Source organism: Pan troglodytes, chromosome 2, assembly GCF_028858775.2.
Source record: "Pan troglodytes isolate AG18354 chromosome 2, NHGRI_mPanTro3-v2.0_pri, whole genome shotgun sequence".
NCBI lineage: Eukaryota > Metazoa > Chordata > Mammalia > Primates > Hominidae > Pan > Pan troglodytes.
In genome coordinates, this window is record NC_086015.1 from 192,349,062 (window position 1) to 192,637,419 (window position 288,358).

General features: G+C 38.0%; 1 protein-coding gene across 3 annotated transcripts; it reads left to right on the plus strand.

Moving 5' to 3' along the window:
* Window positions 1-30,908: 30,908 nt before the first annotated feature.
* On the plus strand, window positions 30,909-148,834 carry TPRG1 (tumor protein p63 regulated 1). Of its 3 annotated transcripts, none has more exons than XM_054681328.2 (5): window positions 30,909-31,180; window positions 38,906-38,997; window positions 62,382-62,558; window positions 134,035-134,188; window positions 135,760-136,089. In XM_054681328.2, the coding sequence occupies exons 1-5, from the start codon at window positions 30,971-30,973 to the stop codon at window positions 135,979-135,981; spliced, it is 855 nt and encodes a 284-aa protein (XP_054537303.1). In that variant the 5' UTR covers window positions 30,909-30,970; the 3' UTR covers window positions 135,982-136,089. The 3 variants fall into 3 exon arrangements, with proteins under 3 accessions (XP_054537303.1, XP_054537304.1, XP_001159958.1); XM_054681329.2 differs by having other exon boundaries at window positions 135,756-136,035; XM_001159958.6 differs by lacking the exon at window positions 135,760-136,089 and adding an exon at window positions 144,134-148,834 and having other exon boundaries at window positions 30,914-31,180.
* Window positions 148,835-288,358: the final 139,524 nt, after the last annotated feature.

The window sequence follows — 288,358 nt, forward strand, 5'->3', positions numbered from 1 at the left end:
AGAAAATTGTGTCTTTTCTACAACCCCATAAGTAGTTCTGGTAATAGCAGCAGTGAACAAAAATAATAATCTCTTTATTCAAGGAGCTTATATTTATAGTGATACAGAAAATAAACAAAACCATTCAGTAAAATATGTAATATACGAGATATGGAGAACAATAGAACAGAGAAAGAGGATAGAAAGTTATGGAGAGCTAGATTTTGGACAGGGTGCTTAGGGTGGAATGAGGCATTATTTGGGTAAAGGACTTAAGGATATGAAGGAGTCAGCGAGGTGAAAGAGTATTCCAGGCAGCTGGAACAGGAAGTGCAAAGGCTTTGAAGCAAGAGCTTGCCAGCCTGGCATCTTTGAAAAATAAGGCGTGGAACGAACTGAGTGGAAAGATCTTTGGATTTTGGGAGATGAAGTTAGAAATTAGATGATTGTGGAGTGAGAACAGGGAAAAGTGATAATGCAGGACTCTGTAAGACACAGTAAGGACTTTGACTTTCACTCTGATTGAAATAGGAGCTATTTGCAGACTTGAGCAGATGAATGACATGGTCTGACTTATGTTTGAAAGGTATCCTTCTGTCTGTGTGTTGAGAACAGATGAGGGTGAAGTGGGGAGAGAGGTGGCAGAAGAAGAGAGATTCTTAGGGAGTGATTGCTATAATCCAGATGAATGATGTGGAAGCTTGGATGAGGATGTAGCTGGTTGTGCAGGAATGAGAATGTTTTGATTCTAGTGGCTGATATATAGAATGAGGGATAGTGAGACAGATAAGTCAAGTATAACACCACAGTTTTGCCTGAGCAACAGGTAGAAAAGAGTGGCCTTTATTTGAGATGGAGAAGATGGTGAGATGAATAAGTTTTGAAGGAGTATTAGGAGCTTACTTATGGACAGGTTAAGTTTGAAATGTTAAGTGGGGAGTAAATGTATAAATCTGGTATTCAGTGAGGATATCAGAGCCGAAGATAAAAAATGGGAATCATATATGTATGTATTTATATGCATATATATGTCTATACATATATATGTATACATGTATATGTCTATACATATATATGTATACATGTATATGTCTGTTTATATATGCATATACTTATCTATGTATATACATATATATATATGGTATTCACAGCAATGAAATCAAATGAGGTAATCAAAGGAGTTAGTATCGATAGAAAAGAGAAGAGGTTTATGGACTGACTTCTGGGATGCTGAATGTTTGAGTTTAGAGAGGTGCAGTGAACCCAGTCAGTGATGTACCAAATGGGAAGGGGGGTGGTGAGAGTGGTCCCACGCCAGCAGAGAGGGGTATTGTATCACCTAAATCACTTACAATCACTATCACATGGTAATGATGAGAATAATTCTTTTCATTTACATTTTCTATAGACAATGCACCCCTAAATTATCAACACGTTAAAACAGAATATTCTTGCTACTTCCTCTTTCCTCCACTTCTCTCAGGTTCTATTCGAACCCAGAAAGGAGATGGAGGAGGAGCAGCCAGCATGCTGGGTGGACACTAGGTGAATGTGGGGTGTCCTGGGAGTCAGGCAAAGGAGTCTTCCCAGGAGGAGAAAGTGATCAGATGGTACAGATGCTGCTGAGAGGTGGAGTTGGATGATGCCTGAGAACTGAGCATGCAGCAATGTGCTGGCACAGGCTCAAGACAATGGGAAGAAAGGAATTGGAGATTGTGAATATAGATGTTCCTTTCAAGGAGCTTATTTATAAAAGAAAATGGAGAAAATGGGCACCAGCTGTGAGGAAAAGGATGGGTTTTTATTGAGGTGGAGGAAAGATAATAGAAGTATGCTTTCATGGGCTGGGCACACTGGCTCATGCCTTGTAATCCCAGCACTTTGGGAGGCCAAGGTGGGCAGATCACTTGAGGCCAGGAGTTCCAGACCAGACTGGCCAACATGGCAAAACCCCGTCTCTACTAAAAATACAAAAATTAGCTAGGCATGGTGATGCACATCTGTAGTCCCAGCTACTCGCAAGGCTGAGACACTAGAATTGCTTGAACCCGGGAGGCAGAAGCTGAGATCGCGCCACTGCACTCCAGCCTGGGCGATAGAGTGAGACTCCATCTCAAAGAAAAAAAAAAGAAATATGCTTCGTAGAGTTTGTAACTTGATTTATGTACATAGACAGAACATTTTATTTTATCTTTCTACAACCCTGTAAAGTAGTTCTGGTAAGAGTTATCATTTTTTCAGGCTCCAGGGGTTGAAGTCAACTGCCCAGAATCAGACAGCAAATTAATAGCAGATGGTATTTAAACCTGGTTTCTAAAAGTTGAGTTCATGGTTCTCTTCACTGCCTTACTCTACTCATAATTTTGGAGATAACTTACAGCTTTAGAACTTTCTATAACAGTTTTACTTAGCCATGGTTTAAGGACATTTTATAAATCTCAGGAAACTCACACTTCTGAGCAATGTCTCCTAAACTGACGGTGATTTTACATCAAACGGAGGATGTTTGGAGCTCTAAAAAGGAATTAGAACTCAGTGTCTGCATCAGTGAAAACTTGCAGTATTTGGAAAGATTCTCCCAAGTAGTGTCAACATAAGACTTCAGGTTGAACCATCTGCTTGGCTGGAGGGTGGGAATACAGTTTTTTATACCTTTACTCATAGACTGGTTCTCACATTAATGTCCTCCTCTAGTAGTGCTTTTGTGTCAACTTACCAACATCTATGATATATCCTTATGCTGTCTGATGCTTTCTGTCAACTTGAAGGTCATGCACAGTTAAGATTCTTTCTTTTTACATGGAGCTGCAACCATACATTTCTGGGTCTCCAATTCTACCTGGTTCTCAAATGGGACATTGCTACTCTTTATAAGCAGGCATGGACATGTTATTTTGATCCAGAATGGAAAGCTTTGCACACCATTTGTCACTTCCCCAGTGGTGGCTCTCCTCACCCATCACTGAGATCACCAAAAGGTAACTTCCTAGAGTGACATATAAACCTTGTCTTTCAGCCACAGATTGTACTGAATACTTGGTGTGTCTCTAGTGGTTTGCCTTTTGGAAGAGCTCCTAGATCCATAGGTATCCAGACAGCTCAGCGTGACTTTCTGCAGTTGCATTGAGAGTGCCCCTATTGCACACTATACAGATTATTGCCTAATGCTTTATCTAGACATCTCGTAATTATCTGTTTGTAGATCTGACTGTTTCACAGACAATTACTCCTTAAGGGAAGAAATTGTATTTGCAGGTTGCTTTCTACTCTCCGCCTCTCTGTTTTCCCCAGCACAGTACTTGGCCCAGAGAAGTTTCCCCCAAAATGTGTTTGAATTAATCAATTAAATGTAGCACTCTTTTATGCCATTTAGAGTTGCACTAGGGAGGTTAATGTATGTCACATAGGAAAAAGGGGGAGTACCCAAGTTCAAGACATTCTTATATGCAGAATTAATTAATTATGCAAATCAAATCTACAACCATATTAGTCCTTTTTCACACTGCTGGTAAAGACACACATGAGACTGGGCAATTTATGAAAGAAAGACGTTTAGTGGACTTACAGTTCCACGTGTCTGGGGAAGCCTCACAATCATGATGGAAGGCAAGGAGGAGCAAGTCACATCTTACATGGATGGCAGCATACGAAGAGGTAGAGTTTTTGCAGGGGAATTCCTCTTTTTAAAATCATCAGATCCCTTGAGACTTATTCGCTATCATGAGAACAGCATGGAAAAGAGTTGCCCCATGATTCAGTTACCTCCCACTGGGTCCTCCCATAGCATGTGGGAATTCAAGATGAGATTTGGGTGGGGACAGAGCCAAACCATATCATTCCACCTCTGGTCCCTCCCAAATCTCATGTTCTCACATTTCAAAACCAATCATGCCTTCCCAACAGTCCCCCAAAGTCTTAACTAATTCCAGTATTAACTCAAAAGTCCACAGTCCAAAGTCTCATCTGAGACAAGGCAAGTCCGTTCCACCTATGAGCCTGTAAAATCACAAGCAGGTTAGTTACTACCTAGATACAGTGGGGGTACAGGTATTGGGTAAATACAGCCATTCCAAATGGGAGAAATTGGCCAAAACAAAAGGGCTACAGGCCCCATCCATGTCCAAAATCGAGCAGGGCAGTCAACTCTTAAAGTTCCAGAATGATCTACTTTGACTTCATGTCTCACATTCAGGTCACACTGATGCAAGAGGTGGTTTCCAATGGTCTTAGACAGCTCCATCCCTGTGGCTTTGCAGGGTACAGCCTCCCTCCCAGCAGCTTTCACAGACTGACATTGAGTATCTATGGCTTTTCCAGGTGCACAGTGCAAACTATCAGCACATCTACCATTCTGGGGTCTGGGGGAGTGACCCTCTTCTCACAGCTCCACTAGGTGGTGCCCCAGTAGGGATTCTGTGTGGGGACTCTGGCCCCACATTTCCCTTCCACACTGCCCTAGAGGAGTTTCTCCATGAGAGCCTCACCCCTGCAGCAGACTTCTGCCTGGACATCTAGGCATTTCCATACATCTTCTAAAATCTAGGCAGAGGTTCCCAAACCCCAGTTCTTGATTTCTGTGTACTGGCAGGCTCAACTCCAAGTAGAAGCTGCCAAGGCTTGAGGCTTGCAACCTCTGAAGCCATGGCCTGAGCTCTATGTTGGCCCCTTTCAGCCATGGCTGGAGTGGCTAGCACACAGGGCACAAAGTCCCTAGGCTGCACAAGGATGGAGACCCTGGGCCCAGCCCACTAAACCACTTTTTCCTCTTAGGCCTCCCAGCCTGTGATGGGAGGGGCTGCTATGAAGACCTCTGACATGCCCTGGAGACATTTTCCCCATTTTCTTGGGGATTAACATTTGGCTTCCTGTTACTTATCCAAATTTCTGCAGCCAGCTTGAATTTCTCCTGAGAAAATGGGATTTTCTTTTCTATTGCAGTCAGGCTGCAAATTTCCCAAACTTTTATGCTCTGCTTCCCTTATAAAACTGAATGCATTTAACAGCACCCAAGTCACCTCTTGAATGCTTTGCTGCTTAGAAATTTCTTCTGGCAGATACTCTAAATCATCTCTCTCAAGTTCAAAGTTCCACAAATCTCTAGGGCAGGGGCAAAATGCAACCAGTCTCTTTGCTAAAACATAACAACAGTCACCTTTGCTCTAGTTCCCAACAAGTTCCTCATCTCCATCTGAGACCACCTTAGCCTGGACCTTATTGTTCATATTATTATCAGCATTTTAGTCAAGACCACTCAGCAAGTCTCTAGGAAGTCTCAAACTTTCCCATATTTTCCTGTCTTCTTTCGAGCCCTCTAAACTGTTCCAACCTCTGCCTGTTATCCAGTTCCAAAGTTGCTTCCACATTTTTGGGTATCTTTTCAGCAGCACCCTACTCTACTAGTACCAATTTACTGTATTCATCCGTTTTCACACTGCTGATAAAGACACATCTGAGACTGGGCAATTTACGAAAGAAAGAGTTTTAATGGACTTAGAGTTCCATGTGACTGGGGAAGCCTCACAATCATGGTGGAAGGCAAGGAGGAGCAAGTCATGTCTTACATGGATGGCAGCAGACAAAGAAAGAGAATTTGTGCAGGGAAACTCCTCTTTTTAAAACCATCAGATCTCCCGAGACTTATTCACTATCATGAGAAAGACTAACTTCCATGATTCAATTACCTCCCACTGGGTTCCTCCCACAACACATGGGAATTCAAGATAAGATTTGGGTGGAGACACAGCCAAACCATGTCAACAACTTTGGAAGCCAACTACTATGGTTTATTTTACATTTTAGTTAGGAATTCATAAGCTTGCATAATTGGTGTGTCCATTTTGAAAATTTTGTATCATTATTCTTACCTATTAATCCTCAATAGTATCTGCAATGAAGAACTCTTGCTGAGCAGTAAGTCAAAGAAGATGAAACTAATAAAAGTGTCTGCTTATACATGCATACCCCAACTTTCCAATCTCATAACTTAAAAAAAGTAGTCCACATTAAAACAAATATCTGACTAACATGTTTTAAACAGTTAATTTAGGATTAAATTATAAAGCCCTCTGCTAACCTGTGGGAAAATGGACCTTCATGTATTCTACTGAAACTTAAATTGGTATACCATTAGGTATACCATTAGGTATACCTAATGGTATAACATTAGGTTGGGGGAGGAATTTGGCCATGTATACCAAGATTCATAAATCTTTGATCCAGCACTCCCACTTCTGGAAATTTATACTGAAAAAGAAATTAAGGCTTATAAAAAGTTTTACCTACAAGAACCCTCAGTGCATAGTCATTATAAAAGTAAGTAAAAAGGGAGCAACATGAATAATTAACAATAGAAAGTAAATAATAGAACCTTATACAGTCACTATTATGTCATTATAGGAATTTATTTATTTATTTCCAGCTTTATTGAGGTATAATTGACAAATAATAATTATATATCTTTATAGTGTACAATGTGATGTTTTGACATATGTATACATTGCAAAATGATTACCTCAATCAAGCTAATTAACATACCCATCACCTCACTTAGTTATAATTTTTTGTTTGTGGTGAGAACATGTAAGATCTATTCTCTGAGCAATTTTCAAGTATAAGAAAATTGTTAACTAAGTAGAGTAGCAACTACTACTACTAGTGGAAAACAGGCTTGGAAACAGAGTGACTTTTTATCGGGGAACCTGCCCCGATAGTCACGTAGGTTCTTTTCCATTTTCCCTAAGCGTCAGCCAGTTTGAGAAATAAAGGGACAGAGTACAAAAGAGAGAAATTTTAAAGCTGGGCATCCGGGGGAGACATCACATGTCAGTAGGTTCCGTGATGCCCCGCAAGCCACAAAACCAGCAAGTTTTTATTAGGGACTTTCAAAAGGGGAGGGAGTGTACGAATAGGTGTGGGTCACAGAGATCACATACTTCACAAGGTAGTAGAATATCGCAAGGCAAATGGAGGCAGGGTGAGATCACAGCACCACAGGACCGGGGCAAAATTAAAATTGCTAATGAAGTTTCAGGCACCATTGTCATTGATAACATCTTATCAGGAGACAGGGTTTTGAGAGCAACCGGTCTGACCAAAATTTATTAGGCGGGAATTTCCTCTTCCTAATAAGCCTGGGAGTGCTATGGGAGACTGGGGTTTCTTTCACCCCTACAGTTTTGATCATAGAAGACGACCACACCCAAGGGGGCCATCTATAGACCCACCCCCAGGCACATATTCTCTTTCCCAGGGATGTTCCTTGCTGAGAAAAAGAATTCAGTGATATTCCTCCCACTTGCTTTTGAAAGAAGAGAAATATGTCTCTGTTCCACCTGGCTCACCGGCGGTCAGAGTTTAAGGTTATCTCTCTTGTTTTCCAAACATTGTTGTTATCCTGTTCTTTTTTCAAGGTGCCCACATTTCATATTGTTTAAACACACATGTTCTACAATTTGTGCAGTTAACGCAATTATCACAGGGTCCTGAGGGGACATACGTCCTCCTCGGCTTATGAGATGACAGGATTAAGAGATTAAAGTAAAGACAGGCATAGGAAATCACAAGGGTATTGATTGGGGAAGTGATAAGTGTCCATGAAATCTTCACAGTTTATGTTTGGAGATTGCAGTAAAGACAGGCATAAGAAATTATAAAAGTATTAATTTGGGGAACTAATAAATGTCCATGAAATCGTCACAATCCATGTTCTTCTGCCATGGCTTTAGCCGGTCCCTTTGTTTGGGGTCCCTGACTTCCCACAACAACTTTTGATGAACTTAGAGCTCTATCAGTTACTAACTGTGTGACCCTGGGCAAGCTCCTTAACCCTCTGAGCTTCAGTCTCTTAATCTGTAAAATGAGGATAATTAGAGTACCTGAACCATGAGGCTATGATGAGTTTGAAATGAGCCAATGCAGATAAAACCATGTGCATAGCACATGCAAGTGCTTCATAAGTATTGCCACCATTGTCAATATTGGTATCCTTTTATGTATCAAGTGTAAAAGGCAGTTTATGAAACAACACTGATAGCATAACTCCATTGTTTAAGTAGAAAAATGATATTATGTACAGATAAATATAGAAAAAGTCTGCAAGTATATACAGAAAAATTATTTACTTTCATTTTCCCTGCATAGTGGGCTTAAGGGGAGATTTCTTTTTCCTTCTTTTGCTCTTATGTATGGTCTACAACATAATAAGAAAAATTAAATGAGGCCAAATAATTATTAAGATCAATCTCTCTAAAGGAACATTTAGCAAAGCAGTAGCTCTCTGCCTGTGTTATCACTGTTGTCCTCATTAAAATCTTCCCGTACTGTCATCATCAAGGCCACGTATCCTGCAGCTGGCAATGTTAGACTGATTACCTCTATGTTCTTCTTATTCCTCTGCCCTTGTGCTTCTGCCATCCCCTGCATGGTGTACATCATACACATTTATTAAGTATCTATTCTGTTCAGAACACTCAGTGTTAGCAGTGGGGGTGAGATTCGCAACAGCAGAGTGGATGGGATCTTACCTAGTGGAGCTTATAGTTCCCTTGGAGATAAAAGACACTTACCTTGGCGTGCGTGTATTGTTTCATCTTGTTGTGGAAGTCTGTCTGTCCCAGTGGGTTTGGTGGTTAGGCAAAGCCTGTTAAGGAGGTAGGAATGAGTTAGCTCAATATCCTTATTTGGTGGACTTTAAAAACCAAGTGCATTTTCATGTCCTACACATACAGTGATCTCTGACCTGGATGTAGTCCTTCTAAGAACCTTGTGTCACTATTATCTTTGATGGGTTTCTTCTTCTATGATTACTTGCTTATCTGTCACCTTTGAAGGTGCCAGCTTGGGTAATCTTTTTTTTTTTTTTTTTTTTTTTTTTTTGAGACCTGATCTCACTCAGTTACCCAGGCTGGCTGGCAGGAGTGCAGTAGCACAATCACGGCTCACTGCAGCCTTAACCTCCCAGGCTCAAGCGATCCTCCCACCTCAGCCTCCCAAGTAGCTGGGACCATGGGAATATGCCACTCCAGCTCGGTATATTTTTGAATTTTTTTGTAGAGGTGGTGTTTTGCCATCTTGCCCAGGCTGGTCTCAAACTCCTGGGCTCAAGCGATCCCCCAATCTCGGCCTCCCAAAGCATTGGGATTACTGACGTAAGCCACTGCACCCAGCCTGGCTCAGTTATTTGAAACAATATTTATGACATTTTTTTTCTCCTGTCAGTCCTAAGGATTATCTATGCGCAAAGCAAAGAACACTAGAAAATGTAGAAAGTTATAAAAAAGAGAGTAAGAATAATCCAGGAGCCAGTGAGCCAGAGATAATATTCATAACATTTTGCAGCATGTGTTTCCAATGCATATGTGCATTGGATGAATTATTCTACATCTTTTAAACCTTCTCCTTCCAGATATAAGCCCCCTTTAACATTTTAATATGTTACTTTCTAACATTTTTCTTTGCTTATTTGTATATTTTTCAGGATTTGAAAAACTGTATGGTATGTATAGCTTAGGACCCTACTTTTTCACAAAGCATTATTCTGTAGATTTTTATTTGTCATTTAATTGTCTTTAAAAATATGATTTCCAAGGATTGTATTATACTCCATGATAGATGTGCATACCTCATGTGATACAATAAGAACCTTTAATTTTAAATATTTCCAATTTAAATTTGATACTTAAGTCATTAATGCTTCTACTAGGCTCTAAGCTTTAGGCAGCAAGTTATTTTTTAAACATTTATCTTTGTAGTTGTATAGTCAATAGACAAAGATAAAATCTTTGTTCTATGTGAGATAAACACTAAATGGAAGTTTTCACTATGTAAAAAATCCAGAAAGCTATGACTGGGTTATTTCATAAACTGGAGAAAAGTCAATGATGACCTGAAGTGTTGTGATTGGTGAGGGTGAGAGGGGAATTTTTCTTGGATTGACCAGGTCTAGCTGGAAATTTTCCTAGGCTACGAAGCCTGGTCCTCTCTGAAGTGCTGATCTCATTGCTGGGAGGGAACAGCTAATGAAACCAGACAGAAAGTCCCTACCATTCAATGTTTTTTTCCTTGTTGAATTAAAACAAAACAAAACAAAAAACCTAGTAACTTGTTTTTTCTGATTTCCTACCCTTGGTGCTCTTAAAGATGCAATTTTCTGCAAACATTTAACCATGAACTAGCACCTTTTGACTTACAGTAGGATAAAAATGATAAAAATAAATATATTCCGGCTCTTTTAGTCTTATTGATTTGGTATTTGACCTGTTTTATAAATGACCTGTAAGAGCTGCATCTTGTATTAGAATGAGGGCTCCACACCAGACCTGAGTAGAGTCCTAGACCAGCATAATTAGAGAGAAAATTGAGATGGGGGGCAAGTAGTTCAGTATTCTCCTAGTACATATGAAAAAAAAAAGATAGCTAGAGAAGAAATGGATTAATGGATTATACTTGAACCTGGATTTCCTGATGCCTACTTCTTCAGGAATTCCCCACTATCGCTAGATTTCATATATTCTGCTCACAATTGTTCAGATTCCTCTAGCATAGATTCAGTCAGTTATTAGACTTCAAACTGTTTTGAAATCCTACCATATTTTCTAGGCCTTTGGATTCATTTGTTCATCTAAAGTTTTTTTTTTTTTTTTTTTTTTTTTTTTTTTGAGATGGAGTCTCACTGTCACCCAGCCTGGATCACAGTGGCACCATTTCGGCTCACTGCAACACTTGCCTCTCAGGCCCAAGTGATCCTCTCACCTCAGCCTCCCGAGTAGCCGGGATCACAGATTCGCACCACCACACTTGGCTAATTTTTTGTACTTTTGGTAGAGACGGGGTTTTGCCATGTTGCCCAGGCTGGTCTCAAACCACTGGGCTCCAGCGAGCCTCCTATCTCAGCCTCCCAAAGTGCTGGGATTACAGGCATGAGCCACCCCGGCCAAGTTCATCTAACTTTTTTTTGTTTGTTTTTTGTTTTTTTTTGAGATGGAGTCTCACTCTGTCGCCCAGGCTGGAGTGCAGTGGCACGATATTGGCTCACTGCAACCTCTGCCTCCTGGGTTCAAGCGATTCTTCTGCCTCAGCATCCTGAGTAGCTGGGATTACAGACCCCGCCACCACGCTCAGCTGATTTTTATTTTTTTTTTTTGTATTTTTAGTAGACACCAGGTTTCACCATATTGGTCAGGCTGGTCTCAAACTCCTGACCTCGTGATCCACCTGCCTCGGCCTCCCAAAGTGCTGGGATTACAGGCGTAAGCCACCGTGCCCAGCCTCATCTAATTCTTATACTGTCCTGTAAGATGTGTGGATCTACTTGACATTTGAGAAAACTGAGGCTGAGGGGTTTAAATTGCCACTCAAACTCAGGTAGCTGGTAAGTTGCAGAGCCCAGATTCAAGCTCAAGTCCTTCTGACTCCAAAGCTTTCTCTAATATGCTGGTCTATTTTGTGATAAAGGTATTGATTGCATGAAATGAATCAATTTTTATCTGAATTGCTTCTTACCCATTATCTTCTGAAAGCGTTGACGTAATTAATTCTTGAAACATTTGTGTCTTTGAGTTGTAGTGAATAATCTTGATATATCACCCACAATGTTGTATGTAAATCAAAAGTAAAGACATATTTCAGGCTCCAACGGAGGAAGTTATAATAAGTTGTCTGGTTCAGCAACTGATTGGCTGAACTCCCAAATGGAGTGAAAGCTCAAAAACTGAAAACAAGCAAGAATTGAACTTCTGCAGAAGTCAAAGAAATAAAAAGAAAAGATAATTGAAAAAAAGAAAACCTGTTCAATGCAATGTAAGTAATGTTACCTCTACTAGAGAACAGATGCATTTCAAGAAACACTGACATCAGAAAATTCATTCGAGAGTTAACAGACGTGAGTACCTTTAGGGATGTGTGCTGGGACATGGATTCCCTTTGGCCAGGCATTTTCTTTTGACCTCTTCTCAGAGAAAGGTGAGTTATGCTATGACTTCTAGCCCATTTGGCACAATGAAAGAGTAAAGGTGGAAAATATTTCACTCTGTTTTGTTTCAGACCAGCATTTTTGAGCCTGGCTTGTGTTGGGGCCCAAGTTCTAGGTCCGATGGGTGTGGAATCACTCGTCTGGATAGCCTGCCTTTACTATCCTGTCTCCCAGCCCTATGTTTAAAACAGTCACTGCCATCCTTCCCTTTTCCTCCTCCACATCACTTGCTGTAGTCTTTTGCTATAAGACTAGAACTTCTGCCAAGCCCCGTCCAGTCCATCTATAACTAAGGGCTTTGTTCTCAGATCTGTTCATTGGAAGTGTACTGGGCTTATCTCTAAGCAAACATTCCTCCCTCCCTCTTCCCTCATATAATTTACATAACAGGTTTGTAACTTCTTGGCCTGCATAGCACTTTCATAACTTCTTGTAAGATAAGCCTTGCCCAAGAGACACTGTCTGTCTCCATTCCTCAGGACTTCTTTTGACTTTTTTTCCTGTATGCAGCCTTTGCATATCAGTGGGCAGATAAAAGTCATTGACCAATAACCCAATTATCTGCGTACAGAAAATAGTCTCTATTTGGGCATTAATTTTCATCTTCTCCTGACTTTTACTTTTGGAGATTTTCTGAAGGCCAAACTTTAATACATTTCCTTACAAAATAAAATAGTTTCTTCCTTGATGGTGAAAGAGAAATCTGTAATGAAAATGTAGGCATCTTTTAGATTTTTGAGTATTTTTACTGGAACAAATGCTGTTTTTTTCTTATTTGTTACTTTTTATAACATTTGCATTATAAAAAATTAGAAAATATAATTTTAAGAAAACCTATAATCCCATTACCTAGAGAAAACTAATGTGAACATTTTCGTGGATAACCTTGTAAATGTTTTTTTATACATATCTATATTTTATTTTTGTAAAAACTACGATCATGCTATGTCCTTTTTATAGCTTGATTTAAAAAAAAATGCCATAGATATCTTTCTATTGTATTTGTACAACGTTAGTTATAATGGTTAGTTATATAATATTCTACCTAAACTACATTTAGATAGTTGTCAATTGGTTATATAATATTCTACCTAAACTACATTTAGATAGTTGTCAATTTTCTGATATTATAAATAAAATAGAATTGTTATTTTAAAAAAATTGGAATAAGGGATATACTTGGATTTGCCCCTGGGAGATGATGAGTAAAAAAAAATCTGGCTGGAAAGGTCACTTATTTCAAATGATTCCTCTCTTTTCACATGTACAAGTACACCAGAATAGCTTGTGATAATATGCTGGCTTGCCCCATTTATGTCATGGGACATAAATCTACAGTTAGATAACATTATTAGTTATCCAAAGGAACGTTCTTCAAGATACCTATCCCGGATGGGGTGTTGAACTAGCACATGAGGCCTCTCCTAAATTGAAGATTCTATATTCTGTCACTTCCAAATGGAGAGTTAGTTTTAGCTACTCTCTATAGCATTTTCTAATAAGTATATCCACTGATTATGCTTTAGTGGGAGAATTACAGAGATTCACTGTCAAACACTAAGGGCATTTGAAGCCTGACATTACCATTTTAGATGGGATGCAGGAGAAGAAATAAGGAATAATATGAAGTAGAAATAGATCTGATTATTATAGACTGGCTATAGCCCATTTAAAAGGGAAGATAGAGCTTCTCTCATAGTTAACAGGGAATACATTTGAGAGTCGCATCATTTAGGTGATCTCTTTACGCACTATACGATGTCACCAATGAAGTTCTTAGATACAGAGATACTGCCAAACACTAATGCTGTGAACTAACCCACTTCTGGTGAAACCTATATCAAAAGAAAACTCTAAGGAATAGTCAGACTTATCCATTCACTTGAATTTCTCTGTTCACAAATAGGACATATTATATAAGCCACAGATGTTCTTTCACTGCCTTTATGTTCTGAAAAAATTCTCTAGAGGCAAGAATTGACATAGTAAGCATGTTCATAGGTGATGTGGGCAGCATCAAATTCTGGCCCTGTGAGCTTCAGTTTCTATCTGGTCTCCTTGGCCTTCTGGGAAGAATTGACACATCCCTGGTCTAAACACATCGCCTCTCCTCCCTGTCATCCCCCACATCTTGCCAATAATGTTAACTTCATCAAGATAGATAAAAGGTTTCCCTCAAATCTCTGGGCAGCCTCACTTTCTCTTTGGCATCCTTTAGGAACTGCCAGCAGCCTCTGCACAGAAATTATTTTATTTTATTGCCTCCTACGTCTATGATAAGAATGCTAATAGCTCTTCAAAAGATGCAGGATCAAGGTACTTCATCATCTACAAAGTACTTTCACAACTTTTTTCATTTAATCTTCACAAAAATTGTGTAGAGTAAGCAGGCCTGGCATCAATGTGCGTATTTTTATAGATAAAGAAGTTGAGAGGTATGATTACAACATACATGTACATTCAATATATAGAGATGGCATTACCAACCACTCTTCATAATGAGTTCTTTCATTAATCTTTCCCTGATCCATATTCCTACTCCCCTCTTAGCTGCTTTGTGATTGAGTCATACATTTACAGAAAGACTGATCAAAACCAAACATTATCCCTTTGCAATGAGCCGGCTTTGAGATAAATATTCACAGAAGCAAGGAAATGCGAATATCACAGGTAGGTCTTTTAATTTTCTCAGGACATTTACTGTCTATTCTGGCTAATTTTGGTCATTGCTTTTTCAGTAGTTGTAGCAGTTCACACGTAAATATACATGTATTCTTACTTTCAAATATTATGACCATATTTATACACATATGGTCATATATAATTTTATTTTCATATGTGCACATATTTTTATTGTTTTGTTTTCTTATGGAAATATAGAAAAATAAAGAGCTATTTGTGACAGATGTTGTCGTTCTTCATCAGTCTTTTATCTAACTGCCTTCAGCAAGACAATATGAAAGTATTTTTTAGTTTTCATTCTTTAGCATTCTGAACTGTCCACTTTTATTAAATCATCTTAGAATGAATCTGAATGTCATTTTTAAAACTACTTTCCTCTTCCCACATTTGTGCTCTGACCTTTATTACTTTAATGAGAGCTACCCCTATTGTTCTAGCTCTTTTGCCTTTTCTCTCTCCCTGGATGGAGCTCTCTGGATCTATTTAAATCTTCCTGGCATCTTGTAGAACAGGCTGAATTCTAGGTGGTAACATCCTAACCCAGGTGGAGTGGAACTGGGTCAAAGTAGCCTTAGAATGATATTATTTGGATGCCTTCTTGCATCTAATTATTTTCTCAGATTTGGTGTCTTGTTTAGCATTCAGCATTTTGGGAGCTTAATGTATATATTTCATCATTAAAACACAAATTATCCTTCAGTTACAGCCCTACAAGATGAGAAGTTAGCCACATCTATTTTTAAGACCTGGGCTCTCCTTCCTGGTCTTGTTCCACCCCTTTTGAATGCCTACTCCTGAATATTGCCCATTGGTTTAGATTAAGCCTCTTCTCTAGTTCCTTTATACCTAGATCCTCTTTCAGGGAAGACTCTGATATTCGTCACTTACTTCTCAGGATGGTTTCAGGCAGAAGCAAATGATTCCTTCTTCTGTCTGTCTCTAGTGATGCAAACATCTTCTGTGAAAGACATTATAACTGAACACACTGGGCTGCACAAAGGCTTACAGATTTTGTGGGGATCCAGGAGGGACAAATCGGGGCACAGGAAGCTCACCAAGCTCACAATTTACCCATGGAGCCCAATCATAGGCAATAACTAAAGAACTGGTTGACAGAAGATCATGATGCCTGAGAGCATAGAAAAATTGCATTTCTAAATTGCCATTCATGTTACATTTCTGAGAACTGTTAAGTTTGAAGCCAGGTTTAGAAGAAAGGATTTCAAATCTTCTCTTGTCAGTTCTAGTTTCATAATACCTGAAGAGAGAGACTCTCTTAGCTAAATTCCCTTTGCATTTTCTGTCGTGGAAGCTCCATGTAGTAAAGATATTTATTACTGATTCATTTGTTCAGCCAATACATAATGAATGCTTTCTATGTGCTCTACTTGGTGCTAAGGATACCATAGTAAATGAAACCTGGTCCCTAACATCAAGGAGCTCATGTACTAGTGAAGAGGATGTGAAAGTTAAGGCAAGCTAACAGGTAGTTGTAATGCAGTGTGATTAGTACTCAGTAGGCAAAAATTGAAAAGAGTAAAACTTCAGGGACATGAATTAGAAGGTCTTTATAATGATCCTCAAGAGATCAAATAATTTATGGTTATTGATGGATGAGAATTTACTCCTGTCATTCTGTGAATTGCTTTCTGGTTGTTTTGTGTATCCTTTGTTTCTTTCTTTTTCTTTTATTGTCTATCATTGTGGTTTAATGGTTTTCTGTCATTATAAGGTTTGCTTCTTTTTTTCTTTCTCCTTTGAGTATCTGTTCTACCAGTGAATTTCAAACTTTTGATGTTTTCTTAATAGTGAATATTAACTTTCTGCCTCCAGTTGCAGGATTTCCTTGAGCATTTCTCATAAGTCCAATCTAGTGGTGATGAACTCCCCCAGTTTTAGTTTGTCTGGGAAATACTTTATTTTCACTTCATTTCTGAATGATAATTTTGCTGGGTATAGTATTCCTGGTTGTCAATAATTTCCTTTTAGCACTTTGAGTATATAATCTTCTTTTCTACCTGCCTGTAAGGTTTCTGCAGAGAAATCTGCTGTTTAGTCTTACAGGGATTCTCTTATATGTGACTTGATGTTTTTATTTTGCTGTTTTTAGAATTCTCTCTTTGTTTTTGACTTTTAATTTTTTTTTTTTTTTTTTTTTTTGAGATGAGGTCTTGCTTTGTCACTCAGATTGGAGTGCAGTGGCATAATTCCATTTCACTGCAAACTTGAACTTCTGGGCTCAAGCAATTCTTCCACCTCAGCCTCCTGAGTAGCTGGGACTATATGTGCATGATACCATGCCCAACTAATTTTTAATATTTTGTGGAATTGGAGCCTTGTTGTGTTGCCCAGATTCTCTTTGACTTTTGACAGTTTGACTACACTGTGCTTCACAGAGAAACTTTTGGGTTTAATCTATTTGGGTACTTTTTTGCTTCCCAGATTTAAATATGCATATCTCTCCCCAGACTTGGGAAGCTTTCAGCTTTATTTTATTAGATAGGTTTTCCATACACTTTCCCTTCTCTTTTCTTTCTGGAACTTCCATGATACAAATATTTGTTCACTTAATAGTGTCCATAAGTCTTGTAAGCTTTCCTCATTCCTTTTCATTCTTAGTTCTTTTTTTTTCTCTGACTTTGTAATTTCAAATTACCTATCTTCAAATTCAGAGATTCTTCTGCTTGATCAAGTCTGTTGTTGAGGCTGTCTCTTTTATTAATAAACTTATTCAGAATACTGTGGGATTTCTGTTTGCTGCTTTATGTATGTCTACTATCTCTGTGCAATTTCTCATTCATACCATGAGTTGGTTTCCTGATTTTGTTGAATCGTCTGTCTGTATGTTTTTGGTTGTTTGTTTCTTGTTCCTTAAGAGGATTATTTTGAATTCCTTTTTCTGGCAATTCATTTATTTGTCTATTTATTGAGGTCTGCTACTAGATAATTATTATAATTTGTTGGTGATGTCATATTTTCTTGCTTTTTCATGTTTCTTATTCATGTGTTGCTGTCTGTGCATCTGGTCAATCATCTCTTGCAAACTTTCTAGAATAGCTTTCATAAAGAAAGATTTTCACCTGCTGTTGTTTTTTTTGCCTGCTGGTTGTGAAGGGTGTAGTGACTGTTTTTCTGCATAGGTGCAATGGTATGATCTCTGTGCAGCTTCTTTAGCTGTATTCAATGTCAGTAGTAAGTGTGGGCACCTCAGTGGCCTAGGCTGTAGAAGCCTGTGGCCATGACAGCATAGGTTGTTAATGTTCTAGTTATCAAGCGCTTTGGGGTTCTTCTCTCCTTACTTTTCCTACAGTGGAGAGACTTAGCCAAGGAGATCCCTTTTGTTATCAGGTCTGACACAGCCTACAAGTAGCTGCAGTGGTGCTGGGTTCCAGGTACAGGTAATCATAGCAGCTGTGGTGCAAAGGTCCTGGGCTCAGTGTTACATGAACCTATTGTGACACCTAGGTCTTTGGCTGCAAATTTTCTCTCTTTGGCTGGTTGAATATAGGTTGCCCACAGAGCCTGGATCTGTGACTCTGAGGCATCTCCTAACAGCTTGGGCTCAGGAGTCTGTGTCATGATTGTGATTCTACCCATGGGTGGGAGCTCAGAGTACTGGTACATCTGTGGGGAAAAGGGAGTGTTCTAGAGGTTTGGACCTGCAGAGCAGAGTATGGCTGCAATTTGGAAACCTGTGCCAACAGGGCTCAGTGGCAGCTTGAGTCCCAGGGAATGAGATACTGTGTAGTAGTAGCTATAGACCCTGGGATTTCAGGGCTCAGCAGTATCTCAGCCTCTGTGAGGCCAGGTGCAGTGGCAACATTACCCCAGAACGGTGGAGCATGGCTATTATCTGAGCCCTGGTGCTGGGCTGGGGACAGCACAGTGATGACTTCACTCCCCAGGAAGAGGGGTGTCTCAGCAGCTAAGACACCACTCTAGGGGGCTAGTCCAGCTCCAAAGGTACTAGACTTATTTGGCTTATAAGGTGAGGCATCTCAGCTCAGCCACTGCTCTGTTTCCTTGGAGCATGGGGTACTATGTAAGCCCAACCCTGAGATGCAAAGCTGCTCAGCTTAACCAGGGCACTGATTCCCTAGGGGGTGATATGTTGTATCAGCTCAGGCCTGAGGGTATGGTGACTGTTCTGGGCCACCTAGGCACTGTTTTCCTGGGATGCAGGTTGCTGCTTCAGCTTAGGTACTGGGGTGCATGACCACTCTTGGTGGTCAAGGCACTGTTTCCTGGGATGAAGGGAACTACTTCAATTTAGACACTAGGGAGGTGTGGCTTCTCTTAGTGGCTAAAGTACTATTTCCCAAGAGGCAGAGTCCTGCTTCAGCTCTAGCTGAAAAGGCAGAGGGAGTGGTAGGTGAAGTGGCTTCACCTCTGCTCGACTCAACAGAGAAAGCTGTAACAGCTGATTGTGGCTTGGCTTGAGGATATTTGGCCACTGGTCTGCAGTGGTTTGGCAGTAGCTTAGCCTCAAGGATAAAGGAGAGCCATGACTACTCACCGCTAGAGCAAGACACACTCTAGCCATAGTTCTAATTCAAGACAGTGTATTGCAGTAGCCATGTGGGCCACAGGGGGCAGGGCACAGTGTCAGCGTCTCCTCTGGAGGGAGCACAGCTATGTGGACTCCAGTCAGCTCCCACAGCTGGGCTTAGTGCCTGTGAGCACTGCTGGGGATCCCAGTGTTGAAATCTATTGGTGTCCAAGGTGTTGATGGGGATTCCTAGGATCCTCTTGCTTTCTTCCTTGTTGTAGACAGAAGTTCCTCCTAGTTCCTAGGTGATCCTGATTAAGGGATGGAGTGGTAGAGGCCTGGCATTTCCTTCCCATCTCTACGTAACAATCCCAAATTTCTGTGTTCACCAGGGTTTCTGTTACTCCCCTGATGTACTTTGGTGCCCTTCCTTGGTTATTTTCATTAAAATGTAGTTGTTTATTTATTGTTCTGACTGTCTTTGTAAAGAGTAGAGTGCTAGGGGGCTTCTAGCCGGCCATCTTGCTGACATCACCTCTCTCAGAGAGCAGGTTTCTTTTGCTTCATAGGCCAACAGAGCTTTCTCAGGGATTTGAGGCAGTTTAAGCAGAAAAGAGGAGCCTGCAACCCTACTGCTTCCATTAATTTACTTTGTGACCTGAGGTAAGTCACTTCCTTACTCCCATCTGAGGATCTAATTTCTTATTTGTAAAATGAAGATGTTGAGTTAGATAATATCTGAAATGTTTGGCAGCCCTGTTGGATTTTATCATGTGAAACTAACTGAAGAGTCACTTTCAGAAAAATAATCCTGTCACAGTGCTGGTAGTGTGCTATTTCTTGACTTCGGTGATTATTTGCATGGTGTATTAATATCTGTTATCATGCTACTAATAAAGATATACCAGAGACTGGGTAATTTATAAAGGAGAGAGGTTTAATTGACTCACAGTTCCACATGGCTGGGGAGGCTTCAAAATCATGGCAGAAGGTGAAGGGGAAGCAAGACACATCTTACATGGCAGCAGGCAGGAGAGGGCATGTGCAGGGAAACTCCCCTTTATAAATCCATCAGATCTCGTGATACTTACTCACTATCACGAGAACAGCATGGAAAAGACTGGCCCCCATGACTCAGTTGCCTCCCACTGGGTCCCTCCCATGACACTGTGGGAATTATGGGAGCTACAATTCAAGATGAGATTTGGGTGGGGACACAGCCAAACCATATCACACTGGTATTCTTATTTTATGATAATTCATTGTTCTGCATATTTATGATTTTCTGAGTGCATGTCATAGTTCAATAAAGTGTTTATTAATAAAAATTTCATTAGAATAATAAAGGCTGGAGTTTTTATTTTGAGGGGAAAATCCTATTTTCAGAACTTAGATGAATACTTTCCATGAATTTTATAAAATCGATGTGTAAAAAGTCACAGTTGGTCTAACAAGAAACTGAGGTTTTGGGGTGACTTCCTTAAACAAAACTCCCAGGCAAGAACATGTGGTTGTGGAATGTTTGTTCTCACTGCTGCCTGGCACCAGGATTGATGCTGGGAAGGTAGTAATCTCTGGTAGGCATTAATCTACACACTCGCCTGGGATGTCTCAATAACTGGGACAGAGGCTTGCTTTAATGTGTAGGCATTGACACCACCAAGCATCTGAATCAGCAGATTCAAAATCAGGGATTCTGTTTAGTTTGTAGAGAAAATAACAAAGGCTACTGCAGGTCTCAGCTGTTGGCATTGGTTGATTTTTTTTATCTCTCTGCTTCTTTCTTGTTCATCTGTATATGGGAAAACATCTGAGTCTTTACAGGCTCTCCGAGTGCATTATCAGGACCAACATCTTTAGCCTTGTGTGTTGCTCTATCCTCTTTCTATATTTTTCTCTCTCTTTTGTATGTGTGTTTGGTTGGGGTTGGGGAACTGGTGACTTAGTCTTATTTATTCTACTCCCCAGAATGCCACCACTTTTCTGCCCCTTTTCTGTCCCACAGTCTTCAGGGTCAGGCCAGTTGCAAAGTAGGACACTTTTGCTATTGCCTGAGATAAGTCACTCAATTCAATATTTGGCTTACAGAGTGGTTTTGTTTTACTTTTTCAGATGCTTCTCCTGCCAACTCTCTTCTAATTCACAAATCCTTATATAGGTTTATATTAATAGCTAGCTATAGAATTTATCCCTGTAGGGGAATTTCAATATTGGACAGGGCTGTGAAGGGGAGAACCCAAGAGATCTGGATATGTAGATTAAGTAGATATGTTTCTAACCAAAACCAAACACATAAACAAGAAAGAATTTGTTATTCTGAAAAGACAGACGTGAGAAATAGATGAATGATACAATATTGGACCATACACAATGTGACAAACCTCTCCATGACCTCTCTAAATCTTTGATAAAGTTGTTAACCCCATGAAATTCTTAAGGCAACTGGAATATTTACAGTGCCAAGGCCAGAATGTGTAAGTGGGTTGACTGTGAGAAAATTCTCAGCAGGTGTGGAGGGGATGGCAGAGAGAAGCGAATACAGAGAAAGTGTGAGATGTATTTCAGATTCTCCTCCCATTGCAAAATGTTAGTTTTCACCAACTGTAACTAGATCTTCAAGGGATTGGGTTTGGGGGTGGGTGGCTGACATCTCAATTGCACACACCATATTACCTGCCACTTTTGGAACACACTCCTCTCACACCTCACACATTTGCCTGGAACGTCCTCCACCTACCCTCTAGTGTACAGTCAGCTCTGAGGTGCCTTACTCCACACCTCTAACTTCCCACACTCACATTCCCCTCTTCCCACTCACCATCTTCTGTCTCTATGGTGTTTTGTGCACATACTCCTATCATGACTCTATCACAAAAGGCTGCCATTATCTGCTCATGTTTCTGTCACCTCCACTAGACTATGAGCTTCTATAGATTAAAGACTGTGGTATGAGTTCCTATGTGTGTCTGTGAGAGAAGATGCTTTTGTTCATGCTTTAGCACAGAACTTCATTACTCGGTCCACAAACATTTACTGAGCACTCGCTCTGTATGAGGTAATGCGCACAGATAAAACAAATTAAGCCTTGTCCTTCCAATCTGAAGCACTGCCAAGAAACAGGCAGGGTATCCATTCATCCATCCAAGAAATTTAAACTTAATGGCGGCTCTATATCATGCCCATACTAAGTGCTGGACTATGAAGATTAGTGCAACACAGTTCCTGCTCTGGAATTGCTCATGGCCCACTAGTGAAGACAGGAAAGTAAATGGTGATTACAGAATAGTAGGATCAATGCCACGGGAGTCAAGAACTCAAGTGCTGTCATAACCCAGACTGGATGAGTAGTAGAAGCATGCACTCAAATGTCTAAGAAAATTCATCTCAAGGGATCTGTAATCTCAAAAAATTCTCTAGTCAATATCTTTGTCTTTATCATTTTCTTCTTTATGTATTTTTGAGAAAATCTCTCTAAAAATAAATACATGCTGTGAGAAGCTCAACAGAACTTTAAATTATTTCCTTCTTAAGTACAGGAATAGTTACTGAGGCTTGAGCGTGTCTTTGGCCCTAGACTGGGTGAGATGCCCGGCGCTCCACTATGCATGTCCCAAGCAGCTCTGGTCTATATGGATTTTTATTTGAGTCAGAGGGAAGTCATAAAACAACACCCTGTAATCTCCACAATAGACACCCAAATTCATGACCATTATCATAATCTTATTCCTGTGACCTTACAGCTTTTGAATCACAAGAGAACCAATTTGCTCAGTTGGAGTCACATGATGAAGATGATATGGGGAAAACCATTTATGAACCATCTCTATAGGCTTCCATCTAAAACATTCCGGACACTGAAGAAAAATTAATCAAATCTTGTAGACTCATTGAGCTGGAAACTTATGAATAATTTAGTCCAACAGTTTTCAAATTTGAACATTTTTCCCTCAAATAAAAGCTTCAGAAGAAATCCAGTAAGTGATAAATGGATCTTTTTTGACTGAAATAAGCTTGATGACCGGGAAACCCACCCATGAACCCCTCAGGTAACCTCAAGAGTAGTATCCAGGGCCGGGCCCGATGGCTCACGCCTGTAATCCCAGCACTTTGGGAAGCCGAGGCAGGCGAATCATGAGGTCAGGAGTTCGAGACCAGTCTGGCCAAAATGGTGAAACCCCGTCTCTACTAAAAATACAAAAAAATTAGCTGGGTTTGGTGGCGGACACCTGTAATCCCAGCTACTCAGGAGGCTGATGCAGGAGAATTGCTTGAACCCTGGAGGCAGAAGGCTGATGCAGGAGAATCTCTTGAACCCTGGAGGCAGAGGTTGCAGTGAGCTGAGATCACGCCACTGCACTGCAGCCGGGGCAACAGTGCGAGACTCCATCTCAAAAAAAAACAAAAACAAAAACAAACAAACAAAAAAACAATGAATAGTATCCAGGAGCACAACTTGCAAACAATCAAGTCTCACCTTTATTTTGTGGAGAGGAACCTGAAGTGCAGAGAAGGGAAGCAAGAAAGTGACCTACCCAGGGTCACTCTGAGGGGACGGCAAAAGAGTGAGCACCCACATTTCTTGGCCTAGCCCTGTATTCTTCCCCACGGCCCTCTTTCCATCTGCTGCTGAGTCGAAGCACTTTATAGCAGAGCAGAGGACTCTGCCTGGCCCAGGTGGAGCTGGGAGGGGAGAAAGCCTCCATCAACTCAACTTTCCCCCAGGACACAGAGCAGCCCTGCTAGTATGTTATCACTAATATACAAAATGTGAAATTGTAAGGAATTGTTTGCCAATTTTCTTATCTCAACTGGCACAGAAGCAGGCTTGTTGGAGAGTTATGAGGTGTTAGAGTATTGTTGTTTATCCACTGCACATCCCTCGGCTGTTCTCACAGAGAGACTCAGGGAAGGCTGCACACATAAATTCACATAAATTACCTTCACAGAATGTCAAAATTAAAAGTAGATTTTTATTTTGGGTATATGCCTTGAGACTGTTAACCCCTTCATGGGGGTAGAGGTGTCAGCATGAGAAAACACAGTTGACATCTTTGACTACACACAGGCCACAGGGACTAACTCCTGATCTTCCTTCCTATTCCCATGGCTATCCCATCTGCAACAGAGTCATCGTTCTTGTTAACAAGCCATAGACTTTTCTAAGTTCCCTGTCTGTGCACAAATATTGTTCTAGAGACAAGATTTTTTAATTCTGTGGTTACCGTAATTTCATTCTTTATTTAACTAAATTGTAATTAACTAACTGAGAGTTCAGAAGAGATACACAACCATTCTGGGCCTCAGTTTTCTTACTTGTAAAAGGTGGATGCTATGGTTTGAAAGTCTGTGTCTTCTTCAAGATTTATATTGAAACATAATCCCCTAAACGCAATATTAAGAGGTGAGGCTTGTAGGAGGTGATTAGGCTATAAGGGCTCTGTTCTCATGAATGGGATTAGTGCCTTATAAAAAATCTGGAGGAAACTAGCTAGGCCCTTTTTATCCTTTTCATTTCTCCCATCACGTGAGGACACAGCATTTGTCCCCTTTGGAAGGTACAATGTTAAAGGCACCATCTTGAAAGCAGAGACCCGCACCAGACACCGATGTGCTGGTGCCTTGATCTTGGATTAACCAGACTCCAGAACTGAGAGAAATAAATTTCTGTGGTTTATAAATTATTCAGCCACATGTGTTTGGTTATAGCAGCTGCAATGGACTAAGGCAGTGAAGATTGGGATAGATGAGTGCTGAACAGCCAGCTTTTCTTCCCAAGGGTTCACAGAGATAGCAATGGGGATCATCAAGTAGCTATTGATATTTCAAAAGCTTTGTGGATATTATAGATACCTGCAATAGGATTTTTTAAAATCCCGTGTGACTTCTGGAGGTATCAGGAGACAGACAGAACAAGTGAAAAAAGCAAGGGAGTGCCTGGTGTTGCTGCTGGTCCGGCAGGCAGAGAGGGCCAGCAGCCCAGAAGGACTTTCTGAAAACTAGATTTAAAAAGGGGGCAGGTAGTGCTGAAGAAATGCAGAATGACATGGCTCTTGTGAAGAGGTTCACCTTGAAATAGTCCTGAGAGAAGACAAGCATCTTTAATGCCAATACTGTTTTCTAAATCTGAAGTATGATCCTTTTTGTTATACTCAAATTGTTGTTTTTTTATTTTTTTTTGAAACGGAGTCTTGCTCTGTCACCCAGGCTGGAGTGCAGTAGTGTGATCTCAGCTCACTGCAACCTCCGCCTCCCAGGTTCAAGCAATTCTCCTGCCTCTGCCTCCCAAGTAGCTGAGATTTACAGGGGCCTGCCACCACGCCTGGCTAATTTTTGTATTTTTAGTAGAGATGGGGTTTCACCATGTTGGCCAGGCTGGTCTTGAACTCCTGACCTCAGGTGATCCGCCCACCTTGGCCTCCCAAATTGCTGAGATTACAGGCATGAGCCACTGCTCCCAGCCTCAAATTGGCCTTTATTGAACCGTTGTGAGAGGGAAAAATACCCCCAAACGTGCCTTTTCTTTGCCTCTGACTCAAGTTCTGGCAACTAAGTGTGGCTGGTTATGCCTTTCAAGCTGATTAGGAGTTTTCAGGGTGCCTTTCACACTGATTAAAAAGCTCCCAGGGTAGTTATTCATCCACTTCTCTGAGAAACAAACATTTACTGGGGGCCAACTATGGTGGATCTGTCTTTGCTTTTAAAAAAAGCAAAAAGAATTGTCTTAAGATCGTGCGGTTTTTCTGTAGGACAGAAATCTTTCAGTATGTGGTGGAGCAGAATCCTCGATGATGAAGAGACTGGAAAGCTCTGGATCGGGGGTAGGCTAGCTCTGACAGTCTAGGATGGAGCATCAGAATGAAAAATCAAATGGGAAACGGGAGTAGAAAGAATGTGGATTTGTGCCAGGACCACATTATGATCTCTATGCCCCAAACCTTTTTGTCTTCCCACTGTAACAACATCCATATTAAAACTTCTGTTCCTATAACTTTAAATTGTTCAATATTATGTGTTTTTTTCCCTTTTAGGCAAAATGTAATAGGTTTGGGGTGACTTACAAATTTTACTTTTTCTTTTTTCTGATGTGAGAACAATTTAAAACTTTTAAATTTGTGACCCTAAAAGCTGTTTTTTTCCTTCTCATTTTAAAAGAAAGTAAAATATTTCAAGGGCTGCTAAAAGTTTTGTGAACCTCAGGCACTGAGCTTCTTGTGCCTAAAGGATTTGTCAACCGGCTCTGGGGGAAAGAGAAAGGCTTCATTCAGCCTGCAGCGCTCGCTGTGGGACTGCTGATGCACGGGAAGCTGGGGATTGGTCCTGCTTCATGGAAGCTGTATCTCTCAGCCCAGAACTCACTGGGCTCAGACATTTGGCAAAAGTGCCTCCAGTTTGCCAGTGCATGAGTTTGATGGCCGTTTCTTTGCTTTTCTTCTAAATGCGGCAACTTGAAGAGCAGGAAAGAACAGTGAACTGGAGTCCAGAAAACTAGAGGTCTGGTTGCATGTTTTCATTCTATGGAGCTGTGTGGCCATGGACAACCCTCATTTCAGGGGGTCTGTTTCAATATTTGCCAAATAAAAAAGTTGAACTAAACGATAACTTTTAAGCTATAATTTATGCCCTACATGCTTCTATAATATTATTAGAAAAATTCTCAGAGAGATAGATGAAGCTTCTTATAAATGGAAGCAGTTATACTTAGACCAGGATCTGGAAATAAGTTATTTACTATAATACTATATTAAATTTAGTTCTGAATTTTCTGGCAGCTAAGAAATATAGTATTTCTATTGTCTAATCAAAGGCAAGGTAGTACTTCTTTAAGGCTTTATTTGGGATTTTTTTTAATGGTAAAAAAATCAGCACTACTGCCATTTAATTTTTTTAAAAGAGCAACAATTGACGCACAATCCACTACTTCAATAAATATAAATATTTTCTTTCTAGTCTTTACCAATGTGAAATTATTCAGTGGAACATTCCAAGATAAAATATTTTTGGTTTCCTGCTTTATTTCACTCAAGAAGATACAACTGTTAATCTCGTGCTACTGCAATGTTTGTGTGTTATTTTGAATGTCTGTGTAATACCAGTTGGATATACTTAGCCATTCCTTGAACATTAGGTGTTTAGTTGGTTTTCAATTTTTCATTACTACTCAGAATAAGCAATTAATATTGCAGCGTATTGCTTCTTTAAGGTAGTTTTTATTACATGAATTCCCTGGAATGAGAAGATTCCATTAAAAAGTATGAACATTGGCTGGGCAAGGTGGCTCATGCCTATAATCCCAGGACTTTGGGAGACCGAGGCGGGTGGATCACGAGGTCCAGAGATCAAGACCATCCTGGCCGACACGGTGAAACTCTGTCTCTACTAAAAATACAAAAAATTAGCTGGGCATGGTGGCAAGCACCTGTAGTCCCAGCTGCTCTGGAGGCTGAGGCAGAAGAATTGCATGAACCCAGGAGGCGGAGAATGCAGTGAGCCTAGATCGTGCCACTGCACTTCAGCCTGGCGACAGAGCGAGACTGTCTCAAAAAAAAAAAAAAAAAAACTGAACATCATTTACTAAGTTTTGACCCTTTGTTTTCCTATGAAATTGTGCTGCCTTTACTCTCTGAATGTGTTGCCTTTACTCTCTAAATGAAGATATAAATTTACTGGGAAATATTACAGAACAGCAAATCTTTTCAGTTCTAAAATGCTCCCAACGAGTTTGTTGCAGGGGATGATTGACCTATGTGAAAGCAATGGAACATTTGACTTTGATCTGTTACTGGTATTAATGTACCTTTAGCATTTCACGGAATACAGCCTATGCAGGGATAGAAGAGCACTTACTATTGAATTGGGAATGAACTGGGCCAGAGGTCATGAGAAATAGAGTGGAATGTGTAGATGTGCAGCACGCTTCTCCTGTTGGGGAAGCTGAGGAAGTTCTGTTTATTGTTCTTCTAAGATGTTCCTGTGACTGGAACAGAGCTGGAATTACTCTGGATTGGGATAGCTAGGCTCAACTTTCCCACTATTTATGGCAGTGAGAATTTAAACGGAGCTGAGAGTTTCCTTCTTTCCTGGATCTCAAACAGCTTGGTCTCAGAGCGCAGAGCTTCCCCAAGTGTTTCCAGAGAAGACAGCCTGAGGGAGAGGAAGTGGTGCTAATTAAATCCTCCCTCTGTTTTCCAGGCACAGGAGCCTTTCGCAGATGTCTGTTGTTAGGCGTGTGTTCACAGAGTGCACAAATACAGAAGCAGGCTTTCCTTCCCCAATGGCACAAACCTTCCTTCACAGGTTATAGAGAACTTTAGAAATGCATTTCCTTCCAACACCCACTGTGATAAAGGTGGCAGACCTGCATAAATACAGCATGTAGCTGCCAGGGACAGGAAGGTCAGAGTGCCTCCTCTGTCTGTCTTTCTTTCACTGTCTCTGTCTCTATGTCTCTCTCTCTCTCTCTCTCTCACACACACACACACACACTCTCTCTCTTTCTCGTGCTTCTTCATTCCTTGTTTTCTCAGAGACCAATTTCTACCTTTTGCACACCTAACTTTAAAAGATCACCTAAAAGCTCAGAGACATCTTTTCTGTCATAAGGCAGATGTTGGGTGTGCTATACTGGGGGCATGGTTGGGAGGACACTTGCTGCTACGACTATTCAAGTGTGACCCTGGGTGGTTCCCATCTACTCTGTGTTCCTCAGAAAGATGGGGAAAGAGTAAGTACCTCTTCTACGATTGCTGGAAAGATCGGATAAGAAAACATATAAAGCTTAAGAAATCATATAAAGCAAACTGCATAAGGTTTTCCACTTGTGAGTTACCTTAGCTGTGTTTTCTACATTCAAATCCTCAGGGTGAACATATATAGAGAGCCACATTTGCCTGAGACTGTCCAGTTCACTCCTATCATCCTGACATAATTGTCAATAGCACCCTTTTCATGCCAGAATATCCCAAATTAGCTAATAAATTATATGATCATACTATTTTTACCTCTTGTGAATAGCCTAGTTAATCCCAATTTCAAAAGCGGAAGCTCGCTGGGGATAGGGGCTTCTTCTCACCTTCTTTTGTTTCACAGGAACCAAGGAAATTGATTAAAAACCACTTTTGTTTAAGAACAAGGAGGTGACTCCGAGAATAATATGGCATTCCTACTTTCATGGTGAAAATGGACATGAAACTTTCTAGGTAGCATTGATAACATGCTCACTGTCAGCTTGACATGATTTGAGTGCACATGCTAAGCTAACATGTGTCTTCTATTTTATTTTGCTTTGCTTTATATGTACAAAATAGAAACCAAGATATTATTTTTATTTATTTTTAAACCATGTGTGATCATTACTAGCACCCACAGACATGCAAACAAAAATAAAAATCACCTCTAACACTGTCATCTAGAGATAACTATTGTTATATTTTATTTTACTTCTTTTCAGGCCCTCTTTTTAGACATTTTAAAATCTGTTATACCATACATGTGTGCCTGTATATACATATGCAGGTACATTTCCTTCCTTCCTTCCTTTCTTCTGTCTTTCTTTCTCTTTCTTTCTTTCTTTTTTTCCTTCTTTCTTCTCTTTTTTCCTTCTTCCTTTCCTTTCCTTCTTTATCTTTCTTCTCTTTCTTTCTAAATTATTTTAACAAATTGGAATAATATTATTTATAATATTTTGTAACTTACTTTTTTCCATTTATAACATATTTTGGATATTTTTCTGTGATAAAAATATACACTCACGCTTTCAGTGATAACGTTGTATTTACGGTGCAACATATTTTATTTAGTCAACTTCTTACTGATGGATACTTATTTTATTTTTTGGTGTTAGACACAATGTTGCATGAATGTCTAATGTTTTTATATACAGTGTTGTATGAGATATAAAGTGGTGTGTTTTTCTTTTATATATAACATGGTATATTTTTCTATTAGATGCGGTGTTGTGATGAATACACTTTTTTTTTTTTTTTTGAGACAGGGTCTTGCTCTGTTGCCTAGCCTGGAGTGCAGTGACATGATCTTGACTCACTGCAACTTCCACTTCCTGTGCTCAGGTGATCCTACCACCTCAGCCTACCGAGTAGCTGAGACTATGGGCACATGCCGCCATGTCTGGCTAATTTTTGTATTTTTTGTAGAGACTGGGTTTCGCCGTGTTGCCCAGGCTGGTCTCAAACTCCTGAGCACAAGGGAGCTACCAGCCTCAGACTCCTAGAATGCTGGGATTACAGGCATGAGTCACCATGCCCAGCTGAACAACCGTGTGTGTGTGTGTGTGTGCGTGTGCACGTGTATGCATGTGCGTGTGTGTGAGTCTTTGGGTATTCGTCTAAATTATTTCCTTAGAATAAATTTTTAGAATTCGAATTTTTCAGTTAAAAACATGTTCAGTTCTAAGTGCTCTTATGCTCTATTATGACTCAAGAAGCACACAAGAAAATGCATTATCATTGCTTTTAACTCTTAAATAAGCTTGCAGTCTGGTGAATTTTCAACCAAAAATGCTGTGCAATTTTGAAGAGAAATTGTCTGGTAATTATTTTATATAGCTCTTCTCTTGTTCAGGTTCCTGTCTCCTGGGATTAAACTCCTTTTCTCTGTCCGGAGAGTCTCTCCTTCACTCCTCTGGTAAATGACCTTGCAGGATTGTGGATGGTATTTAGACGTCTGTGTTATGAAGCTGTATCCACCAATGCCTCTGTTTAGTTAACATGAAGGATGTTTTTAAGTTTCAGGAATTCCGTTTTCTCATCATATTCTGTTTTGCCATACCTAGGACACAGGTACAGAGGTAACATTTTTTCAATGAGATTTTTCTGCCCTTGGTTTAGGCTGAAGAAATGTTAACAATCGGGAGTTTTGAAGGATTCCAGGCTGTGTCTCTGAAGCAAGAGGGAGATGACCAACCCTCTGAGACTGACCACCTATCGATGGAGGAAGAGGACCCGATGCCAAGACAGATTTCAAGGCAGTCAAGTGTGACCGAATCAACTCTTTACCCCAATCCTTATCATCAGCCTTATATCTCACGGAAGTACTTTGCTACGCGGGTAAATTTATTGGTTCTCTTAAATACTATATAAAACTTCACCCCAAGACATCTTAAAATCCTTCTGTGTATCACATATTTACTGAGTGTACTCACATTTGTCTCATGTAATCGTCATAATAATCATGAAGTAGGTATCCTTATCCCTATTTAAAGATGAAGGATCTGAACTTTAGAGAATTTAAAGATCTATGTTTGATTCCACAGATAGTATTAAGGAGAAGTGTGTCCTCGAGCTTCCTTCTTTTGTTCCTCAGTTTGTGTTTATGCTAAACCTGATCTCAAAGAACTAATATTCCATAAAGAGAGAACCATAGCAGCTAGAATACAAAGCTGTTAATCCAGTGAGGGTATTCATTGTTTGTGTGGAAAAGATATGGATAATGGAGTGGAGAGGGTTGCTAAGATCGCACTGACTCTCTGAAGTTTACAATGGGATGCTCATATTACAACGAGGGAGCAGGTAGCTTTAAATCTCAAACCTAGAGCTACCAACTGGAGCTGAGCTCTCTTACCTGTGCAATGGAGCTGGGAAAGTAAATGGATGGGTAAGTAAGCAGGAGGGAGCTTGTATATCTGGATTTTAAAAAAGCAATATTTTTAACTTTTAGCATTTGAATCAAGTGGAGAGTGCTTCATAGGTTTCTAGTACCTTTCCCTCTTGAGCTCTTCTTCCTACTTATAGATCCTCTTTCCAATCCTTCAACATTCTTATTAGTACATTCATGGTTAGCTTAGAGGTTACAATCAGTTGGGGGCAAAATCAGGGAGTTTACACTATGGCAACAGAGAACATCTCATTTTCATGTGTACGTGGGAGATCTTTTTGGAAAAAAATGTATTTCAACTCATTCTCATAAAAAATTGGGGCCAGGGTTTTGTGACTTTTCCAAAGATTTAATTAATAAATCCTGATTTGGTTGCTTTCAAAATATATCTTTGGTTTAGGTAAAGTTTTAACTAAAGCAACTTAACGAGTGTGTGTGTGTGCCTGTGTGAGTCTGTGTTTAAACACTGCATATACTCTTATGTGCAAGATGCTTTAGTAGGTGCTATACTATATGTGTGTTTGTGTGAGTGTTTCTGCATATGTAGAGCATATGGTTTGTTTTCCGAAGTATGTGAACTTTATTGAATATGCAAAGTTAAGCTGTGTGATATAGCTGCAAAGGAAATCAAAGCATCTCTTGGAGTTGTGCTATCTTTGATATTGATGATGTCAGGGTTTGATGATAGAAGAACACACTGTGATATAGAATAAAGATTTATTGCTGGGAGCTGATGCAATTATGAGAGCTGGCTGAGACTATGGAAAGTTGTTTTCTCTGAATCTGGTGTTGGGCCTGAAGTTAGAATAGGCCAATCAGTTGGCAGTTGTGAAGAGGAAATAGGGAAAAAGGAATAGGAAAAAATTGCATGGACAAACTGGAATTTCTGGTGACAATGTTTCACTTATGAGGAAAAACTGGAACCTATGTCTGTCTCCCACCAAGTCTAACCTTGATGGTGAGAGGTCACTTTTAGAAGCCAGTGCTTTCATTACTGAGCTACACACTTAACTAGCCCAGGGAGAGGAAAGTCTTAGAAAAAAAGCCTGACTGTGATAGAAGGAGACGCAGGTACAGGGGCTACCCCTTGCCGTTAAGTAAAGCAGGATAACAGTTGCCATGAACATGAGTTGTCACAGTGCATGGTGACCTGCACTGATCTTCAACAGGGAAAATGACTTATGTTTCAATTCTGCCTTTTGAATATTACACAGGTGTCTCTTGTTGCCAGCCCTAATTTGGAAACACACACAAAAAAGCAATTCTGGAAAATGTAGTTTCAGCTCAGCTAAATTGACAGAGTCCAAATCCACTACACATGATGATTGTATTGGTGTTGCACCATGTAGCTTATACAGCAAACTCACATCCTTTATCTGTTTGATTCCCCAGAGCAATACTGGGAGGCAGGCAGGCAGGAGAGGGCTTAACTTCCGTGTTTTAAAGATGAACATATTGAAGTTTGAGAAAAATGAAGTGACCTGTCCAAATCATATAATGTTAGTGGAAGGGCTGCAGCTAGATTCCAGGTCTTGATTCTGGAACTTCTTTCTCCAAGTCCAATACTTTCCTGACCACGCACAATAGAATTTATGGCTCCTTTATAAGTGTTTTCAATGACTGATTCCAATCAATGCGAAGAATATCTTTTTCATTAGGTGTATCGAAAACAATCTTAAGTTCTCAAAAGCTTGTGAGGGAAAAATCTTCTAATTATTAGTGGATCTAAAGTAAACCTGAAGACTCTAGGAACCAATAGGGAGATTTTCCCAAGATACTCAGCGTTTGCCCTCCTTCAGACCAACAGACATAGTATGAAGAGCTCTTATTGCCATGTGAGTAAAATAAATGTGCATTCACACACATGAGAAAAATGAAAATACAACTGTTGGCTTAACTGAAGTTTATAATGATAAACTTAAAAAAAAAAGATCCAGCTTTGCTAGCTTATGAACCACAAGTCTGCTAATGGGTGGTAGTTGAAAAAAACTGAAGAGAAATGTGTGTGTGTGTGTGTGTTGGGAGGAGGGTATTGGATGTATATGCATATATTTCCTCATCTACAAAGTATAGATAAAACACCATTTTTATATAGAAATTTAAATAAGCTAACTCTGTAAAAGTTCTTAGTAGAGTGCATAACACATCTATCAACATTTTATAAATGGCATCTCATTGTTGTTATAAATGGTTTCTCTTTTTTTTTGACTTTACATCCATTTTTCTGTAATTGGTAATAGGAAACAACATTAAGATGCCCATGACCTCATCATGACCTTCAGGGTAAGATATAAATGTAGACGTGTAGGGTCTGTAGCAGTAAAAAGGAAGCTAACTCATTTTCTCAAGGGATAATTCAATAAGATCAAGAGTCTCAAAGATTCAAATCTGTGAAAGAGTCATGATAAAATATGACTTCTTAAAGCTGAAATGAAATCTACAGATGATATAGTCAGATGATTCTCAATCTTTACTATGCAAAACATTATATTCTAGATTTCCACAAAGTCTCTGGTGATACTGATGCTCTCTGTCCTGAGACCACATTTTGAGCACGAGTGAGCTAATCAACCCACTTGTTCTCAAAGGAAAATAAGGCCAAGAGAAGGGGGAGTCGCTTGCTCAATGTCACGGTAGATAGTGATCACTGACTTGCTTAAGAGGCTAGCAAGTGGCAAAGCTAGGGCTCGAACTAGTTTTCCAATTTATAATTAGATTCAATTAAAAAGAAATCAACTTATCATGGAGTAAGAACTTAAAGTATATATGTTGTAAATTCAGAAGGGTAGTCATTGAGTGGAGGGATTACTTGGTCAGGTATTTTCTATTATTAAAATGTTTTAAAATTATTGCACAGGAGGTGGTTTATTGATGAAAAATTAGAAAATGTAAATAAGCAAAGTAAAATAAAGATTATCACTGCCCAAACTTAACTAAAATGTATTAAATCTGCTCATATATTTAGGTGCATATTCTTTTTTCTTTTACTTATATATACACAATTCTTGTGTAAAAATGGGATTATATGCCAACTATTATTTCCCATTTCAATAACATACTTCCATAATCTAATTTTTAATAGTTTCATAATATCCAACTATGGGAATATACTATAATTTATTTAACTTTTGTTGTATATGTAGGTTTCTTCCTGTTTAAATGTTTTAAACTAGAAAGGAAAGTTACTCATTGGCTCCCTGAGGCAGGATATTGCTCAATTTCTCCAGTGCCAGGAGTAAGCAGCCGATGCCATAATCAGAAAGAAGTTCAATTACATGAATTACAAATTAGATTTACAAAGAGGTGACTGACACATAAATTAATTATTGACCAACAAGTCAATTTTAGCATCATAACCTCATATATTAGACCACATCACTCAATACTGGATCATAAAAAAAAGTATATCTGGACCCTTAAACCTCTTGTATTCTTTACGGATCACTCTGGGATGTTACTTCCTTTCCTCAGGCTTCCAACCTATTATTTTCTGAAACTGTGTGCCTCTGACTTAGCTTCTGAGCTCCCAGCTAGAAGGGTCTTGAGGAATATTGAATCCAGAATCCAACCTTTGATGCACACAAATGAGGTATGACTTGGTGCCAAGGTCAACAAGCAACCTCTGGGCCACGCAAGAACTAGAAGACAGGCCTGGAACCCAGGACCCTCGATGCTTTCCACCACATCCCACTGCCTCTGACCTTGGAAAATGAATGAAAAGTCACAGAAACAAAGATCCAAGCTACTTGCCATCAGTCTGCTTGGATAACCTTTTCCTTTGGTTTCAGTTCATCTGCTATTATTGCTTAGGCATATCTAAAAAAAGGCCTAGTGCCTTCTCTGAACAAAAGTACCCCTCAAGGCTAATAACTAGAGGTATATTATGATAATCTTCTTGGTTGTGGAGACTGATATTCAAAAGCAACTTCTTATGAAAGGAACAATACTTAGTCCACATGGGGAAAGATATTTTTAAACTCTCTGTAGGACTCTATATTTGCAGATACCTTATCAGAAAGTTGAAAGCAATTTGGGATGGGGAATTATCTCTAAATTTATACTCGAGAATGTAAATTACATACAAACTAATGGGACTAAAACTATTTGATCTTTTAATATTTAATTAATGGTTCCCCGTGGCATTTTTATAGTCTGTGTTCTATTGTGAGCAACGAGACTTTAATAAGCAGGTTCAGGACTTTCCATTGTGTAGCAAGATGTCATTGCTTCCATGACACTAATTTGGCTTTCATACTCTCTCTCTTTCCCTCTCCTCTTGCTATAGGGTTCCCTGTGTCTTGCTTTCACATTGGGAACAAATAAGTATATTAGTTGTATTGTTATTGCCTGTGTGGGCTTCTTTCGGGTGTAGAAAATAGTTATCTCACTGGGCAAAAGGTTTCTTGACTCCCTCCAACCCTGAAATCCTGTGAAGATTATAAAAAAGATGATTTTTTTTTTCTTTATGAGAGCAGAGGACTAACCACAATGAGATACGATATATTCCCTTCATTTTCAGGTAAAGACAAATTTGCTTGGACTTTAAAAATCACATCTGATTTAGAGCTGATTTTCTTACTTTATGTGTTCATTGCAAAGTGACTGCAGTCTGGATATGACAAGAGAGACCCAAGTGTCTGAGTCTGCAGAGACATGCTTTTCTATACCACTCCTGTTTAGCTAAGGAGCTCATTACATGGAGAAAAATTAGCACAGACATGGACATTGTTTGTGTGACAACTGGCTCCAGGCTAGTCTAGCTCAAGGAAATGTAAGGAAACAAACACATATGTTTTCAAAATACCCCCAGTAGGTTTGCTTTGACTAAAACTATTCAGTGCTAGACTGTAAAAGACAATATTGCCTGTTACGCTGTGTCAGATGATGTGTACATATTATTCCACTGTATTTCCCTGTTTGTCTTAGGCTGCATGATGTCTCAGAGCTGATTATTCAATTACAGTAAACATTTGATCCCAAATTCTGGTATAACTATTTTCCTTCTATCTGATATCAGCCATAATGAGAATGATGATAAAGATTTTTATTAATCAGTATTTACCATTTTATATATAATAATATAATATATATAGTGTTTTGTAGCATGACTCAGTTACAGTTATTATCTTCTTCATCTAATAAATGAGCAAACTGATGTACAGAATGACAAAATGGTATATAATGGATCCTCATAAGAAAGGCTGAGATTTACACCTTGATGTCCCAGACACAAGTCAATGTATTTATACTTTCATATTATATATGGCACTAAATGACTAAAGTTAACTTATTATAGTAACTATAATAGTAAGATGGGGGAGAGTACAATTCTGTATCTGGGTATATTTTCCTTCTGTGTTCTATAAGGGCTTGACCTACATTTTTACCAAAGATAAGAACAGCACAGTGAGAAGACTGATAGAACTCCAGAGTCTACCAATTCATTCTGTAAAGAACATGCTTTATTTTTTGTGTCTGACTTTTGAAAAGGCGTACAGCAAAACATCACCTTCATCTTTTGTCTTCATCACATTCTTTACTACCCATAGGGAACCAATGTTAATAGTTTCTATATATCCTTTAAGAGTTACTTTAGGCATATAGAAGGAAACATAAATATTTGTTTTTATTCCCTCTCCTCCTTTTTATGCAGAAAATGGCATATTTTACCTTCTCTTCTGTTCATTTTTTTCTTTCATTTGATAATACCTTTAAAAATCTTTCCATATTAACACAATTTTCTTCACACTTTTTATAACTTCATCATATTGTCTTATATGAATGTATCCTATAATATATATCCCTAGTCCTTCATTGAGAGATGTTTGCGGTTTTTTTCCAGAAATTTTTGCTATCCAAAAATAAGGCTGCAAAGAACACTTTATAGATATGTCATTTTGTATATATGCAAAAATTTCTTTAGTATAATTTCACAGAAGTGAAAATATGGATCAAAGGATAGATCATTTTTCATTTTGATAGGCTTTGCCAATTATTTTCCATAAGCGAGGCAAATAAGGTTTTAAAAATTCTACATGATTATACTCATCTTCACATATCCTTGGCAAAGTGCCTGGCATAAAAGCATTCAATAAAATACTTATTTTAGGATTATTTCATTACTCTTTACTTAACAATTTTTTCTTCTGAAAAATATTAGTCTCACTACTCAGTTATATTTGTTGAGACCAAAATTATGTGAATACAGGAAGAGAGACCCAAAAAAATACCCATGTTGAGTCATTAAAGAAAGTATTATTTTTGAGAGGACAAGTGGGACTGGAAGAGTCAGACTGCATCACAGGGAGCGGAGGTTGAGTGTAGGGAAAATTGTCATAGAATCCTAGGCGACTCCCCTCCAGAGTCATCTATTCCTGCCAGTGGGGTCACTGGAGGTGACTGACGTTGGCACAACCTTCTCTGTCGAAGTACATTTGAGCAGTGGTTCTCTTAGTACAGCCTCCACACCACCAGCAGCACCCAAGAACTTGTTAGAAATGCAAATTCTCAGGTCCCACCCTGGTCCAGCTGAATAAAAAACTCTGGGTAGAGTCCCAGAAATCTATGTTTTAACACATACTTTAGGTGATTCTGACGGGCATTGAAATTTGAGAGTCATTGAGCTAAAGAGTCTATGAACTTACTAGAACAGATGACAATCAATCTTTAAGCTAAGGTTGGGCCTATAAGTAGTAACACCTGTTTGGGGAAGGAAGCAGAAAATGAGGTGAGGAGACTGAAAGAGTGTATCTCCATGAGTCAGCTAAAATTTATTGTCAGAGCATTGGAAGAAGGCTATGTTGTTTTTTATTGACATGTGCTCTAGGAAGAGAAAAAAGGTTTAATTTAAAAATGTACAGATTCCTAAAGGCTTTGAACTTTATAGTGCTTGTTTGGGAAAACTGTTCCTCTGAAAGTGGCTGTCTTCATTTATATAATTAAATCTGAGTGAGATTATAGAAGATGGGGCCTAGACCACTTTTTCTCCACCTAAGGAGAAAAGCTTACCAGAGTTCAAGAGTAAGTTTTCTGGAAGGCAGTTAGGCATACAGGCAACTGCATAAACTATATCCTTTGTGACCAGCTTTCCGGAGGAGCTGCTGGAATATACTAACTAATCATAAGCGCGAAGTGGGCTAAGTCTGCTCTAAACTAGGTATTTTCTCCTTTCCACACAGCCGGGGGCCATTGAGACTGCCATGGAAGACTTGAAAGGTCACGTAGCTGAGACTTCTGGAGAGACCATTCAAGGCTTCTGGCTCTTGACAAAGTGAGTAGTTACAGCTAAGTGAAGGGCCGTGGAAATATCAGCGTTTGCCTTGACATCACTGTAACAGAATAGGAGATGGACCTGTGGTAGAATTTCTCCGGTTGCTACATAAGATAAATGATTGAATTACCAGGTTAGTCACATTTCCCAGCACTCCGTGGCTGATGATACAACCAGATATGACTCCTATACCTGTTTTCTAGGCTGGTCCCCTCACTCAACCATCACTACGTCTACCTTAGGTCAGGCCTGTATCTCCACTCTCAAAGACTGTTATATTGGCTTCCTAATTCTCTCATTCTAATCTCTCTTATTTAAAAGCACTCCCCCTATAAACACATTGAACTACTAATCATCTCATTCTAGGTGTCATGGAGAGAAAGTCTGGGAAAGAATATAGATAAAATCAACATATATACTTTGAATTTGATCTTATATACAATCATGAACAGAAAAACCAGGGAAATCATGAAGATAGCTAAGTCAGGTACATTTCCAGAGTTAGGATAAAAACCAAGTCGAACATTCAAGCCCTTATTGCTTCAATAACTGCCTGCATTCCCCCCAAAGATTATCTTATCCATAAGAGCTTTGCTTGCAAATACCACCACAAAGGTGGTTACCTTTCTAGCCTTCTCAGAAATTCTGTTGTTTGTGTGACCATCTCTTTACCCGCCAAGTAAATATTAGTAATACCATGGTCTTTATAATAAGTAAAATATCCCTATAATAAGAGAAAAGACAATTTTTTTTTTTACTACTGAAGCCTTAATATTAAATAGATAATTTGATTAGACTACCCAGTTCAGATACTTGATTAATTCAGTAAGTTCTGTTTTCTGGCCTGGTAACTTGATCACAAAAGGGTTCAGCAGAGAAGCTCTGTGATTCCTATACCTTGAGTAAATAATCATTAATCTTTAACTGCTGGGCAGGATGTCTTGTTAGACTAAGTTTCAGGAGGGCAACACTTGAATGTTTTACCATCCAGGCCAGCAGAACAAATTTTTCAATCAATGGAAAGTAGAACCTTTATCACCTGTGAGTTCATCTGATTGCTCACCATTTTATACTATTGTTTCAAATAAATAAAAATGAACTCTTAGACACCAACTTATCTGTCAATTTTGGGTTTTTGTTTCTTCATGCATAAAATGGAGATAATAGTATGTATCTGAAGAATTCTTGAGGACCAAATGAGATAACATTGGTAAATTAGCAAAATGCCTAGCACATGGACTTTCAATAGCTGTTAGTGCCCCTCTTCGTTCACAAGTGATAACTATTAGTAAGAGGCTCTTTCTTTGTAGCATCTTCCTTCATTTCTATACTATCCATCTCTGTCATTTCTGGGTTACCTCTAATGAAAAGAAAACTCTGTAATTCAGGCTTTTTCCTAATTCACTTTTACCAACACGCATTTCATTTCCCACTCCCCACTTCCCATCCATTATGATATTTGACTTCTGCAAATGAATAGTCTGCCTTGATTAGAATAGGTGCCAACATAGATTTTGGAGATCCCATCAGTAGCAAACACTTAACTAATCTGTTTCTACACTGCATCTCCCTTACAAGAAAGAATACACAAATGCGGTATTTCTAAATCTAGTCAAGGCTGTTGTTGAGTTCTCAGATAATAGAACTGGTAATTTCTTTAATCTTGCACATTTTAATTGGTTTTATTTATATAGAAATATGCTTTTTTTGTTTGCTTGATTATTTTTATTCAGTGATTATAAAGATGTGTAGACATAAATTGTCCAAAGCTAAGTCAGACTGCATGAACTATATTGAAGCTTAGCACTACAATTCTGCCTGCTTGATTTAACATCAACTACAATGATTGGTAACACCAGTAGTTTTCAGAAAAGTATGAACAGCTGTCCCCCAAAGACCCAAACTTTGAACCCAGCTTGAACCTAATAGGAAGCTCAAAAGTTGGTAAAGCCTATCTAGAAACTCATTTTACATTTCTCTTTTGTTTTGTGGTACCTATTTAAATTAACTACAACAATGAGGGATGAGTCCTGCATACACGCAATTTCTTACTATCATATTTGCTTGTTTGCTTGCAGACTTTCTTCCTTTGCACTTTGGAACCCATCCATCCCCTTTAAATCGTAGTTCCTTGGTGTTCTTTTTGGTCTTCTCTCTGCCAAAATCCTTTACCTCCTCTTACCCATTAAAACCTACTTTCAGGAAAAGTTCTGATTTCAGTCATTTCTGCCATGGTGAGAATTTGACAGTTTATTTTCTTTGCTTGTTAAAAACCTCATCGTGGGTTCCGAGATGCATTATGCAATGGAAAGCGCTGCTAGTTGTAAAGACGATGGTTCAGGCATCTGGTCCAAATAAATGAGGTTTCTAGTCTAGCCACTGTTACTTTTCAAGCAGAAAAATAAGAAAAAATAATTGTCAAAAAGAGGAGCATTCATGGAGGATTTAAATGGCCTTTCATATTTAAGCCTTTTTGTTTGTTTGAAAATTCTAGCACACCAAGGCAGGGAAAGGCAAAAACGACAACAATGAGAACACATAAACAAAAATCCCAACTCCCCCAACAGCAACCACAAAACAAAAAAACTAAAGAAAATAAACAAACATGCAGGCCCAGAAAGGTAAGAGCTTGCAATTACTCCTGGCTTCTTGCTTCCCATTTATTTAGTTCTTATGAATTATAGGAGCTGTAATATGGACCAACTGCCCTAGCCTCACCAACCACACAAGATTCTCTCTCTTTTTTTTTGAGACGGAGTCTCGCTCTGTCACCCAGGCTGGAGTGCAGTGGCGCAATCTCAGCTCACTGCAAGCTCTGCCTCCCGGGGTTCACACCATTCTCCTGCCTCAGCCTCCTGAGTAGCTGGGACTACAGGCACCCGCCACCATACCCGGCTAATTTTTTGTGTTTTTTTTTTAGTAGGGACGGGATTTCACCCTGTTGGCCAGGGTGGCCTCGATCTCCTGACCTCGTGATCCACCCGCCTTGGCCTCCCAAAGTGCTAGGATTACAGGCGTGAGCCATCGCGCCCGGCCGAGATTCTCTTTTATGTATGACAAAAATGACTGAGCTTCATGCACATTAACTTTTAGCTCATTCCATGGAGATGGGACACTCCTGGCTGCTTATCTAGCAACGGGGCTGCCTGTCTAGCATGCCTGGCTTTAGAACAAGGATTCCCATTTCAGAATGATGAGAGTAAAAGCCCTTTTACTGTGTATAGCACATTACAAATGATTTTCACATCTGTGAACTTACGTTAGCTTCACGACAACTTCGTTGGTTTTATGATTCCTATTTTATAAATAAGAAATGTGGGCTGGAGAACATGAAGTGCCCAAATGAAGAACATATAAGTGACAGAGCAAGGAAAATAGACTGCACTCCTGCATTGGTCTTGAGGCTGATTGGGTTCTAATTCTTTCCAAAGATGCAGGTGTGAGTTGATTGATGAACTCAGCTCAGTCTTTAGTCATATTTGATCAAACTCCTAGAAATAGTTTGATGTAGGAGGGCAAGGTGGGAATTGTCAAGAGAAGAGACTGGAGAAGAGCCTAAGGGCCTTTGCATCATGTTAAAGAACTTAGATTCTATCCGATACGTGATGGGGAGGCACTGAAGGGTTGAGAAAGTGCTATCAATTTCCATTTTATAAAGATCACTATTGGCCCTCAACCTTTCATCTAAAATTGTTGGGACTAGATGTGAATGAGAAATGAGAATTTTTCAGATTTTAGAAGAATAAAACAATGCGTATGTTGTTTATTTTACTAACATTAAGTTGGTAAAGCCATTTTCCAAGGAGTAGTACTCAAATTAATTCAGGTAAGCTGCTTTGTGATTCTCTAAATTGATGTGGGCACATTATTCAGTAAAATCAGAAAAATAAGTTTGCAGGCACTTGGGAAGAGAAGACAAAGAAAATAAACAGAGAGTCCAAGAGGGGCACTGGAGAGATGCAGCCCTAAACCTCAGCTAGATCCCAGTTTAGCTGACACCATTAAGAGAATTCTAATGAATCTCCGATTAGGTTTCAGGCCTCCAGGCCAGCTCATCCAGGACTGTTATATACATTTATAAAGACAGGATAGTGTTTATTTCCACCTTGCAGTTTCCTATTACCTTTCTTATTGGCCCTTCTGAAAAAAAAAAAAAAGATTATTTAAAAAAAACTATGTGTATGCTTTTAGAACGGATCCATTAAGCCAGCACCAAGGAGAACATCTTGACACTTTATGGAATTTCAAAAAGTATGATATGATGGCAATAAAGTGGCTCTTCAGCAGAATGTACTTGAGGTGTCTTTGTCTACAATGGTTAAAGAGACAGGAGGAGACAGCGTCTTCCCTCCACACACGTTAGTGTGAAGTGGTGGTGGGCGATTGTTGTTCTTATTCTTCTTATTCCTCATTGAGAGTAGTTCTCTAAGGTATCTAAAAACCGGTAATTCTTGTTCTTCATCTTTATAAAAGATACTTAAAATATGTTTCATTATTCCCCCAACTCCACCTGGTGTCTATCCCAGGGCTTCGGTGTAATTAATATGTGAAATCGGACTGTCCATGTGGAACATATAGACAGTAGAATCAAAGTGAAGTTGAAGAGTCAGCCTGGTGTCATAGAGAAAGCACTGAATTCACAATCAGAAGGTTTGGCTTTGAATCCTGGATCTACTGCTTACTATCAGTAAAGCTGGGTGAACTTGGTTAGGGTTTGTCTTTTTAATTTTTTTAATTGGTGAATTTGTTTTAATATGTCCTTTTTTGTGTTAAGGTTTGCTTTAATATGCCCCTGTTTTAATAGTTTTTCCTCTGTTGTGCAAAGACTCCCCATTTAATAGGTCCTTTAGTTCATTAGATATTTACTATTCTTGAAAGAAGCACAACCACTTTTAATTTTTGATATATATATAATTCCAGCTTATTTTTATGTATTCTTGCCGAAAATTGTTACATATTAATAATGACATTTACTGAGCACTTATAAAATGCACCAAATGTTTTGATGTCCATGCATTTGTCATTATGAATACAAATGCATATAATTATTTTTAACTTTTATTTTAAGTTCAGTGGTACAAGTGCAGGTTTGTTACATAGGTAAACTTGTGTCATGGGGATTTGTTGTACAGGTTATTCAATCACTCAGGTACTAAGCCGAGTACTCATTAATGATTTTTCCTGATCCTTTTTCTCCTCCCACCTTCTACCTTCAGGTAGGCCCCAGTGTGTGTTGTTCCCCTCTATGTGTCCATGTGTTCTCATCATTTAGCTCCCACTTATAAGTGAGAACATGGGGTATTTGGTTTTCTGTTCCTGTATTAGTTTGCTATGGATAATGACCTCCAAATCCAACTCCAACTATGTCCCTGCAAAGGACATGATCTCATTCTTTTTTATGTCTGCATAGTATTCCATGGTGTATATGTACCACATTTTCTTTATCCAGTCTATTATTAATGGACATTTAGGTTGATTCTATCTCTTTGCTATTGTGAAAAGTGCAAATGTATATAACATTTATGATCTTCTCTAATTGGAACTTCTCTCAGTTTTTTCCTTATGTTTTTCCTGATTACCATATAGTTTTTATAAAGTTACTCAATCATTCACCTATTATCAGATAATTACTCTCCAAACTGTCAATGACACACAAATGTAAGGGTTTATTATGATTCTTTCAAAACTGAATATCCAAGTAAGAAATATCTATCAGTGGGGCAGAGTAAGACTTTATGATGGGAAAGATAAATGAAACTATACGAAGCATCCCCATTTATTTTTGGCTATTTCTATAATAATAATATTTCTATAGCACTTCATAGTTTAAAAAGTCTCTTCTTCATTTAGATTAATCTTCACAGTGACAGTCTGAGGTAGGAAACATTACCTTCAGTTTATAAATGGGAGAATCTAGGCTCAGAAGAGTAGCACAGCTCTAAAGTTGCGGAAATAAGGCTCCAACCTGGTATGTTGTCCTCACTTTTGCCATAATAGCCCTTCCACTGTTGTGCAAAGATTCCGCACGTGCCTCAGTATTATATTGTGACCTTCAATGGACAAGGGTTGCCTCTTTCATATTTGGCATTCCCTGAAGAGCATGCTGGATCTCATCTGGCAAAAACTTATTTGCAAAACAGAGAAATGCTGTCTCTTGGATTTGGTGCAGTAAGTGGAAGTGTGAAGGGCATCTATGCTTAACTTAGAAAGATTCTGCAGAAGAAAGGGCTCTATTAGATCTTTAAATAAAAAGAAGGGCAGCCTGGGAGACAAAGGAACATTGAAGAATAGGTGATCAGGGACTGTTTTCCAGGCACAGGGTTGCCTCTTTTAAGTATCCTGGTCCTCAAAGTGACACTGTGTGTGATCGCTTTCACACCTACTATCCTATGCAATTCTCAAACAGACCCATGGGAGAAGGCAGGGAGGAACTATTGGCTTTATTTTACGGATGAAGAAACCTAGAGATTAAATGACCTGCCGAAGGGCAACCACTTATTAAGGGTCACAGGAGGGCTTGACTTCATGACACCTCTCTCCCAGGCTAGTTGTCTTCTCATTACACTGCTCTTGCTGCCTTTTGTGATTTTTTTTTTCATCTCCCAATACAGTGATCACTGCAGTTCAAATTGGTTAAATAATCTTTGTGCCTGTGTCTGTTTTCTTTGTTGATTGTCTTTTGTTTGCAGGGAAGAGGATCAGGGGTTCATTGGGCAGGTTCAGGGACCTTTTCCTCTCCAGATCTTTCTCTGGTTTTTGCTGTTCATTTGACTTTATTTAGTCTTTGACCAGGAACAACAAAAAAGCCAAATGCCTGTAAGGGATGGTGGGCAATGCTGATGGACTAAAGCGAGTCACACGTTTACCTTGTCACAGCCTCATTATGTTATCAGGACTGCGAAACTAATCATATAATAAAAACACTACTACCAATAATTAAAAAGGAAAAAGATTTTAAAAAACTGGAAATCAGAGATTTCTAATCCTTATTAAATCATGAGGAACTGAATGATAAAAGTACTATGGAAACTACCATTTCGAAACTGCATTTTCTACTCAACCCCATGGATTTTTGTACGTGCTCATCTAGTCTAGACCCCTGCTACTCAAAGTGTAGTCCTGAATTCAGCAGCACCAGCATCACCTGGGAGCTTGATAGCAATGCTAACCCCTAGTTCTCATCCCAGCCAGGCCTACTGAACACAAATCTGCATTTTCACAGGATCCCCAGTTGATTCCTATGCACATTAAAATTTGAGAAGTATACTGGTCCAGATCACTCTCATGTTCATGCATAAGAATTTCGGTGGGTTCTCACTGCTTCCATATACGTCTGTTACATCCACAAGCCTTTGTATGTCATGACTGAGTTTCTTGCTCCAGCCTTACTTACCATTATGAGCCTTTACAAATTCTGTCAGTCAAATTGAACTGCCTGCTGTTTCCCCAAATTTCTGGTGCTATCCCTTGGCCTCATGATTGCACTCACCCCATTTCCTCTGTTTTGTATGCCTCTGCCTTGTTTCTGCTAACCCGGCCTTCTCCTGTCATTCAGGGATACCAAGTCCATAGAGACTTTCCATATTGATTCAACTGGAATAATCTTGTCTCCCTTCTTTGTGCTCACATTATATGACAAAGTGTAGTTCATTGTGCACTTTGTGAAGAAGGCACTCCTTGAGGCAGGGCCTGATTCTGAGTCACTTATATTCAGCATATCTCAGCCTAGTTCCCAGTGATTAGTACAGTGTGTGGCACATGATTGGGCTCAGAACTTACCACACACTTGGCTCAGATTTGGTTCTGATCAAGTAATCCACTGTATGAAGCCCTTGGCTGATACTAGCAGGGTCCATCCGTTGTGTCCTGCCTCCGTGTCCATGGGCCTCCAAGCAACTCAAAGCCCAGTAAGACTTGCCTCTGTCTTTGGGTGAAAGCATTCAGGCTAGAAAGTGCCTCAAATCTATCAAGATGTTAATGACCTGTGGCAGGACTCTGGCAGCAACAAAAGCATCTCTCTTGCCAGAATCCATTTATACTGGGTGGGTGTTTTTGACAACCACTTAATTAAACACATTGCTTTTCTCTATAAATTCACCATGGCAGCAACCTTACCCTGATAGCTAATGGTCTCTGAGTGACCTGCATTATAAGACCGTGAGGGCACTTAGTTGCTACAGTCACAAATGTACTTGGAAGTGTTTATTTTCTCATGACTGCTACCAATTAGGGAGGACTCAGAAAAAGTCAAGAGGTGAAAGGAGTCTAATGCAGCGAAATGCCTAGCTACATCAGTTACAAGCTATCTGGCCATGGTTGTACAAATCTCTTATGTCCTCTGGGCCTCAGTTTTGCGATCTATAAAATAGGGATCTTAAGAGCGTTATTTCAATGATTGCATTACTTAATAATGTACAGTGCTTATAACAGTTTTTTGCCATATGTTATGTCATGTAAGAGTTGGCTTTTAATTACTATTATTAGTAGTAGTATTTATTTATATTCATTCATTCATACATTTATTATTTTTTTACTGAGTTCCCTCTGTAAACCCAACTCTGCCCTAAGTGATGAAAGTACAGTGATAAATAAGACACCGTTTCTCTCCTCAAGGAGCTCTCAGTCTTGTGAGAAAGACAGACATGTAAACAAAGTCACAACAGAGTATGATACATACTGATATATGGCCCTACAAATGATTCCACGGGAACATAAAACTCACTGTGTATTGTTACATTAGGTAAAGAAGACATCAAGATTTTAAAAGGAGGAGGGATTTCCAAAAGAAATGATGGTATAAAACATTCCTGGAAGGCCAGGCATGGTGGCTTACGCCTGTAATCCCAGCACTTTGGGAGGCCAAAGCGGGTGGATCACGAGGTCAAGAGATTGAGACCATCCTGGCCAACATGGTGAAACCCTGCCTCTACTGAAAATACAAAAACTAGCCAGGCGTGGTGATGTGGCCTGTAGTCCCAGCTACTCAGGAGGCTGAGGCAGGAGAATCGCTTGAACCTGAGAGGCGGAGGTTGCAGTGAACCAAGATCGTGCCACTGCACTCCAGCCTGGCTGTAGAACGAGACTCCGTCTCAAACAACAACAACAACAACAAAAAAAACCAAAAACATTCCCGGAAAAGAGAAGAATACGTGCAGAGTAACAGAGACAGGCTCAGGGAATCACAAACAGTTCAATGTGGCTGGATTATAGTGAGCAAGAGTGAGAGAACTAGAAACAAGCTAGAAAAATAGGAACGAATGAGAACGTAAAGAATTCTGAATGGTAGCCTAAGGAGTTTGGATCATATTCTCTTCTGGAGTCACAAACTGGGGATCCATAGACCATTTCCACTCTGGTCCGTGTTTTTTTAAATTTAATTTTGAATGCCTTCAGAAAGGCTGTGTGCTCCCAGCTTTGCCAACACATTGCCACTGCCCACTGCCTTACACCAGCCCCTCTTTATTCTCTAACACGGTGTGCAATGGTGCATGGGAACCAGCTCTTACCCCTTCATGAGAGCCACCTATAGGTGTCTCCTCCTTTTTCTTTTTTTGAGACGGAGTCTCGCTCTGTCGCCCAGGCTGGAGTGCAGTGGCGTGATCTCAGCTCACTGCAAGCTCTGCCTCCCGGGTTCACGCCATTCTCCTGCCTCAGCCTCCCAAGTAGCTGGGACTACAGGCGCCCGCCACCACGCCTGGCTAATTTTCTGTATTTTTAGTAGAGATGGGGTTTCACTCTGTTAGCCAGGATGGTCTCGATCTCCTGACCTCGTGATCCGCCCACCTCGGTCTCCCAAAGTGCTAGGATTACAGGCGTGAGCCATCACGCCCTGCCGTCTCTTCCAACTTCATGTTCAGGAACTTCACCTTGGTGTCTTGGAATCAGTTGTGACAGTTATTTATACCAAGGTAATAAAGTCAGGACATTATTATTATGATTATTTTAGAACTTGTTTAATATTTACAGCACACCATTGCTTTTATGTTGCCTTCATGGCCACTATAGGCATTCTATCTTAAGTTACTGAAGGATATCAAATAGGGTGTTGACATTGTTAGAAAGGCTTTAGGCTCTGGAAATAATTGCTCAATAATTTAAACATAGTCTTCATTATTTAGGGGCCTGCCAGCGTGTTTCCTGAAAGCAAACAAACAAGACCTCAGTCTTAATATTGAGGCTATCAACACTTCTAGACCATTTTAATAGCAGTCATACAAACGACTTTTATAGCCTGTTAGGAGCAAACATGCCGCTCGATTTACAAACAGTGCATTGTCTTCTCTCTAAGGGGTTTCCTGGGTTGTGCCAAAATGTCCTGTAGGGAGGGTAGGGTGGGTTTAAGAAGAGCACGTAGAGCAAGAAGGGTGAAGAGAAGGAAGCCTGTGCTTCCAATGGTCTGTTCAGTAGACAGAACTTCACAGTCCAAGAGTTGCTGTGGTTTCTGAAATGCTTTGCCATGTGAATTAATTAAAAATGTAGAGTGCTAAGTAAAGAAAATTAACAGAGACAGAGAAGGATATTATCTAATGATAAAAGAGACAATCCACCAAGAAGATATAGCAATTCTAAATGTGAATGTACCAAGCAATAGAGTTGAAAAATACATAAAATAAAAACTGATAGAACAGAAATGAGAAATAGACAAATCCATAATTATAGTTTGAGACTTCAACACTATTCTCTCAGTAATTGGTATCACCGCTAGACAGAAGATCAGGAAAGATTTAGAAAACTCAACACCATCAATCAGCTGGACCTAATTAATATTTATGGAACACTTCATTCAATAACAGCAGAATGCACATCTTTTTTAAGCATCTACATTACATATGGATGCTGATGCAATATTTTGCTTATGCAAGAGCTACCATATCCTTAGCCACAGAACAAACCTCAACAAATTTGAAAGAATTAAAATCATAGAGTATGTTCTCTGACTACAATGAGTCAAACTAGAAGTAAATAATAAAAAAAATAGAAAAATGTCCAAACACTCGGAAATTAAACATACTTCTAAATAATTCAGTGGTGAAAGAGGGAATCTCAAAGGAAATAAAAATTACATTAAACTGAATGAAGAAAAAATACGACTTATCAGAATGTGTGGGATGCAGCGAAAACAGTGCTGAAAGTGGAATTTATAGCACTAAAGGAAAAGTGTACATATTAATTGAGGGAAAGTCTCAAATCAACAACCTAAGTCCCTGCTTCAAGGAACTAGAAAAAGAAGAGCAAAGAAACGAAAAGTGAGTAGAAGAAAGTAAATAACTTAGATAAGAATAGCAATCAATGAAAAAATTAAACAAAAAAAACCAAAAGAACTATAGAAAAAATTAACAAAACAAAAAGTTGGCTCTCTGAAAGGATCAATAAAATGGAAAGCATCTAGCAAGGCTGACAAAAAAAAAAAAAAAGAAAAAGAAAAAAGAGGAGACACAAGTTACCAATATCAGGAATGAAACGGGATATCACAGCATATCACTACAGATGCTGCAAATGTTAAAGAGACAATAAGGGATTATAGCTAACAATTCTACACATATCAATTTGACAACTCAGATGAAACAAACCAATTTCGCAAAACACACAAACTATTGCTACTCACTCAACATGAAAGAAAAAAAATTGAATAACCCTATAACAATTAGGAAACTGAACAATTAGGAGACTAAAGGCAGGGGGAAGGGAGATCATTGGAGCCCAGGAGTTGGATACTAGCCTAGGCAACAGAGTGAGATCCTGTCTTCACAAAAAAAAAGAAAAAAAAGAAAAAAGTTAGCCAAGCAGACAGTGGTTCATGCCTGTGGTCCCAGCTACTCAAGAGGCTAAGGCAGAAGGATTGCCTGAGCCCAGGAGTTTGGGATTGTCTGTCTGTAGCCCGTCCTGTTCTCAGGCCTCAGTTCCATAGCAGGGTAACTGGTGAGCATCTCCCCCGCCTTTCCTACCAGAGTTCCTGGAGGCGGAAGCAGGACTCCTGTACAGGGAGGGCCACGGCAGCTGCCCTTCTGTCCCTGGCACAGGGCTTTGCTCAGTGTGGCAGTTTTAGTTCCTGAACTGAATTTTTCTTCTCTCAAAAGTCACGCTGGTTGCTTTGGAGCTGTCATTTTTTTCCCTCTAGCCTTGAGATTGACGCAATTGTAGCCCTCACTGTGAAGAAGTAAAGAGAAGCTTCTTTATCTGCTGTTTTGATACAAGTTGTTACTACACACTTCTTATACTGTAACTTAAAAAATGCAATCAATGTAAATTTGTAACCCATCAGCGTTCTTTCAAATGTTGATTTCAGTGAACTTCTTTGTGTGTGTGATTCGTAGAAAAATAAATAAATAATAAATTAAAAACTGTAAAACTATGGTCACGCCACTGGCCTCCAGCCAGAGTGCCAGAGAGACCCTGGCTCTAAAATTAGGAAATTTAATTTATAATTAAAGATTTCCGGCCAGGCACAGTGGCTCATGCTTGTAATCCCAGCACTTTGAAAGGCTGAGGTGGGCAGATTGCCAGAGCTCAGGAGTTCGTGACCAGCCTGGACAACATGGTGAAACCCCTTCTCTACTAAAATACAAAAATCAGCCAGGTGTGGTGGTGGGCGCCTGTAGTCCCAGCTACTCGGGAGGCTGAGGCAGGAGAATCGCTTGAACCTGGGAGGCGGAGGTTGCAGTGAGTCGAGATCGCCCCACTGCACTCCAGCCTGGGCAACAGAGCGAGACTCCATCTCAACAACAACAGCAACAGCAACAACGACGACAGCAACAATTCCTCTAAAAGAAAATTTTAGGCTCAGAATTCTATGAAATATTTACACAAGAATGAACATTAATTTACATTTTTTTTCCAGAAAATAAAGCAGAAGGAAATACTCCCAACTTATTCTATGAAGCCAGTATAACCTGATACCAAAACCAAAGACAGTACAAAAATAAAACTATAGATCAGTATTCCTCATAACTATAGATGCAAAAATTCTTAAAATAATAGCAAATATAACAGAGTATTAAAAAAAATTGGTGTAAAGAGAATTATACATCATAACCCAAAGTGGGTATATTCTAGGCATGCAAGGCAGGTTCAATTTGGAAAATCAACCAATATAATCAACCATATTAACAGGTTAAATCAAGTAAATTATATCATCATATCAATTGATGCAGAGAAAGTATTTGACAAAACTCAGCACCCACTCATGATAAAAACAAAAAAGAGGAAAACTTTCCTCTATTTAAAAGAAAAATTTGCATAAAATCTATATATAACATCATGCTGTTGGGAAATGTCTAATGGTTCCCCCCTAAGATTTGGAACAAGGAAAGGGTATTCATTCTCACTACATTGAATACTCTAGTAATTCAATGTAATACTGGAAGTTCTAGCCAGGAAAATAAGGCAAAAATAAAACAAAATGCATACAAATCAGAAAGGAAAAATATTAACTATCTCTATTTGTATATGACATGATAATCTATTTAGAAAATTATAAGGAGTCTACCAAAAAACCTGTCCAGATCTAATAAATTATTTCAGCAAATTTTCAGAATACAAGATCAGTACCATAAGTCAGTTATATTTTTATATACTAGCAATAAAGAAGTAAAAGCTGAAATTAAAAATGCAATAACACTTATAATCATGCAAAATAAAGAAGAATTACTTAGGTACAAATCGCACAAACATGTATAGGACTTGTATACTGAAAGTTACACAATGCTGATAAAAGAAATCACAGAAGATCCAAATAAATGAAGAGGCATACCGGGTTTGTAGACTGGAAGACTCAACATAGTAAAGATGTCCATTATCTTCAAATTTGAAATACAAATCAAACGCAATTCCTATCAAAATCTAAGCAAGATATTTTTGTAGGTATAGACACATTTATTTTAAAATTTGTGTGGAAAGACCAAAAAAAAAAAAAATAGCTAAAGCAATTCTTAAAAAGAGTAAGCTGCTCTTAACTGGCAGAGACCAAAAAAAAAAAAAAAAAAAAAATAGCTAAAGCAATTCTTAAAAAGAATAAACTTCTCTTAACTGGCAGGCAGTTCCTATTTTCTGTGGTGGAAGTTCAGCCTTTGGCCATAGCTGACTGGACAAAGAGAGGTTAAGTCATTAGACAGCCTGTGACCCAAAGGGAGAGCTTAAAGAAATGATCTGGATGAACAAAATTCTCTATCTTGGGAATCTGAACTGAGAGATATAGAGATACTGCAGTTAGTTTTGAAAGCAGATCTGAAAATTCATGTACAGTCAGGACTAAGTAAATGATTAAAGGTCATAGGCAAGAAGGAAGTAAAGAGGAATGAATATTTGTGGTCGCAGAAGGCGCACACCTGTCAGGAGGAAACATGAGGTGTATAGAGAGACACAGGAAGCACGACAGAGACCACTCTTGAGAGAGTAGCTTTTGCTCCTTGTGTCTTTCCAGGTACCAGGAAGCCCAGCTGTGCTGTAGTTCCTGCTCTTAGATTTCTGTGGGATTCCTCAGAGTATTTTTACAACATCGCCTCATCTTGGGTTTGCCTGATCTGGGCTGTGTCCCCTCTACCATACAAGCTGTAACGAACATACTACAGTAGGCAGATCTCTCTGCTGCTTAAAATAATAAAACAATGGAGGTGGCAAGATGTGTACATTTGTGCTATCTTGTCCGTCTGTTCTTCCCTCCTTGCAGCCTCGTTAGAATGGGGTCTTGTTCTCCTGCCAGCTTCCTTGGCTTCTGATCAAGTGAATCCCCTCAAGTGAATTCAGAGGAGGAGAAAGTCGGTCAGGGTTGGGCCTCTTGTTAGCTCCTGGTGTGCTGTAGAGTACTTGAGCTATTCAGTGGTCTTGTGGGAAAGAGCGAAGGATGGGGGCGTGCCCAGATTCTTTTCTTTTGTGTAGCATTTAAAATATCCTCTTACTGATGGTAGTGCAGTAGAGAGAGCAAAATTGCCTGGTCCTGTAAGGAAAATAAGTGGGAAAAGCGGCTTGATGGAATGTATGCAGCCTGGGATGAGAGTCAGCTAGCTGGATTCTGGCCTTGGCTCTGTCACTTCATCCATGTCACTTTATTCGGGCTTGGTTGTTCCATCTGTAAAGTGGGGGATCATAACCATTTCACATGAAAAATAGTCATAAATTGCAAAAAAAAAAAAATGTGTTGTGTCCCTGCATGTGATCTGGCTTCTGCCCCAATCTCCCTCCACTCTCTTTGCTCTCTTGCTTCAGTCATGCTGGCCTCCTTTCTGTCACATGGACCTCCATGGATCCCACCTCAGGGCCTTTGCAACAGCATTTCACTTTACCTAGAATACTATCCTCCTGGGTATTCTCCTATTTCCTTTTTCTCCAGGTCTCTGTATTGATGTGTCTGTCTCCTTTTGTCTGTGTCCCCTCCTAGAATGTAAGTGCCAGAGGAATAGGGGCATGTTTTGTTCACCATTATACCACTAGTGCCTGAGGTGCAATAGTGGTTTAATTAATATTTATTGGATCAGTAGGGGGATTACTTCTGGCCTGATTACTTGGTATTGGGTTTCTAAAGAAATGCCTTCTTTATGCCACATAGTGAGAAGAAGTTCAATCACAAATCAGTAACTTCACTTTTCAGCTATTAATATCATCCTGAGCTGCTGCCCTGTGTCTTCTGATGGGGGCTCGTATTTGCCTCCTCCATTGGCTTCTCTGGCTAGGGTATCTAAATGAATGTAGCATAACTCCTTCAACTGATACTCTCATGAGTTTCCATTTGGATCTTTTTTCCAACTTTTCCAGGTTCTTACTTATAAGGTGTTCCACAGCAGCCACCTGCAAAGGGAACTTTACATATAATGCATGGTCTGTATTTTAAGTCAGAGTAACTTAAGTATAACTTCCAGTAACTTGCAGTATAATAAAAATACAACTAGTTATGCCAGAAAAACTGACAGAAACCTTTTTCTCTTTTCTTCTCTCTCTCATACAAACACCTATAAAACATATATATATATATATATGCACACACACATACATATGGAATTAATGACTTCTCTTTTAATTATTTTAGGAAATTAAAATGAAAATATTTTGTATATCCGAAAACTATTATAGGCTTGAGGACTTCTCTTTAAGTAGATTTACTTCACTCACCCCCTCATTAACTCATTTGTTATTCAATGAATATACAAAGTGTTTAAGGGATTTAGAAGAATCTTCATCATCATCACCATCATATTAATAACCAACAATATTTGAACATTTTTGTGTGCTTGGTATTGCATTAAATTCTCCGTATGTCGTATCTCTTTCATCCTAACAGCAGTCCTATGAGGAATACACTACTATTATCTTCATGTTGGAGACGTGAAAACCAAATCTTAGAATGGATAAGTAACTTTTACAAGATTATACAGCTAGTAGGTGGCAGAGCTGCATTTCCAACCCCAGACCTGTGTGATAGAAAGCCCGTCACTGCTCAGGAATCTTGTGCTCATCTGTATTTATCAGGATTGTTGGTGAAGATTAAAAGAGATGATATGTGCATAGCTACTAGCACAATACCTGATCCATAGAAGACCCTCAATATATGGAGGCTTCTGTTGTTATAATCTAAGAAAAATTCATGGCAGAATTATTCCTCAGTACATGTAAATTTCAGAAGCTTCAAACCTGGTTTGTGTGTGTGTGTGTATGTGTGTGTGTGTGTGTGTGTTTGTGTATATCTATCTCTTTCAACTAAAACTTAATGTTTGTGATTTTTATTGTATTTTTAGAACTTACAAAGCCCTTTGTTTTATAAAGAAAAAAATGGCCACTTTTTTTTTCTGTAATCAACTGGAACAATATGATGGAACTCATGGTAGGACTTTCCTTACTAAAGAAAAAAAGTAGCTTTTAGGGGATACATAAACGGGTGTTTCCAGGTTTTTCCTACCTGTCTTTTATGGGGATACTCTATCTGTCTTATACTAAGTGCACCTTAAAGAAGTGTTAACAAAATGAATAAATACTCCTGAATAAATACTCCTGAGTCCTTTCCTTGTGAACATTTCAAAGAATCATTCATACTTTGCAACTTGTGCTTTTCCAACCTTGAGATTTTTACCAAACAGCAGGAAATGAAGGGTTGATAAGATAACCTTTTTCAAGGGCATCAAATAGATACATGGAGTAGCAAGCCCTATGGGCAAGAGGCTGGGAATCTGGGGACCTGAGTTCAGCTTCTGTGGGCTTGAGTTACCATTGTCAAGCCTCATTACACCACACTACTCTTCCTTACATATTCCCCCTCACATCTCAGAGGATTGTATATTCCTTAATAGTGGTATAATATTCTCTCTGTTCCTGGTAATTAGTACAGAGCCTGGTATGTGACTGTCTGCATGGGATAGTGGGGGGAAAAGTGAACTCCAGGGAGTCAAGTCAGGAAACCTGGGAACAGGGAAGGTTGGTGACCATTGGGTTTCTATTAATATCCTGTGTTTACTTTGAGAGTCCTCTATTTTAAGCAAATTGGAAAGACCCAGGGGAAGAGGAACCAAATGACTGAAAGAAAAATATGTGAATCTGTGGATTAGTTAGCTAAAGGTCTTCCACGACTCCACTTAACTCAGAGGGAGAGAAATTGCTTTCCTTTAGTGCCATGCATTTTTCATCTGTTTGTGTTTGAAGAGCAAAACAAAATTGGATCATCTTCAGGGCCTGAAACCCAGTGGGTGATCAGGGAATACGTGTGGAATGAATGATTCAGTTTTTTCCTCCTGGGTTGCTGATTCCTTGTTAGCCAAGACACTATTTTTTCAAGGGCTGGGCTAAGAGGTTTGAAGGGTGCATGAAGGTTGATTTGTAACTTAGGAATAGTAACTATTTAATATAAAGGAAGATACCTCTACTGAGTGTGTGTGTGTGTGTGTGTGTGTGTGTGTGCAAGAGAGGGAGACAGAGAATAATATTAAAAGAAAATCTTTCTTGGAAGGAAATTATTTCCAAACCACAAAATAATTTGACACAGCTTTAAAAGAGCAACTGAAAGTATTGCTGGGCGTGGGACTGGGGCCACTGGGAGGGCATCTGTGATGATTTGAGTAACTGGGTGTGGGCACTGGAAGCTCTCAGGATGGATCCAGCCTGTGATTCCTAGTTGGCTGTTGCCCTCTGCTGGTGAAACTGTTGTCATCCCAGGAAACTGAAGACTCACGAGTTCTCAGGTGCCTTTTTATCTGGGGGAGAACCTAGGCTCCATCTCCTCAATTGGGGAAGTGATAATGGTGCTGAGGAAAAGTGGCAACTGGAAGAGATGCACAGACTCCTTCGCCAGGGAAGACGGGCTCTCACAACAGAGGGAATGGATCTCATGGTTCTATATTTTTCATTCTGTGACCTGCTCATTTGTTGAGCCCTTGCTCTCTCTTTGACTCTTTGCTGAGCACAGGGAGGAGACACAGATAAAAATAAAGCACTGATTCTACACTAGAGAGGCATCCATTTAATATGCGTGGAGGGAGGAATGGGTAGGATAGAAAGCACTGTAACATAGAGAAAACTGTGATTAGGGCCACAACTGAAGCACTGATAGAGGCATGTGCACATTGATTGATTGATTGATTGAAGGAGACAGGGTCTCATTTTGTACCCCAGGCTGGAGTGCAGTGGTGCTACAATAGCTCACTGCAACCTCGAACTCCCGGACTGAAGTGACCCTCTCACCTTGGCCTCTCAGGTAGCTGGGACTACAGCCGCGGACCAACACACCCAGCTAACTTTCTTATTTTTTTATTTTTAGTAGAGACAAGGTCTCCCCTGTGTTGCCCAGGCTGGTCTCAAACTCCTGGGCTCAAGTGAGCCTCCCACCTCGACCTCTCAAAGTGTTGAGATTACAGGCCTGAGCCACCACGCCTGGCCTTGTGCATATTTAAAGGGAGGAAAGATATTAGCCACTTGTGGGTAGGGGAGGTGAGGGTAAGTTTCCATGGAATAGACAGCATTTAAGCTGAAAACCTATGGATGGGTAATTTATTTAAAAAATGCCTCTGATATCAAAAAGTTTAATGTGTTTATGGTCAGAAAAAGTAAACTCTGGCAAATAAAAGCATAAAAAGTAATAAAAGTCACCTGAAATTCCACCACTTACAAATAATCACTGTTAACATTTTGATATGTGGATTATTTTGTTGTTGATACAAAATCGGAAGGATACTGCAGGTAACATTCTGTATCCTGCTCTTTCTCACTATTTTGGCATGAACATTTCCGCAATGTTACTGATTGTTTATTGACAGAAAATACGTTATTTTGTGGGGTACTATTTCAATATATAAACCTGAAAGTCAGGTTCCCCAAACAGCATGAGCCAAGGCATATAGGTTGTGCAGTGCCAGGATAGCTTGTGTTTTTAGTAATTCCTTTCAGAAGTATGTTTTGGATACTACAACCTTGGAGACACAGGGCTAAGAACTGACTTTGTATTTTCAGAGTTTACAGTATAGGAGGGGAGACAGACATTAATTATGTAATCATAGAAATAACTATACAATAGCATCCAAGGTAAGTACCATAAGTGGGAAATATGTGTGGTCTGAAAGTGTATATCAGAAAGAAGAGAAGTAGCCACAGAGGTTTGAGAAGGCTTGCTGGAGTAAAGGGTAATGGAGCTCAGCTCTGTCAGAGTTAACTAGGTGGAGATTCATGAACAACATTGCCAGCAGATGGAACAGCATGTACGAAGGCCTTTAAGTTGGAGGGGGCATGGTGAATACAAGGATCTGAAAGAAGATAAAGGAAATGGAGTGGAGGGACTTGGCCTGAGAGGGGATTGAAGAAGTAGGTAGAGCTTGACCCTGCAGAAACTTTTAGACCAGGGTAAGGTTTTTGTAATTTCTCAGAAAAGCAAGAACTGTTGAAGTGTTTTGAACCAGGGTAGGGCGGTAAAGATGAGGTTTGCTTTTTTTTTTTTTTTTTCCAAAGAATCCCCTCACTGCAGTAGGGTGAAGGGATTGGAAGGCAGCAAGAGTATATGTAAGTAAATCAGTTTTGGGTGACTAGTAACCCAAGCGTAGAGCGAGAGTGATTGCAATCATCTAGGCAGCAGATGATGAAAGACTGAATTAGAATAGTGAAAGGGAAGATGGAGAGAGGTGGGTGGTGTTGACATCTTTATCTTAGGAGTAAAATTTGTAGGACTAGGCATGGAATGTGAGGAAATACGGTGAGTCCGAATGACTCCCAGGTCTCTAGCTTGAATAACTGGATGGAGGGAGGGTTCTTCCCCAAGCTAGAGAACACTGAAAGGGGACAAGGGTGGAAAAAGACAGTCTTGATTGTTGTTTTGAAGAAGTTTGCTAGAAGGAAAAATTCTAGGAATGGTGTGTCTCATCACATCAGCTTCTTGCAGAGGTTGGTTTTACCATGTTTACAAACCACACTGAAGGGTCCACTTTTGAAAGGTTGATAGTACTGAGGAGAAAGCAAACACTATGCCTGGATATGGTGTCTCAGTACCTGTGTCAAGTCCCTGCACCACTGTTTGTTGGGTGCAAAGCATTGAACAAGTCATTTTAAGGGTCTGTAGACCTTAGTTTGTCTTCAAAATGAGGGTAATAACATTTAGACCAAAGGGTTCTTGTGAAGATTAAAGGACAATGTTGATATTCAAGGACCTTGTAAACCTTTCTGAGCTGTACGAACACAATATATCTTTATTCCTATATTTGTTGTTATTGCCACTTAAAGCTCAATGCTATTAATATTTGGAATATGCAATTTAATGTTTCTCCATGAGTTCTTAGGGGAAAAAGTGTGAATGATGTCTAAATAAATCAATACACAACCCAGGAACTTGAGATGGTGGCCCCCAAACTATTTATAAGCCTGTATGTTTACTTGAATTTAGATATTCCTGACATGTAAATTATGCAGAGTTTGTGTCAGAGCAGAGCACTCTGTATTCCTAAAAAGAATCCTCCTTTTTTTCTGAATCCTTTACCTTTTAAAATACATCTCATTATGGAGTGCTGACATTTTCAGTAAAACCATTCAACCAAAAGCTGCAGTTTTTTTAGACTAAAACAAGTCTGGTTTATTAGGCAGCAGCTTATAACTTACTGCTAAGTAGATGCAATCTATTTAGGGAAGTTTATGTAGATATCTGATAAGAAATTTTAGTCTTCATCTCTTTCTGACTAAGACTGAGAATGTCAAGCAGACTCTCAAGAATTTCCTCTTTCTCTCAAAGTGGAAGAGGAGGAGGTGACTATCACTGTATGGAGGTGAGTATCCACTGGATGGAAACTGTTGAACCAAGACTTAAACTTTATGCCATTTCCTTTCACAATACCACTAACTGTACTATGGTATTCTAGCTGAGTGATTTTGGCCATAACCTTCTTCAAAGGGTTGTGGTAAGATATAGAACTAATACTTATGAATATATAATGGCAGGCATATACTAGGACCTCAATTAATGACCTCATTCTTCTTTTCTTCCTTTTTCTGCTTCTCCTTCTTTCTTTCACTTCTGTCTCCCTTTTTCTGTCCTTTGTATCTTCTCCTCTGTGTCCTCCTGTAGATTCAACTCCTAACTGCATCTTGCCTATCTGTCTTTAGACTGCACTGTGAAGTGGTACATAATTGGGTTACCCAAGTCACTTAGTGACACAGGTCCCTTCCAGCAATAGTACCAGCTAACTTATAAAGCCTTAACAGAGAATCATTTCTTTTAATCTTCTCCCCACATGGATGATGTGAGTACTAGTATTGTCTTCATTTCACAGACGTGGAACCTGGGCCATAGAAAGGTTAAAATTCCAATATTACAGAGTTAGTAAGTGATAAAGCTGCAGATTTCCACTTCCAGCCTCACACCACCAAAAGTCTTCCAAAATGGTGATAACTGGAACTTATTTATCCACTCAATAGATATGTATTTACTGCAGGCTATTTGACTGAAGGGGATGGAGTGAATAGCCCAAGAGACACAGTCTCTGCCTTCATGGAACACACACATACACACACACGCACTCACACACACAGGGTTGATGCTCAGCCTACTCAGCTTGTACTTATTAGCATTTCCCTACCTTCAGTATTGTGGTGTATATTCTGATTGGTCAGTGCCCACATGGTACCCATTGCTAAGCATTTTATACTTCATTTCTTCTTACAAACTGTGATAAATGCTGCAAAGAGGAAAATATGTCTGCTTTGAGAAAATACAATGAGGCCAAGTTTATACAGGAGTTTAGGAAATCCTCTTTGAATGAGGCATTTGAACCATGACTTGAACAATGAGTGGTTTCAGCGTACTCTGAGATGACCCTGAGTAGGGGCCGGATTATACAGGTGTGTAGTCCATGTTATGAACCTAAAATCAAGGGGATGCTATTTAATAAAGCGAACAAGGAGTGACATCATTCAGTTTGTATGTTAAGAATTGCACTGTGGTTACTGTGTGGAGAATGGTGAGAATGGGGTGTCCATGCCATTTACACATTAGATTGATTCTGTGTGGTGAGGATTTAGACATGAATTGGTCATCAATCAACATTTTCAGTTTTTTAGGGAAAAACAAAACATGTACCAAAACAATTCTAGTATAAGTCTCGAAGTGCTGTATCCTAAAGGCTACAGTAGGCAGATAGCAAAAGTGCTGTCAGTCTGGGGAATTATGAACCATGTTCACTGTCTTTTAACAAGAAGCTATTGTTTTTTATTTCTGTTCTCTCTGTTGGAGAAATTCTGAATTCTCAGTCAGAATGTTACATGTGTGTCCTGGAAGGCTCTCACATCTGAGGCCAATTAATTCAGTAAACACTTATCTAGTTTATCTACTTATCTACTTTACTCTGGTTCATAAAAATCTCACTTCACTTGTTTCACTACCTTTCTACCACAAGGATATGGTAGGATGAGCTGCAAATAGGAATGAGGTAACTTGGAAGACAGCGGACCTGTGTTCCAGTCTCCGACTTACTTCCAGTCAACAGTGCAACCTTCGGAAATTAGTGTAGGCTAGTTCGTAGTGAGTACATTTGTGGTACGGATTCAGCTAGAACAAAGAGATATTTTTGGTGTCCATGAAGGAAGATGTCCCCTATGAAGTTTTCTAGAGAACTGGGAAAATGTTGGGAAGTATGAGTCAGTTGACTGCTAACACAACACACACTGGGTATTCCCCTAATGGATTCCATCGTGGGTAATCAACCATCTTTGAGCTCTGGGATGATAAAATATTTCTCCATCATCTTCCACCTTTCCTCCTTCTTTAGTCATGGGACCAGACTGAGTGGGGTAGTGGTGTGGTATTAGGTATTTCTCAGCCCTTCTCTCTTCTGAGTTGATCAAACTTCACTGTTTTCTGTGCTAGGAGAGATGTGAAGGTCATTGCTTTTAACTTAGGCTGTGTCATCAATTTTTATTTGCTATGATGATTCCTATAGGATAGACCACTGGAACAATGAGAAGGAGAGAATTCTGCTGGTCACAGACAAGACTCTCTTGATCTGCAAATACGACTTCATCATGCTGAGTTGTGTGCAGCTGCAGCGGATTCCTCTGAGCGCTGTCTATCGCATCTGCCTGGGCAAGTTCACCTTCCCTGGGATGTCCCTGGACAAGTGAGTATATATCTTATACTTGAAGAAGTGGTGCAGCAGGGATGGACATGCAGGGAAAACAAGCTGAAAATTCAGTTTGGCCCTGTAAGCTGGGAGAACCCAAGGGAGGATAGTGAAATCATGAAAGTTGAAATCATTAAACTAGAGTTCCTACTCTATGTCAGCCTCCAGGGATACAACTTTAAGTAAATATATTAGTTCGTTTTCACGCTGCTGATAAAGACATACCCCAAACTGGGAATACAAAAAGGTTTATTGAACTGACAGTTCCATATGGCTGGGGAGGCCTCAGAATTATGGTGGGAGGGGAAAGGCTCTTCTTATATGGCCGCAGCAAGAGAAAATGAGGAAGAAGGAAAAGTGGAAACCCCTGTTAAACTCATCAAGTCTCGTGAGACTTTTTCACTATCAAGAGACTGGCATAGGCAAGACTGGACCCCATGGTTCAATTACCTCCCCCTGGTTCCCTCCCACAACACATGTGAATTCTGGGAGATACAATTCAAGTTGATATTTTGGTGGGGACACAGCCAAACCATGTCAGTAAATTTGTATTTTAGTATGAGGACGTGACAAATAAATAGCTAATGTAAGGAAGAAAGAGCTGTGGGAATATGGGGAAAATGCACTCAACCTAATTTGTGTGTCACGTAATCAGAGAAAACTTTCAGAAGAAACACTTGAGCCAATATTTAATATTGGGCAGGAGTTAGCCAAAGAAGGAGAACCAAAGGGGAAGAACATTCCAAAGCGGTAGCTAAAAAGTGTAATGCCTCCGGGAATTGAAATTATTCTGTAAAGCTCAGTGGATAGAACCAAAATGGGTAGTAGCTCTTCTTATAAAATGTCTCTTGGGATCATTCCTGGAAGTTCAGTGACATGGGGGTGGTGAGGTGTGTCAACTGTTTCACAGATGTTGACAATTACCAAGAGACTTGGTGAGGTCTACAGAGGAGAATGCTGAATTAGGTAAGTTCCTGTCATAGTCTTCGAGGCATCTGCCTTTACTAAACATTTTAGATCTAAGCAAGAGAAACAACAGTGTTTCTCTAAGACTGAATGTGAGGTCTTCCCATTGAACTGTGAATTCCTTGAGGGCAAATGTTGATTTTGTTGTCCTTTAAGCACCTGGCATTAGGACTAGCACATAGTAGGGTCTGAAATCTTTTCAATATACAGAAAAAAGCACAAGTTCATCAAGTGACTTGCTTTCCTTACACTATGCATACTACATAAAAAACTTATTTTTGCTTACTCTTTTCATGGATGCAAAAAGTGATTAATTTATTAAGTTCATTAGCTTTTAAAACTGTTGATTTTTTTCAATAATAATATTACACATTGTAAAATATATATTTAAATATTACAAAAATGTTCATTTTTAGGAACTCTCTCTTCTACACCAGACCCTCGGTTCTTCAGCCTTCTCTCCATGGGTGATAGTCAACAGTTTCTTGTGTATTTTTAAATAAATAGTCCATAAATATAAAAGAATAAAAAGTTCTGTATTAGTCCATTTTCACGTTGCTGATAAAGATATACCTGAGATTGGGCAATTTACAAAAGAAAAAGATTTATTGGACTTACAGTTCCACGTGGCTGGGAAGGCCTCACAATCATGGCAGAAGGTGAAAGACACGTCTCACACGGTGGCAACAAGAGAAGAACTTGTCCAGGGAAACTCCTGTTTTTAAAACCGTCAGACCTAATGAGACTCATTCACTATCACGAGAACAGCACAGGAAAGACTTGCTCCCATAATTCAATCACCTCCCACTGCGTTCCTCGCACGACACATGGGAATTGTGGGAGTTACAATTCAAGATGAGATTTGGTTGGGGACATAGTCAAACCATATCAAGGTCTCTCTGTGTATATATGCTTATACACGTTTAAAAGTATATATCTACACACATATTTATTACATATTATTTTACCTAATGAAAGCACATGTCATAAACTGTCCTGCCTCATGCTATAATATCTACCAGTGATATAACTTGGAGGTTTATATAATCATCTATAGATCAATCTCAGTGTTTTTTAATAGTGCAGAATATTACCTCTTAAGCTTAATCTATTTAGCCAGTCCCTCATTGATGTATATCTATTTTTACCGTTGCTACTACAAAGTGCTGCTACAAATATCCTTGCTTACAAGACTTTGCACAAACATGTAATTGTTCCTTTAATGTATTAATGGATTTCTAGAAGTGGAATTTTTAGGTCAAAGTCATGTAAATTTTAACTGATGAGTATTGTCAAATTGCCTTCCAAACAGGTGCTACCAATTAATACTTTCACAAAGTATGAGGGTAATCTTTTCCACACACCCACACCAATTTCAAGTATTACAAAACCTTTTTACATTGCCAGTGAGATAGTAAAGAAAAGTCTTTTATTTGGGGTTCGAATTGCATCACTAGAATTTGAAGAACGATATGTGTTTTTATCCTTGGGTTAGAAAGCCATTTTATTTATTTTTCTGTGAACTGCCTATTTATGACTATAGCCCATTTTTTTTTCCTATTGGGATGTTTAATTTTTTTCTTATTGATTTGTAAGAGCTATTTGTGTATTAGAGAACTGAATTCCTTTTCTGTCCTATATGTTGCAAATAAATTTTTCCCAGTTTGTCATATCTCTTTTAACATTATTATGCTATTTTTCATGACCTTTAGTTTTGGGGTATTGATATGGTTTGGTTGTGTCCCCACCAAAATATCAACTTGAACTCTATCTCCCAGAATTTCCACATGTTGTGGGAGGGACCCACGGGGAGGTAATTGAATCATGGGGGCTGGTCTTTCCAGTGCTATTCTTGTGATAATGAATAAGTCTCATGAGATTTGATGAGTTTATTACGGGGTTCTGCTTTTGCTTCTTGCTCATTTTCTCTTGCTGCCACCATGTAAGAAGTGCCTTTTGCTTCCTGCCATGATTCTGAGGCCTCCCCATCCATGTGAAACTGTAAGTCCAATTAAACCTCTTTTTGTTCCCTGTTTGGGGTATGTCTTTATCAGCAGTGTGAAACAAACTAATACAGGTATCAAATTTCTCATTCTTTCAAGGCTTCTAAATTTATGTCTTTTTGAGAAAAGCTTTCTCCATACTATAATTACAAAGTAAATTTCCAAGTTTTTGTCTAGTAATTTTATTTTACTGTTAACAACAAACTTATATTTCATCTAAAATTTGCCTTGAGTAAAGAAGAAGGTATGCAATCAACTTGAATTTTTATCCAGATGGCAGGCTAGATTTCTCGATATCATATATTTGATATTTTATATTTATTATTTTATAATGTAGTACTTTTCTCTGTGTGTTTCTGTACCTGGATTTTCTATTCCATTCCATTTGTGTTTCTTAAAGCTCAAAATGGTTTTAATTATTATAACCTTATATTATGTATCAATATCTGGTTGAGTTACTCCCCATTTATTAATCTTGTTTTTTATAATTTGCATATTTATTTATGCATATTTATTTTTTAATCAGCTTGCCTAATTTTTGAAAGTCTTATTTTTATTAAGATTTTGAAATATTAAGTCAGTTTTTCATTCCTAAGGTAAACATGTTTAGTTGTGACATATTATTCTTTTTATGCATTACTGGATTTAGTTTGCTAATATTTTATGGATAATTTTTGTGCCTGTGTTCATGAGGGGTATTAGTCTGTTATTTTCATTTTTTAAAATGTTTTTGCTAGGTTTTCATATTTTGGCTATGCTGCCATCATAAAACAAGTTGGAAAATGTTCCCTCCTCTTTTATTTTTTAAAAGATTTTTTATATGAGTGGAGTTATCTTTTCATTGACTGTTTGATAGTGTTAATAAGGGAAATCTTGACCTGATCATTTCTTGGTGGGAAATTCTCATAATAAAGTTAATTTCTTTTATAAATATTGTGTTTATCATAATTTTTTCTCCTCGGGAGGCCCTCCCATCACAGGTCCTGAGGCCTAAGAGGACTAATTTTTTTATTTCATATTAATTTTGATAAATTATATTTTTAAAGGAATTTGTTGTTTATTTAAGTTGTTGCAGCTGAAGGCATAAAGTTGTTAATAATATTTCCTTATAATCCCTTTAATGTCCATAAGATATTTAGTGATATCTTCTTTCTTTCCTCATATTGGTGATTTTATTTATTCTCTCATTGCTACAAAGAAATATTTAAGACCAGGTGATTTATAAAGAAAATAAGTTTAATTGGCTTATAGTTCTGCAGGTTATACAGGAAGCATAATGGCTTCCACTTCTGTGGAGGCCTTAGGAAATTTCTAAACATGGCAGAAAACAAAGGGGGAGTGAGGCATCTTGCATAGCGGGAGCAGGAGCAAGAGAGAGAGGGGTAGGTGCTACATACTTCTAAGTGACCAGATCTCACTATTGTGAGGACAACACAAAGAGGATGGTAGCCATTCCTGCTAAATCTGCCCTCATAATCCAATCATCTCCCATTAGGCCCCATTTCTAACACTGGGGGTTTAGTCCTCCTAGGCCTCAGGACCTGTGATGGGAGGACCCCCCAAGGAGGTCTCTAAAATGCCTGTGAGTTGTTTTCCCTATTGTCCTGGCTATGAGCACTTGCTCCTTTTTATTTATGCAAACTTCTGAAGCCTACCTGAATTCTTCCCCTGAAAATTGGCTTTTTTTTTCCTACCATATGGCCAGTCTTCAAATTTTCCAACTTTTAGGCTGTTTCTTCTTTAAACATGAGTCATTTCTTTGCTCATATGTATGAGTATAGGTTCTTAGAAGCAGCCAGGTCACATCTTGAATGTGTTGATGCTTAGAAATTTCTCCCACTGGATAATCCTAAATCATCACTCTCAAGTTGAAACTTCCACAGATACCTAGGGCAGAGGCACAGTGCAGCCAAGTTCCTTGCTAAGGCATAACAAAAGTGACCTTTGCTCCAGTTCCAAATAAGTTTCTCATTTACATTTGAGACTTAATTAGCCTGGCTTTCACTGTCCATATCACTATCAGCATTTTGGTGATAACCTTTCAGCCAGTCTCTAGAAAGTTCCAAACTTTTCCTCATCCTCCTGTTCTTCTGAACCCTCTAAACTCGTTCAGCCTCTGCCTGTTACCCAATTTCAAAGTTGCTTCCATATTTTTAGGTATCTTTATAGTAATGCCCTATTCCTGGTACCAATTTTCTGTATTATTCTGTTCTCTCATTGCTATAAAGAAATATCTGCGACTGGGTAATTTATTAAAAAAAAAAGAGGTTTGCCGTGTGCAATGGCTCACGCCTGTAATCCCAGCACTTTGGGAGGCCAAGGTGGATGGATCACTTGAGGTCAGGAGTTCGAGACCAGCCTAGCAAACATGGTGAAACCCCGTTTCTACTAAAAATACAAAAATTAGCCAGGCATGGTGGTGCATGCCTGTCATCCCAGGCTGAGACAGGAGAATTGCTTGAACCTGGGAGGTGGAGATTTCAGTGAGCCAAGGTCGAGCCACTGCACTCCAGCCTGGGTGACAGAGATGAGACTCCATCTCAAAAAAAGAAGAAGAAAAAAAAGAGGCTTAATTGGTTCAGAGTTCTGCAGACTATACAGAAACTTCTGTTTCTAGAGAGGCCTCAGGAAGTTTCCAATCATGGCAGAAGGAAAAAGGGAACAAGGCATCTCACATGGTAGGAGCAGGAGCAAGAGAGAAAGTGGGGAGATGCTACACACTTTTAAATGACCAGATCTTACAAGAACTCACTCACTATCATGAGGAGAGTACCAAGAGGATGGCATTAAACCATTCCTGAGAAATAGGCCCCCATGATCCAATCGTCTCCCATTAGGCCCCACCTCCAACACTGGGGATTACAATTCAAGATGAGAATTGGTGGGGACACAGATCCAAACCATATCAGCGATCTGTATCTTCCCTCTTTTTTCTTTTCTGTTGATGATCATACCAATTCTGTTGGTTTTTAACAAGATCATGCTTTTCACTTGGTTAATTTTTACTATTGTTTTGCTAATTACTAATTAGTTGATCTCTATCTCTGCTCTCTCTTTTTTTTTTTTTTTTTTTTTGAGGCAGTTTCACTCTTGTTGCCCAAGCTGGAGTGCAGTGGTATGATCTTGGCTCACGTCAACCTCCACCTCCGGAGTTCAAGTGATTCTCCTGCCTCAGCCTCCCAAGTAGCTGAGATTACAGGCAGGTGCCACTATGTCCAGCTAATTTTTTGTATTTTTAGTAGAGACAGGGTTTCTCCATGTTGGTCAGGCTGGTCTTGAACTCTCGACCTCAGGTGATCCGCCTGCCTTGGCCTCTCAAAGTGCTGGGATTACAGGTGTGAGCCACTGCGCCCGGTCCATTTCTACTCTTTTCTTTATTATTTCCTTTCTTCTACTTTGGGTTTACTTTTTCTTTTTTTAACAGCTTAAAGTGCAGCCCAAGGTTATTGATTTTAAACTTTCCTAATATGAACATCTACAGTTATAAATTTCCTTTTAAGTACTACTTTTGCTGCATCCCAGAGATTTTGATATGTTGTACGTCTATTATCATTTAGAGATATTTTTAAATTTTTCTTGTGATTTTCCTCTTGACCCGTGGATACATTGTAAGTTGTATTGGCTAATTTCCAAATACTTCAGGTTTTTATAGATATCTTAATTATACTTAATTCTAATTTAGAGAGCATACTGTCTTTAATTTCATTCCTTACTGATACTTTCAGATTTGTTTTATGAAGCTCATTATGATATATCTTTGTGAATTTGTCATGTACACTTGAATTTTATTTGTAGTTTTTTACAAATATCAATTGGGATATTGTGTTTGATAATGCTATTTAGATTATATATATTTTTATTGATTTTTTGTGTAGTTTTTTAATAGTTACTGAGTGGAGTGCAAAAATCTATCACTGTGGAATTTTCTAGTTTTCTTTTTAATTTTGTTAACTTTTGCCTCACATATTTTGAGTCTATTATTAGGTGCATGCACATTTATGATTGGTGTCTTTCTGGTGAATTGAGCCTTTTTTCATTATGAAGTATTCTTCTTTATTTCTGGCAAAATTCTATGTTATAAAGTTTATTTTAAAATCTGACATTATTATAACTACTGTGTCATCTTTATACTTACCGTTTGTATAGTGATATGATTTGGCCATGTCCTCACCCAAATCTCATCTTGAATTGTAGCTCTCATAATCCCCATGTGTCGTGGGAGGGACCTGATGGGAGGTAATAGAATCATGGGGGTAGATTTTTCCCATGTTTTTCTCTTGATAGTGAATAAATCTCAATATATCTGATGGTTTTATAAAGGGCAGTTCCTCTGCACATGCTCTTTTGCTTGCCACCATGTAAGACATCCCTTTGCTCGTCCTTCACCTTCCGCTATGATTATAAGGCCTCCCCAGCCACTTAGAACCGTGAGTCCATTAAACTTTTTTCTTTACAAATTACCTAGTCTTGGGTATTTCTTCATAGCAGTATAAAAAGGGAGTAATACACATAGCATATTTTTTTATCCATTTACTTTCTACTTATTTATGTCTTTGTATTTAAAGTGTGTTTGTTGTAGAAATCACACAGTTGGCTCATGCTTTTAATCCATGACCTGCAAGATAATGTTATAACTTGTGCTTTAATAAATCATAAGTATTTCAAAGAAATTTAGATAAAATAGTCTTTTATATTTACTTAGATATTAACATGCATGATATTCTTCATTTCTTCCATAAGATTCATTTCCCTTTAATGTCATTTTTCCTATACATGAAAAATTACATTTTAGCATTTCTTGTAGTATAATCTAGTGGTGATACATTCTCCTAGTTTTTCTTTCTGAAAATACTTTTATTTAGTCTTAATTCTTGAGGAATATTTTCTCTAGTTATAGAATTTGGCTTGAGATTGTTACTTCTTTCTTCTTTCAGCACTTTCAAGATGTTGTTCCACCATTGCTTGGCTTCCATCTCTGATGAGAGGTCCACAATGATTTGAACTGCTATTCCTCTTTATATTCTCTGGCTGCTTCACATTTTATCTTTATCTTTAGTTTTTAGAAATTTGACTTTGATGTGCTACATGTGCTTCTTTTTGTATTTACCTTGTTTGAGATTATCTAAGCTTCTCACATCTGTAAATTTATCTTTCAACAAGTTTCGGAGGTTGGGGGCTATTACTTTTTATTTCATTTTTTCTTCCTATTTGTTTTCCTGGTACTTAAATTACATGTATGTTAGACTTTCTGATACTGTCCCACAAGTCTCTGAAGCTCTATTTTTTACCATTCTTTTCTGTGACTTATCTTCAAATTGGATAATTTTCGTTTATCTATCTTTATGTTCACTGAAATTTTTCTTTGTCATTTAATTCTGCTATTAAATCTATCCAGTATTTTTCATTTCAAATATTATACCTTTTTCTTTTAAAATATCCATGTAGTTCTTTAGTATAGGTTTTATTTTCTTAAGAAATTTTATATTTTTATTGTTTATAAGCATAGTTTCTTTTTTTTTTTTTACCTAAGTTAGCATAATTACAATAATTGCTTTAAAGTTCTTTCTGATAATTTCAACCTCTTGTTCATCTCCGGATTGCTTCTGTTGACTGTCCCTTTTCTTGAGAGTGGTTCATATTTTCTTGTTTTTTTGGTATGTAAAATACTATGGGATTTATTCCTCCTTGAAATTGTGGAGACTACTTACTCTCCAAAGTCTTCAGGTAGTTTTTTTGGTTGTTTGTTTTTTTGGCAAAGTGGGGAGTGGAAGAATGGGTTTTATTCACTTATCAATTGTGTCTGTGGAATTTCAAGTTATTATTTTCAGGAAAAGCAGTCTGCTGGGAATCTATGCCTAGTTACTGAATTTTATCAAACGTTTTTGCTGCGTCTTTGAAGATGATCATATATTTACTTTTCTCCTTAGGTTTAATTAAAAATGGTCACACATTTCTTATTATTGAAACATTTTGGCAGGTTCAAGGTATGAATACTACCTGGAATTAGTATATACTTATTAATATACTATTGAATATTAATATGCTATTGAATATTAATTGCAAGTATTAATAGGTTTTTGCATTAATATTCATGTTTAATTGACATATAGATTTTTTTTTAATTGGGCTATCCTTGTAAGTTTAGTTTCAATGTTAGATAATTTTCTTAAAAACTGCTTTCTCTTTATTCTCTATTGACTTTATTAGATAAACATATGGCTTTATTTGTTACTTAGAAGTTTGGTGTGTTTCACCATGAAAATGCCTGAACCTGGTGCTTTTAAAGGAAGATAAACACTACAACTTTCTCAATTTTCTCTGTAGCACTGGCATGTTTAAATTTTTTTTCTTTCTTTTATGATAAGTTTCAGTCATTTATGTCTTATTAGAAGATCACTTAGTTTTGTTCAGGTTTGTAAATATTCACTCATTTGAGAAAGCCTAAAAGAGGTAATTAAAGTAATAATAAAAGTTTATTTTGCAGATAATTACTTTCTTCCTTGTGTGAGGATTCTGTTAGCTAATGATTGGTTGATAGATTTTAAAGTACCACTTCTTTTGGGTTTACTTGTTCACAATAGAATTCTTTTTTTTCTCATTCATTATTTTCTACATTTATCTGTATTATGTATTAATTCTATATTTGTGTATATATATCTTGCATTTTATAACTTCACTTGAAATTTTAATTCATTTATGGTTATTTTTGTTAGATATATAAGCTTTCTGACTCTTAAATTTTCTTCAGTGTGGCTTTTTCAGATACATAATAGATTTTATTATTATATTTCATATATCCTAATATTATTGTTTGTTCATTTCCTCTTTGACCTGAGAATAGATTGAAGTAACTTTATTTAAAGTTGAATTTTTATGCTTTTAAATTTTGTTATTAATTTATAGTTTTATTACATTGTGTTCAGTGAATGTCTTCTTTTACTATTTCTACTCTCTGGAAATTACTAAATATGTTTACCTTTAAATTGCCAATTTTTTTTTATCAGTTTCTTAAATACTTAAATGTGCTCTCTCTGCTTTCTACTTTCTCCTTGGAATTAGCATATCACTATTATACTACTTTCTCTCTTTTTGGAATTAGTATATCATACATACAGAGTTCTACATATAGAGTAAATAAATGGTAGTGAGATTAGTATATCATATATATAGAGTTCTACATATAGAGTTTCATAAGTGGTATGGAGATCTACTATCATTATATTATTTAGGTATACTCTATCTTTGTTTAGTAATAAATGTTATATATATATTGCTACATTTAGTTATATACATGTAATGTTTATATATATGGCTACTTGATTTGTCATAGATTGAGATAGGATAAATTTTTTTATTACTGTGGTGGATTTCTTTTACTCTTGTGACTACATGAATGGTGATATTATATTTTTTGTTGTAGAAATATTCATAGATGTTGAATCTTTAGATGTAATATTTTTCATTATAGAGTTTAATTACTTTAATACCTTTCCTGATGACTATTGCAACCCTTACATTCTTTTTCTTTGAACTTTCTTGGTATTTCTTTGTCTATTTTACTTTAAGCATTTTGAGTCTCTGTGTTTTTGATGTGCACTTGCATACATCCTATAATTGAATTTTACTTTGTGATCCAATCTTGAGGTCTTTTTCTTTTAATGGGTAAGATTAACCTATTTACATATATTAATAAGACAGTTATGGCCTTAATTATAATATTTTGATTTTTGTATTATTATATTTTTAAAATATGTTACCATGTTGTCTAATTTCCTTTGCTTTTCATTGAGTGCATTTTCTTCAAACAGAGTAATCATAGGTTTCTCTTTCTACTAGTGATTGTAATTTAATAGTCTTAGTCTTATCTTTTTTGAGTATTATCCATTGACTCCCTGATATAAACAGGGAGTCTCCCTGATGTAAACTTCCCATTTACAAGAACATCCCAATTCCTTCACCTTATTTTTCTACTTCTACATCATTCTTTCAAGTTGCTTATAATGGTCATTATTAGTTACTTTAATGGTTATTTATTTAGAAAGTATGCTTCCGGTTTATGTGCCATCTTAGTGTTCATTAAATCTCCATTCTAAAAGATGAAAAATTTGCATATTTGTATCATTCCCATAAAATCCCACCCTTATTCTCCCTTCTTTCATTAGTTTTACCAAAGAAACTCTAATTTTTCATGGAATATTATATTTCCCATGAGACATCCAATTGTTACCACTGGGGGCTGATGTAATTCCAGCCTTCCCAATTAACCTGTGCAGCTTATTCAGATTTGCAACCTGCGGTTAGAGTGGGGAAGCCTGTGCCAGCAGCTGGCATCTGTTAAGTGTAAAGGGCTTTCTCTGGGCACCCTGGGCTAGGAACATACCATGATTAAGTGATAGTTGTTTATGTACTGCTCAGGGTTTTTTAGCAAACATCCATATTAGAGTACTGCCAGAGGAATCCCGGGTTCTAGTCCCACTTTTACAACTGTTACTTTATTTGTTCATCTATTAAAAGGTGACATTAATCATCATTCTGCTTCATTAACAGTCTTATTGTTAGGTTCTAATGACATAACTTGAAAGCACTTTGTAATATGCCTCATAGATTTCAGGTGTTAACAAGTTCTGATTCCCCCCCCCCCCCCCCAGATTAAAGCTTTTGTTAACATGGAACTAAGTAGACTAATTTGATTGTTATCTTTACTTCTAACTTATTTGGCCCTTCTCAGGCATTAAGTCACCATTATAAGGTCAAAGGTAAGGCAGCAGCAGGCAGAGAAAAGAGTAGGAGGCAAGGAAAAATCAGCTGCTAAATAATGGCAAGCTGACTCCAAAGGAGAGCCTGGACAGAGTCTGAGCAAATTCCCTTGTTTAAGAAAAAAAAAAAAAAACAATGATTTAATCTTAGTACCCACTCGCTGTAGGTGGTAATGTCGATGCTGTTTTCAACTGTCTTTTCCTCCCTTGTGCTGTTTGACCTTCAACACCCAGGAAAAGGCAGAGCTGATTGAATACATCTTACAGGTGAGAAATGCGAGATTTAAAGGTGTTCAGGGATTCATGCATCATCAGCTATTGATCACGGGCCTTAAAATCTGTTCTTCTGACTCTCTGTCTAGTGCTTTTTTCTTTGGATATATAATCTTTTATCCTCCTCCCTCTCCTTAACTTGCCTCTCTTCCCCTCTTCTCTTCCCTCCCTCTTTCTCTCTCTCTTTCCTTACCTACAGTTGTTTTGTTTTTTTGTCCTTTCTCTTCTCCCTTCCTCTCCATGTGCTCCTCTCTGTTACTGTAACTTCTGCTTAAGAGGCCGAGAAGAGCACTATCAGAACTTAGCAGACAAGTGCCAGCATATCCATATACTGGTACTTAATAAAACAGACTTTTGTTTTATGCAGTTTGCCTTTGGCTTAATATGAAGGAAAGGGGTGACGGCAAGAGACAACTAAAGGCTGTGGATGATTTGTGTGAAATGAAGGCAGATTCTCTTTGAAGGGGTGGGTTGCCCCTCCACACCTGTGGGTGTTTCTCGTTAGGTGGAACGAGAGACTTGGAAAAGAAAAAGACACAGAGACAAAGTATAGAGAAAGAAATAAGGGGACCCAGGGGACCAGCGTTCAGCATATGGAGGATCCCGCCAGCCTCTGAGTTCCCTTAGTATTTATTGATCATTTTTGGGTGTTTCTCAGAGAGGGGGATGTGGCAGGGTCATAGGATAATAGTGGAGCGAAGGTCAGCAGATAAACACGTGAACAAAGGTCTCTGCATCATAGACAAGGTAAAGAATTAAGTGCTGTGCTTTAGGTATGCATACACATAAACATCTCAATGCCTTACAGAGCAGTATTGCTGCCCGCATGTCCCACCTCCAGCCCTAAGGCGGTTTTTCCCTATCTCAGTAGATGGAACATACAATCGGGTTTTATACCGAGACATTCCATTGCCCAGGGACGGGCAGGAGACAGATGCCTTCCTCTTGTCTCAACTGCAAGAGGCATACCTTCCTCTTATACTAATCCTCCTCAGCACAGACCCTTTATGGGTGTCTGGCTGGGGGATGGTCAGGTCTTTCCCTTCCCATGAGGCCATATTTCAGACTATCACATGGGGAGAAACCTTGGACAATACCTGGCTTTCCTAGGCAGAGGTCCCTGCAGCCTTCCGCAGTGTTTGTGTCCCTGGGTACTTGAGATTAGGGAGTGGTGATGACTCTTAAGGAGCATGCTGCCTTCAAGCATCTGTTTAACAAAGCACACCTTGCACTGTCCTTAATCCATTTAACCCTGAGTGGACACAGGACATGTTTCAGAGAGCACGGGGTTGGGGGTAAGGTTATAGATTAACAGCATCTCAAGGCAGAAGAATTTGTCTTAGTACAGAACAAAATGGAGTCTCCTATGTCTACTTCTTTCTATACAGACACAGTAACAATCTGATCTCTCCTTCTTTTCCCCACACTCTTTGGATCAGAGCATTCACCAGAGACAGAACTAGGAAATAGTAAAAGGCCTGCTTCATTCTCCAGGGTAACTAGTAGCTAGTGCATATCTTTTGTTATTGTCGCTTTTCTGAAATGGGAGCCCTAAATCTTACCTCTATCATAATTGGATTTATTCCAAGATTTTAATTAAAAACCAATTTCCATAATCCTATTGTGTTTATAACCTCCCAGAAAAGTAGAGGAAGGAGGGGAAGACTATGGTTCCGTGACAATTAACTACAGGTTTAAAGCTGTGACTAATCTTAACCGCACCATTTTCCTGCTACTTGAATTTGGACAATTTACTTTAATTTGGGGGGGTTCTCAATTTTCAGTCTATAAAATGTCAATAATATAAATCCTTGGGAGACCTAACTCATGGGGTCATTTTAGATTTAAATGCTAATTTTTAAAGTGCTAAAATAAAGTTTTCATTTAAAGAGTTTTAAAAATCTATATTTACTTGTCGACTCTCACATTTTTTTATTTTCAAAACTTATTTACTCTCAAAGCAAAATGTGTGGATATTTCATGTTTTAATTAAAAACCGGAGACTATTTTTAGTTTCATTTACATATTGGAAAACAATACAGAGTGATTTGACAGGTACATCTCAGTAAATCCCAGTTTTTGATATTATTTATTATCTCAACCTATATTTTCTTTTCCTTTTTTTAAATTATACTTTAAGTTCTGGGATACATGTGCAGAATGTGCAGGTTTGTTACATAGGTATACATGTACCGTGGTGGTTTGCTGCACCCATCAACCCATCATCTACATTAGGTATTTCTCTTAATGCTACCCCTCCTCAGGCCCCTCGCCCCCCAACTGGCCCTAGTGTGTGATGTTCCCCTCCCTGTTCCCATATGTTCTCATTATTCAACTCCCACTTATGAGTGAACTCCCACTCATGTGGTGTTTGGAACCACTCATGGGAGTTCTCATATGAACTCCCACTTATGTGGTGTTTGGTTTTCTGTTCCTGTGTTAGTTTGCTGAGAATGATGGTTTCCAGCTTCATCCATGTCCCTGCAAAGGACATGAACTCATTCTTTTTTATGGCTGCATAGTAGTCCATGGTGTATGTGTGCCACATTTTCTTTAACCAGTCTGTCATTGATGGGCATTTGGGTTGGTTCCAAGTCTTTGCTATTGTAAATGGTGCTGCAATAAACATACGTGTGCATGTGTCTTTATAGTCAAATGATTGATAATCCTTTGGGTGTATACCCAGTAGTGGGATTTCTGGGTCAAATGCTATTTCTAGTTCTAGATCCTTGAGGAATTGCCACACTGTCTTCCACAATGGTTGAACTAATTTACACTCTCACCGGCAGTGTAAAAGCGTTCCTATTTCTCCACATCCTCTCCAGCATCTGTTGTTTCCTAACTTTTTAATGATTGCGATTCTAACTGGCATGAGATGGTATTTCATTGTAGTTTTGATCTACGTTTCTCTAATGACCAGTGAAAATGAGCTTTTTTTCATATGTTTGTTGGCCGCATAAATGTCTTCTTTTGAAAAGTGTCTGTTTACATCCTTCACCCACTTTTTGATGGGGTTGCTCTTTTCTTTAAATTTGTTTAAAGTCCTCGTAGATTCTGCACTTCTTGTGCTGTGCAGAAGCTCTTTAGTTTAATTAGATCCCATTTGTCAATTTTGGCTTTTGTTGCCATTGCTTTTGGTGTTTTAGTCATGAAGTCTTTGCCCATGCCTATGTCCTGAATGGTATTGCCTAGGTTTTCTTTTAGGATTTTTATGGTTTTAGGTCTTATGTTTAATTCTTTAATCCATCTTGAGTTAATTTTTGTATGAAGTGTAAGGAAGGGGTCCGGTTTCAGTTTTCTGCATATGGCTAGCCATTTTTCCCAACACCACTTATTAAATAGGGAATCCTTTCCCCATTGCTTGTTTTTGTTAGGTTTGTCAAAGATTAGATGGCTGTAGATGTGTGGTGTTATTTCTGAGGTCTCTGTTCTGTTCCATTGGTCTATATATTTGTTTTGGTACCAGTACCATGCTGTTTTGGTTACTGTAGCCTTGTAGTATAGTTTGAAGTCAGGTAGCGTGATGCCTCCAGCTTTGTTCTTTTTGCTTAGGATTGTCTTGGCTATATGGGCTCGTTTTTGGTTCCATATGAAACTTAACGTATTTTTTTCTAATTCTCTGAAGAAAGTCAATGGTAGCTTGATGAGGATAGCATTGAATCCATAAATTACTTTGGGCAGTACAGCCATTTTCACGATATTGATTCTTCCTATCCATGAGCATGGAATGCTTTTCCATTTGTTTGTGTCCTCTCTTATTTCCTTGAGCAGTGGTTTGTAGTTCTCCTTGAAGAAGTCCTTCATATCCTTTGTAAGTTGTATTCCTAGGTATTTTATTCTCTTTTGTAGCAATTGTGATTCAGAGTTTGCTCATGATTTGGCTCTCTGTATGTCTATTATTGGCATATAGGAATGCTTGTGATTTTTGTACATTGATTTTGTATCCTGAGACTTTGCTGAAGTTGTTTATCCGCTTAAGGAGTTTTGGGGCTGAGACAATGGGGTTTTCTAAATATACAATCATGTCATTTACAAACAGAGATAATTTGACTTCCTCTCTTCCTATCTGAATACCCTTTATTTATTTCTCTCGCCTGATTGCCCTGGCCAGAACTTCCAATACTATGTTGAATAGGAGTGGTGAGAGAGGGCATCCTTGTCTTGTGCTGGGTTTCAAAGGGAATGCTTCCAGCTTTTGCCCATTCAGTGTGATATTGGCTGTGGGTTTCTCATAAATAGCTCTTATTATTTTGAGATATGTTCCATCAATACCTAGTTTATTGAGTGTTTTTAGCATGAAGCGGTGTTGAATTTTATCAAAGGCCTTTTCTGCATCTATTGAGATAATCATGTGGTTTTTGTCACTGGTTGTGTTTATGTAATGGATTACATTTATTGATTTGCATATGTTGAACCAGACTTGCATCCCAGGGATGAAGCCAGCTTGATCATGGTGGATAATCTTTTTGATGTGCTGCCTGATTTGGTTTGCTAGCATTTTACTGAGGATTTTCACATCGATGTTCATCAGGGATATTGGCCTGAAATTTTCTTTTTTTCTTGTGTGTCTGCTGGGTTTTGGTATCAGGATGATGCTGGTCTCATAAAATGAGTTAGGGAGAAGTCCGTATTTTTCTATTGTTTGGAATCGTTTCAGAAGGAACGGTACCAGCTCCTCTTTGTACCTCTGGTAGAATTCGGCTGTGAAGCCATCTGGTCCTGGGCTTTTTTTGGTCTATAGGTCATTAATTACTGCCTCAATTTCAGAACTTGTTATTGGTCTATTCAGGAATTTGATTTCTTCCTGGTTTAGTCTTGGGAGGGTGTATGTGTCCAGGAATTTATCCATTTCTTCTAGATTTTCTAGTTTATTTGCGTAGACATGTTCATAGTATTCTCTGATGGTAGTTTGTATTTCTGTGGGATCAGTGGTGATCTCCCTTTTATCATTTTTTATTTATGTATTTACCATTCTTTATTAATCTGGCTAGTGGTCTATCTATTATGTTAATCTTTTCCAAAAAAACCAGCTCCTGGATTCATTGATGTTTTAAAGGGTTTTTTGTGTCTCTATCTCCTTCAGTTCTGCTCTGATCTTAGTTATTTCTTGTCTTCTGCTAGCTTTTGAATTTGTTTGCTCTTGCTTCTCTAAGTCTTTTAATTGTGATGTTAGGGTGTTGATTTTAGATCTTTCCCACTTTGTCCTGTGGGCATTTAGTGCTATAAATTTCCTTCTACCTACTGCCTTAGCTGTGTCCCAGAGATTTTGGTATGTTGTGCCTTTGTTGTCACTGGTTTCAAAGAACTTATTTATTTCTGCCTTAATTTCATTATTTACCCAGTAGTCATTCAGGAGCAGATTGTTCAGTTTCCATGTAGTTTTGCAGTTTTGAGTGAGTTTATTAATCCTGAGTTCTAATTTGATTACACCATGGTCTGAGAGACTGTTATGATTTCCGTTCTTTTGCATTTGCTGAGGAGTGTTGTTTTTCCAACTATGTGGTCGATTTTAGAATAAATGCTAAGTGGTGCTGAGAAGAATGTATATACTGTTGATTTGGGGTGGAGAGTTCTGTAGATGTCTATTAGGTCTGCTTGGTCCAGAGCTGAGTTCAAGTCCTGAATATCCTTGTTAATTTTCTGTCTCGTTGATCTGTCTAATATTGACAGTGGGGCATTAAAGTCTCCCACTATTATTGTGTGGGAGTCTAAGTCTCTCTGTAGGTCTCTAAGAACTTGCTTTATGAATCTGGGTGCTCCTGTATTGGGTGCATATATATTTAGGATACTTAGCTCTTCCTGTTGCATTGATCCCTTTACCATTATGTAATGCCCTTCTTTGTCTTTTTTTGTCTTTGTTGGTTTAAAGTCTGTTTTATCAGCGACTAGGATTGCAACCCCTGCTTTCTTTGCTTTCCATTTGCTTGGTAAATCTTCCTCCATCCCTTTATTTTGAGCCTATGTGTGTCTTTGCAAGTGAGATGGGTGTCCTGAATACAGCATACTGATGGGTCTTGAATCTTTATCTAATTTGCCAATCTGTGACTTTTAATTGGGGAATTTAGACTTTTTACATTTAAGGTTAATATTGTTATGTGTGAATTTGATCCTGTCATCATGATGCTAGCTGGTTATTTTGCCCATTAGTTGATGCAGTTTCTTCATAGTGTCAATGGTCTTTACATTTTGGTTTGGTTTTGCAGTAGCTGCTACCAGTTTTTCCTTTCCATATTTAGTGCTTCCTTCAGGAGCTCTTGTAAGGCAGTTCTAGTGGTGACAAAATCTCTCAGCATTTGCTTGTCTGTAAAGGATTTTATTTCTCCTTTACTTAAGAAGCTTAGTTTGGCTGGATATGAAATTCTGGGTTGAAAATTCTTTTCTTTAAGAATGTTGAATGTTGGTCCCCACTCTCTTCTGGCATGTAGGGTCTCTGCAGAGAGAGCTGCTGTTAGTCTGATGGGCTTCCCTTTGTGGGTAATCTGACCTTTCTCTCTGTCTGCCCTTAACAATTTTTCCTTCATTTCAACCTTGGTGAATCTGACAATTATGTGTGTTGGGGTTGCTCTTCTCGAGGAGTATCTTTGTGGTGTTCTCTGTATTTCCTGAATTTGACTGTTGGCCTGTCTTGCTAGGTTGGGGAAGTTCTTTAGGATAATATCCTGAAGTATGTTTTTCAACTTAGTTTCATTATTCCTGTCACTTTCATGTATACCAATCAAATGTAGATTTGGTCTTTTCACATAGTCCCATATTTCTTGGAGGCTTTGTTCATTTCTTTTCATCCTTTTTTCTCTAATCTTGTCTTTACACTTTATTTCATTAAGTTGGTCTTCAATCTCTGATATCCTTTCTTCTGCTCAATCAATTTTGCTATTGATACTTGTGTATGCTTCACAAGGTTCTCGTGCTGTGTTTCTCAGCTCCATCAGGTCATTTATGTTCTATAAACTGGTTAGTCTAGTTAGCAGTTCCTGTAGCCTTTTATCAAGGTTCTTAGCTTCTTTGCATTGGGTTAGAACATGCTCCTTTAGCTCGGAGGAGTTTGTTATTGCCTGCATTCTGAAGCCTACTTCTGTCAATTAGTCAAACTCATTCTCAGTCCAGTTTTGTTCCCTTGCTGTTGAAGAGTTGTGATCCTTTGGAGGAGAAGAGGCATTCTGGTTTTTGGAATTTTCAGCCTTTTTGTGCTGGTTTTTCCTCATCTTCATGGATTTATTTACCTTTGATCTTTGCTGTTGGTGACCTTCCGATGGAGTTTTTGTGTGGTCATCCTTTTTTTTTTTTTTTATATTGATGTTATTCTTTCCTGTTTGTTAGTTTTCCTTCTAAGTCAGGCCCCTCTTCTGCAGGTCTCCTGGAGTTTGCTGGGGGTCCACTCCAGACCCTGTTTGCCTGGGTATCACCAGCAGAGGGTGCAGAACAGGTAAGATTGCTGCCTGCTCCTTCCTCTGGAAGCTTTGTCCCAGAGAGGCACCCACCAGATGCTAGCCAGAGCTCTTGTGTTTGAGGTGTCTGTTGACCCCTGCTGGAGGTGTCTCCCCATCAGGAGGCATGGGGGTCAGGGACTGACTTGAGGAGGCAATCTGTCCCTTGGCAGAGCTCAAGCGCCGTGCTGGGAGATATGCTGCTCTCGTCAGAGCTGGCAGGCAGGAATGTTCAAGTCTGCTGAAACTGTGCCCACAGCCGCCCCTTCCCCCAGGTGCTCTGTCCCAGGCAGATGAAAGATTTATCTATAAGCCCCTGACTGGGGCTGCTGCCTTTCTTTCGGAGATGCCCTGCCCAGAGAGGAGGAATCTAGAGAGGCAGTCTGGCTACAGCAGTTTTGCGGCGCTGCAGTGGGCTCCATCCAGTCCGAACTTCCCAGTGGCTTTGTTTACACTGTGAGGGGAAAACTGCCTACTCAGGCCTTAGTAATGGTGGACGCCCCTCCCCCAACCAAGCTCAGTGTCCCAGGTCGACTTCAGACTGCTGTGTTGGCAGCGAGAGTTTCAAGCCACTGGATCTTAGCTTGCTGGGCTCCATGCGGGTGGGATCCACTGAGCAAGACCACTTGGCTCCCTGGCTTCAGCCCTCTTTCTAGAGTGAACAGTTCTGTCTTGCTGTGTTCCAGGGACCAATGGGGTATGAAAAAAACTCCCGCAGCTAGCTTGGTGTCTGCCCAGATGGCCTCCCAGTTTTGTGCTTGAAACCCAGGGCTCTGGTGGTGTAGGCACCTGAGAGAATCTCCTGGTCTATGGGTTGCGAAGATCGTGGGGAAAGCATAGTGTCTAGGCCAGAATGCACCATCCCTCATGGCACAGTCCTTCATGGCTTCCCTTGGCTAGGGGAGGGAGTTCCCTGACCCCTTGGGCTTCCCAGGTGAGGTGACACCCCACCCTGTTTCTGCTTGCCCTCTGTGGGCTGTACCCACTGTCTAATCAATCCCAATGAGATGAACTGGGTACCTCAGTTGGAAATGCAGAAATCACCCACCTTCTGTGTTGATCTCGCTGGGAGCTGCAGGCTGGAGCTATTCCTGTTCGGCCATCTTGCCCAGGAATCCCCCCCCCTTTTTTTTTTTATGAAGTCTTGCTCTGTTGCCCAGGCTGGAATGCAGTAGTGTGATCTTGGCTCACTGCAACCAACCCCCACCTCCTGGGTTCAAGTGACTCTCCTGCCTCAGCCTCCCAAGTAGCTGGGATTACAGGTGTCTGCCACCACACCCTGATAATTTTTTGTATTTTTGGTAGAGACGGGGTTTCAGCACGTTGGCCAGGCTGGTCTCAAACTCCTGATCTCAAGTGATCCACCCGCCTGGGCCTCCCAGACTGCTGGGATTATAGGTGCAAACCACCATGTCTGGCCTATTTGTTTTTTATGCCCATAAGAAACAACAGTGAAGGAACTGCAATTCTGAGTGGTTGAGTGACTTGTATGTAATCGTGGAAACAGATGATGGTAGCATCTGAAACATGAAATTCTCTGATTTCACCTCCTCCTCTGCCTTGGTCATGTGCCTAATTCTTACTTGTTCTCAAATGCATTGTAATTTTTGATGGTCGCTAAGCCCCATATCTTTCCCCATATTCTCATCTGAACTCTAATGAGGAGATAGAATATAGACAGTTTAAGGCTTAAAGACCTTGTTCTGAAGTCGGGCTGACAGGGAGTCAATCCAGATTTCCCTCTGGGTGACCTGGAGCAAGTTACTTAACAGTCCATGCCTCAGTCTTCCCATTTGTAAACTGGAGGGAGGAGGGGAGGGTTGGATAATAGTATCTCTCTTATTGGTCTGTGTTGAGGGTTCCATGAGATAATATGGGTAAAATGCTTAGAAGAACATTTGGTATATAGTAAGCATTTGAATTACGCAAGCATATATAATAGTTTTGGTAGAAAGACCTTGGTTTAGGATTCAGGGACCTGGGTCCTGATACATTTTCCTGATATAAGTCCCCTCCCCTTGCTGAATCTCCTCTTGCTAAATTTCTAAAATCTCTAATTTTTCTTTGTATTGAATCCTATACCCTTGTGGTACTCTATTAGTGTAGCAATTTTCCAAAAGCCATTCATCTTAGAGGGCTAAATGATTTTACCTAATCAATTCCTCCTGTGAAAAAATATCTCTAAAGAGGTTTTCTGCTGGAAAATATTGTTGCTGTCACATTGATATGCCAACAAAAGCTGAGCAGGGAGGTCAGGCCAAGAAATATCTCCCTGCAAGAGAAGGCATCGCACATATATCTCTCCATGCTATTTAAATTTGCATTCTGCAAAATAGAAGGGATAGGCCATGCTGCAGAAGCCAGGTCCAGGAAACTGCTTTCTTTGGCCTTTACACATCCTTTTGGAGAGATGCTGGTGAAAGCAGCAACTACCATCTGCCTCCTGTTGACTTAGTGTCAGCAGGTGGAGGGAGGAAAGAGGGCATCGCAGACATCATTCTATTATCTCAGCCTTGCTTTCTCGGATCCAAAGGCCAAGAAGTTGCTGCTCCATGCCCTCAGAGCTCTAATTTGGCACCTCTTCCTGAAATGAGAGCTTGAAAGGGCTTCTGCTCTGGGTGAAACCGGCTCGCGGCCCGGGCCAATTCTGCTGGCTTCGCGTCTGTCAGTGCGTCCTAATCACTGTTATAAGTGTGGTTCTGCGGAACATCTTGTAAAATATTTTCCTATTGCTCCAGCAACATCTCCTGTCTAGACAATCTAATTATGAACACAGAGCAAATAGCTGAAGTGTATGCCGCCCCCAAGGGTTGCATAACTCCAGGAATGGGGCTAGGAAGACAGGGGAGGGAGGTGTGAGTGGTGTTCATTACTTTTTTGTTGACCTGACCAGAAAATTGAGTGCTCCAAAAGAATCTGGCTAACTTTTAATTAAGGAGAAATGATCTGGTGGAAGCTGGCATTTTGTTGTTTTTCCAAAGTCAGTGGAGGATTAAAGGTACTGATGTGTTTCCCTCTAATCACGTCTTTTTCTTGGCTTCAGAGGTGGTTTGTGGTCTTTGCTTAAAAAAAAAAAAAAAGAAAAAAGCCATTGACTTAATAATCTGCCCTCCCAGCAGCATTTTGCAAACAGAAGGCAGCTCTTTTAAATGTATGTTCTTTCTAAGCAGTAATTTGATTACATTCAGAAAGTCCTTCCTAGGCTTGGCCATGTGGCAGCCATTGTGTATGACAGAGTGGCAAGACATAGCCTCTGCCACCAAGATGTTCACAGTCTCACAGGGATGCAAACGTATGCACACACATGCTTTAGCCCAAAGCAGGCTTTGGTTAGGGCTCCAGCAGAAAACCAACAGTGTCATGGGCACAGGAGAGGGAGAAAGAATTGCTACTGGGAGATATGGGAAGGTCTTAGGAAGAAGGTAGAATCTGAGCAGTTTATTACAGGATGAGCCAAACTTGGGCAGAGAAATAGGGAAAGCAGGACAAGGGCAAGCATAAGCTAATGCCCAACTAGTGTGCTCGTGTGAAGTCTCCCAGGTGTCTGGGCCCCAACTGTTGGGAAAATACGGTGAAAGTTTCTAAATGGTTTTGAATGATGGTATGAGGAGTTTGGGTTTCAGTCATATTAGGATATGAGATTATTGAAGGTCTTTGGGGAGGAGCCTGAAATGATTGACATTTTGCCTCAAAAAGATAAGAATGGTGACATAAGAGATAGTTTGGAGAAAAGAGAAGCTGGACAAAACGGCCAGCTAAGGGAGAAATTCTGTCATAGTAGAGTTGGGAAATTCTAAGGATTTGAACTGGGCCAGTGGTTGGGAAAAAGAGGGCATGGGTCTGAGAAGACTTGGTAGAAGTATAAGTGTAAGACTTGGTAGAAGTATATGAAGTATACATCTTTGAAATGACTGGATTGGATTTTTTCTGGTGTGGGAGAGGAAGAGAAGAGGGACAGATAGTAAGCCTACCAGTGGAGGATGCACTTCATGCTCATTATTGGGGGTGCCTGAGAGGCTATGGGAAGAGAGGTCGGTTGAGACAAACTATTCACTCAAGTGTCATCTGTTGAGCACTTGCTTATGTGCCAGGTGCTGGGCTGGGCAGTATGATCCCATTGTGCTCAGAGAATCAGATTTTCTGTTCTCATGGAGCTGACAGTCATGGGGCAAGCAGACAGTCATGAAATAATCATGTCTGATAAGTATAAAATTACAAAAGTGGAAAGCGCTTTGAAGGAGAGTTATATGGGGTGTGCGAATTATCAATTGCCATGTTTCAACTTACCTGAACACTTAGTAGTGTAAAATAAACATTTATTACTCTTCAGTTTGGGGGTCAGGAATATGGATGTGGCCTAGCTGGGTCCTGCCACAGAGCTTCAATCAAAGTGTTGCGGCGGGGCGGGGTGGGGGGGTGCTGTGGCATCTCAGGGCTTATCTGGGGGAAGATCACTTTCAAACTCACGCACACAGCTGTTGGCAGGCCCAGGGCCTTGCTGGCAGCTGGCCAGAGGTATCAGTTCCTTGCCATGTGGGCCTTTCCATGAGGCTGCTGACAGCATGGCTGTGGACCTCCCTCAGAGATGGCAACAGAGAGAGCAAGAGAGAGAATGAGACGTTGGGCAAAATAGAAGCCACAGATTTTGGTAACCTAATCCCAGGAATGACATCTCTGCACTTCTGCCACATTCTGTGTCATAGATGCAAGTCACTAAATCCAGCCCACACTCTTGGGGAGGCTCTTCCAGAAGGGCATGAAGACCGGGAAGTAGGCATTATTAGATGCTGCCTTAGGGCAAGCCTGCCACTTTCAGGAGTTCAGCTTTTATGACAGAATTTTGACCAAAATTGCAGGGGGAAAGATCCAGAAAGACTTTTCTAAGGAAGAAATTTTGGTATTGTGATCAGAATGATGAGTAGGAGTTAAGGAGATGAAGGGGGTTATGGGGTGAATGTTTCAGGGAGAGAGAAGAACAGAGAGAGCTTGGTGCCTCCGAGGAACTGTAAATAGGCCAGCACAACTTGGACCTGCTAGATCCCAAGAACCTGAAGGACATCAAAGTGGAGATTAGTTTTGTATTTAGGTGTTGATGAGCTATGGCCATTTTGGAGGAGCTAGAATAATTCTGCTTTTATCTGTTGCTTGCGCTGGCATTCACTACAGTGTAAAGGGGTTCACAGCTAAAACTAGTTTGAAAGCACTTACTATAAACTGTGGGGACATCTCTGGAATTGCTGAGAAATGGGTTTGATTCAGTGTATAAAGTAAATAAAATTGCCCACTTATCTCTCAGGATAATTACTTATTGTGTAATGAGATAATACCCATAAATCACCCGGGGTTTCTTGGGGAATGGTATTATATAAACACAGGGCTTTATCAGTGATGCTGGAAAGATTTAAAGGATTAAAATCAGAAGTGCATCTTGATGCTATGGCATTTCACTCCAAACTAAGAGACGTGTGAAGGTTGCATGACTTCTTGAGAAGTATTTCAGTTTAAGAAATGGAGGCAGCAGGGTTATTGGGAGGTAGTTTGCTCAGGTATAGGTGTGGAGAGGCAGGGTAGGGGCTGGGAAATGCTCTCTTTTTAGCTCATTAGCTCTGATCAAGAATAGCTTCTACCCTTTTAATTCTAGTTAACTGAGGGCAACTATTTAGAAATGCCATACGAAGTCTCCACCTCAACTGGAAATAAGAACATTTGAATTCTTATCCCAATTCTCCCTCCAATTTGCTATATCTTCTTGAGAAAGTTGTTTCCTTTCTCAGAGCCTCAGTTTACTCCTCTGTAACATGAAATGGGTTAAATTTGATGCCCTTTAAGTCTCTTCCCTTTCTTGGGTCAATGGTTAACCAAGATTTTATAACCTTCTTTCTAACTTTGCTCCATGAAACAAGAAAAATAAGAAGCCCTTGTCAGCAAGCAAGAAGTACAATGAGTTTTTGCTTTGGGAAAGTTTACTATTTGTACATGTATTTTATAGACCTAAGGGAAGGATGAAATGGGATATGGGAAGATAGACCAAAGTTGGTGTTTGATCTATTTTTCCAGGTTCAACTGACATATTCTTTTTCTTTCTCCTTTTTGTTCTCCTCCTACTCTTTTCCTTAGTTCAAATTTCCTGGATCCACCTATACAGTTCATATTTCTTTTTTTTTCATATCATTCCTCCTTTCACAATTTATTAAAAAGATTCAGCATGGTAGGAAGTAGGTTAAATTATTCTTCATTTAGGTGTGTCTGACTACTAGAGTTTTTTTTTCCAATGAAGTGTTCATTTCACCAAAAAGATTTTTTAAGAAAACACAAAGCACAGCAATTTTTATTAGATAGGAGGTAAGATGAGAAGTTATTGAACAAGGGCCTAGGTTGTTGTCTTCCTAAACAGTAACTCCCTGATTTCTTATCCCTTCCTTCCCCAAATATTCTGTCAGTAAATAATATAAAATCCCACAGTATTTTTCTTCTTCAAATGAATCATTATTTTTAGAAATATTTCTGCAATTCATAACATTCAGCATAAGAATCCCTGGGTGCAACTGAAATCCAAGAAAAATTGTAAACAGTGCTAGATCACCCAGCATGAAGATAAGCACAGGGGTAAGACAACAGCAAAACATGACCAGCAAATAGTGAGAAAAGTTGAATCTTAAAGTACTTATTCAAAAATTTGAAATGTATGAATCTAGAAAGAAGCTATTTGAATTTTGACATTCATGAAAGTGTTCTGCTTTGTGGTTTGGTGTGGTTGGTATTTTGATTTGTATATGAATAAGGAGGAAGGCCATAATCTTTAACAGTGTTCGGAGTCACAGGATCTTAGTATGGTTGTCAATGTGAGTTGTGGAACTGGTAGTAAAGGGAGTCCCCTCTTCTGAAGAATGGCATTGAGCTAGAGTCATCACATGATGGGCCTGTCTTCTCCTTCCACTTAGGCAAGAAGCATCAACCTGGACCTTCTCTGTAGAGTGTTTACAGGCATGAATTTAAAAAACCCGATTTTCTTTTTCTACCTTTCCGCTTCTACATGACAATCCTGTAAATTCTGTCTCTACAACTTAAATTTTGTCCTCAAACTAGGGGAAGTGTCTGCTAAATTCTAATGGCATGCAGTTGGCTTCCAGTAACATTCTCCCATCTCTCCTTCTCATAGGATCCCTTAGTTATTGGGGGAAGCCACACACCTATCTGAAACACTAAATAGCTCAGGCTGCCTTGAATCTAAGTCTGTCCATTTGACTAAGTTCTGGCAAGTTAAAGGCTAGCAGAATAAATGGGACTCCTTAAAAGGCAAGGAAGCACTTTCCTCCATTCCTTCCTACTCCCCCTCCTTCTGTCTGTCATGTGGATGTAATACTACAGCCACCATCGTGAACTGTGGATCTGAGGACCAAAACTAGGGATGGCAGAGTGGGGAGCAGGAAGGAGTGTGGCTTTCTAGTGACTTTGTGGAGCTGCCTTCCACTCCTGTACTGTTCACATTTGGCCTTCTTCTACCAAGACAAGAGATGCGCAGTTCATCATTAGATGGGACTTTTATTTTATTTGCAGCCAAACCTAGTCCTAACTAGTACCTCCATTGAATAGGAGAAGGGTTCCTGCCAACTCCCAAAGACTGAGAATGATAAGGGTTGCAGTTTCATTTGGTGTAATGTTCATGTTGTTTAGAAGTCCACGGGCCATGGTTCCAATCCCAGACTTGTCACTTAATGGCTTTGCTACATAATTATTTGGAGGCTCATATACTAATTTGTAAAATAGAATTAATATCTACCCCACGGAGTTGTGGGATTAAATGAGAACACATGAGAAGTGCCAAACTGGTGACTGCCATAGGTGTTCCAAATGTATTAGCTTCCTTTTACTTTCCAATTTGCTTTGCTTTGCTTTTATTAGGAAGATGTCAGTTACTCTATGTGTATTATTTAAGGTATTACAAAATGTTAATAGGCAGCTATATCCTGAGAAGCTAGTGAGTCAGAGTGGGGCAGTCAGAACTACAGTCTGTACTGTAAGTTCAACAGAAAAGGAGTGTTCATCATTCACTCAACTCAAGGCCTGTTACTCTGTGACAAACTAACGGAGAGCTGGAGCCAGTTTTCTGATGGGAATAGGGACATGATGAGTTGGTGTAAGAGAGCCAAAGCCTTAATAATGGGAGACAGGAGATCCGTTTTTGTGATCAAGAAAGCACAAGTGAAAATGCTCATAGGAACAAGATGGTATCTCACAATTCAGGCCAAGCTGAAGGCATGTATAAGATGGGATGACTCTGCAAGTATACAAAACAGTGACCTTAAACCCCATAAATGGCTCCCTAAAACACCTATGGTTATATTTTGTATTATTATTGACCAGCAGAAGCTGGTTTTAGAGCAAAGCATAACTTATAACTAAGACTATTAGGTAATTGATATTCCTTGATCTTTCTAGTTACAAAGTTGTTTCAGCTATTTCATATAGTTACCGTCATTATGCATTTTCCTTGTGTTTTTTTTTTCCCCTTTATGGTAACTTGGATATTGCTGCACCCAGATCTTGGAAAGGTTAAGTTGAGAGAGTTTTAATTTGGTGATTCAACAAATGGAGGACAATGGTCTAGTTGTCTCTATAGGGAAAGAGAGATAAAATACAGTTATGTATCACACAAAGTTTTGGTCACAGACCACATATATGATGGCAGTCCCACAAAATTATATCATATTTTACTGTACCCTATGTTTAGATGTATTTAGGTATACAAAAACTTACCACTGTGTTATAATTGACTTCAATATTCAGTACAGTAACATGCTGTTACATGTTTATAGCATAGGAGCAATATACTCTACACCATATAGCCTAGATTTGTAGTAGGCTATACCATCTAGCCTTGTGTAGGGTGTCCAAAAGTAGCCTTGACAAAATAGCCTAATGACATATTTCTAAGATGTATTTCTTTTGTTAAGTGATGCATGACTTTATACATTGGCCTTGCCCTCAAATAGCTTGAGATCTAATTGGGAACTAAGAGGGTAAATATATAGAAAACTAATTTTCATATAAAGCATAATCTGACAAAGCCCAAAATAAAGATGTAAGCAACATATTGTGAGAGCATAGACAAGGCAATCGTTTTTAGTGGTGGGAACTGTTGCTAAAGAGACAACAGAATGAAGAATTTTGGTAGAGAGTTATAAAGTGGCTCATAAACTGGAGGAAGAGTATGACAAAAAGAATGATATGAAAGTGTGAAAAGTTGTTTAAGTAATCATGACTAGTCTCCTGGGTGACTGGAAAATAGAGACAGTAGTGGAAGAGAGGAGAACATGCTCATGGACAGTGTTGAATGGTAAGATAGGAGGTTTTATTTATTTTGATTGACCAACTGACATCATAAAGATTTTAGAGCGTGAAGGCTTATCTTTGTGTCCTTATAGCCTATAGCACAACATTAGTATGTGGCAGGCACATTGCTGTATGTGAATGGTGAGCAAATGATTAGAACAGGGAGTGGTATGTGGGATGAATTGGAGCGCTCAGAAAAGTGTGATCAGGTCTTGGAGTCAGTCCTGGTAAAAGGTGTTGGATGCCTGATCTTGGTGTGGAAATGAGAGGTTACATATAAGATTTTGGATATCACCCTCTTGTGGACAATAGTGATTAATGGTCTTGGAATTCAATGGAGGGAAGTCGCTTGGATGGAGATAAATTCTGAAAAGAGAATTGCCTTGGAGCTTATGGACTTACCATCCTCAGCAAGGATCAAGTTACATCACATGCTGTGATGAACAGGGCAGCAGGCGAGGATTTTGTCATGTACACTCTTGACTTCGCCTTTGGGTATCTGTGCCAAGAATGCCCGGGGTTTGATTTTTGGGTGCGGTGCTGTCCACTCACTCTAATGCCCAGGGAGGCATGTTGACAAGGATGGGTGGCTGATGGGGGATTGCTGAGCTATTTCTTGGCAAATCTCCGTGGGGAGACGTTCCCCAAATACCACAATCCTGTTATTTTTGAGTAATGGACTGAACCCAGGTGGCTGATTGGACAGGGCCACTCCCCATTTCTTCCAGATAAATATTTGGTTGCCAGGAGGTTATATTTAAATGAGAAATACCTCCTTAGGAAGTTGTTGCCTAAGAATTCCTGCAGAGGGCAGGATCCCATCCCTGCTGGGGAATGCCTGAGAAGGGCGCCAAAATTTATCCTGTACTCACTATGATACACTTAGTGTGATGGCACCCACTTTGAGGTTCTATAATAGTTTGTATCTCTGCATGACAAGAAAGCTCATCAATGCTAGAGACGTTGCATTTCTTCTAGGGAAGGGCTCCTAGTCTTTAGCGTCGTAACAGCAAGATCCTGAAACGCAGATGGAATGTATGTCAGAGATTTGGCTTTTATGAAAGGAAGGAGTCAGTTCTCCAAAAAGGAGCTGAATCTTTTCTGGAATCTGAAGCACCGAGTACAGAATCTAGGAAGCTAGAGACTTTGGATCTTTCAGGCGTTAGGGTGCTCTTTGTTCTCGCTACTTGTGAACATTGAATGTTGGCTTTTCAAGCCTTGTCAATTTAGCGTGTGTATTTTCTCTATGAGGAGAACCCTCTTATTTTATATATTTTCCTCCAGTAAATGGGATATTAAGACTCAACAATTAAATTTCTAACTCTTTGGGGATCATCTGTCTTTAGAAATACAAGAGTTAACATCCTGAGGTTTTTTTTTTTTCTTTTTTTCTTTTTAAAAAAGAACAAAACAAGAGCTAAAGCACACAGAAAAAAAAGGCACAAGGCAAAACATAAGCAGAAAAGACTATCACTAACTTTCTTGGTGAAAGTTCAATGTTTTGGGTACTCCAGTAAAAATCCATCCTAAACATACATTTTCCATAACCATGTGTGGTCTCAAGGTCATAAACTGTGACTCTCTGTCTCCATGATTTTCTAAATCTTCTTTTAATCACCAGCCATATATTATTTTGTTTTTGTTTTTCACTTTTTGAATCCTTTTGCATTAGGAGTTGTAATAATATTTGCTGATGTGGATCACTTCATAGAGGGGAGACCTTACTTAGGTGTGCCAGTTTAAATACAAGTGAGAAGAGGCACGTTCAAGAACTTGTATTGAGTCCCGGAGCTGTGCAGGGTGTATTTCCTGAGAACTCATCTGGAGGAATGGCATGTGTGCTGGGGATACTTGGCAGAGGATTTGTTTCTTCTGATTCATTGCAGAAAAAAAAAACCCTGTTAATTATGATGTGTTTAGAGCCTTCCAAGGTGCTATAAATATAATTCAAGAAATAAAAGTAGGTGAGAAGAAATACAAGCTTTTGGAGCTACAAGGGATTTTTCAGCATTTGCTTTAATCTCCCTCATTTTACGGTGGTCTTAGGGGACTGTGGTCAAGAACTCCAATGGCAAAGCTGAGAGTAAGACTTAAAGATGGGTAAACAGCTAAGGAGTTTGTTCATTGACCTAAATTTACAAGTTCTAGCATTTTTTGGTTTTGTTCTTTTTATGTCACCAGGAAAAAGGAACATGCTCTGTGGAAACATGGAGGAAATGGAGCATTGGTTGAGTAGATATAGAGTTTTGACTTTTCATAAACAGGCTCCCTGACGTTGGCTATCTTTTCTCTTCTCTGGATCTTCTTCTTCTTCTTCTTTTTTTTTTTTTTTTTTTGGTCTGTAGAGTAACGAGAGCACAAACTAACTATGTTGTTCAAAGTCTGATCTTCAGAAATAAAATTTGATAATTTAAAATTGCTTTCTGGCTACTTTTAAGAAAAATAATAATAACATGCTGAAGAGAAAAAAAAAAAAAGGTCCAGGTGGTTTTACAGAAATTATACCATATTGGAGGGAACATGCCTGGATATCCGTGTCAGGAATTTTGAATTAGATCTCATCCCGGCATTGAACTCCTCGTGCCTTTGTAAATTGTTGTGGATGAGGAAAAGGCTTTCAAATTGCTTCTGAGATTTCAAATACATTCTACTTGTCTGAAATCCATGCAGTTCCCTTGGGCAGTGGCTGGGTGGCAGCAGAAGTGCTCCAGTGGTAGACTGTGGAACCTCAGAATGGCAGCGCTGGAGGCTGCAGTGTTCCCAGGCTCAGTCAGCACTGAATGTGGAGCCCGGGTCCCCACGCCAGTGAGGCATGCAGCTGGAATGGCTGGTAGGGCTAGGGTTGGCAGGCAGGGAGATCCTTCCTTTCCCACTGTGTGTCACTGGCCATGTGAAAAAAGTGGTTAATACAGTAGCCACTACAATGCATTAAATAGCCACTGTGGATGAGACACTGTATTCGGCTCTTTAAATATGTCATTGTGACTTCAAATATCATCACTATCGGGTGCCATTATGTCCATTTACAGCTGAGGAAACTGAAGCAGAGAAAGATTAACAAACATCCTGAAGGCCGCAAAGCTAGCCAGTGCTTTACCTGAGATGAAACACAGATCCGTATGACATCGAAACATGTTTTTTCCTACCGTGAGACTACTCAAAATAATGATAATAATAATAATAATAAAGCCAGCAGCAAAATCTAAATCTCATTTCTATTTTTATGCTCATGATACGTTAGCATCCTGGAATCTGCAAGGCCTTTGCTTGCTCATTATTTGATTGGGTACACACGCAAACACACACACACTTTCATAGTGAAGGCAGGAGAGTGGTTGACTTTTAATTTTAAACAGGAAGAAACTGAGGCCCACTAGAATGTGAAGTCACTTTGCTAAAGTCCTTGGGAAATGATGGTAGAGCTGGGTTTCTTTATTCCTAGGTGAGGTAGGGCATTTTCTGCTATACCACAGTGCCTTGAAGGGATGGGTTGCTTTAGACGAATACATGGGCAATCTAAAATCAGTTGGCTCAAAGGTAGAGAAACAGCCCACCTGAGTGCAGAGTTGAGATGGCTTCTATTCACATGATGGCCTTTGTCTAGCAGCACTAGTTGACTCCTGCCTGTGTTTATGATGATGCCTGTCTCATCTGCAGCTGTTTGCAGAGTCTTGCATATAGTATATGTCTAACTTAAGCTTGCCCACATGCACATAAAGGAACTGTGAATATGTTGCTTCTTTACTGAAGGCCCTCAGTGGGTGCCAACATTCAGACAAATCTTGATAAATGTGCCATAGCAGAAAATAGAAAAGAAAGTAATCTAGATATTTTGGGTATTGTGCATGCGTAAGTTTTACATTGTTTATTTTTGGATAGAATTTACACAAGAACTTCTTCTCAAGTCTTGAATATTTGCATCAGAGGAACTTCTAGAACTAGAAAAGACCTTAGAGAGTTTCTAAGACCCAAAGAGGGAAAGTGACTTATGTAAAGTTAAACACAGTTACAGAGACATGGACGACTGAGGTATCCTGATCTTTTGGGGAAAAGCATGTGCTTGGGAACCAAACAAATGTGGATTTGAACCCTGATTCTCATTTACTTGTGTACTTGTGGTATGATGACATGTTAACTTCTCCATAGCTCTAAGTCCGATCTCATCTGTAAAAATAGAGATAAAAAGCAACTACTTTGCTTGGTATCTGGTCAGTCTAAAAGAGTGGGTATATCAAAAAGCCTAATGTGGTGCTTGTGCACTCTGCCTTTCCTATACGCGCTGATGCCCCAATCCATTTGTTTTGGATTCTAATGAAATCATGTGTTTTATAGTTTACAGCACAGATGTCCCACATGATATAGGAGTACAACTCAGTTCTTGATGGGAAAAACACAGTGCAATCAATCCCTTTATAATTTATTCACGTCATCGTTTAACCATGTTATAGCATGCTTTTCCCATATGTAATGCAAGCATCTATTATTATATTTGGGATCTGCTTTGACTTGTATTCCTGAACCTGTATAATTAAGTGTTATATTATAGTGGGCTTCACAGCATTGGGTAATGAAAAGAATTCTGGCCTTGTAATCAGCAGAATTTTGTGCCAACTCTGCCAGGACTGGCTGTGTGATTCTAGATGAGTTTCCTTTTGAGGCCTCAGTACGATAGTTCAGGTGAGCTATAAGTTTCTGATGAGCTTTCAGATTTAATTTGTGTGTATTTTTTTTCCTACTAATATACATCAAGACTGTTGTTTATTGTGTCTGTAAAGTGCTTCTCAGGAAATCTGGGCAAATCTCGTTCTTCAAATCAGCTCAGTAGTAGAAGATTAAGCTGACTTCCCAACCACAGACTTCTTCTGCCAAGTCTCGTCTCTTCTCTTCTCTTCTCTTCACTTCTCTTCTTTCTTTCTTTCTCTTTCTCTCTCTCTCTTTCCTTCCTTCATTTCTTTCTTTCTTTCTTTCTTTCTTTCTTTCTTTCTTTCTTTCTTTCTTTCTTTCTTTCTTTCTTTCCTTCTTTCTTTCCTTCTTTCTTTCCTTCTCTCTCTTTCTTTTCTACAAAGGCTCAATACTACATAGGATCAGTAGGTCCACTAGGCAGCTCAGACAAGGATAGACATTTATAAAGTACTCCAAGCTACAGAAAGGTGGTGCTAGAGACTCTTCGATTTCTGATGGGGTCTGGGGTCTGTAATGGAATAGCCATAGATTACTAAAGAGTAGACCATCCAAAGCAGGCATTTTCTCTCCAGTGATCCTGACAGGTGGTTATCCAGCCTCTGAAGGCTTCTGGTAAAAGAGAATCCACTTTTCCTGCTCGGCCTCTCTGACTCTGGTAGAATCTAGTTAGAATGATCTTTCCTGTGTTGAGGGAAAATCAGCTCCTCTAATCAGCTCCTCTTGAAGCTGTCACTTGTTGGTCCTAGTATTTTATTCTGTAGCTATACAGAATCAAGAATCTATTTATTAATTCAACTACTATTTACTTCCTATTACATGTCAAACACTCCAGAGCTAACATTTTTCTTTTTAAGGGCTTACTGTGTGGCTGGAGAGGTAGAAAAGTAAAATCTCAATTCCAGTATGATGTGGCAAGTGCTGCTGGAGTTAAACATGGAAAACTGTGGCCATGCAGAGAAATGCACCTCACTCAGATGAGGAGGCGGGGAAAATACTGCAGAGAGTTTGAAAATCGAAAGTTTTTATGTCCTTCATTCCCATCCTCACTAGGCTAACTGTGCTTAGAGTATGCGACAGGCAGTGTGACAGGAAGTTGTAGACTCAGGAAACTTGAGTTCTAATCCCAGTTTTGCTGATATTGTCCCTGCGTAACATTGGACAAGTTTAATTTATTAGCCATAGTAGAGAATGCAAATAGCATCCTGTCATGTTATTTAGTCTTTGGAATTTCCAAAAAAGCAGTGAATGCACTCATTTGATAGCTCTGGCCCAGTATTTCCTCCTTTATTTCTCCTCATCCCTGGTTGGCCTGGAGTTGAAAATCAGTACTTTATTCTCCCTGTGTCTGGGCTTTCTCATGTCTCACTCTACCCCTCTTCCAAGCCATAGGCCTATATTGGTCTGTCCCTTAGCTTGTGCCTGAAATGTTCTCAACAATCATTAAATGAAAAGCATGCTTACAGAAACCCACAGAAATTGTGAATGTACACAGGCACATTGGAAGTTGCCCCCAGGTATGTTTCCATTGACCAGGACAACCAAGATGACTAAGGGAGTGTCTGCCCACTCCTATATGGAAATAATGTTGTATTTGTCTGGAAGCCAGTGAAAAAAAGTATGTTGAAATGGCCTCATGACAGGCTATTTTGTACCCCAACTGTCTTAATACCTCAAATTCTTTATCTTTTAACTTCTCGGAACCCAGATTTTTTTTTTCACTGATCCATGGAGTGATTTTTAGAAAAAGGCTAATGACCCTGACCTCAGAGTCTGATGAGCCTGTGAGAAATGGGATAGGCATTACTCCCACCTACTTCAGCTAAGCTCTGATAATTTTCTTAGAGCTAAAATAAAATGAAAATTTTGGCTGAGTAGGTTATCTCACTATCATTGGAGGGAAATCTCTTAATGATGGAATATGCAATCTAGTCTTTAGGTCCAGTTACATAAAATATTATTTTTCCTGGATTGGAAAAAATGTAATTGCCGTTTGTTCAGCCTGTTTGGATAAAATTTTACAGTCAAAGCCACTCTTTCTTGGGAGTTTTTATATTGTACAGAACTTAAATAAGAACTTAGACTAAAAGGGACGGTGACTTCCCTGATTTTTGGGATTTGAATGACTCTTGTGTGTAGTAGGGTGAGTAGTAATTGAGGGTAGGGCCCAGATAGTAGCACTGAGACTTCACTGTGAATCTGGTATCAGAGCATAGAATTTCTAATGTACTTTCAGTAAACTTTGACCACTGATTCAAATTTTTGCAAAATAATCTCCAGGATTTGCTACCTTCTCTCTTTTCCCTAGACTGAAAAAGGTGAGGCTTGTCCCTCAACTTGGAAATAGGTATTTCTTACCAATTTAAAAACATTTGAAGATAATCAATTAATTTTGATAACATTTAAAAGCATATGAACAGTTAATTCCCACCTTAAATTGAATTTTGACCTGTGCTTTTTTTTTCTTATAAAAATAAATAAATAAACAAGAATCACTAAGTTTTCCCAAGGGCATTTCTTGATAAGGTAATGAATGTGTGTGTGTGTGTGTGTGTGTGTGTGTATGTATGAAGTCATCATTGACTAACAATTGTAATCCACAAAACCATGCATTCATCAAATATTTATTGAGGTTAAGGCACTGCATGTATTTATGTCTTCTGATTGCTCTAAGTAGAAGGGAACAGAATCACCTGCAGTGAAGTCTGAGGCCTTTTTCTTTTTAGCTGAACTTCAAATCAATCTTCTACTTGACAACTTGACTTAAACAACAAACAGCATACATACAGTGTTATTTCAATACAGATCCAAACAATCTTAATAGAATAACCATGCAATGAGCATGAATATGTGTACATCCCTGTCTTAGATGTTTTAGTCATATAGAGCCAAGCAACACAGTTCCTGCTATAACTACTACATGCTCTAGTAGCAAGGATAAGTCAAGTATATATACAGCTATATTATAAGGTGCAATAAGGATATGCCAGTGGAGACGAATTGACAATAAAGAGAGTTCATACAGTTGTGACTGCATCTGGGCAACACAAAGGAAATAGTATAAGACGAGACCTTTGGAAGATAGTAACAGGTGGGAAGTTGGGATGTGAAGAAAGGGTTAGAGGGAAAGGCTATTCCAGGGAGAAGGTATAGCAAGAATAAAGCCATATGGTCAGGAAAGAAATTCAGAGAACAATCAGCAGATGTGGTTTTGCTTGAATGTAATGAATGTATCGTGGATGTGATAAAGTTAGAGATTGGGGCAAATAAGAGTGGCTTTGAATGCCAGTGTAAAATGTTTGTATTTTCTTGGTGGCAATAAAGCTACTGTTGTATTTTAAATAGGGAAATGCATCCATTTTAAACGAGGAAGGGCATCCAATTGTTATTTCACACACACACATACACACACACACACACACACACACACACACACAGATTTTGCCATGCCCTCTATAGGTCCATCACTATGTAAACTGTTGAGGATTCAAAGAAAATAGACAATCTCATACCTCAAAGTCTTCAGTGGGGAAGAGAGGCAAATACAATAATTTTCATAAGTATTGTAGGGATATCTTGTTCAGACACCTAGGGGAATCATAGAAAGCTTCTTAAAGGAAGTGAACCTTAAGCATTAGTTGGTTAAGGGCTTTCTAGATGGAAAAAAAATGAGAAGTGCTACTCCAATAAGACTCTTGAAACAGTATATGTGATGATAACACAAGGAACACTGAGAGGGGAAGGCAAGGTAAGGAGGGTGTGAAGGGAGGCCAGTGAAGAGGCTGCCACGATAGAATTGGTAAGAGGGAATGAAAGGCTGAGCGATGGAAATGGCTGTGAAGATGAAGAGGTGGTGGCCCCCATGGGTGTGGCACAACAGCAGATCTTGATTTGGTGCTGGAAGTAGGGGGTTGTGGTTGGAATTGCAGATGTGGAAGAGCATTTTAAAAAAGTTAAAATGGATAAGACTGGAATTCTGAAGGGGGAAGAAGGATGTCATTAGTAGGCATGTGGCAGTCAGGAGAAGCTGGTTTCAAAGGAATTGTGTGAAATTTAGTGTTGAGTGACTACTAGAAAGCAGAATAGGCAAATTCCCATAAAATTGAGTTGTGAGCAAAAATTCTTGGGCTCTGATGTCATGGTTTTCCTCCTTTTTTTCTCCTGGAAAATTTCAAGTCATAAGACAAGTGCCCAAATATTGCCTCAAGCATACTTTAAAGTACTGATGTCTAAGGGATTTCATTTTAGGAAAAGCTTAATAGATCATGTGTATTAATCATAAAGTGTAAAAACAAGACATTGTTAACAATCCCTAGTCTCTTCCTTGGCTTGGCTCACGGCTGTTCTAAATAATACCTTGGGATTATTTATGATGACAGGTTTGGCATTCTGCTTGGAACATATACATGCCCCCTTAAGCAAGCTGCTTCCTTGGGAAGAGACCAAGAGAGGCAGGGTTTTTCGAAACACCTAATTTTCATTTCTTCCTCCTTTCTTTTTTTTTTTAGTTAGTGGATAAAATGAGTGATTACTGGACAACGTATATATTTTTTAATGACTCCACATGCTTTCGGGATGAATCATAGTAGCCTCCTCTCTTTGCCTCCTTGTTACTTCATTTCTAACTCCATTTCTGTCTCCACTATAATTGCAGCACTGGGTGAGACGCTGCTCGAGGAGGAATTAGCTGAACTGTGGTGGTTTGGCAACAGAAAGATAGAGGAAGTAACATGGAACAGGAGGTCTGTGTGAAATGTGCAGCCATGTGGCTTTCTGCCCAACCAAGGCAGCTTTCCCTGCAATCCCCAGCCCTCCAAGGGCTTTTAAAGCATTGAGTGTGTGATGGGGGTAAGTCCGTATGCTGCACTTACTCCAAACATAATTATCAAGCTATAAAGGAGACACCTTAAACACACACATACGCACACAACACCTCATACCATAAGATCCCAGGGGAATTTCAAAACCACATACATATTTCAAAAAACAGTAAATTCAAAATAAAGAGAGGAATTGATTTGGGTGGTCTGATAGTTGGGTGGAAAAAATGCAGTCAATAGGATTAAGAATCAGAATAAATACAGCTCTATGCTATTAGAAAAAAGCTTCATTTTTTTTAAATGTGTTTTTTCATTTTTGATTCAAGTCTTACCAAATCAAAATGTGTCACTCATCAGATGTTTGCAGTGAACACATGTTTGGACAGTATGCAGAATAGAGAAGATTAAATCAAAGTTTAACGTCTTGAAGTGCTGAAAGTCAATTAATTAATTAGAAAGATAATTGTTGGAATTATGTATAGGCGACTTAAATCCACAAAAGAAAATTAATATACTAAGGAGCATGAGAAGCATCAATCCATGAATTCAAATGTGTTTTACAGCTTTACGAGTCCAATGCCACATTGTTGGAATCACTATTATGTTAGCTGGCAAGATGGAAACTGGTGTCTGCTTCAACTTACTCAAAAATGGGGAACTCACTACCTCCTCAGCCAGCCTATTCTGTTTTTAAATAAGATATCGCTGTTACAAACTTCTGTTTTTACAGATCTGATTCATCAGTGCTTCTTTTGCCTCTGAAGCCACGTCGAAGCCTATTTCTTTGTATCCATAAGCACCTTTCAGATTTGTGGGCATTACATCATTTCCTTTCTCAGGCTTTGTGTCTGCAGGCTGATCAACCCTCTTTCCAGAGGACTTCCACTCCTATTCAGGATGTTAAAGCCTCTGCCACCATGCTCCTTCCACGTGCCCTTTGTTGCTTGATTAGGCTTGGTGGCTTTTCTTTCCACAATATTCTGCCTTTGTAGAGTTAAAATGATGCTTTGACCCCAAGTCTCAGGAGCAGTGAAGGGCCTGGGTAACCTATTGCCTGGGTCATCAGGTGAATCTTCCCAAGGTGAGCATTTGGGCAGTCGTTGCTCGAGTGCCCTGGGTGGAGAGAGAGCAGCAGGGATCTACAGGTCAGGAGTCTGGATTCTCACAGGCCTGTGTCTTCTAACCCAGTTCCAAGTGCTGGAAGCTGGTGCTGGAAAGCAGATTGCTTTACGTACTGTGAGCACATTGTGTAACCAGACCCATAATGTCCCTTGTCAGTAATGGGCTAAATGATGCTATGAACAATGCCAATTTCTATCCATCTCTGTAGTGCATGTGCTTGTTAAATAAGGTTAAATGTGGCATCATGGAGGAAAAAAGGTACTTAGGACTTAGGAAACCTGAACCTAAATTCTTGTTCTGGCAAGTGTCAAGATCTAACATAGCCTCAGTTTCTTCCATCTGAAAACATCTCCTATGCTTCTGTGTGTCAAGTATTGTGCCAAAGCTCTATAAACTTTGTCTCTCACATTCAAAGCACTGTAATCCAGGTGTCATCACCACCACTTGACAGCCATGTCCTGGAATTTGAAACCAGGTCTGCCTGTGATCTTCTTTTCTCTTCCATCACCCCCTTGCTAAAATGAGGCAGAGGGACTAGAACTCGTATATACCCATGCATAATATGCCATTTCCAGTCCCAAGTACTTATGCTCATATTCCTAAGAAGTGTATATATTGCATACAAGAGCAAAACTCCATAAATGAAACCTGTTAAAATGTATTTGACATCAGAGATGTTCTAGTGGTGGAGGTAGGCAAACTTTTTCTCTAAAGGACTAGATAGTAAATATCATAGATTTTATGAACTATACAGTATCTGCTTCAACTGCTGACTCTGATGTTGTAGAGTAAAAGCAACCACAGGCAATATATAAATGAATGAATACACCTGTGTTCCAATAAATCTTTATTTACAATAACAGGCAGTGGGCTTGATTTGGCCAGCAGATCCTAGTTTGCCAACCTTTTCCTCAGAGAGTGGAGAGTCAGAAGAGTGGAGAAGAACTCTTGGTGGGCCCTGTTCTATCCTGTTCAACTTTATATGCATGATTCAGTTGAAGGCAGAGATCACAACTGGGAAATCTGCAAATTCCAGGACATCAAGAATGTTCTCTAATATACGTTATGACATAATTGGGGTGCAGAAAGAGGCAAGTGTGCCCTAGTGCTTAGGATTATTGTCTTTGGAGTCAGGTGGACCTTCATTCAGATTGTAGCTCTATAATTATCTATTTGGAGAAACTAATTTGTGTAAATTATTCAATCTCTCTAAACCTTATTTTTTCTCATCTGTAAATGGACAGAATTTTACCTTTCTCAAGGGTTGTTGTGAGGATTAAATTAGATGATGTATATAAAGTATTTAGAACAACGCTGAACATAGTGAGCCCTCAATGAAAGGTAGTATGAAAAACCTCACTGAATTAAGAACAGAAACAAAGGAAAACACCCAGTTTGGAGGAGAAATGGCATAAACTAATTTATCAGGAAGAGGCAGAATACCCTGACTACTAATTCAGGTTGTTTCTAGACACTCATTATCAACGTATAGATTGTGACTTTGGATGAAACAGTACAGGGAGGTAATTCCTTCTCTAATAAGATGTTTATGAAAAGTTATAGGGGCATATGAATGAACGGGAAAACTGAATGTAGTCCTTCAGATAGGCAGAAGAATTAGAGGAAAAGTTAGAATATTTGGTAGATCATGGGTCTTTATCTGGAAAACCTCTGAGTAGGATTGGTAGCCACTTCCCATTATGGTATGGTTGGATAGAACTCCTGCTGTGGAAAATAAGAGGGATTAGTGATATTAGACTATCTCTTTTGTAGCTCAGGGACTTATCTGTTAACATATATCTCATATCAGCACCTGTTGTTTAGCCCTGTTGTAAACAACAGGACTAGCACCATAGTGGTTAGTGAAGAGTGTAGAGTGAAAGCAGCCACGGGCAATATAGAAGTGAATGAATGCACCTGTGTATATACATAAATGAATGGAATAATATATATAAATGAATGGATATATATAAATGAATGGAAGACATTTTAGATGACGAACTAGGACTTACTGAACATTGACTTCTTTCCGTGTAGGATAAAATGTTTTTTGTAAGTATGAGTGTCATGAATGAGAGGAGACTCAGTTCATATAACATGTGTATTAATAATAGGAATTGAAAAACTTAGAGCTTTTTTATGCCCCTTTCCTACTTTATCTTGTATCTTTCCACTCCTCTAAGCTGCAGCATTGAGACCCATATCTAAAACCTCTCTACATGCACCTAAACAGGACCAATGGAAACCTATGCACATGGAGGCCAACAAGAAGCTTGGGGAAGCTAAAGGGAAGCTGATTGCCATAACAGAAAGAACACAGGACTCGAAGACAGATAGCCTGGGTTAAAGCTGTAACCCTACCATTGCTATTTCTCTTACCTGAGGCAAATTAATTCACCTCTCTGAGTCTTGGATTTGCTCTGTAGTATATGAATGATACTATCTGCATCATAGCATTGTATTAAAGATTAAGGGATATAATACATGTAGCAGACAGTTTTGATTGCCTACCCAACAATCACTTATGCCCTTCCCCCATCCTAAGCAGAACCAGTTTTAACTACGTATCTATTCTCCTTTGGGAGACCCATGAGATTCAGGAAAGGTGGTCTGCAGCCCCAGGAGAAGAATGATGGCAAGCTCTCCTACATGTCAGTTAGTATCTTAGCCATGACTGTATGACCCAATTCAGGCCCAATAACTGACATGTTATAGGACTTGCCGTGAACCAAATGCTGTTAAAATGTCTTTACATACATTAACTCATTTAACACACTATAAGGTAGATACTATTATTCATTTCACAAATGAGGAAGCTAACGAATAGAGAGGTTAAGGAACTGCTTCAAGGAAACACAGCTAATAAATGGTAAAGCAAGGTCCACACCTAGGAGTCTGATCCCAGACTGTGTGCTCCTAACCACTGAGCAATATCACTTCCCACAAATGTGAAAATCTCCTAGTAAACTTAAGGAAAACATGTTCTTTATTGATTAAAAAAATGGGAAGAAGTCCTACATTGTTGGGTCTGTATGTGAAACTTCGTACACCTTTAGCCATGTTACTACCCTGAGAGGAACTACAGTGAAATGTAGAGGACAGCAAAACAGAAAGATGAAAATATTTTTTGTTTAAAAATGTCATTTATATCCTGAGCCAATCACCCATTGAACTATGTTATCGTGGATGCATATGTGTGTGTGTGCACGTGAGTGTGTATAAGAGATATGGAGACATTTTTTATCCTAATTATATGACATGTAATTTTATAAATATAAAATCATAATATAAGAAGTATTTTTTCATCTTTCTTAATTTATAAATCCAAGCTAAAGCTATGGTAAGCTTGTTTTCACAAAGATTGAGCACTAGTTGAGTTAGTAAATTTGTCCTCAATGACTTTACCTTTCTGGTTTGACACGTTTTCCGTCTCAAGGCACCTACTGACTTCATCATTTCTTCTTTTACTCCAAGGTCTAAACCAGCTCCCAGAAAAGACCTTGAAAGACACCCACAAGAGGATTTTATTTTTATTTTTTATTTTTTTGGAGACAGAGTCTCTCTCTGTCGCCCAGGCTAGAGTGCAGTGGCATGATCTCAGCTCACTGCAACCTCTGCCTCCCAGGCTCAAGCAATTCTCATGCCTCAGCTTCCTGAGTAGCTGGGACTACAGGCACCCACCACCACGCCTGTCTAATTTTTTGTATTTTAGTAGAGACAAGGTTTCACCATGTTGCCCAAGGTGGTCTTGAACTCATGAGCTCAGGCAATCCGCCCGCCTTGGCTGAGGTTTTTAAATATTTGCAAATAGACCGAAAAAGTTTCTTAACCCAGGGCAATGTCAGTAGGCATAATAGTCCTTTCCAAAAAAAAAAAAAAAATGCAGCAGCATAAGTAGTGGAATCTTAGGCATCAGTGGATAACATGGTGTTATTTTGGGCAGTGGGTCAGCCAGGTGCTCCATAAGTCATATCTTGTAGGCGTTTGTTCTTTCAGCAAGCCAGGCCAGCTCTGGTTGCTACTTCTACATACTCTTCTAACACCTGTATTTGCCTGAACATGCAGTTCAAAAGACAGAGAGAGTGGGGGAGAGGGTATTAAACGTGTATTTTGTGACTCATTTTTTGTCCCATTTCCTCTTCCATCTCTCTCCTTTTTGTTAATTCTTTCTTCCTCTCTCCCCCTTTTCTCTCTTTCTCTCTTCTCTCTCTGTCTTCTTCTCTCCCTTTCCTCTATTCCTCTCTCTGTCTTTCTTTCATAACTGCTTTAATAAAATGATATTTTCTGTGTTTTCTACACAATGCCTTGGGCATTTCAAGAAATACCTTTCCCATCTCTCTGTTTTGATTACTCTGAACAAGGATACACAGCTGGCCCCTTTTCTTTTCGCGTAAAACCACAATCCACTAAGCAAATCACTGCTTTTCACTTTGCTGGCTGGAGGGAGAAAGGATCAGATAGGCGAGATGAGGATGTGGAAGGGGGGATGGGAAGATAATGACAGATTTGATGATAATTAATATTTTCTGTGTCTGAATAGTGAAAGTCTCATCCAAGTCCCCAGCCAAGCTCAAGTTAAACTCTTAGTGTGTGGGTTTAAGTGCTCTGCAACCTTGCATGCTGGGGCTGGTTTAGACGAAGTGATGCTGTATATGTGGAATTTTGTGGTTCTTTTTTTATTATCATTACCGAGTAAACCATTCATATCTAAAAAGAAAACTTTAAATCAACCCACTCTCAAGCTGAAATAATGTATTGGGTCTGAGTTACGTAGCCCATAATTTAAATTACCAGAGAGTTTATGTATTAATTATTAAAGGTTTTGGAGTTCCTTGACCACTCATTTTCATGTTTACATAAAACCTCAATTATTCGTGCTTCATATTTGTGCCAGTTTTTTAAAGCAGTGGTACATCTCAGATTTGATAGACTGGTAATGGTTTTCATGTCCATTGAAATGACATTCAGCTTCTACCAGAGTTGAGGACTGGAAATGCCTCCTATGTGACTCTCATGTTTTATTCCAGTGTTTCTTTCAAAAAGGCAATGTGTCATTTCTTTTATATCAGTAATAGAAATTAAGAAACAAACAAGATTTTCTCTAATATGATTTGTTGGAAATTTTTGATTCTGTGATATCAGAGTGCTTTAATTTTAATAACTGTGTTTTAAAAGAGAGTAACTGAATACATTTAGGGTTTATTTGCTATGAAATTAACATTTATAGAGGTTCTCTTAAAAATAATATTGGGTGGCTCATGAAAGCCCAGAGAGAAGGTTTTCTGTTGGGGAACGATCAGCAGTGACTGGTCAGTTGTTGATTTCATAAACATTTGTTAAATCTACATGAGGCAAGGGATTATCACCATATCATTTTATTTAATCTTTACGATAATCCTGAAGGTAAAAAATTATTTTCTTCCTTTAAAATCAGAAAAACGTGAGGCACAAGGAGACTAAGTTAGTTACTTGTCTAGATCACAGAGCTAGCAACTAGCAGAGCTAGAGTCCAAACCTGAAACTTGTGTTAAATAAATCCAAGATCTGGATACAGGCGTTAGTACTTTAAATTTACTTTGCCATTTTTATGTTATTGAACAGATAAGATGACTGGAGACTTTTCCCTTGGCCTATTACCAGATTGTATGAAAATCAGGGACAGGGCAATGATATTTAACAAAAATGAATGCACCGATGCACCAATATTACAAGGACACGTATCCTCTGTAGTCACACCCACGTTTCCCAGGTTTGGATAAATGTTTCTCCATTAAAGTTGGGAAGGATATTTTCTGCTTGCATCCCTCCCCGCATTTTTCTTTTCCCTTTTGAATTCCTCACTTTTACTTTTTTTTTTTTATTATACTTTAAGTTTTGGGGTACATATGCACAATGTGCAGGTTAGTTACCTATGTATACATGTGCCATGTTGGTGTCCTGCACCCATTAACTCGTCATTTAACATTAGGTATATCTCCTAATGCTATCCCTCCCCCCCCCTCCCCCCACCCCACAACAGGCCCTGGTATGTGATGTTCCCCTTCCTGTGTCCATGTGTTCTCACTGTTCAATTCCCACCTATGAGTGAGAACATGTGGTGTTTGGTTTTTTGTCCTTGCGATAGTTTGCTGAGAATGATGGTTTCCAGCTTCATCTGTGTCCCTACAAAGGACGTGAACTCATCATTTTTTATGGCTGTATAGTATTCCATGGTGTATATGTGCCACATTTTCTTAATCCAGTCTATCATTGTTGGACATTTGGGTTGGTTCCAAGTCTTTGCTATTGTGAATAGTACCGCAATAAACATATGTGTGCATGTGTCTTTATAGCAGCATGTTTCCTATTTAATAAATGGTGTTGGGAAAACTGCCTAGCCATATGTAGAAAGCTGAAACTGGATCCCTTCCTTACACCTTATACAAAAATTAATTCAAGATGGATTCAAGACTTAAATGTTAGACCTAAAACCATAAAAACCCTAGAAGAAAACCTAGACAATACCATTCAGGACATAGGCATGGACAAGGACTTCATGTCTAAAACACCAAAAGCAATGGCAACAAAAGCCAGAATTGACAAATGGGATCTAATTAAACTAAAGAGCTTCTGCACAGCAAAAGAAACTACCATCAGAGTGAACAGGCAACCTACAGAATGGGAGAAAATTTTTGCAATCTACTCATCTGACAAAGGGCTAATATCCAAAACCTACAATGAACTCAAACAAATTTACAAGAAAAAAATCAAACAACCCCATCAACAAGTGGGCGAAGGATATGAACAGACACTTCTCAAAAGAAGACATTTATGCAGCCAAAAGACACATGAAAAAATGCTCACTTTTTCTTAAAAATGAACTTCATTATTCTTCTACAATACTAGTTAACACACTGTTGGAAAAGAAAGGTGTTATAAGAAGTTTGGGAAAGTGCTTGATGGCCTTCACTTGTGAATCTTTCCTGCCAGGCCTAGGCGAGGAAAGGCGGGCGTAGGCTGCTATGGAGCTCCCCTCAGTGACACTGCACCTGTTCTGTGTGTTTTAGAGATGGAAGGGCCCTTTGAGGACATCTTTTCTGACTTGTTCCATAGAATCACACACATAAAACAAAGTGTTCAGTGCTCCAAGTAAATGAAGGAATACCAGATTGCATAAAGCTAAGTAGATTTCTTACTGATACCTTTCCAGATTATTAGACTAATGTCCATTGTGAATGTCTGAAAGAGCATAGCATTTCCTAACATTTTTGATCACAGAGCACTTTCTTCATAGAGCCTTTTTCACATCAATATTACAGACATTGTACATAATTTCTTTCTCAGAGTAATTCTTTAAGGTGGGTAGTAACTGTTTTATCTGAGAATCAAAAAGGCTGATTCACTTGCTCGAGGTTCTACAACTCGAATTGTCCGGTTGTATTCAAACTCAAGTCTCCTGACTCCAAAGCCTGTGATTTTCCCCTTAGACGATTCTGCCTTGTACTATCTCCATAGAGACTTCTCTCACTTTCCACACATGCTAGTTTATTTTTTTTTCTGAGTACAATATTTCACTTATATCAGTTTGTAGTAGACACTTTTGAGGGATGTTGTCTCCCGTATGTTAGTGTTGCCTGAGTGAGGTCCCTGCTCTCAAAGATGGAGCTTCAGAAGTCTTGCTCTGACCCTTCCCTTGACTTAATTTGTACAATTTACCTTCAAGCTCACTCTGCTAGAAACATGCTGGCTTCCTTGGTACTTCTTTTAAAATGCCAAAAAAATGCTTCTGGTTTCAGCCTTAAATTTGCTGTCCTCTCTGCTTAGAATGCTATTCCCCAGATACCACATAATCACTCCCTCTTTTTTTTTAGATCTCAGATCAAATGTCATCTTCCCAGAACACTGACCACCCTATGAAAAACAGGAACTTTCCCACTGCATTAGTCTTGTTGCTTTACTCTGTTTTATTTTTTTTTTTTTATATCATATCCTTCTGCCACATAGTATATATTTGTTCACTTCCTTCCTGTCTCCATGCCAGAAGGTGAGCTGTAAGAGAACTGAGATTTGGTTTTGTTCACTGATGCATCCTCTGTGTCTACAACAATGCCAATCCAGAGTAGGAGCTCAACAAATAGTTGTTGAAGGCAATTAAGTGAATGCATGTTTATTTCATATTACCTCCTACTTCCAGGACATAGGGGCAGATATCTCTCTCAAGCAGGATCAGTCAGATTCTCCTGCCTATGTATTTGGAATTGGGACTGAGAGATACTAGTCAGGATTTGAGAATTGGGACTGGGAGAAGGCTGGGAAAACACATAACCTCAGATTTGTAGGCCAGCCACATGCATGTGGAAACAGAGGAATGTCTCTGATCTCTTGTCAAAGAGAGAATAAGGTACAGTTAGTTGCACACAGGAAAGTTCAGACATAAGAAACCATATGACCAGAGACAGAGAGAGATGAAATGGCAGCAGGCTTCCTGGGTAGCTTTCTACTTTCTTGTCTTTATCTGTTATGAGGCCAGGCTCCAGTTCTCTGTCAGGTAATGGGAGGCACTCCTGTATCCTTCAAACGAACTCCTCTTTTTCACTTGGGTCAGCTTGGGTGATTTAATTGTAAGGATAATACAGAGCTGTTGAGATTAACAGAGGCTTATACAGTTGTTGATGATGAATTTCAGGACTGATGGCTCACGGAGGGCAGCAGGGCCTCGCCCTCCTTTTGTCTTTCCATTTTGCTGTCTTTTGCCTGAAGACCCTGACATTCATCATGCTTGTCACCGCATGGTTGCAAGATAGCACTGCACCGTGTAGCCTCACTCTGCATTTCAGACAGGAAGAAAGGGAAAAAAGAGGAGGCAAAGAGCTTTCTTCCAGTGAGGCTTTGCCTTTTACAATTGGAGAAAAGGTCTTCTTTGGGGAATTCTACTCGTCTCATTGTCCAGACAATGTTGCACGGTCATCTCTAGGCAGAGGAATCAAGTATTTTGGCTTTATAGATTTCTATATGTGGATGGCAAAAGAAAAAAAGGTTGCACACACAGTACCTGTTTCTTTCTTTCTTTCTTTCTTTTTTTTGAGACAGAGTCTTGCTCTGTTGCCCAGGCTGGAGTGCAGTGGCACGATCTCGGCTCACTGCAAGCTCTGCCTCCCGGGTTCATGCCATTCTCCTGCCTCAGCCTCCCGAGTAGCTGGGACTACAGGTGCCCACCACCATACCTGGCTAATTTTTTGTATTTTTAGTAGAGACGGGGTTTCACCGTGTTAGCCAGGATGGTCTCGATCTCCTGACATCGTGATCTGCCCGCCTCAGCCTCCCAAAGTGCTGGGATTACAGGCGTGAGCCACCACGCCCAGCCTACTTGTTTCTTTAAAGATGCCTAGTTAATATTGCCTAGAAGAATCACTGGATTTTTCTAATGATGCTTAAATACCAGCATTTTCAATAAAAAGGCCATTCTTTCAGCAAAACTCAAATGTGTTTATTTTTTGCCTATTTTCCCCCAATTTTAAGGTGTGATTTTCAATGAAAGAAAGTTTTAGGTGGGAATTTGTGAAAAGATTGAGAATTGATTCATAATGATGAAATGACTTTATCACCCAACTTTAAAATTGTGAAAATTTTAATTTTTAAATTAAAAAAATTTAAGTTAATAAAATTTAAATTTAAAAAATTTAAATTTTTGACACAAAGTTTATGTCTGAGACAGTGAGAGAGAAAAGAGAGAGACAGAGGAAAAAGAGAGAGAGGAGAGAAAATTATGTGTGTATATGGTTGTGTGTGTGTGGTTGTGTGTGTGTACACAACCAAAATTTAGCTAAATAATAAAACTAGTTTTCAAAATGTTTAGATTCAGATCAATAATGTAGTTGCTTCACTTTTTAAAAAATGAATAACATTGTATGTTAAAAAAAGATGCTGCTATTTGTGATAAACTAATATAACAAAGTCTATATAAACTTTAGGATTTTTTTCTGCAACGTGTAGTGAGATTGTTGTGAGAAGTAAAAACAAAACTTCAAAGGCCAATGTACATTGCAGGAGAAGAGGAATGAATATTATAGCACATAGGATGACTAAGAAAAGCTATATATTAATACTATTCACCATCTAATTTTGGGATGATATGCTTATTTTTTAAAGGTGCAAACCTGATCAATATCCTGATCATAAACCAGTAACTGAAGCATATTCAGCTTTGTAAATGACCTTGGGGCCTTTGCATTCTATCTCTTCTTAACTCCAGCTAACCTTTGATTATGCTTTCCAATGTCCCCTTTTGCTTTTCTTTCCTCTTCCCACCTCAGTGGGGTCAAAGGCTTCTCACCTCTAAGCCTAACTCTGGGCAAACAGTATCATTCTGAGCTAAGTTGCAGTTTCAAAACTTTAAATAGACTTCATTATCATGCATAAGCAAATTAACCTTTGTAAGGGCAGCTTGCTGCAAGGAAGAAAGAAATTACCCAGCTGTTACTGCATCTATCGCAAACCACGGATTTGTGCCTAATAATGTGAGTTTTGAAAATAATCAGCATAAGATGGTTTTGCAAGATTCCAGCTTGTTATGAGGTAACCGAGTTTATGGGTGCCTGTATCTGTACGTGAGCCTTTCCTCCCCAAAAGCATTTATGGAAAATTTTATCATGTGTCACTCACCGATGTACTGCGTATTAGAGGGTAAGTCTAAGAGAGTAAAAACCTGGGCTGAAAAAAGCTGATTGGACCTTTAGCTTGTCTGATTGCTGAGTGATGGGAAACACACTGCACCTGCACTTCTTCCCTGTGGCTGTCTCCACCTGTATACCCCACAGGCATCTCAGACTCATCATCTTTCCCCTATATCTTGCTTCCTTAAAAACCTGTTTCTCTTCTGTAGGTCTTTATTTATGAGGATGGCCTCATTATCTTCCCAATTATGCAGGCTTAAAAAATCAGTCATTTTTCACTTCTTTCTTCCCCCGACCCCAAATCTAATCAGGTTGTCAAATTCAATCAAGTCAATCTTTGCCACATTTCTCAAACCTAACTCTCTCTGTTCCTACTGTCATGATCTTACTTCGGGTTTTTTTTTTTTTTTTTTCTCTTGCTTCAATGATTTTGATGTTTTCCTGACTGTGATTCTATGCAGTGGTTAAGAGCTGAGATTCTGGAGACCTGCTGCCCCTGCTTAAGTTCAGGTTGAATCACTTGTTGACTACGTAGTCTTTGAAATGTCATTTAAATTATCTTTCTTTTGGTTTCTTCACCTGTAAAATGGGGATGATGATAGTTTTTACTCAGAAAATTGTGAGAATTAATTGAGACTACTTCTTTAACGTGCCTAATACAGCAGCACTAGGTAAATATTAAGTACTATGAGATTATTGTATCACCCTTTCAGTCTTACCAGTCTTTCAATCTATTCAACTTAAATCTATCAGATTACCTTATTAAAATACCATGCTGATCAACCTATATCTTTGCTCAGATTTTTGCCCACAATGCTCTATTATCTACTTATGCTTTATAAATGGGATTACAGAAAATCTCAGGTAACAGAGTTGTTATAGCTACTACAAGAAGCCACAGGATAAACATGCCATATCTACCTGAAGCCTAAATTTAATCAATTAAATGGTGTACATTTTCAGATATTGCTTTTATGTTAAAATCAACCAATGTAAATGAAATGCAATAGGAAACATAATTATATGGTTTTAATGATAAAACAACTGCAAATAAATTTTGTGTTTATGGCAAGTGGTCATGGCTCTATGGCAGTGGGGGTGTTCTACTGGCAAAATATGAGAAGCAGTAACGTGCAGCTTCATAGCCTGACTTATAAGACCTTTGCATTATGGTCCTAATCTACTTTCCTATTCTATCTATTTCTAGATTTCACTTATATAAATCACGACCTTGCCAAATCAGACACGTTGATTTTTCCCATATATGTCCCATCCTTCCTCTGCCAGTTAATTAACTTACATGGTTCCCTCCTTTTACCTGTTCTAAACCACTTAACACCTCCTCCCAACACTCACACACTCATGTCTACATTCATTCATGTCTTAAAGCCCACGTTTCAGCGATGAATCGATAGAGTGTGATAAAGTAAACAGAAATATGGAAGATGACTTGATGATATCTTTCGTTGAGCACATTAACATAGAAAGCTTTGTCTTAACCCCTGTTAGGAATAAATAGAACAAACAGATACGTTTTCCATCGATGAAATCAGCAATTAAGTGGCAGCTTTTATTAAGAGGCTACTGGTTTTCTTTGAAAGGAATAACATTTTATGAAGGAAAAAGTCTCTGAATGTTTCCAGGGCAGAGAAGTTTGGCCATGTTTTACTGTGGACTATTGCAGGTGTAGAAGAAGACGTTTAGGAGAGGCCATTTTGAAAAAGCTTTGCAGATGTGTTTTGAATGATGCAGGCTGAGACCCTCTCATAATAGTGAGTACAAGTGCTGCTGTTGGGGAGTTAGTTGAAAAGTTAACAGGATGGGAAAGTTTTCTAAGATTGTGTGACTGAATCCTGAGACAGTTGTAGTTTAGTTGAAAAATCTTTAGTAGGCCCATTTCTTTTTGTTGTTGTGGTTGAGACGGAGTCTTGCTCTGTCAGCCAGGCTGGAGTGCAGTGGCCCAATCTCCACTCACTGCAAGCTTCGCCTCCCGGGTTCATGCCATTCTCCTGCCTCAGCCTCCCGAGTAGCTGGGACTACAGGGGCCCACCACCACACCCGGCTAATTTTTTGTATTTTTAGTAGAGACGGGGTTTCACCATGTTAGCCAGGATGGTCTCGATCTCCTGACCTCGTGATCCGCCCGCCTCAGCCTCCCAAAGTGCTGAGATTACAGGCGTGAGCCACCGCACCCGGCCGGTAGACCCATTTCTAAACCTAGGTCTGGCTTCAACAAATTATGGGACTTTAGAGAAATTGTCTTTCTGAATCATACTTTCACCCATCCAACCAAACAGAAATAATAATGGGGATATGAGGACCAAATGAGGTGATCTGTTTGTATGTAAAAATACTTTGTATATTTTAATGGAGTTTCTTTTATCTCTGAAATGGAGATAATAATATAGCTCTTCATAGGGTGATTCTGAGGATTAAATGAGAAAGCCATGCAGTGCATTTACAAGGTGTTTGAAACTATGGTGCCAAAGGGAATAAGTATTAGCCATCATTATTATCATCACTGTTACTATTTATGTGTCACACCAATGAATGGATATGATACTATTATGGTAGCATTTTGGTTTTAGTTTTGACACTAATTTATGATTTAGGGGACTAAAGAAGTAGTATTGTTATGCTTTTAACCCCACGACAATTCTTAATCTGAGAAGCCAAGTCCTTGTTTCAGTGATCATGCCAACTATGTTCTATTTGCATAGTGCTTTGTTTATTGCAAAGAGCTTTGACAAATATTTATCTCATTAGCTCCTGAAAACAACCCTGATCATTACGCAGGGCAACACTGACACACCAATTGGGAGATGAACAAACCGAAGCTGGGAGCATTGTGTTTTGGCCAGAGTCACATAGAAAGTTGATGATGGTTACAGTGGGCTCCTCCAGCTGCTACTGCAGAGATAACCCAGAGCTCTGGGTAGGCTTCCACTTATCAATGGCTGACATTTCAGGTGAGCTCCGGGAGGACAGGTACTAAAACACAACTGTCTTCTAATTCTCCAGATGCCAAGCAGCATTCAAGCACATAGTAGGATTTGAAAACTACTTTTCGAATTCACTTTTCAAACAATTTGAAAACATCTTCTGTGTTATTTCTTGATGATTCTAAATATAGCAATAAGATGTAATCTGTTTTAAAACTTTTTTGCAGCATCAGTGTAGGGAACTCTAAAAAAGGCAGTTAAAACTTCTGCAGTTGCAGAATGTACACAGAATAGTCACAGTGATTATCTCTGGGTGGTGGGATTCAATGTAATTTTCTGAAGTTTTTGCTTTTTTTTTTTTTTTGCTTATCTGTACTTTCTACCTGTTTTTTTCCCTCCCATTAAATTTTATGTAAAAATCGTAATTACATTTGGTTATCGACACTACCACCCTTTGGAGCTAGTGAGTGGATTTTCCACATACTGTTTTGGTGACCTTGAACAACTGCTTTGCCTCTCTGTTTTCAGTTTCCCTGTCTATGAAATGGAATAATAATAATAACACACAGCTAATAGGGCTGTGGGGAGATTAACAGAAATAACAGAAGGATCCTGGCATGTGATAGGTGCTCAATTAATATATGGCTACCACCACTCTTACCTCTTCTTCCCTACTCTTCAAACTTATAGTAATTTGGGGCTAGAAAACAATTTCAGGGGTGGCTTTAACTTCTTTATGGAATAAGCCATACACACTTGCAGAAAACAACTGAGCAAAAGCTTTAAGGTGACAAGTTATCGTAAATCTCAGTTCTTTCCCACACATCCCTTAGTGACTGGCTCTTACAAGATTTTGTTATTAAATACTACCTGGCAACGAGCAGAGATGGCTGGCCAGATTATCCTACAAGGAAGGCTAGGAAGCATTGTTTAGAAAGGTGTCCTTGGAGGTGAGGGGATGGATGAGAGGGGCCTCTGCAGGGTGTATTGGGCTGCTTTCTGAGACAGGCCAAAATTCAGGCATTCTGGGGTCCCACATGTGCTTGTTTTGGCCCTTGTTTGGATCACTCTGCTTAATAGGAACCGGCAACCTCCGTTTCAGAGCTTGGGCTCAGTTTAGACAGCTGTCTAATTGGTTTATGTCATTCATTAGGTATTTCTTTTCTTTAAAGTTGGCAACTTGATGCCAGATTGTGGGGAGAGATTCCGTACCACCCATGTCTGTTTTGTTGTTCCCCAGGTTATAAATGAGATGATGTGGAGGATCCTCTGGCAGTGTCCTTAGCTTGGCTCCCAATTTCAACATTGTTAGAGTCCTGCTGTGTTTGGACTGGAGGCTCTCCCCTCCCACTTCCACTGTCACACACCAGGAACTATGCTGGTGCAATGTGCCTGCAGGGCTAGCCACTTTCTTCTTTCCTCCTGCACCAAAAACTGAGGGCTTCCTGATCTGGGACCTGGATAACTAAAAGCTCTCTCACCCCTGAAGAGGGATTGCCAGAGGGAAGATGGGGAAAGGTGTGGCAGGAAAGGGAGCAAAAGATGCCAAGGATAGGTTTCCTACCCCACAGATTCCTCCAGCTCAGCAGGCTCAGGAATAGACTCATTTCCCCTCCCACCAAACTTGCACTGACTGTTCTGGTTAAGGGCACCAGTGTCTTCTCACTCATCAAGGATGAAAACCTCAGGACCACAAAATAGAAAGGGACATGGTGCAATTTTTCAAAGATATTTCCATCTAAAGATTAAGATTCTATTATCTTTGACTCACAAGTCTATCTCCTCCTTTTTATTCTCTTTGTCACTTCCCTGTTTCAGGTCCTCACAGTTCCTCCACTCACAGGCTCCTAACTGTTCTCCCTTACTTTTACTCTCCAAAATCCATCTTGTCTGTGAAGTTCCGACCATTTAATCGTCACAAGTCAAAGCCACGGCCCAGTTCATATCTCTTCCCTTATTAAAAGCTTGCCTCAGTCTGCAATTGTTTGCAAGATAAACTCCTGAGCCTAGTTTCCAATATCTTCTACTACTTGTCTGCAATCTATCTGTCCAACCTTTTGGCCTGTTTCCCTATGAACACTAAGTTTGAGCTACACTGGAACATTCAACATGTACCTTTTCTTCTGTGTATACTGTATGAAAGGCGAAGAAAAAAGCATAGTTGGATATACAAAACATGTGAATGTCTCATTAGCTTACTCTTCTCACCAGATGGTTATGCCCATAGGAAACTGACTGGTGACTTTGAAAATTGAAGTTTAAATTTCTGGAGAATGATAAAAGGGAAGAGATTAGGAATCAAGTACTTAGATACCATGTCACCTCTGCATGGTAAAATCACCTCTGCATGGTAAAATCAAAGTGGTTAAATCACCACTTCTTCCAAAATTGACTTATGGAAGATCCTATGGGGAAGTGGGGGAGGAAGAGCCAGCTCTTTCTTGGAGCCAATTCCAAATTATATAATAACCAGATTTATGGCATAATATTGCCATATAAATCATATATAATGGTGTAATTTGTGCTTGGGGCCCACTTTGCTTGTTGAGTGAAAGAAAATGAGCAAAGGTTGAACTGGAATGATCAATTAACTTTACTGAAACACTCATTAGTCTACAAGATTTCTGTGGGAGGCTTACCTGTAACAAAATGCTACCAGCTCCCCAGCTCCACTGCGTCCCCTTTAGAGAGGTGGTAAGTGGGGTGTGTATCGCAGGGGGAAATACACAGGTCTTGTTTCAAATAGACCAAAGACAATACTTCAGCAATTTGAAATAGGTTCTTTGAACATTAGTTTCCTCATAAATATAGCAAATATTATCTATAAGATTTCTATAATATTTGAAGACAATGAATATGAAGATGTGTAGAACACGTTCCCTTTTCTGTGTCACCTTTAATTACACAACCCTTACAGTTACACACACACACACACAGTGCACAAGCAGGAAGAAACTGGTTAATTTTTTTTTTGTTGTTACACTTTAAGTTCTAGGGTACATGTGCACAACGCACAGGTTTGTTACATATGTATACATGTGCCATGTTGGTGTGCTGCACCCATTAACTCCTCATTTACATAAGCTTTAGGACAATGCTAATTATTTACCTCACCTAGGGTGAGAAGTAGAAAAACTCCAACACTTTCCCACATTCACGCCTTTATTTTATGTGCTTCTATGTGGAATAATCTTTCTCCAATCTTTGAATGACCATTTCTCACTATACTTTTTCATGCCCTGGTTAAATCACCACTTCTTCCAAAATTGACTTATCTTCAAATCAGATGTGGAATCTGCCCTCTGTAATGAAAGCTTCTCCCCTCAGTTTTCTCCTGTCTTTCTTAGAACCCATATCTTTCCTAGTAGACTGTGAGCAACCTGAATGCAGAGGCATTTCCTTGTTCGTCTTTGATCAACAATGCCAAGGCTGTGCTGTGAACACAGTTCAGCTCAGCACACATTTGTGGAATGAATAATATTGTTGCTAAGTTAGAGTTCATTTTAGACTACATTATCTCTGTGGCTTTACATTAGATTCATTTTGTTTAGTATTCATTAGTTAACATAAACTCTATTGGGTACTACTCAGATTGCAAAAAAAAAAAAAAAAAAAAAAGGCCTTGGTCTCTTTGACCCTTAAATTATTATGAAGGAGTCGCTTTAATATTCAGAGACTCATTTCTTCTCTGCTCTCTGTAGAAATGTGTGGGGATATGGTAGTGGAAAGCTTCATTGGTATCCCAAGCATCTTTAGGGGATTGTGTGTACGTGCACATTTTAATTTAAATGATTGGAAGTTCTCAAGGGTGCGTGATGTTTTACTAGACATAATGCAGGATTAATTAAAGACCGTGCTCAAACTTTGTCTTTCTGGCTCTTACAGTATTTTGGATAATGCTTACAATGCAAATAGAATTAATTAGCCACATAGTGAAATGTTTTGCCACATCCTAATTATGTTGTGGGGAAAGATGATTTACTTAGTTTCATTTTTAAATGATGCTTTAAAAAAAGAAACAAAAACGTTTAGACTATTTCTTAAGCCTTGACCAGGATAGGAGTTTGTGTTTTTGTTTCTTGTTTTGTTTACCTGTTTGGGGCTTTATCTCCCTTAATTCAAGAACTATTTCTAAAACGGAGGTATACTTGATGATGAGTTGGTAAGTCAATGCTGGTCTTACCAGGACAGAACAAACTCAATTTATTTTGCTTTTGCCTTGAGCGTTTAGCCTAAATAAGTCATCAGGAGAGTTTGTTCTCTGCCTCACAATTTCTGATCAAAATCTTCTTTGTGAAAGATCAGGTGCCAAAGATGGAATTTAACTGTGAGCTGTATTTTCCATGCCTAATTTCTTCAAAAGTTAATTTGAAAAACCAACTCTTCACAATGTAGTTTAGCAGAAGCAGGTAAGAAAAAGCTTAGAAATTAGAAATTATATTTGATGGTGAATTTCAGGTGAGTCAGCAATGTGGTAAATCACCAACACAGCTAATGTTGCTGTTGGCTAAATTGCAGATATACAGACAATTACAATTATATAAGGATATATACAATTATACACAGACATACACAATTATGTGTAGATCTGTATATCTGTATATGGATGAACAGAAGGAGGGTGTTTCATGGCATATTCCATAGTGATTGGATCACTGTTGTAGTATTGTTTCCCTTTTATGGCCACATACTTTAATAAGGACATTGGAAAACTAGAAATAAGGACATTGGAAAACTAGAACATGTTCAGAAGAAGGTGAAGCAATTGGCTGGTGAAGCAATTTTGACCTTGTCAAAAGAGGAGTGGTTGAAGAAATAGGTGTCTGTTGTAGTTGCTATTGCTTTTTAAAATAAATAAATGGAGAGTGACAGGGAGATTATATGATAAAAATGTTGTATCACTGTAAACATTTGAATAATCTTCAAACAAACCTTATACTAGTCTGTTTTCTTAATAAAAATATTTTTTGAAGACTTAAGTTTTATAACTCCACTAAATGATAGAAACAGTGTCTGAATTGCAGCCTTTGGGTGCCTTTCATCACAATTCACTGATAAACCCTCTTCTTCTTCTTCTTCTTTTTTTTCTGAAGCAGGATTTCACTCCCATAACCCAGGCAGAAGTACAGTGGTGTCATCTCAGCTCACTGCAACCTCTGCCTCTTGGGTTCAAGTGATTCTGCCACCTCAGCCTCACGAGTAGCTGGGACTACAGGCACGTGCCACCAAGCCCGGCTGATTTTTATATTTTTAGTAGAGACAGGGTTTCACTATGTTGGCCAAGCTGGTCTCGAACTCCTGACCTCAAGTGATCTGCCTGCCTCATCATCCCAAAGTGCTGGGATTACAGGCATGAGCCACCATGCCCGGCCACTGATAAACCCTCTTCTGCTTAGATTCCTGTCTTGCAATCAGGTAAAAATGACCATGCCTTTCACTTCTCATTCAATACCCATGCCCTAGGTGCATAGTTTAGATGACCCTTCTTTTGATCCCTTTCTAGCTGTGCCCATCCCCGCAGCCTGAGGAGCCCTCAGGTCCAAGGATATTTGCCAATCCAGATCCCATACTGCTCCGCCCACTCCCTCTGACTACTTGTTCTTAGGTGGGGTTAGGATCACCTGGGAGCTCATTAGATGTACAGAGTCCAGAATTTCAGGCCCACTCCAGACCAGCTGGATCAGATTCTGGATTTTAAGAAAACCCCAGGTGATTCAGATGCTCATTAGAGTTTCTCAAGCATTGTTCTAAACCACGCTCTGAGTGTCTGAAAACCTAAAACTTTTTACCTGATGGCCCTACCTCTGCTTGCAGGGCTTCTGCGAGTTTTTCCAATGGGGCTGTCCTTCAAAGAGCATATCGTGCTGCCAATGGACATAGACATAGGGCTGAGGGGTGACCAAGAACTGACCATTTGGGAAGAGGACTCATGTATGGAACTTGGGAACATGGGGCTGGTTGTTCTCACTCATGTATGCAAAGCCTGCTACGCTAAGGGACAGAACACTAGGACTGGGAGAAATGGAGGGAGGATCCCAGGTCTCCGTCTGAACTATCGCTCTGGGCCTGGGTGGAAATGCAAAGCTCTGTGGTAGAAGTAAATCTTAAATAAAAACAAAATCATAAAACCCCAAACTCATATGTATGCAAAGCAATATTATTGCAACACGAAGATAAATCAAAAACTTCAAGTAAAACTTAACTCACTTACCCCAAAGCAAATATACACTGTGGAATGTAGGTGAATCAGCTCTATTTCAGGAAACATTGGCATTTCTTGACTTTGTACATAGCTTAGTATTTTACACCACTTTCCTTCTTTGCCCGCCTAAATTTCTGATTTAACAGGTTGTGATGGGAGCCAAAAAAGCTAGCAGGAATGTAAAATAACTCAGAAAATTATTTTCTTGTGATTGACTTTGCAGGGTTCTGTTAAAGAAATGCTTTAAACCAGTGATGAGACAGACCCTTTAGGTAACAGTCTTGCACTAGCTCTGCTGAGTATGTCTCCTGTCTCTATTTTTCAGAGGAGGAAACGTACCGAGTGTTAAAGTGACTTCTCCAAGGTCACACAGTAATGCTGGTGCTGAGATTTGAACTCAGATCTGCATCCTCTGACCTCTAAGACTTCTTTTACTACATCAAAGTACTTCATCAGTGGCATGGGATTTTTGTTGTCTGAGTTTCACCTGTGGTTGGTAGAATATACTCACTTTGGCAGGGAAGGGGCCACAGAATACCCAACCCTTGCTCAACAGTTTGAATGATTCATGAGGGCCATAACCTAGAGAGTGTGTGTGTGGAAAACCTAGAGGGTATGTGTGTGGAAGTTTGCTTTGTCATATAACTTACTGTATGAAATATCATAAACTTCTTCAGGAAATGTCATGAGCTGAAAGAGAAAACAAATGAGTGTGTCACGTATCTTCTCTTGAAATTTGTTCCATTTCAAATTCCTCCAAAAGTGGGGAAAGCAGAGCCTTCTGTACCCACCACCTTCTTGGGCAGACCCATGGTTTCCTCAAGGGCCATGAGAGCGGGGCCAGAAGTTTGTGTTAACTGGTCTAACTGCCCGTGTATGTATTCCAGACCATCTACTCCCAACCTCTCTTGAGAGGAAATGGAAACAGGAGATTTAGAAAAATGTTTGTTTTTTTTTTTCTGAGAATTTTTTTTTTTTTACTTAGTTATTCTGTGCATGCTGAAACTTGGTTTTTTTAGGGTGCTCAAAAGTACTTCCTTTTAAGAGGAGAGACAAAAATTTACACAAACCTGAGGCCAGTGATTTGCCAAATGTACCAATTCATAATGAAGGGAGTTGCCTCAAAATGTTTCCTTTATTGTGTAGCATTTTTCTTGGTAGCTTTGTAAGAGAAGCTCTTTCCTCTGTCTACCTGGCAACCTCTTGGCACGGAAAGCCTTCAACATAGATGTGACATGCCAGCATCTGCGGCAAAACACTTTCAAAGCAAGCCATATACTATATGCATGCAAACGTACAACTCTTTTCTATCCTGGGCATTTCTCGAAATATCTGTTACATACCCCTCAAAATTGATGAAGGATTTCTCTCATCTCCCTCAAACAAACAGGAAACACTTTAAAATCTCATTTTTAAACAGAACAACTCAGAAATATAGACTAATGAAAAATAAAAGCAGCTGGAGCCAGATGACTCTGCTCTGAGGAATGGGCATTTTTGTTTTATTTTGAGTTGTGTATTTTTTTTTTTTTTACAGTAAAGATCATGGGTCTACTCATGTCCAACCGATTTGACCATGAACTGCAAAATGGATATCATGGGGGCCATGAACATGATTTAGACATCGACCCTATTCTTGATCAGCTCACAGTTCATTTGATGATGTAACATTAGTATATAGAATAATTTCATATTGATGAAGTTATCACAAATGTTTTAAGACAGGCTCAGGAAGTGGAATGGTTTGGTTGGAGCTGTGAGGGGTTGTGGTTTTGGATATTGGAAATGCATGCTAGAATTCTACTCAAAAGGTTGTGTATCTGGCTGAGAAACTGTTTCTGAATTTGGTAGGCAGGCAACTGGAAGCCACTTTAGTTTTCTGAGCTGGTTGGAGTGACACTATAGAGCAAGGTAGAGAGTAGATTAATTTAGGTGAAGAGAGACCACACATAAAAAAGTGAACTCTATAATGATTATCTTCGTGTATGCTTACTGGGAAAGCAAACAATTGGTTAGCATAAATGCTTCTTTTCTTCATTGTCCTGTATAGCCATAGGATACCATGGGATTATCAGGGGATGTGGAATCAAGAGACCTAAAATCTAGTGCCTGATCTAGCACCTACTACTTAATGTCTTTAGACCTCACTTTCCTCATCTGTAAAATAGAGATTATAAAACTATCTTGTGAGCTCATGTATGCAGATGTCTTAGCGCATTGCCTGGAACATTTAGGCCTCGCTCTTAAGACAGATGACACATCTTAAATATGCAGGTTATCATTTCCATGTAAAAATAATACATGCTCATTACAGAAAGTAAGAATTTTCAAAAGAAGAAAAAGAGTTGTGTCAATAGTGTTAAAGTTCTATTGTGTCTTTTTCAATCCTCTTATATGCTTCCCACTCAGGTTTAGTGCCAGGGTAATGAACTGGAAAGAAAGCAGGCTTAATGTTATCCTTCTTAAGATTTTACTCTTCCTCTTGCCAGATTTGCTTTGCTGTTTGTAGGAAGAAGAACCAGAGCTAGGCCAGATAAGCTCCAGATCCCTGCATCTGGCTTTTCACTTCCGTCACTGAAGACATATTCCTGGTCCAGACCTAGAATCTGAGCACTGTTGGGAGTAGGCAACTTCTGCCAGCAATGCCAATAAATGTCCCCTTTGTTAACCAGCCCTCAGATATCCTCAACATTCCTACTTTACCAGTAGAGCTCATGGCTCTTGACCAGAAATCCAGGTCAGAGTTCTATCTCTGGGTCAGAAATATCTGGTTGTAAATCCTGGCTCTCACTAGCTCTGTGCCTTTAGAATTTTCATAATTCCTTTCTAATTTTCAGGTATCAACAATTTATGAAGAACAATGAGATAATGGATGAGAAGATGTTTGTGTGCTGGGCGCGGTGGCTCATGCCTGTAATCCCAGCACTTTGGGAGGCTGAGGCAGGCGGATCATGAGGTCGGGAGATCGAGACTATCCTGGCTAACACAGTGAAACCCTGTCTCTACTAAAAATACAAAAAAAAATTAGCCAGACGTGGTGTCACACGCCTGTAGTCCCAGCTACTCAAGAGGCTGAGGCAGGAGAATCACTTGAACCTGGGAGGGAGAGGTTGCAGTGAGCCAAGATCGTGCCACTGCACTCCAGCCTGGGTGACAGAGTGAGACTCCATCTCAAAAAAAAAAAAAAAAAAAGTTTGTGTTCTGTAAGACACTTTCCAGCTAGCAAATATTGAATGCCTAGTAGGCACTGTTAGAGGCTTCACATTTTAAATTATATTTAACACTTTATAGTATGTTTTTGAGAAAAATACAACTAATTCCACTTAACAGAAAATTAAGGTGCAGCAAGATTGGTAAACCTGCTACTCAGTGAAGTGGCAACCATCATTGAATCTGTTGAAGATAAAGGTTATATTTCATATAGTGTTTTCCTCCTTTTTTTTAATTCTTCTGCCGTTATCACCATTACCACCCAATCTTTGATTTTATCCGCTTTTGTGTTTGCCTCTAGTCTTCTTAATGACACCCAGCAGGAGGCTGACAGATAGCAAGGCCCAGCCCCACTCTTGGCCTGGAGACCAAGGAGGGCATCCAGCTTAGCCACGGGTTCCATTCACCTCTGAACACGCTATGCCTCTTCGTTCTCTAGTTTTGCATCTGGCAATTAGAGACGAATTTTTTCAGTTAATTAAACCACACCCTACTGACTCCTCAGTAACTCCTCACTAGCTTCCATGTTAGGATTAGACTGCTCCGGACCATGCACTTTTCTGTTTAATCACAGCACCCTCCCCTGCAACCTCTACCAATTTCTGTAGATTTCTTCTGGACTGTCTGACTTCACCCTGCTTGCTCACATGTAGCTCAACTGGACATAAATACAATCACCACAAACATACAAATTGTGGCACATAGCACATATACAATTTTTCTTATGTGGATCTTTGTTCTTATGATTTCCTGTCTTCAGTGTACGTAATGCTATTTTCTCATCAAAAGCCTTATATCCATCACCCCAGCTAAAAGGCCCCGTAGTTTATAAAATCATTAGGCTGCTCTGAGTTTATGGAAGGCTTGTTTTATATCTTTCGAGGTCCTTGCATGCACTTGGTACAAAGTCAAAGATCAGTAAAGACGTATTGAATGAATGAAGCCTTTTTTGATACCTTTAACTATGAGAGATTGTTCCTTCTTCTGAATCCTCATCACAATTGTATCCGGAGCAATTTCCCTGGACTTCATGGAGGATTTCTATGAAGGATTTACTTAAAATGTTCCCACTTAAATTAATTATTCATTATTGAGGGAGTTATACCCTAAAAGGTTTGAAGGATGGATCAGGGTGTGAGGCTCCGTGTACAGAATATGACAACGCCAGTGTCTGCCAAAGTATGACTCTAGCAATGACAACATTTCATGTCATCCTCATCAGTGGAAAGAAAGTTATCACTTTTAATCCTAGGATGACATTTGTTTCTTTCTGACAGACATGGACTCCAAATAGGCCATTTAGATGCTCACAACTTAAAGTAGCATCCAGTTTCTTCTCCTTTATTCAAAAGTTATTTATTGTCAACTTCATTGGATTAGCTTTCCATTTAAATGGCATCTGAGAAAACACAGCTTTTTCTAATAGCTTGTTGCATTTTCCTTACAATAAATGGCCTGAGAAAGAGGATATTTTTATCATTTGCCCATGACCCCAATAATAGTATGTTCCTAGTTTCCCTGTCAATAGAAGTTTCGAAAAAACAAATTAGAAAAAGAGCAGCTAAAGTCAGGAATGTTGATAGCAGCAAGAAATGGCAGCCTGATGGTGATGGAGGAGACAGCTGACATAAGAACCAATAAACTTAGCAGTCAGGAATCTTTTAGAGCTTTAGGCAAATAGTCTGACTCTTCATATACAACAGCTGGCTTTCATAAAGGGAAGCAGTATAGGAAAGTATTATAAGGGTTTTGAGTATTAATTTGGGTAACATTTAGATTTCAGTCTATATTTGGTAAATTTAAGGAGTCAAGGACACGGGACATAAATGATGAATAATAACTCCCTTCTAGGTCTTAAAATCTGGGTTTTTTTTGATAACTTTAATAAGTAATTAAAAATAGCTATTTTTAGTATAAGAAAATAAGTATGTAAGTTTGAGAAAGACTTTCATCCAAATTAATTCACTGAGGAAAAATACTTCTCTGTGTTATTTAAGTGAAACCCAAAGGTTGGTAATCCTCTGCTCTGATGGGTCAAACATGTTAGGTTCGTGTAGAGTTGGAGTGTCCTCTAGACACTATCCAATCCAGTGCCTTCTTTATTTTATAAGGAGGGAATTGGCACATCCAGAAAAGTGCCCAGTCTAAACCACAAAGAAAGTGACTATAAATGCAAGGATTTGAGCCACATTTTTTTTTGACTACCAGTCCAGGGAGCTTACTACCATAACATGTAACACTCTAAAAATGGAATAATGTGACATTCAAATTGACAGGCATCCTAACTTGGTCTGTAAACTCATTCGTTCACCTTCATTAAACAAAAATTCATTAAGTGGTTTCTATGTACCTGGCACTGTAAGCAGCCATGTTTATTTCAGCATAAATATTTACTGCACAAACACACATATATTCCAACATTGTGAGTCATGAAATCTTAGGTTGGACCTTTGGTTTGGAAACTTTGTCTTCCTCTCTTCAGCTATGAACATGACCACCTCTAGGACAAGCACATTTAAAGTTTCCCAAGCAGATAAACATCTCTTTTAAGGACTTTCAGTTTGGGAGATTCCGTGACCATTTTTGGTAACCCTTTTTATAATTATTCACTCTCACTTGATCTAAATTCTGCTCTTGATTTAACCTCAAGTCTTTTCTTCTGCAGGTTAAGATCACTTTTTTTCACCTTTTAGGAGAGGAACGTTCAGGTCTTAGTATCCTTCTGAGAATTTCTCATATTCATTAAGTTATCCCTTGGGTTAACTCTTGTTTTTTTTTTTTTTTTTTTTTTTTTTTTTTTTTTTTTTTGTCTAACCAGCATAACACAAATTATTCTGGTCTTTCAGCATAGATCTTAATTTATTGGGGGTAGGAAAGGACCTTACAAATGATCTAGTTTTAACTACCTGATATTACAGATGGATCCCCGGAGCCCGGAGAAGTAAAATGTTCAAGTTACCCAGTTGAATAGTGGCAGATCCGTCCTTTGAACCCAGGCCTTCTAATTCTCACTCAAGGTTTTTACAATGGCACCACAATGCCCCTGAATCTTTTTTTTATGAACATTGCCGATCTGCTTTATTTATTACTTACCTCTGCCTCAAGTAATATAACCCATACAATTTCTTGGTTACCCTTGCCAGTAAGTGGTTAATCTCACTGAGCTAAAGGCCCTGGAAACTTCTGGGAGGGAGCCAGGTGAGCAAAGAGAGCAGATAAAGGCAGCACCTGCCGATGGGTTTGGAACAGCCTGGGGACATGGAGAGAATGTAAACACATTCTGCAAATCTTATTGTCTGACTCTGTGCCAGCGTCTTTTGGGTTCTTGTCATGGAAAATATTTCCTCTGAGGTCATTCAATGAGCAAAGGAGCATTGAATACCCTCCAGGGTGCCAACTCTGTCCCTGCTTTTGTCCAGATTAAATAAGCAAGAGACTAACATTTCATGGGCCTAGAAGGCTGCCTTTCAACAATACATGCTCTAAGGTAGGGGGAAAGGAGACATTAAGAAAATAGATCATGTTGTTCTGAGTTGCTCTCTCCCCCTCGCCCGCCCGCCTCCTCCCACTCACAGCCTCCCTCTGTTTGCTCACTCATACTTACAAGCACACGCCCTGCGTTTAGAGCAAGAGTTAATGTCTGTGCTTCCTCATAAATCTCGGTTTGGTGCCTCGAGCTATGTTTTTAATTCTGTGGTGGAGCTTTGAGACTTGAGATGAGTAGAAAGGAGGGGCAGCTGATGGAGGTAATAATGAAAGCTGCCATCTCTCCTTCTAGGGAGCTAGGTGTCCTCATTCAGTTTTGCTAACAGGTAGGTTAGTGCCTTAACAGAGACTCTTTGGAGGCCAGGGTAGAAGGAGAGTGAGAAGTCCAGGGAGAGGAAGCCAGCTATGTTGCCCTATGCAAGAGGACATGTGGCTTCTCTCTGAAGAAAGAAGAATGCACGGAATGAGTATATTAACTCAGACTGAGGACTGACTGGCATATTTTCTAGCTCAGCTAAAAACAACTTAGAGGAGAGGAGTCTTTCCTGTCAAAAATAATTTATTCTCTTACAAAGTTGGTTATCAAAGAATGTGTTTCCTTCTTCCAACCTGCAGCTGCTTTTCGTGTTGTTAAGCCATATTTGTTTTTCATGACTGTGTGCTTTGCCGCTAGTATGAGCAGTTTCTACTGTATAAAACTCACCCCTTCAGCATGTCTTTGCTTTTTTTGTGTGTAGAAAGCAAAACTTCTATTGGTCTGCTATGATGATTTAAAGTAGTAATTGCTCTGGTCTTCTATCCTGCCAACAACGGTGTTTGAGTAGAACTCTGAATCTGAGTCACTGAGTGAAACATGTAATTAACATGACTAAAGTAAGAACTGTGATCTTTGAAAACTCTAGTCTCAGTTACATATCTATAAAATCAAAGAACTAGAAACTGACCTCTCCAAAAGGCCTTCCAACTCAGATAGTTTAGAATCCTAAACATCCATGACTATTACAAACCGTCTTCCGCCAAGTCCTTATGGGACCCTTCCCCTGCCTCTGCCCCTTTCTGGGAGGCTTTGGAACTTACTAGAAGTAAAGAGTACATTGTCCTTCTTACTTCCACTACTGTGGGAATGGAGGCCAGATCCAGCTGGTTTCCTTGAGGATAGAAAGTGGGAATAATTGAAATAAGTGATCCTCTATTTCTGAAATGAGACCTGCAAGTTTCTATTTGTGCTTTTTGAGGTCTGGGAACAAATTGATAGTAAAATCGGCTCATAGATTGTCAGATCATGGGCTTACAGAGTTCAGGCACTGAGCCTTATTCCTTTCTCTATACCCTGCATAGAGAATGTGCTAAGAAAATGGTGGAATTGAAAATAGAGAACTTTGGAATGTTTTAGAGGATCGGCTCTGAGGTGATTTAAAAGATTACTTTTAACCCATCAGAAAATATAATTAAGAAGTTAGGCTTATTCAGACTGAAGAAAAGAGAATTGAAGAGCTTATTTAAGCTATCTGAATGGAAGTTTTTCCGATGGATTTAGATTCAAGTAGAAATCTTACATATGAAAACATTGATGGAAAGCAGTAGCTGACACATAAGAAGCATCCTTGGACCCGGACACAGGTGGAAGAAGAGGTATCAATAGGTGAAGACAAGCATAAAACATCCCAATACTTCCTCTGTGCTAGAGATTTGCTTCTCTGGTTTTGTTTATGTCCAGTGATTCTGGTGTTTTTCCTTTCCCTGCCCCTTTTTAAAAATTACATTTCACTAGTGGTTCTTGACTTGATGATACGATTAAGTCTGGTCATATTCTTTAACTTATTTCCTGTAACTACATCTATGTCTTCAAAAGTAGCTCAAAGTTACTATATGGGTTAAATAAAATAAAAAATATAAGATCTCTAACAGTACAGAGTGGGTAGTATGGTACATAGTAGACACTCAATATATGCTAGTGGGACAGTGCCTTACAGAAACAAAACTTTTTATCGTCCATTATCCTCCTGTTTTTCACAAAATTATTGTGACCCAAAGATCAGAAAGGTGGTGTGAAATGCCCAAAGACACAAGCTAGTGAAAGTCATGATTTATACCGAGTATAATTTCAGAAAGAAAACTTCCAAATATTTATTTGCTTGATAATTTGATGTTGGCAACCTTTACTTAGGACTTTAATTAACCCATCATAGCAGCTCAGTGAGAAAGACCAGGCTTCTTCTTCATTTTTTTTTTTGAGACAGAGTCTCGCTCTGTTGCCCAGGCTGAAGTACAGTGGCATGATCTTGGCTCACTGCAACCGCTGCCTCCTGGGTTGAAGCGATTCTCCTGCCTTGGCCTCCTAAGTAGCTGGGATTACAGGCTCCCACCACCACACCCGGCTAATTTTTGTATTTTTAGTAGAGATGGGAGTTTCACCAAGTTGACCAGGCTGGTCTCAAACTCCTGACCTCAGGTGATCCACCCACCTCGGCCCCCCAAAGTGCTGGGATTACAGGCGTGAGTCACCGCACCTGGCCAAAGACCCAATCTTCTTACCCTGACAACTTAACTCGTTTGTAATTGTCTCCTTCACATCCAGTGCTTCCTTATTTTCCTATAGTCTCAAAATTGCTCATATTGAGTATATTTAAGAATGCATAGTTTGTTTTGAGACAGAGGTTTTCTTCTGATAACTGACTGGGATCCGTAGGCAGGCTTTTTTCACCCATGAATGACGACAGCCTCCTCAGAGCAATTCTTTTAACTTTGTGTCTATTGGAAATAAGGCTATGTTATGCAATAGCAGGGCTTTAGCTTTGAATATATTTTGTAGCCTTAGCCCAGAACGGTGAAAAGACCCCTGAATGAGGTCTCAGGAAACCAGGACTCTTGCCAGTTCATCCCTGTCTTGTAGTGATGCTTTGGGAAAGTTCTGGTACTTTCTGAATCTCAGTTTTTTCCATCCACAGAAAGGAAGCACTGGGCTATAGCTTCCAAGAGCCCTTCTAGCTCTCACATTCTACAGTTTATAAACCTTATCTGCATTTCCACTGAGAAATAGCTGATTTGTGCTTTTCCATGTTTGTAAAATGTTGTGGTAGGTCCTGAAAGCCTCTTGGAATGATAGGATAGTACTTGCTGTGACCTTTGCAGTAGAGGACTTGTTCTGCTCAGTGGGGCTAATTAGATGCTTCTGAACTAGAGAATTCATACCCCAAGACTGCTTATGGATGTTGTATGTCCGCAACCAGATGATCGTTACTGGCATCATGACCATAGCTGCCTACACTATTCACACAGCATGACTGAGGTCATGGAATGTCTCGATACAGAGATTCTAAAGAACAGATGAGGAAGTCATATTTTTTTCTAAATATGGGAAGACATATTCAGAAGATTCAGAAAGAGAAATGATTCAGATTCAGATTCAGAAAGAAATTCAGAAAGAGAAATAAGCTTGCCCATAGTCACGCAATGTTAAGTGTCAAAACCGAGACTGTATCACAGGACTCCCGGACATCCAGCTCACTGAACTTTTACTCCACTCTGTCGCCTCCCAGGATTTCTTTCATGTGAGTACGTTACTATTAAATAAAGTATTTCTGGTCATAAAGGCATCTGCAGTCTCCACGATTGTTCTAATGGTGTTTGACAAAAGAGAAGATGATCGTCTTTCATAGCACTGTAATACTAACAGCTTTGTTGGATGGCCTGAGAAGCCCCACCCTTGGAGTGATAACTTAGCTTCAGATTAATCTTCCTAGTTTTCACCTCTGGAGCTCAAGAAAGAAGGTTGGCTGAACTTGTATATTTGGAAGTATACTATATCTCTGAGAAAGGTCCTTTTTATAATCACATTGACTGGTTATTTAGAAATAGGGTCCCTCTTGAATTTCATGCTCAAACTTCATTTGAGGTTTCCCTAAGGTAAAAGAATATAATGTGTACTTATTAGGCAAGCTCTCTTGGCAGATTTTCATCCCCTTTGGATAAAAGCAAAATTGCACCCAGCACATAAATTGACATATGAAGCAGTAAATAATTCCATTGTGCAAGTTGTTTTAATGGACTCAATCCAGAATGCTCCATTTACCGGCACTCATAGAATATTCATTGAGTTTAGAGTTTATTGTCAGGCCAGAAAAAAAGTACTGGGGGATAATAAATGCCAGTATACTAGCTGAGAAGGAGAGGGAGAAAGAAAACTTTAGAGGTATATTTTTCTTCTATTTTTCTATTCTTCTCAATATTTTTCTTTCCTCTGTCTTTTTTTTCCTATATACTTTTTTTTTTTTTTCATTTTTCTTCTTGGGCAAAGGATTAAGTACAAAAAAAAGTTGGGTGTCAGTTTTCAAATATAATCATCAAAAATCTGAGAACTGGCCAGCAGAATGTTTCAGGGACTTTTCTTACTTTCCTTTTGTGAGAAAAGTTCAGGTATTAACCAGTTGGGGAGCAGAGTGTTATATGCATTTGTGTGAAATTGTGCTTATACAATCTCCACATGGATAAACATTCAGAAACCATAACAGCATTCCCGAAGGAATCCTTCCTTAATACAGGAAGTGACAGTTTTGTGAAGGCACCACAATTAAGCTCTGATTTTTCGTTCCAGAAATCCCAGGATTTAATTTTTAGACAAAATGAGACATCCATGAAGTTCCATAGGGCTGTTTAGTATTACAGGCAACTTAGTTTCCAAGCTTGTCGAATGCAGGGCACCTGAGTATGGCTTAACCTCTGGGCATCTCTTTGCATTCAGAGATACCTAAAACCACAAATCATAAATTCTGATGGACACATGCAAAAGAGGCCTCAGAAACACGGTTTTGTTATTCAATGTGGCCACACTCCTCTACCATGAGTTCTCTCCCTGTTCTCTCAAGCTTACTTTCTCTTGCTCTGCACTTAGGTTTACCAAATGACCAGGCCTGGGCTATGCCAGAGTGGCTTCCTCCCACATCTTGTGGATTAAGACTGTGAACTTAACAGGAAGGGGCAGGCACAGTCTTTCTACAAGCTTTGACATGTTTGTTGCTGCAATTTCACTGAATGGAATGTGTGCAGAGAATAGAGGACAATGAGATTCAGAATCTGAAGTCGCAGAGCATTTTGAATTGGTCAGCGTCCCCCTCAAAAATCGTGTATGTTCTACCATTTAAGAAGTCCCATGTCTTTTCTCAGTCAGTTATTGCTTCTGTGGAAACTGTTATTGTCATGGCAGCTCCTTTCTTCTTGAAACTGTCTCCCACCTGAACTGTTCTGTTACTGTTCACCTCTTTGATACCTCCTCTCTTTCTCTTTTAATTCTTACCATCAGAATCTTGGTGTGACATCAATATCCATATTTCCAGCTCTGGCCACTGTTCTGAGTGTCAGACTCACATTTCCAAGTAGGTGTTTCCCATACAGAATTCCTCCAAACACCTTGAATTTCCTATTTTTAAAACCAAATTCACCTTTTTCTTCTCACCCCCTAAAATCTTTTGAACAGTTGAACTAGTTGGGAGTTAATGTGAAGGCTGACTGATGTATTACATTCTATTTTTTTTGTTTTTTTGTTTTTTTTGGGTTTTTTTTTGGAAATGGAAATGACTAATCTAATGGAAAACACCTTTCTTGTAGGAGACAAGGAGAAGGCCTTAGGATCTACTGGGGGAGTCCGGAGGAGCAGTCTCTTCTGTCCCGCTGGAACCCATGGTCCACTGAAGTTCCTTATGCTACTTTCACTGAGCATCCTATGAAATACACCAGTGAGAAATTCCTTGAAATTTGCAAGGTAGGAGGCATCTTGGGTATTACTCTCAGATTAGCTTTGTTGCTGGAGCTGTGTGCTTCTAGGGACGTGTACTCCTAAACAAAACAAAATAAAATAAAATAAAAAAATAAAATAAAACCAGCAATTTATATAGACAAAAACGGTAATAGGTTTATAATTTATTTTAGTAAAGAGTCAAACTGTTTTTATATGTAAATATACATTATATTTATATATAACATGCTGCTTTCCCCTTGCTAATTGCATGCATTGCCTACATGGTGTATATACTTTCCCACATATAATCACATTCTAATTATTTTATTCAGGGAAGTGTGGAATAGTATAAAGCATAGTTCAATGAGGTTCTATGGTCATGCTCGATTAAGTCACTTGTCTTTCTGAGACTTGGTAGTCTCATGTCTAAAATGAAGATAATGAGCACTGCCTTTCCTCCCAACCTCACTGGACCATTATAAGGTTAAATAGAATGATGTGTGTATAAATACTCCATGAAGTGTAAAGCTATTCACAATTTCTTTGTCTTTAAATTTCATCTCATCAAGCAGATATTAGACTTATTTCTAAAGGAAACAGTTTTCTATTATTCTCTCACCTCCCCCAGGTATCTAAAGCAGAACGGGGGCATTCTAAGTAGTCAAGAAGGAAAACAGCTGGAGCTGAAAATGTAGTGAAAGATCAAACTTTATATTTTCAATAAAACCAAATATACATATGAGTGCGCTTATAGACCTAGAAATTCTTACCTTCTCCGTCCTTTTTATGTTTACTTTTATATTCTGTCATTCATTTCAGAATATTACAATTCTTTATTTGCTATGAATTCAAAACTTGGCAATCTGCATGTAAAGACTTTCTGTGGTTGATGGCATATATTACGTTTCTTGCATTAAACATACCTATTCGTGCAAGTGTAAATATATATGTATGTGTGTGAAAATATTTTAACTTGATAGGTCCTGGGGATTTTAAAAAGAATTTGAGGCAACATATATTTGATTACAGGCTAGGTGGAGTCTTCATTCCCCCATAATACATAGATGAAATGACCTCGAATCACATTATTCTCCCATGAAAAGTCAATGTTCCTCTCAAGAATTATGCAAATGTCCTCAGGGATTTATAGTGTCATGGTTTCCCTCAGGCTCCAAGCTGTTATTGACACTAAACTAGCTTGGTATATGGATCATGTTGCCACTCTTTATGGGACACTCCTATTTCAAATTTCTCAACCCAAGCCTCAGCATCAGCCCCTAGCCTGACTCTTTACCACTGAAAGCCAACAAAACAAAACAACCAATAAGAAAAACCTAACACCTATTTGAAGGCAAGAATATGAGAACAGACTCACCGAGGGCTTCAGGGGGACAGAGTGGGAGTTTGCATCATGCTCTTGCCCTGAACTTCAAATGCAATATCAGACTTCTCTGTTTCTAGAAGTTCTTATTAATAATAACACTTTAATGCATTGTTCCATAATCTTCAAACTCTGTTTCAAAAATTATTGTTAACAATGCAGAACACTTTATGTTTCTTTCTTTCTTTTTCTTTTTTTTTTTTTTTTAAGACAGAGTCTCGCTGTGTCGCCCAGGCTGGAGTGCAGTGGCACAATCTTGGCTCACTGCAAGCTCCGCCTCCCGGGTTCACATCATTCTCCTGCCTCAGCCTCCCGAGTAGCTGGGACTACAGGCGCCCGAAAACATCTGTTAATCCAAGATAAACAGCTTAATAACCTATTTTCCCAAAGACATTTTCCTGCTTTAAAGGACATCTGGTTCCGACCATTAAAATAATATATATTTTTGAATTAGTAGTAATTGTACTTTATTGTAAATCAAAATAAATACTAACTGCCTTAGTTGGTACATCCATCATTTCTTGGGCCAAGTCTTCTCTTATTCCTCATACCTTGTGCATTAGATGGTTATTCCCTGAATGCCCTTTGCAGGAAGAAGTTCAGCGTGAGGAATTAAAGAACAAGTTTTATAAACTGCAGAGAAATAACACTGTCACATTCTAACATCTGATTGTGCTTTATCTTATTCTGTTATATATAAATACAATCAAATAATGCAAAAATAAAGATGAAAAGTAAAATATCAAAGAGGGCATGGAATATTATTTTCCAAATACCCACAAATGGAATTAATAGACTAGAGCATTGGAGTTTGCCCTAGCCTTCCCAGTAGCAAAGGCTGAACAGGAAATTGATGTTCATGTAGCTCTTGCTGGATGGAAGTAAGAATAACAGGTGGGAGGCACATGCACACACACGAACATGATAGACGGTGAGTTGGTTGGTTGACTTTTAGCCAATCAAACTACTTCGCGGATCTGTTAAGTGTATTTCCTTTAAGGCTTTTCTCCTTAAATTATTATTCCAAAGCTTTTTCTCTTTTTTTTTTTTTCCTTTAGCAATAGTCTGGCACTTTCATTTGCCAAGCTATTTCTTATTCAAAGGCCACCCAAAGTCCCAGCTCTCTAGGAAAACAAATGATCTCCATCTGGAATGTGAGAGGATGAGTACTTTGATCCAGGTTTTTGTGTCTTATTTTCTCTTTTGTTGTTGGTTTTTATGTCACAATATTATTTATGTTTAGGACATTTTCCAAGATTGGCTTTGATTAAGACCCAGTTATATCAATGTAAAAGAATAAATAAGAAGAAAGATAATTTGGGGGATCTAGAATTTTTTTATGTTAATATTTTGGCAAAAACATGAGATTTTAAAAGGGTTTAATAAACTGGTTTTTCCATCTCTCTGATGAATGAAATAGGAAAAAAGTAGAATATGGGGAAAATGCATAACTAAATCAAAAACTGAAGCAATTTAATTCAGTTTAAGAAAACTATTGTCTCACGGGGAGGGAATAACATAGAGCTGAGTTATGCAGTCAACACTTTTAAATTATTTACAATCTAATGGAACAAATTATTATTTTAAAATACATGAAAATATTCAAACTTATTCTTACCCAGAGTCATTTCTTCTACTGTATCTAGAATCTCTTTATTCAAGAGATTTTCTGACACCAACAAAATGCAGGTATTATGATTGTTGCTGAGGATACCAACAGAAATGAGACAAGGTTCTTGCCTTTATGGAAGGCAGTGCTTAACAGGGGAGGCAGATAAAAATGCAAATATTTTTAAGAGTTCTAATTAACTGAAACTGAAGTTTGGATCAAGCAAAAAGGAGTAGAGGTACATAAGAGTATGCAGAAGGTTCTTAGATAAAGAGTAATTTGGTTTAACTGGAGTTTAATGTTACATAGTCCCCACTGTAGTTATAATGGCTTAGATAATAGATATAAGAGCCTAAACTAAGTTCGGAGCAGTAGGAAGGGAGAGAAGATGAGGAGATTTTGAGTTATTCAGGAGAGAGAATTAATGAAAGCAAGTAACTGACAGGATATTGAAGATGATGAAGAAGTCAAAGATGACAAGGTTTCAGGATTGGGTAGATGGAGATTCCATTAATTTGATTGAAGAAAACTGGAAAAAGTAGGTTTGGGGACTCAGCTTACGACATGTTGAATTCGAAACATGTTGCGTTTCTATAGAACTTGGGGTAGGGTTGGTTGTCAGGCAGTTAGAAATTTAGGTCTGAAGCTCAGTACAGAAAGCTGAACTGGTGATATAGGTTTGAGATTACACAACATTGGGCCAAAGCTGAGTAGTCATGGGGCTGGTGGGTCAGGATGCTACTCAAAGAAAGAGAATTAATAGATATAATTACGTTCAAATTAAAGTTTACGCCATGTCTAAGTCTGTTAACATTTATTGATAAAATTGCTGTAAAGTTTATACAATGCTATGTCAAAATATACTATTCCCATCTCACTAACTCTATACCACTTCCACATCTGGCAGATATGGTGGTCAAGTGGCCTTTTCCCAGACATTCTTGCTTATCTCCCTGCTTCACCAAACTTTTCCAATCTGTTCATATACATACTTTGTGTTACTCATATAAAACAATGTGAAAATATAAAATAAAATAGTAGCTTTTTGGCACTGCTTTTAATATTATGAGACATAAAAAGTATCTAGTATACTATTATATAATTATAGTTTATATCTATTGATTACAATTTGAATACTATTTTCATGTAATTCAACTAATAAAACTCCTGTAAGATAAGGATAGGTGTCTTTGTTTTAAAAATGAGAACACTTGAGCCATGTGTGGTGGTGGCCTATGCCTGTAATCCCAGTGACTCAGGAGGCTAAGGTGGGAGGATTGCTTGAGGCCAGAAGTTCAAGACCAGCCTAGGCAACAGAGTAAGACCATGTCTTTAAAAAAACTTAATAAAATAAATTAATGAGACATGGTGGCATGTACCAGTATTCCCATTCCAGTTACCTATAATCCCAGCTACTTGGAAGGCTAAGGCAGGAGGACTGCTTAAGCCCAGGAGTTCAAGTCTGCAGTGCAAGTCTGCAGTGAGCTGTGATTATACCATTGCACTCCAACCTAGATGACAGAGCAAGACTTTGTCTCTTTAAAAAAAAATGAGGACAGTTATTCAGAGGGATTAAGTGACTGAAATCATATAATAATAGTTCTATGTTATACCCAGTTTCCTAATATTCAAGGAAATGGGTATAAGCCTGAAAGAATTGTGTGTGTGTGTGTGTGTGTGTGTGTGTAAGGGGGGGTGAGAAAGAGAGAGACTGTGTGTACATTTGTATTAATTGATGTGATATGGTATAATATTGTATCTCAAAACCTGGCTCAATTATCCTCAATTATTTCATCCACTTTGTATTTGCAACTTTTAGCCTTACCTTTTCTTTTTTAACCATCGCTTTGCTGGGTTCCTAGAGTATGCAGAGAGTACTGCTGGGAAGGATGAGTACTGAACCCAGAACTGATGAATAGCAGTGAACGCATTATGAGTGCCCTGCAACCATCATGATCTACAGACCAACCATTTGTACTCTTTTCTTGTATTTCTATCCATCTTTTCAAGGGGATCATGCAAATGAACCAATGTTTTAGCAATTAAATTTAACTTTATACTCTTAGCCCTTTGTTTGCCTTTTACATCAATTCAACAAATATTCATTGAGTACTTACCTGGCAGTGACCATTACATGATGAGCAATATTCTGGATTACCAAGAAGAATAAAACTGATTTTGCCCTACAGATACTTACGGCATAGGGGGAGGAGGCAGGAAAGACTTTCACAAATTATAATTTAAAGTACTAAGATTGTAAATAGGGGGAGCCCAAAAGTGGGAACAGATAAGTCCAAAAGTTAACAAGTCTGATGACATTTGATATGAAACTCAAGGTATGGGTGATTTAAGCACCAAAGAAGGTGGGAAAAGACATTTTAATTAGAGGAAACATGCTTAAAAGCTGCAAATTACAAAGGTATACAAAATGTTCTCCGATAAAGACTAATTCAGTTTAGCTAAGTTTAAAGTGCACTTGTGTGTGTGTGCATATATGTGCATATGTTCAGAGAGGAGGGTTGGGGGATGGGATAGGATGAGGATGGAAATTGCTATGGGTAGAAACCTCTCTTGTGCAAGAAAAAAGAAGCTACTGCCTCTTCTTATTTGTCTCTATGCACTTGAATTTATAGTCACAGGTGCTCTATGAGGATAATTCCAGGAAAAATGTGCAAGGATGATATATACAGTCTGTCCAGCAGTGTGACTTCTCAAGTGATTTCAAGTACTGGGTATTGGACGGGCGTGCCCTCTGTGACAGGAGACTTCCTTCCATACACAGGGAGGCTGAAACCTGTAGCCTGCAGGCTCAGAAAACCAGCTCAACTGAGGAATGTGGGCCTACAGGCATGAAACCTGGTCTCTTTACCCAGTGTAAACAGGAAGCCAGTGATGGTTGTAATAAGGAAAACTGAGACTCCAGGCAATGACCTGTTGGCAGACAGCACCTAAAGCAAACCTGTGGACCAGGCACTCGGCTGGTAAATAATTGGTGGAAAGTCAAGAATAATACGACGTCCCCCCTGTCCCCACCACGCACACTGCTGCTATACTTTATCCTAACCAACACAGAGCCCCTGTGTAACTGGAGTTGTTAAAACCTGACCCTCTGTATTTGGGACTGAAATAAAAGAGAGAGCCAGAGGTGGGTGCATAAAAGCTATTAGGGAAAAGTATGTGGCTGGTGGCATTCATATCAGATGACACAGCGTTCCTGTCACATAGATTTAGTTCAGGTGCTTGAAATGCTCAAGAGCCAGCTCGGGGACTTGGCCTTTTGTCTGCCTCTCCTTCAATGCACTGCTTGTCACCCTGCTTGTCTCTCTGTAACCATGCCCTCCCCTGGCTTTGAAGGGGCTCCTAGAAATGACTGGAAATGAAGTCCATCTGACTCCAGTGAAATGCCAAATTCATTGAGTATGAAAGAGTGCCAACTTTTACTTTCTAGCACTTTGATTTTGAGTCTACAGAGGATTCTTAAGGAAAGGAGTTTATGATGAAGCCAGAGGAAGCATTCAATAATCCAACTGGACAAGATTTACTGATCTATGAAAAGGCATCCTGATAATCCAGAGTGTTGCAATAGAATTGTTGAGATGAATTATACTTTGATTTTTAAGAGATCATGGTTTGGTAATGATGATGAGGATGATGTCAGTGATGATTAAGCAGTTACTATTTATTGATTCCTGGCAACAAGCTTCCTTTATGGCCTTTGCAATGTAACTCCAAATTTCAGGCTCATCTCATTCTGCTTTCCTAATCCTTTATATAATATGTGAGCACACAAGTTCATGTATGTGCACACCTCCATACACAGCGTGTATACAAACACTTTATTTCACTTAATCTTTAAAACTACCTGATACGTTTGATACTATTAATATTCTTATTTTATGGCAAAGGAACTATAAAATTCAGAGAGGTTGGATAACTTGCCCAAAGTCACACAGCTATGTAAGTATCATAGTTCCAACTTAAGACCAGCTCTGCCTTATCCTATACTTCCTTTAGTTCAGTGGTTCTCAAGAGAGGGTGATTTTGCCCGTGGGGGACATATGACAATGTCCCAGTGTCCCAATGAGATATTATTGGTTGTCATATCAAATGTATACTTACAAAGGCATACTTACAAAGGTATATAAAATGTTCTCCGATAAAGACTAATTCAGTTTAGCTAAGTTTAAAGTGCACTTGTGTGTGTGCATATATCTGCGTGTGTTCAGAGAGGAGGGTTGGGGGATGGGATAGGATGAGGATGGAAATTGCTATGGGTAGAAACCTCTCTTGTGCAAGAAAAAAGGAGCTACTGCCTCTTCTTATTTGTCTCTACACACTTGAATTTATAGTCACCGGGTCTCTGTGAGGATAATTCCAGGAAAAACTATGCAAGGATGATATATACAGTCTGTCCAGCAGTGTGACTTCTCAAGTGATTTCAAGTACTGGGTATTGGATGGGCGTGCCCTCTGTGACAGGAGACTTCCTTCCATACACAGGGAGGTATCTGTCTGGTATCTGGTGGGTGGAGGATAGGGAGGCTGCTTGACATCCTAACATGCAGAAGACATTCTCTGCCATAGCAAAAGATTGTCTGGCCTAAAATAGCAATAGTCCCAAGGTGAAGAAACTTTGGTTTAGCTGTACAGACAGCCACATTTGTGACTCTACTTCATAGAAAACCAGATGAAATATTTGAGTGGAGGTATAGGTATAGGAAAAACATAAGAGAAAAAAAGGTCAACTTTTCCCTTGAGTTTGTGGGAAGGCATTGTGGAAGATACAGGATTTAAGCTTGGTTTTGAGAGATGTGTTGGAGAGTCGGCACTATAGATCTTTTTGGATTAAATCATTGATTGCCAGAGCTGAAGTTTCCTAGACAAGTGATTTTCATTTAAAAAGAAGTAAAATCTTACTTGGAACTCAAATATATAAAACTGATGATAAAAATAGAGCAGCTCTGATGTGATTGAAGAGACTAAAATAAGTTACCTGCTTGGCTTTTTGTTGACATCCTCTCCTCAAAGCCTCAGGTACCTGCTGTCCCAACATTATTCACATAGCACTTCCTTTCTTTTCCAAAGAATTTAGATTTGGATGATAAATTATATGTACCCACCCAATCTGTGAAGAGATCTAGTGTTCTAAAGAACATGGTTTAAAAATTAATGAATGTAATATTTTCTCCCTTTTGCAAATGAGGAACATGAATTCTTCCCTAAATATCAGAATTTTAAAACTAAATTTTCTAAAAATTAGAATTTTATAATTCCTGCTCATAACAGCAATGTTATAAAGAGAGGACTTCAGGAGTTAAGTCAGGAGACCTGAGTCCAAGCCCTTGCTCAATCATTTACTAGTTATTTGGTATTGGGTAGATCCCTGTAACATTTAGATCCTCAGTTTACCTATCAGATCCCCTCTACATTGCCCACAATGCCTAGTATCTTATCCAACAAGAGTTTCCTGAATTTAATTCCTACTCTCTGTCCCATATCCTATCATGTTTAGGCTATTAACTTCACTTTATGAATATCATTCTTGACTTCTGGGTCTGTGATGATTATTATTATGAAAAATTTATAGACATGGACTTTTTATCTGTATATTTCTTCATGGTCCCAGATTCTATATCCAGTTGCCTATTGAAAATCTCTAAGAGGATTTCTGGTGAGATAACTCAAACCACATGTCTGCAACAAAATTCTCCATCCCTGTATCTTACCATTTCCAATCTGTACCTCTCCTAGGCTTTCTCAACTCAATAATAATATCGCTATCTACCCAGTTGCTCAGGCCAAAAATCTGGGTGTCATTTTTTTCCTTCTGTTTTCTTCATCCCTAAATTCAATCACACCAACAAATTCTTTGGCTCGACCCCCCTGCCCCCCAAATCCCTAATTTAACCAGTTCTGATGGTCTCCACTGCTACACTGTCCAAGCCACCATCGTATCTTGCCTGGACTCCTGAAGTGAATTCCAAACTCATCTTGTCTTCCTGCTTCCATTCTTAGCCCTAAGAGCATTCTATTTTTGACTCCACACAGTAGCTAGGATTATTATTATTTGTAAAAAGCAGCATACAACATTGAACTCCTTCCTAAAATCACATCAATCCAAAGCCCTTAATATGGCCCTGAAGACTCTTCATGCCTAGTGCTTCAACCTCTTTCCTTCGATCCCTAGACGTCTGTCTAACAGGCGTTTTCTGTGTCCCTTGAAGAAGCTAAATTCATGCCTCCCTTACAGCTTTTGCAGGTGCTGTGTTTTCTGCTTGGAATTTCTTCTTCACATAACTAGCTCTTTTTCATTTTGTGGGTCTCAGTTGAAGTTTTACCTCCTCAGAAAGACTTGCCCTGAATACAGTATGTGAAGTAACTCTAACTTTCATTACTTTTTATCCCTTTACCACATTCTATTTTCCTTCTAGAATTTGTCACCCTCAAAATTTTTATGAATATTTTTTGTCTGCAATCACGAGAATGTGAGCTCCATGACAGCGGGGTTTTTTTGCCTGTCTCTTCAACTTAAAATGTCCCTGGAACTTGTTGTAGGCGCTTCATCAATATTTCTTAAGTAATTTCAGATGCCCTTTCATCTATTAATGACAAAGAGAGTTAGTTTACAGTAATAATACCGATGCAAATTATTTGTATACTAACAAAATATTAAAGCAGCTAAAACTAAAATGGTACTTGGTAGACTTATGTGGATGATAAACAAACTGAAAAAATTACATATTATTTCTGACATTAAGAAGCAAAATTGGGCCTGAGGAAAGTTAGTCTTAATGGAGTTAAGCACAGTTATTAACTGAATTAACTTAATAGAGATAAATTTAACCATTTATGTTTAAGAAGTAAGAACAACTGCAGCCCCAGGAGAGTAGTCAACTTCTGGGAAGACTGGCTGGAGAGATGAGTATCTCTCAACTTAATCTACAGTAACTAACTTCGTGCCTTCTTTTTTTCTTCTTCAGTTGTCTGGGTTCATGTCTAAGCTTGTTCCAGCTATCCAGAATGCCCACAAGAATTCAACTGGATCTGGAAGAGGAAAGAAACTGATGGTGTTAACTGAACCCATTTTGATTGAGACCTACACAGGGCTGATGTCATTCATTGGAAACCGCAACAAACTTGGCTATTCCCTTGCCCGTGGGAGTATTGGTTTTTGAGAGTCTTTTTGGTACCATAAGTATATCATCCATAGATATGTCACTTTGAAAATTCCAGTTTGACCCACGCTATTTTTGGACTGAAACAATTAATTATTTTTAAATGACGCTTTATGATTTAGAAATTTAGTATTTCCGAAAATTTAAAAGCTTGATTGGACTGATAGATACACACTTTAGGCCTCATATAAGAATAATCAAATTTTCTTAAAACTAGAAAATAAATGCTGCTGAGCTTATCAAATACTGTTATCAAATGAGTGCCTGATCATCAACTCAGGAAAGAAGACTCTAAGTCCTGTTGCTTCAGCTCTCTAAATGTAGGCTTTTTTTTTTTTTTTTTTTTTTTTTTTTTAGGTCTTGGTCTTCAGCCCTCTTATCCTGATTTATTCTCTCATTGGGGTCTCACTGTCTCTAGTATTTTAGCTACCACTTGATAAGGATGACTTCCAAATTTATATTCCCATTCCCAATATTTATTCCAAGACTCAGTTTTGCATTTCTGACTGCTAATCATCTATATATCAGTGTCCCAGTGGCCTCTTAATTGAGCATTATTAAAATCCTGGATTTCTCTGTGGTATTTATATGGTCCCAGTTATCCATCCCTGAAGTCTGTCAATTTTGATTTCTCTAAATTCCTTGCCATGACATCCTATATATGATCACATCTCTATATGGCTTAGCATTGTATTCCGATGCCCAGATGTCAAACTTGAAGCTCATTCTCATATCAAAATTGTTCATGTATTCCTCCTTTCCATTCTTATAGCTGTATTATTAGATCAGGTTTTTAATTCTGCTCAACCAATTGTTACCACAGCCTGTTAAATGGAATCCCTACTCCAAGGCTGACTGTTTCAATCTATCCTACACTTGGTTTCTAGCTCATTTACTTATGCCATCTTTTGTTCAAATATATATTTTTTAATAACAGACCTTTTTCTTCTAAAGAAATCTTTTGTAGAAGCAGCATATACAAAGCAGATAAAAGTCGGATCAATGCGGTTGGAGTGAAGATGAGAATGCCACAGGCATCTTTCTTTCTAGGCCTCAGAGGTGCTGCATATGGAATGTCCATGGATCGCAGAGGGTTTTGAAGACCATGTTTTCAAAAACACTGTCTTAACTCTCTATTGTCATTGCTCTTTTCCCTCTTATTTCCTCTTTGTCTCTTCCCGACTTAGATCTAATTTTCAACAACCCAGGAAATTATCTCATATGTTTGCATCTCTCAAGTTTATTTTCTTTTTTCTTTCAGAGTCTTATTTTATCTAAATTTATTTAGAAAAAAAAGCTTTGAATGTTGACTACATAGACATTACTACAATAAGTTTTTGCCTTTCCCAAGACTCAAAATTGACCATCTTTGTTGATGTTTAAGTTGAAATTCCAGCCAACTTTTTTTTGACTTTTATGTGAAGTTTAAAGTCTTATCTTTGAAAAGCTTGCTTCCTCAATTTCGAAGATTTGTCCTCTGATATATTTATAAACATCAATTTAATGCAGACATTCAAACCCTAAACCTTGAATAACTCTTATTTTATTTTGTCTTTGTTTACTTCCATTAATTTTTTTTTCTTTCCCTCTCTTCTGCCTTTACAGCACCCACTTTTTCTTCCCCCCATGATGGCAAATATTGTTATAGTCCCCAAGGCAGGGAACTTCTATTCAGACTGTAAAAGGAAATGTTGAAATCCATAGCTGTCCTGTCAACAGTAGTGGAATGAAAAGTCGTTGGATTGTTTTGGCACTGGTTCTGAAGCAGGCATAATTGGCAAATTATTATAATACTGCTGCCCGAAAATCCCCATTTGCCTCAAGATAGTGGCATTTATTGGCAGAAGCCTCTGAAATGTCCAGCACATTCTTTTGAGTTACCATTTAAGGATCAGCCTGACAATCGACTTCTCTCTGCACATTTGTCCCCTTTGTAACCTAAGCCAGACTGTTCCCAAATGACCTTCTAAAGGACACAGTGCACCATCATCAATGGAAACAGTTCAGAAAGGATGACAGGAGGGAGATGTTTCTTAGTTCTGAGAGCCAGTCTGTAACAATGGGATAAGCATTTAATGGAATCAAAGCTGTTTTGCATAAAGAGTTAACTCAGAGACGACAAGAGGGTCTTTATGAATTCCCTTCACATTTTGTAAAAACTGTCATATATAGGCTATCCCCTTAATTGATAAATGGGATCTAGAAAGCGGTATTATGACCAGAGGGTGAGAAGATTTAGGAATTTGGATAGCAGTTCAAGATAAGAAAGAACTTCTTATAGTTATAAATTTTCAATGATGGAATGGGTTGCTTCTTTAAACAGTGAGCCCACCATCACTTGGTATGTTCAAGGAAAGACTAGATAAAGTCGATATGGTGAGAGGAATTGCTGTATGATACCGTTTGGAGAAATGATTGACATAATCTTTTAAGGCCGGTGACCCTATCATTTTCCAAATAATTGATGCTAGCACTTAGTTAATTAGACCCATTTTTTTCTTAGGAAAGAGTTGGATCAATCATGGGAGACCCTGAAAAATTTCCTTAACTTTCCTAAGGTTTAATTTCCTCTTCTGCGAAATGGAGACAATTATATTACTTTTGCATATTTCATAAAGATCTTGTGAGGATTCAATGAAATGAGGTTAAATTCTTTTATTAAACAGAAAGTTTTGAGTATTTGCCTAGAGAGTGATGTGACTTTTGCAGCAGAAGGTGGGAAAACATCCAAGGGAACTACATTTCCTCCAGAAATTGTTTCTTCATTACCATCGACCTACTGATTATGGTTTTCTCATTTTACACTTGGTGCTCTTACTTGGGATCTTTGTCCTTAAGCTCAACAGGGAGCCACAACCCAGGGGACCTATGTGTACACTTGGAGTTTTTATCAGACTATCATTTGAACTTACCACTACAGTTTAGCAAATGGCATGATGAGTTTGATTGATAATAGGAGTAGACACAAGATACATTAAGTAGAGTACAAAGCATTTCATAACCAAAATGTCATGGTTGGAGGTCTTCATTATTTGGTCTTTATCTCATTCAGGAATTTCCACTTGAAAAATCTCTGATAAGCTTTATTTCAGAAACTGCTTGAACAGCTCCACTGACAAATGCCTCACTATCTTCTGATATATCGTAGGCAGTTCTGAGGGTGAGAAAGTTCAAAGCAGATAGATGTTTTAACACAACAGGAGGACTTTTAAACAATCACCAGGACTCACTCCTCGGTGGTCAATTGGGCCTGTTTGGAGGCCTGACCTTTGGTCATCTTAAGGTCATCTAAGGCAGAAAAGAGAAGCTCACTTATGAGTTGGCACTTTTGAATCATTTGCCTTGAGGTCCATTTTTTATTCAGCCTTTGTTTAAACCTTCTTAGGAAGCCAGTTTATAGAGTTCTGGGGATAAGAAGGCAGAAAAACCATGTCAATTCCGTGCTTTTATTTCACAGAAAATGAAGCAAAGGCCTAGAAACTAGAAAGACATTTCTCAAAAAGAAGATGGTGAACTTTTGGAAATACTGAGATTAGACTACATTTTCCAATTTCTATCCCTAGCCCACTGCTCTTTCCAATATAATATCTGTATTCCATGGGAAAGACATGCCATCTGAATTGATGTATCATAGTTGTTGAGATAATTTTGAAGTGGGAAAACAATAGGGCACAGTCGTTTGGGAAGAATTTCCAGAAATTGCCATCATTTTCTTAAAGGCTAAGGACACTTACAGAGCTCTCCGATTTCCTATCTGATAAAAAAAGCCCAAACAAAGCTGCGGAAGCTGGCAGAGCCAGCAGATATTTTGTAAGGCAGCTTCACCTCTGCTGGCATTTTGTGGGGCAGGAGAGGGGGAGGGCAAAAGTATTAAATTTAGGCTTAAAAGCTCCTCAGAAATTCTTTACACACAAGAGACCAAGTTGGAGAAAAGAAGATGACTTGTGCCAAGGGGAAGAAAGAGAGAGACTAATGCCTGTGGTTTTCAAAGGTTAACAACAACATAAAAAAGCCAAGGTATTTGCACAGGGATGAATGCTCATTGGCTCTTGGCCAACAATTATACAAGGGCTTGTGCCCACATCCTGTAGCTGTGGTTTAGGGACGCTGCTCATGAGTGACTTCTTATGCTTAGTGGCAGGAAACTTTCGTCACTGATGTGTAAACTCACCTTTGGTCTGCACCTCCCACAACGTGCTCCGAAAGCAGTTAGGGGACTAGGCCTCTTGATTTCCTTGTAGATACCAGTTCCCCAGAAGCTAAGGAAAAACTCTATTTGAGGCCTTGGAGTTACTGAGAGTCGACCAATACTTGTCTTATTCTACCTGATTTTGGCAACTGCTTAGGGTAATTCTGTATCCACAAAAAGGAATTATGATATCCTCTGCTAAACCCTCTCTTTAGCCTCAAAGCCCAAGACCAAAAAAAAATGAGCCATATTTCATTGCAGGCCTGCAGCCAATGTGAAATATAAGGAATAAAGTCTTGAGACTGCTTCTCAACCTAGACCTTGTATCTCGTGTGCTATTTTATATTCGATTTTAAAAAGCTCTTAGTAAATATCTCAGTCCCCTTTTCAGTGAAGCCAAATGGAATTTGCAAGCCCAGTTTAATTAACTCCTATGTTTTTAAGGTAGATATGACAGATCATGATATATTGTGGATGCGTTGAGATCAAGTGTTCTGAACCACCAACTTGTCTGTCGTGTCCTGCCCATAATGCTTACCCCGTGCAGCTCAGAAATTCCTTTTCTTTTCTTTAATATTGTCTGAGCACTCTTCACGGAATCTGAGATTAGAAAGGATCTTAAAGGTCATGTAGTTTAGCCTCCTTTGGTTGAGGTTGCAGGAATGCCCTCAACCAGAGCATGCACAGCAGATGGAAAATCAGCTTCTGTGTGAACATTCCAAGAGCCCAGAACTCCTTGCTTTCTAAAGCAGTTAATTCCACTACTGAGCAACAGCAACAAGTAGAAGGTTTTTCTGGACATTGCACCCAAACCTCTCTCCTTGGAAATGTATAGATTTGATGCTAGATATTCCTTTGAGGTTATCCCAAATAAATTAATTTCCTAGTTCACATATTCACACTTTCTATAAAGGCAGGTGCTCTCCTAAAAGGTAGTGATAGTAGTTTTATTTTTGTATTTAGAGACAAAACCCCAGTGACCACAATCATTTTGAAATATGATGCATTATCCAGAGTCCTTAACGAGCTTGTCTCTTCTTTGTAGACTATTCTGTTTGGTTAACACTTCTTTCAAAATATTATATTCAACACTTGTCTTGGCAGTTCATATATAGATTAATCAGTGCAAATTAGAATGGAGTTGTTCTTTATTTGCCACTATACTGTTATTAGTAAAATCCAGGTTTCTTCTATCACACTGTTTGTTCACATGAAATGTATGAATAACTTCATACTATAATATAATATATAACTCCTTTCCTGATTGGGTAAATTCATTGAAGGCACAAATGAGACCACTTTAGCATAGATTACTTTTACTGAAATTGTGTTAGTTCTGAGTAATTACTGTTTTCTTTTCTAACTTTTAAATTTATTTTCTAAATTATTTGTTTAACACTTTACCGTATAATTTTGCCTAAGTCGCTGTTAAATTTACTCTTCTCTAGCATCTGGCAACCACCAGTGTTTTTAAATGAGTTTTTTTCTGTCTTCAGTCTAGAGGACAAGGTGGGCATGATTATTGTGATGGACAGCAGAGCCAAAGCAGTAAACAGTTGGTTTGATCCACAGAGTTCTTTGGAATTAGTTAGTTGATCATGGCGTCCCTAGAACAAAAATAGATGGACAGCCTACTTAAGTCTTATTTAACCTGTGGAAACAGAAGTGATTTGAAGTCTGACTTGAGTCAGCACCTGCCACTCCAGGATACCCCCATCCTGATTGAATTTAGGGATCTCAATTTAATGGCAGCAGTTTCCACTGTCATGCTTGCCCGCAGAGAATGGCCACCATGGAACTATTCAAGAAAAGTAGGATTTCCTTCAGAAATGTGTTTCTGGCCTTGGGGTTGAAAGCGTCTTTGGAACTTCCTAGGGGACATAGAGGCTAAGTGAAAAGATTGTACACAATAAAACCACTTTTGCATCCTGAGCTCCCCAAACCTTTAGAAGCCTTCCTCTGGCATTTCAAGTTCATTAATGTATACTTTCTTTAGGTTGATAATTGAGTTAACAAAGCAAACTATTAGAGCCACTCTTAGTGTCCCAAATACATTGGATCAAGAATCCTGGCCTGGTCCACTCTAATCAATAAATTCTTCATGTTCCAACATTATGCTTCTGATCTGATAACCTTGGAATCAGTGCCCATACATGTTCTTCCTCTATAGATATAAGTTGGCAAAGCCTTACAATTATTTTGGAATTTATTTTACTGTCTCATGAATCACACTTGTTCACTTACTTTTTAGGAGTCAAATCTGTTTATAAGTTTAGAAACAATGCAGAATGAGGATAAATTATCATACATTTAATCAGATCCTGACTGCAACTACAGCTATTGATCTAGATGTAGTTTTGTTGCTTGAGCCAAACAATACATTCCTTGGCACCTGGTATGCAGTTATTGATCTTGAATTTCTTTTTCTTTTTCTTTTCTTTTCTAATCTATTATTAAGATTATGAAAAGCAGTTTGCTTTCAGCTGGTAGAGCCAGCAATATACTCAGGGTTACTATATCAACCTTCTAACCTTATGTCATATTCTAGTCAACAAGGATCTTGATCACCTCTCTGTTCTATAAGACATCATGATGGTCCATTTCATTGATGATATCATGTTGATTAAACCAGGAAAGCAGGAAGTAGTAACTGTTCTAACACTTGTATAAAACACGTGCAAGGAAATGTATTGCCTCAAAATTCTTTTCTTTGTCACCAAAAAGTCACATCAGTAACTTTTGTAAAGGATCAGTGGTCTGGGGCATGTCAATATACACATCCTAAGGTAAATGGTAAATTGCTCCCCTACATGACTAACTTTCTTAGTTAACCCCTAATACTTAATGGGGTTCTTTAGATGTGAAAGTAACATATACCTCATTTGGGTCTGCTACTTGAATATATTGACAAAATAATCCAAAAGGCTGCCAATTTTGAGTGGGGCACAGAATAGGAAACGAATCTGAAACAGGTCCAGGCTACCATGCAATCTGCCTTACCACTTGGGCAGTATAACCCAGCAGATCCAAAGGGGCTCAAAGTATCTGTGGCAGATATAGACGATGCATGGATCCTTTGTTCAGTCCCTCTAGGTGAATCACTGGGTAGACCTCAGAATTTTAAGCACAGATATGCCATCCTCTCAGATATATACATATTTTTTTGAGAAACAGGTGTTGGCTTGTCACTGGGCTCCATTAGAAACTTAAGACTCTTTGGGAGGCCAAGGCAGGTGGATCACCTGAGGTCAGGAGTTTGAGACCAGCCTGGCCAACATGGCCAAACCCTGTCTCTACTAAAAATACAAAAATTAGCTGGGCATGATGGTGGGCATCTGCAATCCCAGCTATTAGGAAGGCTGAGACAAGATAATTGCTTGAATCTGGGAGGCAGAGGTTGTGGTGAACCTAGATCACACCACTGTACTCCAATCTGGACAACAGAGCAAGACTCTGTATCAAAAAAAAAAAAAAAAAAAAAGAAAGAAAGAAAAGAAAAGAAAAAGAAAAGAAAAGAAAGAAAGAAACTTAACACTTGGCCACTTGGCCATAGGCTATCAAGTTGCCATGCAGCCTAAGAATGTACTAGATGTTGTCTGACCCATCAAACCATAAAGTTGGGCATGCACAATGGCATTATATTATATTAGAGATGATATATACAAGATAAGGCTTAAGCAGGTCCTGAAGGCACAAATAAGTTGCATGAGCGACTGTCCCAGAAGACCATAATGCCTGTTCCTACTACATTTTCTTCTCACTCTTTTTTTTTATTTCTTTTTTTTTCCTTTATTTCTTCTAAAAAACAAATGGGATACATGTGCAGAATGTGCAGGTTTGTTAAATAGGTATACGTGTGCCATGATGGTTTGCTGCACCTATTGACCCGTCCTGTAAGTTCCCTCCCTTCACCCCTCACCCCCTAACAGGCCATGGTGTGTGTTGTTCCCCTCTCTGTGTCCATGTGTTCTCAATGTTCAACTCCTACTATGAGTGAGAACATGTGGTGTTTGGTTTTCTGTTCCTGTGTTAGTTTGCTGAGGATGATGGCTTCCAGCTTCATCCATGTTCCTGCAAAGGACATGATCTCATTCCTTTTTATGGCTGCAAAGTATTCCATGGTGTATCTGTACCACATTTTCTTTATCCAGTCTATCACTGATGGGCATTTGGGTTGGTTCCATGTCTTTGCTATTGTAAATAGTGCTGCAGTAAACATATATGTGAGTGTTGTGAGTTATTGTTAAGCTGATTCTTCTCCCTCCTAACCCACATCTATGGCTTTCTGGGAAGCTCCTTGTGACCAGTGGACTGAGGAAAAAAATTGGAACCAGATTTATAGATACCTGTGCTGTATCACCTGGAAATGAATAACTACAGTATTGTACTCCATGGTGATCCTGGAAGACAGCAGTGAGAGAAATTTCTTTTAGTGGGCCAAGTAAATTAGCTACCATTTCCATGTTCTGCTTCAGGACTGCCTTCCATTTTGTAAGTGAAGAAACAGAGTTCTGAAATAATAATATGACCCAGTTACTGTCATACATACCCAAGAAAGCCACCATAACTTGCTAGTGGCAGAGACATGACGCTTCTTCTTCCATTTTGCCTATTTCAGATTGGATTCAGTTTCACGTAACATAAACAATTTCACTATTTTAAACCCAAAATCTTTTAAAATATGGAATAAAGTACTTACAATATCATTAGAAAAGCTGGAGACACAAGCTCTAGGGCTGGGATTCCAGAAGTGACTCCAGAACAACACAGCAAATTTGACTTACCAAGGTATTGGTTTTCTCTGCCATATGCAGAAAGCTACGCAACCAGGAATCTGCTATTCTTATTTATTTATTTACTTATTTATTTATTTATTTGAGATGGAGTCTTGCTCTGTTGTCCAGGCTGCAGTGCAGTGGTGTGATCTCGGCTCACTGCAACCTCCACCTCCCGGGTTCAAACGATTTTCCTGTCTCAGCCTCCCTAGTAGCTGGGGTTATGGGTGCATGCCACCATGCCCGGCTAAGTTTTGTATTTTTTGTAGAGATGGGGTTTCATCAGGCTGGTCTTGAACTCCTGATCTCAGGTGATCCTCCTGCCGTGGCCTCCCAAAGTGCTGGGATTATAGGCGTGAGCCACCACACGCTTTCAGCTGCTAAAGAAAGTGTGGAATGACATTTTACTATGGGGGAACAAACATGTAGACAATGAGCTGAGTGATATACAGAGTGCCTGGCATAAACTCGTCAGTTTCAGAACAGAGCTCAGTTAGCAGAATCATAGGCCACACCTAAAGTAAGCAGAATATGATGACCTGATAGATACTGTGGCCACAATAGTAGGAAGATCAGGAAGAAGGTCCCAGCCAGAACCTGCTATTCTAAGAGCAGGATCTCATCACCTTAGCTACAATCTAATGAACTGCTGGCTTCTGAACCACATTGTGTCTGCTAGATTTGCCCCAGGAAAATGGATGTGGCACATTCTGACCCCTTCCTCCTTATTTATCCTAAAGCAGAACCTGGGGAGGGCATTTCATTTCTACCTTTTAATAATAATTGCAAAAAATTATTGAGTGTTTAATGTGTCCCAGACAGCGTGCTAAAATCTTTACATTAATTACATCAATGAATCTGCAAATAACTTTCTCAAGAATATAATATTAATATCACCACTTCAATTTTGAGATGAGGAAAGTGAAGTAGGAAGAGGCTAAGAAACTTGGCAAAGGTTATGTACTCCTTGGGAGAAGATCTGGGTTAAATTAGACTTACTCCTATCTAGAACCTAGCTACAAAGGAATCTGAAAGTTTTAATATTTAGCTTCTGAACTCTGTAGTGCAGAAGACATGCTAGAACAAGGTTGGAACAGATTGAGCTTGTCATTCCACTAGATTCACAAGCTGACTTATATTAAAGATAATTATTAAACTCTTTCTCCCCTGATTGACTGTGAGCCCCTTGAAGATATCTCAGTTTGTTCTCTAGCACAGCCCTGTATTTATATTAGGCAATCAATAAATGGGTCTTATGATGTGGATGCCATAGATGTTTTGGTTTCAACCCATTTAGGTAGCACATGCTTAAACTTCTGTGAAACCACTGCCTTTTTGTGGTCTGGTTTTACAGAGCAGCAGCCCAGGTTAGGACTTCTCCCTGACTTTAGAAAGAAATAGTATTTTGTTTTCACCAAACGCCTTGTTATTCCTCAAATACTTTATTGTGGTTACATCAACAGCACCTAGCAACAGTCAGAATGTGCATAGCAAAAGAAAGTGTGGAATGACATTTTACTATGGGGGAAAAAACATGTAGACAACGAGTTGAGTGATGTACAGAGTGCCTGGCATAAGCTTGTCAGTTTCAGAACGGAGTTCGGTTAGCGGAATCATAGGCCACACCTAAGGTAAGCAGAATATGATGACCCGATAGATACTCTGGCCAGAATAGTAGGAAGATCAGGAAGCAGTAATAAGCCGAGGCTCTCCTGGCCTGCTAACAGCTTTAAGAAGAGTGAGCTGCAAGCAGTAGAGACCAGGCATCTGATTCTAGGGACTTTTAAGATGATGCATCAACAATAGAAGTGGGGAATGTAAAAAAGAAAACAAAATGACTTTCATGGGAAATATAATGTGTTCAGATTTGGATAAGTTGAGTTCGAAAGGGTAGGGGAGATCAAGTGAAAACAATTAGCATGACCATGTGAAAGCATGTTGCTCAGGAGATAGGGTCCTTGCTTGGATAGAAAGGTCAGGGATTCATCCAAGAATGAGTGGTAGTTAAAACTGTAAGAGTGGATGAGCTTGCTCAGTGTGAAGTATAACTATCCAAAAACTTTCTGCAATAATGGAAAATTCTATAATTCGTTATAGAATCATAATTCATTCTATACTATCCAGCACAGTGGCCACTAGCCATGAAATAAGAGAGGTGAATATTAGGAACTGAAATTAATTAATTAAATTTGTATAGCTACGTGTGTCTAGAGGCTATCCTATTGGAAAGCACAGGTGTAGAATGAAGAAAAGAGATGACTGAGAATAAAATCCTTACTAATAGCAATATTGCATATCTGATGTTATTTTGATGCTACCAAAGATAGGAAATAACACATGCCTTATGAGTGGTTTATTTTCTTTTATGTTTTATCAAATGGTAAATAAATTAAAATGATATAGAAGAGCTTATGTTCAAAACCAGCAGCTTCCCAACCCACCACTTCCTACTTCCAACTTAGTGATAATTCATTTTAAGAATCTTTCTTTCTGGTTCTGCTGCTATAAATCCAAAACTCTAAAAGAAAGTTCATATTTCTATGTATTAATTAATCAACATCAGATATTATCTGTTAATTTCCATCTATGAAAGACCAAAACTTGAAACCATGCCCCAAAGAGTTAAAGATACCAATGACTAACTGAAATTCTTGAGTTTGCAGCATGGCAGATAAGAAATGAAACAACTTCATTTTTTTTGAGACAGAGTCTCCCTCTGTCGCCCAGGCTGGAGTGCAATGGCACGATCTCGGATCACTGCAACCTCTGCCTCCTGGGTTGAAGCGATTCTCCTTGCCTCAGCCTCCCGAGTAGCTGGGATTACAGGCACCCGCCACCACGCCAGGCAAATTTTTGTATTTTTAGTAGAGACGAGGTTTTGCCATGTTGGCCAGGCTGGTCTCGAACCCCTGACCTCAGGTGATCCACCCACCTCGGCCTCCCGAAGTGCTGGGATTACAGACCTGAGCCACTGTGCCGGCCAAAACAACTTCTTAAGTGCTGAAACTCTCTCCCCTTGTAAGATAACTAAACTGGCTGAAATCAGCTGGAACCAATATGGCTGGCTGGAGTTTGTGCAGAAGCCTGCTGATGTTACAGCTTGAATTTCCACCCAATGTTTCATACCAATTCCCCAACAATTTGCACATGCAATCAATGAAGTGGTGTGAAAAGATAACTGCACATGCCCTAGGAACTTCCAGACCTCCCCTTTCTTTCCACCAATCACCTACTCATCTCAGAATCCACCCCTAAAACTTTTCTAACAAAATTACTGCCTTAAAGCCAGCTCAGGGAGACAGATTTGAGCTGGACTCCGCTCTCCCTGTTCGTTGACTAGCAATAAAAAGCTTTTCTTGGCCAGGCACAGTGGCTCATGCTTGTAATCCAAGCACTTTGGGAGGCCAAGGCAGGCAGATCACGAGGTCAGGAGTTCAAGACCAGCCTAGACAACACAGTGAAACCCCGTCTCTACTAAAAATACAAAAGTTAGCTGTGCATGATGGCGGGTGCCTGTAATGCCAGCTACTCGGGAGGTTGAGGCAGGAGAACCACGTGAACCCGGGAGGCAGAGGTTTCAGTGAGCCGAGATCATGCCACAGCACTCCAGCTTGGGCAACAGCACTAGACTCCATCTCAAAAAAAAAAAAAGCTTTTCTTTTCCTCCAAAACCCTGTGTCATAGAATTGGCTTCTAGCAAATAGGGCAGTGAGTCCCTTATGCTTGGTGACAGACTTAGTTTATGTACACTATATTCCACATCCTCTTCCCCTTTTTCCTTAAACACTTATTATTTTCACCATTGAGTACACTTGTTACTTAAATAATCTGCTTTACTTCTGCTTCTTTCTCTATCACCTTTAGTTTCTATCTCACCTTTCCCCTATGAAAATAAAAATATTAGTGAGATAACCGAAGATTTTTTTCCAGCAAATTTTTTTTTTGCCTTCTTTCAAATATGCATTTACTTCTGCATGGCTCAGGGTGTAAGCTTTTACATTCTGTTCTGTGACCATATTAAATGATTCATGCTTGTCTATATCTAGTGGTTCTGAGGGAGTTGGTGGTGGGCTGGTGGAAGGAGGCAGATGAAGTATCAATTATCTACCAGGTAGCTTTAGTTCCCCATCTTATTTTACTGGTGCAAAAACATAACTCATGGCCTATATGTCTTCAGTTTCAAACATCTACCATGCTTTTTTGAGATTCTCTTTCAAGGCTACACATTATTAAAATCTTTGGTTTTCCAATGACTTAGTCAAATCATTCTGTTTCTCTCTGCTTCCAATCAAAACATAGAGAAATAGAATGACTTGACTAAGGCCATATTACTTGGGAGTTGGAAAGTTGAGATCAGTTCTGATGACACATCACCTCACAAATCTGTTCTCACTAACATTTCCTAACAAATAAAGTTTGCAAAAAAATTATGGGTTGGGATTTTTAATTTAGATTTACAATCCACAGTGCAGGCTAGAGCAAAGACATTTGAAGCTTGTGTGCTGTGACCACATTTTCTTTCAAGGAACTCTAGAAATGTCTCCAGGCATCTGGGTGCTTCATGAGCCCAAGTCGACAAATGCTTACCTGTGGGTAAAGAATCATCTAACATTAAACTAACATTTACCAAGCACTTAGGTGTTGGCATCTAAGCTGGGATATTTCATATACATTATCTTATTTAATTCCTGCAGCAACCTCTGTAAGTAAATAGAGGTGTAATTGAAAAGTTTGAATTTCAACAATTTAGCACTGTGTATTTAGTCCTCTCCATCTCTAAAATGGGGTAGAATAATCTGTGCCTCAGATTTTCAAAAGACAAATTGACTTTGGTAAAGTTAAATGAGACTAAGTGGTTTGGTTGCTTGGGAGATAGGCAGTATACAAACATAACACTGATGAGTAATAGTAAAGTATTATACGGCTTTGTTCTTATTACCCGTAACACAATTGACCCAAAGGGATTGGCATTAGGGAACTGTTTCTGGGTACAAAGCAAAAGACTCCAAACACTCTTGTAAATTGCTAAATTCCAGTGAAGACAGTGCTGGAGTGACTATACAACAAGGATGGTTCCTGTTCACCAAACCCACCCGAAGCTTCCTGTCATTCTCAGTAATCCTGTGATGAATATAAAACCACTAAAGAGGTATTCCAGGCAAAGGACAGATTACAATTTCATGGCAACTGAAGCTTTTATGAATTTGAAGGGGGCTTTTTGTGTGTGTGTGTGTGTGTGTGTGTGTGTGTTTTGTTTTTTTTTTTTGAGATGCAATTCTAAAATTCCTTGAAGGAAAAGACTCTCAACTCTTGCTCTGTTGCCCTGTCTGGAGTATAGTGGCACAATCATAGCTCACTACAGCCCAGAACTCCTGGGTTCAAGTGATCCTTCCACCTCAGCCTCCTGAGCAGCTAGGACTACAGGTGCACACCACCATGCCCAGCTAATGTTTATTTATTTTTTGTTGAGGCAAGGTCTCGCGATGTTGCCCAGGCTGGTCTTGAGCTCCTTGGCTCAAGCAATCCTCCTGCATCGGTGTCCCAAAGGGTTGGGATTACAGGCATGAGCCATGGGCCTGGCCAAGAGTAGACTATTTTTTTTTTCTTTTTTTTTTAAAGCAAAAAGAATACAATATTATAAATACAAAATCAAAATCAGACACAAAAATGCATATTTTGAAAGAAAAATGAATCTCAACCTATTACAAATATTACAAACCTGACAGATATTTTAAAAAATCAAACATCTGAAAAACCTGATACCTTTATTAATGAACACATCTCTTGTAATTCTTTATTCATACTCATTATTGACTACATGTTGCTGGGTCACCTCTTCATATAAAAATACAGTTTTAAAATTTTCATTTTCTGTAAAGGGAATAGAAAGATAATTTCATGTTATTTCAGTTGATTGAAATGTATTTTTATAAAATTATTGATAGTTTAGAAAAGTTTTATTCAGCTTCATAACTGATAATGATTTTATACATTTTAAACATGCTTTTCAAATTTAGGAAAACATTTATGAAGTTTCTTTCACATATGAGATTTTAGATTTGGAAAAATTTTCACAGACTACCTCCTGGTTTGTATATTTTTAATCTCATTTTATTTTGTTACCCTCATGCTTCCTGTGCTGTCTACCTCAGGGCACATTCATTTTTCCATAGGAACAAAACTTTGGCCCTGCCCTTCCTTTGAATCATGGTATTAGCTGGTTGTAGTATTCTTGGAGGCCAGTCCTACATAGTGTAAGCAATAACTTAACTCCTCATGAAAGTGACTGTAAACCACAGAAGTACAACCTACTAAACCCCAGCTGAACATAAACCTACCTTAGCTGCTTCTAAATCCAATCTCACAAATGCTGATGGCCATTTTAATGCCCAACAGGAGAGGAAAAGTCATGGAAGGGAAAACAGAATGGAAAGAAACAGGATTCTTAACCGATTGCAGTTAAAATATTTACTTTTTAAAAATTGAAAAAAAAATGCGGAAAGAAAAATGGCCATGGAAACACATTGCTAAGGCTTTTCCCAGGGTCTTAGAAGGGACCGTCAAATAGCGATATTCTGAAAACTTTTTCAATTTTTATAATTGACACAAAACAATTAGACATATCTGCAGGGTTCATCGTGATATGGTCATGTATGTAATGTAAGTGATCAGATCAGGGTAATTAGCGTATCTATCATCTCAAATATTTATTGTTTATGTTGGGAACATTCAATATCCTCCTTCTAGCTATTTGAAGCTATGTAATACATTATTGTTAATTATAGTCATCCTTCAGTGCTATAGAACACTAGAACTTATTCTTCCTATCTAACTGTAATTCTATTTCCTTTAACAAATCTCTCCCCAGCCCTTCCTTCCCCTTGCCCTTCTCAGTCTGTGGTATCCTCTGTTGTATGTTTTACTTTTATGAGATCAACTTTTTTTTAGCTCCCACATATGAGTGAGCACATACAGTGTTTAACTTTCTGTTTCTGGCTTATTTCACTTAACATGGTATCCTCCAGTTTCATCCATATTGCCATGGACGACAGGATTTCATTCTATATGGTCAAATAGTGTTCTGTTGTGTGTATATACCACATCTTCTTTATCTATTTGTCTGTTGTTGGACACCTGGGTTGGTTCCATATCTTGGATATTGTGAATAATGCTGCAATAAACATAGGGGATGCAGATGTCTTTTCTTTACACTGACTTTCTTTCCTTTGGATAAATGCCCAGTAATGGTATTGCTGGATCATATGGTCCTTCTAATTTTATGTGTTTTTTGTTGTTGTTGTTGTTTGTTTTTTTTTCCGGAAATCTCCATACTGGTTTCCATAACGGCTATACTAGTTTACATTCTCAGCAACAGTGTGTTCCCTTTCCTTTATATCTTCACTAGCATTTGATATATTCTTTCTGATAATAGCCATCCTAACTGGGATGAAGATGATATCTCTTTGTCCTTTTGATTTGCATTTTTCTGATCATTAGTGATGTTGAGCATTTTGGAATATATTTGTTGGCCATTTGTATGTCTTCTTTCAAAAAACACCTGTTCAGATCACTTTCCCATTTTCTAATTGATCGTTTATTTTATTTTTTATTTTTTGCTGTTGAGATGTTTGAGTTCCATGTATATTCTGTATATTAATCCTTTATTGTATGAATCATTAATTTGCATTAGCTTTAGAATAAAATCCACTCAGAGTCCAGGATTGTGGAAGTAGCAACAAATTTGTAGTGTAGGACCTTGAATCTAGTTTTGGCTCCTCCACTGACTACCCTGGTGGACCTTGGGCAAGTTATTCACAACCTAGCCCTCACTTACTCCTTTAAAAAATGAGAGTTTTGAATAGATAACACCCACACCCCACCCCTCAGAAAAAAAACTCTTCTATCTATGACATTGTCATAGCAGACAGAACTGGCTGCAATAGCAAAATATGCACAGATGGGGGCCTCCCCACCTTCATAGGCTCAGGACAGATCTTCTAGGCCTAAATTCAGGAGACAGAGGCAACCCTAGCCATTTCCACTCCGTTTTGGAAGCAGCTGCCTTGTCTTTCAAGAATGCAGTCAGACAGCTTTTTTTTTTAAAGAAAAAGGTGTAGTCTTTCCAGGGACTTTAGTCCCCTTTGCTTCCCAGTGATCTTGTGAGTCACTAAATGATTGATGGGGGGCTTGTTTCCATGGTCACCACTTCTGTCCTATCTAGCAGCTGGAGAGCTTAACCCAACCCTGACACAGCTTCCTTAGTTGGGCTGGGCATCCACTTAACCAAAGCATTCAAGGGCAGGACTTGACAGCTCTGAACTCTGGGCCATGGATAGGATTCCAGAAGAAAGAAGGGTGGGAGCATGGTGAAACCACTCATCTATGCTCTCATTTTTTTCCATGGGTTAAAGTCTCAAGAGTTATGTCCCAGCTAGAAAGGAACCTTGATAGCAAAGGAGTCTTGAAGAGCTCTTGGATACTGAATGAACCATTTCTTAGTGGATGGGGCTGTCCAGTGAGACCTCCCAATGCCATTTGCTTCTGATCTTATGGAGTAATCTTTTCTCTTCCCTGGCCAATTGGGCTAAGTTTGCTATACCTCAATCTCAATAACTGCCACTGCTCTGCCGCCAATCAATTCTCTGTCTGTTTCTGGGTATGTTCTCCTCATGTTGCCTTTTCTGCAGGCTTGTCAATATAAAAACAAGAGCCATTTGCTTGAATGGAGGGCTGTGCCTAAAAGTTAACAGACAGTCACAGCTGTGTTAGAGGATTGAGGCATGGAGTACTTTCTAAAATAGAACTCAGCCGCAGAGGGCATGGAAACATGCCGTGCTCAAGGCTGCCAGGGAATGCAGCCCTGAAGCTTGGGTTTTTCACGCCTCAAACTCATTAAACCCCCAGCCTGCATGTCACACATCACATCCTTCCAGAATTTCTGGCTTCCTTCATTCAAATAGAATACTCTTTTCTTCCTCAGGTGGCTTAATTGGTTCTTTACGAATTTGTTATTGATATTATTATTTATCCAAAATTTTCTGAATGCCATGGCTATACCAGTGGGGAACAGAATGTTCCTATGGAGGGAAGAATTGCTCTGATTATTAGAATTACTGAATTATTGGCATGTTATTCTGATTATTCTGATTATTAGAATTACTGAATTATTGAGCTGGATAGTTTACTAAAAATCATGTAGTTTTATCACCATTATCCTATAGTTTGGGCAAAAAGAGGACAAAAGGTTATACGGTGAGCTGGCTCATAGCCAAAAAAATAGAAACTGATTTTCTCCCATTTTTATTTCTACTAAGTTATTTAAAAATTATTATTCTTAACATCAAATAGCTTTGTGAATGTACTTAAGTTTTGTAGAAATAGGTATCTAATACAGTCATCTAGCTAATTGACCTTATATTTTGCTTTCATTTTAGAGTACTGCCTGGCCTAGAAGTGCCAAAGAAATTATTCCCTGATATACACAAACATCTTATATATTTGTTTTTATAATCCAAATATCCATGTACAAGCATCAAAGTCCATATCTAAATACTTCAACACATACACACTTGTGCAGGTGCAATCTCTGGCACAGTGGGGTACCAAGAAAAGAAATATGACAAATACTCTGCCCAGGTGGGGTTCCCAGCATACTGAGAGGGTCAAGCAAGCCCCCTCCCCTTCTCTACATGCTATAACTCTAAGATAAGGCAGATTAGAATACCTGTTTTAAAAAGGCATAAGACTGTAGAGGGAAGGAAGAAGAGAGAATGGTTAAACTGGGATGTCCAGGGAAGTCTTTAAGGGGAGATAGCATTTGAAGTAGTCTTAAAGAATGGGAAGGAATTTTACCTGTACACAAGGGCAGGAGAGTAATAACACAGAGAGATCAGTGTGAACACAGCATGAAGGTGAGGGGGTCATTGAGAGTGTGGGCTCCAAATTGTGAGCAGCTGTATCCCATAGCTGGGTGAAAAGAAGGAAGCACAAAACTCTACTCAGAAAGGGGACACTCTCAAAGAGTTACACCTGCATTTCCAGATATGAATTTCCATAATAGAGGCAAACACACCAAACAGGTAAGATTTTCAAATTCAGAGACTTCCTCATTTTAGCCATATCCGTATCAAGAAATCTCAAGATCTTTCTGCTTGTTGAGTTTTAAATCCTGGCCTTGCCACTTGATAACTTTAGGATGTTAGACAACTGACCCGATCCTCTCCAAGCTTCCCTTTTTTCTTAGATAGCTTATCTAAGGTGCATGTGAAAATTAAAATGATGTAACGCATGAAAACTTCTCAGTTACAGTACTTGGCACACATAAATATTTCACTTCTTCCCCACAGCTACTGTCTTCCAAAGGCATGAAAAAAGGCACATCGACTGGACTAGCTGAATCACTTCTTGAGGCTTCCGTTTAACTCTTGGCAAATAAAAGAGTCGGCATGGCTATGTGAGGGTAATCAACTGTCCTGGTATTTCTAGGACTGAAGGGTTTCCTGGGACATGAGACTTTCATTATGAAAACTGGGACAGTCCCAGGGACCCAGGATGATGGGTCAGCCTACTTATGTGGTTAAGAGTGGAGCCTCTATAGCCAGACCATGCAGGTTCAAATCTTAGTTTTGCCATTACCGTGTGTATAACCTTGAGCAAGTTGCCTAACACCCCGTGCCTCAGTTCCTTCTTCTGAAAAATAAAGACGATAATCATAGTGCCAACCTTGTAAAGTTATATGAGGATTACATAAATTAATATATGTAATGTTAGCTGTCAGTATAGTAGAAGATTCCAAGCTTTGTCTTCACTCACCTACCACTACTTCCTTAGCCAATTATTTAAAAAATAACTTGTTAGAAAGAATTAAATTAATTTCTACTTGTGTACTTACACATTCTCTTATCTTTACAAGGGACTTGTGGTGGGATGAAACTCTCCTTCGAGTGCCCCTGGAGCCCTTGACTTTTGCTGTCGTCAAATTCTGTGTGCTGCTTGATTTTTGCACCATTGGGTGCCATGGAAAGCTGTGTGAGAATGTGGAGGGAAATGTGGCTTCTTACTCAAGTCCGTTCCTCCCCTCCTGCAGGGGGCAGTGTAGGAAGAGCCTGGACTGAGAGGACACGGCTCTGTCTCGTTGACCTTGGCCATGGCCTCTCTGTCTCTGGATCTCAGTTTCCTAATCCTTTAAAATGAGGGGGTTGAGCAACATGATACCCCAAGGCCCTTGATTCTGGGTGGAAACATTGCACCAGACACATTGTCTTCTTTCTCTCTAGCTCAAGAAATGCAGAAGAGAGAAGCAGAAGCAGTCTCCTTGCATCTCCCCAAATGTTTTACAATCCTAAGGAGAATTCTGAAGTATCACACAAAGGGTTGTTTAGGCTCTGCTCCCTCTAATTACGGCCCATTAAGGCCTCAGATCCCTCCTGTCTGCAGAATGTGCTATTTAACATTCTCCCTGGCAGGGCGTTCGCCAAGGACGCAAGCCATTGCACTCACTTCTGTTGATGTTTATGTTGAGAAAGTAGATAATCCTCACTGCAGTGACAAGTTGATTGAAGCAAGTAAAAACCGAATAGGGTTTAGAATTGTAATTGCTGACAGATTCATAATGGTGTGTGAGGCTTGGTGTCTGTCTGGCTGGCCATGCTGTTCAGAACAAAGTGTGAAGTTAAAGGGTATATTGTTTCTGGTATGAAATTTCTCAACCCCAGAATTGTTTCTTTTCTGAATGAAGGTGTGGGGGAGGAAAAAAAAAAGGCTTTCTAAAAATGAAGTAGAAAAACATCCACAGCACTTAAAATAGGAGGAACAAGATAATCAGGTGGGGTTTTCTAGTGAAAAAGTAATGTGCAGATGGATTTTGGGGCAAGATATCTGAGTTATCACCAGGTGGTGACACTGTGTCACTCGGGGAAGTCACTTAACTTCCCTGATCCATCTATTAAATGAGTGTGTTAGATTGAAATTGTTTACAATTGCATTGTCTTACACTGGTTTTGTACTGCATCTTTCTAGGAAGAATATTATATGATCACACAAAATCAGAATACTATCGGTTGAAGGGTCCCTAACGACTGGAACTAGTAGAGAACACTTATTATCCATTGGTATTTATGTGTGTATTGAAATTATACAAAATGGTCTGCAAGGATTCAGAAAATATGTAATAGTGGCTGTCCCTGGGTTGATCAGGGAGTGAGACTAGAGATTGAAAGAAGTTCAATTGTATCTGCATAATTTAACTTCTTATATAAAAATGTTGGAAGTAAATATGACAAAATGTGAACAGTTTTTCAGTTATAGGTGGTGGGAAATAGGTGTGATAATAGTTAAGTACTTTTTGTACTTCTGTTTCTCTTAATTTAGAATAAAATTGACTAAATGTTCATTGCCCCTTCAAATTCTGATATTTTGTGATTTTGTAAGATACCGTTTTTGAACCTCAGCTTTCTCATTCATAAGAAGGTAGGTATAGGTGACATCTACGTTTCTTTGAATTCTCAAATTCTATTTCTGGTAAGAAAATAAAAATAGGAATGGTTAATTGACAGGGAAGGCAGAACCTATTATTGTAAGCCAGCATGCTGGAAGATTGCGTTGGGACTCTCTTCAAAAGAAATGTGTTGGTTTTTTCTTCCTCCCAATTTCTAGTAATTCCACATAGATAAATAGTTCCCAAATGCTAATTTTAAAATTTAATATTTGAGAATCACCTACAGCATTTCTTTGCCTTAGCAGAAACTACCACATTGATTAAGAGGAAAGTGGGAATAGATAACTTCAGGTTTATAATAAGTGACCCTTTTACTCACTCACCAATTGTTATTATAGGCTGAAATTCAGTCTTATGTTACACTAAAAGCAAAATACGAAATGCCTATTTTTACAAATAAACTTTAATTCTGAATTATGATTATCTTCTTTGTCTCTTCATATTCCCATCCCACACCAATTTAACTCTTCCAGCCTCATCCTCTAAATTTATACTAGCTTTTCTCCGGTAATATGGTGAGAAGATTTAGGCACATTATGGACTAATAAATTGACAGTTTCTAGATTAAAGTAAATGTAGAGACAATGATTAAAGAGCTGCTATACTAGTAAAGTGAATAATAAGCACTCAGAGATTGTCCTTGGATAAAGAAACCCTGTGGGCATATTTCAAAGTCCACTTAGTGGTCAGGGGTTGGGGAGTCTTTTTGAGAAGAACATACCATAAATCACTTGGTCTTCATATTTTTTTTTTCTAAGGAGACACAGACTGAAGCCATGACTCAAGCTTGCCAAGTCTTTAAACCTGTGGTTCCAGGAAGTCTAAAAATTCTGGAGCTGAGACCACTGAATTATGTTTCCAGTATCAAAAGCCAACCTGAATGTTGATATTCCCCTGGCAACCTGAAGGGAGTAAAATATGATGGCTCTCTGTCCCTGTTTAGCTGTTTTGTATGATGACTTTCATTCTTTCTTATGGATAGTGGTGTAAAATACACGAAAAGGTACCTGTTGGCTTCTTCAAATCTAGCAAATGCAATTTAGCCACTTTCCACATTTAATCTTTTTGTTAGCTTTAAGCAGCTACCTTTTTAGATTTGTTTGTTTTTCTTTAATAAAATGTCTCAGCCTGATCAGCTTAAAGTGTAATTGATGGGGAGAAAACAGAGCCTGAATTATTGTCACTGTAGATGGACCATAAAGAAGACAAAACCTGATGACAGCAACATGTGGGAGAGAGGTTCCAGTGATAGTGTATTTTCTGATCCATTGACAGTCAACACATGTTTATGGAAATCATCTTCTATTGCTGGATTTCCATCTCAAGCCTTGGAAAAGAAGATTGAGATGGTAAGGAGAGAAGAGGAGAGATTTGGAGTGGTCTCTGAAAGAGATCACGTCTTCTATAAGGGTTGATTTCACGTAACTGTGTCTCTTGCCTTTCAAATATTATGAGTTAAATGACTAAAATGAACCATATTTCTGTTGACATCTTTGAGAAATAAAATACATGGATATTACACTTGATGAAGGGAATTATGTAGCCCATCGGCATCATTTAAATACGAAGAAAACTTGAGCCCGTGAAAGCCCATGATCACCCATTCATTGAGAATGAGAGTTGGAAGCTGAATTTGATTTTTCCACTAAGCTCATGCTCAGTTTGACCTCTAGATTCAATCTAGAGTGGATTTAAATTTTAGCTCTTCTTTTTAAGTCTTGTACATTCTTGGGCGTGCTACTTAACCTCTGTACCTCAGTTTCCACATCTGTCAGAGATGCTAATATCTACTTAATAGGGTAGTGATTAAAGATTCAGTGATATAGCCATAATGCTTAACATAGTGCCAGTAACATGTTAACACAATACTACTGGCTATTATTATCATTGTTATTATTGTTACACCTGGAAATTATAGTATTGTGGGTCAAAATGTATAGTTTCTAGAGAGGGGGGTATTGTTTTACGGTAACGAGAAAGAAGTAAATTCAATCCTATCACACACTGTCATGATTAAGAACCTCTTGAGGTTGGGCATTGCACTCAGGTTAAGACTACATTCCTTATCTTCAGGATATGGCTTAAAAGGTGCTCCTTGATTGGTGCTAACAGACATTTCTTGCCTCATTCTTTGTCATTCTCCCTCCTGACTTACCTGCCTGCTGCTCCCCTCTCCAAGGTTTGATTAGCCTCATCTTAGTTTTCTGGACAACCCATGTTCTTCCTCATCTCTAAGGCTTCATATGCATCCCCTCTGCCCGACAAGTCCTTCTCTAACCTCTTCTTCTGGTTAATTCCACTTATTCTTTCAGTCACTTAGCTCTGCCTATGCAGTCCCCTGAAAATCTGTACTTATTTTTTCACATCCCACAAGACACAAATTCGAGTATCTTATTTTCTTGTCTATCTCCTGGCTTGAGTAGACATCCGCCTTTAAAGTCAGGGCCTATATTCTGTTCACTGCTGTATTTTCCAGTTTTGGAATAATGATTGCTGTGTGGTAGCTGCTAAGTAAATATTTGATAAATTGAGTGAATGATCCATGGAGTGACTTTCTCCCTACGGAAGGAATCTTGCAGCCTGAGAAAGTAAAAGTTTTTTTTTGTTTGTTTTTTTGTTTTGTTTTGTTTTGTTTTTTTCCTACTCCTAATTGCTGGTAAATGGGAGCCTCTACACCCAGAGCTGCACCTACAGGTCGGTGTCAAAATCACTGAGGCAGCAGTTTCCCAAGAGGGACACATCCAAATGTCTGACTTCACATGATCAGGGTTTAGGAGAATACATTGCATTGCCCTGAAAGAGGCTTGGAAAATCAACAATTAGGCCATGGGAAAGACAGGAGAATGGTGATTAGGTCTCTATACTCAGCGAGGGACTCGAAGAAGTGTGATTTCCATTGTCTCACTGGATAATCCTCCCTCACATTTTCTCATGATTGCCTGCAATAAGATTTCTTAATTGTTCAGGGGGTTTAGAGTATGAGCCCTTGAATGTATAATTATCTCCATTATTCAAGACAAAGGAGACACGTGCCAGTGGAAAAAAAAATAAAAATAAAAACGTAGCCTCTAGCAGAAAACGGAGCTAAACTCCCTCCCCCATCCTCAGATTCCCTTTTTCTGCTTTTTTTTAAATTTTTTATTTTTATTTTTCCCCTAATGCCCTTGATCACATAAAATGTTCCACATTCCTGTTTCTGTGGGCTTTCAAATTGCAGTGGCAAAATAAGAGTAAGCACAAACAGCAGATGGGTACTCTGATCAAAAGGTGCGCAGCGCTGAGTTCAGACCAGAAGGTTACAGCATCCTGTCACACAGTAGGGCATGTGCTGAGATGAAATGAATTTGCCACTCACACCTTCATAATTAGTTTCAGTGTTTTGTTTTTTTTTTTAACTTATCTCTCCTTAGGAAATAAAATGCATTATTTATTTATGTTCCTGAAGCCCTTTGAACAGTGGCTCTGGTTCTTACAGCCAGAGCCAGTGCTTAGTAACTGCCTCCCACCCTGCCTACAATCCCTGGGACCCTCAGGTGATGTGGCACAATGAGAAAAGACCCGAAATAGGATCATGATGACTAGGTTCTAGAGCTGTCTCTGATGCATACTATCTGCGAGATCTTGAGCTGTTACTTCTCCTTGGGTATTAATTTGCTCATCTTTAAAGAGGGCATTGATTTTCACCAGGTATTGATGATTTTTTTTTTTTTTCTGTAAAGAGTCAAATAGTAAATATTTCAGGCTTTGCAGGCAAAAGGATATTTGCTACGCATACATTTTTCTGCTGCTATAGCACAAAAGCAGCCACAGACAGTACGGGTAAGCATGGCTGTGTTTTAATGAAACTTTATTTATGGACACAAATTTAAAATTTCGTGTAGGTTTTACACGTCATGTCTTCTTTGGATTTTTTTCCAACAATTTAAACACATAAAAACCATTCTTAGCTCCCGAGCCATCAAGAAATAGGTGGCATGCCCTATTTTGCCAATCCCTGATCTACACCGTGGTTCTCGAAGGAAGGTCTATAGAAGTTCAAGGGAGAGATATCAATACACAGCAACACACTTCGCTCCATTGATCTGCTTTTCCATCTTGTCACAATATTTAATTCACTTTGAATTTCAAATGCAATTTAAGGTGGGCATGTGATTTTTTGTTTACCAAAAGGAGTTTTAAAAGATTTAGGGAGTTTTTTTTTTATTATTATCTCCAAGGTCGTCACATTTATACTTTACGAGCCCCTGGAATCCCCTGTAGCTGAACTTCAGCTTCTAGGGTGACTCTGGGCCACCATGGACCAAACAACATTTGTTAAATTTCATTTATTCATGGCCATGGCAGAGAGTTGAGGCATGAATAATACAAAAGAGTGGATAAAAAATCATTTATCCTGCATTCAGCTTCAAAATACAGCATGGATAATTTTTTCCCTCTGAAGATTTACCTTCCTAATCCCTTTTGCTGATATGAAAATGAGATTGCATTACCTGAGCTCACAGTGGATTATGGTAGAATTGGGATGCAGAGATGTGCTGGAAATGCAATAAGAGAAACACCTCAGGTTAAAGTTTTCTCCTTGATACCTCTTGACTCTCCCAGACACTGGGAATTTTCCTTGTCACCAGTTCCATCATTGTACACTCTCATATGCACATCATATTGTCTTTCCTGTTCTGACCTTGAATCCTTAGCTCCTGAGACCTCCCTAATGTTTCCCAAGTGGCAACTAGCCACTATGTGACATCCTAGGGGCAAAGAGGATTTCTTATGACTTACACATGGTTATCTCAGGTGATAAGTCATACTAGAATAATGAGTCCTGTGATTTCGCCTGCACAGGAGATTAATAATATAGAATTCTATTTATTAAGATATAAAATTAATACTATAGAAATAGTTCTGTGCATCTGTCTGGCATAGATTGAATTTGGCTTAGAAGTGATAGACATAGAATGATTTTCATATTGACCATGGCTAGGTAAAAATATGGAGTTGGGAAACAAGGGCGGATAAGCTTGTGAGAAGCTGCTGAAGACTTCTGAGAAAGTGACTCTTCCCACTCAGTGATTGATTGACAGGAGTCATGGGGTGAGTGGTTAAGGATAGCGTTAAGGATTCAATGATATAATATAGGCATAGTGTTTAACATAGTGCCAGTAACATGTTAACACAATACCGCTGGCTATTATTATCATCGTTATGATTGTTACACCTTCAAATGATGACATTGTGGGTCAAAATGTATAGTTGCGAGAGAGGGAGGTGTTGTTTTATGGTAATGAGAAAGAAGTAAATCCAATCCTAATTACGCATCCCTAACATAGGTAGTCTGAGACTATCGCTGAGCTGGCCCCTACTTCTTGAGTGGATTCTGGCAGGGTCCTAAGGTACCCCATGCCACAGGGGAGCAGCACTGAACAAGAAATGCTGCTGCATCATGTCTGGGCCAAGAAGACCAAAGACTTGTCTCAGAAGTGACTGCAGCCCCAGTGTAGCAGGAAGGTGTGCAGAAATTGTCTATGAATCTCTTCAGAAGGCTCAGAGATGGCAGTTTGTGAGCCAGGGAAAGTCTCACAGTCAGGAAAAGGCAATGTCAAGGCAGAAAGTAACGTGGAACATATGACAGAACACTCGTGGGATTTCAATGAACAAAAAATATTGAGTGCTGACTACGTGCCAGATACATGACACTAGTCAGTCACAATTCTAGTCACATGAGATACAGTAATGGGAAGAAAAAGAGATTAAAAAATCTCTGCCTTCATGAAGCATTTTGCTGATGGAGAGTGGAGAGAGAGGAATGAAAAAGATACACAATCAGGGAATACTCAAGAAGCTGGTAAGTGGCATGGAAAAAACAGAGGTTGGGAGGAGACTGCTGGAGGAAGGTGGTCAATTTTAAATATGGTAATCAGGGAAGGTCTCACTGAGCAAAGACTGAAGAGAGTGAAAGAAAGAACCACGGGAATCCCTGGGAACAACCAGTGCGAAGACCCTGAGGCAGGTGTGTGCTTCAAGTGTGGGATAAAGCAAAGAAGCTGGTATAGCTGCAATGTGGTGAATTAGGAGTGAGTAGAGGCAGTTGAAGTCAGACAGTTCATATGCATCTAGACCATGCAGAGACATGCCGGTCATTGCAGGCTTTGAGTCTTGTTACAGTGAGATGGGAAGCCTTTAACTATTTTGAACAGAAGAGTGATACAGTCTGACTTATTTTTTAGCAGGGTCATTTTAAATGCTCTGAGTAAAATAGCATGTAGGAGTCAAAGGAGAAGCAGAGACAGTAGCCAAGAGTCTATTGCAATCATCCAGGTGAGATACAATGGTGGCTTGGATCAGTGTGCTACAGTGTAGATGAATATACATGCTTGCACTCTGGATGATTTTGGAAGCTAGAATGAACATCACTTTATGAGAGAATAAATGTAGGTTATGACAAAAAAGAGAAAAATCAAAGATAACTGGACAATCTAGGCCTGAGCAACTAGAAGAATAGAGTTGCCATTTACAAAGTTTGGAAGACTAAGAAAGGTGAAGGTTTGGGGTTATGGGATATCAGGAATTGATCTGGGACATGTTGAGAATTGGATGTCTATTTTATTTTCAAGAGGAGGTGGGATCTGATGTATAAGTGAAGGCATTGGAGAGGAAAGAAGGCAGTGGAGCACATGGGCATTGATTTTGGTAAGTAGAAAGGCGAACATCTTGGCAAATATCAGCTTGTATTGATGCAGCTAGGGCCCAGGTGTTTTCCCCACGATGTAACATAAGCCTCTCAGAGCTTAAATGTGCTCTTGCAAAGAAGACAGAAGGGAAATCATAAATTGGCAGACTTAAATTTTAAAATGACTAGGGTAACCAAGAAATGCAAAAATTAAGTTATTTTTCTGCCTCCAGACAGAATTAGGCTTAAATAAATATTATATGCAAATGTATTATACTTTTCTTTTTATATCTGTGTCGTGTACTGAAAATATCATATGTGGTATACTTTTTAATAGTATGAGTAATGGAAAGACAGTAAAATGAGTGTATGAGTTTAATGAAAGAATATACTGAAAGATAAATTTGAAAGCAGAATGGAAAATGTGAGATAAAAGAAAGAGATATGGAGCTCGTTTCAACTGAGAGGGGAGGTATATAATGATCCTGCCCTTTTTTGCTGCATCAGAATGCATCTGGATAGCAGCTCTTGGATCCAGGGACCAGACTTTTGAGTGATATTGACAAAGAAATCCGCAGAGGGCCATGGCCCAAACCACTTTCTGCAAGGGAGTAACCTGGAGCATACTCAATGGTATTATCTTTATCATCTGTATATAACTGAAGAACTGGCATGGAGGAGAGGTTCTACTTCTGTTCTGTGGTCCTAAAGGATAGATTCAGACCAATGTTGCAGAAATTCTAGGAAAAATGATTTCACAAGGTAAAATAGCCAGTATGGCTCAAAGATAGGATGTGCTGCCCCTAGGAGTTAGTGAGCTCTGTGTCAAGGGAGTGTTCAAACAGAAATCCCATAGCCATTTGGCAGGGAACTATATAAAAAGGGTTCAGTGTCAGGCTCCTGCCCAAACCTGCGATTCTATTAGGCAAAAATGGCAGAGTGAAAACACTGATTGAGACAAATGCCATATATAAAGGTTCAGCAGGAAATGGGGAAGACCAAAAATGAAGACAAAACTATGAAGTCATTTTCTGCATTTGGCAAAGAAGAATAATGACTGCCCACGTAACTTAGTCTAGACTTTCATTGGCTGACTCGATAGAAAGATTTTCGGGTTTTTTCTAGATGCAGGGACTTGAATATTGCCTAAATAAATAATGGATAATTTGGCAGCTAGGGGTAGTTTCAGAAGAGAGTTCTTATTCTTACTTTTTTATAAACATACTCAAGGAAAGAAAATAAATGTTCTTAAAGGAGGTTTTAAAGGATCAGAAGCTGGGATTGAAGAAGAGGCCACAAAGCTTCATTTTACTGTGGGGTGTCATTTTTCAAATGGCTGCTAATCACATTGCTGAGTCTGTCTGGAAGGACCAAAATATTAGTATTCTTACCAGCAAGGCAGTGAAGTGATTACTGTCTCATGCAAATGTGTTGGGATTTCAGCTGAGATCCACACAGCAAAATTACAGTCTCCATGCCCTTAAGTTGGCCTCAGACACTTTTGGACAAACGAAAAAACTATTGTCGTGCCATGAAAGTCTATACAGGACTTAGAAACAGGATCTTACCTCAGTTGCATATCATCTTCTTTTGAGTTTGCAACTCAGAGTTTACATTTTGCAGTTATTTTTTTCTCCCAGAAATTTAATATTTCATACCCATTCACACAGCAAATGCTCTTTTTTTTTTTTTTTTTTTTTTTGATATGGAGTCTCGCTCTGTCACCCAGGCTGGAGTGCAGTGGCGTGATCTTGGCTCACTGCAAACTCCGCCTCCCAGATTCGCGCCATTCTCCTGCCTCAGCCTCCCGAGTAGCTGGGACTACAGGCACCCGCCACCACGCCCGGCTAATTTTTTTGTATTTTTTAGTGGAGATGGGGTTTCACTGTGTTAGCCAGGATGGTCTCAATCTCCTGACCTCGTGATCCCCCCGCCTTGCCCTCCCAAAGTGCTGGGATTACAGGCGTGAGCCACCATGCCCGGCCAGCAAATGCTTTTTTACTATTTACTATATATCAGGTGCTATATTAGTCACTATGGGATAATAAGTTAATGAGGACAATGTCCTGCTTTCAAGGAGCTCCTAGTAGGAGGGAAAATCCAAGACTCCAACAATAAGGATGTTGTGTGTTACATGCTAGAATAGATGTGTGATGGGATATGCTGGCAGTGGTAGATTTCAGAGAGTTGACATAGGCCAAATTTCAGAGGCAATTAGGTATTAGACAAAGAAGTAAAGCTGGAAGACTGTTTCTGGTAGAAAGGGACACATGTATTAAGGTCTAGAGCATGAAATAGTAGGAAGAGTTAGTATTTCAGGCTGGCTGGGGGAAAAATTGGTTGGGTCTAGGGGGTCAGGAGTTACAGATGGGGCTAGGTAGGTAGGATGGAGGCAGAGTACAAGAAATCTTGGCTAACCCCAGAGATAGAATTCTATCCTGAAAGCTGGGAGAGATATTCAAAGATTTTAAAGCATGGAAGTGATCATTCAGACTTCAGCTTTTAGAAAAGTGAGAAATAAAAATAATCTAGAAGAAATCGCTGCAAAGGGGGGAAAATAAAACACTAGAATCCAGGGTCAGCTGTCATCCAAACCCCATTTGAATCCTGGTGATCATGCCCCCACCCCTCTCGTTTTATTCCCCTTTCTTTCCGCTGACTTTATGGAGATATAATTGGAGTTTTGAAAAAATGCATTTGCTCATGTAACCACCTCCCCAGTCAAGATCTAGAACATTTTTATTCCTGTAAAACGTTTCCTCATGCTCCTTTGTAGACAGTCTATACTCATTTCCAGCACAAGATTTCTGTCACCATGAATAGTTTTGTCTCTTCCAGAATTTCCTATGAATGGAATCATACAGTATATATAATTTTTTTGTCTGGATTCTTTCACTCGCATATTTTTTTGAGGTGTATCCATATTGTGTGTATCAGCATTTTTTTCTGTTATATTGAGGAGTGACAGTCCATCACACAGTTATACCAAAATTTATTGATCCATAACCTGCTGATGAAGGTAGATTATTTCCAATTTGTGTCTTATTCTTTTTTTTAATTATTTTAAGGGAATTTTAAAAAATCTAGTAGAATCTGTTGAGTTGAGTGTCAGGTCCCTCATACACAAAGTAGTAAGTGTAACTTGCTGCAGTTTTGAAGGACAATTTGGCAACACCTATTAAAGCTTTAAAATGTTTATTCTCTCTCTTTTTTTTTTTTTTTTTTTGAGATGGAGTCTCGCTCTGTTGCCCAGGCCGGAGTGCAATGGCATGATCTTGGCTCACTGGAACCTCTGCCTCCCGGGTTCAAGCGATTCTCCTGCCTCAGCCTCCCAAGTAGCTGGGACTACAGGTGCCCACCACCACGCCTGGCTAATTGTTGTATTTTTAGTAGAGATGGGGTTTCACCATGTTGGCCAGAATGGTCTCGATCTCTTGACTTCGTGATCCTCCCGCCTCGGGCTCCCAAAGTGCTAGGATTACAGGCGTGAGCCACTGTGCCCGGCCTATTCTCTCTTTACTTAGTTATTCTACCCTTTAGGATCTATCATACGAAATATCCCAACAAATATGTAAGGGCATTGGTACAAATGTATTTGCTCAACATATTTTTATAATTCTCTATATTTTTTCCTCTGAAAAGTTTCATTTGTTCTATACAGGGTTATCTTCTGTGTCCTTATCTTTTATTTTTTTCTGGTGATAAACTTTGTTGGCTGTCCTGTATGAAAATTTAGGCAAGAGTGCATGTTTTCAATATAATACATTGAGTAATCCCCAGTTTATTATCCAAAAAAACTAGTTATCTATATAGGTATTTGAATTTACATTGTAATTATCTGAAAGTTTTGATTATTTCAGAGTTGCTGACTTTGGCCTTTCTTTTCCATTTATAATTCCGAATTTGAACAGAATGTAAGAAATCACTTGAAAGCTCATTTAAAATGTCATTGTTTCTTACAATTCTCTTTGGCATCCTGGGACACCTCATTGTCAAGCGGGGCTTTAGCCAAATGCCTTCTCAGAAAGGGTTTTGGAAACATCTAATGAGGTCTCTATTAATGACAATTAAGCGGTCATTGAAGTTATTTTTGTTTCATATTTGATGGAATTTAGTCATAGATCAAGCAAATGTCCTCTACAGAGAAAGGCTAAGCAATAGCAGAGCACTGGGTCCAAGGATGCTCTGTCCATGTATTGGTGTTTACACTCTCCAGCTGTCCACTGGAGCTCACATGGCCAGAACTACGATGTTGGCTGAATCTATAAAATACAAAAGCTTTAAGGCAGATGCCCAGCTCAATGAGATGAATCAAAGTCAAACCCTACTATTAGGAAAGTCTAGATCTGAAATTTGGTATTCTACTTATTCATTCATTCATACATTCATGTGTTTATAAATTCTACTTTTATGCAAAAGCACTTCTAGATTCTGGGCCATGAGAGTAAAATAGGAATGGATCATTCTTTGACCTTTAGGAATCACCTGTCTAATAAGAGAAATGAAACAGGCGAGTAACCACAACAGTAATATTGAATCCTTGTTATGTATTGGGAATCATGCCAAGTATTTCATATTATTTTTATGATTTAATCCTCACAGCAGGTAATATGATTCTGTTTTATAGAAGAGAAACCTGAGGTCTAGAGAAGTCAGTCAACTTACTCGAAGTAACACAACCAGTAAGAGGCAGAGCTAGGACTTAAACCCAGACAAATGGGCCCAAGGACCCATGTTTTTAACCTCCCCACTCTGCTGCTCCTGAAAAGAATGTTGGAATTTCATAGGTGTGCTGGGCAGTTTGAAAGTAGAAGTCTTTCTAGAGGCTTTGGTAAGGGTGTGGCCAGCAATCCAGGATAGTCTCAAATAATTACTCATTGTTTTCCGCATGTATCACAAGTTCTTTCACACTTTTCTGCTTTTGCTGCGTCAACTTTAGCTGAAATGTGTTCACCTCTGTAGTCTCCTTATCAAATTCTACTTGCCCATTAAAGTGGAGGTCAAATGGTGTTTATTTCATGAAATTCTTCTTGAAACCTACAGTCAGAATTGTTTGTTTTTTTCTCTGCATTCTATCACTATCACCAGTTACTTGTAGCCACAGTTTATTTTGCCAGATATTAGAGTTGACTTTTACATATTTATTCTTTTTGTGCCTTTCTGAGTGCAAACTGAGTATTGTTCATCTCTTATGAATACAGGGCATGGTAGTTGCCTGCTGAGTAAGTGAATAACTTCATTTGTCAGTTTGTGCAGAAGTAGGTGTACTATGACCTGCTAGAGTGCTCACTAAGGGTTAAATATTTCCAAGACAGAGTCTGGAATGAAGTAGTTACATTTTTCTTGAAGAATCATTATCTGTCTTCAGGTGAAGTGCTTCCTCATCCTGACATGTCCTGAAAAAAGAAATTTCTTATTGGATCCAGCTTTCTTCCTTCTCCATTCTTTATAGGAGAGAAGAGCCAGCTTAAGGCCGGTTGTACAAAAGCAGCTGAGGTGACAAGAAGTGATCACAAATGTTACAGACCAATGTTTACCTATTTCTTTTTTTCGAGACAGGGTCTCGCTCTGTGACCCATGCTGGAGTGCAGTGGCAGAATCACAGCTCACTGCAGCCTCAACCTCCTGGACTCAAGTGACCCTTCCACCTCAGCCTCCTGAGTAGCTGGGACTATGGGTGTGTGGTACCACACCTGGCTAATTTTTTATTTTTTGTAGAGATGAGGTCTTTCTGTGTTGTCCAGGCTGGTCTTAAGCAATCCTCCCACTTCTGCCTTCCAAAGTGCTGGGATTATAGGCATGAGCCCCGCCTGTTTCCCTATTATAACCTCCCAAAAGCCCAGAAACATCCCCATAGTCTGGTATATAAATATTTCTTTCTCAGCAACAATTTTATTCCACCACATTAAGGAATACAACCATTGAGATTTTTCCCAGCGTTCTCTGCCAAGGAGATTGAGAGGATCCCCAGAGCTCATAGAACTGCCTCAGTTTATGGGCCCAAATATAGGCTATTGTCATTTCTCTGACTGTTTGCACAGAGTCTTGGGGAGGTAAATTGATTGTGCAAGATCACAGGGCTATTTATTAGGACTTTGTTGAATTAACTCCCTCAAATCACATGGAGCTAAATTAAAGTTACTAGGCATTGCCTATTATTCTAGAATTTAAATCATAGTCAGTTCCTTCTTTCATACAAGAGCTCAGAGAGAAAATTTTGAAACTAAAAACACAGATGAATAAGAATGGGTAATTTTTATGAAGCAAGGGGCTAAGACAATAAAAGAAGGCCATCGTTTCTGGCTTCCCTATCACCTAAAGTCCTGTTGCATCAGGCGGTCTCCCATCTCAGCTACAGTATTAAGTTAACTACAAGCTACCCAGAAAGCTACATCTATTTCAAGGTTGTAGCCCTGGCTGTGCCTTTTATTTTTTTAAATCTGAAGTGTTGGGAGGAGAGGGGGGTTCAGCAGGGTGGGGAGATAGAAGTTAGAGGGGAAGGGGTGTTATTTCAGGCCTTGCTTCTCTAAGCCTTCAATGTCTGAGCTCCAGGACAGACCTTCCTGTTGTGAAATACTGGACCAGTTGTTGCCCTCTGAAGATAAACAACATTCCAGCAGCTCCCCTAGAGCTACCCGAGGCCTTGTGCTTTTTAACATTTCCCTGGCCCTACAGTGATCCAGGAGCTGAGGATTACTGCAGTACCTGCTGCAGCACACACAGCATTAGCTTTGCGGTCTCTGTGCTTTTAAGCTGGGTTATGGTAATGAATCCAGGGTGAAATCTGGGTGCCTCTGCCTGCTTGTTAAACTGATGAAACACTAACATCTTTTGTGTAGCTTTGGAAGCCCAAGCTGTGCTGATTGGAGGTGGTAAGAACAGGGCTCTTTGCCCTCATGTGTAAGGTTTCTGTCTTCATTAAAGTTTGAGGCTGAATCAAGACTCACTGGGGTCACGTAAGGGCAATTTTGCAAACCCAAGGCAAGCTGTTAACAAAATCAACCTGGGCTAATCATCAAAGGGTTGGACCTAAGGTTGCTATACTCAATAGAACAAGCATTTTAAATAAATTTCTCGTAAGTTGTTGCTTTCTTTATGTGGTGGGTGTGGCTTTAAAGAGCCCAAAAACCACAACAAATCAAAGAGTAGCTCAGGCTTGTCTTTTGCTTTATGGCTGAGGGTTTGAAGGATGATTCATGGACTTGTGAATGCCAGCCCCAGTCCCGGCTTAGGTCTATCTGCCAACACCACCAGGGCCAACAAATTCATGCCACAAATTCTCTCACTTTTTACAGTTTATCAGTTGCACTCATAGTTATTGTCATAATCACTCCCCCAGCAACCTGTAAGGCATATAAAGTAGCTATTTTAGTAAGATAAATGATAGTTTATATATGTTAATGATAAGATAAATCTTATCATTTTAAGAAGAAACTGAGGCTCAGAGAGATGAAATGACTTCCGCAGTTGCTAACGCTGTATAAGTAAACAATTTTAATTTTTTTTGACATTGGGTATTATTTCACCTTTTGTGTGTGTGTATGTCTGATTGCTAATTTAGTGGGTTAAGATGAGTGTCAGGCTGACATCTAAGATGGCCCCTAGTAGTTCCTGCTTCCTTTACTCTCTCTCTCTTTCTCTCTCCATATATATATATATATATATATCTGTGTTATGTTTACTATCAGGTGCTGGAAGCTGCAGCATGGGATAGCTGGAACAAAAATTCAGATTAAAATATTGAATATAATATTTTCAGTGAAAAACAAAAATTCACAGCATAATAGAAAGATGAATAAAAAGAAAAATGGACTTTTTAAATCATTAATAAATTAATACACAATTATAACTGAATCTTCTTAATAAGATTATTGCTTGGCATGCTTAATTGTTGAGACAATGACACAAGAGTAACAAATTACAAGAAACTGAGAAAATAAATAATAATAACAAAAAGATTTTTGTATTCATCGAAGTTAAATAGTCATCGATTTCTTGGTCATAAAAACAGTTAAAGAGAGCAACATCTCCAGTACGGTGGCAGGTTCACATTATAAGAAGCAGGAAAATATCAAAAAAAGAAATAACTATAACCATAATAAAAATGCCTGATGTAAAATGCTATATAGTTTTCAAAGCTATTCAATATAAATGATGCCTTTTCATCTTCACAAAAATTCTGTGATGTAGTAAAGGAAGCAGGGTTGAGAGTATTGTATCCATTGTGTTGGCATGGAAACCAAGGACCAGATGTGTTAAAAGTTAAAAGCCCAAGGTTATATAAATAGAAAAGAGAGTTGATAATCAGCTCCTGCATTTTTAGCTTTTGATTAGTTCTTGTGCATTTATATCTTGGCATTTTATGATAGCATGCATGTCCTAGGGGGTGTGTGTGTGCGTGTGTATGAACACATAACATATGGAGTTTTGATGGCCAATAAATATGGACATATGAAAAAAAGTAAAAGAATGGATCTTTGACATTTTAAGGCACCAGTGGAATAATTGCAAAATAATTTTGCTTTCTATTGAAAATCAATGCAAACTTTTCAGTTCAACTAGCATTTGAATAATTCAAGAACTGTGTTACTATAAATACTTCCTTTCTCTTTTGGCTATTTAAAAATGTTTTGTTTGTTTTATTATTAAGAATACGAACTCCCAGCATTTGTAAAATTTGCTTATAAAAAGAGGACTTTTGTCATTATAGAAAAAATCAATGTCCATTAAGGGTTAAATTTAACATAGTTATTTATATTGTATTTTTGAAATGTATTTTAAAGTGTGACATGGATGTAATCCCAGCATTTTGGGGGGCTGAGGCAGGTGGATCACTTGAGCCGAAGAGTTCAAGACCAGCCTATGTAACATGGCTAAACCCTGTGTCCACAAAAAATACAAAAAAATTAACCTGCCATGGTGGCATGTGCCTGTAGTCCTAGCTACCTGGGAGGCTGAGGTGGAAGAATCACCTGACCCAGGGAAGTTGAGGTTACAGTGAGCAGTGATCGTGCCACTGCACTCCAGCCTGGGCAACAGAGTAAGATCCTGTCTCAAAAAAGAAAAAAAAAGTGATGTGGACTCATTAGACCATGAGAAAAAAGTGGTGTGTACTTATGAGACCATGAGTTCTACTTTGACAGAACAACATGATGAGAACTCATTTCACGTAGACAACTAGAAGGATGGTGTGGCACGTGGTGGTGGGGAATGAGTAGGGAAGGCAGCGATGGCCCCTGTAACTGAGGAGGCTGTAATAAAGGGGAAGTGGAGAGCCCTGACTCCTTTAAAACTGACTGCCCAGGGCCAGTGGAATGAGCAGAAGTCATTGCTTAGCGATTCCCTGGTCCATTTACAAACAGGAAAAAAAGGAGTCAAAGAAGAAAAAATAATTGCAGACACCAGGATAAACTGCTGTCTTCTGTGTTTTGTTCTCCCCTCCTCCCTCATTTGGAAGAATGACTAGGGCCCCACTACCTTTTCCAATCCACCTAGGACTCAGGGGTAAGAGGAGACCACATGAGTATTAGACTACTGCTATGACCTGAGGAACTGTCCCCGCCCCTTTTCATCTTTCCCAGAGCATGCTGAAAATTCTCCCGTAGCCTTCTGTCCTGTGACATGGACTGAGGCTTGATGACACATCTCTGTGATCCCCGACCTGGTAGCTGTGGTCTGTCATTGTGCTGTAACCCAAAATGCAATGTACTAGAACTCAGAGTTCTGTTTCTGCGCTTTCCACCTGTAAGATCCAGACCAGCTCCCTAGTCTCACATGGCCTCAGTTTTTTCATCCCTTTTGTGGGGTGTAACAATTCTTACCATGACACCTTCTCACATTTTTATGAGGATTAAATAAGATAGAGGGCACTCAGATTTACAAACTCTGAAGGACAGTGTAGGTATTAATTATCACCTTCTATTACCAGAGGGAGTAAAGAATGAAGATTAGAAACTCAAGATCCACAATTAAACTAAGCTTACTCTAATTAGGCTACATTTTCCACTTGTACGCTGTTTGAATTCAGGTGTGTTGTGTAACCTTGCTATGTCTCAGTTTCTTTATTCTTCAATGGCAATAATAATAGTTCCTACCTCCTCACAGTGGACTATTTTGGGGGGTTAAATTAAGCAATGTCACAGTGGCTGAGATGCAGTAAGCAACCGACACATTTTACTAATAATATTACTTCGTATCTACAAACTGGCTGCTGTGATTCTGAAAGTCTGAAAGAGCACGGCCTTTCTGGAAGTTCAAGCAGGAATTCCTTACAGTGGAATAATTGCTTTGGTAATTTTCTGAGCTACATCTTAATTATCTTGGGGAATTTCATTATTCCCAAGGTTTAAAATGCAGTTATTTTTATAGTGGGCAGTAGAAATAAAAAAAATCCAAAGAACTTTTTTCCTTTCAAATGTTTTCCTATGTGTGTATTGTCTTTAAACTTTTCAGGGAGTATAATGAGGCTTTAAGAGAATAAATATCTATCAGGAAAAGGAGAAAAGCAGATTGGAAAGATCACTAGACTGGGTGTCTTGTCCTACATTTGCTCCTAACTCATTGTGTAATCTCTCACCTTAGGTCTCTTTCTTGAGAATTCTGGTTTTCCATTGATGAAATGAGAAGATCATGACTAGATTTCCTCAATGTAAAAAACTGAAATAAAATGATAGTCATAGTAAAGCATCTAACATAGATTCTGGTACAGAGTTATTACTAAATACATAATTATTCTCTTTCTCCTATATGACGTTCTGTAATTTAAGAGTTGCGTCCCTTGGCAAAGTAAGACTTGATTTAGATGTGTTGAGATGTTTAACATAAGGGCAGAATCTAGTGGGAAAAGTCCCAGGAAATCAAAAGATGGTTTACTGAACTTAGGTACTCCTTTCTAGTCTACCTCTAAAACAACTTCCTTAATAATAATGTTGTGACTTTTTTTGCAGTTGGAGCCATAACACTATTGGGTACAAAGCAGTAAGGACTGAATAGTTTTTCCCCAAGGTGGTGATTGGTATGTTGGTGCCATGTCATACAGAATGAGCCACCAGAGTCCTTCAGAAACCAGCGTGCATGTTTGTAAAAGGAGACTACCGAACCAAGCTCTGCAGACCACACAGAGAACTGAATTTAGCACTCTCGTGCAATTCATTGCTCAAATTGGCTCTACTAACAAGCCAGCTCCCCTACAAAGATATTATCTGTTAGAGCTAAGAAAAAAAAAGGGGGGATCTCAAGTATCCTCTCTAATCAAGCTCTTCATTTTATGAAGATATGAGAGAGTAAAAGTAACTATCCAGGAGTCAGGGATCAGTAGAAGAGGTGTGATTGGAAGCTGGGTCTCTGGATGCCTAGCTCCTGTATGACCAATGCCTAAAAATAATGTCAAGGGATAGAGAATAAGTGTTTCTTCACGTTAAGCTGAATTTCCTTCAAACCAAATTTTCCAAATCTCTAGACACTGATGTGCTCAAGTTCCATAACTTAATGGTTTGGAAAATGTTTTGCATTCCTTAAATAAAAGGCACTGCAGAAGGCTATTTTAACTGGCCCTTACGTGAGGTCAGTCTTTGGTCAGCGTTATGTGTTGGGCTCATGGGCTTTTGTACTGTAGGCTCAGCTGCTCTGTTGCCCCAGCTATTGGAGACACTGCACAGTCTCTCTTGCCTCTGTTGCCCCTGTTTGGAGATTGGTGCTTGGTAATATCAGGGCATGGATACCGCAGAACCCTCGCAGACCAAGATATAAAGTCAAATGGAGGCCTGTTGGACTGAGGGTTACAGGTTCATGGAGAATCCTGAGGAACCTAAGCAGTATCGTGCACAGAAAGCTGAGGGCGTCCATCTTAAACATGCATCAGAGGCTCCTGAAAGGTTTGTTAAAGCAGAATTCAGGCTGGGTGTGGTGGCTCACACCTGTAATCCCAGTACTTTGGGAGGCCGAGGCAGGTGGATCACCTCAGGTCAGGAGTTCAAGACCAGCCTGGCCAACATGGTGAAACCCTGTCTCTACTAAAAATACAAAAAGTAGCTGGGCATGGTGGCTGGCACCTGTAGTCCCAGCTGCTCAGGAGGCTGAGGCAAGAGAATCTCTTGAAGCCGGGAGGTGGAGGTTGCAGTGAGCCGAGATTGCACCATTGCAATCTAGGCCTGGGGAACAAGAGCTAGACTCTGACTCAAAAAAAAAAAAAAACAACAACAACAACAACAACAACAACAAAACAGAATTCAGGTCCCACCCTCAGGGTTTCTGGTTCAGTACATCTGAATGAAGCATGAAAATTTGCATTTCTGTCAAAATTTCCTTGGTGATGCTGATGCTACTGGTCAGGAGATTGCACTTTAAGAGCCACTGGAATACAGTATGATGTGTTGATGCACACAGCTGATAGCTGGCAACACACAGCTGATATCCAGTAATTTGAATGGAATATAAAGAATTCTGGAAGCTCTCTCTGTAATGGGCTTTCTGGGCAAGGAATTCAGCTTTTTCCTTTGGGTCAACTTGGGTCTTGAATGATCTGGCCAGCATTTAGGAAGGCATTTGACATTCTGGTTTTAATGTAAACACTTCCCACCTGTCCCAAGTATGTGTATCCCTTTGCAAGAGCTTCAACATTTCTGACATTGGTGGAACCCTGATCTTTTCTCCCCTCCCCTTCTCACTCTTTCCCTCTCTCCTGGCTGGCATCTGTTCTTTTCACAGCTGTGGCTGTTTCATTCTGTCTGCCTCTCTCTCTTCTCGTCCCCAACCTCTCACCCCACAGCCCCCCCACCCTGCCATCAGGATCAAAATACTCTGTTTTTATTTATTTACTCCACAGCTGTCAGTGTTGTGTCTGGGTTACTGCAGTGCAGCTTGCAGGGAAATGCGATCCATGGTGAGTCCTTAAAACTGCAGATACTTGTAGTAACCAATGTACACATAGTCAATAACACAGACACCTTCCTTGGTCCCCGGGTTTGTCTGAAAATGGGAGGCTTGGGGCTGTGTGTCAGGGTGACCCCAGGAGGAATGAAGAAGCCTAATGGTCCTCAGGATTTGCACCAAGCCATTTAAAGGTATTGAACAATTCTGAGTATTTAAAACGTTAGCACTAGCAAAGGAGACAGAATAGTTCAGTGGAAAGAACTCTAAATTCGGAGTCAAGAAACTGAAGTTCTAATTTCAGCTTTGCCACTAATAAGCTGAGTGACCTTGAAGAACATCCTTTCTCTCAATATCTATCCTTGTCTTTTCCCTTCTCTCTCTGCTCACTCACTCTTTCTCCTTTCTCACTTAACTTTAAGTTGAAAATAGTAGACTTGATGATTCCCAATGTCCTATTTTCAGTGGATCTAAGTTATAGATATGTGAAGATTCCATTGAATGTTTGATTCCTATATGGTGGTTTCACATATACATAGTGATCTCAGGCTGGGTTCTAGGGAGTTTTCACTGAAGTAACTGTAAAAACAGAAAGTGTAGGATTTTGCATCGGAAACTAGGATAATGAAAGCAATATACATTAATAAATCAACCAATGAGGATGTACTCGGCAAGTAACACGTCTAAAGGAGATTTGAGGGAGGCAGCCTGAAAAAGGATTAGTTTCACCAGTGGTGGAAAAGACACTCAACTGGGAACTGGTACAGGAAAGAGAATCAATATGAAAGAAGAATTAATGTGAAACAGAATGAAAACGACTAGACCCTATGCTGTCTTCTTTCCTTCGTATCCATGTTCTTAGCAAAATCAACCTTCAGGATAAATAGCATAGAGTCATGCGGATAGCAGTGGGGAAATGACATAATGTGTGAAATTAATGAACTGCTTGGTGAAATTTTTCAATTCAATCATACTGATTTCTCACATTACTAGATAATCTTTCTGGGAAGTGGTTAGTGTCGTATTTTGTTAAAGAAAAAATCCTTCTTAATGCCTGAAGTGCACTCCTGTAAGCCTAATTTATTTTTTCTTTGTAGAGCCCTAATATTTTCTGTTACCAAGTTGTAACTACCAAACAAAAAAAAGATAAAAAATTGCATTAGATAACAATTCACGTTTTGGAGCCAATTACAGTTTATAATACATAATCATACCCTTTATTTCATTTGTCTGCCTCTCTCTCTTCTCGTCCCCAACCTCTCACCCCACTGCCCCCCAACCCTGCCATTAGGATCAAAATACTCTGTTTTTATTTATTTACTCCACAGCTGTAAGCCTAATTTATTTCATTTCATTTGTGTAAAGCAATAACTCTATGAGGTGGCCAAGTAATCATTGTTATTTCCATATGGAAACTTCATTTCCATATGAAGTTTGCTAAGTTATTTGCTAAGCTCACACAGATACCGTGGTAATGTCACCAAAACACAGATTTTAATTTTCATTAATTACAGTTGGTCATTGAACAACACAAGCTTGAACTGCACAGGACCACTTATATGTGGATGTTTTTCAATAAAACTTACACAAAGTGTGTCTTCCTCTTCTGCTTCCTCTTCCAGCTCCTCTATCTGTTCCATCTCTGCCACCCAGAGACAGCAAGATGGAGCCCTTCTCTTCAGCAAGACGGAGCCCTTCTCTTCCTCCTCCTCCTCCTCAGCCTACTCTACATGACAAACTTTATGATAATCCACTTCCACTTAATGAATAGTAGATCTATTTTCTTAATAACATTTTCTTTTATCTAGCTTATTTTAGTATAAGAATACAGTAAATAATACATAGACAAAATATGTGTTAATTGTCTATGTTATCAATAAGGCTCCATTATTAGTTATGTTTTGGAGGAGTCAGAAGCCTCGGTCATGGGGTTCCCAGATGTTTAGTCAAACATTACTGTGGGTGTTTCTGTGAGGGCGTTTTTGGATGAGATTAACATTTAAATCAGTAGAGTGAATAAAGCAAACTGCCTTCTCTAATGTGGGTGGGCCTCAACCAATCAACTGAAGGCCTGCATAGAACATAAAGACTGACCCCCCCCCACCCCTCCCAAGTAAGACAGAATTCTTTCTGCCTGGGGGTTCTTGAACTGGGATATGGGCTTTTAGCTTTTTTCTGTCTTCAGACTAAAACTGAAACATTGGCTCTTACTGGGTTTGAGTCTGCCAACTTTTGAATTGAAACTACCCCACTGGCTCTCCTGATTTCCAGCTTGCTGACTCACCCTGCAGATCTTGGGACTTGCCAGCCTCCATAATTGTGTGGGCCAATTTCTTATAATAAATTTCTTTATTATTTATACACACAAACACACACACACACACATACATCCTCTTGGTTCTGTTTCACATGAGAACTGTGGCAAATGCAGAGAGTTTACCTATTTGTTATATTCTTTTTCAAGTCTTCAACTCTTGTTTAAAACTAAATATGTGCATTTATTATTCTAGAGCATGAGGACATAACCTCACAAAAGTTATATAGAAAATATTCATTTGTAAAACAAATCAATATGCCTGGTTAGCATTTCCTCATTAATTTCTTCCAATGAAAGATGTGCTCTAATATGAAAACATCTTTCAGTGAACATATGTGCAAAATTCCTTCAATAAGTGCTTGTTGAGCAACAATAGCTATGCTGGGTAAACTAGTGGAGCTCTCAGAGGGACCTTAGAAATGATTTAATTAAATTTCTTTATTTTAGAGAAGTCCAGTAATGACCATCATTCATACAACAATTCAGTCAGAGAATTGCACTAAAACATTACAGTGTTGATTTCTATCTTCAGATGCTATCTCCCTGTAACTCACTTAAGGTCAATGGTATTTTCAAGCACATAATTTTCTTTTCTTTCTTTTTTTTTTTTTTTTTTTTTTTGAGACGGAGTCTTGCTCTGTCTGTCGCCCAGGCTGGAGTGCAGTGGCGCGATCTCGGCTCCCTGCAAGCTCCGCCTCCTGGGTTCTCGCCATTCTCCTGCCTCAGCCTCCCGAGTAGCTCGGACTACAGGCGTCTGCCACCACGCCCGGATAATTTTTTGTATTTTTAGTAGAGACAGGGTTTCACCACGTTAGCCAGGATGGTCTCGATCTCCTGACCTCGTGATCCACCCGCCTTGGCCTCCCAAAGTGCTGGAATTACAGGCGTGAGCCACCGCGCCCGGCCACAAGCACGTAATTTTCTTAATCTCAACTATTTCCCCACAAACAATTCAATCATAGTTTCTTTAGAGACTTATAATTCACCAGATATTGTACCAAATCCTACTGAAACAATTTGGTAACAATAATGCTTGGAAATTTTAATCAGATACTTGTAGAGTTTCTAAGCAATTAATTGACAATAGTATCCTAAGGTGCAGAGAGCTTTGGTTTAGGAGTCCGTGAGGAATAAATTTTTACCAATAATTTTCTAGCAGTCCTTAAGCAAGTCCTTTAATTTCTCTGGATCTTTATTTTATCATTAGTAAAATTATGAGACCTCTTTAGAGATTTCATTTTTTTTCTGACTTTCAGACAGCATGACTCAAATTTGACTATTTTATAGATATTCAGAATGATAATGACAAGATGAATTCCATTATCTTAAAGGGTGAGTAATCCGTGTCACAGAAATTTTGATTTGTCTCATTATTTATTATGTACTTCATATCAAATTTTTGTTTTGTTTTAATTTTGAACGTTTATATAGTGTTATCATTATATAGTGGTTTTGGACATTGTTTACCAAAAGGTTTTTGTCCTGTAAAAGAAAATAACTGCAGAAAGGTAGTTTAATTCATGGAAAGTAATTCATTTAAATCTAACTGTGAATAGACTGTTAAATATCTACTTGGTTTTGTTTATGAAATTGACAGAATTTTAGCTTCGGGTGAAATCAGCACACAACGAGAGGAATGTAGTGGCCCAAACCACCACTGGAGAGCAGACTAAAAATTCTCAAGTGGCCTTTAGTTGGAATGAATTGCTTTGTAAATTCTTTCCGTCTCCAATTCTCATGATTCTGCAATAACTCTACTTCCTGAATGTAAAAATAGGCTGTAAGTAGAGCAGGGAAATGGTGGCTCTCTTCCACCTTAGGAAGAAAGGTTTTTTCTGTAAGGTAGAGGGGTCCAATTCCCAACCAGGCTCACTTTTTTTCAACACATGGGAAACACCATCTAACTTTTTTTCTTTTCTTTTTTTTTTAAGCCACCTAACTTTTGAGGGCCTTATATGACTAAGAATACTGAGATACAGCAGACACATTCTTGGATGTGAAAAGGTACTCTAAAAATATAGATATCATTGACCTGGCGCCAATAGGCTCTTATCCCATCCTTCCCTTCTTCCTACCCCGACCCCTGCAGTGTATCTTCAGTAAAAGTAGCATCCAAATATAAAACAGATGGGTCGTGTCCCATTCCATGGGATCTTGAAATGTCTGCACTTAAAACAGGATAAAGTTAAAGCTGTGTTTGAAGTGGCCCAAACTAGGGCACCAAGAGCAGCTGCTCTTCCTTCCAGCTGGATCCCTCAGCCTGGCAACGAAGGTGAGAGTTACCTTGACAGATTCTCATTTCCAGGCATCTGGAGATCAACTGTACATATTGCTTAAGGCAAAAGGCTGACAAGTTCAAAGCAGAACAAAACAGAAAACAAGAATCAGAACAATAATAACAAATATTTCCACCTAATTTATTTTTTAAAGGAAATAATCCATTTGAAAGTGTGAATAATACACACAGTGTATTCTGTACTATTTTAAGTGACATACATTTTATATCTTTCTATAGTTTTCTTAACTCAACTGCTTCTGAATGTATTCGTTTTCCAATATTCAGGATAAGGAGACAGGTATCCAAAACTCTGTAGATGGATTTCGACAACTACATTAAGAAAATGAGCTAATTCTATGTAGAGGCTTGGTATGTAACACCAGGCTTAAAGTAATGGCAAATGACTTAGCAGTTAGAGAATTCACATTTGCTTGCTATTATTACCTAACATTTATTGAGACTCTACATTTTATAAGGCATTGTGATATTATTTCATTGAATCCTTACTGCAACATTTTGAAGTAAGACATTATTAGTGTCATAGAAAGGTAGGACGCAAGGTTCAGAGAAATTGTATTAACCTAGTTTATACAACTAGATGGTGGTAGATTAATGATCCAAACTCAATCCACCTAAACTACAGGCCTGTTTTATAAACTACTACGTTCCATGGCAGAAAAAAATAATTGAAATTGTAACTGACATTTTTCTTTTTTAAACCTAGTACTTTTCTGTAACACTACTACGTTGCCCTGACAAATTTGGTAAATCTAGATTTATTAATTAATAAGAGATAATAGAGCAGGATCGTTTTTACATTTCTATTTTTTATTTTTAGCTTTTGAGTTTCAAAACTGTAGCCCTTGGAGAGGGTCAGAGACTGGCCGATTTTACACTAACCCCATTTCTTCTTCCTCTTGGCAAACAGCTAAATGTTACTTTCCAGCTTCTTTTGCAGTTGAGTGTGGCCCAGGAATATGTGTAGAAGTGATATGCTCCCTCCTTATTCAGATCCATATCCAGATCTGGTTTATTAAAAAAAAATAAACACCTCCCACATGGGATAATTATGAATTATCCTTTCTCTTCCCCTGCTGGCTGACTGGAATGAGAGGACCTGCTTGGTAATCACTAAAAGGCATATATTAGACACAGGGGAGTCAACAAAAGTAAAGATCCTGGGTCCCTGGATCATTGTATGGACGGGAGTCACAGTTCAGAGGATCTGTAACACTGGTTTTAAACTTTCCTGTGAAGAAGTATGTTTCTATTGTGTTAAGACAGTCCGAGTTGAGGTTTTGTGTCACACACTATTGTAGATGACAGTGAAAAGGAATTTGAAAAATTCGGGAAGATATCTGACATGTATGTTTATGCAAGAGTCCACAATCCAGATGAGGATTTCCTGAAAATCTACAAGGCAAATGACCTGGTCTCTTCAAGAAAAGATCTTAGGGGTGAGGGTGGAGCACAAAGATTGATAAGAACCTTACCTATTGAAAATAGACTTAAAAGATATATCAATTAATAACAATAAATCATTCTTATTCGGACCCTAATTCAAGCAAACACATTGTTTTAAAAGCAAAATATTTATTAGACACTCAAAGAAGTGTGAAATATGTGAATACTAAGTAGACATTTGATGATATTAAGGAATTAATGTTTTTTTTCTGATAACAGTACTGTGTAATTTTTTTTTAAAACCCTATCATTTATAGATTATTTGATGCTTTCAAATTGAAAGAAATAATATCTGAGATTTGTTTCAAAAGTGCATTGACAGGGAATGGGTGGGAGTGTAAATAAAACGAGATTAGCTTTGAGTAGATGATTGCTGAAGCTGGGAGATGGGTACATGGGGTTTATTATATTATACTTTCCCTATATTTGTGCATGTTTGAAATTTTCTATAATTAACATTTTAAAAAAATTCCTAGGTTGAGAAGAGAACTGAGTCCCAAAGCAATGAAAATGTTTCTCTGATGCTTTCTCCACTGTAGACCAAAATTTTGGGGAAGACAATCAAATCCTCAGATAAGTTTAAAAAGTAGGGAGCTGAGAGGCCTGTGCTTTGCTTTCCAGGAAAACCTGAGCAGGAAGCAAAACCCAGTTCAGAAATAACTGCGTGGTTTATGCAAATCAGGACTTAGCTCAGGGTCTCCTATGGCCCAGTGTGGACCAGGAGATGCAGAAGGAAACAAAGGAGACACAGAGAAAGGGTTCACTGACTATGAGAATGAGGGATGACTGAGCAGTGATCTGTGTAGATCTATGGTCATCAGTCAAATTCGTGGTGGATATTTCGGTGCATAATTAGATAGCAGTAGAGACTCAGATGCTTACTGGTGTCTTGACTTGAAAGAAAGCCTTTGGAGCTTGCATAAAAACCTAGGAAAAGGAGAAGAACCCTAAAGTGATGAAGATTAAATTTCCACCACTTAGTAAAATGGGATTCCAACATATACATTAGGTTGAATCATATATAAATATAAAAATTTAAAATGTTTTCCCACCTGTGTGTTTGAACTGCAATTCTTACACAATTATAATGCCTCTCAAAAAACCCAGGGATTACTTCCACTGCATTTAAGTATCCTAGCTAAAGCTCTAAACACAGTCTTTCTCCCTTTATTTTTCCTCTTCATTACCTTTATCTCAGCTTTTTAACTCAGTTAAATATTTAAATTCTGAGTTCGTTTAGAAAAGCTCTTCCTGGGAGATGAAAACTCTGGGTTAGTGCCTGGATTCTGCTAGTAGCTATTCGCATGACTTGAGAAAATAATGGACCTCTTTGGACCTCAGGTTCTTTGTTAGTGAAATAAAGGTTTTATTCCCAATCTACACCCAAATTCTTTTGTAGAATGAGTTTTTGTGTGCATGTGTGGTTCCAGGAGTATCAGCAAATGTCAGGCTATATTGTGTAGATGTACTCGTTGACCCCGTATATGAGGCTTCATTGATCATCATCTATAATAGAATTTTCTCAAGCTGGATTTGGAGTTGAGGATTGAAGTAATCAGTACTTCCTGTACATGATATTGGTGGGGAAATCCTAAAATGACAAATCCTAAATTCATAAGGAATCTTACAGATTACCTAGTTCATTCTTCTGTGACCCAGAGACAATATTATTTGTATGACATTATACAATATTAGTGGTAGAGCCACATTCTGAACTTGAGTTTTTTTTGACTTAGGGTTCTGTTGTCTTTTCCTTATTCCTTCCAGCCTCAAATATAAAGCAGTAGATTTCAATATATCTATTATTGTTATTCAATACTGAATACCATTACGAAGCATCTGCTGTATACAGAGCATAGAGAAAGTTTCTGTACAAGCAATGTGAGTCACCACAGGGGGTGGGTAACAGTTGAGAGGGAAGAAGCACTTATGCTAATTAATTGTACCAGGTGATGTAATTCCAACTGGGCTTCGATGGGGGCTTTCTTGAGGTTTTTTAAAAAAATGCTTTGAATATAAAATTGAGGAAGAGCACCCTTCTGGGAGTAGTATGTTATTTGAGCTGGGCCCTGCAATTTGTTTACAATTTTGTTAAACTTGCGGTGGGAGAAATGAGGAACAGTATTACAGATAAAAAGAACAGCATTAATAAAACCCGAAAGGAAGACAATGTACAGTGTTTGAGGGAAAACTCCATTAGACTGATGTGCCTAAAGTCATGGTAAGGCTAGAAATTTACACCTCAGGTTTGGACTTTCTCCAGCAAGAAGTAGTTAAGTAATCACAAAAGTAGCTAAAAGACACGCAACAATGAAAGTGTTGTGAATACAGTCTCTTCTCAATTTCAAAGTTTTGAAGACGCTTTAGGTTGGCAAGGTTAACTACATCCCTGTTTGGAAAGACACATGTGCATGTCTCAGTACAGCACACCTAGCTGTGAGGAAAAAAAAAATTTAGAGAAGCGCTTTCTTTAAGTCCGTAAAGAGGCAGATGAAATTGGGGTTAGCTTAATTGAGAAGGTTAAATTTAAAGTTTGTATTCGACTAGGGACTAAATTAGGACCGGGAAGATACTGGCTTCAGGCCAGAGCTCAGAAATACATTGGTAATTGAACTTAAAGTGGTTTAAATAGTTTTAAATCAAACTATTTGCCCTTGAGAGCTTTATGGTTGTGTAAAAGCCTGAAATATTCACAATTTTGCATTTTCACAGTGACAGGACCAGCTGACATTGTCAACTATGTTTCTCCCCAACCCCCAACACCCAACAGAGGGCTTAGTTTAACATTGTCTTACTTTCACAGCATGTGAGTTACAGCTTTTTGTAATGAAAACCAATAATCAATTCTAAAAAAAAAAATGACAACAGGTTCATCAAGTTTCAGGGCTTTTGTCAGTTTCCACCTGTGTTCCCTCTGCCTTTGTGTTGGGATGGTACTTACAAATAACTATTTTCCTGGGGGAATCATTTATGCCAAGGAAATAGAAAAACAAATTAAATGTGTATGCCTTTCCATGATAACAACTGATCTTGTAAAAATTTATTCCTTGTGTAGTTACTTGAAATATTGTGTAAGTTTTTAAGAGCTTTGGCTCTGGAATCCAATACCTAAATTTTAATTCCAGTTCTACTACTTTCTCTTTCTGAGATTTTGGCAAACTTTTAACTTCTCTGTACTGTAGTTTCTTTGCCTGTAACATGGAGGTAATAATACTAGTTATCTCACAGAGATGTTTTGAGGCTTAAATGAGTTATCGTATATAAAGAACATAGAATGGGTCAGGTGTGATGATGGCTCACGCCTGTAATCCTAGGACTTTGGGAGGCCGAGGCAGGTGGATCACCTGAGGTCAGGAGTTCGAGATCAGCTTGGCCAATGTGACAAAACCCTGTCTCTACTAAAAATAGAAAAAATTAGCCGGGTATGGTGGCTTGTGCCTGTAATCCCAGCTACTAGGGTGGCCAAGGCAGAAAAATTGCTTGAACCTGGGAGGTGGAGGTTGCAGTGAGCCAAGATCGTGCCATTGCAGTCCAGCTTGGGTGACACAGCAAGACTGTCGAAAGAAAGAAGAAAGGAAAGAAAAAAGAAAGAAAAAAGAAAGAAAGAAAGAAAGGAGAAAGAAAGAAAGAGAGAGAAAGAAGAAAGAAAGAACAGAACAGAACAGAATGGTGCTTGGCAGATCATAAGCATGATAAGAGTGTTGGCTATAATTATAATCACAATAATAATTATTATTGTTCATTAATTATTTGCACCAGCTACTGTTTTTGCCCTGCCCCTATTCCAGCTACACTGGACTACCCATTCTTCCCAATTAAGCAAGGTGCATTCCCACTTCTGCTCACATAGTTCATTCTGATGAAATGAGCTTCCCTTACTAAAGCTCTTATTAAAATTGTCTTAGGCTTTAAAGTTTGGATCTTGTGATATTTCATTTGTATAGCGCTCTCACACCAAGCCCTCTTCTAGAAACCTTTGACAGAGTGAACTAAATTCTCTTCTGTGCTCCCATAACATTTTCAATATTGCATCGTCATTATTTGTTCATCTTCACCACTAAAATGTGAGCTTCTTGAGTGCACAAAATATTGCCCCTTGGTCTCTCTCTTTTCAGAGATTTAGATAGGATCCTGTTCCAAATAAACAGCATATTTATATTTATGGAATTAATTATATGATCACTGTATATATTGATGCCAGAAAAAGAAAAACTATGAAAAATTATGAGAATTCCAATAAAGATAGCACTGAAGTTTGCCCAGCTGTATAAAAACAAGAATTTCAGTAAATTAATAAGCATGCAGGATTGCAACAGAAAGATTTAGCTTTGATAAGAAGGGATATTTCAAGAATAAACGTTACTTTTATGGGTGTTAGTGCCAATACATTTTTGCTGAGTATGAAAATAATTATTCCGTGGTTTCCTCCACAACTGTCACAACTAAGTTTTTCTAAAACTGTGAAGATTTATAGCATGATATTCTCACCATACTTCAAAAGCTTTTAGCCTAACAAGTATTGTTTATCTAGTCTCAAACCCTTTACACTGTACTATATTTACACTCACACACGTTTACACATATATCATCAGCACCATTGTCACTTTCCCACTAATGCAGTGCAACATCTCATTAATTTTCTCAGTTAACTATTTTCATGGATTCAAGATTGCTGAGCAATGTAAAACATTTTCTTAACACTCTTGGTAATATGTAAAATAAGAGTACTGCTCTACAGATGAATATACAACCTAAAATATGTTAGATAATTTTGTAGAAATATACTATATAAAAATGCAAATTAGTAATTATTTTAGTTCAATGGAATTAAGAAAAACACAGGAATAACATAATAATAAAAATGATAATGATAAGTGCAATAACCTAGCAAGGACAGATTACAATCATAAACTTGTAGTTACTAAACAATACTGCCTGAAAATAGACAATTCTCTAGGCGAATTGAACAAATTCATAATCACGGTGGGAGATTTTTAACACATGTATATCATCTATCAGACAAAATTTAGCTATAAATATAAAAGATTTGAAAACAAAATTAACTAGTTTAATCTACTTTTTGCAACTAAAAAGGCAATTGGTCACAAAAGAGTTGCACTAAGTTTCAAAAAATGAATATCACATAGAAAATGTTTTTGGCAATTCCAAGTTTTGTAAATAATGAATAACACAAAATTGTGAACCAAAGTAGGATTAATTTAGAAATCATCTACGTAAGAAAATGCACACCCTTCACTCAACAATAACATATATTTGCAAATGAAAAAATGCATTTTGAGATAAGCCGCGAGTTAACAAGCAAACCACATTCAACTCAAGAAATTATTAAAAACTACGTTAAACTAAAGAAATCTGGAGGAAGTAAATACAAATACAAGGGCCAATAATAATTAAAACAAGAAGGTAAACAGTAAAATCAAAAGCTGACTCTTTAAAAAAATGCAAAAAACTAGTATAAAAGACACACTATCTAATCAAGAAAAGCAATGGCATGAAAAATGTTCTAAATATTCAATAATAAATATTAAATATTTAATAAGTAATACTAAGTTATTAATAAATATTAGGAATTAAAAGAGATGACTATTTTCCAGAAAGAATTATAAATTGTAATAAAAACCTTGAATTAAATGAATAACAATTACAAAAATTTAGTTAATAATTCAATGTACTCTCTAGGATCTACAGAACCCAGGTGTTTTTATTTTGACTTTTATGAAATCTTCGAGGAATATATCATAAATACATTAACTAGTATATTTAGAGAACACCACTGAACCCATTTTATGAGGTAGCTATTACCTCAATCTCAATAACAGTTAATTTTGTATGGCACTTTGTCATGTGTCACATATTATTTTAAGAGTAAGTTGCAAAATGAGAATTCTTTTACACAGCTGATAGAAAAATAATATTATATAATCATTTTAGATATATCTAATAAAGCTGAAGATGAAAATTCCTTGAACCATCAATTCCTCAACAAGAGATGCTTTTGTATTTGTGCCCTAAGAGACAAGTACCGGAATGTTCATTGCAAAACCATATCAGTGGAAAGTTGGAAACAAACTAATAGCTACCAAAAGAATGTACAGTTAATACTTATAAACAAAAGTTGCATATGTCAATATGGACACATCTCAAAAATAGAGTGTGGAATTTGTGCATTAAAAGTAAGGCAGCTGGTAGAAAATTGATGAATAAAAAGTCAATATAGAGGTTCTGTGGAGGAAGGGGGTGGATTAGAATTTGGAAGAAAACCATAAGTAGCTTGAATCATATCTGTGATGTTTTATTACCTGAAAAAATAAAGACAGAAAAAAATCTGAAGAAAAATAATATAGAAATTGTCCCAGCATCCAGGTAGAGAAAACAAATCTACAAGGGCCAGTATCAGCCATTGCTCCAGTAACATTCAATTCTGAATTATAATGGACCAGTACTGATATAGCTTAGGTCTGTGTCCTCACCCAAACCTCATGTTTTATTGTAATCCCAGTGTCGGAGGCAGGACCTGGTGGGAGGTAATTGAATCATGGGAGTAAATCCTTCATGAGTTGTATAGCACTATCCCCTTGGTGCTGTTCTAGTTATAGAGTTCTTATGAGATCTGGTCATTTGAAAGTGTGTAGCACCTCCAGCTGCCCTCTCATCCTCCTGCTCCAGCCATGTGAAGTGCTGCTCCCACTTTGCCTTCCACCGTGATTGTACATTCTCTGAGGCCTCCCTAGAAGCTGATGCTACCATGATTCTTGTACAGCCTGCAGAACCATAAACCAATTAAACCTCTTTTCTTTATAAATTATCCAGTCTCAGGTATTTCTTTATAGTGATGTGAGACCAGACTAATACATGTGTCTTCTAGGTTTCTAAGGAAAGAAGCTGTGATTTAAGAATATCCTACAAGCCAAGATATCATTCACGTATAAAGACAGCACCAGGCAGACATTCTCACACACGAAAAAGTTGGGGAATATGTCACACATTGACCCTTTTGCAAAGCATTTTCTGTCAAGAAAATCTAACCAATTAAAGGATGAATCAAAATAGAGAACCCAGGAATTAAGAAATATGATTAAAATAAAGCATAGCAAAAGAAGGCTGATAACGAGTAACTTCACTTAAGAACAGAACAAATATTAGACAATTTTGTTAATTATGATAACAGAACACAACGTACATTTTATAAGTGTAATCAACATAAAATGAATAAAAACTAAAAGCTAGGAGTAGGGGTGATGTGTAATTGCTAGAGTAGCCATATATTCATCTTTTTTCATCATTCATCATCTTTCTGGCCAAGTGATTCACAATTCTATCCACATTCAAAAAATGTAGTTAAAACATAATTATTTCACCTCGTTTTTAATTGTAAACTTTATTTTTTAGAGCAGTTTTGAGTTTACAGCAAAATTAGGCAGAAAGTACTGAATTTCCATATACCCACTACCTCCATGCATAATCTCTCACTATCAACATATCTCACCAGAGTAGCACATTTGTTACAGTTAATGAATTCACATTGATACATTTTCACCAAAAGTCCATAGTTTACATTAGGGTTCAAATCTTTGGGTTTTGACAAATGTATAATGACGTGTATTCACCATTGCAGTGTCATACAGAACAGTTTCACTGTCCTAAAAACCCTTTTTGCTCTGTCTATTCATCCCTTTCTCTCTTCTAACTCTTAGCAACCACTGATATGTTTACTATCTCCAGAGATTTGCCTTTTCCAAAATGTTATAGCATTAAAATCATAAGTATGTAGCCTTTTAAGATCAGCTTTTTCCACTTAGTAATATGATTTAAGATTCTTCTATGTCTTTTCATGTACAGGGGAGGCAAAATTCTACCTTCACCTTCTTAGGGTCCCGGCTGTGTCTGAGAATTAAATTGGCATGAGCTAGATTAATGGGAGAAAAGCATACAGATTTATTTAACACAGGTTTTACATGGCATAAGAAAATGAAGACCCAAAGAAGCAGTTAGAGTCAGATATGTATTTATTTAATTAGACAAAGAATAGTAAAGTGTGGAAGTATGATAAGGCAAAGGAGCTTAGGCTAGGGTAGTTAATTGAGTAGAGATGTACCTGGGAAGATAAGAGTTAGTTTAACATAGCTTGTTTGTACAGAATTCCTATGGCTTCCTCCTCAATTTCCTCATCCTTGATGATAAGAATGTTTCTTTTCCTCTAGTATAGGAAGGACATCTTCCACATAAAAATTTCATCTTCCGCTTTAAAGGAAACACTAAAGTCAGAGTGATCTTTTTGCACCTGCTGTTTGTCAAGTGGCTTTAACTTAAATCGTCAGTATGACAGAGTGGTATATTTTTAAGTTCTTTACTTGCCTTGATCACTCATTTCTTTCTATCGCTGAATATTATTCTTCTGTTTGGATTTACCACTGTTTATTTAGGCTCTCACCTACTGAAGAACATCTTAGTTGCTTCCAAGTTTTGGCAATTAGGAATAAACCTTCTATAAACCATCCATGTACATAATTGTGTGTGTGGCCCTAAGTTTTCAATTCCTTTAGGTGAGTACCAAGGAATGTGATTGCAGGATTATATCATAGCAATATGTTTAGTTTTATAAAAAACTGCCACACTGTCTTCCAAAGTGGCTGTACCATTCTGCACTCCCATCAGCAATGAATGAGTTCCTGTTGCTCCACATCCTGCCAAACATTTGGTATCATCCATGTTTTGGATTGTGAGCATTCTAAATAGTGTGTAGTGGTAACTCATTGTGTTAATTTGAAATTCCCTAGTGACATATGATGTTGAACATCTTTGTATATGCTTACTTGCCATCTCTTTATCGTCTTTGGTAAAGTGTCTGTTCAGATTTTTTGATTTTCTTATTGATTAGCTTTAAGAGTTATTTGTGTGCTTTGGATAAAAGTTATTTATCTGATTTGTCTTTTGCAAATATTTCTTCTGTCTATGACTTGTCTTCTCATTCTCTTGACATTGCCTTTCTCAGAGCAGAGGTTTTTAATTTTAATGAGGTACATCTTATTGATTATGTCATTCTCAGATCATGCTTTTGATGTTGTTTTCAAAAAGTCATTGATACACTCAAGGTCAGCTAAGCTTTTCCTTATGTTATGTTCCATACATTTTTTTATTTTTGTGTTTTACATTTAGTTTTCTGATCCATTTTGAGTTAATTTTTGTGAAGGGTATAAGGTCTGTATATAAATTCTTTTTTTTTTTTGCATGTGGATGTACAATTTTTCCAGCCCCATTTGTTGAAAAGACTGCTAGTTTGTCAAAGATCAGCTGGACTACATTTATATGGGTCTATTTCTGGGCTCTGTATTCTGTTCCATTGATCTATTTGTTTATTCTTTCACCAGTACCATAGTATCTTGATTATTGTAGTTTTATAGTAAGATTTGAAGTTAGGTAGTGTCAGCTATCCTATATTGTTCTTTTCCTTTAATACTGAGTTCATTCTTCTGAGTTTCTGCCTCTCCATATAAACTTTAGAATCAGTTTTAGAATCAGCTTTTTATATCCACAAAATAACTTGCTAGGATTTTGGTTAAGTTTGTGTTAAATCCATAGATGAAGTTGGGAAGAACTGATGTCTTGACAATATTGAGTTTTCCTACACATAAACATGGACTATTTCTTTGGTTATTTAGTTCTTCTTTAATTTCTTATATCAGAGTTTTGTAATTTTCCTTATATAGATATTGTACAAATCTTGTTAGGTTTATACCTATGTTTTTCATTTTAAGTGCTAATGTAAATGGTAATATGTTTTTAATTTCAAATTCCACTTTTTTATTGCTTGTATATAAGAAAGTGATTGACTTTTGTATTCTAGCCTTGTATCCTGTAGCCTTGATATAATTGCTTATTTGTGCAAGCAATTTTTTTGTCACTTCTTTCAGATTTTCTATATAGCTGATTATGTCATCTGTGAATAGAGAAAATTTGATCTCTTCTTTTCCAATTTATATACTCTTTATTTCTTTTTCTTGTCTTATTGCATTATACACTTCTAGTAAGATGTTGAAAAACAGTGGGAAAGGCTGGGCTTGGTGGCTCATGCCTGTAATCCCAGCACTTTGGGAGACCAAAACAGGTGGATCACTTGAGGTCAGGAGTTCAAGACTAGCTCGGCCAACCTAGTGAAACTTTGTCACTACTAAAAGTACAAAAGTTAGCATGGCATGGTGGTGCATGCCTGTAATCCCAGATACTTGGGAGGCTGAGGCAGAAGAATTACTTGAACCTGGGAGGTGGAGGTTGCAGGTTGCAGTGAGCTGAAATCACACCACTGCACTCCAGCCTGGGTGACGAAGTGAGACTCTGTCTTAAAGAAAAAAAAAGAAAGAAAAGCAGTAGTGAGGTAGTGAGAGGGAACAACGTTGCTTCATTCCTGATGTTAACAGGAAGTCTCTCACCATTAAATACAAAGTTAGCTATAGGATTTTGTAGATTTTTAAAAATCAAATTGAGGAAGTTCTACTCTACTCCTAGTTTGAAAAGAATTTTTATCATAAATTGGTGTTTGATTTTGCCAAATAATTTATCTGCATCTATTCATATAACGTGATTTTTCTTCTTTAGCTTGTTAATGAGATTGATTACATTTATTGATTTTCAAATAATAAACTTGCCTTGCATACCTGGGATAAATCCCACTGGGTCATCATATAGAGTCCTTTTTATACCTTGTCTAATTTGATTTGCTAATATTTTTGAGGGTTTTTGCATTTATGTTCCTGAGAGATATTGGTTTGTAGTTTTATTTTCTTGCAGTATATTTTGTCTGGTTTTGGTACTAGAGTAATATTGGCCTCATGGAATGAGTCAGGAAGTGTTCCTCTGATTCTGTCTTCTGAAAGAGATTGTAGATAATCTATATAATTTATTCTTTAAATGTTTGGTAGAATTCACCAGTGAACTCACCTATTACTGGTGGTTTCTGTGATTGAAGATTATTAATTTTTGATTCAGTTTCTTTAATAGATATGAGCCAGTTCAGATGGTCTATTTTGTCTTGTGTGAGTTTTGGCAGATTGTGTCTTTCAAGAAATTTGGTCCATTTCATTTAGATTATCAAATTTGTGGTCATATAATTATTCATAGTATTTATTTTCTTCTTGCTCTGTCACCCAGGCTGGAGTACAGTGGTGCCATCTTGGCTCACTGCAACCTCCGCCTCCCGGGTTCACACCATTCTCCTGCTTCAGCCTCCCGAGAAGCTGGGACTACAGGTGCCCACCACCACACCCAGCTAATTTTTTGTATTTTTTTTAGTAGAGACGGGGTTTCACCATGTTAGCCAGGATGGTCTCGATCTCCTGACCTCGTGATCTGCCCACCTTGGCCTCCCAAAGTGCTGGGATTACAAGCGTGAGCCACCGTGCTTGGCCTTTATTTTCATTTTAATGTCCATGGAATCTGTAGTGATGTCCCTACTTTCATTTCCAATATTAGTATTTTGTGTCTTCTCTCTCTCTTTTTATTTATTATTATTTTGTTGGCTTTGCTAGAAATGTATTCACCTTACTGATCTCTTCAAATAACTAGCTTTCGGTTTTGTTGGTGTCCTCTATTGATTCCCTGTTTGCAATTGTATTGATTTATACACTAATTTTTAGTATTCATTTTATTCTGCCTGCATTGGATTTAACTTGTATTTATTTTTCTAGTTTCCTAGTGTAGAAGCTTGAATTTCTGATTTTGTATATTTCTTTCTTTCTAATATATGCATTCAATGCTATAAATTTTCTCCACAGCACTGCTCTTACTGTATCACACAAATTTTGATAAATTATTTTTAATTTTTATGTAGTTCTAAATATTTTCTAAATGTTCTTTAAATTTTGTTTTCCACCCGTGTGTTTAATCCCAAAGTATTTTAGAATTTTCCAGCTATTTTTTGTTATTAATTTCTAGTTTAATTCCACAGTAGTCAGAGCAGACACTGAATAATTTGTATTGTTTTAAATTTGTTATGTTGTATTTGGTGGCCCAAAATGTGGTCTATCTTTATGAATGTTTTATGTAAGCTTGAGAAGAATGTGTATGCTGCTGGTGTTAGATGAACTGGGCTATAGCTGTCAATAATAGTTAGTTGATCAGTGATACTGTTGAGTACGGCCATGTCCTTACTGATTTTGAAAGAATAGATTCAACAGGCACAAAATCAATTTGCACCTCACATATTTTCATGGTCTCTTGTTGGGTGTGTATACATTAAGGAATATGTCTTTTTGGAGTATTGAACCCTTTATCATTATGTAGGAGTATTTTTTTATCCCAAATAATGTTCCCTGATCTAATGTCCTCTTTTGTGCTTTTTAATAGATTAGTGTTAGAATGCATAACACTTTCTCCACCCATTTATTCTTTTAAAATAAATAATAAACTGTATTTTAAGAGCAATTTTAGGTTCACAGTAAAACATCTCTTCACTTTTAATCTATACATGTTTTAAAATTTAAAGTGGGTTTCTTGTGGACAACAAACATCTTGTTTTATAATCTACTCTAACAAAATCTGTCTTTTAATTTGTGTATTTAGATCAACAATTAAAGGTAATGATTGACATAGTTGGATTAATATCCACCATATTTATTATTGGTTTTTATTTCTTGCCCTTGTTCTATGTTTTTTTTTCTTTTGGTTCATACTTTGTCTGCATGTTATTGTTTTAATTGAACAGTTTATATGATTCTATTTTTCTTTTTTACAGTATCAATTATAATTTTTTTACCATGTTCAGTGGTTTCCTTGGATTTTGCAATATACATTAACAACTAATCCAAGTACACTTTCAACAACACTATACCACTATAAGTGGTTGTACAAGAATCGTATAATAAAAAACTATCTTTAATTCTTCCTTACTGTTCTTTTTATCGTTGGTGTCATTCATTTCATGCTTATGTAATACATATGTGTATATACATATGTAATATATGCATATATACATATATGTTATGGTTTGGCTGTGTCCCAACCCAAATCTCACCTTGAATTGTAGTTCCCATAATCCCCACATGTCATGGGAGGAACCCAGTGGGAGGTAATTGAATCATGGGGGTAGTTACCTGCATGCTGTTCTTGCGATCGTGAGCGAATTCTCACGATCTGATGGTTTCGTAACCCCCTATTGTTCGACACTTCTCCGTCCTGCCGACCCGTGAAGAAGGATGCGTTTGCTTCCCCTTCCACCATGATTGTAAATTTCCTGAGGCCTCCCCAGCTATGCTGAACCATGAGTCAATTAAACCTCTTTCCCTTATAAATTACCCAGTCTTGGGTATGTCTTCATTAGCAGTGTGAGAACAGACTAATACAATATATATATATGCATATACATATACAAATATGTATATATAATTGAATACATTGTCGATATTATTATTTTGAACACTATTATTAAATCAATTAAGAATTTAAAAAGTAAAAGTTGTAATTTTACCTTCACTTAGTTATTCTTAAATGCTCTTCCTTTCTTTCTACATATCTGAGTTTTGTTTTTTTTGGGTTTTTTTTGTTTTTTTTTTTTGAGATGGAGTCTCGCTCTGTCACCCAGGCTGGACTGCAGTGGCGCTATCTCGGCTCACTGCAAGCTCCGCCTCCCAGGTTCACACCATTCTCCTGCCTCAGCCTCCCAAGTAGCTGGGACTACAGGCGCCTGCCGCTGCACCCAGCTAATTTTTTGTATTTTTAGTAGAGACGTGGTTTCACCATGTTAGCCAAGATGGTCTCGATCTCCTGACCTCATGATCCGCCCGCCTCGGCCTCCCAAAGTGCTGGGATTACAGGCGTGAGCCACCGCGCCCAGCCTAGATTTGAGTTTTGAACCTTTCTTCTTCTTCTCCTTGATGTTAAAAAATGTCTTTTAACATTTCTTGCAAGGCAGATACACTGGTAACAAATCCCATCTTTCTGGCTAAGAAAATGTATATTTCTCCTTCACTTTTGAAGAATAATTTAACAGACAGAATTCTGGTTGGCTGGTTGGCGTTTTTGTTTTTCAAACATATCAACTGTTTAAATATTTAACTCAACTTTATGTTTTCATAGTTTCTGAAAAGAAGTTTAATGTAATTCTTGTCCTCTTTTCTCTATAGATAAAGCGATTTTTCTCCGGCGTCCTTAAAGATTTTTTTCTTTGATTTTCTAAAATTTGAATATGACATACCTAGGTGTAGTTTTGCTTTCTTTGGGCATTTATTCTGCTTGGAATTTTCTGAGCTCCTGCATCTGTGGTTTGGTGTCTGACATTAATTCATGAAAATTATCAGTCATTAGTGCTGCAAATATGTATTGCTTCTGTTTCTTTCTCCCTTTTCTCTCCTGGTATTCTTGTTTGTGTATGTCACATCTTTTGTGGTTTTCCCACAGTTCTTGGATATTCTGTTGTGTTTTGGTTTTGTTTTTTAGTTTTTATTTCTTCTTTTCAGTTTTAGATGTTGCTATTGTCATATCCTCCAGCGCAGAGATTGTTTCCCCAGCTATGTTAATTCCACTAGTGAGCCCAGCAATGGGGTTCCTCATTTGTTTTAGAGTATTTTTTATCTTAAGCATCTTTTTATTCTTTCTAAGAATTTACATCTTTCTGCTTACATTATTCATCTGTTATTTCATATTGTTAGCAGCAGCGAATCTGTATCGGTCTGCAACGACCTCAATTCTTGCCCCCTAAGAAGAAAGAATTCGGCTGAGGGGCACAAGGCGGAGGCAGAGACTGAAGCAAATTTTAGAGCAGGTGTGAAAGTATATTAAAAAGTTTTAGAGCAGGAACAAAAGGAAGTAAAGTTGTTATTTTACCTTTACTTAGTAGAGGGCTAAGAGGGTAACTTGAGACATCCAAGGGCACAGTTTGACTTTGACTTGGGGTTTTGTTAGCATGCTTCTGGGTTTTGCATCTCTTCTCCCCTGATTCTTCCCTCGGGGTGGGCTGTCTGCATGCACAGTGGCCTGTCAGCACTTGGAAGGGGCAGTGTATTTACTGAAGTTGCACACATGCTCATTTGAATCATTTTTCCCTTACCCGTCAAGTGTTTCTAGAGGAAGGTCGTATACCAGTTAAACTTTGCCATTTTGCCTCTTAGGGTGCATGCTTGAGCCCAGTTGCCCAACTCCTGAGATATTATCAGGAAGTTGCTGATCCCCAGCTTCAGGTGTTTCCTATCTATTGGGAGACGGCCCTTCCCTGGTGCCGGCTGCAACCAATTACTATTTTAGAGAGACAGTTTAACAACCACCTGACCATCATTGCCTGATATTTCTGGTTGGGGAGGGGCCTCACGGGTCCTGCTCATGTCTGCCTAACTACCTACTCTAACAATATTGTCTCCTTTCTTTTTCAAAACATCCATTAGCATATTAATTACAGTTAATTTTTAAATTTCTTATCTGATAATTCCAACACTCCTGCCATATTTGACTCTGGTTCTGATGCTTGTTCAGTCTCTTCAAACTGTGTTTTTTGTGTTTTGGTGCATCTTGTAATTTTTTGCAGGGAGGCAGATGATGGACTGGGTAAAAGTAACCGTGGTAAATAGGCCTTTAGTAATGTAGTGGTTAGGTGTTGGAAGAGGGGAAGCATTCTATAGTTCTATGATCAAGCCTCAGTCTTTTGGTGAGCCTGTGATCCTGGACTGTGAACCTCACAAGTAAGTCTGTTTTGTTTTGTTTTGGTTTCTCCCCCAGCAGATGGGATCGAATGCCTGAAGGGCACTGAAATTAATGCATTTACCTTTGCCTAGGTGAGTCTAGAGAGAGCTGGAGTTGGATATTTCCCTTCCCCTAGGCAGGTTAGACCTGTATATAACCTGTCAGGTTGGGCTCTGGTAAAATAATTTCTCCTGAGGACAAGCCTTGTTAGAACAAAATGTTCTAGAGTATTACAAAATAATTCTCTTTGCCCTCTTCCTGCTGGAAGCATGAGAAAAATTTTCTCCATTATTCACTGTGAGGACTCAGTAGAATTTCTGGTGGTAAAACTCACAAAGATCCCCCCATACATGCCCCCGGCTACGGCTGGGTCCTCCTGGAGCTTTTATCTCTCAGGCTTGTCCGTAATCAGCCTTCAGTGATTCATCAATTACAATTTAGGTTTTCCTACCCTGTTACTGGTTTCTACAAAAGTTTCTGTTTCTGGATTTCTGTTTGGGTAAAGTTGTGATTCTCTGCCATTCTCTCTCTCCAGTTTTGGGGGCAGTGACATATTCAGTGACTTCATTTTTCTCATAATCTAAGAAGAGTTATTAATTTTTCAGTTTAACTTTTTACTTGCTGGGATGGAGTAAAGACCTCTAAGCTCCTTACATGTTGGACAAGAAACTGGAAGTGCACCGCTTTTTTTCATAACTGATTTTTACACCCAGAGAAACTTTTATGAAAATAATATTTTTTTGTACCAAAGAAACATTTTCTAAAAATATCAGCAACTTTGGGTTTATTTTACTTTGTGTTGCTGCTGCTAAAGTACAGTTTGTTACTTAAAATAGTTTATATATATATCAATAGATATAGATGTATAAAATACATTTTTTTCTTAAAAATGCTCTTCTATTTCTCTGTGTTACATACCTCTGGCTATTTTGGTCAATATATATAAGTAAAATGATGTCTGAAGTTTTGTGTTTTTTTTTTTTTTTGAGACGGAGTCTTGCTCTTATTGCCCAGGCTGGAGTGCAATGTTGTGATTTCAGCTCACTGCAACCTCCGCCTCCCAGGTTCAAGCAATTCTCCTGCCTCAGCCTCCCAAGTAGCTGGGATTACAGGTGCCCACCACAACGCCTGGCTAATTTTTGTATTTTTTTTTTTTTTTTTTTTTAGTAGAGACGGGGTTTCACCACATTGGCTAGACTGGTCTCCAACTCCTGACCTCATGATCCTCCCCCCAAGGCCTCCGAAAGTGCTGGGATTACAGGCGAGAGCCACTGCACCCGGCCTCTGAAGTTATTTTCCTGGATCATTATGTGATGTCATAGGATCTAAGGTAATTATTTTATTATTATTCTACTTTGCTGAGTAATAATTAAAATAAAACACCATTAATATTATAGAAATAATATCATTATTTTTATTAAGAAATAAACTTAATCAGTATCTCTGTTGTCCCCTTGAACTAGTCAAGAACTTTAATTTCATATCATGTTTTCTTCCCCCAACTTCCTAACACATCTCTTATTGAAAAGATCTCAGGTTTTACTTTTAAATATATATTAGTCTTTTCTATAATACACAGTTATTTAGATTCTAAATTGATTGCTGCCTGTGCTCAATATTCCTTGTTCCAGCATCTTTGCTTGTTTCTTCTGAAAGATTTTAAGATTGTTTCTCTTACTCTGGCTTTTGATGCATTTGGATTAGAGACTACATTCTCCATCTTGCTCGATAATCAGTTTACTTTTTTTTCTTTTCTTTTTGTTTCTTTTTTTTTTTTTTTGAGATACAGTCTAGCTTTGTCACCCAAGCTGCAGCGCAGTAGCACAAACAGGGCTGGCTTACTGCAGCCTCGACCTTGCAGGCTCAAGCGATTCTCCCACCTCAGGTTTCTGGGTACCTGGGACTGTAGGCATGTGCCACCATGCCTGGCTAATTTTTTTTTGTATTTTGTAGAGAGGGAGTTTCACCATGTTCTCCAGTTTCATGATGTTCCCCAGGATGGTACTGAATTTCTAAGCTCAAGCAATTCACCTGCTTTGGCCTCTGAAAGTGCTGAGATTACAGGTGTGAGCCATTGTGCCTGGCCAATAATTGGTAGAGTTTTCTTTTTTTATTTTCACATTTTTAAAATTATACTTTAAGTTCTAGGGTACATGTGCACAACATGCAGGTTTGTTACATAGGTATACATGTGCTATGTTGGTGTGCTGCACCCATTAACTCATCATTTACATTAGGTATATCTCCTAATGCTATCCCTTCCCCCTTCCCCCTCCCCCCACCCCACAACAGGCCCCAGTGTGTGATGTTCCCCTTCCTGTGTCCAAGTGTTCTCATTGGTAGACTTTTCAACGTAAAGAATGATGTCATCAGTTCTGTGTATTTATGTCATTGGTTGTAGTAGCAATAATAGTATTGTTATTGGGTTATTACCTCTATTACATTATTTTTCTTCCTTTGAAATGAGTATTAAAATTTGGATCAATGTTGTCTTTTAATTTTTCTTATGTACTTTATTTTGTACCTTTCCCCTGCATTTTGGAAAAATTGATCAGATTCATCTTCAGCTGCAGCTATTCTACTATCCCATTCATTTACTGTGATTTTACTTTTGGCAATCATTTTCAAGATCTCTAGTTGGTAATATTTTTTGCAACCAAGTTATTGATTCATGAATATATTAAACTCTCTTATTACTCTGAAGATACTAATACATTTCAAAGTATCTTTTTGCACTAGGAACTCTAGTTCCTAGGATGATGTATGTTTATTAAAGTTGGTGATTCTCTCTCTCTCTCTCTCTCTCCCATGTTACTTGTTTTCTTCAAGTGTTTGATGAATCCAGCTTGTCTCTTTATCTTTGTATTTAAGAACGATTACCCTTTCTGAGAGTATTATTTTTGCTTCCTCAGGCTATCTTTAAATTTGTAAAAGGGAAAGGAATGTGATATATGTCAGATTATCCTAACAGCATTGTAAATATGAGGGTTTCTTTATCCTTTTAAATGTAACCAATTATCCAAAGCCCACCCTGTGTCTTCAAGCCTAAGCAGTCAGTTACTGCTTTTTTGTTGGAAAAGAAGCCCATTTTATCTGACGGTTCATTGTCTGACAACAAAGTAAGACATGTGGAGAGAAGATCTCTCTACAAATTACCCTAAAGGTTGCCCTAGGACACTTCCCTGCTTAAGGCTCTATTACTTTTGAACTTGGCAAACACACCTACAGAGTCATTTCTACCTTTTATTACAACTGTGCTTCCTTTTATAATCATAATCAGTATAAAATATATTATACTTTTTGAACTTGGCAAACAGCTACAGAGTCATTTCTACCTTTTACAACTGTGCTTCCTTTTGTAATTATAGAGCTACGATCTCAATAAACAAATTCTGTTTTATAATATATGTATATATTATAATCATGATCTATTATAACTTCTACTCAACAGAAGTGAAGTTTCCCTGTTTTTCAGCAGTGTAACTCATTCATATTGATTAAAACTTTATATATGTAATAAAGATAAGTACCTTATATATCATATGTTTATAATTTTACATATATGTGTACATACATGTATACATATATAGCGCGATTTCTTTTTTTTTTTATTTTAATTTTTGAGACAGAATCTCTCTGTGTCACCCAGGCTGGAGTGCAGTGGCACAATCTCGGCTCCCTGCATCCTCCACCTCCTGGGTTCAAGAGATTCTCCTGCGTAGCTAGGACTACAGGTGTACACCACCCCTCCCGGCTAATTTTTTGTATGTCTAATAGGGATGGGGTTTCACCATGTTGGCCAGGCTGGTCTCGAACTCTTGACCTCAAGCAATCTGCCTGCCTCTGCCTCCCAAAGTGCTAGGATTACAGGCGTGAGCCACCATGCCCGGCCTATATTGATTTCTAAATGTGTCAAAGGTGAGAAGGAGGTAGATATACATCCTGAGTTCACCATTTGATTTATTCTTACACTCTATCTCTTTAAGCTGAGATTATAATCACTTTCTTGTTTTTTGTAAAAAGTTGCACTTCATATAGGATACACTTAATAGAAAGAAAGACTGTAAGTATCTGCCATTCCAGGAATTCAGAATAGCATATGCCATGTTTGTGTGTGTGTTTGTGTGTGTGTGTGTGTGTGTGTGTATGAGTTAAAGACCTAAAATAAACCTTCTAAAAGAAATATTATTAATCAGTATTCTTTTCTTGAAAAAAAAAGTTTTGAAATATATTGCTCATAACATTTTTATCAGTATTAGAATAATTGAAATTAGACTTATGTGCTTTTAATTTGTTTAAGTCCAGTGTTTAATTTTAGAAGCCTAATGCGTTACTGGCATTTCATAAATATTTTATGACATGTACATTAGTAAAGATATAAATAACTAATGTCTTATCACAGTTACATTTTATCATGAAAATATTAAATTGTCTATAATAAACAATGTTCTTGAGCATATTCCATTAACTACTTTTCTGGCTCTCTCTTTAATGGCAGTGTTGTCAATGCTGTGAAATTATCATGAATTTACCCCATAGGCAGCTGTATTTTCCTAGAATTAGTGACCTCAGGATTTATAAAGAGAGATAGAAATCACCTTATCATATGAATTAATTTAGATGGGCTTACTGTTTGCAAAAGAAATGTTCCTAAAAAGAAAAAAGAATTTGTTTAGAAAAGTTATTGATAAAAATGCAATCTTCCTTTGTAACTTAAGATGTAAAAACCTTATCAGTTGATTTTGTTTTATATAAAAGTTAAATTTTATTCATACTTGTTTTTAAATTGTTGCTTGACGATGGTTAAAAATGAGTTCTGGCCAGGCGCGGTAGCTCACGCCTGTAATCCCAACAGTTTGGGAGGCCAAGGCGGGTGGATCACGTGGTCAGGAGTTCAAGACCAGCCTGACCACCATGGGTGAAACCCCATCTCTACTAAAAATACAAATATTAGCTGACGTGATGACACATGCCTGTTGTACCAGCTACTTGGGAGGCTGAGGCAGGAGAATTGCTTGAACCTGGGAGGCAGAGGTTGCAGTGAGCCTAGATGGTACCACTGCACTCCAGCCTAGGCGACAAAGCAAGACTCTATCTCAAAAACAAACAAAAAAATGAGTTCTGAGTGCAATTCTGGTTTTCATAATTCTGAGAACAGTTCCAGAATAGAGTTAAATGTTGACCTTGACAAAACGACCCAGCCTCTCAGTCCCAAAGGTTGTGTGTATCTTATTTTGAAATAAACTACAGCATACAGCATTGACAACGTATTTTTTCAGGGTACTTTATAATCAGTTGAATCAAACACATCACATGGACCCAGGAGAATGGAACTTCTCTGGCTTTGAGCTTCTATCTATTGCATATACTGGCCATAGATATATCTACTCAGGCAACTGAAAATAAACCTACTTGCTTGGAACCTGGAAAAAAAATCATATTTTGTACTAAAAGTAGGTTAAGTATGGACCTAATTGAATCAAATCAGATTTAACAAAACTTTACATTGATCAAGTATAAAAGAATAATAAAATAATTTAAAAAGATAAAAAATGGATACTACAGTACTCCATGAGTTTAAATTTTTTTTTACCATCTTTCTTCTGTTTAATCTTCATTGTCCAGAGGAATATATACAAAATTTTTACATTTTAAAATAATTCACATGTTTAACTGAGGAGCAGATTGAATTTGAACATTTAACTGGAAACTTATTCACTAGTACCTACTTTTCATCCATGGTTTCACTTTCCATAGTTTCAGTTACTAGTGGTTAACCACAGTCCAAAAGCATTAAATGGAATATTCCAGAAATTCATAAGTTTTTAATTGTGCACCATTCTGAAAAGCATAATGAAATCTTGCTCCATCTTGCTCAGCATATGAATCATTCCTTTGTCCAGTGTATCCACGCTGTATACATTAGCTGCCCGTCAGTCACTTAGTAGTTGTCTGGGTTATCAGATCAAAAAAAAAAACCCCATAGTATATGTGAGCTTTCATACTATCCATGGTTTCAAGCATCCACTGGCGGTCTTAAAACATATCTCCCATGAATAAGGGGCGACTACTGTATTTGGCAGCTGAGTCTTTCTGAATGCATTTTGACAGCCTTTTCAGTGGCAGTGTTTATAGCAAAACCAATCATTATACAACACATAATGATCCAACAGCCTGAAAGCTATAGGTCCACTGTCTACCTAGAAGGAAGTAGGTAATTAAATATACAAGTATTATGTGGGAATGTGGTTGTGAAATGTTTTTATCCATGAGATTGAAACAGATACAACAAAAATAATTAGAAATATGCCAGAATCAATGTTTAACCTATTAGATTTAGAATCGGAAAACATAGGTTTCTGCTATTGTTTATTAACTTTGAGGTTTTGGACTTCAGTTTCTTAAGTGAAAAGAGGAGATCATCATAATAATAATAACAATAACAAATTTAATTCAAGGAATGATAACATCAAATGAGTTAATGTACATGAGAGTGTTTTTTAATTAAAAAATTAATAAAAATATTCTCATGTATATTAGCTCATTTCTATGTTTAAGAAATAGAAATCCACATTAATTAATTTTTAGTGGTATGATCCAAAATTAATAACAAATGAAAATGTAAACATTATGAAACCAGTTTCACACATAAAACAGAGGGAATAATTCTCCATCCTTAATTCACAGGCCGTGTTTATTAGTAAAGGATGCGCATTCAAATTTAAAGCTTTGATTTTTCGGGGGGATTTTGTTTTTGGTCTCCGGGATTACCCAAAAGGGAAATTGTCTACCATGATCATTTGTTTTTAAGTTCTCAACTTATTCCATAGGTTAAACATTTTTGGAGGAAACTCCACATGGCCATCTTTACAGTCTTATAGGCATTGGATTTGGAATCTAAGAGATCTGGGGTCTGTTTACAGGTGTCTCAGTAACTGTGTGGCTTCAGGCAAATCGTTTTAACCCATCTGAGTTGTGCCAAACCCAGAGTTTTTTGAATAATACATTTGAAAATGCTCTGTTGACTGTCAATTTCAATAGCAGCGCAGAGCAGCAGAGTGTCTCTGTCTGGGGTCAGGCAAGTGAGAGATTCTGGTTCTGCACGTGCCTCTCGCTCTCTTTGTGAACCCGAAAAAATTTCAGATCTCTCTGTGTACCTCAGTTACCTTATGTGTAAAATAAAAAGGTTTCACTAATCACCTCTGAGATTCCTTCCAGTATTTACACTGAAGTAATCCATGATTCACATTTAATGATTGTATTTTAAAATGTTTAAGTGGCTAAACATTTTGGGGGAATTGCTAAAGCAGAAGATATATATTTGTTGTTATTGTTAGAGCAGGAAGATAACGTTGGTGAAAGGACAGTAATAGCAGGGACTGCCATGTGTTTTTTAATTATGTTTTTCTCTCCACTATCCCCTTTTCTACTCCTGAGCACCCAGGAGTGTGGTTACAGGAGGCCTCAGGGACTCAGACACAGAAAAGCACCTGCACGCCAACTTTCCCTCACTCTGTTTTTCGTTTTCCGCCTCCTGGGTTCAAGCAATTCTCCTGCCTCAGACTCAGGAGAGTAACTGGGACTACAGGCGCCACCACCACGCCCAGCTAATTTTTGTATTTTTAGTAGAGATGGGGTTTCACCATGTTGACCAGGCTGGTCTCAAACTCCTGACCTTAGGTGATCCGCCTCCCAAAGTGTTGGGATTACAGGCGTGAGCCACCACACCTGGCCAGATATCTTTTTATTCCTTAACTTTTCATAGTTTCTAGTCTTTAATGGAACTTCCGAAGTTTTTGGTGCTTGTGTCAGGCAGGCAGGAAGGATCTATGGGACATCAGAGAGGAATCATGGAAGGGTTTTCTGAAGAAAAGAAATGATAAGAAGACAAAAGACTGCAGGCTGCAAGGTGTCCCTGGGGAATTTGTCCTAGAAAAGATGTTCGGCCCCACACTTTTCAGGTCCCCAGGATCCCATGGTCATGTTCTTCATGGATATTCATCCTCCCTGGTTTCCTGGGCCCTGTCAATCAGGATCTGCAAGTGTCTATCTCCCACTTCGGGAGGGTGAGATTTTTCAAGCATTCCAAATTGAAGCACATTTTCTTATACAAACTTGGTTATATTTGACAGTCAGTTACTGTAATTATTTTTGTAAAGTATTATAGGTACATTATGGGCTGAGTTGCTTTGTGCAGGACAAACTTGGATCCTGAACCAACATATATGCCATGGTTTCCATAAGAAAATGGGACTTCAGTTCCAAACTACTCCTTCTTCTCTAAGTTGAGGAAGCCTTGGAGATAATTTTAAATATTTTCTTCGGAGTTTATAGTATAAAAGGCATTTGAAAAATGAAGATCTGTGCTAATCCTGGTTTGGTGCTTGATATCTCTGGTAGTCTTGGGAGAATGGCTTAATCCCCCTAAATTTCTGTTTGCTCAGTAGCAAGGTGAAGTGGACCATTTTTACCAGTTAAAAGTGACATGCCAAGCGTCTTGTAATAATCCTTACTTTTGATTCCATTCTCTGGCCATATTGAATTACCCGTTTTCCGGAACAACCATACTTTCTCACACCTCTGACATTATACCCCTTCTGCATCTTTAAAGATTCAGCTCAGACATCACTTCCAGGAAAGCCTTCCTGAACACCACACACATGCACAATACAAACACACCCAATACAGCCTTCTTCAGAGTTTCTACAATGCCTCGCGTTCACCACTGTTACGGCACATATCTCACTGCATAAAATCTGGCTTATTTATTTATTATTATTTTTTGAGACGGAGTCTCCCTCTGTCACCCAGGCTGGAGTGCAATGGCGCAATCTCGGTTCACTGCAACCCCTGTCTCCTGAATTCAAGCAATTCTCCTGCCTCAGCCTCCCGTAAAGCTGGGATTGCAGGCGCCCACCGCCATGCATGGCTAATTTTTGTATTTTGGGTAGAGACGGGATTTCACCATGTTGGCCAGGCTGGTCTTGAACTCCTGACCTCAGGTGATCCACTCGCCTCAGCCTTCCAAAGTGCTAGGATTACAGGTGTGAGCCACCACGCCCGGCCAAAACCTGGCTCTTTAGTTGCCATCTCTCATGTTTCACCATAAAATTTTTGAGAATACGGGTCATATTACTTGGTTGTGTAGACTGGAATATTTGTGTAATAAATACTTCTTGCAAAAGTGAATAAATGCATGAATAATAAGAAAGCTTTTTCACTCTTTCTGCACTGTCTTCCTGCTAGTTCACTGCTCTGTTTACCTGTGTTAAACATATCCCAAGTTGGCAAAGTAATCAAAGTTGCTCTACGTCCCAGAATCTATTAGCTGGAGCCCTGCAGGATGAGACCATGCTCCTTCCCCCTTACTCAGCCAGTCATGCTGACACAACTTTGGAGGTATGGGGAAGCGCCCAGAGCCCACACCCTTCTTTAAGGCTGTACCTTACCCCTTAGGCATGAAGTGTTCCAAAGTCTGAGTCAGCCATCCCTGTCCATTCACATGCCTGGCTGCAGTCCAATACTCAGATAAGAAACCACCCAGGTGCTTGGCCTCAGAAAGCCAGCAATGAGGTGGTCTTGGCCAATGGAGACCAAATTAAACTAGTGAAGAATAAAGTAGCAAGCAAGCCCTAGATGGGAGTCAGGAAATCTTGCCTGGTTTCTGCATTGATAAAAGCTGTTTAACCTTTGGCAAGTCACTTTTTCTCTGGGCCTATTTTCATCCTCTGGACAGTTAATGGGTTGAGCCAAATGACCTCTAGAATTTTGTTCAGTTCTCAGGTTCTAGGATCTAAAATCAAAGGCAGGCTAAGCATTTCTCATACCTGAAATGGTAATGATACTTACTTGCCTGTAGCAACCCCATCTTCAGGGGAAGGGGCAGAAGTAACAGCTTAAGTTCACTGACAGTGATGGCTTAAAATGCACACAGGATACTGTCTGAGCCCTCATTTCATTGAGGCTGAGAGCCTAAGAAAGATTAGCCTTGCTGCCTCATAAGGCTTTATGTATTAGCAGAGGGTAATGCTGTACTAGTACAAAGCAAAGGCCATGACCTGGGCTGCACTTATTATTTAAATGAGCAACGTACTACTACACATACATTTTGCAATTGCATCATCTCCTTTGCGCAATCTATTCTGCAGAGTCTTCAGCGACCAGGGCGTTTGTGTCCTGTAGATAGGCTAGGATCAAACACCAATTGCTTTGCAATGGATCAATAAGAATAATATTGATAATACCAGTACTTCTACCGAGAGTACCACCTTTTATTTAACATTTAATACATCCAAGACTTGTGCAACACTCATTTTGTTCTTATAACCACTCTGGTAATGCAATATTTTTATCCCCATAATACAAATGAAGACAGTGAAGTTAACTTTAATATAATTAAGACAAAGTATATAAACTGGCTAAGAAAGATTGGATGACAATTTTAATCTCTCACATTTGTATAGCATTTTAAGCTTACAAAGTATATCTCAAAATATAATTCTATTTAGTTTTTACTATGATGTAGCAGCTGAGTAATGACTGTTTCCAATTTAAGAAATAAAAATTTGAGATGAGGTGAGATGGAAAAATGGTAGTTCAGATCCCTTGATCTTCAGTCCTGGGCCTTCCCAGTAACCCAGCAATCTGTGCTGAGACTCCTCACAGGTAAAGTGTGGCCCAGGTATAAGAAGCTTTCTGAAAAACAGTGCCTTCAAGTCAAACAAAGGCTATACAGCTGAATTCTGGAGCTTGGTTGAAATTGTGGATGAAGCAGAAGACAGGTTGGGGTATGAACAAATGTAGGGAAAGAAAGAAGGGCAAAGATCACATTTTAATAATGTTCTGTACCGTATGTGGATAATGCCAACAGTACACTGTCACATTTGTGTTTAGCTCATTTTCAGCAACAGAGCAAGATCCCAGAGTGTAGCAAGAAGAGAGACCGTTTTGGGTGGAGATATTTCTGTTTCCGCAGGGGCTTTTATGCTCATTCAACTTGAAACTTCTAAAATAACTCATTATGTGTGGAATAGCAGGTGTTCACATTAAACATATTTGCTTGACCTCACTTCATCTATTATATAGTAAATGTTCCTCTTCTTCTCTTTTACCCAATCTTGGGTCATTAGTCAGACAGAATTAATTATTCACAATGTTTAGAAAGAAATTACATATCTTAGTCTTCATGGCAAGGAAAATTGACATATCAGGCTCCGAGTCAAACTAGGATTGTCAGAGTTGACAGTGGTCATTCTGTTACTTGGGGAAAGTCAACGTTTAGAAAATTCAGAGTTGCTCTTATTTTGTTAAAGCGTAATTCACAAAGGAAGTGTAGACAAAACTTTCATTATGAAGCTTCAGTTCCACTTCTCTTATGCTTTGGTATCCCTTAATTTAATTATATCATTCTGCAATTTCAAGGATGATCAAATTAAAGTTATCCTTTAGCAAGACTTTTGTTCATCAAGCTGCCTCTGCCAAAAATTTCTCAGTGAGCCTCAACTCTCTTCTTCATCAGCCTCTGCACCTCCAAATGTTTGCTAATTTCTATCGATTCTGCCTCTTCAATATCCTTAAATTGTCTTTTTAATCTCAATTTTATGCCCTTAGATTTGGCCCACATCATTTTTTTTCTGCGAAAGGTTGCAATAGCATTTTAATTGTCATCCTGACCCTAACATGGGCTGGATTAGTGATGCAGTACCAATAAATTACCCCAATGTATAAAACCTTCCATGGTTCTGTAACCTCAGGATAAAATTCCAAATCCTGGACATTTTGCCTCCTGAGCCTCATTCCATGTCTGTCTACCATATGTTTCTTTAGCTGTACTAAATTACCTGCCATTCCCTGAACACCCTATGCTCTTCTAAGTCACTATGTTTCTGCTTATGGTGATCCCTTATTCAGAATGTGTTTTCTCTCCTTGCCCTGCTATTGATTTATCACCTTTTCTTCATAATTTTCTTCTCCTTTCAGCCATCTCTGACTGCTCTCTTTCCCAGGCTTCCACGATCCATTTACCCTTTGGCAATTTGTACAATCTTTTCATAGTTCTGGTTTCACTGTAATTTCAGTTACTGGCATATTTATTTGTTTGTTCATTAAACTGTGAACACAATTATCAAATACTATAATTGTGCTTTTATATTTTTCTATTCCTATAGACTCGACAAATACTATTATAATGAATATTGATATTAAATTGGAACAAATGTAGAGAAGGAAGGAAGACAAGTGTTGTAATAGTATCCTGTACGGTATGCAAATCATGCTAACAGTACCCTGTCATATCTGTGTTTAGCTCATTTTCAGCAGCATAGAGCAAGATCCCAGAGTGTAGCAAGAAGAGAGACTGTTTGGGGTGGAGACGGGCAGGACTTTTTTGGATCATTCAGCAAAAAAGAAAAAAATAAGTACCTTTTCTACTTGCATTGGGAAGAAACAAAAAATATATATTGTTAAATATCCATTCTAATAGTATTCTAATTTAATACGAATAGCTCATGTAACTTCCCAATTTAATATCAATATCTCTGTGAATATCAGGTTACCTTTTCAATGTAATATCTAACAATATCTCAATATCAATTAAGAGCTGATGTTTCGTTATAAAGCGACATCTTGCTCTTCATAATATAGATTAAAAATATTTCTTCCCCAAATCTTTGAAAATGATGGAATGACCAATAGTTTGATGTGAAGATTAAATGACAATTTAAATGTGGAAATAATATTGAGAGATTTTAGGGCCAGACTGAATCCCAAGTGATTATTCTCGGCAGTTATGCAGTAAAGAGGATAAACACGGACGTTCTGAGACTCCTTTTCATTTCATCAGTATGGGGCCCTGAAATAAAGAAGTTTGAGAAAAAAGTTATTATTATACAAAGATTATCTTAAATGATAAAAAAATCAATAGGTGAGACTTTTTCAGATAATTCAGCAAAAAGGAAAAAAATAATGTTTCTAGTTGCACCAGGAAAAAAATTAGAATATATTGTTAAATATTCATTCCCCTAACAGGAATCAGGGATCCTTGAATAAATGTCTACCTCCAGGACTTGGGCAGGGAAAGCACAAGATGATCCTGGAACATTCTGTAATGTCAGAAAGTTAAGGAAGTGCTCAAAGAAAGACAGGGACATGTCAAAGGGAAAGAGAGCTCAGCTTGGAGGAGCCCCCCGCTGACCAAATCTGTGGCAATTTAAGCATTCACATAAATAATGATAAGATTGGATTTTATTGCGGTAGAATAATGTAACAATCCACGAATACATACAGATATAAATAAATGGCCAACTGGAAAATTTAATGAGTCACATAAAGTGTACATTTTAAAACAAAGCAAAATATGCTAAGGCAGATAACGAAAGTCCAAATCAAATGCTCTGAAAGATCAGTGTGCAGCAGGAAACAGGCAGCAACTTTATGGCAGTGCAGGGAAAGACCCGGAAGTACGGATAAGAGCCCATAGAAATTATTCCAGGAGGCGGGGCGCGGTGGCTCACCCCTGTAATCTCAGCACTTTGGGAGGCCGAGGCGGGCGGATCACGAGGTCAGGAGATCGAGACCATCCAGGCTAACATGGTGAAACCCTGTCTCTACTAAAAATATAAAAAATTAGCCGGGCGAGGTGGTGGGCGCCTGTAGTCCCACCTTCTCGGGAGGCTGAGGCAGGAGAATGGCATGAACCCGGGAGGCGGAGCTTGCAGTGAGCTGAGATTGCGCCACTGCACTCCAGCCTGGGCGACAGAGCGAGACTCCGTCTCAAAACAAAAACAAACAAACAAACGAACAAACAAAAAGAAATTATTCCAGGAGGAGAGGACTGCCATCCACCAGAACGTGTTGGATTTTCTTAGTGGCTATTTGCTGTGCTCTTGTTTCTCAGTTACTTTAGCTGTTTTGTGGTGCCTGCTCTTTCAAGGTTATCATATTGTGTTTTGGCACCTTCTTATTTCAGAGAATCTCCCCGTGACCTCTTCTCAGTAATTGGTTTTTATTTTTACTCCCATTATTGACTTTTCTGTCTTGAAACACACGTTAAATGAGCAGACATCATTTATCACAGTTTTCTTGTTTTGACCCTGTCAATTTCACATTATAATGGGAATACCAGAAGAGAGGGAAAATTATTATGACTATAACGGCCTGTAAAGGCCTCATAGAAAAGACAGCATTTAAATAAGTCGCCCCCAAATTAGTAGGCGTATTTTCTCTCCACATAGAAATACATATATTTTTTTAGTTTTTACCATTTATAATTTCATTAAAATGTGATATATTCATTATGACTCAAGCACTACAGAAAAGTTCAAAGAATAAAGTTTAAAAAGAATCCTTACCACTCAGAAATAACTATTGCTTATACATTATTTACATGTCGTTTCAGGTCTCACTAGATAGATAATTAAAATATATATGTAGATGGACAGAATAATAATAATATTACATCACAATTTTTATAGGGTACTACTTGAGTATAATGAAAGATAAATTTAAGATATTTAAAATGTAAATATTAAATATCAACAGAGTATTTGAAATTCAAGGATTTGCTGATATGGGTTTGCTGACATAAATTTCTTTACCACAAACTTTATTAGTGTGTATATTCACAAGATACAATTTTTAAAAATTATTTCTTTGTAGACCTCTATGTGTTTTTCCAGTCTACTTTATTTAAGCTTGCCATTTTAGATAGTGTCTATGCTGGATATTCTTTGTGCTTCTCCACATCCATTCTCCATCATTCTCTACCCTGTACTGTGACCTAGGAGGCTGACCTCTGAATTTCACTGTCCATGCTCCTATGCTCTCTGTCTTCCAAATGGATTTGCCAATGGGCGGCATCATCAGGAGATCAGAGGGAGAAAATTTGTCCCCCTTAATGCTTTTTTGGGGGCCATGGGTGGACAATGACTTCCCTCTATGGCTACAACTTGTTTCAGCCCCAACTCCTGAGAATGACATTTCTCCATAGATGTATCACGTCAAGTGCTGGTAATTGCCTCTTTCCTCTGCCCCTTGGTAGAATCTGGGTCCTTCATCATCCTTCATTGTTTTACCTAAACATTGTCCACAGCCTTGTAAATTGTTTTTCATTCAACTGTCTTCAACAACAGTGTGCCATCTGTTTTCTGCTCAGATTCCAACTGGCATAATGTCTAATGATTCCCTTCTATGAAAATTATACTTCCTCTCAACATCTACTCACAGATTTATAGATCTTAATTTTTTAATTGCCCTGCTAGATACCTTTATAATTCTACATCATAGACTGTAATTCCTATTTTTTTCATTTATACATTTCAGGTATTCATTGACTTCCCAATAGGAAAGATGAATAATTTAGCAACCCTACTGTGCCTAAGGGAAGAAATTCATCAGCCAGAGAGAAAGAGCTGTGCATGCTTACAATTATTAATAGAAAAACATCATGTTGGAACTGTGTTTGACCTTCAGTCAGTGTATCCTGCATTCCAGCCAGAATTTTATCACTATTACGTATAAAAATCTATGTCATTTAAAAAATAGTATTTTTGGTATGACTTCTAACACATATCAAAATTTTCCTCTTCAAACGTGAAATGCATTCAATAATAAAATAATCAGGAAATGGAAGTATCACATGAAGCTATCATTTAGATGATTGTTACTGCCTTTCTGTAGGTGATCTTATTTGGAGGTAAAGAACTAGAAATAGGTTCTTTTGATATTGACATATCTTGAACAGCCACACATAGAAATATGTTGCCATGGAGCCCAGTAAATGGTAATTCAGATTTGCTAGGCCTTGGCTTAAAACTGGATTCATAGAGCTCTGACTCCTTCAAATTCCTAGATTTTCACAGTTCAATGTGCTCAGTGAGCTGGGGCACTGTCTGTTGGAAGAATATGTATCTTAGACCTTTTCCCTCCATCGGCTTTCCCAACTCTATCCTTTCAGTCCCTCAGGCCAAATACCTTGAAGTTATTCCTAATGCCTCTCTTTCTCTTATCTCTACATCCTATCCTTTAAGAAATTATATTTTCTCTTTATTAAAAATTTATATTAGATGACAGGTGAGTAGATATTACTGTTTCATTTTTATTTTTGAGACTGGAGAGACTCAAGCAGGTTAAGTGATTAGATCAAATACACACAGCTAAGGGAATGTATTCTAAAAAAATTAGGAGATGTAAACAGGAAAATAATCAGCCACACAGATGCCTCCTTACCCTACAAATTATTTTTTGTAGTGTCATACCAAAAACATTTGTTATAAAGCATTTGTGCTTCATGCAATGAGTTCTTTCTTATTTATTAAAAAATATCCCTTTTTCCTCACTATGAGACAGAACTTATGATCTCAATGAACTGAGTTTACTGTGTTTGAACCTGTTTGTGAGTTTCACTGTTGCTATTTTCACTTATTCTTTTACTGTGCCTTTGCTAAGATACTGATACTAAGAGTTTTGTGTTTTTTCTTTAAGTCTGTTTACATGGATTATAAGTGGGTGAGGTTTCATAAAAGAAAAATCTTTATAAAAATACTCTTTAACATCAGCTTATATTAGCTATTGTTAAGTTGAACATGACTGGACTGAGAAAATATTTCAGTTGTGTCTGTGTTAAAGGCAGTTCTCACTGTCCTTCACATTGTCCTTTATGTTTAGCTAGTATTTTTCTGTCTTTGTGATAGGAATTGTTTAGGCAAGATTTCTTTGTTATTCCTGAATCACGCTTGCATTTATTTATTTTTTCAAGTGTTTAAAGGAAGTCATGAGAAAATGTATTTCTCTTTTATTTTAGAAAGAAGTTGACACTCTGGTAAAGCAGCCATTAAAAAAAAATCTGAAATGATGATCTGAGCAAATAAAAATGAGCAAATGTCAAGAATGTAGAATCATGAGAATTCAACAAAGCATAACAATGGCCTTAATAATATTTTAAAATAGCACGTTTTAGAAAACATTGGAGATAAGAGAAAGTAACTTATGGAAAAAAAAAGATCCATCAACGAAAAGTTTAAGGCAACCAGATCTGTCTCTTACAATCTATGTTTTGTTGGTGTGAAGTGAGTCTAAAGAGTTCTATAAGGTCATTTATAATACATCTGATGGATGTTATAAGGTGTAGTATGAAGGCAGTAAAAGAGTCTGGATTACTTTGAAGTTTGAGGCGTATGTCTCCCAACTCTTATGTTACAAGTAGGGCAGAGAGAGTGACATGACCTAGTATACATACCTGGATGTTGGAATCCTAAGCCTAGTTCTACAAGGAACTAATTCTGCCACCTTGGAAAAGTAATTTTCCTCTGTAGAGGTCAGGTTTCTTGTATGAAAAAGTATATTGAATATGAATCTGTCTTATTCTGTCCTTTTTCAACTGACAAGTATTCTTATTGGGTGAACTGTCCTAACTAAAAATGTCAGTACATTCTAACTGTAAATGTTGCAGTGTTAGAAACTTAAAATTTTGGAAGAAGTGAATAATTGAAATTAAAAGACTTGCCTCTTAAGAGATATACTAGTATCTAGCTAGTAGCTTTTAAATTTTGAAAGCCTTTACTTCATGGGGCTAAATAAGATTCATGTGCTCAAAGTCACAATATTTATTTATTATAGCATCTAACTAGTATCTTTCATATACAAATTCATGTGACAACCTATAATTACATTTATGATATAGAGTTACAGTATAGCAGCATACCATAAATCACGGCAATGAATTATGGAGCATCTACTTTGTGCCAACTATTTAGATACTTAGATACTTCACATAAGGTTTCATTATAACAAGTCTACAAGTATAATATTACTTTACACTTATATACTAAACACAGATAGCCCTTAGAATGTTTAGTAGTTGTCCGTGGTCACACATTCTAGCAGATGGCAGAATCTATACATTTCAAATTCTAATTAAAAATATTTTCAGATAGGAATGTAAATATGGATTTCATTAACATTAAAGTCTATACTCTTCCTTAAACCAAGTTGAGAAGACATCTATTGTGGGCTCAGAATTCCATTATTTTCCCCATACTCGTACTTTCTTCTTCTGGATCCTGGTTTTCCTCACTGTAATGGAAGAATTAAACCAGGCGATCTCTACTTATTTCTACAGTCTTAAGATAAACTACGAATACACTTATTTGAGCTCATGTCCCCCTTCTCTCCATAGTGCATTTACAAGATCTGTCAGATAATATTTTTGAAGCATTAAGGATGAAATTTTACTTCTGTTGTTTTCTCTTTAACTCCTCCTCCATTTAGGCAGGCAGACATTCTTTATGTTGCCTCAAAAAAAAAAAAAAGAGATGACATAGCAAAAATAAAAAAGAAGGGGAGAGGCAGTCTTTGGCTTTTAAATTTTGAAAGCCTTTATTTACTTCATGGGGCTAAATAGGATTCATGTGCTGAAAGTCACAGATTTGACAGCATATAGGATGGGAGGGGAAAGGGGGTTATTTTCCATGCTAAAAACTTGAAAAGATCCTTCAGATTATGCAGGAAAAAGCCTGTGCTGATGTGATGAATGCAGAGCTCACCAGATCCTGGGAAGAGATGAACTGATCTTGAATGATACAGACAGAAGCAGTGTTAGCAGCTGACAACCCTTCTCCCCTAACTCTCTCTCACTTGTGCTCACTCTCAAGTTGAGCTATTGCTGGCTAGGGCTTAAAAGCCACATGAGAGTAGCATCAGAGTCATAGCCACTCACTCAGTTTCCACTGGAATGAGAAAGATAAATAACCTGGAGTGAGGGGTTCGGTTACCTTTCATGATGGCATCTAGCCAACAAGCCAGGAGCCAGCAAGCGGCCCCGCTGGCTGTCCAGTGGAAGTGCTATTTATCCTGCCCAGTCCCCATCTGACTTGCCTCATGTAAGGACTCATTTTAATATCCCACAATATTGGTACGCCCTCTAGATGGAGAGTTACATCAGGGTAACTAGAGGGATAGAAGCAGTGTGGAAAACAAATTTCCTACCTTTTCCCATTGAACATCCATGTTTGTATATGGGCAGGACTGAATGTAACCAGCTCTTAATTTCCTACACAAACAAGTTCAGCAATAAAACACACCTTACAAAAAATAAGTCCTGCTTGTTAAATTAGAACATAGTAAGAATTTCAAATAGAGAAGATTCTTCTTAAGGAATAAAACATAATGTTTTGGGCCTATCTTCCCATGAAAAAAATCATTTTAGATTAGAAAACTTTCAAGGCACTGTTGACTATTCCTTGTAGTTACCCCCAAGATTGAAGTTATTTTTTATACTTTTTATTAAGCTTCATGGGATTTCAAAACCCTGAAGTTTATCTACCTCACCTCCAACTCTGCCCTGAACAACGTGTGGCAAAAGGTAGAGTTTATTAATTCCTATTCCCAAAGGAATACAGGATTCGATGGGAATGTGGGCCTGAGTCTCATTATCGTACCAATGTTTTAAAAACGGATGCCTCCTGGGTAGCTAGGTCTCACTGGTTTCGCCCAAGTACATTTATTAAACAGTGATATGGTTTGGCTGTGTCCCCAGCCAAATCTCATCTTGCACTGTAGCTCCTATAATTCCCATGTGCTGTGGGAGCAACCCAGTGGGAGATAATTGAATCATGGGGGTGGTTTTCCCCATACTGTTCTCATGGTAGTAAGTATCACGAGGTCTAATGGTTTTATAAGGGATTTCCTCTTTCTCTCGGCTCTCATTCTCTCTTTGCCAGCCACAATGTAAGACATCCCTTTGCTCTTCCTTCATATTCCACCATGATTGTGAGGCCTCCCCAGCCATGTGGAACTGTGAGTCAATTAAACCTCTTTTTTTTTTTTAAATAAATTATACAATCTTGGGTATGTCTTTATCAGCAGCATGAAAACGGACTACTACAAACAGGCTTTAATGACTTAAGTGTGTTTTGTGTGTGTGTGTGTTTTGGAACATCTCCTATGGTACACTATTCCTAGATAGCATTTGTTAATAGCCTGACATTCCAGGAAAGTGCAGATACATGCAATTCCAAACACCACACATAACCAGCACCAACAAGTATCAGAGAACTTACTGTAGTCATAAATGCTTCTTAATTAATGTTTAATTCCTGCTGGTGAGGGGTTAGTGACATTAAATATATATCACATCCTGAAAAGAGCCTGATGAGAGATCTTTGCAAAATAGAAAACTCTCTCTTTACGAACAATATCCTATGCAATTAGGATATTGGCAGCTAAATTTATCTGGACATCAGCTCTCAGTCAATACAATGTATTTTCTTTTTAGATCACAGTTCAAAGTGGCTAGTTGAGGATTATAACTTTGGCAATAGCCTATGTTAATTTTTATTTGCCAACTTAAGAAACATTATCATTGCATTCTTGTTTCAGCAACCTGTAAACAAGTGGTCTGTACCTTCATCCAAATTACTACCTACTGCTCCATTATTCATCAAACATTCATTAAATATGTATGAGAGTTTTCTTTCTGTGCAAGAATTGGGAGTGGTGCTATGGGACTCTAAGGTGAATAAGACACAGTCACTGAGCTCAAATTACTCTGGGTGTGTGGGAGAGAGACAAGTACTCTAAGAATCACATGAAACATGACCCAACCCAGCCACTGATTTTATGAGCTTGAACTTTTTTGTGATATTGACCATCTTCAATAATTAAATCTTCCATAAATAGTAAACATATATATACATTTATTCAAAAAATGTTTTTAATGATGTGTTTTATATCAAGTATTATGCTAAGTACTGGAGATACAGGCAAAATTAAATATAGACTGGGCCTTAATGAGCTAACAGTTGGACAGCAAAGGCAATCACTAATAATGTGCCATAAAGTATGTATATTGTACCACAGACTAGATTTAATGCCCCCAAAGAACCCCAAATATGTTTTGAACAATAGTAGTATTATTAAAATAGTTGTAAACTTCTAAGGGGATTATTTTGAATGGATAAAAATGAATCTGCATTTATTTGGATGCATTGTCTCTGGTCTGGTCTTTAAATGTACCCACACATGCACAGTATAGCATGGTACAAAAGACATTGTACTTGGAATTTTGAGATCTGGCTTCTAGTTCTATACTTTCTATGTTGATCTTGGGTACTCTCTTACTTGCTCTGCTCCTTAATTTTCTGTACTGTAAAATTAACATTGACAAGTTAGTCTATAACACCTGGGGCAATCCAATATTGTACAACTGTACGGAAATTGCAGACTTCACTTCTTCAATTGCAAGGTCAATGGTGAAAAAAACTGACTCTGCTGGTTTGAAATGACAGGACCAACTGTATTAATACCTTCATGAAATGAAATAGAAATGGAACTTAGAAACCACAGGGACTTCCCAGTGAGCTGGTGAAAATCCCTTCTTCTCCAAAGTCTAGTTACTAGCTTCCATTTCAGGTATAAAAGTTTTAATGAAAACAAACCTGCTTAAAATGAAGCTATGTGTGACTGCAAATACTTTCTTTAAGGTCCAGGACACATTAATACCTTGGCCTGAAGTTGTACTTAATACAGAGGATTAGGGTATTTGATGTGAGAGGTGAGACATCCTGAGGTTAGAGTCTGAAGATGATGATATCACTCGCTTGGCTCCTTACTTATGAGACGTCAAGCAAGTTCTATGCCAATGCAAGGGGAAATTTCTCCTTAATTTGTTTGTCACAAGTCCTGAACAAATAACCATTTGTTTACCTAATATTGTCCCTTGAAACACACTGGGCTATTGCCAAAGAAGGAATAGTGAAAGTACCAAAAAAAAAAAAAAAAAAAGGATGGTGCCATTTCTACCACATTTTTTAGAGGAAGTTATAGTCCTAAAAAGTGAATGTCTTCTCTCTGATCTATCTTACTTTCCAAGTATGCCAAGTCTTCACTTAATCTCATTTATAGGTTCTAACTGTGACATTAAGCAAAAGGACGTATAATGCAACTAGTTTTCTTCCTTATCAATATTATAACAAAACAATGTTGAAGAAAATGGCATTATTCAAGGAAATGCTGTATACTGCTTCACTTAAAGTTGCAATATCCAACAACCTGTCATAGACATTAAGTGGGGATTTACTGTTAAGTTGATCTTGGCTAACAATTATTATTAATTTCTTTTATGAACGTAGATTATTGGGTTGAAAGTTTTAATTCCTGATATTTTTCTTTACTGGGCATAAAAAAATTCCATGACTGTTTCAACCAGAACCAGTTTTGTGGACAATTATACCTAGAATGAATAGATGAGGAATTATTTTGTTGTATATGTGCACTGGAGATTATTCTATGATATGTTGATAGGAGACTTTGACAGATGGTTGGTCTGGTGCATTATAGTAATGGGATGGACTCCTGACTGTATGGTTCTTGGACACGTTAAAAGTGCCTTTTGAGCTTTAGTTCTCTCAATGCAAACTGGAACACATGATATACTTTTCATCTCCCAAAGAGCAGTGGTGACAGAGTGTTCCTTGAATAATCAAAGGTCTAATAAATTATCTTTTAAATTTATTTTTCAAAACAAATATTCTTGCTCATGTGCCACAGGAGACTTTGCACTACAAGAAGGCTTTAGTCATTAGGGAAAGACGTAATCACAATCTCCTTTTATCAAGTCATAGTCCATGGGACAGATGGAAAGACAAACTAGCCAGCAAATGACATGGTCTCATATCCTGCCAGAAATTGCAGTAGTAAGAGAGCTCCAGTTGATATCTTATATTAAGTTCACTCTCTGGTATTCTAATGGCTACTTACCAGAAAACAGCTCATCCATCCAAACCTGCAGGGATATCTCTACTGAGAAACTGGCAGCCTTAAGGGACCATAAGTTCCATTTGTATTTAAGTAAACACCTGTTAGTATTAGATGTCATAGGTTGTTGGAAGACTGAGCTACTTAATAGGATCATGAAATATAAATAATGTAAAGAATATTTTTGGGTTCCATTAAATACCTTTTAAAGAATCAGAGTCTGGAATGTCAGAGGCGGTAGAAAACTTATAGATCATCTAGTCTCCTCCCCTCTACTAGCAGATGAAAAGACTGAGTCTTAAGAGAAATTTAGGTCAGGCATAGTGGCTCATACCTGTAATACCAGCACTTTGGGAGCCTGAAGAGGGAAGACTGCTTGAGGCCGGGAGTTCAAGTTCAGCCTTGGCAACATAGTGAGATCACCTTCTCAAAAAGAAAATAAAATAAAAATTAAAAAAATTAGCCAGGTATGATGGCATATACCTGTAGTCCTAGCTACTCAGGGGATGAAGCTAGAGGATCCCTTGAGCCCAAGAGTTCAAGGCTGAAGTGAACTATGATCATGCCACTGCCCTTCAGCCTCTGTGGCAGAGTGAAGCCTGTCTCTTAAAAAAAAAAAGGAGGAAAGAGGGAGAGAAAGAGAGAGAGAACTTGCCCAAAGACACACACCTAACTACTTGCTGATGTAGAATTTAGGTCTAGGTCTCCTCACTCCTAGTTAAATGTCCAGTTCACCATCTTCCATTTCACATTTCCTGAACGCCTATTATTTGGTACTTCCAATTAGTGATAGATTACTAAGATTTATCTCTGACTTAAAGGAGCTCATGGTTTAATGGAGGAGGGAGAGATGTGAATTACAAATATTAGGAAGACTATGTAAGTTTCCACAGTGGAGGAATACATAAAGAGTATGTAGAAACAAAAGAGCTAATAGGTGCTCTTTGGATTGCATGCATCCCAAATATATAAAGTAAAAGAGAATTTTCATGAAAGTTCCCTCTCCAAACCTTACATGTCTGGATTCACCAGCCTCATCCATTCCTTCTGTGAATTATTATGAGTTTTTAAAAATATTAAGTGCTATTCAATGAAAAAAGTGTGTAAAAATGTAGATTATCATCTCATTTATATAATAATAAGACACAGGTATAAAAACAAATAAAATAAATATTTTCTGAGGGCTAAAACTATGAATATTTTTGGTCCATTGAAAATGATATTGATTGCTAATCATAAAGTAATAAAAAATATATATTTTATTATAAAATTAAAATACAAAACTCAAAACTTTAAAAATTTTAGGAAAAAACATAGGATTATATATTAGTGGAATTAGGAATTAGGAAGGATTTCATAAACAAGTTCCCAATATCGTAAACCAAAAAATAATATTATTGAAAATTTTGACTTCATTAACATTTAAAGCTTATTTATGAAAGTACACTGTGAATCTAAAATTAAGTCAAAGAGAGGAAGAAGATTCTTCCTACACAAATTAATAATGAATAATAAAAGTTATGTCTAAAATTTATAATGAACTTCTAAAAATAATGAGAAATTGTCAAATAATCTAATATAATCACATGTTATATACAGGCATTTCAAAGAATGAGAAATCTGAGAGACTGTATATGAAAATATATGAAATCTCAATAGCAACCAGATAAATGTTTATTAAAATCACAAAGAAATGCCATTCACATTCATTATATATGCAAATTTAAAACTTGGCAAATATCAAGGGCTGTTGAGGATAGAGTCAAAAAGGCTAATATACTGCTAGTGGAAGGGTAAATTAGAAAAGTAACTTGGGAGCTCAATTTGACAATATCAGGTAAATTTGAAAATGCCATATCTTATGATTCAGAAATTTCATTTCCAGGAATATTCCTTATGGGAACTCTCACATATCTACATGAATAAATGTCTATAAGAATGATCATTATGACAGTTTATAAGACTAAAGTTGGGATAATTTATATGTCCTTCAAAGGAAAAAGAATATATAAACACAGTGAAATTCTAGGAAGCAACTAAAATAAACTCGATCTTCATGTATCAAGATAGATAAATATCAGATCCCATAATGTTGAATGTAAAAATACAATAAAATTGGATGCATAAAGTTTAATGTCATTTAAAATTTGTCAAAATTAGTACAAAATATTATAAATATCAAGTATACAATATAATGGGAAAGATGCATGTTAACATTAGGGCACATATGATCTTTGAGGAGGGTAATAGAATTTCAGGGGTGTGCAGGATATCATTAACCTTTTATTTCTCAGTATTATGTCTTTAAAACCATATTTAATTTTTTTAAGTATGTACCTTTTATTGTAAAAGAATTTTTTTAATTCTGAAGCCAATATAGAATATAGCAGTATTATATAAATCTGAGTGGTATTTATGCATATGTCTATTAATTATTTTTTATATATTTGTATATTTGAAATATTTAATGATAAATATTAACACATCAAAATCAGGACATATTGGATATTTATTTAAACTAACAAATTGTGAATAAATGCATTTATGAATCTATTGGGATACTGAAGAGTAGATATTTGATTATCTGAAATAATTGTTTTTTTTAAGGTGATATTTATCTTATACCAAAATATTTACAGATAAAATGATGTCTGAAATTTTCTTCTATATTATCTATAAAGGATGGAAATGGGTAGGAGTATAGATGAAATAAGATTGGCTTTGAATTAATTTTTGAGGCTGGAAGATATATATATATTAATTCATCATACATATTCAGCATACTTTTCTCTACTTTCCCACAATAAAAAGTGGAAAATACATATTGTGTTTTTAGAAAAGCAAGTCATAGAAAAAAAATGACAGTGCAGTTTGAGTTCTCCTTTACCATTTCCATCAACACCATTGGCATTTCCAGACCTCTTCTCTGAAGTTCTCTATGCATTAATACCTGTAGAAATGGAAGTGTATGGTTTTGTACATGCGTGTTATCACATTGGACGTATTCTGTAGCTTCCCTTCCTCATTGCCATAAACAACATTTGTCAGACATCCACTTAAGTCAGCACACTTTTCCTACGTAATTATTTTTAAGGCTGCATTAAACTTCACACAACAATGTCCCATATTCTCTTATTGATTGATAGATGGATATGTTTTTTAATACAATTTGAAACTTTGTGAAACATACTGCATCTAAAATCCTTGTGTAAATGTTGTGGGTCTATTTTTCATTGTTTTTAACTGTTAAAGATTAAATTTTCTACAATTAACATATATGTATATTTATAATTGTAAAATACATGCATATAATGATAAGTAACATATGAAAAAGATTCCAATGAAAATCAGCAGTTCTCTGGATTATAATTTTCTGCTGTCCAGGACATTTAACAATTTCTGAATCTAGTTCATCTGCTAGTTTTTCTAAAACTCTAAATCTGCACTTATATCTCTATTTTCTTCAAATTAGTAGATGTTATATGACACCTATTTAGTAGATGTTATATGACACCTATTTCTATCTGTATTTTCTTCAAATTAGTAGCTGTTATATGACACCTATTGGCCCTCCATTTAGCATTATTACACAATTTCCCATTTCTTCCCCAAATTTAAATAGTTTTATTATTATTTTTAGTTCTTTCATTGATTATATTTGTAACTTTAAATATAAGTTATGCTACTGAAGATCATAAAAATATAAGTCCTATACCTCTATTTCTTGTTTCAGCAGCTTCAGACATAGCTCCTTACTATGTAAAATGAGAAAACTGTATTTCTATCCTTATGTTCACACCACTTCCCCCTTCCAACACCCAACTCCTGTCAGCCATACTTTTATACATGAATTAAAGTTGACATTTGCATTATCTTCTGAAACTAAATTTTTTTTACTTTTTATATAAGTTGACCTTAAAAGTTGAATACCAAAAAATATATAATATTACTATGATTTTATAAATCTTGCTCGTTTCAGTCAGGGCTAAGCATGCTAACATTTGTAAGATTAATTTCCTTTTCTAAAGATAGAATGCTATGATTCCTTTGTGTTATTTGGTGGATACTTTTCCTAGAATCTGTGTTAACTGCATTCACTTTTCTTACATTTCATCAACTGCTCAAAATTTTGTTCCATTCTTGTTTCCTTTACATTTATACCATGATTTTTCTATGTATAATAATTTTAAAAATTAACATCTTGTCTAACATCTTGTCATTCTTGAAAACTACGTAACACGACTTCCCCCATTCCCACATTGTTCAGGCTTTTGGTCAGTCAATTGCATGGAATTCTTTCCTTTCCTTTCCTTTCCTTTCCTTTCCTTCCTTCCTTCCTTCCTTCCTTCCTTCCTTCCTTCCTTCCTTCCTTCCTTCCTCCCTCCCTCCCTCCCTCCCTCCCTCCCTCCCTCCCTCTTTTCTCTTCTCTTCTCCTCTCTTCTCTTCTCTTGTTCTGTCCTCTCCTCTCCTCTCCCCTCTCTCCTCTCCTCTCCTCTCCCCTCCCCTCCCCTCCTCTCCTCTCCCCTCGCCTCCCCTTCTCTTTTCTTTCTTTCTTTTTCTCTTTTTTTCTTTCTTTCTTTCCTTTCTTTCTTTTTCTTTTCTTTTCCTTTCTTGTCTTTCTTTTCTTTCTTGAAACCCTCTCTCCCATGTCCTATGATAGTTGAAAATACTTATCTTTTATATCTACTTGCAAGGGTATCATACTGAAGCTTCATTGTGCTCCTAAGTCCGAACCTCTTTTCCTGGATTCCGTATTTTCCTTTTTTTGCTTGTTTTTCTGGAGTATGTTATCAATTGACTTGCTCATATAAAGCATATGGGAGACACAATTTGGGGGTTGTTTCTTATCTGAAAATCACTTTATTTTATAGCAACACTGGTCTAACAATTTGGCAGGATATAAAACTCTGTTATATATAATCTTTCCTCACAACTTTGAAGGTGTTTTTCCACTGCCTTCTAACTTACGAAGTTAATATTGAGAAGCCTGCTGTGAGTCTCATGCTCATTCTTCTGTGGATATATTTTTATTTCTTCTCTTTCTGTCTGATTTTGGGATTTTAAGATTTTCCCTTTGTTCTTCATTTTCCCAAGTAAGGAAGGCATAGGTAGTCAATATATTAATTTGTTCATTTTTGCTCTCTATACACTTTATGAACCTTCTAAATATGAAGTCTGGTGTCCACTTTTGTCTCTGTAAGATATTCTATTGTTGCTTCTCAGCCTTTTGGCTAAGATCCTGTGTAAAAATTCTATTATTGCTTTGATAATTTTTTCCATAAGTTTCTCTTTCTGAAACTTCTTGGTGGATACCATAGTTCCTGACTATTTTGTTATGTCTCTTTCATTTTGTTCTCATATTTTATATTTCTTTTTATTTACCTCTACATCCTGGGATTTTTTTTCAAACTTTTCTTCAAAGAGTTTTGTTTGGATTTCATTCCTAAGAATGTATTTTTAATCCCCAATATCTCTTTTGAATTCATTGATTGATCATTTATTTTTACCTTTTTTCAAATTTCATAAATGAACTATCTTCTCAACACCCTCTGACAGTATAATTAAAAATTATTCCTATTTCTTATGTCAAGTATGTGTTGCAGGATCCATTATTCTTTCCTCATATTTTATTTTGATGGTATTTTTCATTATCTCATGCTGCTGTATTTCTGTTCATACAGAAAAATTAGAGGTTCATCTGGCAATTCGGCTGCGTGGATGTGGATCTCTCCTGCTTTTGTACATGTGACATGTGGGCTCTTTTCCTGCTAGTCTTCTTTCTGAATGGAAGGCTGACAGGATATTCAATGCACTTAGCAAAACTTATCAATTGCCAGTCTTAACATTTGAGTGGCAGGCCATAAATGAACCTTTAACCTATGAATTTCCAAATGCGAAATAAAAAGGAATTTTAATTTGGGTTTACTAGCACTCTCTCTGAGATCTAGTACCCATCTTGGTCATCTTAGCCATCCCAAGGATCCATTTGATTTAGAAAATTGCTCCCAAATTTTGGCTAAAATTCCAACTCTAAGTAGTTAGTAAGAGAATTCTAATTTCTGAATTTTCTGACCTTGAAACTTCTAGCTTCTTCCAGGAAAACTGTCTCCCACAAGTATTATGGGCAGAGATTTTGTCTGCTACATTCCACGTAGCTATAAGATTTAACATTACAGAAATTTTTTAAAATCTCTTATACCTCCCTATTCTTTTTGCTATTACTAACTTTTCATTAAATAAAATTCTATACTGTTATTTCAACAGAATCTCCTTCCAGAGAAAGAGAAAAAAATACCTGTGTTCTAGTTACTGTTAAACAGAAAGCTAACTTAAACTACAAGAGATTTTCAAGTTCCTTTGTAATGGTCCTATGTGTAGTGTGGGAGGTGTACAAAAACTGATATCCTTTGTATTGTTTTATATTTTAAAAAAGACTGACTATTGAAAAGGAATTTTTAAATTTACTATTAATATTACCTTTTACTGACAAATCATACGTACCTTTATGGGGTACAATATGGTATTTTGATGTATGTGTATACATTGTGGAATGATTTAATCAAGCTACTTAACATATCCAGTACCTGGCTTACCAATCATTTTTTATCATGAGCCATTTGAAATTCAGTTATTTTGAAATCAACAATACACTATTGTTGACTGTAGTCACCTTGTTGTGCAGTAGATCTCAAAACCCATTTTTCCTGTCTACCTGAAGCTTTGTATGCTTTGGTCAATAGCCTCCCATTTCCTCCCTCCTTACCTTCCAGCCTACTCTACTTCTGAGTTCAACTTTATTAGATTCCACATATAAGTGAGATTAGGTGGTATTTGTTTTACTGTGCCTTGCTTATTTCACTTAATATAATCTTCTCAAGCTTCATCCATGTTGTTGCAAATGACAGGATTTAATTTAAAGCTAAATAGTATTCCATTGTGCATATACACCACATTTTCACTGTTCCTTCATCCATTAATGGATATTTAGGTTGATTTCATATTTTGGCTATTGTGAATAATGCTGCAATGAACAGATATCGCTTGATATATGGATTTCAGTTCCTTTGAATATATAATCAGAAGTGGAATTACTAAATCATATGGTAATTCTATTTTGAGTTTTTTGAGGACCCTTCATACCAATTTCCATAATGGCTATGCTAATTTACATTCCTAGCAACATTTGTTACCTTTCTTATTTTTGATAAAAGCTATTTTAACAGGTGATAAGTGACATTTCATTGCGGTTTTAATTTGCATTGCCCTGATGGTTAGCAATGCTGAGCATTTTCTCATTTTTCATGTACCCTTTGACCACTTGTATGCCTTCTTTTGAAAAATGTCTGTTCTCATCTCTTTTGAGTCATATTCAAAATATTGTTGCCAAAATCAATGTCATGGCACTTTCCCCCTATGTTTTCTTCTAGTAGTTTTACATTTTTAGGTCTATATAAGTCTGTAATCCATTTTGAGTTAATTTTTGTGTATGGTCTAAGATAAGGGTCTAATTTCGTTCTTCTCCACGTAGATATTCAGTTTTTTCAACACCATTTATTGAAGAGACTGTCTTTTCCTGATGGTGTTTTCTTGAGACCTTGTCAAAACTTAATTGATAAAAGGAACTGTTTGTTATTTAAATAACTATAGTTTACTTTTTTGTTGTTACATGTAGATTTACTGAGATAGAGCATGCAAATGTGGTTCAGAACATACCATACAAGGACTTTGTTTTTCAAGTTTTGCCAGACACAGCTGAGACCAGTTCATTGTCTTCCTTCTTTATCTTCACAAAGCTCCTTTTTGTGTGTATCTACTACTGCTATTTTGGGTTCATAAGCATTCCTCAGTGATCAACAGACCTAACATAATGCAAATCTCTCCCTTACATTATAAAATTATTTCTGTAAGCAAGAAATTCCTAAATCCAATGTACCTTGGATTTATTCTGTAGCAGAACAAAAATATTAGTGGAAAAACTAATAAAATCTAAATAATGTCTGATGTTTAGTTGATAGTAATGAATTAATGTGTTTTTTCTTTAGTTTTGACAAATATGTAAGATATTAATGTTAGGGAAAATCGGGTGAGAGGTACATGGGAACTCTTCATAGTATTTTTGCAACTTTGAAAAATCTAAAATTACTTCAAAATAAAAAATTTGCTAAACACACACACACACACACACACACACACAGTTATGTTCCTTTTCTTACTTACTGGCCTTGGTTATTATAACAGGATTTAACACTCCAACTTCTTTGGCAAATCTTTATAAAGCACCTACTACTATGGGTTGGATATGATGGTAGATACTTTGAGGATATAAAGATGAATAAGATTTCAGTTTGCATTTAGAGAATTATTTTTTTAAAGGACATGAATGGCATTTATAATTTTTAGTTTACATCTGCTAATTTAATTGTGCTGTGTCTGTGAAGGTAGGGGCCTTCTATGATTCTTCCTTAAAACCTAGCACAAGTAAGTCCTTGAAGATGCTGGGTGAAAAAAATGGGTTCATGTATTAAGTAATTATGTACTGTATGCCCACTATATACCAGGCATAGTGTCCACTTCAAAGAGAATGCCTGAGTCTTCTTATGAAGAGATAATCTATCCAACGTAAATGCCGAAGGTAAATGGGTGGCAAGTGTGATAGTATGGATCTAGAGTCCGTAAACTCAGGTTGATATTTGCTCTGTCACTTACTGTCTACACCTCTCATCTGTATTGTATAGAGTGGCATTTATAATGCTCACTTCACAGATATTTAAATAAAACAATATTTCCTAAAGTACTGTAGAGATAATACTAATTAAGTCGGCATTTTAAAGTACATACATCCAAAATAAAGTAAACCCAATTTTGCTGCAAATATTCTCTTTAAACATTTTTTTGAGAAAAACATTAATAAATACCTTTAGAACATATTTTAAGATTTTTTAAAACAAAATGGAAATAAATTTCCAAGGTTTTCTAACACTGTCTAGGATAGTGAGTCTAAAATAACTAATATTATATCTTCAGGAAAGAGTTGACAAATAATGACTTCATTTCAAAGCAAAAGCAGTTTCTATTTATTTTAATTTCTATTAACTCTGTCATGCATCATTCATTGGCTTCATAATTATTCTCTTCTATGTCTGAGAACATACTTTACATAGCCTCATGGCCTCAAAGTGTGGTGGCCATTCACAGCTCTGTCTCACAAGAGGTTGGGAAGCTAAGGGCTCAACAGACTCTTGTAGCTCCGAAGGTTCAAGGTTGAAAAAGTCCCACCCACCTTTTTCAGTGAAGTTGATATCCCTGGATGAGTCCTTCTAGTGTATTTCAGAGTCTTCCTCCCATGGAACATGTAATTTCACCCTTTTCAAGTCATTGTCTTGGTCCTGTGTATTGATTAGGGTCCTTAAATGTAACAAGCTAAGACTGTGTCAAAATCAGTCAATGAATATTTCTTGAGAATCTACTGCGTACAAGGACTCAAGTATACGTTTATATAATACTTCGTAACACAATTTAAAACATTATGTCAATAAATACTCAGAAAAAATGTTAGAAGTTATTAGCCTTTCATAGAAGTAAAGACTTATGTTCAAGGTCTCAGGAGTTTTAACTCATAAGGGTTTTAGGCTGGGCGCAGTGGCACATGCCTGTAATCCCAGCAGTTTGGGAGGCTGAGGCAGGTGGATCACGAGGTCAGGAGTTTGAGACCAGCCTGGCCAACATGGTGAAACCCCATCTCTACTAAAACTACAAAAATCAGCCAGGTGTGGTGGTGGGCGCCTGTAATCCCAGCTACTTGGGAGGCTGAGGCAGGAGAATTGCTTGAACCCAGGAGGCGGAGCTTGCAGTGAGCCAAGATCGTGCCACTGCACTCCAGCCTGGATGACAGAGCAAGACTCTGTCGCAAAATTTTTTTTTTTTAAATAAGGATTTGAACGCAAAACTCTTGAGGGTAAGCCCCAATATTCACGGACTACATCACAACTGGTTACCAAGATAGTTGCTGTGGGTGAAGCAGAGATAATGAGTCACAGATTCTACACTTAAGATCTGTGTAGTCTCCAGGAGATAAAATCTTTACCAGAACTATACTCACACAAAGTAGAAATGGAAGGTTATCATAAGACAAGTAAAACAAACAAACAAACAAATAAAATAGAACAAGCAATTAAACGAGAGAAGGAAAATATCAGTGAGGTAAGGGGAGACTCTACATTGCAGAACATATTTGATGTGGGCTTTGAAAAAAAGATGGATTTGGGTGGTATGGATTTGTTTCATTTTTGTGCATATTATTTTATTTCTTTTGCTTGAAATATTATTATACATATAAATGCTATATATATTGCTTTTATATTAAGAATAACAATACAATTATTTTTCCTATACCCATCACATTCCCATCACCTTTGAAGCTCTTCAAGTGCCCTTCATCTTTTAAATTATCTCACTTCCTCACTCCCAAACTAATCACTATCTGGAATGTTAATTATTCTTCATTCTCTTGCAGTTTACCACAGATATGGGTGTCCCTAATCAATATATTGTTTAGTTTTGACTGTTTTGACCTTTATTTAAATGAAACTATAATAGATGTTATCTTTTGTGACTTGTTTTGTATTCAGCACTATGTTTTTAAAATTCATTAGTATTGATCCATGTAGCTGTGGTTCATTCATATGTATGTTTGGGATGTTTCTGGTTAATTCATTTCTATTACAAATAGTGCTACTCTAAACATGTTGATATCTTACTGCAAGTCGCACACACTGAACATTTGCATATTTGCAAGAGCTTGATCTAGTATGGCAATGCTGTGTCCTAGACTATGTAATCACACCTTTAAGAGTAACAACTAATCAAACTGCTTTTTTCAAAGTGGGTTTGCCAATTTATTCTCCCACCAGAAGTATGTGAAAACTTCAATTACTTCAGTCCTTGAAAGCAAAGACCATCTTATTTATTTATGTGTCCACACAGCACTTGGCACATGGGGAGTATCTATGATATTTTTTGGTCAGATGAAGGAATAAGATGTGATGCTTAAACAAAGCGAGAGAAAGAAGATGCAGGTTCTTTTAGGGATTACTATAAAACAAACATTTTTTTCCTCCAATGGGAGGAGATAGATGACTTTATTGATAAAGAAGACACTATTAGAAAAAAATTACATTTTTTTTTGCACCTAATGGGGTAAGTGCTGAGTCAATTTCCATCTTGGGCTCTGAATCTTACTACCATCATTTCTTCCTTTTTTCCTGTCTCAGACAACACTCTATCTCTTTTATTATTTTTATCATGTAAGGAATGCATGTTCATGAGAAATGAATAAGAAGAAGCTATAGTGATGGATAATTTTTTAAAAATTATCATCTGAAATTGTATCATGAAGAAATAACCACTATTGGCTGGGCACGGTGGCTCATGCCTGTAATCCTAGCACTTTGGGAGGCCAAGGCGGGCAGATCACAAGGTCAGGAGTTTGAGACCAGCCTGGCCAACATGGTGAAACCCTGTCTCTACTAAAAATATAAAAATTAGCCAGGTGTGGTAGCATGTGCCCATAATCCTAGCTACTCAGGAGGCTGAGGCAGGAGAATCACTTAAACCTGGGAGGCAGAGGTTGCAGTGAGCAGAGATTATACCACTGAACTCCAGACTGGGTGACAGAGCAAGACTCCATCTCAGGAAAAAAAGATGAGAGAAGAAATAACCACCATTAGCATTGTATGGGTGCACCATAATCTATTTGTCACTGAGGTTATTTTGATGTTAGTGACTTCAAGGAAGAAAAAGTGGCTTCTGGGAATGTGCATATTGACACAGAAGGTATATAGAATGAAGTGCCTTTTGATTTTAAATGTAATCAGACATTCAAGAGAGCAAAACATATGGATTCTCAGAATATCAGAGCAAGGAAGGAATTTACATGTGTCTATATAAGCCCTTTATTTTGGAAATAGCCAGAAATATTGATCTCAACTCTGATAATTGTACTCCCTTGGTGTGAAACTTCAGATCATTCCTAGAGATTTGGAAGGCTAGAGTCCTCAGGTGGGCATCCACGGGCATCTCAGTATCAATCTCTGTCCAGTGTACCAGATTCAAAGTCAATAAAAAAATTTTACTTCCCACTAGGTGCCAAACTCTGTCACAGATTTTTTTTTAATTTAAGCCAAATGACAACAGTGTTGTGTTTATTGCTACCACAATTACCACCTTATTTTACAAATAAGAAAACTGAGGTTGAATATTGAGTTATTTAGACTTTTTGCTAAAGTCTCAGAATAACTTGGTACAGTTCCTAGATAAGCCAAGTGCCCAGATCCCCAAGACACTACATTAAGAAGATTCTATTCTATGGAGTATCAATCACATAACACATTCTACTTTCATTGGTCCAAAAGCAAGTGACACATAGATTTTCCACCTGGCATTATTCTTCCCATTAGGCCTATTTCTTCTCTTCAGTCACTTATGGGTAGCTTTGATTTCTTCCCTTCAGCTTCTCTCCCGCCTGGCATGTGGCTGCCACACACGGGGCAGGGAAGGGTCGGGGCAGGGGTGAATGGGCAGTGTGGAATGGGGCTGGAGGAAAGAAGAGTAGATAGCTGGGTGTTGTTTTTGCTCTAATATTATTGTCTAGCCAATATCCAAGATGCTGTCCCTCTCTTGTTGCTGTGTACTCTTTGCTCTTTAACTTAGAAGTGTTTATTATGATAAGCTGTGAGCAGATGGACTGAAGTGAGGAGAGAAATTTGACCCAAGAAGATGTCACTTAAACAGCTGAGGCTAGTATTTCACCAGATGTCCAAGTGGTTAACCCATTGAGAGCTTTATGAAGAGCAGTAGCAATTTTTTCATTTGCTGAAATCTTAATTACTAATTTTTCTAATTAGTTAATGGTAGCAAGTATTTGCAAATTATAAAGCATATTTTATATTTTAAAACATTTATATTTAGTATCCTCTTTGATGCATTCATCAATCCAGAGAGATAATCTGCATCGGATGATAACTAATAATAACTTATATTATTAGTCCTAGTTTACTGATGAGTAAACTTAGGTGCAACTTGTGAAAAGTCACATGCACACACGGAGGAAGAGCTCAGACCACTAAAAGAGAAGAGAAGTTGGGACAGACTTACAGACTTCAGCAATCACCTAGTCAAATATGTATACTCAAAAAATGAGAAAACCGAGGTGGGTTCTGCTGGGCTGATTTGTTGAAGCTCCCCCAGTGAGTTGTGAGTTCATATGGGACTTGAACCCAGGTCCCCTTCTTGCAGCCCCAGGGTTTCCTCTGCCAGATTTTTTTATTCCTGACTATTCAGTGTTGCAACATGCCTGCCTCACTAGCTGGCAAAGGAGCAATCCAGTGTGCTGGCTGAAGATGAAGGGGGAAAAGGGACTGCCATGTTCTATCCAGTCATCCTGTACAATTGTGTCAAGCTTCAAAAGCCCTCATGACTCTTAATAAGTAAATAGGTTACTTGAAAGATTGAAATCAAACCTTCCTAGTAATTTGAGAATTGCTTAACATTCTGGTTTAAAGAAAAAAAAAAGGTCATCTCTTTGATTTAATCATGCCACCAATGTTGGAGAGGATGAAGAAAAAAATTCTTATTTTAAATTCTCCTTAAAGAAAAATAGAGAATTGAGAAAGCTAGTGTACAGTGAAGGAAAAAAATAGTGGATCAGTAGTCAAACAACCAGAGCCTGAATTTAAACTATGTGAATGTTACCTGGATTCTCTGAGTCTCAATTTCTTATGTAAAATGAGAGTAAATACCCTCTTATTTGCCTCCTGTGACTATGGGAAGAATCTATTTTTAATCACTGTGACTGCTGTATGTAAAATTAAAATTATGCTATACTAATATGAGGCAGAATTTAAAATAACACTAATGGGCATCTCTCCCTTGGTCTGGTAAGAGAGGCAGCAAAGCTTAGCAGCTTGGAGAACAGACCAGGGAGTCGTATTGCCTGGATTTGAATTCTAGTTTTATCATGTACTACTTGTGTGATCTTGAGCAAGCTACCTAAGCTCACCACTAAAATGTGGGTGCTAGAATATCTCTCACTGTTTTGTTATGAAGATTAAGTGAGTTAATGTCTGCAGAATTCTTAGAACAATAACTTTTGCGTAGTAAGTTCTATATAAGTGGTGGTTAAATAAATAATTTTAAAAATATATTGATTACTTCAAGGCAAATATACATCCAGGACAACAGAAATGTTCATTTAAGATTCTGTCTTAGCTGTTTTCCTATTTCGATTTCTAGCCACAGGCCTTTACTTATAGTAAGTTGGAAACATGCTCCGTGATTACATCTTGACATGATTATACATTTTTAATGATTTAAGTTTATAAATAAAGAATGTACAGTATTAGATGCAAATCTAACTTACATTTATCCAAATGACAAACATTATTTACTACTTTATGCATTAATAAAACACTCCATACTTGTGTATGGAGTCTCTCATTGATGGGCATTTGGGTTGGTCCCAGTCTTTGCTATTGTGAACAGTGCTGCAATAAACATACGTGTGCATGTGTCTTTACAGTAGAATGATTTATAAACCTTTGGATATATACCCAGTAATGGGATTGCTAGGTCAAATGGTATTTCTGGTTCTAGATCCTTGAGGAATTGCCACACTGTCTTCCACAATGGTTGAACTAATTTACACTCCCATCAACAGTGTAAAAGTGTTCCTATTTCTCCATATCCTCTCCAGCGTATGTTGTTTCCTGACTTTCTTTCTTTTTGTTTGTTTGTTTGTTTGTTTGTTTGAGACAGAGTCTTGCTCTGTCACCCAGGCTAGAGTACAGTGGCGTGATCTCGGCTCACTGCAACCTCCACCTCCCAGGTTCAAGCAATTCTCCTGCCTCAGCCTCCTGAGTAGCTGGGATTATAGGCGCCCGCCACCACGCCCAGCTAATTTTTTTGTATTTTTAGTAGAGACGGGGTTTCACCATGTTGGTCAGGCTTGTCTCGAACCCCTGACCTCGTGATCCACCCGCCTTGGCCTCCCAAAGTGCTGGGATTATAGGCATGAGCCACCACGCCCAGCCTGTTTCCTGACTTTCTAATGATCACCATTTTAACTGGAGTGAGATGTTATCTCATTGTGGTTTTGATTTGCATTTCTCTAATAACTAGTATGAGCTTTTTTTCATATGTTTGTTGGCTGCATAAATGTCTTCTTTTGAGGAGTGTCTGTTCATATTCTTCACTCACTTTTTGATGGGGTTGTTTGATTTTTTTCTTGTAAATTTGTTTGAGTTCTTTGTAGATTCTGGATATTAGCCCTTTGTCAGATGAGTAGATTGCAAAAATTTCCTCCCATTCTGTAGGTTGCTTGTTCACTCTGATGGTAGTTTCTTTTGCTGTGCAGAAGCTCTTTAGTTTAATTAGATCCCATTTGTCTATTTTGGCTTTTGCTGCCATTGCTTTTGGTGTTTTAGACATGAAGTCCTTGCCCATGCCTATGTCCTGAATGGTATTGTCTAGGTTTTCTTCTAGGGTTTTTATGGTTTTAGGTCTAACATGTAAGTCTTTAATGCATCTTGTGTTAATTTTTGTCTAAGGTGTAAGGAAGGGATCCAGTTTCAGCTTTCTACATATGGCTAGCCAGTTTTCCCAGCACCATTTATTAAATAGGGAATCCTTTCCCCATTTCTTGTTTTTGTCAGATTTGTCAAAGATCAGATGTCTGAGGGCTCTGTTTTGTTCCCTTGGTCTATATCTCTGTTTTGGTACCAGTACCATGCTGTTTTGGTTACGGTAGGCTTGTATAGTTTGAAGTCAGGTAACATGATGCCTCCAGCTCTGTTCTTTTGGCTCAGGATTGTCTTGGCAATGTGGGCTCTTTTTTGTTTCCATATGAACTTTAAAGTAGTTTTTTCCAATTCTGTGAAGAAAGTCATTGGTAGCTTGATGGGGATAGCATTGAATCTATCAATTACCTTGGGCAGTATGGCCATTTTCATGATATTGATTCTTCCTATCCATGAGCATGGAATGTTCTTCCATTTGTTTGTGTCCTTTTTTATTTCACTGAGCAGTGGTTTATAGTTCTCCATCCTAATACCAAAGCCTGGCAGAGACACAACAAAAAAAGAGAATTTTAGACCAATATCCCTGATGAACATCAATGCAAAAATCCTCAATAAAATACTGACAAACCAAATCCAGCAGCACATTGAAAAGCTTATCCACCATGATCAAGTGGGCTTCACTCCTGGGATGCAAGGCTGGTTCCACATATGCAAATCAATAAACGTAATCCAGCATATAAACAGAACCAAAGACAAAAACTACATGATTATCTTGATAGATGCAGAAAAGGCATTTGACAAAATTCAGTAGCCTTTCATGCTAAAAACTCTCAATAAATTAGTTATTGATGGGATGTATCTCAAAATAATAAGAGCTATTTATGACAAACCCACAGCCAATATCATACTGAATGGGCAAAAACTGGAAGCATTCCCTTTGAAAACTGGCACAAGACAGGGATGCCCTCTGTCACCACTCCTATTCAACATAGTGTTAGAATTTCTGGCCAGGGCAATCAGGTAGGAGAAAGAAATAAAGGGTATTCAATTAGGAAAAGAGGAAGTCAAATTGTCCCTGTTTGCAGATGACATGATTGTATATTTAGAAAACCCCATTGTCTCAGCCCAAAATCTCCTTAAGCTGATAAGCAACTTCGGCAAAGTCTCAGGATACAAAATCAATGTGCAAAAATCACAAGCATTCTTATACACCAATAATAGACAAACAGAGAGCCAAATCATGAGTGAACTCCATTCACAATTGCTTCAAAGAGAATAAAATACCTAGGAATCCAACTTACAAGGGATGTGAACATTTTTTTAAGTAGCAGAGGAAACAATGGCAATGGAAGACTAACACAGCATTCTAAGTCTATAATAGGGAAAGATGTCAAAGTTAATCACACTATTTAATCAATTAGGTGCCAAATAATTGACTATTAGGCATACCTCTGACTTTGAATACAAGAAAGGAAATGTTTTCTGAAGTTTTCAATGACAATTTATAATAATAATAATAAAAATAAAACTTATAAGAGAATCTATTATATTAAATAAATACGAAGTTATAGCATGCAGAAGTTTTTAAAAATCTCACCTAATTAAATATTGGGTAAAGGAGGCAGAAGCAATTTACAGAAAAAAAACCTAAATAACAATATTTGTGATGTATCCAGAGATATAGATACACTATCTGTGTGTGTGTGCATGTGTGCACGCACATGTGCAAATACGTGAGTTTTTTCTTCTAAGTTCTCAGAACAAGGCTTCATTTTCGCGTTTGCTTCAGAATACTTTCATACCACCCACATTAATTTTATTTGCTAGTACTTAGAGTAAAAAATTTTCATTGTTCCTGTGTAAGCAAATGATTAGTTCTAAGTTCAGTATTTACAGATATTCATAATTAGTTGATTTATGAATTAAATATAAATATAAATAGAGAATGAAGAAAATATGTGAATTAAAGAGAATAAGAAATGATACACACCTTTTCAGAAAGGTTTTTGAAAACATTTTTAAAAATTTAAAGCATGTACATATACAATGAATTGAAAATACTTTGATGTAGTGCCAAGGCCTTTTCTAGGTTCAGCATATTTAAGGAGCAAAAGAAAAAACAAATAGAAGACACCCTGAAGCATCGTGCATGCAGAAGTTAAGGAGTTTTATAGTTCTCTCTCCCACCCCCCATCTCCTAGTCTCGCACTCTTCTCACCTGACAGCAAACTCACCCGAAAGCATTTTTTTCCTAAAGCAACACTTCTTATGGGAAACTTCCAAAATATTCTACTTAACTTTCAGAGAAATCCAAAACAAGCCCTCTTATTTATATTTGTAATTTATTGGTTACATAATATTTAATTAACCTACATGTAGAAGAAGAAAATCATAACAAATTTGGGAAGCAAACATATATGATTCTTGATAACCCATTGAAGACAGCTCCATCGTGCTAGTACCCTTGAAAGAAGGGTATCAGAGGTTTGGTGCCTAGTCCGGCAACATCAGCATCACCCTGAGAGCTCATCAGTAGCTCAAACTATAAGCCCCTCCACAGACCTACTGACTCAGAAATTCTGGGGTAAGACCAGAAGGCTATATTTAATTGGGTGAGCACTTTTACATTTTTATGTCTTTATATTTTGTATTTGTTTCATATGATCTATGTGATTTATGCTTTCTAAAATGTATTGAGCTCATCTTTGTGGCTCAATACATTGTAAATGGTCAATTGAAAGCCTCGCGGCCACTTTTGATGAATGCTAAAGGTTGAAAACCACTTGGCCCAGAGTGTCTAGTAGCTGAGAGATCTCAAGTGTGTGGCAGGCAGAAATAAGTCTGTTCTATAGTCCTTAGGAGAGATCTTGCTTTACCTTCACTAACTTTCAATCCCCTTGAAAGCTGGCAGAATCCTCCTTGGGACTGGAGGGCTGGATGCTATCTATGCATATGCTTAGCAGAGTTCTCAACTCCTAGCAGACACTCACGAAATATCAGTTCACATTCTTAATATGAGATACTTTTCCAGGCCTCTACACAAGAAAGGAAGCCTCCTGCTAGGGGTCATTTTTTGCAGAGGAAGTGGATGAGGTTTTAAAGCTAGCGGTTCTGGGTTTCTACATGCTTTTTACAGGATGCCACCCCTACATATGGATTTACAGGGATCAAGTTCCTTCCTCACCCTGTTTCGGTAATGTGTTCTTTTCCTTCTCAGGTTAATAAAGTGTTGCTAGTCTGAAGCGGAGGCTCCCTTCTTCCCCCTGTAGCTGGGCCACTTCAATCACACCAATAAAGATGAGGAAGAGCCTGTTCTTTCTGCTGAGATACCTCTAACCTTCCTCTGTCATCTGTTAACTAGGTCAGTGTGGACAGCAAAGCAGTTTGACCTGATGTCCATTTTATTCTACGCTTGTTCTGTGGTCTGGGCTGGGATAATTTGGTTTGAGGCAGTGGTTGTCCACTATGGCTATACATGAGAATCAGTTGAGGAGCTTTTAAAAAATACTAATGTCTTGGTCCATTAAATCAGAGTCTGAGGATGACACCTTGGCAAAGGTCCTTTTTTTTTTTCTTTTTTTAAAGTTTCTACAGTAAAGAGAGATAGTTTGACTCACTTTCCTATTCAAATGCCCTTTATTTACTTCTTTTGCCTAATTTCTCTGGCTAGGGCTTCCAGTACTATACAGAATAGGAGTGGTAAAAGTGGAAATCCTAATCTTGTTCCAGTTATCAAGGGAAATGATTCTAGCTTTTGCCCTTTCAGCATGATATGGGCTGTGGGTTTGTCATAGATAGCTTTTATTATTTTGAAGTTTGTTCCTTCAATGCCTAGTCTGTTGAGAGAGCTTTTATTAATGAAGGGATGTTGGATATTATTAAAATTTATTTCTGCATCTATTGAGATGATCATATGGTTTTTTCCTTTAATTCTGTTTTTGTGATAAATTATATTTATTGGTTTGTGTGTACTGAACCAGACTTGCATCTTAGGAATAAAGCTTACTTGAGCATGGTGTATTAAGTTTTCGATGTGCTGCTAGACTCAGCTTACTACTATTTTCTTTTCTTTTCTTTTCTTTTCTTTTTTTTTTTTTTTTTTTTTGATGGTGTCTTGCTCTGTCACTCAGACTGGGGTACAGTGCCACAGTCTCGACTCACTGCAACCTCCGCCTCCTGGGTTCCAGTGATTCTCCTGCCTCAGCCTCCCAAGTAGCTGGGATTACAGGCTTGTGCCAACATGCCCGGCTACATTTTTTTTTTTTTTTTTTTGGATTTTTTTTAGTAGAGATGGGGTTTTACCATGTCAGCCAGGTTGGTCTCGAACTCTTGACTTCAGGTGATCCACCTGTCTCGGCCTCCCAAAGTGCTGGGATTACAGGCCTGAGCCACTGAACCCGGCCGGTTCACTACTATTTTCTTGAGGATTTTTGCATCTATGTTCATTAGGGATATTGGCCTAAAGTTTTCTTTTTCCATTATTTCTCTGCAAGATTTTGGTATCAGGCTGGTGCTAGCTTTATAGAATGAGTTAGGGAGGAGCCCCTCCCTCTCAATTTTTAGGAATAGTTTCAATAGGATTGGTACCAGTTCTTCACTGGATATCTGGTGTAATTTGGCTGCGAATCCCTTTGGTCCAGTGCTGTCCTTGTTTGGTACGATGTTTATTACTAATTCAATTTCAGAACTTGTCATTGGTCTGTTCAAGTTTTCACTTTCTTCCTGATTCAATCTTGGGAGTTTTTCGGTTTTCAGGAATTTACCCATTTCCTCTAGTTTTCTTCATTTGTGTACATAGAAAACCCTAAAGCCTCTGTCAAAAGACTGCTAGCACTGACAAATTACTTTAGTAAGGTTTTAGGATACAAAATCAATGTACAAAAATCAGTAGCATTTCTATACACCAATGGCGTTCAAGCTAAGAGTCATTTTATGAATACAATCCCATTTATAATAGCCACAAAAAAAGAGAAATATCTGGGAATACAGCTAACCAAGGAGGTGAAAGATCTCTGTATGGAGAACTACAAGACGCTGCTGAAAGAGATCAGAGACAACACAAATAAAAGGTAAAACATTCCATGCTTATAGATTGGAAAAATCAATATCACTAAAATGACTACACGGCCCAAAGCAATTTATGGATTCAAGGGTAATCCTATCAAACTACCACTGTAATTTTCCACAGAATTAGAAAAAACTAATTCTATTTCTAAAATTCATATGGAACCAAAAAAGAACCCCCAAAGCCAAATCAATCCTAAGCAAAAAGAACAAAGCCAAAGGCATCATATTACCTGACTTGAAACTATGCTATAACGCTACAATAACCAAAACAACATAGTACAAGCACAAAAACAGATGTATAGGCCAATGGAACAGAATGGAGAACCCAGAAATAAAGCTTCATTAGCATATACAACAATTACCTCAAGATGGATAAAAATATAAATGTAAGGCCACAAACTGTAAAAACCCTAGTAGAAAACCCAGGGAGAACCCTCCTTGACATCGACCTTGGCAAAGAATTTTTGGCTAAGTCCCCAAAAGCAATTGCAATAAAAATTAAAATTGACAAGTGAGAACTAATTAAACTAAAAAGCTGCTGTACAGCAAAAGAAACTATCAACAGAGTGAACAAACAACCTGTAGAATGGGAGAACATATTCACAAACTATGCATCTGATAAAGATCTAATATCCAGAATCCACCATGAACTTAAACATATCAACAAGCAAAAAACAATAACCTTATTAAAAAGTGGGCAAAGGACATGAACAGACACTTCTCAAAAGAAGACATACAAATGACCAATGAATATATGAAAAAATGTGCAATATCACTAATTATCACAGAAATACAAATCAAAACCACAATGAGATATCATCTCACACCATTCAGAATGGCCATTATGAAAATGTCAAATAATAACAGATGTTGGAAAACCTGTGGAGAAAAGGGAATGCTGATATGCCGTTGGTGGAAAGTTAAATTAATTCAGCTGCTGTGGAAAGCAGTTTGGAGATTTTTCAAAGAAACTAAGACAGAGCTACCACTTAACCAGGAGGCCCTATTACTGGGTATATACCCAGAAGGAAACAAATCATTCTACCAGAAGGCGCATGCACTCATATGTTTATTGCATCATTATTCACAATAGCAAAAACATAAAATCAACCTAGATGCCCATCAACAGTAGATTGGATAAAGAAAATGTGGTTCATATACACCGTGGAATATTACACAGCCCTTAAAAGAACAAAATCAGGTCCTTTGAAGCAACATAGATGCAGCTGGAGGCCATCATCCTAAGTGAACTAACTCAGCTACATAAAATCCAATACTGCATGTTCTCACCTATAAGTGGGAGCTAAACATTGAGTACACATGAACATAATGATGAGAATAGACAGTATGTACTACCCAAGCAGGAAAGTATGGGGGGATGTGGGTTAAAAACCTACCTATTAGATACCATGCTCACTACCTGGGTGATGAGACCCATACCCCAAACCTCAGCATCATACAATATCCCCATGTAACAAACCTGCACATGTTCCCCCTGAATCTAAAATACAAGTTAAAAGTATTTATATAAAAAAACAAAAGCTTCTCAAGGTGATTCTAATGTCTTGCTTGGGCTGTGAACCATTTGTTAAAGGAACACAGTAAGATAATTTCGTTTGAGGCCTGTGTCTCTATATCACGGATGAGCACATTGCAACACAGTGAGGTTCCATCGCCCCAGGAACCAGCAAGTGGCAGGACTGGAATTCAAAGTCCCTCTGAGTAAAATATCATGTTTCCTGCAATCCACAGAAAGCCTCACCAACTAGGAAAGTCACATTCCTGTGAATTCAGATAGATACAATAATCAGCTGTGAAAAAGTGATAGCTGAGCATAGAAAAAGGGTTAATTAATGATACTCATAAAATGTTTAAAGGGAAGCTGGAGTATATAGAGAAGACTAAATATTTTCAATGGAACAAGGTCTCTAATGCATCCTGGGCTTAAAATCTGAAATCCCAAAGACAATGAGAAAGTGATGTTCATGGGCTAATGTTCTTTTATGGGCCCCCAAAATAAAGTCCCTTTTAACTAAGAGCAAGTGCATATTCATGATTCTATGTATTTATTCATTTGTTTCCTGAGAGGACGCTTTTAGCAAAGAATTACTCTTGCTTTAACTAATTTGCAATTCTTTGCAGAACTGAATCTCTGTATCCTAGCTCAAGAGTATTTTCTTGTAGTTTCTCTTGTCTTCTTTTCCTAATGGAAATTCTGGTTTTTAAGACGACTTATTATTGAAGTAATTATGTCCTCTGCCTCTGTAAGCAGCCTGATTTTCCATAAATCTAAAGTTATCTTCACACCCTCCCAAAAAAAGGGAAAAATACACACTCTCAAAAATGAAGTGTTTGTGTGTGTGTGTGTGTGTGTGTGTGTGTGTGTGTTTAAATCTTCCTCTCTCATAAGAACAGTTAGTTCTGAACTTTATGTATTATACTGGAGTTTTTCCAGAAGCCTGTAAATCTTTTGAAGAAATGGCTTTTGTTGCCAAAAAGATTTTTTTTTTTTTCCTGAACTGGGGAGGACAAGACATGCAAGAATGGGCATTTCAGTTCAGTTTGCTTAGTGCTCATGGAATCACCTCATTCTCCTGATTAAAACCTGTGATGACTTCCTATTGCCCCCAGGCATCTTTGGCATGAAAAGCTTCTGCTTCGTCTTCTGTAAACCTCTGAAGCCTAACCTTCTGACACGTTCCTTTCCCTCTCAAACTCCATGCCACTTAAATGAAATCTGTATATCTCCTTGACTTTACAGAAATTTCTCTGCCTTTTGCCTGAGTGACTTTCACCTCCACATCTACATAGTTAACTTCTTTCTTTTCTACAGCATCCAGTCATCTCTCCTTGGATGTCTTACCAGCCTTTTCTAATGCATTTCCTCCTTTCATTCCTGCCAACCCAAACAAACAAACAAACAAAACACATCTATTTGTTTTAGGAGCCACTTCTCTGTGCTTTCAAAATATCTTGTACTGTTTTTGTTTTTGTTTCCAAGGTGGCAGATTGAAGGCATTATTAGCATGTCTCTCCCACTTGGAAAGACAAAATAGTGTGTAGAGACTCAATCTGTGAACTTTTTTCCAAGAAGCAGCACAGGATCTTAACAGGATAACTGAAGGAAACCACAGACCCTTTGAAACAAGTGGTGGGCTACAACCTACACCGTGAACCAGATGGAAAACTGTGAGTTCCCAGAGTGTGAGAGGGGAGAGATTGCCTCCAGGATATACTCCCCTATTGGCGAACCTGGCAACCCAGGCCACTGGGGACGGCCTTAACTCTACCCAGCATTGGAGCAGATTTAGTGAGCAGTGGGGAGTATATGAGAAGGAGAGGCATTGGGACATGCCTGGTGTGCACTCTTAGACTCCAGCAGTGTTTGGGGGAAGTCATTCCTGATCCTACCTCATAGGGGATCTCGCAGAAGTCTGCAGGATAACTCAAGTATTGGTCACAGGTTGAGAGAAGCTCCCAACTGAGATTTGCAATATACTGTTGGGTCAGGATGATCCCCCTTGGCCAGAACTAAGGGGAGAGGGGGAAGAGTGTAATAGCCATGGGCACAAAAGCTGGGCACCCCTATTTCACAGGCAGGCTGGAAAGGGTGTGGCCTGAAAGCCATAGTTTCTGTCTTGCTGGGAAGGCTCATTGCCTCGAGCAGTTTTGAGTTCTGAGTGCAGATTGCCTGAATCAAGCTAGCTTTGGCTAGTGGAACACTGTGGGTTTGAGACCTGCCTTGCCAAGTGTTTAGGAGCTGAGTGGAGCTTACTGCTGCCTGCCATTCCCCAATCCCTGTGTGGATTTTTCTGTGCTACAAAGGTAGCTGGGCTCTTACCTGGAATGCTACCCCAGTGCTCAGAGAGCTGCCCTCTAATTGCCACTGGGGCTGCTGCTTGCTCCTGCACATGAGGAGCAAGAGTACAGCGTTACCTGACCCAGTCCACACCTGGCTTTGCCCCATCACCCTCCCTGGTATCTTAACTCAAAGGACAGAAACTTTTGGGAGCCCCATGGCTCCATGCATTGCCTGAGACACCAGAGCCCCTCCCCTGGGTAACATAAAGCAAGCACAAATCCCACTGCTACCACCAAAGCTGGTGCTCCTTTGCAAGCATCACCTCCTGGATGGAGACCAACTGACACAGTTTATTATAGCATCTGCAGGCAGAATACACAGTGCCCAGGAAGGAGAAAAGTTTTGTATGACATCAGCCGTCACCATTGCCTACATCACCCTGGCTAACCAGAAGGCCTTGAGGATGTCCACATGAACAGTTTATTACTACTGCAACTGGCATTTGAGAAAACGAACACACTAAGGCTATTTCTAACTGAGGAAATCTCACAGAGTCTGTATCTCTCCCCTGCCATCCCCATCAGAGCTGTTGTTGGTACCTGCTGCTGGGAGACTTGAGGACAGGTCATATCCCTGGATTCCTTACCAACATTCCCCAGTACCAGCCTGGAGTGTGGCTGCTCTACTGGGTAGCTAGACATAGAGGAGCAGCAGGATTCACATTAGTCTGTCCCTCAGGGACTCCTACTCCTAGGGGAAGAGGGAGGGCAGTGTGTCACAAGAGCACTCCGTGGGACAAAAGAATTCAGATGGTGGCCTTGAGTCCCAGAACTTGCTGTTGTGGGAAGTTTTTTTCAGCAGAGGCACAGTTGCAGTGCTGGGCTCAGTGGGGAAAGTCTGCAGCTCTATCTCAACAGTCAGACAGCCTTGAAGCTCCTGAAGGGCCTTGGAGAAGGAGACTTTTTCTTCCCCACATTTACTACTGAAGACAGAGTTGGGCCCTCTCCCATGGGAGCTCAGCATGGGTGCACCTGTCTACAGCCTTTCTGGAACACTTTAGGGTGGCTGCATCCCCACAGGAGGAGTGCCTTTCAAGTCCAGGCTTGCACAAGGGGTACAGTCACAACCCCTCCATACATGGAACATTAGCATTCCTGCAGATGAAAAGAGGTGCCTTTCCAATGTGAATAGCTGAAATACTGAATCAGGAGTGTGACTGAGAGGAATATCACTCTCATGACCTGGTAGGGGAGCTGAGGTGGCTTCCTCCCTTACCCCTGAACATACCTTAAAGCATTTCACTGAGAGCTCTCCCAGTAGACCTCTCCCAGTGGGACCTCTGCCTGCCATTGAGTATTGTACTTACCTATCTGCTTTGGCCACAACCAGTTTTTACCTGTGGAAACCTACTACTGGCCTAAGCCTGAGCTGTTTAACTCAGTTAATAAAATATTGGGGAAAATAAATAAATAAATGTGCACACCACTGGGGAATGAAATAAGCTTCGTGCAACTTTGCAATTCTAACCCCACAGGAGAAGTGAGCCTGCTCACACATGAAGCACATTGCCACTACAACTAGCATCTGAGAAAACCATCATACACGCTCTATAAAAAAGGAACCCATATGGAGTCTTCACCATCGAAAGCACTCAGAGCTAAATTAGGTTACAATAAACTGTAAGCATTAAAGTTACATTATCAGAGGGGTGGGGGAGGCATAAAATAAAAGTTGAATAAAAAAATTAATTCAAACATAATTAGAAGAAATAGTCTATGCAAATGAGAAGAAACCAGAAAAATTATTCCAGCAATATGAAAAGACAGGGTTATGTAATACCCCATAACATCCTACTAGCTCTCCAGCAATGGATCCAAACCAAGACAAAATCTTTGAAATACCAGATAAATAATTCAAAACATTGATTATTAAATTACTCAAGAAGATACAAGAAAAAGGTGAAAAACAACATAAAGAAATTTACAAAAACAAGTGAGAATATGTATAAAAATTTTTCTAAAGAAATACCTGTTTTAAAGAAAAAAACATCAGAATTCTGGAAATCAAAGTCACATTTAGGGAATTACAAAGTGAAATGGAAAGTTCTAACAATAGACTAGGCCAAGTAGAAAAAAGAATTTCAGAGCTTGAAGACAAGCCTCTTGAATTAACTCAATCAGACAAAAATAAATAAAAAAGAATTTTTAAAAAATCAACAAAGTCTCAAAGAAATATGAGATTTTGGAAAATGGCCAAACCTAGGAATCACTGGTATTCCTGAGGGAGAAGGAAAAGCAAAAAAATGCTTAGAAAACTTATTTGAGGGAATAATTGAGGAAAACTTCCCTGGCCTTGCTAGAGATTTAGACATCCAAATACAAGAAGCTCAAATAACTCCTGGGAGATTCACTGAACAAAAGGACATCACCAAGGCATATAGTCATCAGGCTATAAAGTCAATGTGAAGAAAAGAATTGTAAGAGCAGTGAGACGAAAGCCATCAGGTAACCTATAAAGCAAAACCTATCAGACTTACAGCAGACTTCTCAGCAGAAGCCTTACAATCCAGTAGAGATTGGGGTCCTATCTTTAGCTGCCTTAAACAGCACAACTGTCAGCCAAGAATTTTGTATCTAGCAAGACTAAGTTTTATAAATGAAGGAGAAATAAAATTTTGTTTTCAGTCAATCAAATGTTGAGGGAGGTTGTCACTACCAAACCAGTCCTAAAAATGTGCTAAAAGAAGTTCTAAATCTTGAAACAAAAGGTTGATATGTACCAGAATAGAATCTCTTGAAAGCATAAAATTCACAGGACCTATAAAAAATAACAAAATGGAGAAAACAAAGTAACTAAGTAACAATCAACACAGTCACTGGAACAGTACCTCATGTCTCAATATTAATGCTGAATATAAATGGTCTAAATGCTCCACTTAAAACATACAGATTTTCAAATGAATTAAAAAATCACAAACAAAATATCTGCTCTCTTCAAGAGACTCACATGAAATGTAAAGATCAAAAACTCAAGGTAAAGTGATGGAAAAAGAATTTCCACACAAATGAAAGCCAAAATCCTGCAGGATTATTTACAATTATATCAAATAAAACAGACTTTAAAGCAACAACAATAAAAAAGACAAAGGTCATTATATGATAATAAAAAGATGAATCCAATAAGTAGATATAACAATCCTAAATATATATGCACCTAAATCTGGAGCTCCTAGACTCATGAAACAATTACAAATAGACCTAAGAAGAGAGATAGCAACACAATAATAGTGGGAGAATTCAGCCTTCCACTGACAGCACTAGAGATATCATTGAAACAGAAAGTCAAGAAGGAAACACTGGACTTAAACTGCACTGTAGAACAAATGGAACTAACAGATATTTATAGAGCATTCTACTCAAGAACTGCAGAATATGCATTCTTCTCATCAGTACATGAAATATAATTAAAGATAGACCATATGACAGGCCACAAAACAAGTCTCAATACTTTCAAAAAATTGAAATTATATCAAATATCTTCTCAGAACACAGCAGAATAAAATGAGAAATCAATTCCAAAAGGGACACTCAAAACTATACAAATACATGGAAATTAAACATTCTGCTCCTGAATGATTTTTGGGTAAACAATAAAATCAAGATAGAAATTTAAAAATTCTTTGAAATGAATGATAACAGTGACAAAAGTTATAAAAACCTCTGGGATACAGCAAAAGCAGTGCTAAGACAAAAGTTTATAATAGTAGGTACCTACATCAAAAGTCTGAAAGATCACAAATAGACCACTTAACATCACACATCAAGGAACTAGAAAAACAAGAACACAACAAACCCAAAGCTAGCAGAAGAAAAGAAATAACAAAGGTCAGAGTAGAATTTAATGAAATTGGAACAAAAAAATACAAAAGATCAATGAAATAAAAAGTTGGTTCTTTGAAAAGATAAACAAAACCAATAGACCATTAGCTAGATTAACCAAGAAAATAAAAGATTTAAATAAGCTCAATTAGAAATGAAAATGGAGATGTTACAACTGATGCAACAGATATACCAAAGATTATTTGAGACTACCATGAACACCTCTACACACAAACAAGAACACTTAGATCAAATTGATAAATTCCTGGAAATGTACAACTCTCCTAGCTTTAATCAGCAAGAAATAGAAATCAATAACAAGCAGTAAGGTTGAATCAGTAATAAAAAATTTACCAACAACAAAGAAGCCCAGGGTTAGATAGATTCACAGCTGAATTCTACCTGATAAGAATTGGTAAGACAATGGTAGTCCACTAAAACTATTCCAAAAGATTAAGAAAGAGGGAATCCTCCCTAACTCATTCTATGAAGCCAGTATCACCCAGATACCAAAGACAAGAAAGGACATAACAGAGAAAATGGTAGACCAATATCCCTGATGAAAATAGATGCAAAACGCCTCAACAAAATACTTGTAAATGGAATCCAATAGCACATCAAAAAGATAACTCAACATAATAAAATGGATTTCATCCCAGTAATGGAGGAATGGTTTAACATATGCAAGTCAGTAAATGTGGCTGCAGAATTAAAAACAAAAAACTATATGATCATCTCAATAGACACAGAAAAAGCATTTGGTAAATCCAGCATCCCTTTATGATAAAAACCTCAACAACCTAGGCATAGAAGGAACGTACCTCAAAATGATAAAACCCATATATGGAAAACCCACAGCCTATACTGTGAATGGGGAAAAGTTGAAAGTATTATTCCTACCAACTGAAAAAAGACAAGGACATACACTTTTACCACTTCTATTTAACATAGTACTGGAAGTTCTAGCTACAGCAATCAGGTAAGAGAAAGAAATAAAGGTCATCCAAATTCGAAAAGAGGAAGTATAACTATCTCTGTTTGCCAATGATATGATTTTATACCTAGCAAACTCTAAAGAGTCTTCCAAAAGACTCCTAGATTTGGTAAATGAATTCAATAAAGTCTCAGATTACAAAATCAGTGCACACAAATCAGTAGCACTGCTGTATACCAACAACCAAGCTGAGAATCAAATCAAGAACTCAATCTCTTTTACAATAGCTGCAAAAGAAATAAAATTCCTAGGAATATACTTAATGAAGGAAGTAAAAGATCTTTCTACAAGAACTACAAAACACTGCTGACAAAAATCATAGATGACACAATTGGAAATATATCCCATTCCCATGGATTGGAATAATCAATATTGTGAAAATTACTATATTGCCCAAAGCAATCTACAGATTCAGTGCAATTCCTATCAAAATGCCAACATCATTTTTCAAAAAATTAGAAAATAACAATCCTAAAATTCATATGGAACCAAAAATGAATCTGATTAGCCAAACCAATCCTACACAAAAAGAGCAAATCTGGAGGCATCACATTACCCAACTTCAAATTATACTATAAGCCTACAATAACAAAAACAGCATGGTACTTGTATAAAAGTAGACACATAGACCAATGGAATAGACTACAGAACCCCAAAATAAAGCCAAATACTTACAACCAGTTGATTTTTGACAAAGTATACAAAAACTTAAATTGGGAAAAAGACACCCTATTCAATAAATGGTGCTGGGAAAATTGGATAGCCACATGTGGAAGAGTGAAACTGGATCCTTTTCTCTCACAATACACAAAAATCAACTCAAGATGAATTAAAGACTTAGACCGGGAACCATAAAAATTCTCAGAAAAATCTTAGGAAAAACTCTTCTGGACATTGGTCTAGAAAAAAAAATTATAACTAAGACCTCAAAAGCAAATGCAACAAAACAAAAAATAATTAAACTAAATTAAAGTAAAAAGCTAATTAAACTAAAAAAGCTTCTGCAGAGGAAAATAAATAATCATCAGAAGAAATTGACAACTCACAAAGTGGGAGAAAATATTTGCAAACTATACATCCAACAAAGAATTAACATCCAGAATCTACAAGGAACTCAAACAAATCAGTAAGAAAAAAATCAAATAATCTAATAAAAAGTGGGCAAGATACACACATACACATTTCTCAAAAGAAGATACACAGATGGCCAACAAGTATATGAAAAAATTGCTCCCCATTACTTGTCATCAGAGAACTGCAAATTAAAACCACAGTGAGATCTACCTTACCCCAGGTATAATGACCATTATTAAAAAGTCTGAGAAACAATAGATGTTGGCATGGATGTGGTGAAAAGGGAATGCTTATACACTGCTGATGAGAATGCAAAGTAGTGTAACCTCTGTGGAAAACTGTATGGAGAATTTCTCAAATAATTAAAAGTAGGTCTACCATTCAATCCAGCAATGCCATTACTGGGTATCTACCCAAGGAAAAAGAAGTCATTATATCAAAAAGACACCTGCACACATATGTTTATCACAGCAAAATTCATAGTTCTAAAGATATGGATCCAAGCTAAGTTGCATGAATAGATGAGTGGATAAAGAATGAAATAATATCCTTTGCAGGCACTTGGATAGAACTGGAGGTCATCATTCTAAGTGAAGTAACTCAGGAATGAAAAACTATATACTGCATGTTCTCACAAGTGGGAGCTAAGTTATGGGTACACAAAGGCATACAGAGTGGTATAATGGACATTGGAGACTCAGAAAGGTGGAGAGTGAGAGTGGATGAAGGGTAAAAATCCTATATATTGGATACGATGTATACTACTCTGATGATGGGCGCACTAAAATTTCCGACTTCATCACTATATGATTCATCTATGTAACCCAGAACCACTTGTAACCCAACAAGCTATTGAAATTTTTAAAAATTAAATTTAAAAAACACAAAATACTTTGTACTGTATTTTTTAATTTGTTATCTCTCTCAATCACTCAGTAACTGTAAACTCTGAGAGATGATATCTTCTTTGTTTACATTTCTCTCATAAAGCACCTTGTCTCACTATAAATAGGATCTTTAGACATACAGAAGACTAACATTGCAGAGACGAAGCACAAATTCTCCAAGTGTGTCACTGGCAACGATGGTGAGGACAGTCTTACATGCTGCAGTTCCTAAACTCTGTGTGTGTGTGTGTGTGTGTGTGTGTGTGTGTGTGTGTGTGTGTGTGTGTAATCCTCATGCCATGGTCTGTGGCAAATGGTTTGTCTGCTTTGTTAGAGCCCAGGAAGGAGAAAGATTGTGAGATCAAGACAAGGAAGTCTGGGGCAAAGCTTGTGGAAGGGCATAAGGGAACAAGTAAGAAGTGTAAACATCTTTGTATTACATGTTATGCTTACCAGAGAGCACCTACCAGAGCAGCAGAGTCAGTAAACAACGAAGTGGATCAAATCACCTGGCTGGTTGGTGTCAGCCAGCGTCTTTTGCTGACCCTTCTCAGTGCTGTCTAGTGTCACAATGGGTTTATGGGAGGGAAAAAGCTGTGGATGTATGCTTAGAGGGAATGAATGGACCAAAGAGCCTGGGCTCTCACCTACCAAGACTGATCTAACTGCTACAACTGTCTAATGCCAACACTGTCTAATCTCCCTCCAGAAAAGGAGACCAAAGCTGAACCCCAAATATAACTTCATGCCTCAAGTAGACTAAGTCATCACTTGGTAATTTGAAACCAAGTCATCACTTGTTGGAAATTAATTCTATTGTACCCTTCCTATCTTGGAAAAGGCAGAAATTCTTATAGACTGGAAGTGGCACATATTCCAGGCACATGCTTTTCTTTCCTGCCTGTAGAAATCTTGCCAACATTGCTAACCGAGGGCACATCAGTATGCTTGGCCACATAGCATCAGGCCAAGAATCCATCTTTGACAAATGAGGTGTAGTAATAAGCATCTGACCAGTGGTCTTATGACACTACATGACCCAAACACTTCTGGCAGATGGAGTAATAGAATGTCGGGGGTTTTTTTGTTTTGTTTTCTTTTTCTTTTCTTTTTTTTTTTTTTTTTTTTGATACGGAGCCCCTCTCTGTCACCCAAGCTGGAGTACAGTGGCATGATCTCTCAGCTCACTGCAACTTCCACCTCCTGGGTTCAAGCAATTCTTCTGCCTCAACTTCCCGAGTAGCTGGGATTACAAGCACACACCACCAGGCCTGGCTAATTTTTTTGTATTTTTAGTGGAGACAGGGTTTCACCATGTTTCTCAGGCTGGTCTTGAAATCCTAAACCTCAGGTGATTTGCCTGCTTTGGCCTCCCAAAGTACTGGGATTACAGGCACGAGCCACCGTGCCCACCCAGAATAGTGTTTTGAAGGCACAGTTGATGTACCAACTTATTGATGATACTCTGTGAGGTTGGGATGGCATCCTGCAGGAAGTGGTGTACACCTAATTGAATGACCATTACGTGGTATCATCCCCAGTAGGTAGAATACCTGCGGGCTCCATGTATGAGTGAGGCTTTAGCACAACTGCTTTTCATTTTCAGCTTGCATCCACACATGGAGCCAACATATCCATTAACTAAGCTCAGGCTTTTCCCTTGTTTATTAGATGATGACAAGAGCATCCTGTACAACCAGTGAGTAGATACCCATGCATTTTGGGTCTGTTGGTGCAGCATTGGTGGATGACATGAGCTTCTGAGCTGTCTGCTTGTGCAGCTTACTTGTGTTTGTTGTTCCTACTTGTGTCTAATCATAGGTGTAAAATCTCGTTGTTACAATGAATTGCTATTGAATCTACCTGTCCATGTGGTTTGATCAGTCTGATGAAACCTAGCTCGCATGGTCGCATGATATCCTATGATTAGTCATTCCATCTTTACCAGGGACCAGAAGCATTATAAAAGCAAGATCTGGAGAAAGTGAAGTATCACAAAGTAAAAAAAAAAAAAAAAAAAAAATGCAAATCACTAAAACAATAATGTATAAACCAAGAGTGCAGCAAATGAATGTTTTAAGGTTCTGTATTGTCCAGGAAGAGTAAAGGTATTACTAATTAAGTGTATACTTTGATATGTCGATCATGTAAATTTTAACATCCACTAAATAAAAAAGGGAATGATGCTTTAATTCCAAGAGAATAAATAGCAAAAGATAATAACATAAAAATTATTCCAAAAGAAATTTAAAAAGGAGAAAGCACACACAACAATAGGACAAAGAGAAAGGATAAAAGAAGAGATTAAAATGAAATAGTAAAAACATTAAAATGTAAATGGATTAAATTATACAAGTAAAAACAAATTTGGCATAGTAAATTAGAAAAAGATCTAATTACTACTATTTAAAGAGTGTATATATATATATATACACACACACATATGTACTATTAAAAGAGTACATAATACATTAGTACTATTTAAAGAGTATAGATATAGCTATACTCTAAATAGTACTAATTAATATATAATATATAAATAGTACTAATATATACATATATTCTTTAAATAGTGCTAATTACTATATATGTATATACTATATATGTATATATATTACATATATTATAGTATATATAGTATATACTATATATACTATATGTAATATATATACATATATAATATGTACATATAATATCTGTAATATATATACATATATAATATGTACATATAATATATGTAATATATATACATATATAATATATACATATATAGTAATTAGCACTATTTAAAGAATACATGTATATATTAGTACTATTTATATATTATATATTAATTACTACTATTTAAAGAGTATAGCTATATCTATACTCTTTAAATAGTACTAATGTATATATGTACTCTTTTAATAGTACGTGTGTGTGTGTATATATATATATACACTAAATAGTACTAATTAGATCTTTTTCTAATTTACTATGCCAAATTTGTTTTTACTTGGATAATATGATATAGTATATATTATATTATATTATATTAATATTATAATAATATAATATTATAATAATATTAATATAATATAGTATATGCTATATATAGTATATATTATATATAGTATATGTATATATAGTATATGTATATATAGTATATATGGTATATGTATAGTATAGTATAATATATGTATATATAGTATATATAGTATATACTATATATACTATATATAGTATATATAGTATATACTATATACTATTTCATATAGTATACTATATATACTATATATACTTTATATATACTGTATATCTATAGTATATATATACTATATATAGTATATATATACTATAGTATGTATATAGTGTGTATATATACTATATATACTATATATGGTATATATATAGTATATATAGTATGTATAGTATATAGTATACTATATATACTATATGTATATATACTATATATAGTATATAGTATACTATATATACTATATGTATATATACTACATACATACTATATATAGTATATATACACTATATACATACTATAGTATATATATATACTATATATATATACTATATATATATAGTATACTATATATACTATATATAATCTTTATATATAGTATATATACTATAGTGTAGTATACTATATATACTATACTGTAATATAGTATATATACTATATACACTATAATATAGTATATATACTATATACACTATACTATAATATAGTATATATACTATATACACTATACTATAATATAGTATATATACTATATACTATATATATACTATAATATAGTATATATACTATATACACTATAATATAGTATATATACTATATACACTATACTATATGTATACTATACTATATACTATACTATAGTATATGCTATACTATAGTATAGTATACTATAGTATATACTATACTATATGTATACTATACTATAGTATATACTGTACTATATGTATACTATACTATAGTATATACTGTACTATATGTATACACTATACTATAGTGTATACTATACTATAATGTAAACTATACTATATATACTATACTATAGTGTATACTATACTATATATACTCTACTATAGTGTATACTATACTATAGTATATATACAGTATATATTACATACATATATGAGTATATATATGATATATATATATCAGAAATATACAAAAGGGTTGAAACTAAAAGAATGGAAAGAGACATACAGTGATAATACCATCCAAAAGACCATGGTATTAATATCAGACAAAGTCTAAGGAAAAAATATTACTAGGGCAAAAGAAAATCATTTAGGATGATAAAAGTTTAAATTTATCAGGAAGTCATAATTCTTATTTATATGCAGCTAATGACATACCTTTAAAATATGTAAAGGAAAAACTCAACAAGAGTCTAAGGGAAATTTTAAAATCTCACAAGCACAGTCGGAATTTTGAACATAGTTTTTGAGTAACTGGTAGATCAAGCAGACCACAAATCAGTAAGTATAGAACATATTTAAGCAACATTATTACAAATTAGACCTTAAAAATATACAGAACATAGCATCCTATAACTACATAACACATTCTTTTTGCATACATCTAAATATAGCTATTATAAAAGTTGGCCTTAATTTGGGTACCAAGTTGAAACAATTGTTCAAGGATAAAACATATAGGGCATGTTATCTAAATACAATGTAATTAAGCTAGAAGTATATACCATAAGATTTTTCTTTATCATATTCATGTTTGAAAGTAAATATCTCTTCTTGGAAAGAAAAAATATTTTTATGTAACCGAAGGAAGAAATTAAATGGAAACTAGAAAATACTTTGAACTAAGAAAATGAAAATAAAATAATGCATAGCAAAACTTGTGGGAGGCAGCTAAAGAAACTTTTGAGTCAAAATATATACATTAGAAATATTTATTTAAAAATACTGAAAATTAATTAACTTTTGTATGTAATTAAGGTAATGATTTCTAATTAATATACTAGATAATATCCAAAGGCTAAGTGACTTAATACAATAAATTTTTACTTATTTGACAGTGCAGTGTGAATATTCCTGATTACGTGTCAATATATGTGGCATTCAGGTTTCTAGACACCTTTTATTTTACAGCTTGCCTTTCTGTGGGTTTTAAGAGTTTTCTCTACCTAACAAATAGAAAGTGGGAAGAATTGAAGGTCCCCTTGTCATTATTTGATAGGTAAGACTTGGAAGCTGCATGCTACAATTCTTCCCATATTTTATTGACAAGGACTGAGTCACACGTCCACATGTAATTACAAAAAAGAAGCTTGGGGATGCCAGTCTAACATGTGGCCAGGAGAATTCTGCCTCTCACAACTCCCATTCAACATTGTACTGGGACCTAGTATAATGACCTAAAAAACCAACCTAATAAAAATCAATTGCAAAGCTTTATTTACTAGAAACAAGCAATCAGGCATTAAATATGACATTTATAATATTATAAGATAATATGATGTACCTAGTAATAAAGCTAGCAAAAGACGTGCAAGACTGCTATGGAAAAAACTCTAAAACTTTTTGAATGACACAAAGAAAACTCTCAACAAATGAAAAAAATACACCATACCCTTGGATTAGAAGATGTAATTTTATTACGTAAATTGACCTCAAGTTTTAATGGTGTACAAACATAATCATGTTTGTGTCTGTATGAACTGAAAAGTAGTTTCTGAAATTTATACAGAAGTGAAATGAATACAAATACCTAAGACACTCAAAGAAAAAAGAAAAAAGTGGAACAACTTGTATCAGATATTAAGATTCATAATAAAGTCACAGTAATTAACACTGTATTATATTAATGCTTAATTAGACAAATGACCAATGGAATTGACATTTTAAAAAGTTCCCGGCTGGGCACCGTGGCTCACGCCTATAATCCCAGCACTTTGGGAGGCCATCGGGGGCGGATCACCTGAGGTCGGGACTTCGAGACCAGCCTGACCAACATGTAGAAACCCCGTCTCTACTAAAAATACAAAATTAGCCGGGCGTGGTGGCGCATGCCTGTAATCCCAGCTACACAAAGGTGAGCCAAGATTCCAGCCTGGGCAACAAGAGTGAAACTCCATTTCAAAAAAAAAAAGGCTTCCACAAATTTAGGAAAAGATAGATTTTTGTTTGGTTATGATAACAAGTAGTCATCTGAACAAATTTTAAACCTGTTCAAATAATCAACAACTTGCCTTACAGAACACACTTTTCTTTTTCTTTTCTTTCTTTCTTTTTTTTTTTTTTTTAATGTTTCTTTCCTCCTTAATGGAATTCAGGTAACATGTTTGGCCCATTTTTCCATTGGATCGATCCTTCCTTCCTTCCTTCCTTCCTTCCTTCCTTCCTTCCTTCCTTTCTTTCTTAACTTTATTTACTCTAAAAGGAAAAACAGGATACATGTGCAGAACGTGCAGGTTAGTTACATAGGTATACGTTAGCCATGGTGGTTTGCTGAAACTATTGACCTGTCCTGTAAGTTCCCTCCCCTCACCCACCACCCCCAACAGGCTATGGTGTGTGTTGTTCCCCTCTCTGTGTCCATGAGGAAACACGCTTTTCTAAGCCAAGCAATCGGTGTCTTCCATTTCTTCTGAAAATAAGCCAATCAGGAATGAACTCACTCCAGTAAACCCACCTGTGACTGCCAACCTATCAGTACTAGTAGTATTTGAATCAACTATGGATCTCCAAGTTACCTGAATTCATTTACATCTCTGAAAGTACATCATCAATCCCCTGAACTCCATGCTTCCTAAAGACCCTAAATAAGATCAGCTATTTGTTCTCAGAAATTTCTCTATAAGCAGACTTCTCCCTTACTCTAGTAAACAATAAGTACAGCCGTTTATTTTTATTTTATATCGAGTTGTGACCTCATTATCCATTTGAATGAACAGCATGAGGAATTTAGAAACACGTTCAGCCAGGTGCACACCCAGCTCCTAGGGAGGTTGAGGCAGAAGGCAGGGACATGGCTTGAGAGTTCATGGCTGTAGTGTGCTATGATCACACCTGTGACTAGCCAATGCATCCCAGCCTGGGCAACATAGGGAGATCCCGATTTAAAAAAAAAAAAAAAAAAAAAAAAAAAAAGACTTCTATTTGAATTATAACAAAGGAGGCACTGCTGATCAGTGAGGAATCAATGGGGCTAAGACAATTAGCTGACCTTTATTGCATAATGTGTACACGATGAATTCCATGTGGATTGAAATTTTTGACATAAAAGTAAAAGCTTTAAAACTTTTCTAAGATAATATTCTAAAGATAGATAATGTTAAATCATGACCTCATTTTAAGAAAAGATTTCTTAAACTGATTGCAAAACATTTTTACTGTAAAGAGAAAATTGATGATTGGACTGCATTAAAATTTTGAACTTCTATAAATCACCACAAAGAAAAGAAAGCCACAGATGATGGAAGAAGATATTTGCATCACGGTGTCTGTAACCAATACCCAGAACAAATAAGGAACTTCTAAAAATAAACTTTAAAGTCTCCCATTATTATTGTATGGGAGTCTAAGTCTCTTTCTAGGTCTCTAAGGACTTGCTTTATGAATCTGGGTGCTCCCGTATTGGGTGCATATATATTTAGGATAGATTGCTCTTCTTGTTGAATTGATCCCTTTACTATTATGTAATGGCCTTCTTTGTCTCTTTTGATCTTTGTTGGTTTAAAGTCTGTTTTATCAGAGACTAGGATTGCAACCCCTGCTTTTTTTTTGTTTTCCATTTGCTTGGTAGATATTCCTCCATCCCTTTATTTTGAGTCTATGTGTGTCTCTGCACATGAGATGGGTTTCCTGAATACAGCACACTGATGGGTCTTGACTCTTTATCCAATTTGCCAGTCTGTGTCTTTTAATTGGAGCATTTAGCCCATTTACATTTAAGGTTAATATTGTTATGTGTGAATTTGGTCCTGTCATTATGATGTTAGCTGGTTATTTTGCTCGTTAGTTGATGCGGTTTCTTCCTAGCCTCAATGGTCTTTACAATTTGGCATGTTTTTGCAGTGGCTGGTACCGGTTGTTCCTTTCCATGTTTAGTGCTTCCTTCATATGGAACCAAAAAAGAGCCCACATTGCCAAGTCAATTGTAAGCCAAAAGAACAAAGCTGGAGGCATCATGCTACCTGACTTCAAACTATACTACAAGGCTACAGTAACCAAAACAGCATGGTACTGGTACAAAAACAGATATATAGACCAATGGAACAGAACAGAGCCCTCAGAAATAATGCCGCATATCTACAATCATCTGACCTTTGACAAACCTGACAAAAACAAGATATGGGGAAATGATTCCCTATTTAATAAATAGTGCTGGGAAAACTGGCTAGCCATATGTAGAAAGCTGAAACTGGATCCCTTCCTTACACCTTATACAAAAATTAATTCAAGATGGATTAAAGACTTACATGTTAGACCTAAAACCATAAAAACCCTAGAAGAAAACCTAGGCAATACCATTCAGGACATAGGCATGGGCAAGGACTTCATGTCTAAAACACCAAAAGCAATGGCAACAAAAGCCAAAATTGACAAATGGGATCTAATTAAACTAAAGAGCTTCTGCATAGCAAAAGAAACTACCATCAGAGTGAACAGACAACCTACAGAATGGGAGAAAATTTTTGCAATCTACTCATCTGACAAAGGGCTAATATCCAGAATCTACAAAGAACTCAAACAAATTTACAAGAAAAAAAACAAACAACCCCATTAAAAAGTGGGAGAAGGATATGAACAGACACTTCTCAAAAGAAGACATTTATGCAGCCAGAAGACACATGAAAAAATGCTCTTCATCACTGGCCATCAGAGAAATGCAAATCAAAACCACAATGAGATACCATCTCACACCAGTTAGAATGGCGATCATTAAAAAGTCAGGAAACAACAGGTGCTGGAGAGGATGCGGAGAAATAGGAACACTTTTACACTGTTGGTGGGACTGTAAACTAGTTCAACCATTGGGGAAGTCAGTGTGGCGATTCCTAAGGGATCTAGAACTAGAAATACCATTTGACCCAGCCATCCCATTTCTGGGTATATACCCAAAGGATTATAAATCATGCTGCTATAAAGACACATGCACACGTATGTTTATTGCAGCAGTATTCACAATAGCAAAGACTTGGAACCAACCCAAATGTCCAAAAATGATAGACTGGATTAAGAAAATGTGGCACATATACACCATGGAATACTATGCAGCCATAAAAAGGATGAGTTCATGTCCTTTGTAGGGACATGGATGAAACTGGAAACCATCATTCTCAGCAAACTATCGCAAGGACAAAAAAACCAAACACTGCATGTTCTCACTCATAGGTGGGAATTGAACAATGAGAACACATGGACACAGGAAGGGGAACATCACACTCTGGGGACTGTTGTGGGGTGGGGGGAGGGGGGAAGGATGGCATTAGGAGATATACCTAATGTTAAATGATGAGTTAATGGGTGCAGCACACCAACATGGCACATGTATACATATGTAACTAACTTGCACGTTGTGCACATGTACCCTAAAACTTAAAGTATAATAAAAAAAATAAAAATAAACTTTAAAAGGACAATACAAATAAATGGGTAAAATACTTGTACATGCAAGTCAGAATAGAACATAACATAATGGCCTGTAAACATACAAAGTGATGCTCAACTTCTTTATAACAGAGTTATGTTAGTAATCAGAAAAATGCAAGCTTAAAATACAATGAGACTATCTTCTTAATTGTTTAGCTAAAATTTAAAAATCTGACAGTACTAAGTGTTGCAGAGAATGTGGTAAATGGATAATCTCATGTATTTTTAGTGGGAGTATAAACTGATATGGCACTTTGCAAAAATGTTTGATATTATCTAGCAAAATTGAAAGTATGCATATCATAGGAAACAGGAATTTCACTTCTAGGTATATAACCTAGAAAATATTGTGGAGATAGGTAGCAAGGTATCTTTACAAAAATGTGAATGTCAGGATTTTTATTATTTGTCCCAAATAAGAAAAAATCCAAATTTCTACCAAATATACCATGTATAAATAAATGGTGCCATAGTCATACAATGGAATATTATGCAACAATGTAACTGAAAAATATGGAAGGTTTGCACAACAACATGAATGAATATCACATAGAAATTGACAAAGAAGCTAGACCAAAAATAATACCTAGAGTATTACTCCATTTACAGAAAGTTGAAAAGCAGGCAAAGCTAAACTATATTGATGAGGGAATGCATGGTTGCGGATGAAGCTATAAAGGAAAGCATGGCAACGTTAATGACAAAATTCTGAACAGTGGTTATATCTAGGGGGATAGGGAGAAACTGGGTCCATGATGGGCACACAGGGGGCCTTCAATGATGCTGCCAAAATTTCATTACATAAAATGGTTAGTGATTTGGGTCTTGCTTTATTGTTAAATTTTAAATTGCCCTTATAAGTTTTATGCTTTTTCCCATTTGTGCATGAAAACAAAAATTAAAATTAAATAAGTAATTGTTAATCTAGTCAGTGTAGTGATGGGAGGAGAAGTCTCATTGTAGTGAGTCAAAGAGGGAATGTATGGTGAGTCAGTAGAGTCATTGCTCATAGGCAACTATATCAGCGTGCATAAGGATAAAAACAAACAAACAAACAGAAAAGCCCAAAGCGTAAATGAGGAAATACATTCTCCAACATAGTAGCAGTTAAGTGGCTGAAAGTTCTTAAGTCAGGGCTGTTCTCTGAAGTTCTCTTGTTTCTCTAGATGTAATTTTTGTCATCCCAGGGTTGTAGCAAGAATGCTGAAATGTTTCCAAGTATCACATTGAGATATCATGACAGCACTCAACCAAGAAGAAAAACAGCCTTTATCTTTGATTTATAAAGCTCTAGAATGGACTTCTCCCACACTTTCTCTCCCATTGCTTTGGCCAGTTTAGCATAACATGCATATTTGTAAGCCAATCTTTATCAAACAGGAATGGGAATGGGATTATATTAATTTTCTATAATGGAAGGGATGTTAGTGAACAAGACACGTAACTACTGTCAAGGACTGGCTTCTGAGGTTTTACTTGTAAGCTAACAATTTAAACGGCCACAGTTTTATGCATGCTGGTAGAAGACACAAGATTATTGGGTCAGAGATGAAGAATAGCTTCTTAAAACCAGAGAAGCTTCCAGGGGATCAGCATTTTCATAATATTCTCCTGAGGCCCAATTCTGATGGGGCAGCAAAAATAGGGCCAAGCAACAAACATCTGCACACACAGTGGGTTCATTACAGGAGAGGAATCCTGGGCTTAGTGAATCTTAATATTTTATAATAGCTTGTAAGCTTTCCCTCCAATTGCTGAAAGAGAGACACTATCATTATCTACCAAAGCTGTTAACCACATAAACTTTTTTGAAAGTATATTCTGGATCAGATGGTAGTGCCTTTGCTCAGAGGAAGTTCAGATATGTGGGAGAAACCCATGGATAATTGTCTCCCAACAATTACTGCTACTCTTCTATCCTGAAATTGTCTATAAATGAATAGAGTGAATGAGGCAAGTTGGAAATTGCCAGTTTGTTTAGAGGCAAGTTTAGAGGCAATCTCTTGCTACTGGAATTCAGAAGCCTGGGTATTTTTCAAACATAGATTTATGGACTTAACAGTTGTTAATTTTCTTCAATATTATGTCTCATATATTGAGAGATGGTTTGTCCCGAGACAATATTTTTTTAGAGCACAAAACTAAATCTGGAAAGAAATTGTCCAGTGAATTAGTAAAATATGTAAGTATTCAATATCGAAATATCAAAACACAAAACAAAACAAAAATCATTAGTCACTGTCTTAAACATGCCTGAATTTATAAAATGTCTTTATGACTAATTTTTATTTTCATTGCTTAGTATGTGACTGGAATATGTGCATATGTAATATAGCATAAGACTTAGTATTTTCTCTAGTGAACATTGGTTTCTTCATCTGTAAAGTGAGAAGATGGGGCCAGGTTTTTTCCAATGCCCCTGTGCTCTGAGCTGATATGAGTATGTTATATATTGAAATTTCCCATTCCCAACATTGACTACTCTTTCTCATTTTACTCCCCAAAATATACACCTCCATCAAATATGTGTGTAGTTTTTTTTTTTTTTAAAGATGGAGTCTCACTCTGTCACCAAGGCTGGAGTGCAGTGGCACGATCTCGGCTCACTGCAACCTCCACCTCCTGGGTTCAAACTGCAACCTCTGTCTCCTGGGTTCAAGCAATTCTCTGTCTCAGCCTCCCGAGTAACTGGGATTACAGGCGCCCACCACCACGCCTGGCTAATTTTTGTATTTTTAGTAGAGACGGGGTTTCACCATCTTGGCCAGGCTGGTCTTGGACCCCTGACCTCGTGATCCACCCGCCTTGGCCTCCCAAAGTGCTGGGATTACAGGCGTGAACCACTGCACCTGGTCCCTGTGTAGTTCTTTAAAGACAAGAAGAACTTTAAGTTTTCCCACCTTCCCGTGAGGTAGACAAAAGTCATTATATTTTAATGGAAAAAAAAAAAAACTTGCACAGGAAGATGAAGTGAATTGCCTAGGGACATTTTTTTTAGATCAGAAATATATTGAATAGGTAATTAGTAGAGGCAGAACTTGACTTAGAGCTTTTGAGTCTGAATCCCTGGACTTGGTATTCTCCTATGCTATTGTTCTCTAATTCCCTTCCTATACGCCATTAAAACAATCATCCAGGGCAGTCATCCCTGGTTACCATGACAATCAGAGACGTTAAAGAGCAGAGCTCTACATGAGAAGCCAATTGGCTTCAGAAATGGCCCAGTAATTATGAAACTAAGTGGAAACAGTTTTTTTCATGACCATTTACTCAATATTAGCTTTTATAAACCTCTCCCAGTTAGCTTCTCTCCATATGGACAAAGTAGCTGTGAATAAAATCCAATGAGAAAATATCATCATTCTTCTTGTGAAAAAAGTCACTTCTTTAATTGACAATTATACTTTTGGCATCTGTCTCTGCTTGTACTTCTCTGCAATCAATTGGCTCATGTATGAAAGGGTGTGTGTGTGTGTGTGTGTGTGCTACACATGTATTAATAAGGAAAAAGAAAAAATTCATTTTGATTCATAACTGGAAAGTCATTAGAGATCATCACATTGAATTACTGTTGTTGGTTTATGTCTGTCTCCCCCACCAGATGTTGCAATACTTGAAGTAGGGATCATAGTCTCATCTATCTCTATAATATCTACTCTCAAAATATGAAGGCATATGGTAGGTTCTAAATAATGGTTGCTAAATAACAAAACACATCAATTATCTAGTCCAACCTTCTCATTTCATACATGAGAAAAATGAAGCCCGGGAAGATAACAGGCCTAAATTCATACAACTACTTAGCATCAAAGCCATATATAGAATCTAGGTTTTGACTCTTACAGTGCACTTTCTAATAGTCCAGGCTATCTTACCATTTTAAAATTATCCAAGAAGTGTTTCTTCAAAACACTATCTCATATGAGGGTGAAGTTAACTGTACATAGTTAAAGTGTGGGGAAATGCTGAGTACCCCTGGTCTGGAATAATATCCATGTCATCCACAATTAGCTACTGTGAGTGGGATGAAACAGGTTTGCAAGACACACCAAAGACAGATTGTACATTACTGTTTACCCTGACACTGAGCTTGAAGCTAAATTGTAGTTTTAATACTGCTTTGAAAGGTAGGTGACTATATCAAAATAAAATAAAATAAGATAAAATAAAATAAAATACAATAATTAAAAAGCCATACTCAACAGGAGCCACATTGTAAAGGGGATATATTAGACATACTGGCAAAACCTCATATACCTTATACTTTGTATAAATATTTTATGCTTTATATATTTTATTTTTATTTTATTCATTTAATATTGTTTTAGAGACAGGGTCTCATTCTGTTGCCCAGGCTAGAGTGCAGTGGCACAATCATAGCTCTATGTAACCTTGAACTCCTGGGCCTGAGGGATCCTCTTGCCTCAGCCTCCAGGGTAGTTGGGACTATAGGTGAGCACCACCACAGCCAGCTAATTTTTAATTTATTTTATTTTACTATTTTATTATATTTTATTTTATTTTTTTGTAGACAAGAGGTCTTGCTTTGTTGTCCAGGCTGGTCTCAAACTACTGGGCTTAAGAGGTCCTCTCCCCCCGGCCTCTACAGTGCTGGGATTATAAGCCACTGCACCCAAACTTATATGCTTTATATTTTGTGCAAGATAGTCTTACTCCCATTTATTAAATGTGGAGTAGGAAGGACAGATGTTACCAACCCTCACTTAAAGGTGATAAACTTAAAATTGGGAAAAATTAGGCAACAGCCTTTTCTTAAATCTTATAAATAAGGTTTAACTTTAGATCTAACTAGATAACTTTCACTAACTTTAGAATCAGATATTTTATCTGAATCTACCACTAACTAGTTTTGTGACTTTGGGTGAGCAAATTCTTAATTCAGACTCAATTTCCTCTCTTTGTCTGTAACGGTGATACTCAACAGTGAAGATTAAAAGATAATTGACTGTTTTGTGTTGGGAATTGCCAAAATATCATAGATATCATGTTGTCTTGCTTATGTCCTAAGTACTGTGCAAGGTTATTAATAATAATAATGTTTGTAAGACCCTTTCACATTCACCAGAAGAAAGGTATCATTTTATCAAATGGCAATAGTATTTGAGATGAGATTCTCTCCAGTACCTTCTGTTAGGACGATTGTTTTTATTAAAAATAAGTACACCTTGTGGGTGGATATTAGGGACAGGAGGATGGCCCAGATGATGAGACTACACATTTGCATAAGAACAGCTGAAATTAGCTGTGAACTTAAAGCAAACCCATAAGAAAGAAAAATGAAGTTTGTTATAGTAGCAACGGACTTACTGTTCCGTAAAATAGTTGCAAAGCCTAGCTCTGTCAGGCACATAGGCAAAGAGGAGAACAAATGGGATTTGCTAACATTTTATTCTAAATACAGATTAGTCACAGCTACCAACTTCAACAAAACAAGGAAATAATGTCATGTATGCCTCCTTTCCCACCTCCTAAACCTGAGGCAAAAGTCATTCATCTGGACATGTCTGGGTTCTCCCACTTGTCAGATATGTAGTCTTGAGTGATCTTTACATGTTTCTGAGAGCATTTCCTCATTTGTGATATAGGAACTAGTTCTTTAAACCTAGAGGCTTGTTTTGAGAATTAGATGCAGTGAGGTATATAAAAGTGCCCAGGACAGTGAGTGGTATACAGTGATCTCTCCAAAAATGTTTCCTAAAAAGTTGTGGAGCTGCCTGTCCTTACATTTTGTAGCAATTGCCAGATCATTGGCTCTCACAGATCTTGTTCACTTTTTAATATAATATGAAATATCTGTTTATAGTCATTTAATTTCTATCAAACATTAATGAAATGTATTACTAAAAGAAAATGACTCACATTGCACATTATGACAAATCATAGGATACAGGAGATTAAAATATACATAAAGTTATAAAATGTTGAAAAAAATTAAAATAAATGTTTTAATAAACAATTTAATGATACTACATAGGAAATTATGCATAGCTGACTAATGAGCTAAATTCACTCCTTGGCTCTTAGTAAATGTCATAGAAAGCAGACAATTTATTCCCAGATGCTGGGATCTATATTACATAATTGTTGGAATATTGAATTTCTAAAACAAAAAAAGACGCATATCTAAGAAATAATCTATGAGAATGATCAGTGCAATCACTAAACTGAATAACTCAGAAACCTAAAGTTTACTTCATTTGTATACAACATGAAGGAGCAGTAACTCTATTATAGGGTAAATAAAATTATTTGGAGTCCTGTATAATCTAGGGCAAGTAACAAATCCTAAGACTCGGGGTTTGTCACTGTTGGCTTTTGTTTGGTTTGGTTTGTTTTGTTCTTATGGGTGAGATAGAAATCATATCATGAGTTTGAAATAATAGGTTTGAAAAGGTTTGCGAACTATAAAGCAGAATATGAGTATGATTGTCTGCCTTTCACTGTAACTAAGAAGAGTTCCATGTCGTATGAAACTTTCTATCCCCAAAATTTTACATGTTAGCTGGCTCATAGTGATACTCATCAAACATTTGTGAAGTAAGATCCAGTGGAGTCCAAGTCTATTTTATCTGTCTGTCTGTCTATCTATCTATCTATCTATCTATCTATCTATCTATCTATCTATTTATTTTTGAGACAGAGTCTCACTCTGTTGCCCAGGCTAGAGTGCCGTGGCATGATCTCAGCTCAATGCAACCTCCACCTCCTGGATTCAAGTGGTTCTTCTGCCTCAGCCTCCTGAGTAGCTGGGATTACAGGCACGCACCACCACGCCCAGCTAATTTTTGTATTTTTTAGTAGAGATGGGGCTTCACTATGTTGGTCAGGCTGGTCTCGAACTCCTGACCTCCTGATCCGTTGGCCTCACCCTCCCAAAGTGCTGGGATTACAGGCGTGAGCCACCGCACCTGGCCCAAGTCCATTTTATTAAGTGGAATTAGCTCAAGATCATTACCCTTGCAATGCCTGTTCTATATCTCCTAGCAATTCTACTTGGACTACAAGAAACAAAAAAATCCTTCAAAGTCCAGTTTCCTCCTATTTTTCTTCTTGAAACACTTTCTGACCAACCCTACAAGAAGTGTTCTGTTTGTATTTTAAAATGTGTTGATACTTGTTGCTTATATAATTCATTTAATACCCGCTTAATCACCATTTCTTATGAGACTATCATTTGTCTAACTAAACCATAAATTCCTGGAGGTTAGGCTGAGGTTTCAAATGTGTTTGCATCCCTCTCAGGGCTTTTCTTGTCCATATTTTTTGAATACATTGATGAATGACATTAAAGATCTGATCTGATACTGTACCCTCGACCTTGTAACTAAGAGAGACAAGGCACCAGTATCCAACAATATTTGTCTTCTTGTGATGGAAAACCAGTGCTCTTGTCAAATAGTTTACCATTGACTTGCCTCTTCAACTAGCCTGTAACCTCAATAGTAGAGATTTTCATCTTTAACTTAGATTCCTTATGGGAAGCAGTACAGTTACTGGCTTGTCCAGTTTCAGTAAATATTTGAGGAATAGTTATTGTTATTGTTATTGAATACTTATTGTTCTCCTCTTTGTCTATATTTGCATAACTATTCCTTTAATATTCCTCAATGTGACAGCACAAAAATTATTAACATTAAGTTCCTCACCTTAGTTCACGAAACAGAATCCTCTGCTCTCTTTCCCGTTTTATGCTCTTGTAATGAGGAAAGATCCTTTTTTGCTGAGAAGAGACTCACTTTATCTACATAATAAAGAGCCTAAGACAGTGGTATTAGAGTTGTTATAAAATTAAGGAAAGTAGCTAACATTTTGTAACTCTTGCTATGGGTTGATTATTTGGACCCTTTTCAAAGTCTGTATGTGGATAATAGTAAAGAATCAAATTTATTTCACTACTTCTGCCTGTTGAACTATGCTGGTGAATTTGACATGGCTCATGTCCTGATCCACATGGGTTTCTGAGTGCTTTAGAATTATAATTAAAGAGATGAGTAAATTAAATAAACTATGGCTCAATTAAAGTCTGAGAGAGTCTGAGGGCAGATTGTCTAATAAGCAGGAATTTTGGCAACAGTAAACTGTGGGCTGTAATGAGCAGGAAGAATTGGCAATTGTAGTTTCAGTTGTTTACTTTTTCTCTCTCATTCTTCATAAGCTTCTTAAACATCCTATAGTTCAATCTTTGATCTATTGGCAAAGTTTGAGAGTTCAAATTCAGTGTCATATCTCATGAAGTGGAAAGATAACTTTCTTCTGTTGAATACTCATTTTCTTCTGTTTGAATATGTACAACAGAAGATTTTTTACAAGATCTATATACCGTGTTGTATATAGTAACCTAGAAATAAACCCAAAATGTCCAAAAGCATAGAACTGAATAAATTTTGTTATAGCAATATAATGCAGTATTATGTGACCAAATAATTATATTATGTTTGCTAATATGAAAAAAGTTTTCATATGTATTTTAACACTTATAAATTGCTTATATTAAATGATCCATTAAATATAGGTATGTTTATATATGTATATATAATATATAATTATATATATTATATATGTTTTATATATATATATTCCTACCATAAGCATTTTCCTACAATAAGCATTTTTTTTTTTGTCTAGGGAAATTCCTACAATAAGCATTTTTTTTTTTTTTTTTTGTCTAGGGAAAGAAAAGAGACCACAAACTTTTTTTAATGGGTAATGATACACTGCATACTTATTTCTGAAGATCTGCTGTTGAGAACTCAGTATTAAAGAAAAGTACATGTTTATTGAAATTAAATCCATAAGCCTTCTCTGTTAACATTTGATTAAAGAAAATCTTTCCTAGGGGCAGGAGAAAGAGGAGAGGTGAAAAGAGGGAAGGAGGAGACTGAAGACCGCTCAGATGTCCTGTTAAATGGAATCTGCCTGAGCATGCTGTGCTTAAGTTGCCAAACATTTTTTCTCAAAGAAATATTGAGGAGCTGCTGCTAAGGCTGATGAAATCAACCTGACCAGTTCTTTTTGTCTCTCTTCTCTCTCCTCCGCCTCCAGTGCATTGTGCAAGAGAAAGCTTAAACCATCTTCCTGTCAGGTGGAACGAGAGGATAAGCGCCAGGTGGCCATGCCCCTGGTCCTCATGCTCAGGGTGCAGCTGCCTGGGTGGAGGGCCAGGTCTGGCCCAGGGCGCACATTGTCCCGGTGCTGAGGGCTGGCTGCGCACAGTGTACTCACTTTGTGTCCAAAAGCCTGGGTTTGGGGGTTGAGGAGCCAGATTATTGTGCTATGGGGTTAAACGACTGCTAGGTGTGCATAGGGCAAATTAATTCTTTTGCAAGAGGAATTTTATCTGGTAAGGTCAATTTAGAAACACTTTTGTGACTATAGTAAGAGCTAGAACATAGGGGAAAGCTGTGGGACAGTAGAGGTTTTTATCAATTCAATTCACTGATTGAATATTTAATAAGGTAAATCACCTTGAAGGTGCTATGAGAAAAACAGGTGAGTCAAAGGGACTACTTTCTTCACGATCTTAGAGTTCCTGCCTGGGTGACAGTCATACAAACAGCAAAGTCTTAAGTGATTTCACACTGGTAAAGGGAGACCCTGGAGTGAGCTTTGGAGATCCAATCTGTCACCCATTGTGCCAAAATTAATAATACTTAAACATAGACATGTTGACATTCTGAATTCTTGAGAAGTTAAGTCAGTAAAAAGATGGCTAGAAGAATAATAGTAGATACACTAGATATCAGGATAAATAGTCTCAATCTGGGTTCAGTGGCTGACTGAAATTTATAGCTTGGAGTAAGTTAGTTCCTTGCTCTGAATTGCATTTTTCTTAAACCTCCACCCACTTCTGGAATTTTCTGATTATCATAAAAACAGTCATTCTATGAAAGTCAGTGAAGGGTAGCTATGTTATAACTGTCATCCTCCCAGCTGAAATCACAGGATAAATCATAGATAAAAGACAACGAAACTCTTAGTTTATTTCTTCTCTTCCTTGCTCCTTTTCTTTTCAATCCCTCACTGGACCCCCACTGAATCTAAACTCTACTGAGCTATTTGCTGTCTTGTGTTCCCCAGTGATGCGTAATGACTTGCAGCCTGGGAGAGCAAATACAACACTGAAACTGTGCTTCCACGTGTACACGAGAGCCTCAGAAACTGGCTTGGCAAAGCTATTTGGCTGCTGATCTTCTGTCCAGTTTCTTTCAGCTTTACTGAAAACCACCCTTGGAGTTCTGCTCGTCCCACTCAATGCAGTCTCATCCACCATGGAGCATACCGATGGGCAAAGTTCAGACCTTGCATTATTTTTACTGAGAGCCTAGCAGAGGAGCAATAACAAATAAGTATACAACTGACCAAATGTTGAGATAGGATACGATCCGTGCCCTTCCTTAGAAGGCGAAAGGCAAAAGGGTTATGGGGTTCAGAAGACAAGGAACATACTTCTGGCCTAAGAGACATGTAATAAAAAAGAGGTCATTTAAGCTGCACCTTGGAGAATGGAATCATGTTTTAATAAGAAAGGTGTGGAGAAATAGGGCAGGGCACACTACTCAAGTTAGCAATGTTACAAAGGTATCTGCATGGGTGGGGGCCATTTTTGGATAATAATGTGCAGTTTCACTTAATGGCGGGACATTCAGTTTAAATGGCTGATTGTGTCAAACTATAGAAAGCCTTGAACACCAGCATTTTAAAAATGGACTACATGGTAAATACTAGAGATCCTTTAGGTGTTTCTGATTAGAGGTGTGGCATGATTAGAAAGGAGCATGTGCACGGTGAAATAGACCAGGGAGCACACTTTAAAAAGTTACGGTATTTGTCCAAGGTAGTGATGATGAGGCCTAAGCATTATAGGGGTGGGTATTGTGAACAGAAATGCTGCTGGACTTGGCCATTGATTAACAAGGGGAGTCCAAGAAAAGAAATCAGAGATGAGCTGGAATTTTTGAGCCAAGTTAACAAGGCAAATGTTGGCAGAGTTGGGAAAGCCAGGGAGGTATGGAGGAAGTATTTTATGATGGAAAGTGATTTCATTGGTGTGGGTCAAACTGATCTTCCAGAACACAGCGGGGATGTTGATTAGCTGGTTAGAAAAGGAAGCTACAAACGGAAATCCCAGTTCTGGTTAAAAATTCCTAAGTTGGTGATCATCACTGTTAGGTGGTTACTGAAGCTGTTACGTGTGCATTAGAGGTAGGCAGTGAAGAGTGAGTAAAGAGGAAGGGCTTGTCTGCCTAAAGCCTTCCTGACTCTCTGGTTGGTAGACCTGGCCTGCAAATATAGAAGCACAAATTCGTGGGTTTCTTGGATTCATTAGCACTAGTGAGTAGTCCGTTACAAAGCTCCAACAGTTGGTTTGGATCTGAGTGTGACCACAAGAATCTGATCTAGGCCATAGTAAGTCCCAGAGGTCAACTCCACTGCAGAGAGGGCCTGCAGTGGGGGCCCCCTCAACTTCACTTTGCCCCCTCTTAAATGTAATCAGGTTTTAATTATAGAATTGTAATGCTGAAAGCATAGTTTCATACATATTTACTAGAGAGTGATGCAACTACCGATGCTTTGTAAGTTATAAATTATTATACCATTATTATTATTGTTGTAGATAGTATAAAGAATAACCATAATGAAGATGACAGGTCACTGAAAACGAAGTCTTGACAATAAATCTATTCAACCCTCCTGCTAGACGGCTGGGGACCCTGGGACTCAGAGAGGGAAACAGCTCGCCCAGATGTTATACGGAGCCCGGAGCAAAGCCCAGACTGCTGGGCTTCCAGTCAAGTGTTCTTTCCTTTTTCATTTAAGTGAATTCCTCGCTTCACCCTACTTTTTTGCAATCAATTTAACATGATATAATATTAGTCAAGATATGTCTCATTTCTCGGGTTTTACTTTTAGGTCTAAGTTTGAGGGCATTTTGGGAAAGTTACCAGAAAGTTGGAAAATGGGAAACCGCTTAAAAATAGCAGAAGGTTAAAAATAATACAACTGAAGTTGATTGAGTATTTAATTTTGTAAAGTTTCTGAGATAGAGCTGGATCAGAAGGACTGTGTTCTCTAGCACCTCACAGTTCTTGTTGGGCTTCAGACAAGCAAACAGCTTGGGCAAAGCTGAATTTGATAAGAATTATCCTGGAAAAATAAACAAATATGGCATTTTTGGTTTTGTTCACTTCCTGAATGGATAAAAAACTGTGGACATTCCATGACATGCAAGGAAAGGAAAGAGGGAATCTTTGGCAGGCCGTTTTTCTATAGTACTAGTCATTCTAGGTCAATGTATTTTAAAAAGTGTATAATGTATGTTAAGAAGGGAAACAAATCTTTCTGTCTCATCTGTCTTTACACATTCTCAGACTCCAGCAGCCTTCACAGTAGATTCGAGGATAGGTGGATGGAAGCATCCTATGACCCAGCACACCCAGGACAAGAAACTACAGGGTTTTTGGACCACTGCCAAGCTGTGAGATGAACCTGATAGGGTTCCTAAATAACAGCATGCCCTCAGCCTCAGGCCTGACTTCATGCTATTCCAGTCGTGTGACCTGTCTCCTCCAGTGATCTAAGATAACACTTATCGCGGTCTGCCTTGGAATCAAGTTACTTGTGTGTGTGCCTGCTTTTTCCACTAAATGAATGAGCGATGACCATAACTTACTCAACACTATCCCCCAGAGCACTTGGCACAAGCCCTGGCACTCAGTAGGTTCCCAGTAAGTGTGCAGGGTCGGCTGGGATTTTGGCAGGACTCCTCATTTCTCGTTGGTAAAATCTATGGTTCTTCTTGCCCAATTTGAGAAGGATAAAATGCACATTTTGTTAAAAATCCTGGATCTGATTGCAGAGTCCAGGACTCTAAGAGAAATACGGATCTGTAATTTACTGTCTGTGAAGCTCTGTGCCATTCCTTTTCTCTTGCACACCTGTTTTTCTGTAGGTCATAAATATGTACTGTTAATGCAGTTCTTGCATTTTATGATTCTTTCATTTTGTAAGGTAAATTCACATGTAAAATTCCTTTTGGTTCAATTTCTCTTTATCTCTGCTCATCCTTGACACAATAATATGTAAAATAGTAAGTGGTTGTTCTATATTTAAAAAGATATATTCAAAAGAAAATTAAACAGTGGAATAGAAGAGAAAGAACACAGCACTGTTATTCAATGAGAATAATCATTCATTTATTTGCTGTTACCTTTTAGGTCTGAATGAAAATTTCCTTATATTTGTTTCCTATTACAACCCTAAAGTGAACTTTGCAAATTTCGATGGGCAGATAAGGAAGCAGCTTGAGGAGGCTAAGAAATTCACTGAAATCACAGAACCAGTCAGTAGTAGACTCAGAATTCCAATGCAGACTGACCTTCTACTACACTGCTCTGTTCTTTGCAAACACTTCAAGCAAATCACTTAGCACCTCTGGGTCTCACTTTGGCTGTAAAATGGAATTAATAACATTTTATAGCATTCATGGAAAATTAAAATCATATATGTAAAACAGCAACTATTTTGGAAATCTGAAAAAGCTAAGCCAATCTCAAAAATAATTGCATTACTAAATAACTAGGGTAGTAGTCCCAACAACCAAATCCTGCTTTGAAATAAAAGTGAAATTGGAAAACTGTTGATCTCAATAATAATAACTTGACAGTACTGACTGTGCTCGATACCTTGTGATGTTACATCCCTACATCAGATGATTATATTGTATTTCTTATGAGTACAAGCTTACTCTCTTGCAGAACTAGAAAGGTTAGGACAAAAAATAAAATGAAGAAAATCTAAATGTTATTCCTTGATTATCCTTTGATTGGGAAGTTAGTAAACATTTTCAAAATGATAATCCTTACAAGGATTCAGTGAAGCTGGAGCTCTCATATATAATTTGTAGCAATAGAAAATTCTTTTGTAATTTAATTTGTCAATATTATCAGATGACAGTGTTTGTACATGCACACTCCTGAACCACTAATTATTTCTTTAGTAATGTATAGTAAGGTGGGGTAATAATTTTGGAAATATATAAATATGCTTGTCTCTTTTGTGTTTCCATGTATCTGATTTTCATCCAAGTCAGCCTGAAGCATCCATCTACTCTTTCTGAGGATGCAGGGCAGGGAAGTTCAGAGGGAAAACAGAATTGTAATAACATGAAGGCAGAGTGAAAAAGATAGTACTCAGTTTTTGGCAAACAAAATAGGAATTTTAAGTGCACAGGAAGATAATTAAATTTAAAGCAAGTCTCATTAAGAGAGAGAAATGTCTTCTAAAATCCCTAATCTCCTCCTTTAACTTGAAAGCCTGAATGACTTGGTCATAACATTTTGTTTAAGGCAAATAATGATCATATAGAAAGAGAGAGAGGAGAAAGCCCATTTCTGCCAGTCCCAGTGATTACGAGAGGAGGAGGAGAAACCAAGATCAGATACCAGGCTTCTCTTCTCCATATTGGTGACAAACTATATTGTTGCTTGCAAAGAGATGTAAAGATCACTTTAGAGATACCCAACTAAGCATCAAAGACAATTAGGATGATGGCCTGCACTCATATTCTTGGCATCCTGGAACACAAAGCACTAAAGACTCCAGCCTTTAACCTCGTGCTGTTTCCAAGAGTGTGCAGAAACAATGAGATCAGATGGCCTGTGAAGATAGATGTGTCAGAGGTGATACAAATGCATTTATTATACTCTTGCTTACAATGGAAAAAAAGGCATACATAGCTCACTTGTCTAATGATGTTTAAACAGAGGTATCTTTTTTTTCACAGAAAATTTTGTGAAGATGCTGACATTAAGTATAAAAAATACAGTAGCATGGAAATATGAGCTTTTTATCTTTGCTCTGCTTGTCACTCATTGACTTTTAAAATATTTTGAATTTTGAGACTATTCTTTAAGTAAACCTAAAGTGTCCTTTAAGTAAGTGTCCTACAATGGCATTAAACTTTCATAAATGAGTCCTATACATTGTGCTTGTATTTAATTCAAAATTAGTTGAAAATTTTTAATCTATGTATTCAGTGAATGAAGTGAAGAAAACTTCAGCACTGAAAATTTTAGAGACGGTATATAGAGCAAGATGGCAGAGTAGGACTCTCCAACAGTTGTCCCCTTGTAGGAACATCAATTTGAACAATAATTCATGCATGAAAATACCTTTGTAAGAGCTGAGGAAACCAGGTGAGAGTTTATAGTATTTGGTTGTAGCACAATAATTAGAAAAGACTCATTGAAGATGGTAGGAAAACAAGTTTACATCACCTGCATTACCTCCAAACCCAGGCAGCACAACATGGAGAGAGATACTGTCAATTTGAAGGAAAGAGAAGAAAGTGAGCAGAGAACTTTGCATTGGACCCAAAAACTGGGCCCACCCAGCACTAGGCAGATCTTCCTGGTCTTATTCCAGGCTGGTACCTATAGACTGGGCCTTTAGGCCTGCCCCAGTGCTAGATGGGACCACACAGCCCCATGCTTAAGGCTTGCTTGGTGAACTCAGTATTTGGTCCACACTACCACTTGGCCAATATCAGTGGACCCAGGCTTCTAGTCTGTCCCAGCTCTGTGCCTACCATAGTGGGCCCCAGGCTTCTGGCAGTGCCACCCCAGCTGCAGCTGCCCCAGATTTCTTGTGTGCCCCCAGGCCACACAGGCTGCACATCTGTCTCAGCTTCTATCCTGCTCCAGTGCCTTACCTGCCATAGCAGGCTCCAGGATTTTGACAGCACTGCACCAGCCACAATTGCCCTGTGTTTCTGGTGGGCCCCATCACCATGCCAGCCACAGGGTTTTCCAAGACAAAGCCAGTCTGTGAAGACAGTAATAATTACCTATTTATTCAAATGTGCAAACACTGATATACAACCACAAGGATCAAGAATAATCAGAAAAACATAATATCACCAAATGGACAAAATAAGGTGCCAGTAACTAATCCTAAGGAAATAAAGATATATTAAATGCCTGACAAAGAATTCAAGATAAACATTTTAAGAAACTCAGCTCACTTCAGGAAAATATAGAGAAACAACTCAATGAAATGAGAAAAACTATACGTAACCAGAATTAGAATTTAATAAAAATATTGAAATAATAATTATAGTAATAGTAAGATGAAATCCTACAGCTAAAAACTACAATAAACAAAATTAAAAATATATCAATAGTAGAACTGACTGAGCAGAAGAAGGAATCTGTGAGCTTGAAGTCAAGTTATTTGAAAATATATAATCAGAGGAGAAAAAAGAATTAAAAGAATGAAAGCTTATGTAATTTATGAAACATTATCAAAAAAGAAATTTTTTAATCATAGGAGTTAAGGAGAAGAGAAGATAAAGGGATATAAAGCTTATTTAAAGAAATTGTAACAGCAAACTTTCCAAACCTGAAAAAAGTATGTAAATATCCAGATATAGGAAGGTCTAAGGTCTCCAATCAGATTCAATGTGAAGAAAACTACCCCGAGGCATATTGTAATTAAAGAGTCAAAGAACAAAGACAAAGAAAGGATCCTGGAAACAGCAAGAGAAAAGAAGCAAATAACATGTAATAGAATTCCACTACAGCTAGCAGCAGACTTCTCAGCATAAACCTTACAGGCCAGGAGAGCATGGGATGTCATATTCAAAGTGCTGAAGGAAGAAAACTAACAACCAAGAACACTGACAACCAAAAAGACAGCAAAAGCTGTCTTTTAGAAATGAAGAAGAGATAAAGATTTTACTAGACAATTAAAAAACAAGATAATTCGTAACCACCAGACCTCTTATAAAAGAAATGCTAAAGAGAGTTCTTCAGAATCAAAGAAAAAGACACTACTGAGTAAAATTGAAACATCTGAAAGTGTAAAACTACCTGGAAAAATTAAGTACGCAGGCAAAAGCAGAATGCTCTAATACTTGAATGGTGTTGAGTAAATAACTTATATCTTCAATATAAAGGTTAGAAGACAAAGATATTAAAAATAATGGCTAAAATAATTTGTTTAAAATACACAATATGATTTAAATTCACATCAAAAATTCAAAATGTGTATCAAGAAAGCAATACCATATTAATAGCTACAAAAATACCTGGGAATATATTTACCCAAAGTAGTAAGCAATCTCTAAACTAAAAACTAAGCTACTGATAAAAGAAATTGAAGACACACAGAAAAAATGGAAAGTAGCCCATACTCATGGATCAGAAGAATTAATGTTATTAAAATGTTCTTACTACCCAAAGTGATCTACAGATTCAATGCAATCAGTATTAAAATATCAGTGATGGTCTTCACAGAAATTAAAAGAAAAATCCTAAAATATATACAAAACCACAAAAGGGCCTAAATAGTCAAGGCATTATTGAGCAAAAAGAGCAAAGCTCAAGTCATTACACTATCTGACCTAAAAATATACAGCAAAACTATAGTAGCCAAAACAGCATGATATTGGCATAAAAATGAACACATAGAGCAATGGAAAAGAATAGAGAGTCCATTAAGAAATGCAGCCAGGTGATTTTTGTTAAAGGGGCCAAGAGCAAACAATGAGGAAAGTACAGTTTCTTCAATAAGTAGTGCTAGGAAAACTGGATATCCATATGTAAAATAGTTAAATTAGACCCATATCTC

Coding starts and splice junctions, on each gene's coding strand:
- TPRG1 (XM_054681328.2), top strand. CDS start 30,971: ATGTTAACAATCGGGAGTTTTGAAGGATTCCAGGCTGTGTCTCTGAAG. Junction 38,998..62,381: donor GGCTTCTGGCTCTTGACAAA/GTGAGTAGTTAC, acceptor TGATTCCTATAG/GATAGACCACTGGAACAATG. Junction 134,189..135,759: donor AATTCCTTGAAATTTGCAAG/GTAGGAGGCATC, acceptor TTTTTAAGACAG/AGTCTCGCTGTGTCGCCCAG.